This window comes from Lissotriton vulgaris, unplaced genomic scaffold (assembly GCF_964263255.1).
Source record: "Lissotriton vulgaris unplaced genomic scaffold, aLisVul1.2 SCAFFOLD_3264, whole genome shotgun sequence".
In the NCBI taxonomy this organism is placed as follows: domain Eukaryota; kingdom Metazoa; phylum Chordata; class Amphibia; order Caudata; family Salamandridae; genus Lissotriton; species Lissotriton vulgaris.
In genome coordinates, this window is record NW_028241676.1 from 1 (window position 1) to 256,039 (window position 256,039).

General features: G+C 45.2%; 1 protein-coding gene across 1 annotated transcript; it reads left to right on the forward strand.

The window, feature by feature from the left end:
* Nucleotides 1-3,484: 3,484 nt before the first annotated feature.
* LOC147670593 (sialic acid-binding Ig-like lectin 13) lies at nucleotides 3,485-189,420 on the forward strand (the record flags this gene model as incomplete). The annotated part of the gene is made up of 3 exons (XM_086948143.1): nucleotides 3,485-3,667; nucleotides 103,450-103,851; nucleotides 189,115-189,420. Coding segments are annotated over exons 1-3 (778 nt in total), but the record flags the coding sequence as incomplete, so codon positions are not given.
* Nucleotides 189,421-256,039: the final 66,619 nt, after the last annotated feature.

Sequence of the window (256,039 nt, forward strand, 5' to 3'; positions counted from 1 at the left end):
TTGTCTCACATGGGGCCCGATGTAGGTAAATCTTTTTTACCACTTCTTAAATACCGATTCATACCGAATCAGTATTTAAGAAGTGGTAAAAAAGAGGAGGGCAGATGTAGGTAATTAATTACCGAATCGGAAGGAATCGGTATTTACCGATTCGGTAAATACCGAATCGGTAATGCCCATTGATTCCTATGGGCATTGAAGCCCATAGGAATCAATTGGCATTACCGAATCGGTATTTACCAAATCGGTAAATACCGAATTTTGCAAGGGTGCAGGGGGTGTCACTTTGACACCCTCTGGCACCCCAATTACAGGCATGTGTGCCATGTGGCACACATACATGCCCTAAGGGCATGTCTGTGTGTCACATGGCACAGGTGTGCATGCACAGATGTGCATGCACACCTGGATTCGGTATTTTACCACCCAATTGGATTGGGTGGTAAAATACCGACTCCTAAAGGCCTGTGGCACTGTTTTCAATGCCACCTACATGTGGAATTTACCGATTCGGTAAAAATACCGATTCGGTATTTTACTGAATCGGTAAATTTAACGAATCGGTAAAATTACCGATTCTTAAATAAAACGTTCCCTACATCTCAAAAGCCTAATACCGGTCGGAAACGGCCGAAATCGGCCGTTTCCGACCGGTATTAAGGCTCCTACATCGGGCCCTTAATGTCTTGATGTGCAAAATAAATGCTTAGCACTACCCTCTGACATGCCTATCTGCTCTCCCACACTACCACAAAAGAGACCATTTGATGTGTCATTTGTGCCTCTGTAATTCTTTTGGGGTTTGTCTGGTACCTTACACAAGGTACCTCTTTTGGTCACTGTATAAAGAGCCAGCTCCCTACAGCAGTCCATAGAAATGTGTACTGGTGGGAGTGCCTCAAGTACAAATTCCACACAAGACACTGCTTTTACAGTTTTGTGCAGTGATGCAACACCCTGAAAATACAATAGAATGCTTGATTTACTCTAACTCATTGGTAATTACTCGGGCCGCATCCCAATCCATTGTTTTTTGCTCACTATGCCACCTTAAATTAGACCTAGCTGTATTCAAACCAGCCTTGGTTCTGCTGTACGAACAGTCCATCACATCAGTTTCTCTCTGAATCAGAACAGTCTGTTGTAGCTTAGTTCCAGAGGCACAGTGAGCATGGGACCCATGTCTTGGCATATCCATCACACTGAAGGTGTCACAATGAAAATTCAAAAAAGTGATGTACTAGACTGATCTTGAGTTGGCAGTTAAGGCTGAACTGTTCCTATTGGAGCAGGATCAAAGCTGATTTGCATATGACAGGATCTAAACTGAGGTGGCATGGTGTGCAAAATGACAATGGACTGGGATGCGGCCTGAGTAATTACCACTGGCTGAGACAAATTTAAGCATTCAGCCAATCACTTTTAGGTATTTTCAAAGTGTTGCACCAAAGCACAAAGCTGAGAAAGAGATTCTGAAATACACTGATAGTAACTAAGATAATCGCCAACTGGTTCGTATCTTCTTCCTTCCTTGGTTTTTCAACCTTTCTGTTTATGTTCCTTATTCAAGGAGCTGACTCAGCTGGCTGGCCAGACTTCCCTGTTTTCAAGCATTATTAATACTCTTTAATGTGTAATTTGAGAAACTGCTAAATTAAGGTTTCTTCTACTGAAGACCCTGTGAACTTTTTCATAGGTTGGAAACGTCATTATCTTGTAATATGTACAGCATGATTATTTAATTTCTAACAAGGTAGTTAAACACCCAATGTTGACTATGCTTTCTAGAATTAACATCTTGTCAACGTTGGTGAGTGCTACACTTCTATTGGGAAGGTGCTAAAGGTCTCCCCATCGACTGTTTTCAAAAACTCACTTTTGTAGCACACAAACAATTACTGTAGCATTTTTCACGGGGCTCAAATTTTTTAATGATTTTAAACAAATCCTGGCCATTTTAGTTTTGTCCTACAAATGAATCATCTATGTCAAGACCATTACTTCAAGAAGTACCCCCATAACTTCAGGTAGAGGTACATTCTGTCATGGAAAAGAGAACAAGTATGTGGTCTCAAGTGGAGAAGGGCTTCCAATCCTGCTGCTTGTGGAGACAGAAAGTGGAGGTGGACTGCAGGAGCATATGTATGAAGCCCATTTCCCGTACCCAAACGGGACGATTCTCAGAATCGGCCCGTTTGCGAAAGGGAAAAAGCCTTTTGGGATGTATCATCCCAAAAGGCCCTCGCAAAATAGGGAATCGCAAAAATTGTGATTCCCTATTTTCTGAATGCATTTAAAGAATAGCAAATTGTGATTCCTCAATTGGGATGTAGAAAGCACCCAAGTTGTGCGATTTCTCCTTAAGAAATCGCAAATTACCACCAACTTCAAGTTGGTGGTAATTTGCGATTTGTTAGAAAAATTCACTTTTTGGCATTTTTCACAGTGCCATGTGGCGCTTATGTGCGCTGCATGTGCACACGTGCTCATTTCAGGGGTGCAACAGGGTGTCCTTCTGACACCCTTGCACCCTTTAAATTGCATTCGCAATTTGCAAGTACCTAATTGGTACTCGCAAATTGTGAATGTCTTTCCATTCATAACTATGGGCCTCTGAGCCCATAGGAATGAATGGGAATGTATTCCTGAATTGCGATTCGCAATTAAGGAATGCCAAGGAATCGAAAAATATTTGCCCATTTTTTATTACATCCCGTTTTGCGATTCTCAAATAGCGATTCTCTAAAAATCGCTATTTGAGATTCGCAATAATGGTATTTGATACATATGCCCCTAGATCTTTGGACCTGGACCAATCTCTCCCTCCAGAAACTGTAATTGCTTTCCTTGCCACAGATACTGACAGCAGTTGTGACTGATGACTGGCTGTGTTCAGTTGACGTGAGGATGCCTGGGCACAGGTCCAAAGGCAATTCCATTATTTGTTTAGGAGAGGATCCACATCATTGGCTGTAGTTTCCTTGACCTTGGTTCTTTAGCCCTTTTCAATCTAGACGCACAACAAAATTAACAAAACCTCCCCAGTTACAATGAAACAGATTCTTTTCATAGAATTAATTCAGGACAGAAGACTGGCAGAATTCCTATGCAGGGAGTCAAGAATGGGAAGCGTAGAAGGCCTGTAGAGGAAAATTCAGCAATGGCCCCCAAGTGTAGGGAAAAAATGAAGGGCTTTCAGAATTTGTTTCTCCAACACAACAAAACTCTGGCTGATCATTGTATTATGGCACATTTGCCAAAAGTGCTCTGCTGCAATCTAATTAGTTCCTTTGTCTCCTGATGTCTCCAGTGGAAAAAGTAGCTGGACCTTCATCCAACGGCATCATATTACTTGCCATAATTCTTCTGTCAAAAAAGTATCTGATCAAAACTATTGTTATGCATTTACTAAATTGCTACATGTACTGCTGTACATGAAGATTATACATTATTAATATTTTAATATTTCCCTCCTCAGATTGAGAGGATTCATTGGATTTGCTGCATCAAAAAGAAGTGATGCTCCTTCATCTTTCCTAGCAGTTCAGTGCTTTGCACAGACACTACTGCCCTCTTGGAATTCACAAATTTGGAAATATGTCACTTATCTCTGCTGGAACAACCATGGGCTTTGTTAGACTGCTTGTGATGTCCTTTCTTTGGAAAGGTGAGTGTGACGGGACAATCTGAACAAACTTCAAGAACATTTACGAAACATATTTGTCATTTAAACTGATTTCATAGGGAATGTTTTTATTGAGGATTATATATGTGAGATAACAATCCCAGGCATACAATTACGGTAATGGCACACTAGACTAAGGCAAACACACAACTAATTCAATATGAAAAAATACATTTTTAATATGATAGAGACATATAATAAAAATCAATACATTGATCCAAATTGATAAAATAACATTGTACTAATACATATGTTGTCACAATAAAAAGTCGTTTTTTAAGAAGAATAGATGGTTTCCTGCCGACGCGTTTCGACATACACACTATGCCTTCATCAGGACTTTTACCATCATATTTCTTTATAAAATTGTAGGGTAGTTTTAAGCTGGTATAAAGTTAGATGTTCAGATTTCAAAATTCCAAAATTAGTTTTTCAAATATCATAATTTTCAAGTTGATTGCTACTCCACGGAAAACGAATCAGCGAAATCTTCAAGTTAAAATTTTGTGGGAGTTTAATCTAAAATATGAGGCGTTATGCCATGATGGTCCAAATTCAAACTAGTTTTTTCGTCTAAACGTTTCGAAAAGCAGCGTGGGTTTGTATTACTTATTCGGCCGTTCTTCTAAAGCGTGTGCACGATATATCGATAGTTGCACGCTAATTCAGCGGTTCGGGGTGGAGAACAAAACGGAAGCGCAAGAGGGTGTATGCAGATTCGTCGCACCGTTGTATATTTACTGATATACCGCTTATACGGGCTGGGATTAATGAAATAGAAATCAGCATCTCTCCACCCTGAACCGCCGAATTAGCGTGCAACTATCGATATATCGTGCACACGCTTTAGAAGAACGGCTGAATAAGTAATACAAACCCACGCTGCTTTTCGAAACGTTTAGACGAAAAAACTAGTTTGAATTTGGACCATCATGGCATAACGCCTCATATTTTAGATTAAACTCCCACAAAATTTTAACTTGAAGATTTCGCTGATTCGTTTTCCGTGGAGTAGCAATCAACTTGAAAATTATGATATTTGAAAAACTAATTTTGGAATTTTGAAATCTGAACATCTAACTTTATACCAGCTTAAAACTACCCTACAATTTTATAAAGAAATATGATGGTAAAAGTCCTGATGAAGGCATAGTGTGTATGTCGAAACGCGTCGGCAGGAAACCATCTATTCTTCTTAAAAAACGACTTTTTATTGTGACAACATATGTATTAGTACAATGTTATTTTATCAATTTGGATCAATGTATTGATTTTTATTATATGTCTCTATCATATTAAAAATTTATTTTTTCATATTGAAATAGTTGTGTGTTTGCCTTAGTCTAGTGTGCCATTACCGTAATTGTATGCCTGGGATTGTTATCTCACATATATTGTTTGCCCTGTCCCAGGATATTGATCCATAGCAGGGGGTCCTTGTTTTTTGTCAAAGTTCATTGAGGATTATGCCAGACACTATCAGTCTCTTTCCACACACATATATATATTATTCTGTAGCTGCATACTCCTTCACCGTTTGACTTTTATTTTGCTACAGCAATCCCATTCCATTTTGGCACTTTAAAGATATTAACACAGAGGACTTGCATACTTACATACAATGGGCCTGATTCACAAACTGCACTCGGTAGTAGATATTGTAGTACTAGAAAATGTACTACAAATTGCAATTCATAAACTTCGCATTACCTATAATTATGTGTTCAGAGTTCCCCGCCCTGACTGTGGAGACTGGTCGCACAGAGGTATGCCTGTCAGTAGTAAATGTGTGGGGGCACAGGGGAGTTGCTTACAGAATGGTCTGACAATGCAAAGTGGATGGGATTAAGGAGGCGTAACAGATGTTTGGATGGTAGAAAGGGGTTTAGATGGGACGTCACCTGTCCATCCAATAGTGGGCCAATCGCAATATTCGGGAGGTGGAAACATTTAACTCACACTGTGTAGTAAGTTTAAACTTGGAATTTGTGAATTTCAAAAGGAATAAACTTACTCCAAAGTGTAAACCTATTCAAAAGTGTAAGTTACCTTCGTGAACAAGGCTCAAAGTTTGAAAATTATTACATTTTTAGAACGCAAATGTACATGCAATCTACAAACACCATCTGGAACTATTGCATTATTTGGCACATTTGCCACAATTCATCATCTGCCCTAGACACCCTAACCCTTCTCAAAAATGAACCCAAGCATGCAATCAAAGCAGCCAATCAGTCACCCATAGGAGAAATTGCTGAACTGAAACATGCTAACCCTAACCTAGTATGGGTTGGACTCGTCAAAGCGAAACTTGACAAACCGTCTAAAAGACACACAGGAAAGTCTACCTCACTAAACAAGTAGCAGTGTGGGGCCCAGCTGTACAAAAGGAATCTTGGACATCCAAAATCAATAGTTTAATACTTTGCTTTAAAAACCATCCCACATACATCTAAATTGCACTGTGGCAACTTAACTGAATCTGCAATTCCTAAAATCAATGGCTTAATCTTCAACGTTCTAGAACAGTTGGCTAATCAGTCAATGTTGCCACCTCTGTTAGAAATGGCATTCACATTTGCATAGAAACCTCTTGAAACCACTGAGAAACTGTGTGACAGCATTAAAATAAAAGCACATAAGTCATCCTTAAACCCATACCTAGTGCCTTGCTTTCGAGAACTCCTCCCATCTTTTACAATGGACCATTCAAATATGATAAATACCTCCAGAGTTGGAATTTTTAAGCATGTCATTATTACCCTATGCATGTTATAAAACAGATGTGTCTGTGGAAGGCACAACAGACGTGTTCCTCCTTTTTGTGCCACTGGAGCACTTTGTTCTTATAGAAGGGGCACAGATGTTTGTGTCAACCCTCTGTAATACAGATCACCCCAGTCCAATCTCAGGTGGTGCTTCATCACTTGCACATTTGCCTATATGCCTATGCCCTAAAGTGAAAATGCCTTCAGAGGCGAAGAAGCTGCCAGGGGCACACAAAGAAGGAGGTGTGCTCAGTCAGTGCCTAAGGGCGCTTAGTGGAAGGAAGGAAGAGTCCTATGGAACCCCCAGATGTGCCCCGCCCACTTGCAGGCAGGTGCAGTCACTCACATACCTGCAGAGGATCTCTGTTTCCTCCTTGTGTTTCCACCGGCACAGTACAGCACATTCATTTTGACAGAGAGCAGTGAGTTAATGGTGTGCCATTGGACAGAGCAGGACAGTGAGCCTATTTGTGATATGGGCCCTGGAGACCTTGAGATTTTGACAATCTATCAACCCAACTCAATCTTCTCATTGTTCAGTAAAACATTTAAAAGGGAGTTAGCAAGACAAGAATACGTGGACTTGTACTGACTCCCTTGTAGAATTGGGCTTTGCTTGCGCAGAAGGCTATTCAATATTCCATAAACCGAGGGCTGTTGGAAAAAGAGGAGGGGTTAGGGTGATGTTTAAGAAAAAGTGGGACTTTGCACCCCTACATATAGAGGAGTTCATAGGGGCCGAACTACTGGGTTTTTCACAGCAGAAGGCTAAAGGGAGGTTCATTACGGTAAAGGTCTGCTATAGACCTCCAGTATCAGATACCCATTATCAAGCCTTACTTGACACCATTCTAGAATGATCCTATTAGGGGACTTCAATCTATTGGGCAATGGGATTTTAGATAATCATTTGACTGACTTAAATCAAACCTGTGAGAATCTCAACCTAAACCAATTGGTACAAAAAACAACCCATCAAGGAGGGCATGTCCTAGATCTCTTATTTGCCAACCAGCCTGAGACCAAGATAGTCGATATACTGCCTCAAAGCTGGCCTGATCACTCTCTAATCCACCTCAATATCTCAATACCCCGGCTAAAGGATAATAACAATCACTCGACAAGCTACCGAAAGGGAACAGAATGGGCTAAGTTAGTAAAAAATACGATACACCGGACACTCCTGAATCAGAACCTTTTTGTCCCTTCTGATTCCGTTGGGGGAAACTATCAAATATATTGCAATGATATAGTCAGTTCCTTGGACAATCTAGTTCCAGTAAAAAGACTCAAAAATAGAAACAAAGCACAAGCTCATTGGTATAATGAGGAGCTGAAATCATTGCAATCAATCTGTAAGAAGGCAGAGAGAAAATGGAGGAGGGTCTACTCGGAGACGGATAGGAAGGAATTGAAACTAGCACAGGCTGGATATAATGACTCTGTTGCCAGGTCAAAAGCAGACGTCCATGCTAAGTCTATTCTGCATGCCCTTAACAGCATGAAAGCACTTTTTTTTAATATTGTTAGGGATCTCTCTCGCCCAGTTTGCACAAGCAGCAAGGTGGTTGCATCACAGAAACTTTGTGATGAGATTGCTTCGCATATTGATGAAAAAAATCACTAAAATTGACGGTGATCTTCATCCCAATAATATCAGTGATCAAGATGACTCGCCTGGGAGTCCAGGGGAGGAGCCCAGGGTAGATACTTCTCTGGAATATTTTCATGCTCCCAGAGAGGACTCCTTTAACAACCTAGCCTAAAATGTCACTTCGGGCTCTCCTCTGGACCCTCTTCCACACAGAATCTGGAAAGAATTTGGGCAAGAAACCCTCTCTTGGCTGCGACAAATTTGTTGCCAGTCCTTGGAAGAAGGAGTGGTGCCGGAGGCATGGAAGCAGGTAGTAGTGACCCCACTGCTTAAAAAATGCTTAAACCCCAAAATCCGTGGCAAATTTCAAACCCGTCTCTCTCTTGCCATATCCGATTAAAATCTTAGAAAAAGTAGTTAGCAAGACTCTGTCATGCAACTTGGAGGATAACCATCTGCTAGATAGGGATCAATTTGGCTTCCGTCCAGGCCACAGTACTGAGACTGCCCTGGCAACCGTAATGGACAACCTACGAATGCGTGCCAACAAAGAAGATTCTACTGTCCTAGTGTTACTGGACATGTCGGCCGCATTCGATACGGTGAGCCAAACAGTACTGGTGGGAAGGCTGAAAAATATGGGGGTAAAAAGACAGGCCTTGCAGTGGTAATAATCCTATTTATCAGGGAGACAACAGGCTGTGACCATGATGCCATTCACGTCCAGTAAGACTCCAGTTCACCACGGGGTACCGCAGGGGTCTGCGGTAAACCCCATTCTTTTTAATATCTACTTGCGCCCCCTTCTCCCCATAATTAAATCCTATGGAACTTACCTGGTCAACCATGCGGATGACACCCAATTGGTGTTCTCCCTGGAAGGGAAACAAGCGGTGACTATGGATACGTTCCAGGAATGTATGCGCCAGACTGTGGGATGGCTCAGGGAAAATTCCCTGCAATTTCATTGGGGAAAAACAGAGGTGGTATTGTGCTGACCCACCAACCTGTCCCAACATCCTCCGCTGGAGTTTAAGCTCACTCCAGAGGATGTTCCCCTGGCCCCCGCTAAAATGGTGCGTAATTTGGGGGTCCTGGAGGATGATAACCTCCAAATGGAGTCCCAGGCCAACAAAACTGCCAGCGTCTGCTTTTCCCTGCTGCGTATGCGACGGCAGATCCTCCCGTTGCTGCCCAAAGATAACCACTCTCTCATAGTAAGAGCGTAATTCTAAGCAGACTGGACTACTGCAATGCCCTGTATCTGGGAGCACCACAATATATTTTGCAGGGGTTGCAGAGAGTCCAGGTTAAGGCAGCAAAGCTGGCACTTAATAGGCTGCACAGGTCTTCTATGACCCTAGCCCTACGAGATCTACACTGGTTGCCTATCAAGGAGAGAATTTGTTTTAAATCTCTCTGTATCGAGTACAGAGCAGCGCATGACCTGGGCCCAGTCCCATTGCATGAGAGGTTTATCTGGTATAACCCTAAGAGGCAGCTTTGCTCTTCCAATGCAAATGACTACCAGATTCAAGAAAATCAGGATGGGGGGCAGAGCCTTTGGCGTGGCCGCCGCACCCCTATGGAATGAGTTGCCCCAGACTATTAGGCAGGCCAACTCATTGACCTGTTTCAGAAAGAATCTGAAAACCTGGTTGTTCCCAAGGGCAGAAAACTAGTCACTCCTATTGCTTTTTTAGCTCTGCTCACGTGACGTCTACTCTTAAGTCCAAGCGCCAGGATACCCGTAGGGTGACAGTCTGCGTTATATAAATCATCAATACAATACAATACAATAAATCATATCCCTTGTGATCATTGAACCAGAGTTCGACCATCAAGTGCCGGAGGGCGTTGTGGGGCATCTCCGCACACTGGGCGGAATCTCTGCAATGAGAATACCAAATGTGGAGATTCTGCCACGAGTGTGGAGACACCCCCACAACTGCAGGGCCTCTCCAACCTCTCCAAAGAGTGGGGAGACTCTTTGTGGATGAAGAAAAGCCTTATTGTTCTTTCTCTTTGCAGTCAATTACACAATACTTCCATAACAGCAAAAACAATGAGTCGTATAACTAGACCTGGCCTGTTCTGGATACAACCTTTTCTAACCAGCTCCAGGCAAAAAAACTGTATTTAAACAGTCGAGTTATGCAAATGCCTATTGCAATGTTGTACTGTGAACAACATTGAATGTAAATTTCTTTTGTATGCAGATGAGATACAGATCTCATTTGGTTAGACAATAGACAAAAAGCACTACTAACATCACCTTGTACCTAGACAATGATCTCCACTGTATGAATGGAGCCACAACCAAATTATATGTATTGTAACTTCTGGGACAGTCTTGTTGTCTTCAAATGGCCCTCAGACATCCTTTAGCCACTCATAATTCAGAAACCCCTCAAAACTTTGTTTGATTTTTAATTTTCCTTCATTATACAACTCAACATAGGAGCATAAGGTGTCAATCTCCATCTTCCGCCACTTCAAAAAAGCATCTTCTTATTCAAAAGTGACCAAAAGCTAACACAAGTTTGTCAGCATAGATATCCAGTCTTAACCTATTGACTCCTGTGGAATGCACTTTCAATTAAAAGAAGGTTATACCCAGTTACTCCCCTGCATACTTCCAAAAATGTTTGTTTCACATTAAGTACCCAATAAATGAGGTCAGACAAATGAGACAACAGTACAGGACAACAGTAATGCTGATTGATGAAATAGAATCCATACTTTTAATTCAGTATCTACCTCTTTCTCAACTCTATCTCATCCATTCTGAGAGTTCCACAGCAGACCTGACTGACCCTGGGGCTTAACGCTAAATGATGGGCTCCCCTGCAGATTGTAAAGAGGGGCTCTTTGACTCCTATGTTTTACATAAACATAGGTCTTGGGCTGTAGGGAACAACTCCTGAATGGTTGTGCGGCACCTTAGTGGCCCGTGTTACGCCTCTGGCCTGTCTTTGCAGCTTTCCGTATGTCTACAATAACAATGACAACCTTTGGGTCGAGCCTACAGTATACCAACCACCTTGTACTATAAAACAGGTAGTATAGTGTTAGTAGAAACCTTCCTTGAGCAGAAGGAATCAAAGCAAAACTTGAAAGATGATGACCGTAGGGCATCATCAAAGGATCAAACCATGACTGCAGGTGAGACCCTTCTGCTTGCCTGTGAGACATCAAAGACTGCAATCATTTGTATCTGCCCATGCATTCCTGATGTCTAGTAAAGGGGTAATTTTGTGCTCCTGGGTGGGTGGATCTCTAAGGTAGACAGGCCTTATTTATGGTTGACCAAGGGTCACAACTGCTTCTTCTTTAAACACTGATGCTAGGGTCATCATGATCGTACTCTGTTGAGCTTCATAATTGAATAATTTGCAGCCTAGAACACCTGGACAGCAATTAGGTGTAGATAAAGTAATACATGCGCAACGCAAACCTTAAGTAAGATTTATTAAGCAACGCAAGCCACTTTGCGTGGCCCTGCGTGGCTTCATAAATCTGGAGTAAGCTCACTGCTTTGCCTTACTCTGCCCTAGGTAGGGGTTTCATGGGCGTTTCGTGGGTGTTCTCATGCAACTCCAATGTTTTTTTTTACACATTCCGAGATTTATGACAACTGGTAGATGTGGGAATACGCCAAAAAGATACACCTTTTACCAGGAGAGGTGTAACACATAGAAAGTGGAAGATGCCTTTCAGGATTGTTTTGTGCAGATATCTTCCTTCCATTTTTGCACAAAAACAATAATGCATGCAACACAGTCCCCCTTACGCCATGGTGCAAGAGTGACTGTATTGGTACTAAGATGCCAAAAAGGCTGTGCTGCACTGTGTGACAAGTTATTAAATAGGCCCCTTGTTGTTTTTACTGGGCACTTTATTTATGATGCGTCTGTTCTACTGCAGATATAAATGTCACAATTTTTTGTTCTGGAATGGAGATTTTATGGATGTTAAATACCAGTTGCGAGTGCAGCTATTGATTGTGTGCTGAAAGGGGAACTCTGGGCCAAACTAAAACAGTGAGGAATCCCCCCAAACCTCTTTGACCCAATAATCCTGTTGCACACCACTACCTGGATTCCAGTCAAACTGGGGGACGGCTTATACCTGTCAAGAAAAGTCCCAACATCTCAGGGAGTCAAACAGAGATATGGGCTAGCCCCCCTTCTTTTTAGTCTTTTTATTGGGGATCTCTCATAAATACTTGACACAGTCAACTGCCATCCCCCAAGAATCATTGAAGCTCAGATCAGCAATCTACTGTATGCTGATGACCTTGCCCTACACAGTCTTACGAGGGTAGGTTTGCAACATTTGCTTAATCAGCTGCACACCTACACTATCACAAACAACACAGTGAGAAGGTTTTAATTGACCATATACACTAAAGATGAATTGATTGAGGTCAAGAAGCCTTAGAGGTGATGTGTCGCTTGTATTGAATAGCTGTGATGTTAAATATTTTTGGACAGACATTCTGCTATGTAAAGCCATGAATGAGGCAGTTGTTAAGTTTGACTTTTATGACAGTTGTGTTGCTGATCAGGCATTTCTTTCATGACCAAATCTATAAAGGTTACTTGTGCTCACATGACTTCCGTACAGAGGTACAGATTCATGTAAGCATGCTTGTGTCCTGGACTAAGTGGAAAGTCCCCTAATGTAGGGTAAACTTCAGTGGTCAATCCTATAAAAAACCATGAAGTAACCACCAAATCAGGGAGGTCTTCATCCCAGGTTATAGCAAGCAGTCCCACAAGACTCCTGTCTGCTGCAGCATTCATTCCTATGCTCAGAGCTGACCACAGGCAAATACTGAGGAGAGGAGCTCAGCCTAGCTGATGTGTATTTTCTTTTCGAGGGAACACTCTCAATCAATTGTCAAGTCAAGTCAATTCAACATTTCTTTATTCGAGGTTCACTCATAAAAGCATATACAATCTCCAATATAAAACAGTTAAAAAAGCGTTTTTGTTAAAAGTAAAACTTCATTTACAAGCAGACAAATAAAAAACCTAAATGTCATTACATAGCAAGAATTTACAGATAAAATGCAGATACTCTTTTACTACAGTATTTGCCAGGTTATTAATAGCTGACATAGAAAACATAATCAATGGCCTAAAAACTTCTGTCTAATAGTCCATGCCCAGCCAAGATATTTGGCAGTGGCTATTACTATAGGCAGTAAAGTGCTAGTGCGTATAATTCTTAGAGCTGCAACACTGCTAGTGGTACCTAAGTTCTTACACATTGGGGTTAGCCAGATGTGTCTTGGTTCTGCATAGGCCGTGCAAACAAATAAAAAATGACCAATTGTTTCCTTGTATGCTCCACAAGCGGGGCAATTGATGATAGATTGACTTCCCCACCTGCCTGTCAGAGATCTGAGGGGAAGGGCACCTGCTCTGATCTGGAAGAGGAGCTTCCTATCCCTCGGTATAGTTATAGCATCCCAATAGAATTCTAGGCTGGGATTGGGCTTTACTTCTAGAAATCCTCCAGCCATAGACGATTTGTTAGTACCACTCCAATTCCGAGCAGCCACCCTCTCCCAATAGGTTTCTTTTAGGACTTTTTGAGGTGGGAATGTGGCTGCCTCTGGGTTTTCCTATAGCATTTGAAGACAGAGATCACCCAGCGTTTTTCTAAGTTCATTCAACCATCCGACTTTGTGGAACACATCTGTTTTAATGATGTCTAAAAATCCCTCAGCATAGTGTGAAAGTTCAGGTGTAGTCCAGAGCCTACGCCAATATAGAATTGGACGAAGCCTGGCTAAGTCTACAACAGCCTTCCTGCTCAGATCGTACCTAAGTGGCAGCAAGGGAGTACTCTTGGGGAGGCCAGTGATAAGCCAGAAAAACGAGTTTTCCGAAATTTGAAGTGACAGGAGTTTCTCAAAGCCCCGCTGCTCAGCGCCGTAAAGTGCAGAGCCGAGGGCTTTGGCCTCATACACCTGGAGTGCTGGTTTTATTGGTTTAGTCAGGGATTTTCTATGCTCTGAGCCAAGGGCACCTACTGATTGTCTGTGCCTTAATACTGCAATGCCTATATGTTGGGACCATCTAAGATCATTTGACACATGTATCCCCAGGTACGTAAAGGCATTAACTACCTCTAGATGGTGACCATTCATGGCAAATTTTGTTCTAAAACTTCGATGAGGATTAAAAACCATGAGCTTAGTTTTAGCCACATTAACTTCTAAGCCATGCTCCCCACAGAATGGATCAAAAATAGATAGGGCGTGCTGTAAACCCCTTGGAGTCTTTGATAAAATCAGAGTATCATCTGCAAACATTAAAATAGGTGTCTTAGTGCCAGCCAATGAGAGAGCATCAACATTTGCAGACAGCATGCGGGCAACAACACCATTGATGTACAATGTAAAAAGCGTCGGAGCCATCGAATTCCCCGCTCTGCCGGGAAGTCTGTGGTCACCATTCCCTGCCCCCCCCCCCCCCCCCCCCCACTGAATCTTAGCAAAGTTTGCTTCATGGAGCCTCAGTAGCATTGTCAATAGTTCTTCAGGAAGGCCCAGATTCTTCAGAACCAGCCACAACTTAGACCTAGGAACTAGGTCAAAGGCAGCCCGCAAATCGACAAAAGCCGCATACAGGCTGCCCTTGCCCAGTAACACAGTCTTCCACTGCAGTAGAGTAAAACGGAAGACCTGGTCTACCGTGTTGGTAAATTTTTGAAACCCTGCCTGGAATGGAGACAAAGCATTATTTTCCTTGGCCCCTATCCAAGAGCCTATTAACAACCATCCTCCCAACCACCTTTTGGATGGTGTCGATTAGGCTTATGGGCCTGTAGTTTCCGGTTGCGAGCTGTCTCCTTTCTTAAATACAGGGATTATGACTGTGCCTTTCCATGATGTCGGTACAGTTGCACCCTGTGCAACTGCATTGGCAAGAAGAAAGATGTACTTGCTCCAGCGCTCTTTATTGTTAATAAAGACGTCCGCCGGCACCCTGTCTAGACCCGGTGCTCTGCCACTAGCCACTGTACCAAGAGCCGTCATGACTTGACTGTTGCTAAAAGAGTTTTCTTTGTAATAGGCAGGCCTAAAACTGACCATCAGGTTGGCAAGCTGAGTTTGGGCGTACTGGGGTTTAAAATAGTTGACCCAGTCCTCCTGGGATACATTATTGTTAGGAGGGTCAGATACACCCTTCCTACCCCAATTTACTATGTTCCAGAAGTGCCTTGAGTCTTTTCTATCACTAGCCTCCTTTAACTCTTGCCACTTGAGCTCGTCCCACAATTTCTTAGCATTTGCTATACCTCTCTTGTACTCTGTTTTGGCGATACGAATGGTCACTAATTGCCTCCCCTTAATAGCTGTGCCTAAGGCTAATCGGGTATTCCTGCACTAAGTGTTATACCACTTGGCCGTCTTGAGGGTTGCCCCGCTAAACCTCTCCGCAGGTTTCAGGAAATGATCCCTAATGCCTGAGAAGAGGCTTACATGGATTTTAGTTACTTCATTCGTGCATTGGTCAATTGTGTTCGCTTGCTGAATAGCCATTATGGCTTTGTCAACCTCAGCGTTAATACTATCCATGGCCTGTTGGTTAGTCATAACATGTACTCATTTTAGCCTACGCATATCGTTTGTAGGGACAATTATAGGGACACTATCTACCTCAAGGTTTGGGACCACGTAATCAGACGTCCACCATTTGTGCTCTACGCACAGCGGATTGTGGTCACTTTCTATTCTCCATTTGACCTCCATGTCACCAACTAGTTTCCAGAGTTTCATGCTAATTCTGCTCCTATGATGCCCATTGTCGTCTTGTCACTCTTAGTCCTCCCGTTTGGTGCCCTTACACCCCTTTAATAACATATAGCATTTAGACAGATAACATCCTCGGACCAGCGAGTAACAGGTTTCAAATCTAATTTGGGGACTCCCCATTGCCTATCCTCTTCATGCCCAGTAAAATCATCATAAATGGCCAATGGTTCAAAAGTTTGGTTTAAATCACCAGCCATCACAGTGTTGTTATCCAGAGAGTGGGTTTCAAGGAGAGAACCCAAAACCGCTAAAACGTCTGACCTCCCACCCCTGTTACCCCTAGCATAAACATTGTAAATATCAAGCCATCCCAAAGGGCCCAGGTCGACTCTAATAAGTTGGATGTCTTTGCTTCTGGTGTCTACCACTTTGACAATGAGTTATAAGCTCTGTCGGACCCAAATAGTTAAGCCACCCATAGGTCGCCCCTTGGGACCCTTTGATGCTGAAACAGAGTAATTCAAATAGCCCTGGGCAAAAAGAGGTTCACACAGCCACGTCTCCTGGAAAATACAAACATCGAAATTGTTTACAAAATTTAACCAATCCAGCAATATTCCATGAGACTAGCTTGCCCACACCAACCCTATTACTGTCAATTATTCTTGTGGAAATAGCTATAGCGGGGGTAGTAAGCGACCCCTGTTCTACTTCACACAAGGTGCCTAGGTTCGAATCTGTTGTAAAATTCTCCCCACTGTTCGAACCTATCTTTAAGTTAGAATTAGGAGGGTAGTCAGCACCCAACACTTCCCTACCGACTATCTCTACTACCCCGGTTGTTTTCTCCCCATTCAGGACCGCCAAATTGCCCCTGATTCCTGGTGATGGATCTAGTGTATGTCAATCATTATTATCCAACCCCGAGCAATTGCTCTCACTTACTCTACTCCGGGTGTGAAGAGTTCGCTCCAGGGGCTCGGGCACGATTTCCTTAGCTGAATCAGTGAGTGAGCCGGGGCGCTAGTTATGAACTCTAATGCAAAGAGATTTTCAGCAGGAAAACTGATTTCAGGGTTAACTCTATGGAGTCAAATTTATAATTTGGGGCACTAATCCTTTTCGCCTCCAGGATGTCTTCCCTAATTACTGAGCGGCAGCCTCTACCGTGGCGCAACCAGTGGATGGCTTTATTAATTAGGGAATCTGGGTACTCCCTATTACCAGATCTTACTTTTTCGAGTTTAGGAACATTGGTCATGTATATTTTATTTTGGGAATAAGCGTTATTAGCATAGATAGCCCCCTTTTTCCCTGGGGCACTATCCTCTTTTACTTTCACACTCTCAGCTGCCCTGGAAGCGTTATTTAGCCCACCTTCTGAAGTAACAGACTTCTGACGTAATTCGAAATCATTCCCCATTACTCTAGAACTTTGTAATGTTGGCGCTCCTTTTGTACCTTTCAGCGATATCCGGCCAATTTGACTAGAATCAGTGGCATGCACCATGATTAAGTCACTGTGCTTGTCCCTTGCCTGGGTTTGGTGTACCTTGCTTACTGTGCTTGGTTTTGTTGGGAAGAAATTTCGTGCAATTGATGTCACATTAGGCAGGGTATTTAGTCCTTCCTCAGGCTTGCCACTAACTAGAGTAGTTACATTTATAATTAATGACTTTAATGATTCTATTTCGTCTCGTAAAAGAATGACAAGGTTGGTTAGAGTATTAACTTCTTCAGACACTACTTTACCCCTACTGATGTTGATATTGGGTGCTGCATCCAAACTGGCTTCCTGTTGTATCACAGGGGCAGTACATATCCCTTCAGCCCCTGCGCCTAGTGACGTTTGTGGGGTAGAGGACTCATTGTGAATGTCAGCCAGGACTGCAAACCTGTTACAACAAGGTATCGAGAGGACAGAAGAAGATGACAAGTCCTCACTCGTAGCGTTAGCGGGAGCATCCTGACCCACATGATAATCGAACAACCCCTAATCTCATTATTAGTACCATCCTTGGATTTTCTTTTTGCCCGAAACATAGCTGGAATTATAGGGGGATCTGTAGCATTGTTTACTGATCTTGATATAGCACCACTCTTATCACTTGTGACCTCACCGCTAGTGTAGCCTTGATCGGCCACAAGGATCTCTCTGCAGTTGGTACACAGTCAAAATATCGAGTAGGAAATATCGACCTACCATAATATCGAGTCTGAAATATCGAAGGAGCATAATATCGAAGGCAAGAATATCGTAGGACAGAATATCGACCCAAGGTAAGTAATATCGAAATACTTAATATCGATGTAAGTAATATCGAAGTTAGTAATATCGATAGCATATATATCGATGTTACTAATTTCGATGACACTAATATCGATATTTGTATTATTTTATAGTATTTTATTATGTATGTGTTATATGTTTAATTTAAGTATTTAAAATAATTACTATTATATGTGTATAAATTTTATATAATAATATATAAATTTATAAGTACCGGAGCGGGTTGTGGGTTTATAGGGGAATAGGGTGGGAAGTAATTTAATTATGGTAAGTTTATTAATAATTAGTAGGATTAATTAATTAATTATAATTATTAGCTAATTAATAATCATTAATTGGGAGAAAAAATTAATTGATTAATTGATATATATTTTCTGTAGTGGGATGTGGGTTTATAGGGGAATAGGGTGGGGAGTAATTTAATAATAATTAATTAATTAATATATGTTTTTAAATATTTATAATTAATTAATTGGCAAATAATTAATATTAATTCGTTAATTAATTAATATAAATTTGTACATATTTTAAATTAGTAATTAATTGGTAATTAAATAATATTAATTAGTTAATTACATTAATTAGAGTAATTTATTTATATATATAATTTTTAGTTACTGTTAATTAATTAATTGGGGAAAATGATATTAATTATTACATTATATTAAGTACAGCTAATGTGCTAATATATTTACTTTATTGTTATTGTTAATTAATAATTAATTGCTAATTAAATAATATTAATTAAGTTTGGGTAAAGGAGTATTTTTAGGGTTCAGGGTCACTTTTGGGTTTTTGGGTAAAGTGGTATTTTTAGTGTTCAGGGTCAGTTTTGGGTTTTTGGGTAAAGGGTTTTTTTTAGGGTTCAGGGTCAGTTTTCAGTTTTTGGGTAAAGGGGTATTTTTAGGGTTCAGGGTCAGTTTTCAGTTTTTGGGTAAAGGGGTATTTTTAGGGTTCAGTATCAGTTTTCAGTTCATGGGTAAAGGGTTTTTTTTAGGGTTCAGGGTCAGTTTTCAGTTTTTGGGTAAAGGGGTATTTTTAGGGTTCAGGGTCAGTTTTCAGTTCATGGGTAAAGGGTTTTTTTAGGGTTCAGGGTCAGTTTTCAGTTTTTGGGTAAAGGGGTATTTTTAGGGTTCATGGTCAGTTTTCAGTTCATGGGTAAAGGGTTTTTTTTTAGGGTTCAGGGTCAGTTTTCAGTTTTTAGGTAAAGGGGTATTTTTAGGGTTCAGGGTCAGTTTTCAGTTTTTGGGTAAAGGGGTATTTTTAGGGTTCAGGGTCAGTTTTCAGTTCATGGGTAAAGGGTTTCTTTTAGGGTTCAGGGTCAGTTTTCAGTTCATGGGTAAAGTGGTATTTTTAGGGTTCAGGGTCAGTTTTCAGTTTTTGGGTAAAGGGGTATTTTTTGGGTTTAGGGTCAGTTTTCCCTACTGTTCCACTCTCTGGAGTAGGAATAGTAATTTTTACCCTTACGCTATCCAACGTTTTATATAATTAATTGTTAAAATATCAAATGTTTATTTTATTTTTTATATTACTTACATTTTATTTATGTTATTGTTTTATGTTTGTAAATGTATTAGTAAATTAGAATATATTTCATTAATTTATAAATTAGTAAAATAATTATTAATACTTATTGTTCAGTACATATATATTATATATTTACTATATATATTTAATTAATGTTTTATTAATATATATGAATTATTTAATTGTAAACATTATTACATACTTTTAAATATGTATATTTTATTTATTAGTGTTATATACTTAATTTTACATTTATATATTAAAAGAAAAAAAATCGATATTTTTAACATCGATATTTTTTACATCTATATTATTTTTTCGATATTTTTGTACTTACCATGTTGTAGATAGGATGTCGATATTTTTGCCCTCGATATTGTTGACTCGATATTCTTGTAGGTCGATATTTCTGAGGTCGAAATTCTGTCAGTGATCCTCTGCAGTCATCCACAAGAGTGGTAATTCGATCTATTACACAATTTGCAGCAAAATGGCTAGCCACTTTTCTGGGTTTCTTTCCCTTTCGATGTTTAGGGGGGGTTGCCGTCCCCACCTCCCCCCTCCATGGATTTGCGTTTCCCCATAACACCTGTATATAAGCTAATTTACTAAATGCAGTAAAACTGGTAACAATTACAGACAGCCCAGTGCAGTGGAGTAAGAAGTTTAGCCCTGACCTTTAGATGGAACACCCTCAGTCCTCTGTTATAATACAAGTTCCTCAGGTTTAGGCCAAATGGTAAGTCTGGTGCAGCAGATGTTATGGACTGGGCCCTGCCCTGCCCCGGATGGCCACAGACGGCCCGCCCTTTGCCCGGGCTTAGCCCGGTGCTGCCCGCGCACGTCCCGCGTGGCGGGAGGACCAGGATGAATTTATCCGTCAGGTGATTGGTTCCAGATGATGGTGGGAGGGACGGTATTGCAGTCAGAGCCCCCGCGGCAGCCTGGTCACTGTAGGCGCCGCTGTCCTTCTCCCTCTCAGCGCTGCGTCTCTCGCGGAGCAGGAGGCGCGAGGTGTTTAAGAATGCGCTCGGTGATAGCCTCCAGGTGATGGTGGGAGGGGCGGTATTGCAGTCAGAGACCCCGCGGCAGCCTGGTCGCTGTATGCGCCTCTGTTCTTATCCCTCTCAGCGCTGCGTCTCCCGCGGAGCGGGAGGCGCGAGGTGTTTAAGAATGCTCCAGGTGATAGCCTCCAGGTGATGGTGGGAGGGGGGTATTGCAGTCGGAGCCCCCGCGGCAGCATGGTCGCTGTAGGCGCCGCTGTCCTTCTCCCTCTCAGCGCTGCGTCACTCAATTGTATACAGTGCATTGTTTCCCAAGAACATCAAGAGAAAAGTTAAATACTCCATGCTCCTATAGAATAGCACATAAGAGTAGTCATGGCGTGTTAGGTGGCCAGAAATATTCCATGCATGTTAAAAATGTTCATATTATTCTAGCTGTTAGTGATATGCATTAATCCTGTTTTGAATATATTCTGTGTGGCTAATACCCATGTACTCAGCAAAAGGACAAGTCTGTTGAAATAAACACTTTTAAATATATAGGGGCATATTTTCGAGCCCCTGGTGCTGCCGCAGCATGACCTTTTGTGATGCACTGGCGCACACACCATAAAGTCATATTTATGAGGCCATGCAAAGTAACTTTGTTACTGTCACAAAGGCAGGTTCATCCGCATCTTCATCCACTGCTATTTCATGTGCCTCACATGTGGGAGGTGGTGTTCTGTCTCCAGCACTGTGTTGCAATGACACCTTAGGAGCCAGATTTGGAATGTCTGCCTCACCGTGTGGCACTGACACTTCAGGGGGTGGAGATGTGGATGTAGTGGTAGCAGCAGAAGGAGATTGCATCAGTACCAGGCCTTGTGGCAGCAATTCCATGAGGATGGTCTTGAGGTCATTGAGGAACCCAGCTTCCTCTCGCTGGTGTGCAGCCATGGCAGCCGCTCATTCTCCCTACATCCGCTCCATGGTCTCCATTATCCTTCGCATGTGTCCCAACACCTGAGTGACATCGCTAGAGCCACTCTGACTGGACAGTCTCTGAGTCAGAACTCCAGTGATGTCAGCCATGGTCCATTGGAGAGAATGGAGGGGACTGTGGGGGTCCGTTAGGGACTGTGAGTGGTTCCTGATGAGACTTAGACACCCACGTATGGCATCTAGTTTGGCTGCCATGCAGTCAAACCCCACCGCACCCGTTCAGCCAGCTTCTCCTGGCACCCCAAAACACGAAGTTGGAATGCCATGTGTTCTTCATGGGGGTCCTGGTAAGCAGTTGTGGTGGTGGGTGCTGCCTGCTGTGTGGTCTGTGCAGGGGGCGGGGTCTCCTCAATGCAGCCTGGGCTGCGCTGCTCCTGGAGGTGTAGTGCGGAGGCTGACAATTAACTCTTGGAGGGCGTCGGTGTCATAGGTGTGGTGGTCCTCTTCGTCATCAGAGAAGATAGGTTCGGTCTGCTCTGCAGGAGGTGTTGATTTTCTGTCTGCAATGTGAAGGGAAGATGCAGTTTAACATTGTGTTCACATGTATGTTGTCGCATTGTACATGTTTACATACAGACTGCATGACAGTGTACATTGTGGCTGTTTGGGAGGAGCTGGCTATTTGATGTGGGACAGTAGACATTTCGACAACATCACGGATGTGTGTTTGTACTTGTACATTATCAACTCACATTTCCCTGCATTGCCAAATGTGATTGGCCAGTTTCTATACACATGCGGCACCAGTTGTGCCCTCTGTTCTGTTGTGGATGTGTTGCAGTTTTTTGCCACATTGTTGTCAATTATTGATGTGCTCTGCATGTTATGTGTGTGTGCTGCATTTTGGGTGAATTGCCCCTGCAGCTCTGATTTTGCTGCCCCTTCTCCCTTTCATGTGGTGTGCCTGTGATTTCATTGGTCTCTTGGTGGGAGATGGGGGTCTGGGGCATGGTTTGTCTGCAGATATGCGCTACTTACTTGTGCATGTGTGGCATTGTGCCCATCTCCCCCGTCCCCCCAGTCCCTGGTCGTTACTCACCCTGGTGCTGTCAGGTCATGTTGTGCAGTGTCCAGTCCCGTAACTCCTGCCATCGTCTCCCCACTGATGACTGTGGACACCATTTACTCCATATCGTCCAGTTCCTCCTGTGGCGCAGGACTCCGACCTCCAGTCTTCATTGCTGCCTTCTGGTTGTTTGCGAGTTTCTGCATGGTTTTGCACTTCACATCATTCCAGCGCCTCTTGACCTCTTCCATTGCCCTCTTCAGCCATCCGACTGCATTCACCTTGTCCACGATGGACTGCCATATTCCATTTTTTGTAGCCAATGACACAGTGGAGGTGAAGAATAGTATGTGATGGTGTTCTACCACCTCCATTATCAGGATCCTGTTTTCCTGCGGCCTGACCTGCTTCTTCCTACTCTTCTTGTCCTAGCCCTTCCCTGACCCTGAGGTCCCAGTCTGGTTCCCTGGTGGACTTGTGGGGTTCTTGCTCTGGCAACATCATTGTGCTTCGCTGTTGTTTGGCGTTTGTTTGTATGTTTCTTTTCTACTTTTATGGTGATTTTTCCAGCCTGACGTGTGTGAATTGCAGACCTGTCGCTGGTTTTCGCAGATTTTTGTTATGTGATTGGCCTCATCGTAACTTTTTTTGCGTTCGTGTTTTGCATTTTTGCAGCGTTACATTGATTTTATCACTGACATTTGACGTTTTATTGTGAGCCTTTTGCATGGTACCGCCGTGTTGAGAATACAACATTAACACAGCGTTATTTTCCTGCGAAAGACTGCAATGTGAAGAGTTGCGTTAAGATAATTTTGAGGTAATTATCACACGTTCTTGAGAATATCCCCCAATGTCTTTTTCTTAGTGAGGTACTTGTGTGTTATATTATAAAGAGTGAAATTGGGTTTGAATTACCACTGTGTCTCTGACCTCTGTTAGTCACCCAGACAGAATGGACACCACACCATCAAGTATGTCAAGTGAGGATACAAGAACCTAGACTTTCACTTTCAAGCATTGGTGCCCTGAATAAAGTTCAGGCATCCGCAGATGGGAAAGCCAAACCATGTAGAACTAGGCCAGAGCCCTAGTCAATGCAGCATGGTACCTTTAAGAAATTGGGTTACTAGTTGGGGGTGAAGCAACCAAAATCTTTGTCCGGGTGAAGTCATAAATAAACCTTAAATAAACCTGTGCTCATCCCTCGGGTAACTTGGCACAGAGCAGTGAGGAAAAGTCTAAAGTATTTCTGCAGCATTTGAAACAGTTATAAAGTGACACACAATACAAGAAAATATTCATAAATAATTTAAGACCAAAATGACACAAATCAAATCAGTAAAACGAGAGCTATTCAATTATAAATATTTAAGTAAAATAATCTCCAAAGAGCGGCGCAAAGCCACAGTTTCAGGCTGACCACGATGGAGCATCAGCAACGGGGACACAGTTAAGCCCACTGAAATAGAGTACCTACAATCCTGGGTGAGGAGCATGCAGAGTCCCACGCTGAGGATGCATCACGCAGTGGTGATTCCTAGGAGCTGCATTGCGAGGTTGTGTGCCATCATCCAGGATAATGTTGGCGAAGGGTTTGCTATGTGTAGAGCTGTGTCGAGATGCCTTGTGTACCGTCTGGTTCTGAAGAAGCTGCAGGGCGCGTGATGTGGAGTCCTGTGTCGTCATCGTGGATGCTGGTGATGAGGGGCTTGTGATGCAAAGACCTGCATTTATTTATTTTATTTTAATTTCTTTTTTATAGCGCCGGAATCAATCCCGTGAGGGTATCTCCGCGCTTTGCCAGCTGAGGAATTTTTCAGATAGAGCAGCCTGGGAAGTTATGTGGATAGAAATGCCTCTTGGTAGAGAAGGGTTTTCAATGCCTTTCTAAAAGACAAGTGATTTGTGGTAGTTCTTAGGTCAATGGGAAGACTGTTCAAGAGGGCGGGACCAACAGAGGAGAAAGCACGGTCTCCTTGTCTAATTTTCTTTGTGGTGGGAGGTTTTAATAGGGCTTGATTGCATGAGCGGAGGGACCTGCTGGGCTGGTACAGTTCCAGGGACTGGGATAGGTATTTAGGACTTGCTCCATACAGGCATTTATGCACCGTGCAACAGATCTTAAAATTGATGCTCTGCCGTATGGGAAGCCAGTGCAGTTCTTTCAGCAAGGGCTTAGAGGGAGTCCTGGCGGGTACACCCATGACCAGTCTTGCAGCCGTGTTCTGGACTACCTGCAAGCGGCCTACAGCATCTGCATTAGCTAATGTTAGCAGGCCGTTACAGTAGTCCAGACGACTAGTTACCAAGGCCTGTACAAGTGTCTTTCTACATGTGGCCGGGAGAAAAGGAAAGACACGCCTGAGCAGACCAATGGTGTGAAAACACAGACCCGCAATATAGTTTGTGTGATCTTTTAGGGTCAGTTTTTGATCCAGCTTCACTCCGAGATTTTTAACGTGAGGTTTGGGTGCAGGTACTGGGCCAAGATCTAGTGGCCACCAGTCAGGGGACCAAAGGATACTTGCTTTACCAAAGAGCAAGACCTCTGTTTTTGTTACATTACACTGGAGGCAATTCCTCGCCATCCAGTGTGACACCGCTCTCATACCCTCAGCAAAGTTCTCCTTGGTTTTGAGGCCAAGGGAGCTGAAAGGGTAGAGGAGCTGGGTGTCGTCGGCGTAGGAAACCGGTATGAACCCATATTTCCGCACAATCTCAGCAAGGGGGGCCACATAAACATTAAACAATGTAGGGCTGAGGCAAGAGCCCTGTGGCACCCCCTTTGTGAGCCCCCTTGAGATGGAACTGAAGGGGCCCAGGCTGATAGATTGCGACCTCCCGGAAAGGAAACTCTCCAACCAAGATAGTGCTACGCCTCCGATTCCTACTTTTGATCTGATCTGTCACAGAGAGGAGGGCCGATTCAGTGCTGTGGTTGGGCCTGAATCCAGATTGGGATTGGTCCAGGCCCCCTGTTGCTTCAATAAAGTTGGAAAGAGTGGTGTTAACGTACTTTTCAGCCAGTTTGCTGATGAAAGGGAGGAGAGAAATCGGGCGAAGGTTGGAGAGTGCAGACCAAGGCAAGGTGGAATTTTTACGAATGGGGTTCACTACCGCTTCCTTCCAAGCGAGTGTGACCTTTGGTAAAGGATAGGTTGAGAAGTTTCTGAATATGAGGACCTAGTATCTCAATTAGCGGGGAGATGAATTTGGCTGGTATTAGGTCGGCTGGAGAACCGGACTTAGTTTGGTTAATGAGTGTGGTCAGCTCCTTGGTGGTTATTTCTGGAATATCCAGAAGAGTTTCTCCAGAAGTCGGTTGCGAGGAGGTTTCAAGGGCATTAGTTTCCAGGGAGTCTGAGACAGTAGTGATTTTTTTATATATACCTTCTATTTTATCCTCAAAGAACTGGGATATTTCGTTGCATAGTTCTTGGGTGAAGGTGTCAGGGCTTTCACATACTTCGGGGCTGGTGAAAGTTTGAATGATTTTAAATAGCTCTCTTGTGGAGTTGCCAGCCTCTGCAATTTGAGTGGCCAGACTTGTTTTTCTTGCTTTTTTAATATTTTTGTAATAGGAGGACATAGCCTCCAGGTAGCGGCTCTTATCTTCCCTGTTGCCCGTGCGTCTCCAAAATGTTTCCAGTTTTCTGCATCTCTTCTTTTCTATTTTAAGGTCTTCCGTATACCATGTTTCCCTTTTCGCAATGGTGGGTTTTTTGCATTTTTCTGAGGGGCTAGGGAGTCAATAGCTGTCATTAGAGTGGAATTAAACATGGAGAGAGCAGTGTCGATGTTGTCGAGATTGGTGAGTAGAGGCTGTTCCCATGTTTGAGTGAGTTTGGGAAGAGTAATTTTGTGCCAAGGCCTACGTTTAATAGGGTGAGTAGCTGGGCGGTTCTTGGAATTGAATAAATGTGGTATGGAGAAGTCAATCCGTTTATGGTCCGACCAATTAATATGTTTGGGAGGATAGCAATGGACATTAGGTTGGGTAGTGAGAATCAGGTCCAAAGTGTGACCACCCGAGTGAGTAGGGCCACTATTTCTAGGATGTAACCCTAGCAAGGCAAGATCAGTGAGGAATACATTAGTATCCTGATGGTCAGCAGTGTCAATATGAAAGTTAAAATCTCCAAGTAAAATGAAGTTTTCATTAGCTTTCAGATGGGGGGCTAATAATTCAGTGAGGGCAAGGGAGAAACCAGCATTAGGTCCAGGTGGACGGTAAACTAGGGCTCCTTTCCATTGTGTTTTTGAATTTATTTTTAGATGAAAGATGAGTACTTCCATAGTAGGGAGCATCACTTGCTCTAGGACTCTAATATTCAGAGTGTCTCTGTATATAATAGCGATCCCACCTCCCACTTTCACAGGGCGGTCAAGGCGAAGGATTTTATATCCCATAGGCATCCCAAGGGTAATAGTAGGGATAGTGTGGGGTTTCAGCCATGTTTCAGTTAAGAAACATATCTTGGGTTGAGTATTATAGATGGTGTCCCATAGTTCAATACAGTGTTTAGGGAGTGATCTGACATTCAGCAAAAAGCTATCCCAGCTTCCCTGAGCATCAGTGTTCTCTGTGGGCCGTCCGGAGATGATGTAGGTGTGCGTGGCTTGAAAGCCGCATTTAATACAAGAGAAGGGACCCTCAGGACATATGAGCGTTTTATTTTTACAGCAGTGTTGTCGCAGAGGTTGTAATGCCCTAAGAGTATGTGATGCATACCTGATGCGAGAAGTGGATACGGCGCAGTCCATAATGGCAAGGGCAGGGAGGATGGCCCCTAGCCCCGTCCTGGCGCGGACGGGCGCAGACGGGCTACTCTTTGGCTAGTCTTCGGCGTTGTCTTCGGCACCCCTGCGCGCGACCGCTGCGCGCTCGGAGGGGGGCGAGGGCTAAATAGCCCCGGTACACTCAGCTGCTAGAGCGCTAACCGCCAGCAGTTCAAACAGGAAGTGGTGTCCTCCCCTTTCAGTCAGAGGGAAGACGAAAGACGAAAACCTCGCTCTAGGTACAATTTTATAATCAAGAGTACACAGAGTGGAAAGTGTGTGCCAGAATGCGCTCAGCGGATATTTTTTAAAAGGTAAAATTCAGTTTTGTTCACGGAAGATTAAAACAAACAATCAGCAGTTACAGGGCTCAAGAAAATAATCACAGGCTAGCTAGCGGGACAGGAGGTCCTGCCACAACCCCTTACCCCCATCGAGGATGCGTCGAACAGCTGAGGTTCCTGGATAGCTGCAGGTGGCGATGTGAAGTCCTGCATTAGAGACAAACCAATCAGCAGTACCTATCCGGAGTCTGGAGAGATGATCCATCATGCAGTGACGCCAATGCAGAGTTTCTGGTTGGCGATGCATCGCGCTGCAACTCCAATACGTCGGTTCTGCTGGGATCCCAGTTGGAATAGCAGCAAACATAAAGGACCGCATCCAAGGGTTCAGCACCAGGGTGGCACCAGTTGGGAGGGTAGGACTCATAGCAGCAAGGGTCTAGGTAATGGGTTCATAGTGGTTTGGGTCTTTTGTCCCTGAGGCTCTTGTCAAGAGTCCAGCCAACTAGCCCTTGGAGTCACTCTGGTGGTCTCGGTTTGATGAAACATGTCCAGTCCTTCACTCAGGCAGTAGGGCAGCAAAGTAGCAGTCCTTCTTGTAAAGCAGCACAGCTCCAGATGTGTACTGAAGAGCTGGGTCTAAAGGTCCAATATTCATACCTGGTAGAAGAAGTTTTTAGAGGTTTTCACCCCCCTGAGGTGTCAGGCATACTGTTTCTCCAAACCATCGATCAAATGGGTCTGGGATCTGAAAAGACCAGTGTCAAACAATTTATGAGAGTGCTCAGGTAAAGCCACTGTAATGTGCAGGTTTGGTAAGTGACAGCTCCACCCCCTCGTCAACTCAATTAAGCTTTCTTTTGTCTCACTGTCTGGGAGCAATACACAAAGACCAACAGGCCAGAATAATCAGAGAGCATGGTTTCACTTTGGTCTCATATGCGGATGACTTTCAGCTTATTATATCTGAATCTAAACATCCAAAGGCTACTGCCATCAGCTTCCATACCTGTCTGACTGAAATCATGGGCTGAAGGAGCCAAAGCTTTCTTAAAATTAACAAGAAAACTGAGGCTATGGAATTTGGCAAGGGCCTTACCCCTTGGAATCAAACATGGTGGCCAACAGAGGCTGGTGAGAGTCCCCACCCGACAACTAAATCCACAAATCTAGGAGTGATCTTTGACAACCAACTAAATTTTGCAGGCCAGATAAACCACCAAAGGTCCTCCTGCTTTTTGCTACTGAAAATCTTACATAAGATGTTCCCCATTATTCCCCAGGAACTCAGGAAAACTGTGGTAGTAGCACTTATTGTCTCTAAAATAGACTACTGTAATGCACTCTTTCTGGGCATAGACAAGACCCAGATGAATAAATTGCAGTCCCTACAAGATACAGCTGCTCGATTACTATTAAACATCCCTAAAGGCCATTCTACCTCTGCTTGTAAAAGATCATTACATTGGCTCCCTATCCAGTAGAGAGTGGATTTCAAGGCCCTCTGTCTGGTTCATAAGGCACTATATGGAGGATGTGCTGGTGACATCCAAAAATTGTTCTTATGGTAATCGCCCACAAGAAATCTTAGATCCACAAACACTGCTCTCGTACAAATTTCCAAAATGCGCAGAGCAAGATGGGGAGGTGGGAGTCTATCCCACTGTGCAGCTACACTGTGGAACAAGATAACAATTGCTATGAGGCTAAAGCCAAACAGGTATCATTTTAGGAAATCGCTTAAAACCTGGTGGTTCCCTTCCAACTAGGTTGTAGGAACTAATAGAGCAGCCCCCCCTCACACTCTCCAGCACCAAGATGCCATGGCAATCGTGCACTTTATAAACCTATTTTATCTTACCTTTATCTTAACTGCCAGCTACACCTAGTTATGTGACCTGGAATAGGCTGCAGTCACCAGATGATTAGGTCACGCAAATACCAACTTTCTAAAACTGGCAGTTTCAGAATTGTGACAAAAAATCTGAACATTAAAGAGGGCATTTGATGGCTTAGCTAGCCCTTCGGCTGCCTGTGGCAATCCTTGCTTTTGCCGTGGCCGCATTGAAGGGGGGGTGTGGAGGGGGTGCAAGCTAGCAGCAGCTTTCTCAAAACAAGTGGTAGTGACCTGCCATGACCGCCCGCATTGACAAATCTCATTGGGAGGCAGTATAGTGCTTGCTTTTCTCACTCGTGCTTGCCAACTTAATGTTAGCAAGCCATGCATGAGAAAAAACAACGCCATCCAGCAGTTGGTAGAGTTTTTCTGAACACCATGCTGCAAGCTTGGAGCAAGGGGTGGGCAAAACTCTGTGAACTCCACAGGAGGAGCCGGATATACAGTCCAACCCTAGTTTAAAGAACAGAGCACAAGCACTTTGGAACTGATTAGTAGTGGTAAAGAGTGCAGAGTCCGAAAGTCAGCAGAAACGAAGTCAGCAAAACAGCAGGCTGAAAGGTAAATAGTTGGGGGACGACCATGCCAAGATCTGACGGCACCCAACACCAGCATTTAGATTTTTTGGACCATTGAGTAGTCTTTGAATATGTGTTTGAATATGCACACACGAAAATTATCATTATAAATGCATTGAGAAGTCCATAGTATTCACGGTTACCTCCTACAAGGAATAAGTACACACCTATAACTGTAGGTTTGTCACCTTGACTCTTGAAAAGTTATTCCCTATCTGTGGTTTTCTGTGTTTTTTGAGTCTCATGTTTTTTTAATCCGTTCAATTAAAATGGTGGTTCCAGTTTTGATAGGAGTTAATTAATGTTAGCTCACAACATCTCAAGAATAGAGGTCCCCAATGCGGAGGGGGCGGTTACATTCATAATAGCTGCATATGCAGAGTATGCCTTTGAAACATTTTACCCATGGGTGAGGTTCGAGGATATAGACGCTGCCTCTGTAACCTATTGGGGATCTGCCAGGTATGGTCCTTGTACAATGAATGGAAAGGACAGTGGAATATTCGTTTTGAATATTTTTTGTAATTGTTTGGCGATATCTTGCCAGTATGAATGTAAGTGTGGGCAGGAGCAAAACTTATGTTCTTCCTCTTCAGGAGATGAGTCACAAACCCAGCACGTGTTGGCATCCTTACGTTTTAGGTAGAATAGTTTTGCAATGGTCCAGCAAAGGAAATGTGCAGGAAAGAACTTGGTCTGGGTTAGAGAAGGGATCAGTTTGTGTTGTAGTGAGTGTGATTCTATCTTACTCCAGGTGCCTGTGTTCGGAGGGACCATCTCCTTAGATGAGAAGTAAGAGATCCTTTTCTGTGTTTGCGGTGTGTGGCTCATGGTTTTTGAGGTGGTGAGGGTTTTGTAGAGGTATGAGTCAGTGTGTTCTTTCGATTGAATGTGTTGGAGTGTCTGTAAAAGGGGGGAGATATGAATAGGGCCCAGTTTGGAGATTTTCGCTTTGATCCTGAGAAAGTCATAAAAGTCCTTATTGGAGAGGCTATGGTTATGTTGGAGGAAGGCGAAGGAGAGCGGTTTATTATTATCGAAGAGGCCAGATATCATTGTAATATCTTTAGATGCCCAATTCAGGCCAATGGTTGGAGAGTAAGAGATATATAGGGCCTCATTTATGAGAAATGACGCATCGCTGCGTGAAAGCAGCGATGTGTCACTTCTCAGTGCGCACTCCTTCCGTCATGATTGATGCGTCATATTTATAATATGACGCATCATGTCGCAAGGAGTTACAGATAGGTCAGTATTTCTGACGTATCTGTAGGCGCAAAAGTGACACATTGCTGAAGTGTGTCACAAAAGTGACGCAACTCCAGCAATGTGTATTTTCACATGGGCCATGTTGTTAGTGCCTGCGTCAGTCTAACGCCTGCCATGAAGTAGGTGTAATATTTTGACGCATTAACGGCCAAAAAATGACCCTTTCGTGCGTCAAAACGCCCCCCTTGCATACATTGTACCTGGTGCAGGTATAATGTGGCGCAGGGGTTTAGAAAGTGACGCATCTACCTAGGTGCGTCACTTTGTAAATATGGCGCAACAAGGTGCATTTTTTACGCCACTGGTGCGTCACAAAAAGTGACGCACCGGCGGCGTAAAAGTGACGCACTGCCTTATAAATGAGGCCCGTAGTTTCTTGTACCACAGAGATGTGAGATGGGATTTACAGATTTTGATACAGGATTTGGTAAACAAAACAGAATATTATCCCCGTATGTGGCTGTTGTATATGGGTGTCGCTGAATGAAATGCCTGGAACATTTTGCGATTCATTAATCATTAGTAGTGGGGGGTCAATGCCAAGTAAAACAAGCATTGGCACAGACAAAAGGTCTCACCCTATGTTGTAGAGCAGTGCAGCTGCTGTGCAGCATGTTAAAAAGTTATAATAAAAAAGTGTTATAAGTAATTTTGTTACCTTATATATAACCAAGAAGACATTATTTATAACTGAATGACCCTATTAAAAAAAGAATTAAAATAAAAATATCTAGCAGTTCTTTGTCCTCGCAACGCTGGCATTTTCTTAATGCCTGTTCCAATGCTGGTTTGTTATAGTTTGTTTTTGTTATGAGAGGGAGGAACATAAAAAACGGGATGGTGGAGGCTGAGAAATAGTACCTGAATTATAAAAATAGCTGCGGATGAACACAGATGCCAGATTCTGAAGGCAAACTGAGGAGATGCTGAGTGATCCTGAGGTGGTGGTGCGGTGATGTGGACATGATGCTAAGGTCATGCTGAATGATACTCAGGTGGTTATGTGTGCTGCTGAGGTGGTGGTGGTGTGCAGTGAGAAGGTGATGCCTACTGATACTGAGGTGATGCAGGTGGTGCTCTGTTATGCTGTGGTGCTGAGTCAAGCTGAGATGGTGCAGATCTGGTGCTCAGGAGGCCTGGGCAATGCCGAGATGGTGCTGTGCTGATGCTGAAGTGGTGCTGCATTGGTGCTTAACTGCTGCTGAGGTGGAGCTGTGCTGATGCCGAGATGGTTCTGTGCTCATGTTGAGGTGGTGCTGTGCTCATGTTGAGGTGGTGCTGCACTACTGCTAATGGTGTCCTGCAGTACTCCTGAGGATGTGCTGCACTGGTGGGGGTGCACTGATGAGAAGGTGGTGCTGTGCTGAATCTAAAATGGTGCTGTGCTAAGGTAATGCTGTGCTCATGATGAGGTGCGTTGAGTGATGCTGTGGAGGTGCTGAGTCGGGCTGACGTTATGGATCTGTGCTGGTGCTCAGGTGGTACCAGGTGATGCTGAGGTGGTGCGGAGTGATGTTGTGGTGGTGCCAGGTGATGCTAAAGTGGTGCTGGTGAGGTGGTACTCAGGTCATGCTGTTGCGAGGTGATGCTGCGCTGATGCAGTAATGATGCTGCATTGTGCTGAGTTGCTAATGAGGTGGAGCTGCGCTGGTGCTGAGGTGGGGCTACGCAGATGCTGCGATGGTGCAATGCTGGTGTTGAGGTGGTGCAGCGATGGTGCTGAGATAATGCTGCACTGGTGATGCAATGGTGCAGAGGTGTTGTACTGAGGTGCTGTGTTGATGCAGAGATGGTGCTGAGCTGATGCCAGTATGGCACTGTGGTGGTTGTGTACTGATGCTGAGGTGCTGCTGAGTGATGCTGAGGTGGAGGTGCTGTGCTGGTGCTCAAGTGGTGCTGAGTGATGCAGAGTTAGTGCTGCGCTGGTGCTGAGGTGATGCTGCACTGGTGCAACAGTCCAAGGTGAAGCCTGAAAGGGGAGAAAGTTGGAACCATAGGGGAGAGAAAAGCAAGCGGTAGAGGACAGGGAGTGCAAACTGAGTGAGAAATTATAGAAAGAAAAATAGGAGGGCAGAGGGGCGAGGAAGCATTAAGAAACGCAATGTGATGAAAGGAGAGAAGCAAGTTAGACAGAACAAGAAATGAGTGATGAAGAGTTACGGCAGAGACTGAAAGAGAAAGAATACAAATATATAGGAAGCAGAATGAGGAGAGAAGGGGAAACAAAGAGAGAAAAAGCAACTCCCAATGTATTTCTACCACAGGCATCTGTGTGATAGGATGATGCAAGGTATAAGAAATAGAGCCGAATGGGATAGCTCATAGGGTTAACCATCAGTGAGGCAGGTTTGTGTTCCATTTGATTGTATGGTGCCAGGGAAAAGACCAAGTATTACATATTTTCAATGATGATGCATGCATTGGCAGAGTCAATAGGTCTGGCTTTAATGTGCTGCAACCCTGCATAAACTCAGACACACCATCCTCTCTTCGCATAAATGCCCACCACATAGGCACTCCATACACTCACATTGCTGACCACTCATGCTATATTCGAATGGGCACAACTCACTCCATATGCTCACAGACAGACACCAATCCATGCACTCTCACAAACAGGTCTCCCTGTAACCATCTTTTACTCAACACTAACACAGACACTAACTGTGAAAGCATGGCAAAGGCTGCTTTGTTGGAACTGGGGGGCTGTGGGGAAGGTGGGGGACAATGAGAAACAGCATGAAAAGGAGGGGTCATCCAGGCACCCAAAATAACAGCAGAGAGGCTGGGCAGCATTAATAGGAGCAGGGAGTGTCCGAAGGTAGATGGAAAGCAGGACACCATGAAGGGGGCCCACAGGGACACTAGCACACCAGGTATGAGGGGGCCCGGTGAGCGCTTAAACTGGGAGCACCGATAACATCTGAGGAAGTTGGCAGTGCTATAGCTAATCTAAAGCCACATAAATCACCGGATCCAGATGGCGTATCGGCCTAGTTTTATAAAACGTCCGTGCTTGTACTATTTATTTTTATACCTTCCACTACGGGTGCCTTTAACAAGGCTGTTTACGGTTATGTGCACTTCTGGGAGGGTTTGGGGCAGGGGCAGGGTCGGACTGGGAACCAAAACCGGCCCTGGCAAAGTACTCGGCTGGCCCCAGCCCCCCCTCTGGGGTTTGGGGGTGCCGGCGAGCTCTTTGCCGGGCCGGTTTTCGGCCGATTTTGTTACAGGGCCGATTTTGCAGCTATGCTGCAAAAACAAAAATTCAAACAATACTTGGCGGCCTTGTGCACATAAGGCCGATAGTGCAAAGCAACAACCAGCAAATGTTCAGTCAATATACATAAGTCACTTCAAGTGATCCAAAATAGAGGAGAGGGAAGAAGGTGTGTATAAAAAATATAGTATTTAATAATCAAAAATCGATTTGTGACAAGGGGACAGAATAAATAACAATGTTATAGGAAGAATAGTTGAAGAATAGCAATCAAATAAAACCTCCCCATAACAATTGTATGCGCTTATCTGCCTATTCACAGTTGATTTATTAATTGAGCAGACATAGCGTATATGTCGACGTTTGGGTCTCTAATCTTGAATTGATAAGACCATCCTCAGGACATGTGAAACTTGAAAACCCTGGTAGACTGAAGTCTTGTTGCCTTCAAAGATAATATATTGATGTTTAAAAAGGCGATCAAGGATGCCTGTGCAATAAATATCACAGGGAATCTTCCGCTTAAATTATTTCGGTAGGTTGGAGTCTTGGTGTCCTCAAAGTTTAGTATTGATAATTTATAAATGTTGACTGCGCAAAAAGATGTCGCAGAACGTCTTCCACTTTAATTTGATTGCTTGTGGGAGACGAAGGATCTGAATGGAAACTCTTCCAACCATCAGTGTAACCGCATGCAACCGAAGTGAAGCGTGCTTCACTTTGGTTGCATGCATCAATTCAAGATTAGAGACCGAAACGTCGACATATACGCTTTGTCTGCTCAATTAATAAATCAACTGTGAATAGGCAGATAAGCGCATACAATTGTTATAGAGAGGTTTTGTTTGATTGCTATTCTTCAATTATTCTTCCTATAACATTGTTATTTATTCTGTACCCTAGTCACAAATCGATTTTTGAGTATTAAATACTATATTTTTTCATACACACTTTCTTAACTCTCCTCTATTTTGGATCACTTGAAGTGACTTATGTATATTGACTGAACTTTGCTGGTTGTTGCTTTACATTATCGGCCTTATGTGCACAAGGCCGCCAAGTATTGTTTGAATTTTTGTTTGAAATATATAATAGCAAAATCCCTTGAAGGTTCTTATACCCTATCATATCTATAGCCATGTCTGAACTGGGGTGGCAGAGTGGACTAAAGAACGGTGATGGATTAAACCCAGATCTTTTGACTGGGTGTGAGTGTTTGATTGATTCAGATGCTCCGTCCATCACCACCCCCTTTTGTACCGCTTTTGGCCGCCATAAGGGTGGCAGGGTATGCTCAGACGTGAGTCCCTTGCTCACTTTGCCACTGGATTCAAGCAAGCTGGGCTGAAGACGGCTGGAATGCCAGAAACCGGTCCTCGGAAGCTTGTTTCCGGTCCAGGGAAGACATGGCTTGGCAGTTCGGGCTGGACTGTTCCCATGAGGCACAGGGTCAGACTGATTTGCATATAGCCATGTCTGAACTGGGGTGGCAGAGTGGACTAAAGAGCGGTGATGGATTAAACCCAGATCTTTTGACTGGGTGTGAGTGTTTGATTGAATCAGATGCTCCGTCCATCACCACCCCCTTTTGTACCGCTTTTGGCCGCCACAAGTGTGGCAGGGTATGCTCAGTCGTGAGTCCCTTGCTCACTTTGCCACTGGATTCAAGCAAGCCAGGCTGAAGACGGCTGGAATGCCAGAAACCGGTCCTCGGAAGCTTGTTTCCGGTCCAGGGAAGACATGGCTTGGCAGTTCGGGCTGGACTGTTCCCATGAGGCACAGGGTCAGACTGATTTGCATATAGCCATGTCTGAACTGGGGTGGCAGAGTGGACTAAAGAACGGTGATGGATTAAACCCAGATCTTTTGACTGGGTGTGAGTGTTTGATTGATTCAGATGCTCCGTCCATCACCACCCCCTTTTGTATCACTTCGGTTGCATGCATCAATTCAAGATTAGAGACCGAAACGTCGACATATACGCTTTGTCTGCTCAATTAATAAATCAACTGTGAATAGGCAGATAAGCGCATACAATTGTTATAGAGAGGTTTTGTTTGATTGCTATTCTTCAATTATTCTTCCTATAACTTGTTATTTATTCTGTACCCTAGTCACAAATCGATTTTTGAGTATTAAATACTATATTTTTTCATACACACTTTTTTAACTCTCCTCTATTTTGGATCACTTGAAGTGACTTATGTATATTGACTGAACTTTGCTGGTTGTTGCTTTACATTATCGGCCTTATGTGCACAAGGCCGCCAAGGATTGTTTGAATTTTTGTTTGAAATATATAATAGCAAAATCCCTTGAAGGTTCTTATACCCTATCATATCTTTTGCCCAAACCCTCAAGGGTATATTGGGTTGCTCATTCTTTGGTTACTATGCTGCAAAAACGGCCCTGTAACAAAATCGGCCCTCAGGGGCCCAAAACCGGCCCACACCTGTGCGGTGCACGGGGGATTGCCCGGTGCCCGCTATGGCCAGTCCGGGCCTGGGCATGGGCTGGGGCTCTGAAGGGATCTGTTTACAGTGCAGGGCTCTTGTTCTTAATGAGGGCTCAGCTTGCCCGAAATTTCAGGTCTAAAACTGTAAAAAAAACTTGGATGCCTCCCTAAAATGTACATGCGTATCGGTAATGGAACCGGATTTATTCTTATGGGTTCTGAAGTTATCCCACAACTGGTACACTTATATAACTCTCTGGCAGGCCCTGGGTATATCTTATATGTGTTAAATATATCAACTACTAATATGTCAAATCAATCATGTTTAAAAAGGGGGAGGCACAGGTGCTTTACCACAGGTTGGCAAGATTAAAGTGCTCAGAGTTCTAAAGCCAGAAAAAACATAAGGTGCAGCAAAAACCGAAAAACACAAAGGGCCCGATGTAGGTAAATCTTTTTTACCACCTCTTAAATACCGATTCATACCGAATCGGTATTTAAGAAGTGGTAAAAAAGAGCAGGGCAGATGTAGGTAAGTAATTACCGAATCGGAAGGATTCGGTATTTACCGATTCGGTAAATACCGAATCGGTAATGCCCATTGATTCCTATGGGCATTGAAGCCCATAGGAATCAATGGGCATTACCGAATCGGTATTTACCGAATCGGTAAATATCGAATTTTGCAAGGGTGCAGGGGGTGTCACTTTGACACCCTCTGGCACCCCAATTACAGGCATGTGTGCCATGTGGCACACAGACATGCCCTAGGGGCATGTCTGTGTGTCACATGGCACAGGTGTGCATGCACAGATGTGCATGCACACCTGGATTCGGTATTTTACCACCCAATTGGATTGGGTGGTAAAATACCGACTCCTAAAGCCTTGTGGCACTGTTTTCAGTGCCACCTACATGTGGAATTTACTGATTCGGTAAAAATACCGATTCGGTATTTTACCGAATCAGTAAATTTACCGAATCGGTAAAATTACCGATTCTTAAATAAAACGTCCCCTACATCTCTAAAGCCTAATACCGGTCGGAAACGGCCGAAATCGGCCGTTTCCGACCGGTATTAAGGCTCCTACATGGGGCCCAAAGTGACCACACAGAAAAGGAACATTTCCTTATTATCAGTCCTGAACAATTGTGCTTAAATTGATTTAGACACAAGTTTATTGTTCAATGTGAATGTCAGGGAAATTTAAAATACTCCTGTGGCATGCAGTTGAACTTCGGCAGAGCAAAAGGGACGCAATGAGCCCTGGTAATAGCTGGTGCCCTTTGAAAGTCTGCTATGGTGTTGCAGATCAGGCCTTTTCTTGCATTCCTGACATTGTCATATTTGTCTGTGTTCTCAGTTTTCTCGAACGCCAGTAAGTCTAAGGTTACAGCTACAAGACCTGTTTTCAAGATATCCCTATCAGGTTCACGAAGTAAATCGCCACCTTGAAGATGTTGCTATAAATATGAGTTATCAGTAAAGTGGTTGTTAAGCATACCAGCGGAGGAAGAGACCACTAAGCAGATCACCAACATATTCACAGGTCTATTCTAGTCACAGATACATTCATTAAAATAGCTGTTCAAATCAGTTTGACTCAAGACATACCATTGTTCGAAGAGTGAATTGCTAGACTCCCATATTTACTTTGTGAGAGAGTATCCTTTGAAATCCACCAAACATGATGCGAACTCCAAATGAGATACAGAAGAAAATAGAAACATCTTACTACAACTATATTTCAATTATGACACTTTGCAACTCCATCTAGTCTCCTTAGGGTAGCTTTCTGTGAACAGAACTCAAATAACTAGTATTGGTTTTTATCCGCATGACTTATTTTCAATGTACACTGTGTAAATTTCTCAGACTAACCACTCGATAAATGAGATATGCATTTTAACCCACAACACAAATTGTGAAAATAGAAACAAGACACACCAAGGGAGCGATTTTTATTTATTTATTTATTTATTACACCCCTTAACAAGTACATATACGGCCTTCTGCTTTTGCCCAACCTTTTGAGGTCATAACTTAAATGCGGCTTTTCTTCCATTCTTATTATTTTGATTTTGCCTTCTGGTTTTCTTGCATTATTATTGTCATTTTGCCGTTTTTTTTTAACCAAATATTTCCTTTAGAACTGACCAGCCAAACACATTCTTATCCTTGCACTAATGGTTAGGTACTTTGGAAAGTTCATTTTCGTAAAAAAAGGTTCTCAACTAAAGCCTTTTATAACACCACCACTCTTGCTGTGAAAATGCGTAACGGCTCACGGTCTCGCCCTTAATGCGTGTAAACGAAAATGTGTATAGTTAGTCAACTGGAGCCATTTTAATACCATCTTTGGTTATTTTAAATAGTTTCAAAAAAGTGAATTTCCAAAAAAATACCTCCTACTCGCAGAAACAGAGCCAGTGAATACAGGAAATAGTGGGCCAACTATAGACCAATCTCCCTCCTCCCTGCTCTGGCGAAGGTGGCGGAGAAACATGTTCAGCATACTCTTACCACCTTTATAGAGAATAACAAACTGCTGCATGACTCCCAATCTGGTTTCCGTGCCAATTACAGTACGGAGACAGCTCTTGTGGAGGTGACCGACGCCATCAGGGAAACGCTTGATCTTGGGGGAAAGGCTATGTTGGTCTTGCTGGACCTGTCGGCGGCATTCGACACCGTCCCACACGCCGGCCTCCTCCTAAGACTCAGGGAGGTAGGTCTGCGGGGGACGGTGTTGGACTGGTTTCAATCCTTCTTAACCGACCGTCGGCAGGTGATCTGGGCTCCTCCGTTCTCCGCGGAAATGCCTTCGCTAGAGGTGGGGGTGCCTCAAGGATCCATCCTGAGCCCCACCATATTTAACATTTATGTGGCCCCTTTGGCGAAGGTCGCGGAGGCATTTGGAGCCCGGGTCATCTCATACGCTGATGACACCCAGCTCCTGTTTACCTGCAGGAAGGGAGAGGTTTTTAATGGCGACAAAATCAGAGACTGCCTGAGTGCTGTTTTTGCATGGTTTCAGCACCAGAACCTGAAATGTAACTCGGATAAGTCCGAGTTGCTCTTTTTTGGCTGCGCTGAGGACCCTGGCTGGAAATCGTGGTGGCCTTCCGACATGTTCCCCCCTGAGAAATCATCTGCCCAAGTAAAAAATCTGGGTGTGGTATTTGACGACAGTCTTTCTTTTCGTCCCCACATCACGGGCCTGGCGGGGAAATGTTTCGGTATCTTGAAGATGGTGAGGAAATTTCTCCCACTGCTTTCCCTTCAATATCGCAAGAACATCGTGCAAGCACTTGTGGGCTCGCGTTTAGACTACGCTAACGCACTTTTCTCTGGTCTGCCTAAATATCTGGTATCCAGATTGCAAGTTGTCCAAAACTCGGCGGCCAGAGCCATCTTTGGCCTTCCACGGAGAGCCAGTGCCTCTCTACTGCGCGGCAGGCTGCATTGGCTGTCTATCCCTAGCAGAATTAGTTTCAAGGTCCTCAGGTTGGCGTTTAAAGCCCTCCACTGCATTGGCCCAGCTTACCTCAGGAAGCGGATTGCTCTCTACGTTCCCCGGAGGAGTTTGAGATCGGCTGACCTGGCTAAAGTGGAGGTACCAGTGATCAAACGCGTGCGGATGGGAGGCCGGTCTTTCCAGTTTATGGCGGCCAGGTTGTGGAATGAGCTCCCTCTGTCACTCCGCAAGGCTAACAATCTTCTGGCCTTTAGAAAGGAGCTCAAGACGTTCCTCTTCTCCGCCTAACCAGTGGGCCTACAGTGTTTCTGCCGCTGGGTTTTTCTTGGTTGTGTTCAGGACTCTCTGCCAAAGCGCCGGGACACCCGATCTGGGTAGCCGTGCGCTCAAGAAATATAGTTCTAACATAACATAGTGATTTCACTTTACCACACCGATTATTCTAGAACTCTGGTCTTCTGGCTGCAGAACAATCTGTAATACACACAGATATGGCTAAATATGATTTAGATGGGAGGACATTGCTGGCTATACAGAATTTAGAGTTCAGGCTAGAGATAACAGCTGATATGTAACAAGCAACTCAGAGCGCATACATCAGAGCCACTGTGAGCCGTTCCATCACATAGCTTCGACAAAACTTACACCAAAGAATATTGCCTGTAGGGCAATATCTGAGGATACACAGGCTAACAGGATCTGACTTTCGGCAACAGTGCTATTCTCCAGGAGACATAGAAGTCACAAGATCAGGACACACACATGAGAAGTGCATATTGTGTTATACAAAACAAACATGCTTTAGCTTCAGACAGGACAGGGTAATTACCTGAGTTTAAGATTAATTCAAGCATTCCATTCATCAAGTTTTGTAATTCTTCTCCTTTGGTTTTGGCTTTAGCTAACAATGCCAGTTTTCAAGCTAAACAGGATTTACAGATGTTTTCTTTAGACTGCAGAGCCAACCATCAGGTTACACTAAACATGAAGTTTCAGGACTGAGATAGCAAAGCTATCCCTCTAGTCACCACCTAATGTAACAGGAAGCTAATCCTTAACATTACAATACTCCATTATATGACTAATCAAACTTAACAGGACCACACCAAGCGTCAGCAAGATGGAACCTTGCCATTTTTAGTGCATGCTCCTGCGTTGCCTGCCCACTCTCCACTCCCGAGAGCTAATCTCAGGCAAGTCAGAAGTCACAGACTCATGCATCATACATAAGAGCTCTCCTTCAGGCTACAAAGATTCTATAAGCATACTGTTAGATCTGGGGGTCTCTAGTTGGCAGAGGTAGGTACCAATGTCCAAATAGGGGGATACACTCTTTAGATAACCACTGCTCACCCCCTTGGCAGCTTGGCACAAGTAGACAGGCTTATCAAAGGCAATGTGTAAAGTATTTGCACCAACACTCACAGTAACACAGTGAAAACACCACAAATGGACTCCACACCAGTTTAGAAAAATAAAGTTTACACAAGAAGCAAAGGTGCACCACCCAGGATAATTGTTCATCACAACTCAATCAGTTGTCAATGTCCAGAAAGAAAAGTCTTCAATAATTTTTCTTTTTTTCTTCTTTCTTTATTCCTATTTCAATTCAGATAAAAAACTGCGTTCAACACAAAGAACAGCAGACGTGTTTCTCCCTTACACAGGACTTCTTCAGGGCTGTCAGATACAAACATATAAATATACAATATAAAAACATATACTTCCAACAAGAAGAAGACCGTTCATACATAAACAGTCAGGGGCAGCATTACCTGCCAAAAAGCAGGAAAAAAGAACTCACAGCAAAGACAGACTCAGGACACAATAAAGCTAAAAAGGTAAACAATTCATTATTACACATTTAGTGTTGATACACATGAGAATCAATGTTCATAGGCATCTAAATGAGATTGAACCGTCCCAGCCGGGACTAACTTTACCACAGAACACATTACATTTAAAGGTCTCACATAATTGTGCACCACATTAGGAAAGCAAAACAACCTAATGTCAGTGGGTCCAACGGAGAAGGAGGAAACAGAATAAGAATACCCAGATAAGGCCTGAAGGTAGCAGTGGGTGAATAGTCACAAATAAGAATAGAAACACCATAGTAATTTCAAAGATCCAAACCAAAAGTGACAGGTCCTGGATTGGATATACCACTTCTAACCCAGAACACCAGAAAATTAACAGAAGCATAGGTCATGGGGGAGCTAAAGTTATTTAATCTAAACTACACAAGACCAAAACAACAAAAATCCAATATACACAGTTCAAGAATATGATTTTAAAAGAGTTCTAGGGTTTGCGTCAAAATAATCCACAGTTGCGTCATGTTTGGCCCAAAGTACCTGTATATGCGACAAAAGTTCCAAAGGGAAACTACAGCGTTGAAAAACAAGTGATGCGTCACTCCTGAAACCCTGGGGAGGCGATGCGACAGCCCCGCTGGATGCAGCAGGCGTGTTGCGACAAATCTGGTCTGTATGGGGAGGGATGCGATACCTTGTATGGATTCCGGTGCGCAGGTTCGGTAGGAAGAGTCTCGTACAGGCACGATGGGGCGATCTTCGGGACAGCGACGATCTCAGGTGCGGCGGCGATGCACATCGTCGATCTTCTCCTCTTGTGGCCCCTCGATGCCATGGCTCTGAGATGATTTTCGCAGTGACATGATGCAATCCGCAGGCAAGTGGTGCGGCAATCTCACCCAGCGACGGCAGGCTCTGCGACGATACTCGCAGCAACAGTAATCTTCTCGCACCGGAGCGATGCGTTCCACAAGTGAACGAAGCGTCAGTTCTTGCAGCGGCAACAGGCGCTGCGACGATCTCGATCTTCGCGGTAGCAGAATTTCTTCGCAATGTCGGGGATGCGCTCCGCAAGCGAGCGATGCATGAAAATGGCAGATTGTCTTTGTTTCTCCTTGTCCAGCTCCCCAAACAGCAGGCACACCTTCCAGAGTCCCCAAAATTGGATCAAGCACTCTAAGAAGGGCAGAACTCATAAAGCAGAGTTCAGGGGGAAGCTGGGGGTGAAGTCCTTTTGTTCCTGGGACTTCTTAACATGAAGCCAGCTCTTCTCAGGCCCTTGGAGATCTCTTCAAGCAAGGGGACAAAGCAACAGCAGAGTCCTTCCCCTCTCCTTTGTAGCAAAGCAACTGCAGGTCAGCCTTACAGCAGGTCAGTCCTTCTTCTTCAGTCTTCCAGCTTTCTCCTTGGCAGAGGATAATTCTTGATTCCAGGATGATCTACTTGTCTGAAGTCTGGGCAGCCCTTTTTATACCAGTCTTTCCTTTGTTCTCTGGAGGCAGAGAGGCCTTGGCTGGGCCGGAACCAGGTCAGGTCAGTTCCTGAGTACTTTGTTTTTCTGTCTTCTCCTTTCCTTTCAGAGAGAGGGGCAGAGGCATCAGCCGCCCAGCAGGAGGTGGAGCCAGCATTGTGGAAGGCAGGCACAGCCCTATTCAAGCCCAAGTGCTATCCCCTCCCACCACTCAAGATGTAGATACAGTCATTCAGCCTAGGGCTAACTCATCCAGCCTCCTCGGGGCTCCCCAGCCCCTGTCACTCACCAACCAGACAGTCAATTCAGAAACAAGCCAAGGCACACAGAAAGGTCAGACAAGAGAACAGCCACTTTCTAAAAGTGCTGTTCTCACACACAGGATTTAAAAACCATCTTTCCTAAAATATGTGTTATTAAATTCTGAGTTCAGGGATACCAGACTTTAATTTTTCATCTTGCAAGTATTGGTAGATATGCAGGTAAACATTATACACAGCATTCCCCATTAAGGCCTATGGGCAAGAAGCCCTCTCAGTAGTGAAAAACGAAAATGGCTGTAATTAGCTACCAGAGCATGTCAGACACACTAGTACAAGCTCTACCTTTCATATACATTGCACCTGCCCAGGGGGGTTCCTAGGACCTGCTATAGGGGTGTCCAATGTGTACAGAAAGGGAAGGGTAAGGCCTGGCCAGTGTGGACACTGGTCAGGGTAGCATGGCAGTTAGCAACTGCGCCCAGGCACCGCGGTGGCAGGCCTGAGGCACCATTTTAAGGGCTACTCATGCAGGTGGCACAATCAGTGCAGCAGGCCCACTAGTAGCATTTGAATCACCTGCCCTGGCACACTCAGTGCACTTTACTAGGGACTTCCTGGTAATACAAATATGCCAATCATGGATAACCAATCACAATTACAATTTACTCAGGGAGCACTTGCACTTTGACACTGATCAGCAGTGGCAAAGTGCCCAAATCATCTAAACCAGCAAAAACGAAATCCAGCATAGCGTCAAAAATACAGGAGGTAGAGGCAAAAAGTCAGGGGGAACCACGCCAAAGATGACAGGTCTAACACATGCAGTTTGAAAAGCAGAGCTATACCTCAGAGGTGGCAGCTTTAGACAACAAAATTATAGTTTTACAAACCTTACAGGCTCTAGCTTCAGCAGCAGTGCAATCCACCATTACCAAGGAACATATTTACTTTGGACAACAGAGCTATCACTCTAGTTACACAGACCTTACAAGGCTCAAGTCTCAGACAGTAAAGCTATATCTCTGTCACAGAGATTTGACAATCATCCACACTATCTCATATTATTTCTGGTACATAACTAATCAGAAATATCGATCAACCATGTAAGGTTTGATCACATTAACACACTGGCTAAAAGTTGACCAGAATTCTGGCTTGGAATTTCTCTCTGCTGAGTCATAAATTGACAATGTTCCCATTCTCAGATTTTTCCAGGTGCAGAAATACCGAGCCCAGTTTTACTTACTGGGAAATCAAGCCTTTACACTGGGAAGGGCTGTGTTGTAGCCCGGACCCATTATTTAGCACCAGCACCACCACCACCCTCAGGAACGGTACTGGGGAGCATGTAATGCTTCCCCTTGCAGGGCATCATTCTCCTCTCCCACCCCATCCCCCATGTTGTTAGGTGATAAAGATGTGCATTTAGCACCTCAGTATTGTAAATTCTGTGTTGTATTCAGACTGATAAATCAGGTTACATGCAGTTATTCCTCATTCTATTTGGTTTCATTTGTAATTAAATGGTACTGGTGAAGTTTTAAAGCAAGGTACCAGAGTTTACAGGTTCAAAGTTTCCACTGCGTCAGTACCATCATATGACTTGTAATTGGGCCCAAGGATCAGCAGGGAGCTGGGCCGTAGCAACTTGGAGCTCAGATCCTGTTTTGTCTTTCCAACATTGTGCCTGCCCATTCCCAGATTGACGATACATCTTGGAATTTTTGCATTCGGTTTTGATTTCTTGTATTAGTTTCAGTAGTCCAGCAGGTCTGGCTACTGCATGGTATCTTAACAGGTTAATTTATGCCAGCAGGGCATTAATGAGTGCAAAAGAAATACCCTCACAAATTATACTTACTGTGGCATATGGGGGTGTTTGTCACCCAAATAGTGGTTTTGTACAAAAAAATGGAGAAGAGTATGTGCAAACTAGCTTTGCTCCCATTAAGTGTGTTCTGTGGTTTCTAGCCTATAGAAAGATAACCCTAAACATAATAACCAACAACTTCCTGCAGACGTTTTACATCCAGATGTATACAAAGCAAGTTTAAATCTAGGGAGCAAAGAAATAGGTACAATCTTTTTAGGTCGAGCCTATGTGCTGTCAGGATGACATGTAGTAGGGGAAAAGAATTTGAAAAGGACAAATGTCTCGCCTACTGCCTTCCCATTGGTTCAATCCATCGTCGCTCTTGGCTGTGTCACTGTCCTTCACAAAAACCTGTTTGCCCATGGGTTATCCTCCCTTTAGGTCCCTCCTTTTCGTGTCCATTTTGGCTGGATGCAGCATTCCTAAGTACTGTATTGTTACACCTTATGTGTTGATGTCTTTGTCTGTGGACTTCTTTATCTGTTTTTTTTTTTAACGGTGCTCTTCCAACGTGAGCCTTCCTCATCCCCAGCCAGGCGGTGCTCATCAGAACCCAACCGATTTCTTCACACATGGCACCTCTTTCTGTGCACGGGCTTTCTTGTGGACATCACGCCCTGTCCTCCACCCCTTTATGAACCTGCCTGAGTCCGCCGGATGATGCGCTGCCTTCAACAAAACAGTAAATGTGTGTTCATCGCATATCCTTCTTTTAAAACCTTTTACAGATAAATTATCGGGCTTGTGCTTCCTTTGGGCTCATTTAGTAGCCCTAGTATGAACCGGCAGCACCAGGGTCCGACCTCCATACAGCCTCAGTCCCCTTTAACTGCACCACCTGCCACCTCGTTGCTGCCGCATCCTCACAGTGCTCCAAGGACTCACCCAGCCTCATTGCTGCTTTTAAACCCTTCCCCAGCCTCAGTCGTCCGGATACCGCCTGCAGGTACTGTGGTCCGTTGACCCTTTTCCAGCCTCAGCTCTCTTACGAGCCTCACTGCAGCTTCTGTGCTTCTCTGCTGGCCTCACCTGCAATCCAAGTCCCCGTGCAGCCCTCCTGTCGCTTATGTGTTCCGTTGTCTCCCCTACCCCCATCCTCAGGGCCTATCTACAGCCCTTTTAAACCCCCTTCGTCCTAGAGCTGCCCTTGGCCCCCTACAAGCCCTGGGACATCAAGTGCTTTTTACCCCACTCCCTTGCATTCTGGGAAATGTTCTATTTTGCATCAGTGCGGGAAAGAGGCTGTTTTGTTGTTTTGTTTAAGTGTCTACACCTACAGCCTTTGATTGAATGCTTAATCTTTTGTGACTTTTGGAAGTAGACAGACAAGTAATTGTTCCTTGTGCCTGCTTCGTTTTCATTACACATAATATGCCCACTCACACACCCCATAACATCATGACCTCGCGGCGGGGCTCCCCGCAAGGGGCGGGGAGCAATCTCCTCGCCGCACCCAGGACTAGCATCCCTCCCTCCCTTTTCCTCAACTACTCGCCAGGTAAGGGCTCCCTCTACAGCTCGCCCTGCAGCCAGAACAGCATCTCCAGTGCAGGGAGCTAACACTGCAACATGCAGGCCATAAGCCTGTACTCGGGAGAGCACTTCCTGTATTTGATTTCTGAACTATGTACCCCCCGGACTTCTCCTGGCACTCTAATCCATACTCACTGAGTCACCCTCATGGACTTATTTACGTTTTTTCTTTTGTCCTGGCCGCTATTGTGTTGCTGTTCATGGCTGCTTTTCTCTGGACCCTGACCCACCATCCTGTTTATTCCCTTGTCCTTTCCCCTTTTCCCTCGTTTCCCCCATGACAATCCTTAAATGTTTCTTCCTTTTTCTGATTTGCCTTTTCTCCATACCCTTGTATCCCTCCCACCCTCCGTTGGTGTTGTGACTGCGTCCCCCCTCCGACCCCACTTAATGGAACTTTACTGTCCTGATTTTTGGGGTCTTGACCTGAGAAAATCTACTATTTGTATATCTTTGTATATAGAGATAACTCTAATCACTAGTATATGCAGTAGACCTTTGTACTCTGTACCATTCCTATGTGACTCTTAGAGTATATCCATTTGTATCCCTTCCCTATGTATATAGAGATAACTCTAATCACTAGTATATGCAGTAGACCTGTGTACTATCTACCATTCCTATGTGACTCTTAGAGTATATCCACTCGTATCCCTTCCCTATATCCATTCGTATCCCTTCCCTATGTATATAGAGATAACTCTAATCACTAGTATATGCAGTAGACCTTTGTACTCTCTACCATTCCTATGTGACTCTTAGAGTATATCCATTAGTATCCCTTCCTTATGTATATAGAGATAACTCTAATCACTATTATATGCAGTAGACCTTTGTACTATCTACCATTCCTATGTGACTCTTAGAGTATATCCATTCGTATCCCTTCCTTGAATGCTCCTCCTTGAGTGACTATAACTTGTACATTTGCAATTTTTTTCTGTTTGTATCTTTTATGCAACGTACATAATCCTGAGTCCTTATGTATCTCAACTAGTTCTTATGTAAAGCGCTCTGACACCTTCGGGTAATGTTCGCGCTATATAAAATCGCATTAAATAAAATAAAATAAAAAAATATTCATAGACTTCACTTTGAGATGACTCCTTCAGTTTTAGGAAAGCCTCTCGGTGGTCTCCTATCTTCTATTCAGTGCTTGTTAGCAGTGTTATAACTTAACTCGAGCAAGAGCATCAATAACATTCAATTTTTGGGGGTTTTTTTTGTATGAGCTGCGGGGCGATGAGATAGCCTGTGATGATTGCTGCCCTGTCCTAACTGCTTGCCGCTACCCCACATCCGTCTCTCATGATATAGTTCTTAAATCTGCTACAGAGACTGTGTGGGCCTGGGCATGTATTCGTATGTCCGTGGCATTTTATAACAGCAACTATGAATACTTATGAGGTTCCAAAGACAAGACCGATTGCATTGCAAATGTTTGTTTCTTTTTTAAAGCTGGCCTTTTAAACTGGAGCTGGCACTGGCCACTCAAACTAGCTAGTTTCTGGGCTAGATAAGAGAGAAGAGCGCCTTGTAGGTAGCAGAGACTAGCACATAGCAGAGGTAGGTCATTGAGCTCAGAATTGGAGATTGTAGCACCCTAATTAAGGCCTTAGAGGGAATTCTATTGTAGAATAGTAGAGGGTGTATCATTGCCGAGGGTTGTGTTTATTTCGTAGTAAAGGTATGCGTGGTAAAGCCTCTCGTTGTAACCACGCATGCGTTGTAATGCATGCGTGGTAAATGCTTTCGTGGAAACGGCCGTGTTGTAGTGGCCGTTTCCCGATAGGGCTGGGATATGTTCGTAGGACGCCTGTCTTGAATAAAGCTTACCTGTTTCCCTTTCGCTGATGATTCTGCCTTGTTTTCACACTGCAAGTGAGTCTGGAATGGGTGCACCTGAACACTCCTACCTTACACAGACTTGGAGGACGCCCGAGTCTCTGGATATTCTACAGGCAGTGGTCGTGTCTGTAAAGCGAAGATCGAAGTGGTTTGCGGCACCTGAGTGAATGCAATTGGTGAACTACCCAATGAAGTTCACCCGGAAGGTTGCTCCAAAGCACTGGCTAGCAGGAGAGTTGTCTGATGAAGTGCACTATCTCAAGCTTTTCAGAAGAGTCTGGCTTGCAAAGTAACAGTGATAAGGGTACAGGCAGGATCCTCATGTTTGGAGGTAGCAGAAATCTTAGGAATTGTGGCAAAAGAACAAAACGAGCGTGCATATGTTGCAACAACGCTTATGTACACAGCAGCTTCCTTAGGCTTTTTATAGGACAGTGCTGAGTCGGAAAAATTTAAAGAAGATGAAGTTTGACTGCAGGTGAGAAGATGGTGCACGGAGCACGTGGAGGAAGGAGCAGTTAGTGCCTTTGATTGAGAGCTCACAATAATGAGGGTCCCGCCTAAGTGGCCAGTGGAACCAGGTATTTCCCTGCCAAAGACAGAACAGAATTCGATGAATGCAAGCCGCTGCTTGTATTAATGATGGAAAATGGTGACGCACCAGCAGTTATCACATTCTGGTGATTAGAATGTTTACTTTTCCTCATCCTTCTCCCTGTCTCTTGGGGTGTTGCAAATTGTTAGCCATTGTGATTCTGGTGTTTATATCCTGTGGAATCTGTAGTCTATCATTCATGCTCAATGTACTAGAAACGAAGATGGTCATAGGCACACTCTGATGAGGCAAATAGAGTCAACCGTGGTTGGTGATTGGCAAACCTTCGATCTGAAGTACTTCAGAAACGAGTCCTTAAGTGTTCACGCTAAAGTGTCCTCCATCGCACTGGAAGAAAATATGCAGAACCTGACCCCCCTCCGTCCTTTCTTGGTGATCCACCTGCAAGTGGAGTCAATTGAAGATGGCGTCTCAGAACTATGAAAGGATTTGTTGTGATCATGTAGGTACAGACAAGAAGCAGCACTTAGACATATAGAACACAGCATACATAAAATAGGCATGCATTATTTACCACCAGTGACTCCAATTCTTGAAAGGTATCATTTTGGGAAAGGGTGCAAGGAGATGGCAGATTAAGGCAGTAGGTTAGCGATTTTGCAGCCACTTTACAGCTACCGATTTATATCTGATTTTTTATGAGGTTATAGACAAGACTGGATGAAAGAACATTGAGAAATAAATTAAAACAAGCACCGGGGCAACCTAAAGGAGGCTGCCTGGAACACAATGGTATTTACAGTCCGTTAGAGGCTAGAGAGTGGCTCTGGGCGTCTCACCTTGCCATATAACAGTATCTAAGAATTATTCTACCCACCAGTGAATGTCTCATGCCAGAAGCCCTCTGCACAAGTAGCCTGCGCTCATACCCTGGCTGACAGCATACACACTGTTCCCCCAGGTAAAGATACTGGTCAGCTTGATGCATTTCATTTCGGGTGAGTGCTAAAAAAATGCAAAATACACAACAAATATTGTCTTAGACTACAGGTAAGGCAAGAAATCCAAGGTTCTGCTACTGTGTTGGAACACAGGAAAAGCCACCCTACTCAATACCCGCTGAGTGTGGAGAAGTGTGGCTCAGGGGTTAGAGGCGGCAGACCTGGAAGCTGAGATCGGCCCTGGACCAGGGTTCAATTCCCCGCCTCGACGGGGCTTGGGCTCAATAATTCCACGGACTCGATAATTCTCGCTCCGGTGCCTACTCAACTCACGGGTTCACACTCTGCGACTCTGGGCAATAGCTTGCTTAATCTCCACAGCGGCCCCTCGCGGCGGGATGCCTGGCTTTCACCTTGTGGATACCCTGCCGGGGTTATCTCACATGGGAATACCAGGACGGGTTCCCTAAGCAAGCGCTTAGATGCCTGCGATGTGGGTAATTTGCGCTATATAAATACATGTACATTTACATTTACAGTCCACAGGCACGCAATCGACCTCTGGAATCTACTAGACACCTTCTCTCCAGATGTCGCCTTCCTAACAGAAACATGGATGAACTCTACTTCAGCCCCAGACATCACCATTGCCGTCCCGGAAGGTTACAAGATCATCCGTAAGGACCGGACCGACCAAACAGGAGGAGGCATCGCCATCGTCCATAAGAAATCCATCCGCATCTCAACCAGCTCAGACGTCAATCAAGCAAACACTGAACACCTCCACTTCCAGATCCACATTGATCCCAAGACCACACTCAGAGGCACCCTCCTCTACAGGCCACCAGGACCCCGTGCACAATTCAGCGACGACATCACGGACTTCATCCCCCCACACACCCTCCCCTCCGAGGATTACATTCTTTTGGGAGACCTCAACTTTCATCTCGAAAAGAGCAACGACCGCAACGCCACCACCCTTCTGGACAATCTCGCCAACCTCGGACTTAAACAACTTGTCACTACCCCGACCCACATCGCAGGTCACACACTCGACCCTATCTTCACCTCCAGCAAACATGTGTCCTTCAGCCACACCACAGCTCTCCTCTGGACGGACCACAGCTGCGTTCACTTTACCTACAACAAGACCACAACCAACAACCATCCTCAACCCACTCTGCGAAGAAACTGGAACAAAATCACCATCGACCAGATCTCCTCATCGCTTCTTCAAAACCCCCCTGCCCACTCCACAAACCCCGACCAAGCAGCCATTAACCTCACCCAATGGCTATCCAACAGCGCCGACATCCTAGCACCGTTGAAAAAACGTCAAATCAATCTAGGCAGCAAGAAGGCCTCCTGGTTCAACGATGATCTTAAGAAATCTAAGAAACTCTGTCGTTCCCTTGAGAAGGCCTGGAAAAAAGACCCAAACACCAGCACCAGGGACGCCTTCAAAAACGCCACCCGCATACACCACCAACTAATCCGGTCTGCCAAGAAAGCCGATTTCAAGGACCGACTAGATAACAACGCCCACAACAGCAAGGAATTATTCAACATCGTCAAGGAATTTACCAACCCCTCAGCCAACTCCAACGACATCACCCCCTCTCAAGCCCTCTGCGACTCCCTAGCCTCATTCTTCCACAACAAGATTGCAGAAATCCACAACAGTTTCGACAACCGACCCGAAGACCAACCCACCCAACCCTCTGCAGGACCCCCACCCCCCTTGAACATCCTTAATGACTGGAACCCAATCTCCACTGAGGACACCATCCGCCTGATGAACTCCATCCACTCAGGATCCCCAACTGACCCATGCCCTCACCACATCTTCAACAAAGCAGACTCCATCATAGCACCACACCTCCGAGATGTCATCAACTGCTCCCTCAACTCCGCCACCTTCCCGGAAAGCTGGAAACACGCAGAACTCAGCGCCCTTCTGAAAAAACCCACAGCTGACCCCACCGAACTCAAAAACTACCGCCCCATCTCGCTTCTTCCATTCCCGGCAAAAGTCATCGAGAAAGCTGTCAACAACCAGCTCGCCACCTTCCTCGAAACCAACAAATCCCTCGACTCCTCACAGTCCGGCTTCCGGGCCAAACACAGCACTGAAACCGCCCTCATCACAGCAACAGACATTCGAGCTCTACTGGACAATGGAGACACAGTCGCCCTCATCCTCCTCGACCTCTCCGCAGCCTTCGACACAGTCTGTCATAGCACCCTTTTACAGCGCCTCAGAAACGTCGGAATCCAAGGAAAAGCACTGGAATGGATCATCTCGTTCCTTGCCGGAAGAACCCAGAGAGTCCGCCTCCCACCATTCAAGTCAGAGGCCACTGAAGTCATCTGCGGCGTGCCACAAGGATCTTCACTCAGTCCCACCCTCTTCAATGTATATATGAGCCCCCTCGCGGCCATCGCACGCCAACACAACCTCAACATCATCTCCTACGCTGATGACACCCAACTGATACTATCACTCACCAAAGACCCCAACACCGCCAAAACCAACCTACATGAAGGAATGAAAGAAGTAGCCGAGTGGATGAAGTACAGCCGTCTAAAACTGAACTCCAACAAAACTGAAGTCCTCATCCTTGGTACCTCCCCCTCCGCCTGGGATGACTCTTGGTGGCCAGAGGCCCTTGGAAAAGCACCCATCCCGACGGACCACGCACGGAACTTAGGTGTCATCCTGGACTCCTCACTTTCTATGAACAGACAAGTCAACGCCGTCTCATCTTCTTGCTTCAATATTCTTCGCATGCTCAAAAAAACATTCCGCTGGATCCCCACCGAAACTAGAAAAACGGTCACCCACGCACTGGTCACGAGTCGCCTGGACTACGGAAACACCCTATACGCCGGTACCACCGCAAAACTCCAGAAAAAACTCCAACGCATCCAGAACGCGTCAGCCAGACTCATACTAGACATCCCGCGTAAAGACCACATCTCTGGACACCTGAAAAACCTCCACTGGCTCCCCGTTAACAAGAGGATTACTTTCCGCCTCCTAACCCACGCACACAAAGCACTCTACGAACTTGGACCCGAATGCCTCAACTCACGACTTTCCTTCTACACCCCCTCCCGCCACCTACGATCCTCCAACCAAGCCCTTGCAACTGTACCTCGCATCAACAAAACCACCATGGGAGGCAGATCCTTCTCCTACCTGGCAGCTAAAACCTGGAACTCACTTCCCACTCACCTTTGCCTCACTCAGAACCACCTTACATTCAGAAAGCAACTTAAAACCTGGATATTCGACAAGTAACTCCTCACCCTCCTCAAGCGCCTTGAGACCCTCTGGGTATGTAGTGCGCTATATAAATCTCTTGACTTGACTTGACTTCACTTCAAGTGGTTGAAGTTTTGCCTTTAGTGAACACAGTGTAATTCTCCAACTCCCCTATTTTGCTGCGTCCTTCCTTCCTCCACCATCTTCATACCCCACAAACAGACCAGGAGCAGACTGTGTTAGTGACAATAAGATTTTTCACAACAGTCCTGTTACTTGTATTATAAAGGGTAAACGCTGAAACCGATGTAATGGGGCTCTTTTAAAAGGGTTTTAAATGTTTTTAACATAAGGGAAGGGGCGACTTTGCTGTTTGTGTTGCAAAATTGTTGGAGGCTCCTGGAGAAGGCGGGTTCCCTTCGTGCTTGAAGACCGGCTGGATTACCATCCACATTTGGGGCAAGGACTCCAGTGTTCAGGCTGCACCAGGACCCACTCACCTGCTGCGAGTAAGGGGGAGGCGTTGCCATTGCGCTAAAAAGCGCTGCCTCTCCCTTCGCGGCGCGGGACGATGACCGGTACGAAGCCCGGACAAAGGGCGGGCCTGTCTGTGCCTGTCCTTGTCTGGGAGAGACATTTGACTCTCCCAGACATCTGGCCCCCCCATTTGACTTTGGTAACAGACTATACTTCTGCTTGTACTGTTATTGCTGTGGGACATAGCTGTTGGGCTTGTTCTGGGAGTTATTCCTGGGGCTTGCATGACTTTAGTTCAGTGGCATCTTCTTTAAGGCTGCCTATCACACACGTCAGAGTACATTAGATTTTAATAGGAGCACAGTCTTTGTTTACCAATGGGTAAATTCTCACCTTTAAATGCTCGACCCATGACAAGGCAGAAATCTAAATTACCTGGCCTGGTCACCCATCCCACTGCGATTGATAAAATGTTCCGACAAGCTATTGGTGCCCTATCTGGTGCTATCGAAAGCACAGAGAGGCGCCTGTGGCTTACTCCCCTGATTGTACCTGAACCACCGAACCAAGGGTTAGAGGTTTCTCACACCTCCAATACTTGTACTACTGCAATTGAATCTCCTATCGCAGAGATATCATATGCGCAACCTCTACCTTTAGAAACCTCAACACCAACGTCTGAACGCGCCAAGGGTCTCAAAAACAACAAAAAAAGTTAGTCTGAGACAAACGAAAGTGAGGAGATGTAAGATAGCTAAAAATCGCATATAGTTGGCAATGAGGAAACTGTGGGAGCCCAGGAGGGTACTGACACAGTACAGCACTCACAAATCCCTCCAGGATGGGCGTGTCATCTACTGGCAGATCTACAAATGCACTTAGAGAACTTTATCAAATCACAGTTTAAAACTGTGCTAAGCCGGATTGACAAAGTTGTCACCCTGTTAAACACCAAGGGACATTGGCCCACATGCATCAAGCATTTTTGTAGTCGCAAACGGTGCGATTCCTTAAAATCGGCCGTTTGCGAATGCAAAAGTGCTTTTTGGGATGCATGAAGCAATTTTAGAATTCGTAACATGTTTGCGAGTTCTAAAATTGCGGGTGCTTTTAAGAAGTCGCAGATGTGCGATTTCTTAAAAGCAATGCATCATTAAATTTAAAACTGTAAATTCGCAATTAGGGTGCCAAATTTACCGAGTGGTTGAACCACTCGGTAAATTTGGAAAAAGTGTTTAAAATGCTTAAAATGTTTTTTTTTCAACATTCATGTTTCACACACACATGTCCTTAGGACATGTGTGTGTGAAACATGATGCGAAAAATACATTTCAGGGGTGCATGGGGGGGTCCTTTGGACCCCCCCCTGCACCCATGAAATTTTCAAAGTGCCACTCGCAATTCCCATTGACTCCTATGGGCCTTTTGGCCCATAGGAATCAATGGGAATTGCGAAAATTAACTTAAGAATTCGGTATTCATTTGGGATTCGGTAAAAATTGCGATTTTTACCGAATCACAAATGAATACCGAAAATAATGATGCATAGCATTTTGCACTTCTTAATTTGCGATTCCTTATTTTTCGCAAATTAGGAAGTGCAAAATGTCACAATGATGCATGTGGGCCTTAGTGTGGGTGAGAACACCTGTGCAGTAGCAATTGAGAAGAATATTACTACCATAAATTCTGCTAACCGAGAAAACAGTTTGCCCCCGGTAGCCCATACACCTACTAAAAGCTCCTCTGTAGTGGGGTTTCCTCTTGAAATGCCCTCTACTTTGAAGCCCAAAACAACGGCTAGTATGTCTAAAGAATGCACAAATGAGGGCAATATCCTAAATCCATCAACTAACATCCAGGGTGTGAGACAAAGGCACGGACAATTGACACCAGCACCTACTGGTGCAAAAATAAAATCACACTCTAATGATATTAACAGCCATCTTCCCTGTTTGAATTTGCCACCAGCGGCATCTCCCTATGTAGTTATTCTAGCTGGGGTCCCGATTTTAAGACCAGATCACCCAGAATCTTATCCTGAATTAAAAAACAAGATAATCTTCTGGTTGAATAGGAATAGACCACTTAATGGCCCTGAGCAGGGAGAAATATTGTTTGCCCGCAGGGTTAGTTGGGTCGGGTCGAGGCGCAAAGACATCTCAGGGGACTGTATAGTGATTAACTTCAGGGACCGAGGTGTGGCCAATCAAATACTTGAGTGGGAGGGTGGGGTGGGAAAATAGCTGGTACTATACAGGCACTCCCACTGGGTTATTTTTACCAATCTGATGTGATTATCTTTATGGGACAACCTGGGACAACCTGACTATATGACAAGGGAAATTTGTACACCCAGGGGCCACAGGGATTACCAATCTCCATCTGGAGTGCATGCCGGGAACTTTAGTGCCCCTGGTTTTTTTTTTTTTTAAACCTTTATTGTGCAAGCAGAAGCATACAAATACGGGCCTACAGCCAGTCAGGCCGGCCACGACATATTACGAGCGCACAAAATCAGGATAGAAATTCTCCAGCAGGTCCTCAGCATTCTATAAACAATCAATAAACATTAAAAGTCCCAATATAACCGCTAGGAGCAGGATAAGAGAAGGTTAATTTTATAATATAATAGGAAGTATAGCAGGAACAATTGCAGCTGTTAGTTTCCGAATTCCTATGGCGGGCAGTTGGTGAGGCAGCAATACAAAGAAGCAGTGAGAATCAGAAATAGCAGCAACAATTGGCAAAGGCAACGCATAGTTCCCACGGTGCAAATCAGTTCTCACCGCTGCCCACCGTCCACCCGCCACCACTTGAATATGTGCTGGTACCAATCAAAGAAGTCAGAACTGCAACACAAAGATAGCCATCCGCTATACTAACCCAAAGAAGGGGAAAAGGAAAGGAAGGGTAGGGTAGAAGAAGGAATGTGAAAAACAAAGAAGAAAGAACGCAGCGCCGCAGTATGCGCCCCATGGCAGATAAGGCACATAATACTCAAGACCCACAATCGGAATCAAGGCAAGTAGGATGTGTAAGTGCGCCATCATTATCATTAACGCGTAGAAGTCACGTCCTACACTGTCAGCGAACACCCCATGGGGCGTGCGTGCGGACATAGCGTCCCGATAAAGAGATACAAAAGAGCCATAGAACTAAGAAAAAACTAACAATATACAGACCCCATCCCACCCACACCACCCTGCACCCCTGCAGAAGGCTACGGCCTACCCCCCCAGCAGCGTGCCTGTCGCCCTAAGTAGAACCCGAAATACAGAAGAATCAGAAAGTAAAGAAAGAACTCTACAGACAAAAAAAGAAAAAGAAAAAGAAAGGGAAGGAAATGGGGAAGAAAAAACCAGTGCGAGAGGAGATATGCAATCGAACCGTCAGCTCCCACCCCCCACCTTAACACAATTAGAACCCACTTCGAGATGAAATCGACACAAATTCAAACATCAGGAACATGAAGAGGAATTGGTCATACTGTTACAGCTGCGAGCAGTCCTCATCTCCACACATTAATTAGCAGTCCATCTCACCCCTGTCCGCTCCTGACCAGTACTTTAGGCACGGAGTGTGCATAGGATCGGAACAAGGCAGGACAAGGGTGCAAAACAGGGGGTCCAAGTCTCGAGCTGCAATACAGACAATGGCGGCCGCGGACCAAACTGGTGAAGAACAACGTCAGGAGCAGCAGGCAGCGTGGGTACAGTCCAGCTGACCAAAGGGGGGAGGTTTCCCCCACGGAGCAACCATGGGACCCCCTCCAAGCATTTCGAGTCAAAAAAACGCCGGGTACCCCAGCGAGACTGACCTGGACGGACCCCGGCGTGGGGCCCTCTCCCACATCCACCTCAAGCAAAACCTCCTGGAGACTCGAGGCAACAAACATTTGAACTCTCAGATGAACGGCGGTCGCATTCCCTTCAACAGCCGGGAGAGACAAATCAGCACATTCCCTCGGTCGGGCCGCATACATGGGGATCGGCCCAACAAGCCCGGCGGCCGAACCGCTATCCTGCACAACTGCAGCAAAGGCCATGGTCGCGCGCCAGGAACACAGGGCGGCGAAAACATCGCCAATCGTGGGCTCACTCCCACACTCTTCAGCCAACATGCAGTTCGACAGGCCAGTTCCGCCGCCCCCAACAGGTCCGAGACCCAGGGCGCCGACCGCCATTTTGTCGGCGCAATAAGGCTGCCACGTTCCTCGACCCCGATCCGGGCCACCAAACAAGGCTCAGCGGAATCTCGCCGGATCCCGCTAACGGCAATCTTGGTGCAGAAAGATGGGTCGCCAAGACAAAGGGGATAGCCGGCACCACCGTCTCATGGGCGCCGCCCGCCGATTCCGGGCGAAGGGCTTCAAGATGGCCGGACAGGAGAACAAAGTGGGGACAAGCCTCCCGTACGGTCAACCCCCGTCCGAGAGAGGCAGCGCCCCACAGCGGGGCCCCGGGCCCGGTCAGTCGCCACCGGTCCAACGGCACAATGGCCTCTTCAGCCGACTCCTCTCCTCCACCAGGGGTCGGCGTCGATACCCCGCTCCGGCCGACCGTCGCAGGCGAGTCCCCGGCCTGCACGCCATGGAGGCTCCGGAGCAAACAAGGGCACAGCTCAAGATCCGTGGCACCCAGGAGCTCCCGGGACAAACGGTGAGTGCAAGCAGCCTTTCATAGTCCCATATTCCGTCGAATGTATCTCCTTGGGGCAGGATAAAGTACAGGATTTACGGTTCAGGCTGGAAGGTTGACGGAGCCGAGCTACAATTCGGCCTTCACGGTCGCGAGCTTGGCCCCTCCCCCTTTAGTGCCCCTGTTGATAAAAGATTTAGTTCTCTTGAACTAGTTGATTGACTCCAACTCCTGTTAGTAACACACACAGAGACTTATTCATACTCCCATGGCATTTGTCCAGATGTCACCAATAATGATGATGGATGCATTGGGAGGGAGGTATTGAGTGTTTCTCCTGTGTCGCAATTACTTCCAGGAAATAATGGAACCAATGGGTATTCTTCTATCCGAGCTGAGCTAGCACTGAGCTCCCCCCCTGCTCCTAGCACCTCATTAGTCGAGTGCCCTAATACTAGGATTATATCCTTGAATATCACAGGAATCAGTTAAAACTTGGATATCCCTGACTGGGGGGAATATATAGACAGGTTTGACCTGTGTCTATTCCAGGAAACCTGGGCCTTGACAGCCCCCCCATTGAGCGGGATTCACCACATTTTCAAACCCCGCTTCTCTGGGCGCTAGGGGGAGACCGTTTGGGGTTCTCTGCATTCGGGTGGGTACCCATTTAGGTTGCTTTGTGAATTTGATTGACACTAAATCTCCAGATATTTTGTTTATCCTTTTATCTTTTGTGGATGGTCCCAAGGTAGCTGTCATTAATGTGTAATCCTGTCCTATATCAATTTCACAAACATCGCATACTCTGCCCTTGCTTGATACCCTGCTTTCTTCTCTTTCTGCCTCTTTATATAAAATTATAGGGGGAGATTTTAATTGCCATTATGAACCACTGCCTCGCATTAATTCTATTACCCATGATGAAGATTTGGTATGTTCCATCCCAGATTGTAATATGTATCCCACTGGTGGTTGGACCCCCTTAGGGGTGCAGCTCTATAAGCTTACAGTTTCCCACTCACTTAGAGCATGTAATGGCATATTTCCTTTGGATACTCCTGGTAATTTTACTTACAACAGGCCTGCAATCAGTTCCACCATAGATTACATCATGGTCAAAGTTGAATTCTGGAGCTGCATAAAAAACTTTAGGGTAAGCTCTAGGCCCGACAGTGATCACAACTCACTGGTCTTGGAATTGAAATCTCTCGTAGGACTCAGTAAAAAACATCCTTCTGAGGAGCTTGCCCCTTATTCTAATTTAACAGCAGTGAATGGAGGGAGAAGAGTTAGATGGAGCAAATGTGTACAGGCAGAGGATGAGGTTGCTGCATTTTACCACCTTGCCGTTCCCTCTGTAGAGAATGCTTTTAGCCTATCAAATGACAGTTTTAGCCAGGCCTACCTTTCTTCTTTCCAGAACATCCACCAAGAATTATGTGGTAAATTAGCGTTTTTTTTATACTACCACTGATTTTAAGGCACGAGCTCAGAGTAATAGTGAATGGCACAACAAATTATGCGGTTTAGCCAAACGCGCCTTACTTGTGGAAATTAAAAGAGGAACAGGCCCGAGTATAAGAGCTGCAAGGGCCCACTATAAGAAAATTATCGCTGAGGTGAAGCGGGAATGGGAGGCGGACAGATGGGAGAATATTAAATCTGCCCTTGACAATCCTGACTTAAGGACTTTTCGGAATCTTGTCAAATCTGGCAAGATTGAGGGAGCACCAGCAATCGAGCCCAATGTTAGTGAAGCAGGTTGGAGTCTCCATTTTAAAAATGTATATTCTATAGGCATGGAAGATACTTTTTTGACTCTTCAGCCGCTCCCGCGACCCCCAATGGTACATTCGATCCTAGTAGTATAGACAACAGTATCCCTTCATGTACTCTGCAAGAATTCGAGGTGGCTCTGGATTCTTTATTGCCAGCGAAGGCCCCGGGCCTGGATAAAATCCCTGGCAACTTGTACCGCAGTGAACGTAAGGTCTGGGCCCCCTATCTATGGGTACTCTTCAATTCCCTCCTCCAAGGCATGAAGTTACCTCCAACCTGGCTGGAAGCAGAAATTTTGCCCATATTTAAAAAGGGCTCTCCCTTAGATCCGGCGAATTATCGCCCAATTAGCTTAATAGATGTCTCCCAGAAATTATATGCACGCTTTTATTGGCGAGATTGCAGTCTTGGATGGAGGAATATCAGATCCTAACACCGTTGCAAGCTGGATTCCGGTGTAAGGTCTCTACCATTGACCAGGTATTCAGACTGCAACTGGTTCACTGGAAGACTGTTATTATGGAAGGGGGTAGTCTGTACCTTACATTCGTTGTTTTAAGATCTGCGTTCAACATGGTCCGGCGCGACAAGCTCTGGGCCATAATGAGAGTCATGGGTGTGCCACCATACCTATGCCACCATATCGAATGCCTGCATAAAGATACATTTGCAAGGGAACGCTTTGGGAAAAAAGGGAAATTAACAGCCCACTTTCTGGGGGCAAAGGGGGTCAGGCAGGGTTGTGTCTTGGCCCCTACATTCTTTTCTCTCTTCCTCAATCTATTGGAATCTATCTATCGCCGATCTATTGGCCATAAAATACTTAGATACCCCCAGGCTGGCGAATCGTAAGATTCCAGCACTCATGTTTGCGGACGACACACTCTTACTCTCCAAGTCCCCTATGGGATTGCATAGGACTTTGATAGAGTTTTGCAACTTTTGCATAAATAGAAACCTTGAAATCAATCTCGCTAAGACAAAATATATGGTTTTCCATGCAAAGACTCTCAATTGTCCCCATCCCCAAATGAATGGGATAGCATTGGAGAGAATGTCCACTTTTGAATACTTGGGGTCAGTCTTAATGACCAAATGGACTGGGGGCCTCAAGTAACAAAAGCAAATCTTAAATTGCTACAATCCTCTGGTGGTATTCATAAGGTCCATAATAAATGCAGTTTGAAAATGGTGGGCCCGCCGGTGGAAATCTATAAGACTCAAGCCAGGGGGGAGTCCTTTACGGGGTCGAACTGTGGGGCCACTGCTTTGATAATTTACTGGTTTTGACAGAGAATATCTTTCTTAGATGTCTCTTGGGGCTCCCGAAGGGTACACCACTTGTCCCTTTGAGGCTCGACCTGGGAGTTGACCCCATAAGGGATATAATTGCCAATCGTCCTCTCCTTTTTTGGCGACGACTCTGGAGCACCCCAAAACTTGTCATTTACAGGGAGGAACTAAAGAACGTCTTGTCCACTTTGGTAGCAGGAAAGCTACCATGGCTTAAGCACATCAGACACCTTTGCTTTAAAATTGGGAGACCGAACCTCTGGAATTCACCGGAGGATTCCTGTCCCCTTATTCCCAAGAAATCACTATCCCTGGCATTAAAGGAATATATTTTGGCGTGTCTAACACAGAATAGCCTACTGGGTGTTCTAACCAATAGCTTTTGGAGGTCAAATACGTTTATAAATTTGAGCAGATTCTGGACAACATCCAGCCCTTTATGGCAAAGAAACTTTACCTGCAATTCAGGCATGGAACGCTCCCATTAATGGCTCTAACTAACAAATGGAGAGGTGTTCTCACCACTCACTTTGGGCTGTCCGGTCTGCACAGAAAAGCAGGAATCGGACCTCCATGTTGTGTTATTCTGCACCCTTTATAAAAAAGCCAGAGTAAGGTGGATTTGGCAACTATGCAACAACTTGGGTTCCAAGAACTATTTAGCAGTATGCAGGATACTGAAATACGATTCTACCCCACTGATTGCCTTTGCCACCTCAAGGTTTCTGCTTTCGATGTGGTGCACTCGCAGAGCTAGGATTAAGGCTATAGAAAGTCTGTGTAGTTAGGTTGTTGTACATCAACTGCTATGAATGATAAGTACTCCTTGTTCCCAAATATCTTTTTCAATTGGTGTATGCTACATGCTTCCTTGCCTATTTTTCTTTTTATTGTCATTTGAATATTTTACTATATGTCCTATTTGTACTTCGATTTCCCTCATAGTTTTATTCTGGTCTAATGTAAAGCTTTATATTGCCTATTTGGATTAATAGTTTTCAAATTTTAGTGGATTTTATATTGTGTTTTGTACTCTGCTTTTATGGCTGAAAACTGCCAAAATAAAGCTTTATTGACTAACTGGCTTTTACGATATCATTCTACTTTGCCAAACATCCCTGTTTGTTGCATGACATAATCTGTGTTAGAAATGGGATGTCTGGTTGGCAGTGGTATTCACCCTGTCATAGCAGGAACCACTGCTCTAGTCAGGGTAAGCTAGATACACACTAAAAGATAACCTGTGCTCACCCTCTGGTACCTTGTCACAGAGCAGTCAGGCTTATCTAAAGAGGCAATATGTAAAGTATTCGTCCAACACACACACTCAGTAACACAATGAAAACACCACAAAAATGCTCCACACAAGTTTAGTAAAATACATATTACCAGAGTTATGAATTTTTAAAGCTTAAATAAAAATATAGTGCTTAGAGCCTTAAAGCGCCAAACTGGGATATCTGGTCGACATAGTTCAGACATGGCCATATGAAGACTGAAGACGGCTGTAATGCCAGAAACCGGTGCTAGGAAGCTTGAATCCAGTCCAGGGAAGGCTTGGCTTGGCAGTTCGGGCTGGACTGTTCCCATGAGGCACAGGGTCAGACTGATTTGCATATGGCCATGTCTGAACTGGGGTGGCAGAGTGGGCTAAAAAACGGTGATGGATTAAACCCATATCTCTGGACTGGGGGTGAGTGTTTATTTGGTCAGATGCTCCGTCCATCACCACTCCCTTTTGTACCTCTTTGTTCACCATAAGTTAGCAGGATATGCTCAGACATGAGTCCCTTGCTCACTCAGACTGATTTGCATATGGCCATGTCTGAACTGGGGTGGCAGAGTGGGCTAAAGAACGGTGATGGATTAAACCCAGATCTCTTGACTGGGTGTGAGTGTTTGATTGGTTCAGATACTCCTTCCATCACCACCCCCTTTTGTACCGCTTTGTTCACCATAAGTTAGCAGGGTGTGCTCAGACATGAGTCCCTTGCTCACTTTGCCACTGGATTCAAGCAAGCCTGGCTGAAGATGGCTGTAATGCCAGAAACTGGTCCTTGGAAGCTTGAATCCGGACCAGGGAAGGCATGTCTTGGCAGTTCGGGCTGGACTGTTCCCATGAGGCACAGGGTCAAACTGATTTGCATATGGCGATGTCTGAACTGGGGTGGCAGAGTGGGCTAAAGAACGGTGATGGATTAAACCCAGATCTCTTGACTGGGTGTGAGAGTTTGATTGGTTCAGATGCTCCGTCCATAACGACCCCCTTTTGTACCGCTTTGTTCACCATAAGTTGGCAGGGTATGCTCAGACGTGAGTGCCTTGCTCACTTTGCCACTGGATTCAAGCAAGCCTGGCTGAAGGCGGCTGTAATGCCAGAAACCAGTCCTAGGAAGCTTGAATCCGGTCCAGGGAAGGCATGGCTTGGCAGTTCGAGCTGTACTGTTCCCATGAGGCACAGGGTCAGACTGATTTGCATATGGCCATGTCTGAAATGGGGTGGCAGAGTGGGCTAAAGAACGGTGATGGATTAAACCCAGATCTCTTGACTGGCTGTGAGTGTTTGATTGGTTCAGATGCTCCGTCCATCACCACCCCCATTTGTACCGCTTTGGTCGCCATAAGTTGGCAGGGTATGCTCAGAAGTGAGTCCCATGCTCACTTTGCCACTGGATTCAAGCAAGCCTGGCTGAAGATGGCTGTAATACCAGAAACCGGTCCTAGGAAGCTTGAATCCGGTCCAGGGAAGGCATGGCTTGGCAGTACAGGCTGGACTGTTCCCATGAGGCACAGGGTCAGACTGATTTGCATATGGCCATGTCTGAACTGGGGTGGCAGAGTGGGCTAAAGAACGGTGATGGATTAATGCCAGATCTCTTGACTGGGTGTGAGTGTTTGATTGGTTCAAATCCTCCGTCCATCACCAACCCCTTTTGTACCGCTTTGTTCGCCATAGGTTCGCAGGGTATGCTCAGACGTGAGTCCCTTGCTCACTTTGCCACTGGATTCAAGCAAGCCTGGCTGAAGACGGCTGTAATGCCAGAAACCGGTCCTAGGAAGCTTGAATCTGGTCCAGGGAAGGCATGGCTTGGCAGTTTGGGCTGGACTGTTCCCATGAGGCACAGGGTCAGACTGATTTGCATATGGCCATGTCTGAACTGGGGTGGCGGAGTGGGCTAAAAAACGGTGATGGATTAAACCCAGATCTCTTGACTGGCTGTGAGTGTTTGATTGGTTCAGATGCTCCGTCCATCACCACCCCCATTTGTACCGCTTTGGTCGCCATAAGTTGGCAGGGTATGCTCAGACGTGAGTCCCATGCTCACTTTGCCACTGGATTCAAGCAAGCCTGGCTGAAGATGGCTGTAATGCCAGAAACCGGTCCTAGGAAGCTTTAATCCAGTCCAGGGAAGGCATGGCTTGGCAGTTCAGGCTGGACTGTTTCCATGAGGCACAGGGTCAGACTGATTTTCATATGGCCATGTCTGAACTGGGGTGGCAGAGTGGGCTAAAGAACGGTGATGGATTAAAGCCAGATCTCTTGACTGGGTGTGAGTGTTTGATTGGTTCAGATATTCCGTCCATCACCAACCCCTTTTGTACCGTTTTGTTCGCCATAAGTTGGCAGGGTATGCTCAGACGTGAGTCTCTTGCTCACTTTGCCACTGGATTCAAGCAAGCCTGGCTGAAGACGGCTGTAATGCCAGAAACCAGTCCTAGAAAGCTTGAATCCAGTCCAGGGAAGGCATGGCTTGGCAGTTTGGGCTGGACTGTTCCCATGAGGCACAGGGTCAGACTGATTTGCATATGGCCATGTCTGAACTGGGGTGGCAGAGTAGGCTAAAGAACGGTGATGGATTAAACCCAGATCTCTTGATTGGGTGTGAATGTTTGATTGGTTCAGATGCTCCATCCATCACCACCCCCATTTATACCGCTTTGGTCGCCATAAGTTGGCAGGGTATGCTCAGATGTGAGTCCCGTGCTCACTTTGCTTTTGGATTCAAGCAAGCCTGGCTGAAGATGGCTGTAATGCCAGAAACCGGTCCTAGGAAGCTTGAATCCGGTCCAGGGAAGGCATGGCTTGGTAGTTCAGGCTGGACTGTTCCCATGAGGCACAGGGTCAGACTGACTTGCATATGGCCATGTCTGAACTGGGGTGGCAGAGTGGGCTAAAGAATGGTGATGGATTAAACCCAGATTTCTTGACTGGGTGTGAGTGTTAGATTGGTTCAGATGCTCCGTCCATCACCACCCCCTTTTGTACCGCTTTGTTCGCCATAAGTTGGCAGGGTATGCTCAGACGTGAGTCCCTTGCTCACTTTGCCACTGGATTCAAGCAAGCCTGGCTGAAGACAGCTGTAATGCCAGAAACCCGTCCTAGGAAGCTTGAATCTGGTCCAGGGAAGGCATGTTTTGGCAGTTCAGGCTGGACTGTTCCCATGAGGCACGGGGTCAGACTGATTTGCATATGGCCATGTCTGAACTGGGGTGGGAGAGTGGGCTAAAGAACGATGATGGATTAAACCCAGATCTCTTGACTGGGTGTGAGTGTTTGATTGGTTCAGATGCTCCGTCCATCACCACCCCCTGTTGTACTGCTTTGTTCACCATAAATTAGCAGGGTATGCTCAGACATGAGTCCCTTGCTCACTTTGTCACTGGATTCAAGCAAGCCTGGCTGAGGACTGCTGTAATGCAAGAAACTGGTCCTAGGAAGCTTGAATCCAGTCCAGGGAAGGCATGGCTTGGCAGTTCGGGCAGGACTGTTCCAATGAGGCACAGGGTCAGACTGATTTGCATATGGCCATGTCTGAACTGGGGTGGCAGAGTGGGTTAAAGAACGGTGATGGATTAAACCCAGATCTCTTGACTGGGTGTGAGTGTTTGATTGGTTCAGATGCTCCGTCCATCACCACCCCCTTTGGTACACCTTTGTTCGCCATAAGTTGGCAGGGTATGCTCAGACATGAGTCCCTTGCTCACTTTGCCACAGGATTCAAGCAAGCCTGGCTGAAGACGGCTGTAATGCCAGAAACTGGTCCTAGGAGCTTGAATCCGGTCCAGGTAAGGCATGGCTTGGCAGTTCGGGCAGGACTGTTCCAATGAGGCACAGGGTCAGACTGATTTGCATATGGCCATGTCTGAACTGGGGTGGCAGAGTGGGCTAAATAATGGTGATGGATTAAACCCAGATCTCTTGACTGGGTGTGAGTGTTTGATTGGTTCAGATGCTCCGTCCATCACCACCCCCTTTTGTACCACACTTTCAAAAAGAGGAAGGCCTAAAATAGTAATGTTAAATTGAGCTTTACCAATAAAGAGGATTTATCATTACCATTCCAAAGATATAAAACATGAAGCAGCCACTCCTTTCTGATCAGGAATTACAGCTTAAAAGTGTGTTAAGGAATTACCATTGTTAACCTATCAGAGGAGTAAGCTTCACAGTAGTGAAACACACATTTATCTGTGTCACCACAGGTCATGTAAAACTTAAAAGACCATATCCTAGCTTTCACTTACACAGCACCTTGCCCAATGGACGACATAGGGCCTTCTTTAAGGGTGACCTATGTGTAATAAAGGGGGAGTTTAAGGTTTTGCAAAGGGTTATAAATAGCAAGTCGAAGTAAACTGCTCACACAGGACCTGCTTTGGCAGACTTGAGGCAGATTTGAAAGGCTGCTTGTGTGGGTGGCACATCCGTGCTGCAGACTCACTAGTAGCCTTTAATTTACAGTCCCTTGGTACATGGTATATCACTTTACAAGGGGCCTACAAGTAAACTAAATATGCCCATTGTTTATACACCAATGTTACCATGTTTAGGGAAGAAGCACATGCCCTTTAGCACTGGTCAGCAGAGGCAAATTGATCAGAGTCCTAAGGCCGACAAAAAGAATCAGCAAAAAGAAGATGTAGCAGGAAAAAACGTATGAGGGAATACCACCCTAATGATGACAGGTCTAACAATCAGTAATACATCTTTAATTACTATACCAAACAGCAGATGTTGCTACTCCTCCTTTCCCAGCTAATTATGAAAATATGCACTTTAGGATAACATTCTTTTGTTAACTAAAAATGTTTCTATCATGCACAATACATGATGTTGATAAACAAGACTAACAAAGCCAGTATTAGCATTTGTTTGTGTTGTTTTAGGCATTCCATAAGTTGTTCTCTCCAAAACACCATCCTTTGTTCACGTCTGTTATAGGACTATGGTCAATGAGTATTCTCTTGAAAACATCGTAGAGAGGAGTGGGAAGCTACCGGTCGGACAGATAGCAGCCACACTTCTGCCCATTCTGTACCAGGGTTTCTACCTACATAATAAACACTTATTAGCTGAAAGCATTCCTACAAAATTGAGCAATAAGCTTGCCCTGAATCGAGGACCCATCAATTTCTACATCTTCACAGGACACAAGCCACCCGATACAGAAAACGGATACATGATACGTGGCATACATAGCAAGGAGATCAGAGAACATCAGATTTCTTTAGGTCTAGCCTAGGCAGCGATTGCGCTGTCTCTTCGAGGTATGCTGTATTCAAGATATGGCGGTGGCAGATGGGCTAAAGAACGGTGATGGATTAAACCCAGATCTGTTGACTAGGTGTGAGTGTTTGATTGGTTCAGATACTCCGTCCATCACCACTCCCTTTTGTACCGCTGTATTCAAGATATGTGCATAAAGCTTCGCCAACTTTCTGCCCATTGGCTCCTGTCCCAGTCCTTTCTAAATGGTGGCTTTTCATTGGTCAATAGGGGTAGTAGTCCTTCCTTAGTACCACCCTGTCTCTTCTTGTAGCCTCCCATGAGGACACCCCATGTTACAAGTGTTGCTACTCTCTAGGCAGTATTCACAGCTTCAAGCCACTATTTTCTTAAAAGGCTACAGGCAGGAGACACATTTGGTCCTAAGCTAAGCTAGCGGTGGTTACTTCACTCAGGAGAACATCTCACATTTATATGAGACTGTCTATACATTTCCCTTCATCAGCTCCACACAGAGTACAACCTAATCTGGAATTAATATAATAATTATTATGTCACATTTCAAAGCTACTAATTTTATATATGGACATAGCTAGGTGAATGTACTAGCTGTACAATATATTGCATGTAATGCATTATTGGTAGGGTGGATTTACCATATCTTCTGCAGGGGGCAGTACCATATGTGGCCAAAAGAAGTCCCCTGGGTACTGTATCCTGTAAGATTGCTAGGTAAAAAACATTGGGGCATGTGTAGGTAAATCCATTTTTGCGATTCGGAAAATGCGATTTTCAGCGAATCGCACTTTCGGAATCTCAAATCGGGATGTAATAAAAAAATCGCTATTAAATAGCGATTACCAAAAAATCGCAGAATCATTGTGCGATTACTCAAATAACGATTCTTTATTAGCGAATTCACTAATAAAGAATCGCAAAACCAGGAAAATGCAATTCAGGTGCAGAATGATGATATCACAACCAGGAAGTGTGACTGCCCATGCTGCACCTCATTGCCTGTACCTGTTCCTGAGTCAGTTGTTGCCTGAGAGACAGTGAGGAGGGAGTGTGGTTGTGCCTCTGAATCTAATAATAGCTGAAATGGAATCACAGGGTGGAGACAAGTAGGGTGGGGACAAGCAGGCTGAGGAACACAGCAGGAAGAGAAAACAAAAGTTCTCAGAGGAGGAGCTTGAGGTATTGACTGAGGAGGTAGTGAGGCAACATGACCTCCTGTTTGGGAAAGCCTCACTCAGTGTTCCTGAGGCCAGGAAGAGAAAATATGGACTGACATCCAAGAGAAGGTAAATGCCATAGGCATAACCCACCATACCACCGAGGACTTAAGGAAGAGGTGGTACGACATGAGGCAGAGATCGAAGGAGAGGGTGGCCACCAGATTGGCAGAGGCAAAGGCAACTGGAGGTGGGACCTCCACTGCACCAGATCCGATGCCCCTGGAGGAGTTGGTGGAAGGCACACTCATTCCTGAGCAGTGACGGGCGTGGCTGATCTTGACAGCTCCGACACTAGAGACACCAGAGAAGGTAAGATGCATGCCAATATCCCCAAAACATACCCATCCGACTCATACCCCAAAATACCCATGCATAAATAGGAATCCGGTCCATGTTTTGAGGGTCACCCAGTATTGCATTATGGGAAATGTAGTCCCGTGCACTGAAAGTTGGTCCTGTGACACATACAAAGGGTACATAGGGAACAGTCATACTAGCAATGTGCAAAATAGAAAAGTATGCATGTAATTTGTAGTATTCAGAGCTTTATTGTCATTAAAAAAAAATGACACACAACTCATGTGTGCGATTTTTTTGCAGCTGGACCGACAACACAGGACACTGTGGCTGCAGTGGGGGAGACAGAAACAGTTGAGGACCAGGCAGGGCAGGAGAGGCAGGGTGCCACACAGGACACACCATTAGCGCAAACCAAACGGCGCAGAATTGTTCCTGCACTAATACCAATGGCATACGAGTCTACGGATGCTGAAGAGGACACACAGGCTGCAGCAACACAAAACCCAAGGCAGGGCACAACACAATCCTGCACACCAAACACAACTGGCAGTATTGGAAGACAGAGGGCACGGACCAACACCAGCAATGCCTCCTCAGGTACAGACTCCGTCTCTGCAGGGCTGGATGGTAACATGTTACGTGTGCAGCGCCTGCAAAGTAAAGGTATCGTGTCAATCCAGGGCCAGCTAGCACAACACAACCCCAACATGTCGGTGCTGAGACTTGGGGTGACAGCAATTGCACAAGCTTCAGAGGCAGATCTGAGGAAAAACAGAAGGGATAGGCAGGCCCGGTGCAGGGAACAACATCGGCCACACACCCGCCTGGACCAGTTCACAAGGGCTGTCAGACGGCAATCCACAGCAATATCCATGCTAGCACGGAGAACAATAAGCATGCAACATGAGATGGCACACTGCTGCCAGGACTTTTACGGGGGCCTGGAGCAGGTGACACATGCACTAGACAAACTGCGGGCTGTTGTCACTGGGGGAATTGTTACACCAGGGAGCCTAGACACAGATGGGCAATCCAGCAGGAGCACACCAACTCCACCTATTCCTGCTGAAAGGCATAGGAGTGGGCGTCAGGGCAGAGCTGTGGGTGACAACAGCGAGGCAAGTGCACAGGCTGAAGGAGGTGCATCAGGGTGTGCACGCCAGAGGTGGAGGGCGGGCATGCATCAATGGCATGTTGTGAGGCAACACATGCCATGAGGACTACCTAACTCACTAACATGATGGCACTGTGAGGACAATAACATGTGCTGACAACAAAGTTACAGTCACACTGTGTGACTTTTCACATCCTGCAGATAAGGGAATAAACCTATTTTCTTTTCATCAACATTGGTCATTGTGGTCTATTTTCTCACCTAGAAGTAGTTCTGTGTGATGTCATCATGTCTCAGGCGCCCCACAGCTGCCTCGGTTCCACCTACACGTCTGTGTTGGGGAGCTGGATCCTCCTCATCTGATGTGTCTGAATCTGTCAGATCCACTAAGGTACCCTTCTTGGTAGCGATGTTGTGTAGCATTGCGCAGGCCACCACAATCTTGCAACACGTCGCTGGGCTGTACTGTAGGGTACCTCCACTCTTATGGAGGCACCGGAAATTGCTTTTGAGGATTCCAAAGGTCCTCTCAATGGTGGCTCTTGTGGCTCCTTGGTCAGTGTTGTACCTCCTCTCAGCAGCTGTGGTTGGATTGAGGATGTAGTCCTGCACAGCATATGCACTGTCTCCTGCTGGTATAAAGTATGTTGATGTTTAGTGAGATACTGCAAGTTCAGTCATTTCATACTACTGTTTGTGTGTGCCATACAATTACCTAGCAGATATCCCTCTCCGAACTCCCCATTTGTTAGTCTGTGATCTAAACCACAGTGTCTAAAAATGAAGGAATCATGAGTGCTTCCTGAAAATTTTCCTACTATATCTGTGATTACATGTTTGGCATTGCAGATTACCTGGATGTTTAAAGAATGGTATGATTTTCTTGTTTCTAAAAACATACTCATTGTGTGATGGGGGGACAGTGCGACATGTGTTCCGTCTACGCAGCCAATCACGTGGGGGAATTGAGCAATTTGATAATAATCTTGTTCTGTTGGGTCCAGTTCCTGCTGTGTGTCTGTGAATTTGATGTGGTGATGCATCCTCTGCATCATAGCATTGAGGAAAGTGTGGAAAAAGTGTGAAAGTGCACTCTGGAACACCCCTTCTACAGCGGCTATTACCCCCTGAAAACTCCCTGACGCTAGGAGATGCAGTGAGCACAACACCTGTATGTGTGTGGGAATGGTGTGGGCCCTGTATGTGGGGTGCTCCAGCATGGGTGTCAGCTCCTCTAGCAGCTCCAGGATACTTTCTGGGTACAGCCTGTAGTGTATATGGATGTCCTCCTCAGTACGTTGGAAGAGGGTGATGCATGTCCTGTAGATCCTCTCCTGGCGTCTCCTTCTCTGTTCAGCCTCTCGGATACGCAGCCTTCTGGCTATTACATAACGCCCAGCCATTGTGAGAAGCATCTGTTGAATTATGGGCCTGTTTAAATAGGCTGCACCTGATTACCACCTGGTCTGAGTTGGTGGTATTAGAGAAGTGCAAAATTGTGATTTTTACCTACGTAGCAAATTGCGAATTCGCATTTTGCGTAACGGTATTTCGTAAATATTGGGACGCAGCTTGCGAATTCGCAATTTTATTTGCAGAATACATTACACGCAAAATTGGTTATCGCAAATTTTGCGATTAGCAATTTTGCATGGCACATTACTTACCTACATCGCATCACACACTTTTGCGATCGCAAACACCCAGGGTCCTGCGAATTTCGGGGTTTGCGATCGCAAAAGACCTACCTACATATGGCCCATTGGCATTTATAATGCCAATAACTCCACCTTTGAAGAGTGCAGTTCTATATGTGGCCAAAACAGGGCCCATGGGACCTCTTTTGGCCACAAATGGTACTGCACGCTGCAACTTGTCTTGGGGGGGAAAAAAAATGGTACTTATAAATGCAAGATGGTTTACATTTCTAATGCAATGGGCCTCGCAAGTTAGAGCTGTTGCTGTTGAAAATGACAATGTTTTTTACTTTTGCTTTTTTATACCATTGGCAATAGTGCTATGCAATATAATAATTCCACTGAAATAAAAAACGAAACTAAACAACATTGTTATTTTAAACGCCAACAGCTCTAACTTTAACAAATGTTAGACCGATTGTATTGCATTGTTTGCTTTTATAATGCTGACAAATGGGTATGTTGCAAGTGGATACATTATGTATTGTACAAGCTGGAATTCAAATAATGTCAACATTCTAATTGCAACCACTTATCCTCGGCATTTGCGCATTCTTGCTTTGCCCACGTCAGTAAGTAGACAGGTGATTCGCACATTACGCTTCGAACACGGCGTTCCTCTTTCCGCCATCTTTGTAATGACTGCTAATCGCATTGCTGCTAACAACACTAACCAACATACTATTTGTTGGGTGTAGCTTGCTGCCATATGTAAAGCTTTTTCTGCGTTTCTACAATAAGAGCACAAACACTACGCATTCTGATTCACCGAGCGTAAAAGACTGGCAGCAGTCATTATTTTCCCTTGCTGTATGAGGTGCGTTCTTGTTTTATTATGACGATTTTTAATTTATGGCAATTATTTGTGGATGAGCACTGACATGAGTGTGTACTTAGATAACTTCTGGCTACTGGCAATGTGTTTATCCTCAAATCAATGACGTGGGAAGAGTGGAAGGAATATTTAGCAAATTACATTTCTCCTTTGATGAGGAAGAACTCATTCCAGAATGAAAGAAAAAGTAAGTTTACATTGCCTGAGAACTTGTGGATTGAAAATACACAATCGTATTGAGAAAAAACAATGGTTACCTGATCAGGGCAACGTATTTCAACAAGATTTAGACTCGTACTTTGCTCTAGACAGGTACAAATCTTTCCAAAGGAAACCAGCTAAGACCGAATCCATAGAAAACGATGTTGTGGCATTGCAAAAAAAGATGGCTTTAGGCCCAGATCTCTGTACTGGGGTGAATGTATGACATTGTTCTGCATTCTGTCCATCAACTGTGGTTTTTGCATTTGTCACCCCAAGTGGGATGAGTATGCTCAGACGTGAGTCCCATGCTCTCCACACCACTGGAGTCAAGCTATCCTGGCTGAAGACGGCTTATAGCCAGAAACCGGTCCTAGGATGCTTGATTACGGTCCAGGAAAGACATGGCTTGGCAGTTCGGGCTGGACTGTTCCCATGAGGCACAGGGTCAAGGCTGATTTGCATATGGCCATGTCTGAACTGGGGTGGTGTGGAGTGCAAAAAAAATGGCTTTAGGCCCAGATCTCTGTACTGGGGTGAATGTATGACATTGTTCTGCATTCTGTTCATCAATTGTTGTTTTTGCGTTTGAAAAATCTTGCCCTGATTTGTACATTCAGTCATTCATCTGATAAATGACTATGGAAAAATCTTTAGGCGAAGGAGACTCAGCCTTACAGGATATTATTGATGTCGTGAAGAGAGCAGAACTGAGTGGAAGAAGTGCTAAAGCTATTTTCACGTAACAGAAAGAAAAACACCAAGAAACGATTGCTGGGATAAAACCAATTCAGTACACACAAAATAAACAACTTACAGTTGCATCCAAGAAATCTCATAATGCAGATAATGGCAAATTAATGAAGAGAAAGTATATTATAATTAGGACACCCGGTTTTATGGTATTTATTGTTTTTATGATTTCCGACTGTATTTACCCATATTTATTTTTTGCCCATCCTATTGTTAATTATCAATATTTATTTTGTGTTTTGAAAATAAATGGAGTTGTAAAATATTATATTTCCACATTCACTCAACTGATAAACATGCCCTTATACTTTGATGCCTGTCATGTTTTAGAGAGTCAGGCTGCCACATATAATAAAACACTACACCCAGAGGTGAATAGCTGCATAATATACAAATATATGTTACCATATACCTGTAGATAAGGTAATCACATTCTGTTTTTTAACTCCCTATGCTGTCTATCTGCTCAGCCATTGGCCTAGAATTCATGAAGGACAGCAGGGCAAGTCACTCACAAGAAACACAATTTTCTGTATTTTTCCACTTTTAAAAATAAATACAGATAGGAAATACATTGTTTTCTGCCTGGGTGTATCTATAAAATTGGTAAAAAGGGAAAAATGGGAGTCTTAATCATAATACATTCAGTGGCAGTTGTTATAGGTGTGGAAATGATGAGCATTTAGCTAAACAAATGTCCAGCAAGGAAGCAAAAGTTTTCCGAGTGTGGTGTAATTGGACATTTTTACCAAGTTTGCAGGAGAAGGAAAGATAAAGTGGTTTAGATTTTACAGGAAAAGTCTTCCTCAGAATCTGAGTACTCAGAGGAATCCAATGCCAAATTTTGTGGTTTGAGTGTGGATGATTGTTGGACTTGGTCCTTTTTGCAGGGTCATCCCTGAACTTTTTGCCTTCCTCCTATATTGACCTGTTGTTGGCTACTTATTGACTCTGGGCACTTTATCACTGCTGATCAGTGCTAAAGTGCATATGCTCTCCCTATTGTAAATTGATGTATTAATTGGTGATTCCATGATTAACTATTTGGTTTACTTGTCAGACCCTAGTACAGTGCACTGTGTGTGCCCAGGGTGTGTAAATCCAAATGCTGTTAGTGGGCTTGCAGAACTGGTTGTGCCACCCACAGAAGCGGCCTTGTAAAATGTGTCTAAGGTCTGCCATTGCAGAGCCTGCGTGCAGTCGGGTACTGTCATGCTGACTGGGCAAGTGCACCCACTTGCCAGTCCCTAAATCTTCCCTTTTCTTTATATCAGACACCTCTGTAGTAGGCCCACGGGCAGGGTGCATTGTAAGTATAACGTAAAAAAAAGCCCTGATGTCCTAATAATGAATTACAGCCATTTTCGTTTTTCAATATTGCAAGGCTACCTGTTATCCATAGGCCAGAATGGGCTGTTAGAATTATCACATTTTTATAATGCTAACTGACTCAAAGAACATGGTTGAAAGTCGAGTTTAGTATGCCTGGACTCAGAATGATAAAATACATCTTTTAGTAAAGTGGGCTTTAACATTCTGTGTTTGCAAATACCCCTTTTAGAAAGTAGGTATTTGAACGACCAAGTTGAGGGTCTTCAAAAGTCTTGAATAGCAGTAGCAATAACTTCATGGAATATGTGCCAAGCAGACTCTCCACAAAAAAACAATACACGAAAGATATACATCCCGTTGTTTTGTAGGGTTTGCATTGAACTCGCCATGAGTGGATGAGGTTTCCTGCCTTTGGGTGCCTACATCATGGTACCCCATCTCTCCCACACCACCTGAGGCAGTTAGCACACCAAGGATACAAAGGGTCCATGAAGTCTACGGTCCAGACACAAGCCAAGGCCTAGTTAAAAGGCATGAACACTATGCTGGATCAGGTTGTCATGGAATGTTGATGGTGCCAAGTACGCAGAACCTCTCTGCTCACATAATAAAGAAAGACAGTGCACAGAACCGTGGCAGGTGGTTAGTTGAAGCCTCAGACCCCTCTTGAATGGGAAACACAGGCTGGTTGTAATGAATGCCTACACTAAGTCACCATTTGTAGAATTATACTATTGGCTGCATTTGAACTCGTAATACCTGATGCACAAAAAGGTCTTGGACCCTTCAAAGTCCCCATTGTCATCAAAACGGACATTGGTCCACCCTTTTAAGGGACGAGGTTCCAACAATGTGTGTAGACCTTTGGCACACCAGTGAAAGGTCACCCCCTGGAGGCCTGAAATGAATTATAAGATAGAGTGGATGATTGGGGTTGGTTTAAATTTGCATATTTTGTATTTGAAATATGTGAATGTTTGAGAAAATACACAATTTGCATTTGGTGCTATACTTTAGCGTGAAATGCATTCTTGCATCCATTGGTATTGCAAGAATGCATTTCTCACAAATCAATTAGTGCGAAAAAACACAAGCAGCTCAAATGACAGCCACTAGTGTTCTGGTTGTTCGAGTTGCTCCTGCACGTAGCAAATTTTTGCTATTAACCATGCATAATTATGTGATGTGGCTCAATAGCATTACTTAGGAAATTTCACAGAACAAGCGTAATATGAAATTCGATTTTATGCCAGCGTGCCTGCAATTTCACCCAGGTTTACAGATGAGGCAGACTCTAGGCAAAACAATCAGGATTTACGTCAAACAAGAAGGCAACATGATACCAGCAATGCACAGTTTCCTACTAATATATCGCAATAAAACTCACTGCACGACTTGTGGCTTCTCTGAAATCTGTCTGGTTAGCGACTGATACCATTCAGTGCACTATCTTTCCAGCCAATACATGTGTGTTAATAGACCCCTTTAGGTGGGAGACTCCCGATTTATGGAGCCTTGTTTTAGCTGTCTCCCGCCTGAAATGTCCTCCTCTTTATTAGCCATCAACAGGGAAAATTTGTTTTGCAGAATCTCCCACTTTACTGCTCTAAAATGTTGGCATATATGCCAAGACACCATAACCTTCACCCTGCTCTAAGTCAAAGAAGTTGGAGGAAGAACAACATTGTTAGCAGGGCAAGAAAAGAGAAATAAAGAAACAAAGAAGCTGATCAAGGAACGTCATGAGACCTGCTAGTTTAAACTGCCATTTGAACCGGAACCCAGGTTTATTGTTGATCGGAAAGGTATGATTACCACTTCCTGGATGAGGAGAAGGTGTGGTACCCAAGAATGTGCCAATCTTCACAAATAGAGGGCTTATTTACAAGCCCCTTATGGCAAACATGCGTCTCCGGAGCATCACCTTTGTGATGCTTCAGAAAAGCAAATTAGGCCATATTATTTACAAAGCCACGAAAAGCCCTTTGCACGGCTTTTCATGGTCTCGTAGATATGGAGTAAGGCAAGACAGTGCAAGTCGCTGTTTTACCTTACTCTGCACCAAAGAGGCATTCCCTGGGTGTTACGGTGGGTGTTCCCAAGGACCACTGATGGACTTTGATTGTGCCCCAGATTTACAATATCTCGTAAACCTGTGCAGAGCTAAAACCTTGCGCATCCCTCAAGCTGTTTACATTTCTGCTCAGTTTATCTTGTTTCCACGTGTGCTGCATTCTGTAGCACACATAGAAAAAGGAAAACATCTCTCATGATTATTTTTGTGCAGGAAGGTTCCCCCTTCCTTCACAAAAATAATCCTGCGAACAACGCACACACTCGGCTGCAAATTGTGCACCAGCGCAGGAGGAAAGGAAAGGAATGCACTTTTATTATTATTATTATTTAAAGGTTTTATATAGTGCTAGCTAGACCAGGAGGTATCAGAGCGCTTTACATGAGTATCAGACCATAGTTGCAGGTTATATCTTTACAAAGGTTACACAGTTATTAGAGCCTGGCAACATAGTTACATGTAAAGTCGAAACAAACAAAAAAGGGCATATACATTCTATTCTATTCTATAGTTTTGGTAGAGCGCAACAGCTGCCCCAGCAATGAGGCGTCCCGGCGCTAAGAACCCAGATCCTAGTCTGAGCGGGGAGACAGGACAGAGGGAGGGTTACATGCAAGGGAATAGAAATGTTTTCACAGGTTTCCGGAATGCTGGTAGGCTGTCTATCGAACGAATATGTTGTGGCAGGTCGTTCCACATCTTGGCTCCGAGGAACCTGAAGGAGCGGCCGCCCATGCGGCAGAGTTTTATGCGAGGAACGCATTGGTTGGAGGATCTTAGGTTCCGTGGCGGCGCGTAGGCGGCGCGTAGGGAGTGAGAAGGGGTCGAAGCAGAGGGGGGGTGTTGAGTTTGAGGATTTTGAAGGACATAATGAGGGTCTTGAATTTGATTCTGTGGGGGAGGCCGGCCAGAGTTCTAGCCGCAGAGTTCTGCACACGTTGGAGTCGTGCTATCTCACATTTGTTGGCACCAAGAAGGAGCACATTGGCGTAGTCTAGACGCGAGAGGATGGTGGCTTGGATAATGAGTTGGCGGGTTTTGGCGTCGAAAAAGCCTAGTATGTGGCTGAGGCTTCTCAACAGGCCAATGCAGGTGCCGGCAACTTTTTTGGGGTGGGCCCGAAAGTTGAGTGAGTCATCCATCCAAACGCCCAGGTTTTTCACTAGGGTTTTGGGGGGAGGGATGGTGCCCAGGGAAGACGGCCACCAATGCTCATTCCAAAGATTGGTGTTTTGCCAAGGAGAAGTACCTCTGTCTTTCCGCCGTTAAGTTGTAGACAGTTCATTGTCATCCATTGGGCAACCGCAGAGAGTCCGTTTTTGAAATTAGAGGATAAGTTGGAAGGACCTTCTGAGAGAGCGATGGCCAGCTGTGTATCATCGGTGTATGATACTAATGTCAATCCCCACTCTTTGGCCACTGCCGCCAAAGGCTGGACGTAGAGATTAAAAAGGGATGGGCTCAGCGCAGAGCCCTGCGGAACTCCCTGTGCAATGGGGTGGGGTTTGGATAAGAAGGGGGGGGCAGAAACTCGAAAGGACCTATTTTCGAGGAAAGATCTGAACCAGTCCAAGGCATGACCAGCTACTCCAAAGGTCTCCAAAAGGTTGAGAAGGATGACATGGGATACCGTGTCAAAGGCCGCGCTAAGATCCAGAAGGATTAGCGCAGCACTTTGACCGGCATCTAAGATCGTTCGGAGGTGCTCTGTGGTGGCTGAGAGAGCAGACTCAGTGCTATGGCCTGGTCTAAACCCGTTTTGTGATGGGTCAAGGATGTTGTTTTTGACCACGTGCTGGGATAGAGTGCTGTTGACATGCGCTTCAGCGAGTTTAGACAACCATGGGAGCAGGGAGATTGGACGAAAATTCTCCGGTTTAGATGGGTCTAGGGTGGGTTTCTTGATGATAGGCGAGACCCACGCTTGCTTCCAGGCAGATGGTACACACGCTGAAGTGAAGGAGAGGTTCAGGATGGCGGTAAGTGCTGGTAGGAAGAAGTTGAGTGACTCTAAGAATTGAGCCGGGCGCATAGGGTCCGCGGGGGAACCAGATTTGACCTTTTTGCATAGTCTGATGAGGATATTATCGGAGATTTCTGGGATGTAAGTCATGTTCGAGTAGCTGGGGGAAGAGGAGGGATTGCTGGTAGTGCTAGGGGCGTACTGAGGGAAGGAGGTGTAAATTTTCCGTACCTTGTCGACGAAGAACCTGGCAAGGTCTTCGCATTGTTGCTCGGAGGAGATAGTAGGGAGGGGAGCTTTACTGCTCTGCAGTTCTTGTACGAGTTTGAAGATTTCTTTAGCAGGGGTGGGACTGGATTCGATCTTGTCAGCGTAGAAAGCGGTCCGTGCAGCACGGATGGCTTTGTGGTACGTTTTCTGTAGAAGTAGGTATTTTGATTTATCTTCTTTGTTGTATTCCCTACGCCAGAGGCGTTCTGCCTTTTTGCACTCTTTGCGTACGTTTTTGAGGGTATTGTTGTACCAGGGATTGGATGGGGAATTACGACCTTTAGCCCATTTTGCTGGAATGAGACTGTCTAGTCCGCCCGTGATCTACTCATGAAACGAAGGCAAGGGGAGAGATTCAAGGGGAGGGGGTAGGCACAGGGGAAGTAGACAGAGAATGGAGGAGGGAAAGATGATGGGAGGGTGAGACGCACAGCATGGAAAGAGGAGGGGGAGGGTGACGGGGACACAAACCAGTAGACGAGTCAAAGCTGCGTCCAAAGTCCAGTAAGCTGTGATCCCAGGGGAAGTGGTATCATTTCCCCATCTCTGTTGTGGGAGGCTCCCTATACGCAGTGGATTCTCTCAAAGGGGTCTCTGAGACTCCAAGGTCTACATACTAGATCCTTCCCCAAAAAGATGAGAGGGAGTGCTTTGGCAAGGGGTGCCATACCATACCTCAACTAGGAGTGGCAACCTTGGCACTGTGGACTCTCTCAGCCGGTTCGCTGAGACTCCAGAGTATAAATATTGGATGTTTCCCCAACAAGGGGAGAAGGAGTGCTTAGTCAAAGGACACAAAAGGACAGGGGGCTAGGCGGTGTAGCAGGCAAGATAAGAGATTCAGGTGAGAGAGGATAGAAGCAAAGGAAGTAGAAAAAGAAAGAAAGAGTGCTAAATGGGAACAGACCGCATCAGTTTGTGGGACAGATTGTTATCTCTCTGTGGCCATGAGTTTGCTCCATCTCTAAGGTAAAAGCCTAGCACAGGCCTTTCCAGAAGCTTTGCCATCCAGGACATGAAGCACACAGTTTGTAATGCGAATTATTTTTCACAATTCACAGAAGTTTATAGTTCGTGGCACATCAGCAATCCAGATGTTTTCATATTAAGTTCTTGGGTGCAGAGGATGATGCTTAGAACTCACAGTGTTTAACCCAGTCATCATCCAGGGGAGATAGTTCAGAATCATGAGGCTGAGGGAAAAGATTCTGAACCCAATGAAGGCCAACTCGTGGACCGCAGGGTTGTCTGTAGAGGATACGTATGTCAGAGGGAGCAGGCATAGGTTCTCAAGGAGCTTCAGAATGAAGATAAAGTGGCACAAGACGTCGTAAGTGATGGTGTGCGCTGTGCCTCCCGTTTCTGAGGCCAGCGCGTCTGAGATTGTTATTCCCTAATTTCCAGGAAGAGGGTAGGAGTGTTGGAGGGTCCGGTGAGATTTGATGAATTAGTGGTTAAGGGCTGGTTCCAAAAAGGGAAATTCCCCGCCCTTTTTTCCTTTTCCTTCTCTATGCAACATTCACACCCTCACCTCACTCGGGGAACTTTGTACCCTCCTTGTGTTACTGTTAGGGGTGGGCAGCCGCCATCTTGGGGACAGGCCCCCGGTAATGGTGGTGTGATGGGGAGTGCTGCGCCTCCTGTTTCTGAGCCCAGCGCGACTAGGTTAAGTTGTTGTCCGGTTCGGAGACCAGTAGAAGTCTGACAAAGGTGGAAATAGTTTAGGGGGTGTTCGGTAGGAGGAAAGTAGATTGGGGTCAGATGCCGCCATCTTAGGGTCAGGCGGTAGCAGGCCTCACGTCTCCCGTTACTGGGAATACGAGTCCATTGAGATATTTCACCAAATCTCAGGTTCCGGTGAGTAGAATCTTTCGTAATCGTTGCTCAGGTACTCACAGGAATTGGGCTCTGTGGGGGTTATTCAGGGACTCTTCATCCCGCCGAATTTTGAGTTTGATGAGCCAGCCCCACCGGACCGGTGCCACTCAGCGATCTCCATCAGGTGCGGGCTCATCCAGCAGCACATCGGAGTGCAGTAATCATGGGCAAAGCCGCTGGGGCAGATTGTACCGACAAGCCAACGCCATAACCAGAGTCAGGACGGCTGTAGGTGGGTCTATCACCTTGCTTAGCCCAGGGATCCACGCCACGAAAATGCGAGCTTGGGCATTATGCAAGGCTGTAAGTCTTCTGTGGAAGTAGGTTGAGCGTTGTGGTTGTGTGTTTGGTGGCACCGCCGACCCTGCTCTCCGTTTGCCACAGGGAGAGGCAGGGGTTGCTGGCCAGGGTGCGGGGTGGCAAACTGGGCGGCACTGCAGGCTCCTCACCATGGGCCCTTTCTCTTTCACCAGGACCTGGGAGCCTTTGCGGGAAAAACTGGTAGAGGTAGTACTGTTGGTGTCCCTTATAGATTTGCTCTGTGTGTTGCGGTTTTCATGATGCCATAATCCTGTCTTATGCAATGATCTCCCTTCTGCAGGGGGGGCGGTATGTTGCACTGCAAGATGTCTCTGGAAGGGGCTTCAATCTGCATCTGCCAGATCTCTGTAGCACAAATGCATAAGTGCTCTGAGGGAACCTTGTAGCCTGTTCATTATTGATGGATTGGAAGGTTCAAGGGGAATTGACACCCTGCTGGTGGTCCTGCATCACTCTGGGCTGTTCCCTAATGCTGTTCCCCATAAGCAGCACTCTCAACGGTAAAATTGCTCAGCCGCTGCAGATGTAAATAGGCGAGTCTGCCGCCCAGAGACCGCACAACGACCACGGTGGCCGCCGCCCAGCCAGTGTACGTCAGGCCGCCCCCAAAACGGCCGCGGCTCTCCCAGGAGGTGTAGCGGGATCATGCTCCTCCGCCCGCCCGGCACCAGTTTCTCGCCGCGGCGTGTGAGGAATTATTTAAGAGCCGCCCTCATTGCAAATCCTCAGTGTCACTCGTGTAGCCTGCGCCCGGCATTGTCCCAACATCAGAGACTGCTCCAGCTGATTGTAGTGTTCTTCTGACTCCGTCCCTGTGATTTGGCTGCCATCTTGTGTTACGGGTTACTGGGTGCGAGGGAGACGTTTTTAGCCCCGGATGGCCCCTGTTCAGCAAGATCTGTGATCTGCAGGCATCTCAAGGTATTCCGGTTGCGCTACTTTCGTTGCTTAGGGGTTTTGAGCATTTTTTTAAAGCCGTTCTGTGACCCGGTGTGCAGGGTCGACATGGAGCTGCAGTTTTAGGCGGCCATTACGGTCGCCGAACCAGAATCTTGTAAATACGGTGCATTTCTGCCCTTTTGAATTGGCGTAAAGCAGCACGGTAAAATGACTTGTGGTGCTGCCCTATGCCAATTTCTCATAATTAAGCCCCAATGAGTTGAGCAGTATGCACTAGAAAAGAATAACAAGCATTTACAATGCAACGGTCTCGCCTTTGCCAAAGTTAGAGCTATTGGCATTGTAAATGACAACATTTTTATTTATGTGTTGGTTTTGAAAACAGATAAATAAATGGCATTGTCATTTAAAATGTCAATAGCTTAATCTCTCGCAAATGCGAGACCTATTGCATTTGCACCCACCCACACACCCACACACCCACAGAGAGCCCTCCCCACACACACACACACCGAGAGCCCCAGTCACACACCGAGAGCCCCCCACACACACCAAGAGCCCCCCACACACACACACTGAGAGCCCCCCCACACACACACACCGAGAGCCCCCCCCACACACACACACACACACCGAGAGCCCCCACACACACACAGAGCCCACACACACACACACACACACACACACATACTAATAGTATATATGCTTACTATATTGCATGACGTCGCAGTCTACCCACATGTAACATTAGATTTAAATTAAAAGGCCAGATGTGTATATAATGTTGAAATCCGGCATTTTTTTACATATCTTGAAAATTAGGGCGCCTGGTCTGGTATTGAAAGGCACAGAAGAATGAAGTAGGGTTCGGACAGAAGGGTGGAGTCACCTTCATGGAATTAATATGTACTGCCCCCTTTTGACAGAGGACAGAGAGGTTATTCTCCTGCCTCTGAAAAAGGGTAGTTGGAAAGTTGGTCCAATTGGCACACAATACTCGATATACGGTCACCACCAGCGCACCAGTCTCCTTGTGACTACTTGTAAATCAGATACCAGATGACAAAGCCTGCAGGCTATTTGTCCAGCCTAATAGCAATATGAAAGAAAAGGGTTGCGCTGGGTATAAATCCTGGTTCAGTGGCCCGACCTGGCTTCACCTCTGCTGCCTGCTCCGGTTTCTCTCTGGATGGGCTTGGTGAGCGCTGCGACCTCTGTCAAGCTGCCTGCACAGAAATAGTAGTCTGGCTGCAGTTGTATTTAAGAAAGTAGGAGCCTAGTTTAAATAGCATCAGCGTTTATCCAGTCCATTAACGGACTCTGTAAGGTAATACCAACTCTACATAAACTACAGGACAGTGTAATAAAATTACAAGCAGCACTCGTTGACAGATGGGGGTATAAGTGGCGGAGAAGTGATCATGTCGGAGGTTAAAACAGACGGGGCAAAGTTTCCATGCAAGATGAAACTTATTTTTTTTTTTAAATCACTAAATCCCCTGTTCCCTTTGTGCTGAAATAAAAAGAAAAATCATGCGCAAACGAGGCGCAATATTGCCAAAAACAGCTCGGATTCTAACATGGCCCGTTTGGATCCTTCTGTGGAGTTGGCCCCAGAGCATGTACACCCAGCCACCCTTCTGTCTCCCCCCTTGCGCTGCAGCAAGGATGTTCGATACGCCTTGTCCACCACACAGCCCATGTTGCGGGTGCCACGGACATTGTTTGCAGTGACCAGACCTACATGCCTGTGTACACTGCCTTGTCCCTGCCCCAGCTCTCGTGCTGGCTCTGGCCCACGAGCCCCCACCATGGCCCGATGAGTGCTCATTGGACACAAATTGAATTAGACGTACAAATTTGACTTGTTAGTGCACAGTTCATCGATCGCCATTTTATGCTTTGCTTTGTTGCGGGCTGTTGAGTGCTCGGCTGACGGCCCTTGAGAAAAGCGCCTGGCACAGTTGTTCCTGGGCAGCAGGTTTTGTGTGCCCCGCCCAGGGTGTCGGGTGGCAGTGTTCACTCCGGGGGAGAGGGCACGCGCGAGAGCAGGTGGTCTAACTGAATGTGCCGCTATCAATAATGTCTAAAATAAGCTGCAGGCTTGGGTGGCCCGTTTGATCCATAATGTGGGTCTGTTTTGCTTGCATGGAATGTGACATTGGCTGGTTCCGGGTGGCACTTGAATCCGTCACGTGAGATGCGCTGAGCGGAAGCTGGGGTGCACAACCTGTGCGTTTTGTCACTTAAGTACGACTTTGCTGCTTAGTTACTACATGCAAGACATGTCTCAGCCATCAAACTTAACTGAAGCACTCACCTCGTGACACTTTACGGCTCTGTGGTCTTTGTGGGGTGCGATGAACCACGCACACTCGGGCAGAGGCGAGAACTCCGCTCCTGTGAGCCCTGATTAAAAGTGAGGGCGCTCGTCCTATAGCATAGCTCGCTGCTTCATTTTACTCTTGGCCCGCTTGGCCCCTGACACAATAAATCCAGCTACAGTTATGCGGGGATTTAGCAATGAGTCGGAGGCAAAGAAAGGGAGTCGCAATACAAACAAGCAGCACTAACAGCGGCAATCGCTATTGTAAAACAAGCTCTTAAAATAAAAATAAAAATAAAAGTGGAGGCAAAGTAAATAAGTCAGGTCCCGGGCCGGCAGCAAATCACAGCGCGGCCCGGGGAATGGCGTCACGGGGGTGTCCCGGGCCGGCAGCCAATCACAGCGCGGCCCGGGACACACGGCAACAAGGGGCAGGGCTCAAAAAAAGACTCGGAAATGCCCCCGAATCGCGTTCCGACGGGGAAAGTGTGATTGACAGCCAATCTCTTCCAATGGCTAGCCTCCATTTATGGAGCTAGCCAATGGAAGACAGAGGCCGGACAAAGCCCCATACTGTAGGAACATAAGATTTCTCTGGGCGGAGCTAGTGCTCCAGCCCAGGCGAAACCTAAAAAACAACCAAGGCATCAGATAGCAATGAGCGAGTGGGATGAATGGACAGACCCAGGCCCTGGTAAAAACTCTTTCTAGATGTACTTGCATATTTGATGTTCCCACCAGGTCCCCAGAACCTAAGCCTCTAACAATGCAACCAGCTCTACACCCAGGGTGTAGCCAAGCCGGTGTTGCCTACACTCAAACCTGCAGCCATACCAAAAGCTGCGTGATTATATCTGGAGACCACAGTCGTCAGGAGGCAGCCTGGAGGACTGAAGATGTTCCTTTGCACAACCGCGATCCATAATGAAAGACACATACCCTACTGCTGGGCCCGGATCGCACCTGCAATCAGCTGAGCACTGTTGACAGGACGAGGGTGGAGCTGACAATGACAGGCATTTTATCTAATAAATATCATGACAACTACTGACTGTAGAGAGATAGAGCAGGTAATGGGACACTCGAGTACCAATGCTACACAGGGAGTATGCAATAGTATGAGCAGGAGGTGAATCTAGGCAACAATATTTTAAGCACATTAACATGTGCCTAATGTCATGTCTATTTCAGATTATTAGAATTTTTTATGAACTTTTAGCATCTGAATATGTAGAAATTGTAACAATGAATAACTAATGTTTATATGCTTCTATTAGCACTGTAAATAGTTTAATTCATGCCCATAGGTTGCACTTGTTTCTGCCCTGCTCTGCTCATGCTGAAGGCTGAGAAGCTGCGATTGCCCTGGCAACTGCTGCTCGTTTTGACTGATGGGGGCATGGAAGCAAGTGCAGCAGGGATCCCCTTTGCTGTAGGTTTAGGCCGTCAATGGTGTTGTGTCCCCGGACCCTCAATCACGACAGGAGCCACTCTGATGATCTATTGCTTTATTCCTGGTCGCAGTTACAGTCAGGTATGTCTTGCCTCTTCTTCCTGCATCTAAGGAATCCCTTCCTGCCGCTGACCGGAACTAGTGTCCAGTGTCAGCCCCACCTCTTACTCATGCTGCTGGGTCTTAGTGCTCACCACTCAGGGCACGACATCTGGTAGGCTGAGGACCTGGCGCATGATGAGGACTCAAGTGCCTATCAAAATCTTGGCAACAATCCTTCAGCTCACGTCTGCAACTTGGCCCGATGTATGAAAAAGACCAAAAAGTATTATTTCTGCCTCAGGCAGTCGGATTCACGCCAGTGCATGTGTACATGCAGGGGGAAATATACTGGCCATAGACAGGCATAGATCATCGTTTAATCTCTTCTTCCTCATCCTAAGAAGTGACACACATGGCTCAATCTAAATGGCATGCAAGGAGCATGTGCAATTTGTGCAGGTGTGGAACCACTGGGGGTCAGTGGAGTGGCTGCACTCTCTGACTTTGTTTTCTTGGTCAGCGCACCCCATGAACCTGCAGGCAGCATCAGAAGGTCACAAAGAATCAGCTCAGGCTCTAAAAGAAAAGTGGGCCACAATACCAGCTGGAAAAGTGGCTATTTGCAAATCAGACCAGCTTTGAACTAAAACTGCCTCACACAGTGATCTGTTAGACCAGCCCATTGGGCACTGGCTGATTACCATATAGGCTAGTCTGACCCTGTCTGTAGGACATGCCACTGCTGAGCTTCATCCTCATATATAGTCCAGTCAACTGCTAAGAAGTGAAGTCAAGAAGGTGGCTGACACACATGATATGCAAGGCGCATCTGGTGCAGGTGTGGAACCAATATGTCTGCAGAAGGGCAAGTGCCTCCTCTGGCTTTCTTTTCAGACTCCGATGTACTCCTGCACCTGCAGAACATGCCTTTGTTAGGTTCCATCCTCATAGGTACTCCAGTTCAAGTGTTCAGGAGTGAAGTGCTGAAGGTGGCTGTATGCGCACATGACAATCAAGGATCAGTTGGTGCAGGTGTGGAGCCAATAGGGTGGAAGAAGGGCAGTGGTTCACTCTGGTTTCTATACATGTGGGACCTGCCCTTGCTGGGCTTTATCCTCATCTGCAGTCCAGTTCAGGTCCTGATAAGAGAAGTAAGGAAGAGGGATTACTCTGCTTAGCAGCTACGCATCGAGCGGGAAAACAAGGGAGGCCGCTCCTTTTCCTTTCCTTTACCTGGGAGCTAAGACCTGGAACTCCCTCCCCCTGACCTTCAGAAACTCACCATCTCTCCACCAGATCAGGAAGGTAGTCAAGCCTGAATGTTCAACCAACACGAATGAGCAGAATGATCGCGCAGCACAATCGCACAGAGCCTGAAGACCCTCACGGGTGAAGCAGCCGAGCTCTACAAATCCCGACTGATTGATTGATTGATGCACATGACATGGGAGGACGCAAATGGAACGAGGAGGTAGTAACGAGGTCAACCCTGTGCTGCAGTACATGCAGGAAGCAACTAGTGCAGGTGTGAAGGAAATAGTGGACCGGGGGGAAAGTGCCTCCTCTGGGTTTCTCTTTCTTACCATGATGTGCCCTTCACCCGCAGAACATGCCCCTGCTCGGCTTTGTCCAAAGTGTAGTCTGGAAGGTGGCTCAATTCCATAACATGGAAGAAGCAGCTGTTGCGATATACAACTGTTACAACGCATATTTTACCACGCAATACCATTACCACGCATCTTTTACAACGCAAATACTTTTACCACGCATACTTTTACAACGCATACTATTACAACGCAAGTACCTTTACAACGCATGTACCTTTACAACGCATTATATGTAAAAATTAATACTAGAGTATTAATCGTAAATATTTTATATTCTTAGTTTAAATATTAATACTAGATTTTTTTAAAGTATTATTATTTTAAAGAAATGTATTAAAAAATGATAATACATTTTAATGATACTAATGAAATGAAAAAAAAATTGGTAATTTTAGAACAATTTAAAGGCATTTTATAAATGTTAGTATTTGGAGAAAAATTAATACTAGAGTATTATTTTTAATAATTTTTTTATGGAAATAATTTTATTTTTTAGCTTAAATATTTATACTGGAGTATTTTTTGAAGTATTATTATTTTAAATATATGAAATCTAAAATAATAAAAAATGTTAAGGTTATTAAAGATTTAAAAAAATACATTGGTAATTTTTTTTAAAAAAAGGCATTTAAATTTTTTTTGTATATGTAGAAAATGTAATACTAGTGTATTATTTCTCATATTTTTTTATTTCTGCTAAAATATTTATACTATAAACTTTAGTATTTGCAGGAAAATGTAATACTAGTGTATAATTTCTTATTATTCTTTTTATTTTGCTAAAATATTTATACGAGAGTATTTATTATTTTATTTTTACATAATAGTATAAATGTACTAAAGATCAATAAATGTAAAAAAATTAAATAATAATGTAAATTATGTATAAGTAGTATTTTTAAAAAATAATATATATTTTCTATTATTTATTTTTAAATTAAGAAAATATTATTTTAAATATACTTTATTATTAAAAAAAAGGCAATGTGCAAAAAAATTAAAGAGTTATTTAAAACAGTTTTTTAAACAATATTTTTAAAGGCATTATTTATTAATATTATTATTATTAATATAGTTATCAATTTATTGAAAAAAAAATTGGGGGGTTCATTTAACATTAAAAAAATGGTTCGATTAAAAACTATTGATTAAAAATTAAAAAATGTACTCATATTTATGAAAATAGATCATATAAGTTTTTAAAAAATATAAATATATTTTTATACAAAAGAATGTTATAGGTAATATTAATGAAAAATTTGGTTCCCACTTTTTAACATTGAATCCAATGGCAAACATTGTCCTTCTTTTATTTTCACGTTAGATGCTATGAGTCCCGCGGAACAGAAAAAGAATGTTGGAAAGAAGAAGAAAGAAGATATAAAGAAGGGAAAAGGACACAGAAAACAGGTAAGGAGACAAATATATAAATTTACAAAATATATAATAAGAAAAATAAGTAATGCATGTTAAATTTAATACAAAAAAAAGACGATAACATTGTTTCACTATTTTTAATTTTTATTATAAACACATAGAAAATGTGTATGTATTATTGTGATTTTATTACATATTTTTCCATATTTTTAATATAAGGGAAACATTATTAAAAAAATGATAAACAATTTAATAAATATTATTAAATAAAGTAGTCCCTTTTTTATCATAGCAGCATCCAATGACGTAACGACGTAAACCTGAGCGTAAGCGGCCATTTTGAAGAGAATCCAAGGTGGAAGCAGCTGGAAGCTGATCTGCGTCCAGGTAGGAAACATTTTAAACTTTATTTTAAGTAGTTAATTTAAAAAGGTATACATATATTGTAAGGGAAGGATAAGGAGAGGTTGCTTTAAACGTAAATGATGTAATGTACGTTAAAAAGCATGTCCCCAATCGTATAGCTAGAGTATGCCTATGTCGGGTCTGGGGGAAAACTTTTATAAATGTTTATCCGGTTTTGAAAAAGTTGTATTTATTTCAAAAAGTGAAATAAGATGTTTATGTTTTTAACTTTTGTTATCGCTACGGAAGAAATGTAAAAAAATGCATTTTTGATTTTATCGATTGTTTTGGTTTCACTTTAGAAAGAGAAAAAAGAGGTTAGATAATTGTTGAAAAAAGCTTCTTTGAAAGTAAACAGTTGTATTATAAAGTTTTTTGAGTAAGGATAATTTTTTTAGGAATTAGTGTGTTCTTTAACAAAGTTCAGAGAGATCACGTGTTTTGAAAGGGATTTGTCGTTTTCTTCGACTTAAGGTTTACTAAAAAAATGGGTTGGTATTTTGTTAAAAATATTTAGGAGAGTTATACTTTTTGTCTTTTGATGTCAATAGTTTAAATGTATAAGCAGAGTTCAGAGTGAAATGTTTATAATTTGACGTAATGTACAGAGTAGGATTTTAAAGATGGTTTAAAATAAAGTACTGTTATAACGTTGTACTTTAATAAATGAAATATTGAAGATACAGGAACATTTTTGTTTACAGATGGATTGCTTATTGAAAAAAAAACTTTTACAAGTGGAGTATGAAAATGGTATGTGTATTTTTTGGCATTATTTAAACCAAAAATATATGGTTATTTGCTTTTTAATAAGATATTTTTGAAAAAAAATAATGTCGTGGAGTGAAGGAAGATGCATAAGGTAATGTGTTTTAAAATAATTATCTCTTCCTAACTGAGAAGGATTTTTTTTGCAATTTTTGAAATATTTTTGATGTTTTGGTAAAAATGCAAATGGAATGTGATTTATTGGTAAAAGAAAAGTAAAGAAAAAAAGGATCTCTCTTTTACTTTACAACATTTTTTTGCTTTAAAATTATGTTGTGGTCTTATACAATATGCTAAAGGAGATGGGTGAATTTAAAAAAATCCAATCTGAAAAATGATGGATTAATTTTTTGCATTTGTAATTAAATTATTTATGAAAACATATTTTCTGCAAAGAAAATATTTTTGAAAGTCATGCTTACTCATTTGAAGAAGCTTTTTTTAACAATTTTAGTGAGAAGAGAAGAACAGAAGATTTTTACTATTTTCAAAAATGCATTTCTTTATAAATCAAAAATCTGATAAATTTAAAGAAGAGTGGATTATTTTTAAAAGAAAAGGGAAAGAAGAAATAACTTGGAATATTTGAAATTTTTGGATTGATTTGCAACTAAAGGTTTTTAAAAGTTGCAAAAATAAGAAAAAAGAAAATAGAAGCCAACTAAAGGTAACGAGACCCGACTTTATTTTTTTTAAATTTATAAATTTTGAAAAATGTTATAGCCAATTAAATTTAGAGAGGATATACATTTTGAGCAAAGCAGGAAAGTAATGTATAATAGATAATTAAAAACTAAGAATGTTAGCTAGATTTTCCAGGTAATCTAGAGCCACACACAACGTAAACTGTTGTAAAAGTGCCAATAGTCTCTCGGACATTTTCTTTGTTTTTTGAGTTCTTTGCGAGTTTAGACTACCTGTAAGAGTTTGGGAAATTCTCATTTCCTGAAAACTTTGCTCCTTCTTCAAAGTTTCCAAAAAAGAGTAGAAATTAGGGTGGGGTTTACCAATTAGATGATTGAAGGAGTTATGCCAACCCTCAATGGCATTATTTGTTTTAGCCTCTCCCTGTAAGCAACTCGAATAACAGTTCCACCACTCCACATGGAAACGTGGCTTCCTCCTGCGACCCGATCTGCTTAGGTGTCCAATCCATGTGTCTTCCATATAATTTAGAATGGGTGCCAATTTTTCCTCATTTGCAATGTAATAATCAGACTCTGTAATGGCAGTGTAGTACTCGTCTACACTTTCGGGAGGGACCAAACAAAGAGCAGTCAGTTTTTTTAATTCAACCTGTAGTTTGCTGTTTGAGGAGTATTCTGTAACTAGGGGTGTTTTTTGTAACTTACGCCAGAATGCCTGGGAAAAATGGAAAAAACACCCCTGAATTTGGGTATCCGTGTACGTTTTGGTGATCACATTGATCATGCAAATCAATAATAAGTTTCCTAGGGCTTTGGTTTGTTTTTGTTTTTATAACTGATAAAAGTTCAGTGTAGGTTGCAGAAGTCTTATCAGGCAGCAAACTATATACTAGGGGGATCACAGTATTGTTAATTTTTGCATGTATAGTATAAATTTGGGTGAATGGATGGGGCGTACTTTTAAACATCCCATCCATCATCCAAATTTCACTAGTTTCAAGTTTTACAAGGTTGCGGGGTGTACTAAAAATTAATATACGTGTTTGAGGGTTTTCATTATCATGCAGAAGGAAAGGTTCATCAGCAAAAGAAATAGTGAGTTTGTGAGGAATAACAATGTCAGAAAAGGTATGAGGTGTATTTGTTTGTGTATTACTTGCCTGCTTTTGACGTTGAATAATTCTTCTCAAATTATGGATGGTAGGCATATTACTAGCTACATGAGTAGGGACATGCTGAGCAACCTCTGGTAAAATGGATCCTGTAGAATCATTGGAGGTGCTTGCAAGAACCTTCATTTCATTTATGGTTTCTCTGACATCAACCTCCATTGCAGAGGCAGAGTGGTTATGGTCAGTTGTTTTTATAATGATATCATCAACCGTAACCGCTCTGCCGCTGCAACGGGTTGAAAAGTATTGCACGCACCTCCAATGATTTCTAGGGAAACATCCTTTCCTTACAATAAATCTAACCTGCATGATATAAAAGTCTTTTTCCTCTCCTGGATTTGATGTACTTTGCTGTGGGTCGAGTAGACATTATCTGCAAGGAAAAAAATTATTTTATTAAGTCTGTGCATATGTTTACTTTAAGTTTATAAAAATAAACTAACACTTTCCCGACTGCAGCACTTTCCTGGAGTTAGAATAGTAATTGATACCCCCACACTATCCAGCACTTTCCCTACTGCAGCACTTTCCTGCAGTTAGAATAGTTATTGATACCCCCACACTATCCAGCACTTTCTCTACTGCAGCACTTTCCTGGAGTTAGAATAGTAATTGATACCCTATACTATCCTGCACTTTCCCTACTGCTGCACTTACCTGGAGTTAGAATAGTAATTGATACCCTTACACTATCCAGCACTTTCCCTACTGTAGCACCTTTCTGGAGTTAGAATAGAGATTGATACCCCTACACTATCCTGCACTTTCATTACTGCAACACCTTCCTGGAGTTAGAATAGAGATTGATATCACTACAGTATCCAGCACTTGCTCTACTGCAGCACTTTCCTGGAGTTAGAACAGTAATTGATACCCCCACACTATCCAGCACTTTCTTTACTGGAGTTAGAATAGTGATTGATACCCCTACACTATCCTGCACTTTCTCTACTGCAGCATTGTATTTTATTTTTCGTGTTAAGTATGTTTAGATGTATCAATTGGTATTTCAGAATACTTGCTTGTTGTTATGTTTAAAAATAAGGTGTGTTTTTTTCAAATACCTTTTGTTCGTGCTGTTCTTTTGTTCTCTTGAATTGCTGTGTTTGGTTATTTTATCTTGTTTATTTTCGTTTGATGATCTTCTTGTTTTTCTGTTTGGTTTGTGTTTAGAACTGGATAATTCTGAGTAAAAAAGAAAGGAAAATGAGTATTCTATTTTGCAACCATATTTTGAAATGGAAAGAAAAATCATGTTGTGCTTCTTTTAGTGCAATTTATACAGTCACTCATACTTTACATACTGCAGCCTTTTTCTAGGAGTTAGTATAGAAATTGTCACTCTTCAAATGACCTACATTTTCACTAGTGCAGCACGATTCAGGAGTTAGAATGGTAATTAAAAACCACTTAAACTTTTTCAGACTTTCATGAATGCAGTATCTACTTGGAGTAAGAATAGTTATTGATGCCCCCACACTATCTAGCACTTTCTCAACTGCAGCACTTTCCTGGAGTTAGAATACTAATTGATACCCTTACACTATCCAGCACTTTCCCGACTGCTGCACTTACCTGGAGTTAGAATAGAGATTGATACCCCTACACTATCCAGCACTTTCCCTACTGCAGCACTTACTTGGAGTTAGAATAGTAATTGATACCCCCACACTATCCAGCATTTTCCTTACTGCAGCACTTGCTTGGAGTTAGAATAGAGATTGATACCCCTATAATATCCAGCATTTTCCCTACTGCAGCACTTAACAGGAGTTAGAATAGAGATTGATACCCCTACACTATCCAGCACTTTCCCTACTGCAGCACTTACTTGGAGCTAGAATAGTAATTGATACCCCCACACTATCCAGCATTTTCCTTACTGCAGCACTTTCCTGGAGTTAGAATAGTAATTGATACCCTTACACTATCAAGCATTTTCCCTACTGCTGCACTTACCTGGAGTTAGAATAGTAATTGATACCCTTACACTATCCAGCACTTGCCCTACTGCTGCACCTTCCTGGAGTTAGAATAGAGATTGATACACCCACACTATCCAGCACTTTCCCTACTGCAGCACTTTCCTTGAGTTAGAATAGTGATTGATACCCCTACACTATTCTGCACGTTCTCTACTGCAGCACTGTAATTCAATTTTCGTGTTAAGTATGTTTAGATGTATCAATGGGTATTTCTGAATACTTGCTTGTTGCTATGTTTAAAAATAAGGTGTGTTATTTTCAAATACCTTTTGTTCGTGCTGTTCTTTTGTTCTCTTGGTTTGCTGTTTTTGGAAATTGTTTTACCTTGTTTATTTTCGTTTGATGATCTTCTTGTTTATCTGTTTTGTTTGTGTTTAGAACTGGATAATTCTGAAATTTTAGATTAAAAAAGAAAGGAAAATAAGTATTCTATTTTGCAACCATATTTTGAAATGGAAAGAAAAATCATGTTGTGCTTCTTTTTGTGCAATTTCATACAGTCACTCATACTGCAGCCTTTTTCTTGGAGTTAGTATAGAATTTGTCACTCTTCAAATTACCTACATTTTCACTAGTGGAGCACCATTCTGGAGTTAGAATGGTAATTAAAAACCACTTAAACGTTTTCAAACTTTCATCAATGCAGTATCTACTTGGAGTAAAAATAGTTATTGATACCCCCAAACTATCCAGCACTTTCTCTACTGCAGCACTTTCCTGGAGTTAGAATACTAATTGAAACCCCCACACTATCTAGCACATTCTCTACTGCAGCTCCTTCATGGAGTTAGAATAGTAATAATTACCTCTTTATTATCTAGCACTTTTCCTACTGCAGCACTTTTCTGGAGTTACAATTGTGATTGATACCCCCACACTATCCAGCACTTTCCCTATTGTAGCACCTTCATGGAGTTACAATAGTAATTGGTACCCCTACACTATCCAGCACTTTCCCTACTGCAGCACTTACCTGGAGTTAGAAGAGTAATTGATACCCTTACACTATCTAGCACTTTCCCTACTGCTGCACCTTCCTGGAGTTAGAATAGAGATTGAAACACCCACACTATCCAGCACTTTCCCTACTGCAGCACTTTCCTTGAGTTAGAATAGTAATTGTTACTTTTACTGTGTCCTACAAAATTTGAATTTTTTTGCGACATATTTGAGTGATATAAAGTTGAAGTTTTGATATTTGTCTTGCAGACTACTTAGGTATGCTATTTGGAGTCAACTTTACTTAAAATTACCTTTTAATTTTGATGTATATTTCTTTTTCCGGATTTTGGACGGGCTTCTGGTTTTTTTATGGTTTTCTTTGTAGTTTGCTGCTCTTTCGGGTTTTTCTTTTGGTAAGAGGTCTGTTGAAGATCACTTTGAGTTTCTAAAAAATGTATAAAAATATGTAATGCCATTGTTCATTTCAATGTTTGCGATGCAGTGAAAAGTAACAATATTATTCTGTTTTAGTTACATTTAATTTAGTGTTCTGAAAATATCTCACCCTTTCACTACTGCTTCAACTTACTGGATTAAAAATAATAATTGCAACACCTATAATATCCATCACTTTTTCTTAGACTGTTATTTCCTGGAGTTGATCTAGTAATTGTTATGTCTAAACCATCCCACCTTTTCCGTTCAGCTGCACTTTTTTGGTGTTGAAAAAAAAAAAGATTTTTGTAAATCATCTCACAGTTTTCCTACTGCTGCATTATGTTGGAGTTAGAACAGTAATTTATTACCTTTACTATTCCTCACTTTCACTTATTTTTTATACATTTATTTAAATTAAAAAATATTTACCCTGTTTTTAACGAGACTTTTTTTTTAATATAGTACATTTTTTCTTTAATCGTCCTTTTTTTCTGTGGAAAAATAGGAATGAAAAGGTATGCATTATTAAATGTTTTGATGTGAAAATAATAATAAATGATTTGTAATAAATAGTTTAAAAGTACCTGTAAATAATTGTTGTCGAGAACTGTGGCTCTTTGTAGAAAAAGCTTTATTTAGCAAAGGTGGTTTTTTCGTCACACTTTGTAGGAGTGTGTCTTTAAAAAAAAAATGTAGTTACTTTAAACGAAAATTACATTTAACTTTTGTTTCAAATTAAATTTAAATGTGCAAACTATTTCATTTACTTATTAGACGGGTTTAATTGCAGTTGGCATTTTTAGTGGTATGTGTAAGTATTTCGTATCTGGAAGCTTAATACTGTTTTAATTTAATAAAACAAGTAAGTTATAATTATTATTATCAGCGTTTAAAAAGCTTTCAGCTAACATTTATTTTGTTCGTTTCACAAACTTACTTGTATTTCTGTGAAAATTGCTTCAAAGTAGGCTACGGCTGTTTTCACGTTGAAGGGGTCAGAGGGTCAGCTTTTGACGTCTGGTCACTCTGGGAGTTGATAATCAACTGAATAAAAAATGGTGTCTTGCTTGTATTTATAAGTTTTAGTAAGGGTCATCATTTTTAGTAAAAAAATACACCGTTGGTAATGTGTTTAAATAATCATTTATTTAATGTGGAAAGTATTCATTTAATTTTTCATTTCAAAAAGTGTTGTATAGTATTTCTCGTTCCGTTTTGGCATCCATTTTGAAAGTATTGTTGTGGTATGATTTCATTGAAAGAGTAGAAGGACAAATATTGAAAGTACATAGTTTAAAATGGCGACTCTGTGTATGTTAAATGTTTGAGTTTACGAAAATATATTGTTATCTTGGTTAAATATTTTTTGAAAATATTAATGTCAGTAAATCGGCGACTTGCTAAAGTATGTCATTTTTAAATTATAGTAGTATTAATTTTAATACTTGAGTATTAATTTTAATACTCGAGTATTACTTATTGAAAATTCTTTGCATTTCGAAATATTACGTTCAGTTTTTTTACATAATTTTAATACACTTCCCCACCCAAAACCCCTATTTTCCCTGCATCCCGTGCCAGGTTTTATGTATCATGAAAAAATATATATTATATTTGCGTTGTAATGGTATGCGTTTTAATGGAAGTGGTTGTAATGGTACTTCTTCATTGAAAACACTGTATCACGTGGTAATAGTATTCGTTGTAAAATAATGCGTTGTAATAGTATTTGCGTTGTAAAAAATGCGTTGTAAAAGTATGCGTTGTAAAAGTATGCGTGGTAACGTCATATATCCGCTGTTGCAGGCACAGAGACAAGTAGAGACCAGGGGGGCAAATGCACCCTCTGGCTTCACCTTCTGCCTCCAAAGTGACCCCACACTTCAGAACTACCGCTGCTAGCTTTCATCCTAATATATCATCCAGTGCATGTGCTGAGAAGCGAAGCACTGAAGGTGGCTGTAAGCACCTAGCATGCAAGGAGCATCTGGTGCAACTGCAGAGCTTACAGAGGGCTGGAGGAACAAGCGGGAAACAGCCATTTAAATGCAGTCACAACCACCCAGCCTGTTACCACTAAACCATTACTGCGCATAAGCCTTTGCCACGGATGCCTTTAACATGCATATGCATTTACTATGAATGATAATGGCTTATACATGGTAATGACTTTGTGGTAAATAATGGCTTCGTGTTAAGAAGAAGCCCAATTTACGCTGTGCAATTTACATACATACACATCATTAACTTTTAAAGAACTCGGTCAAAAGGTTCCAAGATGATCAGCAAGTTCAGTGAATAAAAATGGAAGCGAACTGACTGAGTCACATGGCCAGCCACACCCCTTAACGCAATCCAATGAGACAGGAAGCTGATTAAACACTTCCGGAAAGCACGCCTCCCCGCACACGAAGGTGAGGGCGATAATTTTACCAACACGGATGCATGACATTTAGCAGCTGTGCGTCTGGGCTGGGCTGAAATGTAGTTGCCTGTGCACCAGGGAATCAGTAAAAACTGGCACGCAGCGTTAGCAGTATAAATGGCTTGTGCTGTAAAGTAGAATGCCTCAAAATGAAAATGAATGAGCACCCAAATGTATCCACAAAAAAATAGGCACAGAATTAATCCGATGAAGCAGTAACTACGCTGCCTCAAACTGTAGAAAAAGAAACCAAAAATGTTCACACAAATAAACAGACACTGAATTAATTTGACGTAATCAAATAATGTCCGTTCACAGTAACGAGTGCGCATATGCCACGTAAAGGTATAGGCGCGGAAAACATTTTCGTAGAAATAGCATGCGTGGTAGTGACCCATGGAAGTTTAAAGCTGCACATACAGACTCTGATATGGCAAGCCCGAACCATGGTTAGAGGGTGGCATAATCAGTGCTTCGTTCTCACTAGCAAAATTTAATATACGGTCCCTGGGCAGATGTAGGGCACTTTAATAGGGACTTATGGCAAATTAGGTATGCCATTTGGGGTTAAGCCAATGTTGCCATGTTTAGGGAAAATAACACAAACACTTTAGCACTGGTAAGCAGTGGTACAGTGTGCAGCGTCCTAAAATCAGTAAAAACAAGTTCCAAAAATGGAAGGAGGGAGACAGGCAAAAAGTTTGGGGAAGACCACCCTGAGGCTGTCAGGTCTAATAGTGGGTTCATGCTTTTGTCATAGAAATCCATTTGCTACTTGCATTTCATTAGTTCCAACCCTAATATAGCACTGTGAGCTATGAACGGTCATCAAAGGGCTGCATGCAAACCACATAGTAGACGTTATAACATTATGCCCCACCCACTGAGTCTTTTATTATCCTAATGCTATCCTAATGTTGCTAAAAATGGTTTGTTTGGGTAGAAATAAATTCTTATTAGTAAAGCCAACCATTGTGACATGTTTTAAATCCTGAGTTTGTTCTTTTCTAGACTAAACACTAAAAATATGCTGCCTACTGGTAGTGGTGATTACTGCACCTTGTACTCTTCATTGTCTTATGTAACATTTTGTATAGGCTGATTTACACAAGTATGATTAATTGGCCCTGTATGTGTGATAAACAGTGCTCTGACACCCTATACTGATATTAGTAACGCTATTAAGCAAATGAAATGCATGTCAGATAGTGGCTATGGAGAGCTGAGAGGCACTGGTGGAGCATGGTAGCAAAAAAAAATGGTTTACAAGGAGGGTTTTTTTGGCGAGGAGCAGTGGCGGCTGGCTTGTACCGAGGGTGATGAGACAGGGTAGGGGAGCACAAAAATGAATAAAATAATGTCATTACCTCTGCAGTGCAAGTTTATCCTCTTTTGGGTGTCTTCCGGGAAGCTCCTGGTGCAGAAAACTGCACTACCCCATCCTGGCATGGCTTTTACAGCCTGAAAGGCATCTTCAGGATTGGTTAGATAGGGCTCTCCTAGCACTCATAAGAGCTTTAGAGGCCTGCGCTTTCTCAATCAATCAATCAATCAATCAATCAATCATAGCATTTATAAAGTGCACTACTTACCCGTGAGGGTCTCAAGGCGCTGGGGGAGGGGAATGTTGCTACTGCTCGAAGAGCCAGGTCTTGAGGAGTCTTCTGAAGGTCAGCCGGTCTTGGGTCTGCCGTAGGTGGGTGGGGAGGGTGTTCCAGGTCTTGGCAGCAAGGTGGGAGAACGATTTTCCGCCAGAGGTCGATCTTTGGATGCGGGGGACTGTGGCGAGGGAGAGGTCGGGGGAGCGGAGCTGGCAGGTGGGGTGTAGAAGCAGCGGCATCTGTTGAGGTAAGCTGGTCCGGTGTTGTGGAGTACCTTGTGTGCATGGGTGAGGAGCTTGAAGGTTATCCTCTTGTTGACGGGGAGCTAGTGCGGGTCTCTTAGGTGGGGTGTGATGTGGCTCCGGCAAGGGATGTCGAGATCAGGCGGGCAGAAGCGTTCTGGATGCGTTGAAGCCGTTTCAGGAGTTTGGCCGAGGCTCCTGCGTAGAGGGCGTGTCTGTAGTCCAACCTGCGGCTGACGCGTGCCTGGGTGACCGTTCTTCTCGTCTCAGTGAGGATCCACTTGAAGATCCTGCGGAGCATGCGGAGGTTGTTGAAGCAGGAGGAGGAGACGGCATTGACCTGCTTAGTCATGGAAAGGGTGGAGCTGTTCCCAGTGCGGTCAGCCACCAGGAGTTGTCCCAGGCAGAGGGGGTGGATCCAAGGATGAGGACCTACGTCTTGTCTGAGTTCAGCTTCAGCCGGCTGCTCCTCATCCATTCAGCGACAGACTTTATTCCGTCGTGAAGGTTTTTTTTTTGTGTTGAGGGGGTCCTTTGTGAGGGAGAGTATCAGCTGGGTGTTGTCGGCGTAAGAGATGATGTTGAGGTCGTGAAGTCGAGCGACGTGGGCAAGAGGTGCCAGGTAGATGTTAAACAGCGTTGGGCTGAGAGATGAGCTCTGGGGTACGCGGAAGTGGGGGAGGCGGACGCTCTGGGTTCTGCCGGATAGGAAAAAGGTGGTCCAATCTAGGGCCTTCTCTTGGATCCCAGCATCGTGGAGGTGTGTGCGTAGTGTGTGGTGGCAGACTGTGTCAAAGGCTTTCTCTAACTTTTATGTGTAACACAGCGAGGTTAGAGAACTTTAAAATGCCCATGTCTGGCCGGTCGTCCCAAGACAGCCGGCCAAAGTGATATGCACATTTTAAAGGGCACAGCTCCCTGCTTCTGCCACTTTGCAGTGCTGGACCCGCTCTGTCTTAATACTTAGTTTGGGATAGTGTGCCGAAAACTAAAACGGTAATAAATAAACTTTATTACAGTTTTATTTTTCAGCTCTTGGGTGACCATCCTCCGCTCAAATGGAGGAGTCACCCTTGGCGGGGAGGGTGACACCAACAAAGATTGATGCACTGGGCACCACCCTGAAAACAAGAAAACAGAATTCTGTTTGTGATGGATTTCTTCAAAACGGAAACAAACTTCTTTATGGCTGCTTCCTGCAAATGCTTACAAACCTCCCCCCGCTTCACTGTGATAGTGTGTTAAGTTTGGAAAAATACAAAAATATCTATATTTAATTATATTACATAGCTTTAACTATAAAATCTTGGTAATGATTGATGAAAACACTCGTTCCTCGTGTCTCACGTGCCCCTCTTCTTCCACTGCGGCTGCTCTCTAGTTCTTGCTTCTCCTCTTCCCTTTAGTTTCCGCCATTAGTTCATATTGTCACATACATGCGAACTCTACTGATTCAGGCAGGAGACTACTGATTTCAAGGCTAGTCCCCAGACTACCGATTCCAAAGCAAGTCTCCCGCCTACCACTTCCAAGGCTAGTCTCCCGCACACCGATTCCAAAGCTAGTCTCCCGCACACCGATTCCAAGGCGTGTCTCCCACCTACCGATTCCAAGGCTAGTCTCCTGCATACCGATTCCAAGGCTAGTCTCCCGCACACCAGTTCCAAGGCTAGTCTCCCACACACCGATTCCAGGGTTAGTCTCCTGCCTACTGATTCCAAGGCTAGTCTCCCGCACACCGATTCCAAGGCTAGTCTCCCACCTACTGATTCCAAGGCTAGTCTCCCACACACCGATTCCAAGGTTAGTCTCCTGCCTACTGATTCCAAGGCTAGTCTTCCGCACACCGATTCCAAGGTTAGTCTCCTGCCTACTGATTCCAAGGCTAGTCTCCCGCACACCTATTCCAAGGTTAGTCTCCAGCCTACTGATTCCAAGGCTAGTCTCCTGCACACCAATTCCAAGGCTAGTCTCCCACCTACCGATTCCAAGGCTAGTCTCCCACACACCGATTCCAAGGCTATTCTCCCGCACACTGATTCCTAAATGCAAGAACCCGATTCCTAGTCAGGGTTCTCCAAACGGGACGTTTCTGGTGTGACTCAGGGTTTCACTTAGCCCCAGCACATAACAGACCCAATTCAGGCCTCAATAGAAGTCAACAGAAGAAATACATTCTTCTCCCGATTATTTTTTTTAAATCTCCCACTTTCCCCGTCTAAAATGTTGGTATGTATGTTGTTTTAAACATGTGGCTCTCTGCTCTTTTCTACGCAGGAATCCTCGGTACCGACGAAGCCCGAGATAAACTATTTACCGTGACCCTGCCCAAGAACGTCACAGCGCAGGAAGGCCTGTGCATCCTCATTCCCTGCCAGTTCACCATCGAAGAGAAGGGGGAGGCAGCAGAGAGACCCCGCGGATACTGGTTCATTCAAGGTGCCCAAATGACCGACCCGGCCGTGGCTTCAAACGATGGAACCAGAGAGATCCGCGAGGAAACCAGAGGCCGCTTCAAGCTGGTGGGAGATGTGAATCAAAGGGACTGTTCCCTCAGGATCGATGACGTCAGGAGATCGGATGGAAGAAGTTACTACTTCCGATATGAACACAAGGAGGACACAAAAACGAAATATTCTTATGTCAGTTATCCTTATCTGCTGAACGTTACGGTTGTAGGTGAGTCTCATCTCACGTTCGCTCACGTAAATTGTTTACTGATTACAAAGTCCATCCATTGCATTGGACAGTGTATGTGTATGACCCACACAGAGGACGGGATTCAGGCATAAAAGAAGATATTAATGATAACTGTATTACCGCACGCGGAAAGCAAAGTGATGTTACTGCAATATAAATGCGATGATAACGTATCTTACCGCGGTCCGCTGTGGAAACTACCACTAACAACTGGTGCTAGGTCTGGCCTTTTAAATGTGGAAAGAAGTCCACTTCCTACACAGGTTATTCCTCACCCAATGATAGGATTTACGGAAATACCCGAATATTGAGTTTGGTAAGAATGTTAGAGATGGCGTTATTACAGCCAAATGTTCATTACACCACCCACATATAACACTATCCATCATCAGGAGAAGGCACTGTTATTCGAGTTCATTCAGACACCGGTCGCAGTTTTAAAATGGCAGAAAGTTACATTTGAACCTTTTTTGCCAATAGCTTCTACTAGGAGGTGAGCACAAACTACACTACTTCGGTTTTAATATAGGCACTTTACCATGACTTTATGCAATGCTGATTGAATATACAAAATTACGTAAATGAGCTCCTTACATGTACCAAATGAGTGTGAAAAAGTTTGCGAGGATTTGTACTAAAAGTGTTTTCACAATCTTTACATATTTCTGACAAAAAAAAATTCTGCACACACAATCCTTTTCAGTTGCACAACTACCAGGGGTGGCACCTCCGTTGTGGCCCCGTCCCTCACCCAGCATGAAGCTGGCAGATAATAGTCCCCAGACCTGGTCACAAAAGACAGAAGTCTTGCTGCGCTTCGCCACGTCGATGTACAACCACTGTTGACTTTTGAACCTGAAGGTCTTCTTTTTACACTACATTTTCCAGATCTAGATCTGATTTAGGGCTTGTTTTAGAGTTTGGAAGATGGGTTACTCCATCACAAACGTGACGGATATCCTATCCACCATATTACAAGTGCCAGATGATATATAATATGGCGGATCAGACATTCATTATTTTTGTGATTGAATAACCTCTGAGACACACTCTAAATCTGGACCTTACTGTCTTTCTCTTTGTGGGGTGGGTGCTGTTTCCTTAGAAGTGCCCACTCATGCGTCCTGTCACTCATCCAGGAGGCAGTCTATCACAACATGAGCAACTCCAACCTTGATAGCCGGACAGCACAGGCCATGGGAATGCCTTGAGGGTCACACCTGACTGTCAGCCTCACTGCTTGAAAGGCCCCAGCCCTGCTCCTTATGTTTCCCTGTCTCTGCATCTTTTTCTCATATAATACCCGCCCTCTTCCTGAAATGTACCCAGAACCAGGGTCATTATTACATGCACAAGATAGCCTGACTCTCTCTTTCCCAGGTTTGTGTCCCATCCAGCTCTCAGGAATGGGTGCTCTTTCACCTTTGTATGCCTTTCCAAGGCCCTTGGTTTCAAATGTAACAGGCATTGGCATAGCCAATAGGTCTCGCTTTTGGGACCCTCTTAGTATTTAGGTATGCAGCACAATATCCTTGGTGCAACCACATGAACTGTTGCGTGGCTTAACACTTATAAGGCCCCAACGGCGAGACCTATTGGCTATGCCAATGCTTGTTTTTTAAAGGGAGGGGCGAGGCAGCACAAGGGATGCACGGAAGAGAGCACAAGGCGGGCCAGCAACACAGACAAGGGGCGAAAGAAGAAATCGTACTCAATCACAGTGTGACTAACGAATGGGCACTGGTTATGCATCAAATCCATAATTATGCAAACAATTCGACAAGATTGAATCCAGTGGTCTTGGCTACAGATAAGGGGGTGACTTAAAAAAAAACGAGAGGCCATAAGACTATGGTTCACCAATCGAATCGAATGATTACTCAACCTAGTAAATACAATACATTTGGAGGTAAATTCCTTCTGGTACAGAGCTTATCCCTGCAGAGCTCTCTACCATTACAAATTGTACTGGAAAATAATTTTCAAATTCAGGAGATCTCTAGAAACTGACCTCTTCGTGGGTTTGCGTTGTGTCTTATGTTTAGCGCAGATTGGCAACTAAATCGATTCCCTTCTGTTGAGCCAGCCTGATACCTAAGTGAAGCCATGTCTTATACCTCCTTTGACTTTATTGGTGTCTAAGAAATGTTTTCTTTTGGGGGAAATAAATGGGTGAGGGTGCACCAGCATATTTCCCCCTTTCCACTGGCAGTATGTCAAATTCATCTGCTTTCACATTTATTCACTCTGTATTCTCCCACCTTTATGCATCCGTAACCCAAAGTGTTCCACAAATACTTCAAGTAGATAAGTACACCATGCAAAAAAAACACTAAATAAATATGTGGGTAATCTAAATATAAAGAAGGTGGAGGCATCACGTAAAAGCCTCACAGGGACACTTGTGGCAACAAAAACAGCAAATGAATGCAAAACGATCCAAGTACATATACTTGAGAGCAGCAAAAAGAGCCCTTATTCGGTTGATTTCTAAAAACACAGGTAGATACAGGGCAGAGACTCTAATTCTCTAACTCACAAATAGCATGCACACGGTCACACACACACAAAGGATAATGGTAAGCATCGTAGAGACACACCTTAAAGTACAATCACTGAAAAACACAGGCGCAACGGCGCAGTCAAAGTCTGACTAAGCCAAAGTACACATTGTGCAAGTGTCACCAACCACTCCTGTCGGGGCGGAGACCGATGCAGTCTATATAAGGAAACAATGTGATTAAAAGTGCTTGCCATTAACCCTCAGCTTATGGCTCTCTGCGGGAAACTACACTGGGGAAAACAACATCAGGTGGATTCATAGCCATTATAACACCTGGAACTACTCTACTCAAAACAGCATTCGATCAGTAGCTGCATGGCATGGGGACCGGTAATGGCTTGGGGATTTGAGATGCACGACATGGAGGCTGAGCCATCCTTGGGTTTGGATACGCATGGGAACTGGTCATATTCTGAACATCTTAGATGATGGCATTAGGCTGGCTTTGCCTTAGACATCAGAGAGGCTTGGTACTGGGCAGGCCCTGCCTCAGTGTTCCGAGATGGGAGGGCAGCAGTACACTCATTAATAAGTTCAAATAATCTTTATTTCAGTCATAGACCATAAAAGATGCAAACATATAAAAACATCATTAAGTCAATGTGCATCAGCATTAAAAATAATTACTCAAATGGAGATCATAAAAGCTAAATAAGTGGTTAAAAACGAAGTAGAAAAGTAAAAAATGTTAAAAAGGGGAAAACCAAGGACGAAGACTGAGCAAGCAAAACACATATGACACACCTAAAATGGGCTGGGGATAACAATTTCATCGGGAGATACTATTAATGAGTGACCAGCGCCTGCGCCACATAGCGAGCAAGAAGCGGGAAACAGAAAATTCAACAGGAGGAGAAGTCTCACATTTCAGGATTCGAAATGCCTTCTAATAATGTTTAAACCCCAGATTTCTACATAGTTGGACAAGCCAACACTGCCTGATAAGCTTGTAGTATGGGCAGAAAAAGAAAACATGGGGCTCAGGTTCCTCCTGTTTGCAACATGCTGGGCATTCTTGGAGACTGGATTATGACCATTTATAAGAAAATGCCCTAAGTGGTAGTGTGCCATGCCTGAATTGTACATGGAGTTTCCTTGCTGCACTCAGCAAAATCATATCCAAAAAGGGCTCCAGTCTGTACTCCTCTTTAGTACTAAGAAACTCTATGGTGAAGAGCCAAGCGTAGAGTTGCTAAGGATATCCATCATCTGGTGATTACGATAAAGTCTCACCAGGTCAGCGCGTGACATCTCTACGCAGGCTACTTCAGGGTTGCTCTAAAACTCAAAATTACCCAGCCTCTTGCTCTCATTTTTTATGTAAGCAAACCACTGGAGTTTTTCTGTCCCAGGCAGGCCCATAAGTTCTTTAACTTCGGATCTAAAGTGCTTCAATTCTGGGGTAACCCAAAATCTGCGCCAGTATGTTAGTGGGCGAAAACCGACTTTTTCATCTATTGGTCTAATTCCTAGATCCATTCTCAAGGGAATAAGAGGAGTACTGGCTGGAAGAGCCAATAAAGATCTTAAAACACGGTTTTCTGCCTTGAGAATGTATTCTGATGAAGAGTGCCCCCACAGTTCCGCCCCATATGTTATAGCTCCTCTGGCTTGGCCTTTATAGATTTCAAGAATGGAGGCAACTGGTTTAGATTCCCTGTGCAATTTTAGGACACCCCCGGATATCTGCGCCAACCTGAGTTTAGCCTTAGCAATCGGAGGGCCCCATTCCATGTTGTCTGTGAGGGTGACATCCAAATATTCGAATACTGTTACCCTTTTCAGAGTAGTGCCATTTAAGGAGGGGTTGGGACGGGTGGTCTTAGGTGGATTACAGACTATATACTTTGTCTATAGCGTGTTAATTTCTAACCCCCTTTTGGTACAAAAACTGGCAAAACTGTCTAGGGCACGCTGTATTCCCATCAGGGATTTCGAAAATAGAAGGGTGTCGTCAGCAAACATCAATGCCACTACCTGTTCATTTCCAATTTTTGGGACATCAATGTCTTTGACCCCCCTAAGATGGACAATTAGGGCCTTTATAAAAAGACAGAAAAGGGTGGGGGCCAGGACGCACCCTTGTCTGACTCCTCTGTTGACCGAAAACCTAGGTGTTAGGGCACCACTTTTACCACTCCTGACTTGTGCAAAATTATTTAAGTGCAATCTTTTAATAATGTCAAGAAGGTAGGTAGGGATCCCCATGTCCTTCAATACCACCAATAAGAGTTCCCGAGTGACCAGATCGAACTGCGTCTTTAGGTCAACAAAAATCAAGTAGAGGCTGCCGACTATCTCGTGGGAGATGGTCGGCACCATGGAAGTAGCCGTTTCAGTTGAATACAGCAGCCGGAAGTGAGCAATCCACTTCTCAGGCGCAATATTCATCTCGTCTGCTGCTTGACCTTGTCCACATCCAGTTCTCACTATTGCCCAAAATTCCCGCATATTCATATTCCCAAGAGCAGTTTTTATACTATCCCATTTACAGTTTTCCCATTCTTGTTTAGCCTCTACAATAGCCTGCTTAAACTCCTGTCTCCTAGTTTTAATTTGGGTCCTGTTGTGTGCTTTGATTGCCTCAATTAATAAGAACTTTGCCTTCTTACAGTTGCAGTCGAACCATGATTGGGTCTTCTGCTGCAACCTGTGCTTGGTCACTATTGGATTGAGTAGATCTGCTAGGTCAACCACCAGTCCCGCATGTAGTTTGTGCATTATATCTATCATCATTTCCTGGCCAAGCTCAATAGGAGCGCTTATATCCACAAGATAATTCTGGACAATTGAATATAGAGCACACATTTTATCTGGGGATTGTTTTACCATAGGCCATTTGAGCCTTCTTCTATCATTGAAAAGGATCAAAGCATTTTCCTTCCTGGAGCGATGCCTGTCTCGGGAAGTCTTAAGTTAAGGGCTAGGGCATTATGGTCACTGTCATGACGTAAAAGAACACCAAAATCAGTGACCCAAGACCATGTCCTTGTCTCTACCAAGATATAATCTATCCTGGAGGCCTGGCCAACACGATTAAACATGGCTTTCCCGTCCCGATCTAAATGGGTTCGGCCATTACAGGCTCTCAAAGAATGGGCCATAGTTATAGAATTTACTTGGAGGTCCAATGGTGACCAACCTTAATAGGAGCAATTTGAAGCTCGGGGATTGACCATTGTTCATCTTCTTCTCTAGTAAGTAGATTTCCAATGCCAGGTAAAGGCTCATATTGGCAGTTAAGATCCCCCGCAATAAACAGTCTACTCTCTCCCATAACAGTGTAAATAAAGGGATCCAGCAAAGCCAGAGTGGGGGATTCACTCCCCAGCCTAGCCGGGCGAGAATAAACATTTATAAAAGTCAGCCCTAGGTTGAACGAGAACTTGAGTGTGACACATTGAAGATCTATAGTTGGGGTATTTAATTGTGTCACTGTGCAGCCCAAATGGGAAGCCACCAATATCAGTAATCCCCCATAGGGTCTGCCTCTTTCTCCTATAGATGCCATATTGTTGTAGGACGCAAAGCCCAACCTTACTATCTCTTCCCTTGCCCATGTCTCCTGGAGTAGACATATGTCAAACTGATCTATAAATGCCCCCCAGTCAGGGCAGGCTACATTTTTTGAAAGGCCTGCCACATTCCATGACAAAACTTTAAAAATATTCACCGGGGTTGGCTCCCCCCTTAGAAGGCCAGGGTTTAGCAAGACTGAGGAAGCAGGGAAAATAATGTTAGTTCCTCCACATGCAATAGTGGTTTTTTTCTCAGTGTGTGCCTAAATCAGTCTATAAACTACCTTTGGGAGGGATCCATCTGTTTTAAATGATCCCTCCAGCTTATTGCAATGAATAGTGTCACAATTTTGTGAATCCAAACCCACCCCCTTACTGGGTGTAGTCAAGTCAAGTCAAGTCAATAAACTTTATTCGGTTGTTCGGATTGACAACCATAAAAGTATTTACATTACAATTAATAGAACACATATTCATTAAAAAGAGAGAGTTCAATTGTAATTAAAATCGCAGGAGTAAGAGCACTGGACTACATCAGACATTGAGAACGTTTAAAAATAGAATTCCTTTAACAAAAAATATAAATAACAATTCATATATCAGTGATATTATCCTTCCATACTGTTTCTGAATTTAACTGCCAATTTTAAAAAACTACATATAAACAAAGTGTATTCACAATTTAACAGCTGGAGAAAATGTTGTGCAGGACGAAATTGTACAAAGTTCAATTTTTTCAAACAGGGTTTCAAATATAGCTTCCTTGGTATGTCATAAAAAGGACAAAAGAACAGAAAGTGTGCCAGGTCTTGTGGAGACTTATCGTCGCAGCCGCAAGCCGGCAACACTTGACCTCGATGAGAACCCCTAGGAACAGCCAACAAAAAATGAAACAGGTTGAACCTGAACCTTGTCAATAGGAAACGGTCATAACTAGACATTTGCCATGTCAGGTAGGGTTCCATGAGCAAAGTGCTTTTAATTAATATATGATTACGTACACTTTCTTTTTTTAATTCGCATGATTCCCTTTCCTGTTGTCTAGAGTCAATAAAAGCATTCTTGACCGTGATAAGATCCATTTTAGTAATGGATTCCGGAAATAGAAAAAGTTCAGAGCGGCCTAGATCAGTAAAGCACTTATATAAGTACTTTAGCCAGGGAACCTCCTTCCTGTTATCCCATGTAAGTGCTTCTCTTAAAATAAGCTTGGTAAGTGGGATATTGTCATTTAACCAACAATTCATCCAGCATAACAAAGGATTCGCTGCAATTTTGTCACATACATACGGAACCCCCAATTCCTCATGCACAGAAAAATTTGCTGTACCCCTGGGGACCCTTAAAATCTGTTTTAAAAAGATATTTTCAACTATCTGTAGTGCATCCAGAGGAACATATCCCCATATTTCACTGCCATAACATGCTGTGGTAACACTTTTGGCCTTGTAAAGTTGGAGTAGAGCGGCAACTGGGCTATTTCCCATTTTTCTGGAGAAATCCAATATGGCCGCATTAACCCTAGTAACATCTCCCTTCTTTTTTTGGATCACGGGTCCCCAATTTAGTTGACTATCAAAGAGGACCCCAAGGTAGGAGAATGTATGAGTTACAGGGATTTCTACTCCACCTACATTTAAGCGATTTGATTTTTTAAAGCCTTGACCAACCTTCATTATGTAGGATTTGGTGTTGTTAATACTTAATTCTCTTGACTTCATGAAAGAGTAGAAGGAATCTAGTAGGATTTGAAGTCCGTTGGCCGTTCTAGATAAAAGGACTGCGTCATCCGCATATAGTAGAACCGGCAGTCCTTTTCGACCAATATACGGATAGTCTGTGTTAGTGCTTAAAAGGTGCTCTTCCAAGTCATTAATGTAGAGGTTAAAAAGGAACGGGGCCAAAATGCACCCTTGTCGAACGCCCCGATACACTCCAAAATCTTTGGTCACTTTTAGGTCCCGGGTGTATCTGACATTCGCTTTAGTATCAGAGTGCATATCTTCTAAAAAATTAACTAGGTTTTTATCCACGCCCATTTTTTCCATGGCGCCCCAGAGCTTCTCCCGACTCACGCAATCGAAAGCCGAGGAAAGGTCCATGAACGCCATGTGAATCGTTCCTCTTCGGGCCTTAGTATACTTCCCAATGATAAGGTACAAATTTAGACATTGAGAAATAGTGGAATGTCCAGGCCTGAAACCATACTGGATTGGGGATATTATATTGTTTTCCTCTGACCATCTGACCAATCTGTTTAAAATAACTCCTCCAACAACTTTTGCCACGGAGTTTATTAGTGATATTGGTCTATAGCAGGCAGGGCTGCTACGGTCTCCTTTCTTGAAAATGGGCACAATTGTAGATACCCCCCATGATTGTGGGCATCCACATAACACAGCAGCATTAAGTACTGCTGTAAGGACCGGCGCCCATAGTGCTATACATGATTTAAAGAGGTCAGGCGGAAGTCCGTCAGGTCCTGGGGCCTTGTTGTTTGATAGACCATTGATTCCCTTTGTTATTTCATCAATTGAGAAGCATAATGAAATTTCTCTACTTTTGTTTGAGCTGTGTTCTGCCTGTGACTCATTATTTTTAAAAATAGAGCTGAAGTGGTTTATCCATTCTTCCTCTGGGATATTAGTGCCCACATTTGAAGTACTAGGACAATCGAATATAGGTTTATTGATAATCTCCCAGAACTTCGAGCTATTTTTTAGTGTCTCAGGGTCTAACAGTGACTCCCATACACTTTTTTTGACTGCTCGCTTGCGGGAGGCAAGTGACTTCTTATATTCAGCCCGCAAGCCCCTGATGATCAGTGGATCTCTTGGTTTTGTTTTTAAGGCTTTCTTAAGCTCGCGGCTAGCCTTCGAACAATCACTGTCAAACCATTTCGGGTTACTATTTGAGTTGATTTTCCCCTTAATAGGTATCGTTAAAAATGACTCCACCTTCTTGGCAATCTCCTTAAAAGATGTCAAGATTTGCAAAGGTGCTGATACAGGAGATGTGCATACAGTCAGTTCGTGATTACATACTACATTAATAGAGGTATAAAATTGATCGCAATCCACCATTGACCATTTTAGGCGACGCTTACCATTAATGCATTTTATAAGGCCACGATCCTCTCGAGAGTTGCGCTTTCCAAGTAAACTCATGCCCATTGTAATGCATAAAGGGTTATGGTCGCTATAAATGCTCAAAAGGATCGAGAAATCCTCAATAATATTAACAAAGTCAGCCGAAAAAAGAATATGATCTATATAAGATCCTGTAGCATGGCCTTTAAAGGTAGGGGTTAAAAATACAGTTTGGTCAGGTACTGTCGACATTGCTGTAAATAGGTTGTTTTCATTCATTAGATCATTTAAACCTGTACCCCTCCGCGAGTGTTCAAAGTGAATTCCTTCCATACTATTGCAACCCATTTGTCCAACAGGTCTCACGCTAGGGTTCCCACATAAATGTGTATTAAAGTCACCCACTAGTATCTTAAGGCGTGGCAGTGAACTATCATTTGCCCTTAGGAAATCACGCAAGGACTCTATGTTACAATCTCCAGACTGATTCACAGCATTGTAAAAATTGAACAATACAAAATTAGTTTTACCCCTCTTAAGTTCTAGGATCTGGATATTATTGTTACCACAGTAGTGTTCAGTTTTATGACATATGAGCGACAAGTTAACAAAGATAGCCAGACCCCCTTTAGCTCTTCCACTAGCAGATGGAGCTGCCGGAATTATAAAGCTCTGATATCCTTCAATATGTACGTTTCTCCCTACTACCCAAGTTTCTTGGAGACATATTATGGGATATTTTTTAACAAAGGACAACCAATCTTTGTCTTTCAGTTTGTCAAGGAGTCCAGCTATGTTCCACGATAATAATAATAGCCCCTCTTTACATTTTTGAGATCCACATTGAATTATGTCCATTTTCTCACGTGCAAGTGGGCTAGTAGGTATTAAAACAGAGCTGTAACATTCCTGAACTGACCCAGAATTGTCCATGATGTGAGCCGGGAGAAGAGCTAAGTTTATATCATTATGTGGACCAGGATTATCATTTAGATGGTTCTCAGCACCCAATACCGCAACATTACTACCTTGCGATTTTAAGACTTGGGTAACGTTCCCTAAGCCTGTGTCTTCTGGAAGGCGATCATTGGGGGCAGTGTTGCATAGTGTGTCAAGTAGTCATTCTACCCCGTCCAACCCACCCTCAGCAGAAAAGACGTCATACCTATTGGAAGTGGGAATATTAAAGCAGTTATTGAGGTGGTTAGGGTATTGGTGATCTGTGTGGTGTGGTCGTAATGGTCGATCCCATCTGTCCCTACTATAGCCCCAGTTATTAATTGGTGCGTCAAAACCCCATCCGTTTGTTGTTTCTGGCCATATTGGCCTAGAGTAGGTATGAATAGGCTTAGGATATGTCATGCTCCGTTGTTTTTTGCCAAAGAATTCCAAAGTAAGAGGAATGATGGTGCCTCTCCTGCGTTGCGGCGGTAGAATATTGGGAAGGATATTTGGTAAGACTGCAGAGTTTACAAAGTTTATAATTATGCAGTCACCTTTAAATTTTTTGGGATTTTGTCCTATCCATGAGACCCTTCTGGCTGATTTGATATCTCTAGCTAGCTGTTGTTTCCCCCATGGGGCCAACCGCATATTACCCGATAGCCAATGCAGGGCTTTACTTGTTAGCGCCGTGGGGGATTCAGATTGATCTGGTGCTAGTGGGGGAGCATTTGCTAATACCAGCACTAAAGGTGCCGCATCTTCAATAAAGTGTAGTGTATCTTCTTCTACACTTGGTAGGGTTGTTTCAGGAGGGTGTGTGGGGTGGATCTCCCTTGGCAGTGAATGATTGGACGCAATAGTTGGGGTCTGTTCTAATTGATTTACCTGTATGGTGTTGGAAGTTGTACCTTCACCTGATCGAAATCCAAAGGCCTCTTTTACAGGTAAAACCAAATTTTTAACTGTTCCTGATATGATTGACACCTCTTCCAATATCTTCTTCTGATCTGCACCTAGCTTTTTTACATCTGCAGATAGCTTATCCAGTTTGGTCACTACTGGTTTAATTAAAGCTTTGAATTTGGTGTCAATTAAATCTGCTATCCTAGATATAAGTTCTTCATCCACATTTGACTTCTCATCATCTTCTACTTTCCTCCTACCTTTTTCCCTACTTCTCACTGGTGACGCGGCCCTCTTCCTCCCAGAACAAACTCCACCACGATGAAGTTGTGTTTTTCTACACTTTCTAATAGCTCGAGGAGCTGGGGCTTGAGCAGGAGGGTCAGCATCATTATTTGTCTGCTCACTCTCTTGTACAGTTTGATCTTCTTCAAGATCAACTATCTGAGAGTCCGAGTCATTAACCGTGGCTGTGTCTTGTCCCTGTGCTATATTGATACTCATGATTGAGGGACCATTATCAAGTGTATCAGGATCTAAGATTACACTTCCCTCAGCCTGAGAAGGGATATCAATCCACGGTGATTCTGGTGATGGGCTTAAGGGGGATAAATTGGGGGAATGACTAAGACCAAAGGATTGTCTCCTATCGTTATTAATCTTTGACACAACTTGTACCAAGTAGTTTTCTATAGTATTGCCCCCCACCACTAAATTCTTTTTTGGCATTCTTATTTAAACTGATATTAACTCATAGACTTTAGCGGACTGGTGAACAGAGAGGGCACACAATATAGCGATACAAAAATATTAAGGTTGAACGTCAATATCAAGGATTATTAGTCTTACTGCAACCAAGTAGGTCTGGTTCAACAGGGGCAGAGTGACGTGTCCAGTCCAGTCTCAGCCTGTCTCGGACTGTCTAAGACTGTCCGCCCTTTGTCCGGGCTTCGTCCGGCGTCCCGCACACGTGTCCCGCTGTGCGTCTGTTGTACGTTTTTATAGGAGGAGTAGGGGGCGGGAAGAGACTCCAGGTGCGCTACGATGCTCCTGCGCGGAACCCTGGGTCTCGCAGTCCCGGCCCCTGTTACAGCAGCCTTCCAAGTGTTTTCAGGGCAAAATACTCCTCCTCGCACTTTGTCAAAGCGGCTGGCGGACAGGAAGAATCCCACGCAGAGTCACGAACTCCTACACAGCTGCGAGCGGCTCCCGCGAAGCGGGGGCCGCGAGCTGTTTTAACAGAGAGTCAGGCAATCAGGGAGGAGCAGGGGGCGGGAAGAGACTCCAGGTGCGCTACGATGCTCCTGCGTGGAACCCTGGGTCTCGCAGTCCCGGCCCCTGTTACAGCAGCCTTCCAAGTGTTTTCAATGGCAAAATACTCCTTCTCCTCGCACTTTGTCAAAGCGGCTGGCGGACAGGAAGAATCCCACGCAGAGTCACGAACTCCTACACAGCTGCGAGCGGCACTGGGTGTAGAATGTTGGTGAACCTGACTTGGATAGGATGGTACACCAGAGGCCCATAATCCAGCTTTATCATATTTAGGATCATCAGGCCCTCCCAGTCAATCTACATCCTCCAACGGCCCAAAGCGATTTGATACCGGAATATTAAATGAGGACGAGTAGTGTGGATGGGTTGTAGGGGTTTTACAAGATTGCATTCGCCATCTGCCACAGTCCGAAGCAGTATAAACTTCACCCATACTTCAAGAGGAAGGATAGAAAAAGTCCAACATAAACACTCTGATTGCTGTTTGTTGTTCCAAGGGGTAAGAATCTTGAGATACTACTCTATACACCACCTCTGGGCGCTTAAAATTAACAATCACACAGTCCCCTGGTATTGATTGTTTTGTAGAGCCCACCCACGCCACCCTCCGTACCATCAAGATCTCACCAGCCCTATTGCAGGGGAATTGTTTGTAAGTAGCCATCCAAAACAAGATCTTATTTCTAAGGTCTAGCTGTGATTCCTTCTGTCCATGCTTGAGTTCAGAGATTCCAGTCAGTACGATCACATATGGTACTGCCGCTGGAGGTAGGTTAATAATTAGGAGGGGGAGTGTTTGAGTTTCTCTTAATGAAGGACCAACACCGCCATTCCCTTCAGTCGGTGTATTAGCCATTACAGCTTTGCTGGTTGTATTCACCCCTGTACACCGATTTTGTATTCGGGCCTCCCTCCCTGAGTTGTGATTAAGTTCTGTCAGACCCTGTGACCCTAGTTGAGCTTGCCCATCTAGTATAGGAATAGTCATATCTACAGCTTTGGTATTAACTCCTGGCATACTACAATTGACTTGTTCTGGGGTCGGAGTAGCTTCTGTGTTTAGTTGGCATGGCCGTGATTCGGGTAAATTCTGAGGGTTCTCGGGCCTCGTTTTTTGGGACAAGGATGGTATGCTAGAATTAGGATTTTGTTGGATGAGTACCTGTGCATTGCCCACATTAGCTGCTAACTTTTGGATGCGATCAAGAATAGGAGCAACCTCTTCCTTCACAATAATTCTGCATTGGGCAAGAAGATCTAATAGAAAGGTTTGAGCCCATAATGGATAAGGAGGGGGTGGTAAAGAAGCTTGGTTATTACCCGGGTGGTTTTCTGTGCTAGATCTATTTGACATACCTTTCGGATTCTCCCCCTCTGCCTTTTTACCCTTAACAACCCTACAGTTCCCCTGCTTTCTTTTTCTAACTTTCCTAGGCAGGGGAACATTGCCCTCTACACTGGCTTTAGTACTAGCCACAGAAGTTGACAAGAAATCATGTGAGGGGGCATTTCCATGAAGTGGCGGTTCCGGGGAGTTCACAATATTTGCTAAGGTCGGCGATGCCAAGGGAGGAAAGTCAGGGGTAATGGATAATTGTCTTTCAGCGAGTTCGATTTCTGAGGTAACTACCCCAATCGCCTTCTGAAGCATTAAGTCAATGGCTGTAGGCAGGGTAGGCGAGGGACTGTCTGATTGTGGGCGAGTCCTTTTTATCGCACGTGCACGTTTCCCCTGGATACGAGCGGGAACATTTCCTGAAGGCATTTTATATGGTGACCTTAGTCCCGTGGATGCAAGGCAATGGGGAATGGCCCGGCCCGGTCGCCTCAGGGCGGTTACGAGCAAGGACGGGCCCGCCCTTGGCCCTAGCTTGGCCTGCGTGCGTCCCACCCCGTGGGACTGCTGCAGCGCTTATGTGCGTGTGGTGGTTCCCCCCTGCAGCTGTGGCCGGTCGTACACCCTGGGACATGGAGTCCCACCAGGGTCAGCGCGAGTCTGTCACTGCGCTGTAGGCACCACTGGAGAGCAAAGATGGCAGGAAGTAAGCCCTGGGACAAGGGTTCCACCAGGGAACAAGAAATCAGCAGAAAGAGTGGCCCTCAACACAGAAATCTTCGCTGTGAGCCGTGCCTCGGGACTGCTGTAGCGCTTTTGTGCGCGTGGTGGCTCCTCCCCCTGCATCTGTAGCCGGTTATAACTAACGCCGTGCACCCTGGGACATGGAGTCCCACCAGGGTCAGCGCGAGTCTGTCACCACGCTGTAGGCACCACTGGAGAGCAAAGGTGGCAGGAGGTAAGCCCTCTGACAAGGGTTCCACCAGGGCACAAGAAGTCAGCAGAAAGAGTGGCCCCCAACACAGAAATTTGGGTTATATGGAACTTTAAACACACCTGCAAAGTCAGCAGGAAGGAGGTGGGGCCAGTGGCTGGCATGTATTCTTCGGGGTTCACAGGGCCCAGCTATAATGGGCTCCTAATGTGCTTGTTCTTTATGGGTTGTATTACCCTGAGGGGGTCACCGGCTCCGGGGAAATGTCACTGGGATCGGAGTCTGCCTGTTCATGGTGGAGTTTGAGGAGGTGTCAGGGCTTTAATCCATTGTTGCAGGAAGTGGATATTGTGCAAGGGTCCGGGGGCGGAGGGTCACAGCGGTCCTGTGGTTCTTACCTCCCGGCTGTTCTGCCCTTGGTGGTCAATTCAGAAAAGTTTGAAAACATAGCACCAAGACACTAGGGTAATCAAGCGCTATACAAAACCTATAACATAACCTACTGTATTGGCTCCTAGAGCAGTGGGAGTCTCGTGCAGACACATCTGATGGTGCTCTATGACAGAGGGCACGGTGGCTTAAACTGTTCTGTACCATCGCTGTGGTTTGATGGAGCTCTTTGATGTTGGTGTGCTTGCTGGCTGTATATGAGCTAAGAGCTCCATAGTAGGGCATATGACGGCTGATACAAAGTTGACAGTGCTGGCTGGCCTTAGTGTGATGGAGTGCCATGACACTGGGCTGGTGGTATGCTAGACTTTGTATTTGATGGAAAATATAAGCAAGAGACAAGATGACATGGCTCAGTAGAAATATGGATTCGGACAGCAAATATAGCTCCATCAAGAACACCATACTTAATAGTGGCATACAGCCACTACAAGGTCTCCAGCTTTAACACTACTAGTCCTAAGCCCTTTAGGATTAGGTTAAGGTACATAGTTGAACAGATTTGATAGAGTGGAACATCTAAGATAAACCTTTGGGTAATAAACATATTGAACATGGGGTTGCATTACACCATATATAGAGCATTAGGATAGCGTGACCAGACGTCCCGGTTTTCCCCGGACAGCCCCGGTTTTCGACGGACTGTCCCGGTGTCCCGACATTTCTCCATTTTGTTATGTTATGTTATGTTATTTTTGCTCTTTTATAGCGCACGGCTACTCCATGGAGTGTCCCGCGCTTTGACAAAGACCCGAAGGAGAGACAATCCAGGGCAAATGCAAAGCATAAATGCATAAATGTCCCGGCTTTTTGGGCAAATGACAGGTAAAAGCTATTTTAAGGAGAATTGGACCACATGCTTTCCTTAGACGGGCTCTTCAGAAAAATGAAAAAATTAAGAAATGTATTCTGTTTCTGTCAGGCAACACAGGAGGAGTTGGGGGTGTGGAGAAGGGCATAGGGTAGAGGTCCTGCCGTAGATAATGTTAAGTAAATGTGGCACTGTAAATGTATGCACGTGTGTGTGTATGAGCGTGTGTATGTGTGTGTTTAAAAGTCTATACATATACAGAATTACAAGGCTACGCAAAAACCGGGACATACCAGAAATAAAAGTAGGACTACCGAGTCTAGTATTGAGGCAAAAAAAACATAATCACTGGGATTATTTTTCTATTGTACCCACAGTAGTACAAGGCCCAGATGAGCGCTGTTCACTGTGGTGGATGGTCTCCAGATAGATTCTAAATGTAGCCTACCGAGATGAGCACTGTGCCCACACGAAGCCGTAATTAATTACAAAAACTGAGCACAAGGCTTAAGATGTAAAGCAGGCAGCTTCCTCAATTTCGGTGTAGGACTCCGTGCAGTACACTGCCGAGGATCTTGCTCAGTGTACCAGATGGAGGAGTTGTTGCGCTGCTTGTGCGCCACTTTAGGTCTGCGGGTTTCGACAACCAACACGTACAGCTCCTTGTTTTGGAAGCCCCTCACGGGGTTCAAAACTAAAGTCAATCGGCATGGGAGCCATTTATTCTGAAATAGCTCCTGCTTCTGTTATGATATATCGTTCGTCAATCCACAACCGAACATGCACTAAGGAAACAAGCATTGGCCACGCGGCAGTAAAGCAGCGCGGCCGTGAAAGCGAGATCTGCAATTAAAAAAACGTGCGCCTCGCATGGCAGCAGGGGGAGGGGGCCTGCAAGATTCCCTTGTGGGAGCATGACCATATGGCACCACCATATGGCGCCGCGCGCTCCCAAAAGGAAATCGCCAAGATGTGCACGTGTTGCATTGCTTGCAACACGTTTTTGCCACCAAAGCTGTGGCGATGGCTACAGGTCTCTCCTATGCAACGCTTGGGCGTTGCGTAGGTGAGACCTAAAAACAACAGTACTCCATGCCTAAGGGTACAACGTACATTTTGATAGTAGGAAACCTTAAACACGTTTCACTTCGGTCAATACTATCAACCCCTGTGTGTAGCAAGTGGGCATAAACAATGTTATAGGAGGTACATAGCACTTTTGAGGAGGTGAAAAAAATATGAATGCCCAAGCCAAAATGTCAAAGGAAACTTTGCTCTGGGAGCCATGCCATGCTTCTAAATATAGTACTGACTTTTAACTCTTCTCAGCTGTCCTATTCTGTGTGTGAATGCAGCTTTCCCTAATTCAAAGTCACTGTTAAAGCAGAAAACTGACCCATTCCCCTGTTTGTCAGTTCAATAACTTCTGCTGTTTTTTTTATACATATTTTCAATTATAAGCACTGTGCAATATACTTGTGCAGCAATATAAAGGTCAGCTATTTGTAATATACCTAAATGTATGCATTTATTGAAGCCTAAGGCACTTTAAAAGCTACTCTAAATGAAAGAAAATGCTGTGCATTTTACCCAATTTCGACTTTGACATTTGGGGCACTTAAAATTGAATATCCTATAATTGTTTTGCATAATATTAATTATCAGAATGTTCCTTAGATAACCCAGAAATGAAAAATTTGAAATATAGTATAATTACCCTTTTAAAAAAATGAGTTTATTACGCCTGCGCAGAGTGATATTTCATATGCAAATGTCCTCATTATGCGGTACAACACAACTTAAATTTAATTTTAATGCTAGGAGGTCACAATATGAGTATCAAGCTTTATAAGCTTTATAAATATTAAAAAACAAATTTAAAAGTACTTATTTTTTTAATAATTTTTCATAATTTATATATATATATATTTTGTTTTAATAAAACCAATTATTTTGCTAATTTCACATAGGAAAAGCAAGCTGCATCTCTTGCCTATCATATTTAGACGCATTCATTCACAAGCCTAAACACAGAAGCCTAACTTGAAACTTGACAAATTTTTCTCCAATTTTTTTTAAAAGGACAGTTATTATTTAACATCAGAACCAAGAATGTGCTCATGTAAAATACTTTAAGAAAGGAAATCCCTACCCTTAAATGTTTTCCTGGTATCTAAAATAATCAACCTGATTTCTGTAACGTTTTAAAAACAGCAGTCTGAAATGCAGGGTTTCACCCCATGTTTTAACTGACAAAATCCTGGCTTAGTGAACATTCCTGTCCCTCCGTGGCCTACAATGAAAACAACAGGTGCTGCTAAGCTTTTTTTAGTGTTTGAAATGGAAGCACAGTGACTGTCTATTTAAAACTGAGGCCTTTCAATATGTGTTCTATAATATGCGTTTCAGTTCAGCAAAAATGTACTTCAGATGAAGTGTTTGCCTGTTAATTTCTAATACAATGTATCTAAGAAAAATGATTTATAATTGTTTATTTATTACAAAACACACAATTTCGTTTTTGAGGCCTTTTTATTCCTATTGAATGTGAATTCTAATTTTATCTTTTAAGCATTGGCAGTTTGTACATGTGCATAATTGCTTACTCTTATCAATTAATTAGTAACATATAATTATTTTAGCATATCATATGGTTAATTTCACGCGTTGAGCTCATTTTAGACATATACAGAAGGGGTCAAACACTCAAGACACATAGCACAGCGGGCTTCATAGCCATTATTTCATAAATAGCGCAATCGCTATTTACTTACAGAAGTTGCAAAGTAAAACCACAAACCACATAGACATTTAAACACACATTTAACGGACAGATCAACACTTAAGACAGAAACAAAGGACAGCCCATAGACTGTACTTAAACAAAACCATTTGTAAATACTAGTTGTAAGTCATATTTACAAGAAGCGCTTCTCAATAGTATACCAAAAGACTGCAAAAACAGCCCAACAAACTGTTTTATTTCCAAGAAGCCAAAATACACTAAATTCACTAGCTTTGGCTGGCAGAACACCAAAACATCGCTCTGCATATCTCCATTCATAAGATTGCGCAGAAAAAAGGATCTTTGTTTGTATTATTTTCATATTTGAATTCCATGGGGGTACAGAATCACCAAGGAAGAAATATGTTTTTATACCTAAACCTATCTAGCTATTCCCTCAAGGGAGCTGGCTAATTTAATTCACATCTCACTATGGTACCTCCAAAAAGCAACACATTCTTCGATGTGTGCTTGAAACAGGCATGCCAAAAATATTGCAGAATATGCTAATATTATACCCAAAGTAGTGCTTAAAGTACTCTTCGTACGTTGCACCGTTCAAACAAAATCAGACAGAGAAAAATCTCATTACCCGCCTACACAAATTGCAATTCGCATATCTAACCCATACAAATCCAAAGTTGGCCAACACAAATTTCAAAATTCCAAAGCCACAGAAGCGTTACTAAACTACCTTACCAATCCAAGGCATCAAAACCAAAAGCAAGAGCCACAGAACGACTCTTACCAAATAAATGGTTGTCCAAATTCTAACTGTCAAGTTCTGAATGACCTAACATCATTTTATTTTTAAAATACTCATGCCAAAAATGTTCTCAGTCAGGGGTGACATCATGTGGAGGATCAAATTCAGGAAGATCAGAAATATACTGGGCTGCAGAGACAGAGAATCCCCAGAATCTCCGTGCACAGAGTACCTCATTAGTAGAATCCTGTCATATCCTCCACAGTAGATTTCTGTCTCCTGACAAGATCACTCCCTCAGATAGCCACTTCTCTGATGAGGTCCACGTTGGAGCGCCATTTAATAAAATCAATTAACCTTCTTAGGGGTCCTTTTAAACCAACAAAGAAGAAATTGGCACAGAAGCTGAAATATAAAAGAACATTTTTATTAACCTCAAATGAGTGAGACTACGTCACACAGAAGCCTTAGCAACTGAATGAGGCAGTCTAAGGAGTACAGAAAACTGGTGCTTTATATATGCTTAGGGTTACATAGTAAGCATAAATGCAAGGGGCAGTCCTGGCTCATGTAAGCATGCAAAATGACTGCTTTGGGCATACAAGATCTACTTGCTCAACAAAGTGGGAGGAGAGTTACTTCTCCATACAACAGCAAAAATAGCCTGACAGTTATACCAGAGAAGCAGGTGCATTCTACTAGCTAGGCCCTTCTGGGCATGTGCGAAAGTGGAAGATGCTAAGCATAGTTTGTCTCTAGGCGGATTACAAGAGCAGTTAACAGAAAGATAGGACAGAGCACATGGCAAGCACATGGCAAACAAAATGGCTGCCAGAAATACAAAATGGCTTTCACAAAGCGGATAAGATAATTTCTAAATACAGAATGGCTTCCAAATTTAGCAATTTGCCTACTGAAAGTGATTGAGGGGAGTAAACAATTATACTTGCAATTTAGTCATGCTCAAAAGACCACATACTCCGAATTCCAGTTTATTGATTTTATTATAAGGCCAAAAATAATTGCATATAAACACATCTGTGAAGCAGCCGATACAGGTACATAAAAATCAATACAGAGCTGAACCAGTGAATATAATGAATTCGGCACAGAAGGCATAATGTGATAGATTCCAAAAGCAACATACAACACAAAATTGAAGCTGAGTCTAACTCCTTTTTTATTAAAAAGGAAAGCATAAGTTATCTTTCCCTACACTATGCTCATTAGGGTTCCAGGCTATGTCCCCTAACTTCTTTCCCAAAGGTTTCACCACGGAAGTCTTCCTAAGAAGTACTCACATCGAAAGGGTCAAAATAGCTTAAGGCTATGGAGCTCGCTCTTAAGATGCTCCTTCTCCTCCGAAAATGTAGAAGTCAGATTTTCTTTCCCTGCACATCATACAAAAAGCCCCACCCCTAAATGTATCCCATGACGAATTGTTTCACTTGCAAGGTTCCTAGTAGCTTTTCATTGTTTCTTTAATTAAGTTCTTATTGTCTTCCAGTGGCCTTGTAGTTCAGATAGGCCAGGCACAGAAGGTATCCTCCCTTCCCGCTTCTGAGACTCTTCAAAGACAGTCCGGTTCTATCCTTAAACAGAGAATAACGAGGTTGAATTCTTGTACTTGCAGTGGGATGTGAGCATACTGTTCTGGCACACAGAAGAGATTAATTTAATTATTTCTTTAGTAACCAAGGATTTTTAAACTGTCAACAACTTGCATCTTTGGGCCAACAATGCAGGCAACTTAAACAACACACAATTATATTGATATGAATATAATGTCATACTGCACATTATTCATACAGGAATAATAGTGTCTGTAATACATGTAAATTCTACTTAAAGATGCACGTTACATTTCTATGTTTAGGAGATTGAATAAATGCATTAAACATAAGGCACTGCAAACACAAAAAAGATTTGTGAGTACATTTGAACTATGAGAATTATACACCCATACAATTTAGAGTGCTGTAAGCGCTCTATCAGTCTTAACATAGTCCTGTAAAACTGCATGCAACACAGGAAAACCAGCTATATTCCTGTAAGATGGTCAGATCACAAAGAAGACGCATACTATACCCTATTCTGCTTGAGTAACATACACCTATCAAACAACTTCTTAACCATGCTGCCTGATGACATGAGCTCACTCTATTTCCACCTGCACCTCAATGCATAAAAAGAGCCGCCCTGCTCATGAGGCAGAAATAAATACCAACATCAGCTATGTACTACTTTGCCTGAGACAGGTCCAGGAATTGCAAATGATTTATGAATTTTGCTCCCAGCCCCCAAAAATAAAGGAACCCAGTCGCAGGAATTTTGAAGTGCAAAAGGTAAACACCCTGCAGTACATTTCCAGGTACTTATATATGCCTTTGTGAATCAAAACCTCGATCCCTCTAAAATGTGAAAAATTGAACACTGATATACACAGTGCAAATAGAAAGGAGTCTGCTCTCATTGCACTTTTGCCAGTAGCGACATTTTGGAGGCGATGCACAAAGGTGTGTAAGTTGTAAAATAGTACTGCTGAAACACTACTTCTTATACTTATAAATGGTGGTCTTAAAGCGTCCAAAAACAGCAAAAGAAGGAAAGAGGAGTGCCCAGAAAACAAACCGACCTAAAGGACTATGCAGGAATAAAAGCGTGCCCTCTTGTATGACCCTTCCCCACCCTTCTCACAAGTGAAAAAAGGGAAAGACAATGCTTTTCTCCACTCTGCCAACAAGCTTTCTGACGTTACTGACTGTGATGACTGTGATAGGTGCTTTTTTAGTGTGCCCCGAAACCTCCCAAAAAAGCAGATGTTGAACTTAGAATGACAAAAACAATGGCAAGAGTGCCTTCCAGAAAGGAGGCTGCAGCACACCAAGGGAAGAGTAGCTTGGACCTGGAGGTATGGGAAAGGAAGAAAGTAAGAAAGGAAGAAAAAACATGGAAGTCACCCTGCACATATACAATAGCTTGCATGTTTGAAGCACTGTGAATTAAATGCGCCATTGTTTCTCCAAGAGTAGTCATCATCTGAACAACTCCTGAAGGATGAACTGGTATGTAAGCACTCTTTTATCACTACATAGTTACTGATGCATGACATTGGACATAGTTAGATCGCTGTTGATATCTGGGGAGCAATATGCAGGACACAGCCCCCAAACTCTCCTAATTTGCATTCCATTTTTTACTGTGCTGAGAAAAAGAAAATACTCCAAGTATGAGAATAACGAACACTAACAGTTAAAGACGAGATGTTTAAAACGATAACCTGCACAATAAAACAAACACACACACTTCTGAACAAATACTGCTAAAATACACCCTGCTGGTGCAGTGGTGAACACAGCAGTACGAATAGAAGTCACAGAACAGGAATATTCGCCAAGTCACTGTGGTTTAAGATGGCAGATTTTGAATGTATGTGGGTGTCCCTGTGGTGAGATTGGCCAGGGTACATTTGTAGAAGCAGCAATTAGCTAGTGTTGTAATCTGAACTCCGCTACTGAGTGGTGGATTGTGACTGCGACGATTTCACACCGCTGAATACATGTGAAAAGGTGACAAGGTCCGGGTAAGTTCAAGTCACCTTTATTTCATCCGACTTCAACAGCTCCCCGGCAGAAACTGCCGATCACAGGCATTCCGTGTTCCACACAGGGAACGCATGAAAAGAATGCCTCACGGAATACTTGAGCAAACACGAGGACCCATCAACATGCCTACACACAGGGTAGTTTTACAAGCGGCTGCTGCCATTGCTTTCATAGAGGAGACGTAGACCAAAAAACGAGGCTGGACAAGATAACTGGAATACAGGGCACTATTGTAAAAGGACGGAAGGCAAAAGGACCGAAGGATTGAATTGAGTCGGAGTGGTATGGGTGCGATTCCAAGTGGCAGTGGGTTGGAAGTTAATGTGTCCAAAGTGAGGTGGAGTGGGGTTACTGGTGGGATTGAGAGTTGAGATTACTAGCAGCAGGACAGCTAGCAGAATGCAGGGTAGTTGTGGTTATAAGGGGCCACGCCCAAGTAAAGGGTCAAATTCCCATTGAAACGCAGTAAATCTGGGCATGTCAATCGAATAAAAAAGTACTAGTAAAAGATGCAGTTATAAGCAAGTATAAGCAAGATAGTTTAGAGACTAAAATGAGATCAGCAGGTGAGGGGATCCAATTCTAAATGGAAGTGGGATGCTCTATGTTTAGCTCGGTTGATATACCACGGAAGAGTTGTTTCTTCCCAAGCATTTATGTTTTTTCTTGCTTAATAATGGCCTCTCTCTCGCGCGAGTCGAGTGTGCGCCCCTTGCAAGGACTTGTCAGATTTTTGTCACCGATATTTTGTGCTGGGCTACAAAGCCGCAGGGACTCGTGGCGTTGGTTGTGTTATATTTGTCGGTTTGTGCTTCACTGGAAGAGGTTTGTACTGTGAGGTATATTTCCAGGGGCCTCATGACGCATTGTTTGTGGAAAGCACTGCCCCCCTCCCTTTTCACTGTTAGTATTTACATAGGCGCGTTCACGGATGTTCATATTTTAGCACCCTCCTGTTTTTAAAACTATTTTAAGAACTTGGGATGATCAGGTGGTGTTTTAACTCACTCAACTCTTCGACTGCTAACTTGATGGCACTTTTGTTTTACTCAGTACTTGCAAACTAAGATTTATTAGCAAGCCACTCATGTGGGACCACTGCATCTTTATAGGATTTTTACCCAGGAGACTTCGCTGCTTGTCTGTTGCTCACCGGATTCTCGTGGGACGGCGGGATTTTTGATCTCTTATCTGATTACTCTAGATCCAAATCCCCACCTAGGTCGACTGAACCTTTGTTGCCTGTCATAGAGTAAAAAGCAATCCACTACCAGGTTAATCAATCCAATAATTTGCACAACTCTGAAGAACCACTTACCACGAATAAGTTTTAAAGTTTTATTATAAAGCCAAAGATAACTGGAGATACAAACATCTCAATATAAGGTTCAAGAGATATACTGGCACTAATACAAACATGAATTCTCTAAACGATCTTAGGCGACAGAAAAATATCACCAAGACTAATTCAAAGATCAGCAGGTTTGCAAGAATAGACACAAGTTGTAACTTGAGCGTCATTTACGAAAGGGAGAAAAAAAACAGGTTAGACTGTCCCTACACTAGACTAAGTGACATCCCCACTTAGCAGAATCTTAACCTAAAAAGGTGTCAGCCGTGGTGACTTCCAAAGAAGCTCACTCACTTTCCCTTAGTCTCTGTTGTAAATCTGTGCATCGCAGTTGTACCCTCTCTGCCTACCCATCCGCTCTCTAAGGTTCCTCAGGCCATCTGCTCTAACTCCACCCCAGGGTGCTGTCCCTAATACAAAATCACAATTACAGTTGAAACGCCCCTCAGAGACGCCCCTCACGTACACCTCTCACGTGGTGTCGGTTCTGGCTTTTTCCATACTGATACTCCTCTGGGCTTCTTGTTAGCATTGACCTTGCTTCTCAGGCTCTTCTCGGCACGCCGGTACCCCCCAGGAAATTCCTGAAGCCTCCTCCAGGCCTGTGCCTGTCTCCCAGAACAGAGCTCTATTCATCACTCTCTTGATTGGAACCCCCTCACACCTGCAAACAGACACCCATGAATTGGGCCCCAAATTCCGACCTCCAGCTTATCTTCCAAGTCGTAAAACTTTGAACATGGTCTGCAATTTATGCTTAACAAGACCCGATTTTAACTAGCACATGCAGATCAAAGAAACGACTTTATCTTTCCAGGCCTACTAAATTACTTGAAACAGGCCTGCACTCTGTGAACCTTTATTTCTTAGCCTAAAACAATATTCTAACCTATTACACTCCGATTATATGAAACACTTCTATAAAACATAACTTTAACGTATGATCAATAATATTCTGAATAATAGTAATTCCATCTTATGTGAAAATGTAAAGGCACGTTTTCGTTCTTCATACATTGCCATGAGGCCTGCACATTTCTACGTTTGGCAGCATTACATTCTCTTCTGCAACAACCACATAACATGGAATCTAATAGCATTCTAACATTTCTAAACATTACTACATTAGCTTCACACTCTAAAATATGCATTCTATATTGATTAAACACTCATGAGTATGTGCATTCCATATTTTCAACACTCTTATGTGTTTTAACTAAATTCGTGCATCTTACATGTAAATATGGTGCACTTCTACATTTTACTCAAATTGCGCTCTCTCAGTTCCCCCCTTTGATGACCTTCAGAGGTCATCACCATCACAACACCATCACTAAAGGAATGAACTGAATCAAACAGAACTCGTTGCAATGCTCCCTTGCTTTATCATTTCTAGAGCCCTCAGACTCCTGTATTGATTATCCTGCATCACAGCTAATCTCTGCTCCTGCTCTCTCATGGATCTTTGCAACCTATTTGACCTATACCATTGGTACAGTCTCACTAATCCCCACAATGTGATTACACAAATCACTATTATGATGATAGGTTTCAGTATGTACCAAATGAAACTTTTCCCTAGATTGGCGAACCAACCTCCAACTTTACCCATTCCATGACCCACTTTCTCCCACACATTCACTTTTGACAGATCCTCAATTTCCTGATGGATTTCAGTAATGTTCTGTATGTACTTCTCAAGAGGTTTTGAATTGTCTGGAATGTAAGTGCAACATTCCTGGACCTTCAAAGCCTTACAGACCCTGCCCTCTTTGGCTAACAGAACGTCTAGAGCAAGTCGGTTCTGGAGAACCATTGCCCTTATCGATTGCATCTTTCCCTCCACCAGCATCAACGATCTAGCAGTACTGGCGGATAATCTATCTACAACTGTTGCCAATCTCCTGATCTTGACATCATTCAGTATTAACCCTAGAAGAGCGAACATAGCACCAAATACGTCTCCAACTACCTCAACATCACCTACATCCCTTCTCCCTCTGGCTTGAGTTTTTCCCTCTATGATTTCTAGATCCTTAGCGTGATATATTTTGGGGAAGACAATTGCTAGATAACATGATCCGTACCAATTATCCGGTAGTTTCACGTAGGCATTTCTTCCACAGACAAAATATACATTCGGGATCACCTGCATTCCCTTCAAGAAATCTTTCGTGTAGTATTCTAATTGGAAGGCATGTTCACAACTTACTTCTCCCACGAACACGTTTTCATAGTAGGTTTTACCCCTGTATATACACAATTTCCCTCTTTGTTCTCGATCTAAAGCTATTGGACCATTACTACCCTTCCTTTTGTGTGACTTTTCCTCCTCGGTCCAATCTGTTTTCCACTGGCCTGAAGCCTTTAGAATCTTCTGTCTCCTGTAACGGTCATCCACCTGCCCTATAAACATTTTCTCAATTTCTGATACCTTACAGGTCAGATTATTTCTTCGGGCATGTGAAGTATCTAAAGTTTTCCAAGGAATGAAACATTTCCCTAATCGATCTTCACTCTTATAATAGTCCCATTTATTCATATGCTTGTAAGCCGGGACTTCTGGTAACACAGCATCAAAATTTGAAAAATAGTACTCAAAGCTATCACGTCCATAGAATATACTAAGCAATAAACTACATGTAATTCCATAAGTCAATGGAAGATGATGATACCTAATTCCTTCGTCTACAGAGGCTGGCAATTGCATGCAGACGTAGCAGTCCTTTGCCTCCATGGCATCAATGTGCTCGTACAGTAACTTAGCATAGGCATTTGACTTAAAGTTTCCCTGTGACTCATCTACGTGCAACCTACGAGCTTCTGCTGCTAGTAAAGCCTTATCCTTCACTGCATTGTCCCCCTTTTTACCAGCAGTAGTAGGTTTCAATGTTACCACAACCTTTGCTTCTGTTGCTTTCACTTCATTTTCATGTCCCACTATGTATGATACAGTAACTACTAAAACTATAAGAAAAATTACTCCCGCTAAAAGTGTGCCTATTATGCATTTTGCCTTGCGGTTCGGGTTGCCGGCCTCCATGATCTCAAGACAGTGTAGTTTTAGTCTTCTTTTTCAACACAAAGTCTTTTCTCTTTGTACCTTTAACAGTTTTCTTTGCTTGTTCAGTCTTTTCGAACTACACCTGGAAGCTGACAATACCTTTTGAAAAATCAGTCCTTTGAACTATAGCAACAGACAACCCTAGCCCTTCTCCGTCAACTAAATGGAAGTGTCCCTAAATTTCTTCTTCTTCCACTTGGCGCTAGGTTATCTTCTCAATCTTGTTTATTTACAAAGTCTTTAGGTGTCTACAATCACCCGCGTTCCAGCAGCTCTAATGACGTATTCTAATAGTTCTAAGCGAAGAATGGTCTCCTCGAGTGCTGATACAGTTGTACCAAAAGTCGGAAATTCTACTCTGTTTAAAACCAGTTCTCTTATTCTGCTCAGATAAGGAGGATTGGGAATAGTGAGTGTCAGCAACCCTTCAGCTTCTACTCCAGGTAATGATTGGATCAGTGCTGGTCACTGTCACTTCCCTCACCCTCCCGGATCTCCGTGCACAAGACATCTGCTGCCAGGTAGGTCCATTCAGGAGTGGCGTATCTTCTGCAGGGTACGCGCACCCTCCTTGATCTCCTTGGGCCCTCCGCTTCTTGATTCTGTGCACCTTCGTCCAGGTCTGAGTCTCCGGATATAAGAGCAAGGGTTCTTCCTGGAGTTGCCTTCAAGCTTGGCCTCTTCTTCCTTTCAGGCCAACTAGCTTCTCCACGCCTTGTTCTCCTATTTCTTGTCCTCACACTCGACTCTTGATCACTTGCGGCTTGATCAGTGTCTGATCTGTACTCACACCAACTTTCTCCTTCTGTGGCAACCCCCACAGCTTGGCTGGTCTCCTCTATTGATTCTTCGTCCACAGCTGGATTTTCATCCGTGAGAGGAGCTGTTTCTTCCAGGGGTGCTGGAACTCTTCGTGTATGGGAGGCGTGTATCCAGTTTGGCAGCCCTCCGCACTTAACAGCAGTATTCGTTGTCAAGATTATCTGGTAGGGTCCTCTCCAACGCACGTCCAAGCAATTCTTCCGGACGTGCTTTTTCACCACGACCCAATCACAAGGGCACAGGTCGTGGCACAGGTCTTTGGACGATGGAATTTCAGCAGCCCGCACCTGAAGAGACACAGAATGAATGACATCAGAAAGTCCCTTGCAATAGTCCAGGATCAGATCATCTGTGATATTCAACAAAGCTGCAGTTGGAACTGATGGCAGTCTCATTGCCCTCCCCATTAGAACCTCATGCGGAGAGAGACCTGTTCTCCTGTCTGGTGTGCTACGTATACTCATGAGTACCAATGGCAGTGCATCAGGCCAGCTTAAGGATGTCGATGAACACACTTTGGCAATTCGGGACTTTATCGTCCCATTAATCTGCTTCACAATTCCCGAAGCCTCTGGTCGATAGCTACAGTGCAACGTCTGATCAATATTTAATGCAGAGCAGAGCATCTTCACAACTTTGCTGTTGAAATGTGTTCCCCTATCTGATTCCAAAGAGGCCGGCACCCCAAAGCGTGGTATTAACTCTCTAAGCAACAACTTTGCTACTGTGAGTGTGTCACACCTGCGTGTAGGGTATGCCTCGACCCATCTGGAAAATATACAGACAACCACCAGAACATACCTGAGGCGGTTGCATTTTGGCATCTCAATAAAGTCTAGCTGCATCCGGTTGAAAGGACCACCAGACCTTCCAATATGACTCAATGTAACTGGTGTCCTTTTCCCTACATTCAATTGCTGACATGTTACACACCTCTGACACACTGCTTCTGCGGCTACTCTAAACTTGGGATTATACCAAGTCTGCCTAAATACCCGCAACATGGCATCTCTTCCTAGATGTACTGGGCCGTGTATCTGTCTTGCCATTGGACTCACTAATTCATTTGGTAATACTGCCCTTCCATCTGCTGAAATCCACAAATCCATTTCACTTTTTACACAACCTGCAGTTTCCCATGTCTTTTTCTCAAAATCGGATACGTTCTCTTGTATGCCTTTTAAATCATCCCAGGTGTCTACAGTTTCTAGCATCATAGTTAACTCTGTCTTTTCCTGTGTCCCACCCACTTCCACTTCCGTGAAAGAGTACCCTTGCTCTGCACAGTAGCGTGCGACCTCATCTGCGTATCTGTTTCCCTGGGATACAAAATCTGTATTTTTCGTATGGGCTACACATTTGACAACGGCAATTGCTGCCAGACCTTGTAATGCTTCTAACAACAGTCGTACAAATTCCCCATTTCGAATAGGTGAACCTGAGGAGGTCATGTAACCTCTCTGAGACCACAATTGCCCATAGTCATGAACTACCCCGAAACCATATTGGCTATCGGTGTAAATGGTGACTCGAATTTTGCTACCTGCTAAACAGGTACGTGCCAATGCAATAATTTCAGCTACCTGAGCGGAGTGTACTCCTTCCAGGCAAGCAGCTTCCACAACTCCGGTAATGGTGCAAACAGCATAAGCTGCTCTCAACTGACCAATATTGTCTCTTACACATGAGCCATCAACAAAGAAAATTTCATCAGGGTCAGTCAACGGCTCATCCACAATATCTGGTCTCGGTTTGGTGCATAGTTCAGTCACATCAAGGCAATCATGATCTTCACATTCTTTGTCTTCTATATCATTAGGGAGTGGCATCAAAGTAGCAGGATTCAAAACAGAGCACCTCTTAAGGGTCATGTTCTCCGCAGCAAGAATAACTTGCTCGTAGCGCGTGAGCCTATTATTGGTCAAGTGCTGTGTCTTGGTCCTGGTCATTAACAATTCCACAGAATAAGGTACATACACCACTAATTGGTGTCCCATCACTATACTCTCACACCTTTCAATGCTGACACCCGTTGCAGCAACGGATTTGAGACATCCGGGCAACGCTGCGGCTACTGGGTCTAAAGTAGCCGAGAAATATGCAGCTGGTCTACGGGCATTTCCATGGATTTGGGCTAGAACTGACAAAGCACAACCTTCTCTTTCGCAACAGTAAAGTAAGAATGGTTTTTCGTAATCCGGCATTCCCAAAGCAGGAGCACGACACAAGTCCTCTCTCAGCTGTAGAAATGCCATCAAACAATCCTTGTCCCATGGTACCGTATCACTCACCTCCTTGTGCGTCAGTTTTTGTAAGGGCTTTGCTTTCAGGGAAAAGTTAGCTATCCACTGTCGGCAATAACCAACCATTCCTAGGAACATCCTGACCTCTCTTTGTGTCGTGGGCGAATTCATTTTCATGATCGCCTCTATCCTGTCTGGTGACACCTTCCGTTTCCCTTTTTCAATTCGGTGACCCAAGTACTGTACTTCTGTCAGACAGTACTGTAATTTGCTCGGAGACACCTTGTGTCCATTCTCAGCTAAATGGTTCAGCAAGGTGATGGTGTCAATTTTACAAGCTTCCTCTGTTTCTGACGCAACAAGTAGGTTGTCTATGTACTGAACTAGAACCGAGTTCTGCGGTAGTACTAGACTTTCAAGATTTTTCTTCAGCAGCTGGTTAAAAATCGGTGGGCTTTCTGTATACCCCTGTGGGATACGACGCCATGTTAATACGCGATTTTCCAGCTTAAATGCGAAAAGAAACTGGCTCTCCTCATCTAATGGGATTGAGAAGAAGGCCTGGCAAAGGTCTATCACTGTGAACCACTCAGCTTGGAATGGTATCTGAAACAATATCACTGAAGGATTCGGTACCACTGGACAACATGAAACAACTATGTTATTAATCTTTCGGAGGTCCTGAACTATTCTGAATTTCCCACTAGGTTTCTGCAAACCCATAATCGGGGAGTTACAAGGACTACCCACAATTTCCTTCAGTATTCCCTGCTTAATCATGGAGTCGATCACAGGTTTAATTCCCGCAATCGTCTCCGGAGTCAATTTGTATTGAGGCGTTCTTGGATATTCAACATTTAGTTTTATCATGATTTTCACCGATTCCACTCCTTTAATCAGCCCTATCTCTTCTCCAGTGAAATCCCACACTTCTCATGACACAGTATCCCTTAAGTCCCAAAGGAGCTCTTCCACCGTCAAGGTAGGATACAGTTCTATGCAAACTTTTGAATTTGCAACCTTAAAGGTGGCATCATCGTCGTTAGTCTGTACCTCTACTCCCTGAGGCGTGCAGTATATTGTGCAATTTAGTTTGCACAATAAATCTCTTCCTAACAGACACACAGGGCTAGAATCGCATACTACAAACTGATGTTCATCGCTGTATTTTCCTATTCTCACTAGCACTGGTTCTGTCAAAGGGCTAGTCATTCTCCTATTTGCGACTCCTACCACTTGAATGGTTTCCCCCGACATCGGTAGATCCGGAACCACTGCTGATCTCAAAGTTGATCGAGTGGCCCCAGTATCCACCAAGAAGGTCGTAGGACACCCTGCCACCTCAGCCTCAACAAACGGTCCCCTTTGGTCCACCTCTAGAACTGCCCCGAGGGTACAGTCCTCCTCTCTACTCACCCGCTGTCCAGTTAATGGATCAACATAGTAACACTCTTCTCCTCCTACCAAAAGAGGCATCTGTCTATAGGTCTTTCCCCCTGCCGCAATCTTGGGTGGTTGAGGGAACTGGGCTCGAGGAGCCAATGTCCCCCCTTTGACCACCTTACCCTTGGGTACTGTCATCCCCTTTACTGGAATGGTCTGAACTTCTTCCTCCTCTATTTCCAGTTCTCCATTTTCAGGATTATAGGGACACTCGCGTTTCCAATGTCCCACCTGGTGACACTGGTGACACTTTGTCGTCTTTTTCAAGGTAGCCAGGTCTAATCTAGGTCTCGGATTTTCCTCGTTGTCCCTATTCTGATTATTTGGTCTCCTTCCCATGGTCCCTGTTCCCTGTTGCTGCTGTCCACCCTTTCCAGCTGACTGCATCTGAACCAACATCAGCTTCTCCTTAAGTTTTTTTGCTTTTGAATCTATTTCATCACTGCAATACCTTGCGTATCTCCAAATTTCATCTAATGGTTTGTTTTGCCAGCAAATTAAATGTTGCTGAATCATCAAACAAATATCAGGTCTTAATCCCAAAACGAATTTCGACACAAACTGTCCTATGTCTTTGGGATCCATTACATCTAGTCCACTGTATTGTTTGAACGTTTTCAACAATCGCTCATAATATTCATGGACTGTCTCCTTGGGTTCCTGCCTAGTTCGATCTATTTTCACCCAATCTATGTCCTGCGGTGGCACCTTCTCTTTCATCCATGTCATTACCCTTTCATATTTTTCCATTACTCTTTCTGACAGTCCATTAGTATGGGCATGTCTCTCTGGTTCTGATGTGGGCCATTCGACACTAACCTTGCATGCTGTCCACAAGTCTCCTGGGACCACAATATAAAATAAGGTGTTCAGGTCAATCCACAGTACTTTAGAGATTTTTACAAACCTCTCTACCTGTTTGTACCACTCCACGGGATTTTCCCTCAGCTTAGGAAAGGAATTGGTAAATGCTGCTAAATCCCCCCTACTCCAGGGCACATGCACATAGCTCCCATTCGCTATTTCTCGCAAAGGGTATGCTTCCATCCTCTGTAGCCCTCCCTCCGGGGACATCACAATTGTGCTCCGCCTGACAGTCCCTTTCTTGGACCACCTTTCTTCCCATTTATCCAGATCTCTCCATGTCCTTATTCCTGTGATCAGTTCCCTTATGTGTGTTTTTATTCCAATTGTCCTCCTCTCATCAAGGTCCTGATCTGAATAATGCAACCTATGGTTACCCTGTAATGCCTTTGTTCTCGACAAGTCTACCATATACTTGTCTGCCAATTCAGATAATTTCTCGTGTACTGCTCTCGCCTTCCGAGTAATATCCTTTGCTATAAACAGCACCTCATCTTGCTCGTATATGTCAATCCTTTCCAAAGGCAACGTACCATCTATTATCTCATTCAGATCAGATTTTAAACTGGTTACATCGAGCCTTCTTGCCTTCATCTCAGCTTTTGGTGTGTTATCTCTAGAGAGTCCATTGACATCTCTCCCATCCCAGCTCCGAGCCCTACGCCTGGGCTCAGGCAAATTATGGGGAGTCCTCCCATGTTCCCATCTCTCCAGGTCCCACGCAGTTCCATCCCCTCTTGGTGTGTGGTGAAACAATGCTCTATTCCCCACAGTCCCACATTGCCCATTCTGCTTGGTTTCTCTGGACGCATGATAAGACTCTCCATTATTCCCCATGCTTTCGCAATTCCCCTGCTGTCTAGTATCACTCAGCACATGATAGGACCCTTCGCAGCTCCCCATGTTCCTGCGATCCCAATGTTGTCTCCTATCCCCAGGTGCATGGTGAGTGCACTTAAAGCTGTCCCTGTATTCTTGCGTCCTTCTCCCTCACTGTGAATGAGACGAGACGCCCTTCCACACTCTGTACTTCTATCCTCTTGCTCCTGTCCATTTCCACTATGGAAATGGCGTGTAGCTCCTCTACTCTCCTGGCTTTTGCCATCACTCTCCTGACCGCTTTCACTAGCCCCACAGTGAGACAATGTTCCATCGCCTCGACTTCCCCACTCAGCTTCCGCTCCTGGCCTGTTACTCTGGGTTCCTGTGTTAGCATCCCAGTCTCTCAAGTCAGCCCTCAACTCCTTAAAGGACTTCGGCCGTGGTCCCCTCAGATCCATCGGTCCTCTCTGACCCCCCTGGTCTATTATGGGATCCACTGCTGAATTTAATGTGGTGCTCCGATCTCTTGGTCCTGGCAACTGCCTTCGGGCATTGGTCATATTATTCCTTGTTTCCATTTCTGCTCTCTCTCTGTCTAGTCGCACCTGTTCCTCCTTTCGTGCTTTCTCTGGGTCATAAATCGATACTATAGGACCTATGGTAACGGGTATTTGAAGAGCATCTGGCAATTGATAGGACTTGGCACGCTCCGTTTCTGGCACCTTTTGTACCACTAACCTTCCGACTACTCTCTGTGCTGGACTAGGTTGAGGTGTTTCCTCACCTTTGGTGGGTTCCCAATCCGTTATAGGGAGTGGTCTATACTCCCCTATGCCAACCCTATCTTCCCTTGGGAGCTCGGCACCTTTCATTTCTCTATTGTACGGAGGCGGTCTGTCTATCAACAACCCATTTATCAGGCTATCCTCTGTCTCGCTCTCATCATCCTCTTCTGGTGTTCTTTTATTTCCTGTAACTTCTATCACTGGGTACAATTTATCTACTTCAATAGTCTGCACTCTCCATTTCTTGGCTTCCTCATCCCATTTGGCGTCTTGCACTGCCCTTACCGATCGTCTCACTCTTTCTTGACGCCTGTTCTGGTTCCTGTCGTGCGCCGCCCTAATCCACGCATTAAGGGCTTCAAACTGTGTTGGTCTGGGCAGAGGTCTCATTGAGGACATAACTGCTTTTAACTGGTGCAACACTTCTAATCTAAACGTTCCGTATTTCGTAAAAGTCAGTTCCTCGTTCCCTTCTGTAATTTTACTCCAATTAGAAATCCACAGTATGGTATGCAACCCAACATTCGTAGCCATATAATGAGCTGGTGTACCCTCTGGCGGGGCCTCTTCCCCGTCAAAAGATTCTCTCCTTTCTCTCTTAAAGATCGCTCTCAAGCATTTAAAACACTTCATGTTTAAATCTACAATTTTCCTTAATTCCCTAAGTTTGTTTACTTCCTGATGACAATCCACCTATCACGGCGCGGTTCTTGCCAACTGGCCTATCACAGCGCGGTTTGCGTCAACCGGCCTATCACAGCGCGGCTTCACACCAACCGGCCTATCCCAGCGCGGCTCTCTCTGACGTCACTCGTCTCCCTCTCGCAGCAGTTCCCCTCCTTTCTCAGCTCGTCTCCCGGTCATGCATGCATCCCATTCATACTTTGAAAAATGATTACTTCCGACCAAGCGATCACTTTCCTTGACTGTACGTCCACAATCTAACTGTAATTGTCACCTTAACTGATGAAATGTCTTTCAGCGAACGTCCAGACAGTCGTCTTAACTGATAGGTTACTTACACACGGTAACTTCCGACCAGCGTCCGTTACCCATACACTCACTCTTGCGTTCCCCCTATCTCGGTCCTACGGGCGATCAATGGTACCTCATGACCCCCTTCACAATGGTCGACAATTACTCTGGATGTCCGATACACCCGAACCACTTAAGCTCTTCTCTGAACTTAAGATTTTCACCAGGTTGCGCGCGCTCACAACCCTGCCCCAATCACACTACAGGCATTCAGCTCCGCATGACATTACAACACAAATACAACACAAAACACCGCAATCTGACAACGCATGACCCTTATTATACTCACTCTCGACCGACTCTGCTGCTTTTCTCTCGCTCCGTCAGCACCTTCTTCAGCAGGTGATTCTTCTGCTGGTCATCTCTCGATCTCTAGGGGCCTCGGGGTAATCTTAACCTAGTCTAGATCACCTTCCTCTAGAAGGCAACCATCCTAAACTGCTACCAACTGGGACGGCGGGATTTTTGATCTCTTATCTGATTACTCTAGATCCAAATACCCACCTAGGTCGACTGAACCTTTGTTGCCTGTCATAGAGTAAAAATCAATCCACTACCAGGTTAATCAATCCAATAATTTGCACAACTCTGAAGAACCACTTACCACGAATAAGTTTTAAAGTTTTATTATAAAGCCAAAGATAACTGGAGATACAAACATCTCAATATAAGGTTCAAGAGATATACTGGCACCAATACAAACATGAATTCTCTAAACGATCTTAGGCGACAGAAAAATATCACCAAGACTAATTCAAAGATCAGCAGGTTTGCAAGAATAGACACAAGTTGTAACTTGAGCGTCATTTACGAAACGGGGAAAAAATCCAGGTTAGACTGTCCCTACACTAGACTAAGTGACATCCCTACTTAGCAGAATCTTAACTTAAAAAGGTGTCAGCCGTGGTGACTTCCAAAGAAGCTCACTCACTTTCCCTTAGTCTCTGTTGTAAATCTGTGCATCGCAGTTGTACTCTCTCTGCCTACCCATCCGCTCTCTAAGGTTCCTCAGGCCATCTGCTCTAACTCCACCCCAGGGTACTGTCCCTAATACAAAAACACAATTACAGTTGAAACGCCCCTCAAAGACGCCCCTCACGTACACCTCTCACGTGGTATCGGTTCTAGCTTTTTCCATACTGATACTCCTCTGGGCTTCTTGTTAGCGTTGACCTTGCTTCTCAGGCTCTTCTCGGCACGCCGGTACCCCCCAGGAAATTCCTGAAGCCTCCTCCAGGCCTGTGCCTGTCTCCCAGAACAGAGCTCTATTCATCACTCTCTTGATTGGAACCCCCTCACACCTGCAAACAGACACCCATGAATTGGGCCCCAAATTCCGACCTCCAGCTTATCTTCCAAGTCGTAAAACTTCGAACATGGTCTGCAATTTATGCTTAACAAGACCCGATTTTAACTAGCACATGCAGATCAAAGAAACGACTTTATCTTTCCAGGCCTACTAAATTACTTGAAACAGGCCTGCACTCTGTGAACCTTTATTTCTTAGCCTAAAACAATATTCTAACCTATTACACTCCGATTATATGAAACACTTCTATAAAACATAACTTTAACGTATGATCAATAATATTCTGAATAATAGTGATTCCATCTTATGTGAAAATGTAAAGGCACGTTTTCGTTCTTCATACATTGCCATGAGGCCTGCACATTTCTACGTTTGGCAGCATTACATTCTCTTCTGCAACAACCACATAACATGGAATCTAATAGCATTCTAACATTTCTAAACATTACTACATTAGCTTCACACTCTAAAATATGCATTCTATATTGATTAAACACTCGTTAGTATGTGCATTCTATATTTTCGACACTCTTATGTGTTTTAACTAAATTCGTGCATCTTGCATGCAAATATGGTGCACTTCTACATTTTACTCAAATTGCGCTCTCTCACTCGGAACACCAGCAATTGCCCCTTGGAAGAACCCCTGGTGGGACGAGGGTTCCAGGTGCCACGCTGCTCTGCCCGCACTGCCCGCACCTCCATCTTCACTCTGGGGAGGACTGCAACCCCAAGGGTGCATCACTCCACATCGCTGCTGCGGCTAGTGAAGGGGAGGCGTGGCCATCTTGCTTATAGCGCTACCTCTCCCTCCGCGGCGCGGGACATGCCCTGGCCGAAGCCCGGACCAAGGGCGGGCCCGTCTGTGCCCGTCAGGGGCCAGTAGAGGCTGGGCTGGGCCACCCCACTGACATTGACCATCAGGCTTGCATCTTATCTACCCAGCCTCAAGGTAACGTAAAGCTTCTTGTAACTCCCTGCCCGCCGCTGTGCTGTATGTGGCCTGTAGTTGGGCCACTTGAAATTGTCATCACAAAATGAGCAAACCTAGAGGAGTAGCTGGGACCTTAGATGCATTTATTGTGAGGGCTGAGTCCTTGCTAATGCACGAAATTGATTTAACTGAGATACGGGTGTCCTTGGACCCTGCCACACTACAGTCCCGTCTATCACTAGGTGGCCAAACCCACAAAGCACACCGCCAGCGAAGTTTTGTTCTGTTTCCTCAAATCCGTTGAGCCTGGACATATCTAACATAACTGCTCCAGGTGCGTCTTGTATTAACACTAGGGCACAGGTTGCCAAGTCCCAAAGGAATGCTAAACTATATTACTCCTATTACTGAAGAAGGGCTTGCGTACCGATCCCATGAAGCCGGAACATTTGAGGAGAATACTGCCTGTTCTTCTGACACCGTTGGACTAGGTCATCAACCTGTCTCTGGCCAGGGCCATTGTCCCCAGGGCTTGGAAGCAGGCCATTGTTAGGCCGCTCCTAAAGAAGCCCACGCTTGACCCGACCAAGTTGAAGAATTTTCGTCCCATCTCTCTGTTACCTTGGATGTCTAAAGTCACAGAGGCACATGTTAATACGATTCTCTCTAACTATCTGGAGGAAAATCACATCCTGGATTCCTCTCAGTGTGGCTTCCGTCGCAACCTCATCACTGAATCAGCCCTCTTAGCCGTATCTGAACATCTGAGAGCTGCTCTGAATGAGGGCGGTCCTCGGCACTGATCCTGTTGGATCTCAAAGGCTTAAGGAGGCTGGCATTATGGGCGCTGCTCTGACCTGGCTTTCTTCTTTTCTCTCAGACAGGTTTTTCCAAGTTTCGGCTCCCCCTTTTTCTTCTAGGATGTATCCCATCAAACAGGGGGTCTGCCAGGGCTCTGCCCTAAGTCCTACACTTTTTGACTTGTATGTTTTGCTGCTGGCCTTGCTAGCCAAAAGGAGAGGGCTGACAATCGTGTCATATGCTGATGACACCCAGCTTGTAGTTGCCCTCTCCAATGACTGTCAGAACGATGCAGCCAAGTTTCAAAGTGGCTTAGCGGCTGTAGCAGAGTGGCTGACTGCCAACTGTCTACAGCTTAATGCCAGCAAGACCGAGGTCTTGCTGGTTGGAAAGGATCATGAGCTATGGAGCGGGCACTTGTGGCCTTCTTCCTTGGGACCCCCTCCTATCCCAAAAAAGGTGGTGAAAAACCTGGGTGTTTGGGTTGATTCATCATTGAGCTTCCAAACCCAAACTAAGAGGGTGTCAGCAACCTTTCTTGGCATTTTACGTTGCATTAGACCCATGCTGTTTTTTTTTATCCCTCTATTCGGCAGATCATTGTGCGAGCATCTGTCCTTTCTAGACTGGATTATGCTACTGTGCTCTACCTAGGGGTCAATAAGACCGAGATCTTGAAACTTCAGAGGGTCCAGAATGTTGCCGTAAAAACGCTTCTTGCCAAGCCCAATCGCTGCTCCACCTTTAGTACTATTCGGAGGCTACATTAGCTACCAGTGGAGAGACAGGTGGAGTTGCATTTAAGATCTTGAAATCTCCCTCTTCTGGCATAATATCTGGCCTGCTTTCGTTCTTCACTCCTCGGCGTCATCTGCGCTCTGCTGGTAAACACCTGGTTTCTATACCACACGTGCTAGTGGTCGCTCGTTTCGCGCACTGGCTTCCAAGCTCTGGAACGACCTTCCGTCTCATATACGGAGCATGGATAATTATTTGACCTTCCGGTAAGCAATAAAAACCGATTTGTTCTCAAAGTAAGCTTTCCTTTTCTACTCTTTTGTCGTCCCTGCCCCCTTGTTTCTCGTATCAGTTTGGGATTCTTTTGCAGTATTTGTGTTATTGTTGCTCAGCACGGGGACACCCCATTGCTGGGGCAGTTGTCTGCTTTACAAACTATCTTAACATAACATAACAAATGCTCAACCCACCAAAAGGAAGAGAAACGTTGGAACATCTTAGACCAAAAGTAAAAACACAAAAGGCAGTCAATCTGTCAGCACTGAAAATGACCATGTGGCTATTATCATTACCAACTCTGTAGCCGTTCAGAGAGACCCCATTCCGGAACTTTTGCGCAATGAGATTAATACAGACATTGCTGGAGACTCCGCCCTTGCAGGTTCTGCAATCAAAGTTTTTGAAACTTCATTGTCCAACATTAAGGAGATGATTGATACAAATTTTTATTTACTCTGGGGGAAGTTAAAGCGAATGGAATATGCAATGGACAACCTAAGTGGTAGCAAGGTGAATTATATTGCCAATGATTCCGGGGTTGAGGGGGGGGCCACAATTCCCGTGGCTAATAAACATTGGCCTGATTCACAACTGGTGAGCACATAAGGATACCCCTACATCAGCCCCTGCACAATTTGTCGCTATCCAAATGATTTCCCTGTGTTGAAACCCACTCATGAACAGAGGAATAGCCAAGACATGCTTCGAATGCATAGTGCAAATGATATAAACTTAAATACAGGTAGCATTAACTATAATCAGCCACAGCCCGCCACCACTACTAATGCTTCAAGCAGGGATACTATGGACTGTCCTCGGGGCACACATCTAAGCACAAGCACCGATGACCTGAACCTACCCCCGGCCTCAAGTCAATATGTATTAGTACTGGCCGGCGCGCCTAATCTTCCTGGGGGACAGAAGGAAACCTGGGCAGACCTCCGTAATAAATATGAGACTGGTATGTAAACACAAAGGTTTTCACCCTTCTGATATGAATGAAATCCTTATGGCCAGAAGAGTGGGGTGGGTTGGCCATTCGGATAAGAACATAAGCGGTGACTGTATTGTCCTTAATTTTTGTAGACCTCAATTGGTCCGCCAGTATTCATGAACAACCATTCACACAAAATACTGGCATCTGTGCACTCCCTCTAGGTTAATTTTTACAAACCACCATTCATACCTATTAGGGATGCCTATGCACCGCTTCTGGTAACCAACAGGTCTCATGCACTCTCCAGTTTAAATGACCAAGACTGACAACGATAATTGACGGACAATTTGCAGGACCATGTGGAGGTCTCCTCAGATACCATACCCACATAATGACAATCCACCTTTAACTAGGGCCAATGTGGGAACCGACCTGAGTATCCTACGATGGAATGTAGCAGGGCTACAGCCCAGGCTTGGTGACCGGGACTGGCTGCACCTAATAAATGAACAAGATGTAGTCATTTTCCAGGAGACCTGTCTACTCATGACTTACATATAGAAGGGTTCCATTGTTTTAGCATAGCAGCCTCCAGTCCCAAATCGGGCCGACCATCCGGGGGGGCTATTGATTGGGATTAACGGATTGGTGTCACTACAACGCATGCTTTTACATCGCATGCCTTTACAACGCGGTTTTTACCACGCAGTCCATTACAACGCATAATGCTTTTAGGCGCTGGATAGTGAATTATTTAATTTACTATTCCAACTCCAGTCCCCGTGGATAGCAGGGAAGGTGTTGGATAGTAAATTAAATATATTCCCTATCCTAGAGCGCCCCCCAGCGCAATGTGTTGTAATGGTTTGCGTTGTAATGGTTGCGATGTAATGGTAGTGCGTTGTAAAAAATGCGTTGTAAGTGATGTTCCCCGGGATTAACATTGCTGCTGGAGGGAGTTTTAAGGTTGTACCAACTAATAGCCGCAACTACCAAGTAGTGTTTTATAAAAGGAGAGTTTCTTTTTATTTGGTAAATTTTTATAACAATGATTTTCACTCCATTCCCAACAAGAATTTATTTGAGCTATTTGATTTTATTTCCAATTTAGATTGCCAGCAAAGCTCGGATAGGCCTATTGGATTTCTTTTGGGTGGAGATTTTAATGTGAAATTCAGTGATATATAACATGATTTGGGGACATGGAATTTAGGCCCCTCTTTTCGTAGGGGTGTAGAGCTGACCACTTGAGCTCACATAACCTGGCTAATGATATGGATCTGGTGGGCTCCATAAATGCCGTCAACCACCAATTACCAACATATAGGGGGAGGGGCTGCTCCTCAACCATAGATTTTATCTTTATTTCCCCCCTTCTTAAAGATCAACTAACGAGCGCAGAGGTCATTGCTACGAACAACGGGGCCACACCGCTATTAAAATAATATTGAGACTGGCACCCCGGCCTGTGTTTCCTTCGGAATGTGGGGCTAAGAACCTTATGCCTTCAACCGACAACCTAAGGTTAACATGGAGGGGTGCTGACAGTGGCGAACTATTCAAGACACGAGTGAAGGACAACATGCATATTATTAACTCCTGCCTGTCATTCCAAATGCCACACCCAGAGGTAGTTCATGATTTTTCCAAACTCTGTTTGGCTTCCAAAACCTTGCTGTCGAAAACCCCTTTAACTGGCAAGAAACGGTCCAAGATGGTTCGACCATGAGTGTTTAGAGGCCATTAGGAACCTGCAAAGGTTATTGTCATCTAACCCAAGGTTAGATGTGCAATTGGCAAGACGTAAGTATAATAGAGTGACTAACAATCGGAAAGGAGTCCTTCTAAAGGAACGTTGGGAGCTCCAGCACAGGCTGCCACTGCTGAAAAAGAGCAACATTTTTTGGTCCGCCGTAAGGGACCTCAGATCTATTGGCCAGCTATTAACCCCTATCAGCAGCACTATCTCTAGCGAGTGTTGGGAAACCATTTCTCAAATATTTATGCTACCCCCTCACCAGAGACAGATCAGTATGAATTTGGCCCTCTGACCAACATACAGATAACCATATCTGAAGTAGAAGAGGATATCCATCAGAGCATTGGGAATAAATCCCCCGGCCCTGATGGGCTACAAATAGACTTAATAAAATGGAAGCCAGAATTTTGGACCCCGCTCTTTTTGAATGTTTTTAATAACTTAATACACCCTTCGCTAGCAGATACGTGGGCAAAGAGTATTATAGTTCCAATTTTTAAAAAAGGGGACCAGTCTCCATCTAGCAACTACAGGCCGATCTCACAGATTGACAATGCCCTAAAAATACTGGGAAGAGTTTTATACAACAAGATTTTAGGATGGTCAGAGGAAAATTGAATTTTAGAGCCCTGCCAGTTGGTTTCCATAGCACGGTTGGCACAAAAGAACAATGTTTAAACCTAAATCTAGTGATCGGGAAATATACCATTGCGCGGAAGTCTCCATTCTATCTGGCCTTTATGGATTTGTCCTCAGACTTTGACCTTGTCAATAGGTCAAAACTTTGGACTATTCTCCTGGCCTATGGGCTGGATGAGCCTTTGGTACACTTCCTAGCGCATCTCCACAAAGATCTCCAGGCACAGGTGAGGATTGGCATGGGTGGAGAGGTGAGGTACTGGGTTTTCTTGGAACCGATACTACTACGATAACCCAGCGGTGTCAGGGCAACACCCAAAGACCCCGGATTCCCCTGTCTTGGCAAACAGAGACACAGGATACTTCTCGATGACGTCAAAGACCAAAGTTTAATGGTTGCAACCAGAGACAGAGGTCTACGAAGTACACACGGGTAGTTCGACAGAGACTGCACCATCTCAATGAACAAAACTCGGTCTTTTATGCCGAAAATTACGCTTCTGGCAACATCATAATTTACATTCGGTGCATACAAAAGTAACCAATAGACAAGTAGCATTTCAAAAAGTAACGAATCACGACAGTCAAAGTTAATCCCACTTTCCGTTGTCCAGCCCACCAAAAACGATCGCACATATGCTAGTTTCCTGTTCGATCAGGCCGGACAAACCCATCATAAAACCTTCAACCCAAATCGATGAACATGTCGTAAAGGAAAGGCAGAAACAGATGGAAAGGAGATAGAGGAGTGGGAACGGTGGGCCATAAAATCGGACCACGTCCTGTTCTTAATCTTTATCAGTGCAGCTGCTAAACAAGGAACTGGATCAGCAGGATTCGCCCCAGGCGAGGAGTCAGTTCGGCCAGGTCAACCAGAAGTCAGCTAAGGCATACGTGTCAAGGACTCGTTCGGCCACAATCATAGGGCCTATGTTAGGGCAACCATACAAGATGGCTGCCACATACAAAATGGAACCCGAGGGTTCAAACTAAATCCTTAAATGCAGAGTGTTCTCCTATATCGATTCATACGAAAACACTCAGACACGTTAGACTCGTCATTTACGGCCTGCTGACACTAAGATCGTCCATTTCCGACAATCTTTACAAATCGGGTTTCCGAACTATCGAACCCAATTCGGGATCACGGAACCACAGAGGTCTCGGGAGCCATGAAGGTAGGAAGGGGGTCAGATCGGGTTGTTTCTTGGCTCCCCTTCCTTTTCATTATTTACATTATTGGGCTAAATAAATCACTCAAAACCATGACCCAAGATTTTCCCATAATTAATGGGAAACCTCTTCCTGTGCTACTATAAGCAGATGGCGCAGTTCTTATAGGACGTACCCCGAATTCTCTGCATATCCTAGTACAGGCATTCGTCAAGCACATGGATAGTTTGGACCTATGAGTTAATTTAAAAAAAAAATGTTTTAATGTCCTGTGGCCCAGGGAAACGTCAGATAAGCTCTATTGTTGCAGGCCGCCAGAAACTGACAAGCACTAGCACATTCCCCTACCTTGGATAGGTCTTTGCTGCGAACAGCTCCTGGACTGAGCATCTTGCCCACTCCAGGAACAAGTTCTCAAGAGCCATCAATTCAATTCTCAGCCTTCCTCGCCAAAGACCTCTGGCGCCATTTCAGCTAGTCACAATTTTTTTACATTTTAATGCGTCCCAGTAGCCACGTACGGGCAGAGATCTGGGGTATTGCGAACAGTTCTTGCATCCTGCAAGAAGAAAACAGGTTTTGCAAGAAACTGTTGGGCACCCCAATTGTGACCTCACAACGTATCTGCCAAGGGGAACTCAATCGAAATTATATATCAAATTTTATACATGCCCGACCAGCTCTTTTTTGGCTATCAATTTGGAAGAACCAGGCTGCCTTCCTGACTAGAGAGATCGTTACTGACTGTGTTAACTGTGAGAAAGGGATGGATATCCCCTGGTTGGCTAGAGTGCACCTAAGCCTGCTTAGTGTTAACAAAGAATGCAATTTTCTAAACCCTAGCACAGCTGAAACTCAGCACAAAAAAAGAGCTTAGAGATGCCCTCTATTCACTATATAACATAGAAAGGATTGGCATGGAATCTAAGAAAGCCTCTGTTCTTAGCTATATGTCCATAGATCAGTACTGCCATCCTCTACCTATTTATCTCACCCTGCCCATGAGTCACTGGGAAAGGAGCCTTCTATTCTGTTTAAGAGCAGGAATTGTTAAATTTGCCTTGTGATTCCCTCTTGGCTACCATCCCATTTTTTGGACCTATTACTGTGAATTTGATAGATATCGGTTTGAAAATATAGGTCTAGGACCATTGTTTTTGTAATTCATGGCAGTCACAAGTAAACACTGTGTGGCGAAAACTTGTAAGGGCAGCAACCTTGCTTTTTAACTTGGCTAGAAGGGATGTCAGGACTACAATTTCCATAGTTTAGGTGGAAGAAAATAGAATATGCAGGAGATTGCTGAACCTCCCTCACTCCAGTGCACATTTTATTCTGCACTCTGAATTCAATCTAGAATACGTACAGGATAGCAGCAGATTGGCCACCCTAAAACTCTGGGTTAATGTCTGGAGTAATAAGAAGGCTTGTTTTATTAGGTCAGTAATTGTTGACTGCCTGAACATGGATGGATGACTTTCTATTTCTTGGTTGAGTTACAAGTGTATATCATTAGTTGATATTGGCCTTCCATAACTGCTCAGTGATTGATTAGTAAATCCACCAAAAAAGTGGGTAAGCATAGCTTTGCAGAACACATTTCCTCTCTGCATTTACAGGAGATTGCTAGTAAGTATGTTGTCTGCCCTTAATATTCTATGTTTGCTACAGACTATATTGCGTTTATCTTATGTTGGACTTAACCCGATGGGAGAGATCACCCCTTTTTTGGTCTCACCTAGGTAACGCTTGCGCTGTCTCTTTGAGACATGCAGTATACACTTTAGTGTGGGAGCTTCGTTTAAGCTCTGGCCCACTCTCCGCCCATCTTTTGCATTGGCTAAGGTCCTAAATGCAGCCATTCCCATTGTTTTTAGGCTTGTTAGTCCCTCCTACTGAGGGCCATGTTTTCAACTATGTCCTTCCATGGCTATTGGCCCCTTTACAGTAAACACAATTTGTTCAGTGTCCTACCCCTCCTCTTTCCCAGTCCATGACTTCTCGGGACACCACCACCCCCTCCTGCACTCCCATGTATGCCTTTTTGCCCACCCATACTCCCTTTTAAACTGCAATAGGACTCGAATAAATGCGAGTTCTCTTGCATTAAAAATGCTTGTTTTTAAAGTAGTGCGTATTAACATGCGCGCAATGCCTGGATTCCCCTACATTGCCTAGAGTTGTGGCGGGAGCCCACCCCACATGTTGGTGCCTGCTTGGTACAGTGGAGGCCTACCCCACATTTGCATGCTGTTAGGAATCCAGCGGGAGCCTATCCCACATTGCCGATGCCCCAAAAACCAGAAGTCAGGCAGACTGCCTGACCAAGGGCTGAGCTAGCCCCAGGAAGTCTTACTGAGGGTGCCTGAGTCAGCCTGTGGGAGGGTCGGAGCCTACCAAGTCTCCACAAGTAGCAGCGTGAGGCCAAAGCGGTGGCTCAAAGTCAGGCAAGATTATGCCTGCTTGTAGGCGGGGCACCTGTGTACTAGTAAGAGCCCCACAAGTTGTGTCCTGCCAGGAGAGATGCCGCAGAGCTACCCCTACGTTGGAGGAGTCCCAAGAAGGAGATCGCTGGAGGCAGAGAGCAGCAACGAAGAGCCCCGGTCAGTGGGGCTCACAGTGGGTATTGTGGCTTTGATGCTTCATCGTCCCAGCTGCACCGCTGATTGCGGGCAGCTGCAACGACGGGGCACTTTGTATTGCTAGTTGCTGTAAAGATCACCATGCAATTTTCAGGCTGATAGTGCATCTGTTGTATAACTCTCCTGTCTCAGACGTGTGCCTCTTTTGTAGAACTATCGCCTTGAGACTCTCGCGGGTGAGTAGTGCACTCTACAAATGTTTGATTGTCTGATTGACGTGTAGACGTCTAGTTACAGATTGGAACCTACATCATTTTACGGCGCCTTCAGCAGTGCTTTGTGTGACATCAGTTAACAGGCTTGGTTCTTAGGAGAGCGCGGCAGGTGTTTGCCAGGTTATTCACATCTGCTACTTCTTGTCATCTTACTTAATACAGCTCTGTTTTTCTGCTAGCTGTGTGGTCGCTCTTCGTGATGTTCATACATTGTATTCATTGTGCACATCATCTTGAGGATTACAGTGAGCTACCGATGTGTGTTCGTGTGGAACAGCTCAGAGCTTGATAGCAGGTGTAGTAGAGTATTGTAACTCTCTTCTGGCCGGTCTCCCCAAAACCCATCTCACCCCTTCAAATGATTCTACACTCAGCAGCATGGTTCATCTGCAAGGCCGAGAGAAAAGACAGCATTATCCCCATGCTGACCACTCTCCAATCGCTGCCAACTGCAGCAGGGGCTGTCTACAAGTCGGCGTGAGCTAGAAAGCCATGGCAGAAACATGAATAACCAATTAAATGGATCTTGTTGTGAGGTACATTAATTCATGCTAAATGCTATTAAGGTCTCCTGTGTCCAGCTTTCCACACATTGCCTGCCACCCATACTACCTACCTCCTCCATGTCCTTCTGCTCACACAGAAATTGGTCCATAGAAATTGTCTTCCTCACATACCCGTAGATAAGATTTTTTTCACTTGTATTTTGAGTGATATGACCACAGAAGGCCCTGATTCTATATTAAAAACACAGCGTTGGACTATACCAATTCCTGCTAAAAGTCAATATTTCTCTCCATGTGTTCCCATACCTGGAGTGTCATGCAGTTTGGTGGTCACTTTCACTCCATATTAAAGAACAGTACATGTTTCAGCACTCAGGCTAATATGCTGCATTGCTAAATACATATAAGGTCCCAAAGGCAAGACAGATCCATTTCAAATGCTTGTTAGATTTAGGTTGTGGTCGCTTTGGCGTCTACTATGCTTTTACAATTTGGAAGGTGCATGGGGTATGCCCCCCCCCCCATGTCCTTGTAACTGCAAGGCAGAACAGTCTTTACTACATTTTATTTTTTTTCTGTGGCTTTTACTGCTGATTTTCTTACAGTCATGTATTAAACCAATACTGAGCAAATTACCCATTTGGAAATGCAGAGTTGCACTAACCTGTCTTCAAATGCTGAATAGTCCAGATGTTTGTTTTACTGTTTGCTGCTTTCTTAAATTAACTATTCACAGTAGAAAAACAATGGAGGGAAGTAATGGGGTATTTTAGTTGTTTTAATCATGTTTTAGATTATCTTTATGTGATGAATTGTTATGGTTTTAACACTCTTATTTATTGTATTGCACTGAGACCAGTATTTTGCATGGGTAGTGGCTCATTTTGAAATGATGGGAAAGTACATATTGGGTGATATCTCTTAAGTTTAAGAACATCACAGACTACCGGAATAACGCTACCTGCTAAACGCTCGTATGTGTTTTAATGCACTTTCATTTTTAAACTTCTGATTCTGCAGCTATTTGGGAACTGGGAACTGGGAAATTGTGTTTTTACTTACCTGCTGCTGAGATTGTTGTCTTGCTGGCACTCGCACTTTACTGACCAAGATGTGCTGGTGTACTGCCGCCTGTTAGAGCGGGTCACCGGGACGACGTCATCTTGGTCAGCGCGCTAGTTGTTCTCCTGCTCAGCACACGCCTCCCTATTTAGGAAGGGTGTTGCAAGTGCGCAGCGCACGCGCTAATGGCGTGCCGGAGGCATGCCATAGGCAAGCCCGTCTGTGCCCGTCCGCGATCCGAACGCGATCAGCGCCAGCCATGCAGCCAGTTTGCTTCCTCGGCATGCTAGACTCTGTTATTCAAGGGAACAACTCATACACAAGGGCGAGAGGGACACCAGGGGGATACAAGATGTTATGGTGAACAATGGTAAAACCGTCATAGTTGATCACACTCCGGATAGAAATGTGGCCTGATTAACAGTAGATCTTTAGTTAAACACTACCAAGAGGTATCAATTATGCTGGAGTGTCTCGACCTAGACGTTTTGTTTTTAACTGAAACTTGGACCCGTGCCGACCCTGTTGTAGAGCTAGGATTTGCATGTCCAGTAGGTTATAAAATCTTCCACAAACCCAGTCGGTTAGGGAGAGGTTGGGTGGTTGGGGTGATCTTCAGAGAAAAGTGGGATTTCACCCCCTTACACCTTGATGATGTAGAGGGAATAGAATTATTAGGCTTCATATTGAAAAAGGAGAGAGGAAAAGTGCTGTCAGGAACAGTATGCTATAGTCCTCCTGGTCAGAACATCCAATATCAAGCTTTAATTGACACTTTTGCTAACATATCTATAACACACTCAAGGATGATTATATTGGGTGACTTTAATCTTTGTGATAACGTGAACCTTGGCCACCCACTCAAAGATCTGGGGCAAGCATGTAAGACCTTCAATCTGCACCAATTGGTGGACCAGCCGACTCATCAAGGAGGTCACACCCTAGACCTAATATTTGTGAACCATAGGGAGACAGAGGTGATTGAAGTGCTACCTCAATGCTGGGCCGATCATTTTTTAATTCATTTTAGGATAACGTTGCCCAGTTTAACCAATAATCTTAATCAACCAGTAACCCTCCATAAGGGAAGAGAATGGGCTAAGCTACTAAAAAATAGACAATTACAGACAATCTTAGAACAGAATCTATTTGCACCCAGTAAATCAGTGGAAGAAAACTATCAAATCTTCTGTGATCAAATAAACTGCTCTTTAGATCAGACTGTTCCAGTAAAAAGGCTAGAGAAGAGAAAAAAACCCTCAGCCCCTTGGTATAGTCAAGAGCTGAAACTGATGCGGAAGAAACGCAAACAGGCTGAAGGGAAATGGAGAAGGTCCTATGATGAACTAGACAAACAAAAGCTGAAATTGCTGCAGGCCTCATTAGACAAGGCTCAATTTGTTTTTTGACCAGGGCACGGAACGGAAACGGCTCTCGTGACAGTACTTGATAACCTAAGAATGCGAGCCGACAATGGTGATCTGACCGTATTAGTACTATTGGATATGTCGGCCGCATTCAACACAGTGAAACAAGTTTAAGGGGTCATATCCCAAGATTAAAAAATGAAGTATATAGCATGCGGGTCGTGAAACCGGATAAACGTAGGTGAACGACGAAAAGTCGCCGTGAGTGAACGAGGTGAATTAAACAGGTAGTGAGATTATAAAGTCGCGGTTCCCTAATGAGAACCTGCCTGAGATCGGGCCGTGGAGGAGCCAAGCAGGTCCCGAGATGGATGAAGGATGGTCGACGGGCCGTGGAGAAGCCAAGCAGGTCCCGATGAAGATGATGGTTACAACGGTCCGCGGCCTCGCCAGCAGATCCGGACGACGGTGAAGAATGAAGGTTACGACGGCTGTGGCAGCGCCAACAGGCAGGACGATGGTGCACAGGACAGAGAGAACCTGCGTGCGGTCACAACACTTACTTCATGGCGAATAGCCGTGTGAATCGCTACGTCGAAGCGGCGGTCCGAGTGTTGGGAGTTGATTCATGCAGCCAACGTGGGAGTGTGTAAATAAGGAAACTGACAATCAAGGGATAAAGGAAGGACTCGTTCGGACGTGCACGCAGGAGCCATCTTGGGGTGGGTGGAGGAGGTGAAGAAGGAGAGTAAATAAAGGACTAAATAGACAGTAAGCGCTGATGCCATCTTAAGGTGGGTTAAAAGAAGTAAACACAAGGGGCTAGGGTGTGCAGAGAAATTAAGGAATAAAGAAATAAAGAGCAATGCAGTTATATCTAACAATTAACAATTAAAGATAACAACTGTATTCCACACGATTATTCAAACCATGGGGTTTGCAGGCGATATATCCATTCCAATTCTTTTTGAAGTAAAAATTTACGATTGTCTATGCCTTTAGTGCGAGTGATGGTTTCCAAAACTATGAATTGGAGTTGTGCTATGGTGTGTTGAGATTCCTGGAAGTGCATGGCAACGTTTGATTTTTCTTGCTTGGTGCGAATGTTAGATTTATGTTTGTTTATGCGAACTTTGATTTTTCTTTCGGTTTTCCCGACATACAGTTTTCCGCAGGGGCATTTTAAAGCATAGACCAGGTTCATAGAGTCACATGTCGCGTTGACTTGTAATTTGATGGGATGGCCTTTCATGGGGTGTTTGATGTGGTTGCCTCTAATGATACAATTGCAGTTACTGCAGTTTAAGCAAGGTTGGGTTCCTTTGTAGTTTTGACTGGTCGGTGTTTGGGTAAAGAGGATTTATTTAATGTTTTTGCCACGGGTGTGAGCGAATAGTGGAGGAGTTTGAAATTCCTCCCTGATGGGGTATGGAAGTGTACAGTGAGCTGACGTCAGCTGTACACAAGATCAATGAGTCGTTAGCTTTGACTTGGATTTGGGCCAATTTGATAAGAAATTCCGTAGTGTCTTTAATGTAACTGATGGATTTGGTGACCAAGGGTTGAAGGTATTTGTCTATATATTTGCCCGTAGGTTCATGTATTGATCCTTTGGTCGACACTATGGGCTGGAAAGGTGGATCAAGAAGATTTTTATGTATCTTTGGGCTCATTTGGATTCTAGGGCTTCTAGGATGTTCCGTGAGTAAGACATTTTTTGTGCGATCTTCAATAATGCCAGATTGATGTGCTTTACTAACAATGTTTTGCAGAATGCTTTGAAACTCCCTGGTGGGGTTGTTGTCAAGTTCCATGTAGGTATTGGGATCTTGTATGTGTTCAAGCAAACGGTAACCCACCCCTTCACTTTTATAAGGGGAAAGGATAGAATGCTTACTTTGGATTCTCCCTTCCTTGCTTGCTCTCTGTTGGCACTAAAGGACCATGCTCTTCTTCTCTACAGGAATAATATTGGTGGGGCATACCAGTATTGCTGACAGTATTAGTAGGGACTGACGGAAAAGGACCCCCTAATCCAATATCACTGGAGAGATGCAAACAAAGGGAGATAGTCTCAAGAACGTGTGATTAATACCGCAAAAGTAGCTTAACTCTTCACATCGCAGTCGTGGGAAAATATCTCTGTTTTAGCGTGGTATTCTCAACACGGCGGTACCATGTGATAGACCCGCGATAATGCATCAAATGAATGGGTTAAAATCAACGGGACCCCACAAAAACGCTAAACATAAATGCGAAAATAGTTGCGATGACGCCAATCGAGATATAAAAATCAGCGAAAACAAGCCACAGGCCTTCAATCCCCCCGCCTCATGCTGGAAAATGCACTATGAAAGCAACAAAAAAAGGGACAAAAAAAGAAACTTTGTAGCACCATGGATGCACCCAGACCGAGTGCAGAGGCAAACGTGAACCCCACAAGCCCCACAGACCCACAGCAAGGAACCTCGGGGTTGGGAAAAGCCAAGGAGAAGAGGAAGACGGGATGCAGTCCAGGAACACCAGATCAGCATCACGGAGGTGATAGAACACTACCATCAACTGAACGCCAATTTGACAAACGTGAAAGCAGTAGGAGTGTCGAGGAAGTCAACGGAGGAGGCCAAGAGGCGCTGGCGTGATGTGAATAGCCAAACCAAGCACAAACCCGCTGCAAACAGGAAGGCAGCAACTGTGACAGGAGGTGGAAGTCCTGCGCCACAGGAGGAGCTGGAGGAAATGGCGGCCACAGTCATCAGTGTGGAGACGGTGCAAGGAGTCGGGAGTACAAACATAGCTCGATAGGACCTTACACAACATCAAGAGGGTGAGTAACGACCAGGTACTGCGGGACGGGGACGGGGAAGATGGGCACAATGGCACACATGCACAAAAATGTGTAGCACACTGCACACCCACAATGACCCAGGATCATGTCCCTGTGGCACACTGCAGCACACACACATAGCAATCACAGCACATCCTACGACAATGTGGTACAAAGTGCAATACCGACACTACAGAACAGAGGACACAACTCGGTCAACCCATGCACAGAAATAGGCCAATCACATCTAACATAGGAGAAAACTGTGAGATTGAAATGTACGTGTACAAGCTCACATCTGTCATGTAGTCCAAATGTCCACTGTCCCGCCTCAAATTTCAGCACCTCCGAAACAGTCACAATGTACATTGTCATACAGTCTGCATGTAAACAAGAACAATGCGCCAACGTGCATGTCAACAAAATGTCAACATGCATCTCCCCTTCACATTGCAGAGGGACAAACAACACCTCCAGCGGAGCAGAGCAGACCAGACAACTCATCAGTGATGCTGGAGAGGACCACCACGCCTCCGACACTGATGCCCTACAACAGCTCTGGGACATCTTAGGCAACACACCCCCAGGAGCAGGACAGTCAAGCTACATAGAGGAGACCCCAGCCCCTGCACAGACCACACAGCAGGAAGCACCCGCCACCACGGCTGGCTCCCAACACTCCTCCTAGGCACACATCGCATTCCAATGCGAGGTGTCACAATGCCAAAAGGAGGTGTTCAAACAGGTGCGGGTGGGGTCAGAGCTCATGGAAGCCAAACTGGACTACATACGTGGGTGTGTAAGTCCCATCAGGGACCACCTACACCCCACAAAGAGACCTATACCTCGACAGAAACACATGCATTTGCACATGTCCTGTAATGAACCACGCCCAGAGGCCTGGAATATTCATTCACACACCCACGCCGGACATCCGTACGACGCCCCAGTCAACTTCTCTTACGTATTGAGTGGGTGACGACAAAGCTACATGTCCAAGGTCTTACCCGCTGTCAGCGGGGACATGGTTGCGTCCACTGTACACAGCACAATGTAATGTTGTAGGTCCTGGGGCCCTCATTCATACATTATGACAAAAAACTGACACACGCAGATAGTTTGTGGGACTGACTATAGGCACGTGAGCCCAGCCCCTTTATTGGCAGTGTCACATGTACAGTGACATCTGTGCTGGATGTGTGTGGGTGAGCGTAAGCTTGCCCACAAGGAGTGGTTGGTGCTGACAACAACTACAACAGTGAACACTATTAAAATGGAAACAGAAAACACCAGCATTACAGAGACAACTGCAGAGCGTCGTGGTGGTAGCCGGAGCAAGTACAGAGGTCACCCAATGAGCAAACAGAAGGGTTCATGAGCTGTGGTGCACTGAGTTAGTGGCACCTGTAGTGCTGAGCAGGGTATCAGGCCATAACATTCGACTTTGCTCTGGTCTCCTCGACTAGAAGCCATGGTTTATGCTTTGATGTTTTAGAAACTGTTTTACACTTTTAACTTTGATAATTTAGAACACCTCCCATGCCCTTCCTATAGCTGGCAACTCCTGGTTACCACTTATATGTGAAAAGCTTTAACAATGCACCATCCAATTCCATAACCTCTGCATCTTGGGTGATATTTTCCCTGATGGCCATGTCCTGAAACATGCCGATGATAGCCACTTTCAAAACGACTAGATACTACCCTGCGCTCCGACTCTGCATTGCCATGAAACCTGACACCACAGCTCGAGTCAGAGATGCTTGGGTGTAGACCTGGGCTTCTCACTCACTGATAAAGTGTGGTCCTATTATTTTTCATAGACCCAACATATTTTGGTTAATCATGGACACAAAGAGCAGCGTTTCAAATTTCTCCACTAACCATACCTTTTCCATTCTGACATTGCAAAATTCGACCATACTCGATCTGACCTGTGCCACAAATGTTCAGTCCCACATGCAGATTTTGCGCACTTGACATGCCCATAGATTTGCCTTTACTGGACTTCCAGCTTTTCGCACATCTCATCCATGACCGAAGTAGCGGTTGCACCTGACCCCCTCATGGCACTCCTAGGCTTCACATGCAATATTCTTAAGTCCGCTTGCCGCTTTATGTCAATGGCACCATTGCTTGCCAAACACAAGTTCGTGGTGCATGAGGGCAGGGGTCGGGCCCATACTCCTGCACGGTGGCTCAAAAGTATGACACATTGCGATGGCATCAGGACGGACTATGCCCAGCTACAGCTACTCACACCTTGGACCAAAGATTTTTGGCGGCCCGTTCGGGACTGCCTTCCCACCCTGAAACCAGATTGATCACTTCCCCTACCCTAATCACTTTCCCGCCCTCTTGCTTCTGTGTCCAATGCCCTCATCTGTGATGTGTTGGTGTTCCTTTATTTCCCTGTATACAATGTATCTGCTGATGTTTTCATAATCCTAGCTATGTCGTGTACATGATGTTGCACCTCACACCCTGCTATACCCTTGCCGTGTGATGTGTTTCATTGATGTTGTATTGGTAACGTCGCTCTTCATGTAGGAAAACCCAATAAATACATTTAATAAAAGCAAAATAGAAAAATCATAACTTCAGCTTTACTGATTGGATTGTTGTTGTTTGTATTTTAATTTACACCATTTTTTTTAATTGTTGTGGGATTTAATTTTTCTTGCGTTGTGTTTTCACTTTAATACTTTTTGGTTGCTGCATAAAGACTTCACATATTGCCTCTAAGTTAAGTGTGACTGTTTTCGTGCCAAGCTAACAGTGGATTTACTGGATTTAGAGTCCAGACAGTCTTATAAGTCTTTCTATGAGAGACATGCATTACAATGTTATAATAATGGCACATGCATTGCTAAATATGGTGCTGTGTTCAGATAGTGTAATTATGTCTTAGCAATGGGGCTAGAATGTATCATAGTGTGGACTAACTGGAGCCATCATAAACTAAAAACATAGGAGAGGTTATGTGATGACATTGTATTATATTTCACCTAGAGCAATGTCATATCATTTCTGTCTTCTCCTATGGCAGTGATATGTGTGGAAAATACTGAGGAAGGTTAAGGAATGGCATTGGTGGCTAAGGAATTGGGGCACTTTTATGGAGGAGTGGGGCCCATTCTACATTTTGCATTAGAGCACTAGGCCACTGACAGTATGTGGTGAGATTCCTCACCAAACTCTTCTTTTGACAAGCCAACATGGTTTAATAACCTCTTATCACTCACCCTCCCCAATGTTTGATGCCCTATATATATGCATCTATAGGGAAGGCTGTCTTCGCTGTTCACAGCCTCACCGCGTACTATTTCCAGTTCAGTACATTACTCCTATTTACCCACATTCCTACTGTTCGCAAACCCCACATCTTATATACCTCGGCAGCTTATCATATCTTTCAGCTTTTTTCCAGATATAGCTGATTTTTATCACTATCTCGCTTTGCAATGTCACACTATAACGGCTCTTCATATTTTCATGAAACCCTTTCTTTACAGTGATCTTAGTTCCCAGCACACCTCATCTGTTTATTCCAGTTCCACTTAACAGCACCATTACATCAACAACTGGTAAACATACACCTGTCAATTCATCATAGCCTGACTTTGTAGCATTATCAGATTACTTGTCAATAACAAGCATAATCAAATCTCCCACACCTCACCAGACTTTCCATCGCTTCACTCTGCAGATACATTCTTCTCACACATTCACTTTGCAAGATCACCACTGTATAGTATCAGCTGTTTACAGAGCATATGCCCTTTTTTCTATGCGTACATGTCTGTTAGTATCGGAACACTAATATGATCAAAGACAGAAATGTGGCAACAGCAGAATGAAAAATATAAGACCTTTGCATCCAAATGATGCAAAACTAGAAATGATCAAGTGTGGGATATGAACATTTTGAGAGATGTTGTATATTCTCAAATTACTTTCCTTATAGCTAAAATGCAGATACCTGTTGTTTACCTGTTTTGCAAATTATTATTTATGTATTTAGAGGTTAAGTTTCTATCACGTTTTAAGGATGCAAATTTGTGAATAGGTTTGGGTTGCTCTTTATTTTATACTCTTCCACCCATTTAGTGTCCCAGGATTTTTCACTTTTGACTGCCCGGTTTATGGACTTTTGCAGTGAGCGAGTCTCACCACTTGTGCAATTGGGCTGAGCATGTTGACTACCAGTGTGGTCCTTTTAAGATAAGATCACTGTTGCATAGGTATGGTAAGAGGCACTGACCTGGTTACACATAAACATGTGAGTACACAAGAGTGCGCATGTTTTCAGACTACAAGTATGTGACTTTCATGTCCAGTCCTGAATCTGTTCATAGGTAGCCAGGCACAGAAGGGTTCTTCAAGGATTTGTAATGACATGGTAACGGTCTTATATTGTGAGTGGAAGTTCATAGCATTGGTCTGTAGTGCTTACTGAACATACGTGATGCTGATACTGTGTAGGCATTATAGGAGTTTGAATTTACAGTCCCCAATATATCAAATACATCCTTCAGGATCTGTCATAGTTCCACGGCAACATTCATAATCGGAGTTCACCCCTTTGTACTCCCTCTACTGGGCCAAGTTAAGTACTCTCCAGTAAATGGATCAAAGACCTCCCCACACAATAGGGCAATTAACAATGCTTGACCCAGTGCCTAGGAAAGGTATCGGTGTAGGCACTAGAGAGCAGAGCAGAGAGCGGAGAGTGCTGCCAGATCGTCGCAGTGGAGCAGTGGAGCAAAGCGGTCATGGCGCTGGGCAGAGCAGCGGCGGGTGAGCAGCGTGGTGTTCGTAGCCATCAACGGGACTGGGACTGGGAGTTAGCAGCGGCAACCGGCAACCGGCATCAGAGTAAAACACTGCGAAAAACGAAAACGAAAACTCCGCAGCCCCGCAGCTCCGCGGTTTTTGAAAATCCTACAGCCACGGCACAGCAATCAATGCGTGGGGGCGCGACCGACCAACCAAAAGGTTAAAGGACAATCTGCTAATTAACCCCCCAATCTTCAAACTCAGCCTAACCCAGCACAGCCCAATCCGTGAAGGCAACGACAGCGAGAGCGAAAGCGACAGTGCCAGGCAGTACTGGGCGGTACCAGGTGCACCAGACACACATCAGGACTATGTCGGTGAGTTCTGCGTTGGGAGCGTGCGGGGGGGGGGTGCCAAAGGACTAGTGCATCTGCCATCGAGTTAGCAAAACCACGATCAGTGACACCACCGGTCAGTGTGCACCCCTTGCTCCTCCAGCTTTCCCCAGCTTCCACCCTCTGCCGGCCATAGCAACCTCAGGCCAAATAGCCCCAACATGAGATCTGGAACGATCCGAGGGGACCAAACGAACAAGGGAGGGCCAAATAAGCGAAAACTAAGCTCTAAGCCATCAAAGGGGGGAGATGAGGCTCAAACTGATGCATCTACAGCTATAGTGAAGAGCCCCTTACTGGACAAAATCGACCTAACGGTCTCAACGGAGCCAACGGAGTTAAGTCAGAACAAACCTGCCACAAACAAACAAACAGGAAATACGATGAACAAAGAAGGGAGAAACAAAATGAATAAATCTTTGGTACAGCCTAAAATCTATACTAAATTCTGCTTTCTAAAGGATCTAGGGGGCGCTTTATACTCAAAGATCAACAAAGTATCAGGCCTTCAATCGCCTCTTGAACTACTTCAACCAACCCTGCACCACCAGCCCAGTGATAAGCAGCCCCGTCTGGATGACGGAAATAGCAATAGTATCGGTAATGGAAAAGGAGACAAAAGCACAACATGGAAAGCTGGGCATGCTAAACTCGCTTCTTCAGAGCAAACTTGACCAACTTGAGGATACCAAAAGGAGAAACAGCATCGAGTGTGAATGTGGCCCAATCATTGACAAGCTGGCCACCCTGCCGACTTTAATGTCAGACTTATGCAGTCATCTCAAACGACCTGCCGAACATAGTCAGAAGATCAGCATTGACGTACTGGGGTCCCCTAAATCAAATGGATTGGGAAAAGTGACTACTGCACAAACAGGGGCGGCCGAAGTAGACACCACCCTCAGCAAGGACACTGCTGTCAAACGGCATGGCAAAACATCGATGACTGGTGCCCATGATCACCCTATGACGGAAGAGTTAATCCAGCACACAGGGGAGAACAGAATGGAGTCAATAAATTCTCTATCAGTGGGTGCCGAAGATGATGCTGACACAAACCAAAAATTAAAACCAAACAGAGGAGAGCGAAAAAACGCAAAGGGAGGAAACATAAGCTTTGCTCGAAACGTGAAGGCTTTAGGCAACTCTTCGGGCAAAATAACCCCGCAGCACAAAACACGAACAATCCGGTGGAAGCAACAACACCAAATCGTGATCACGATGAAACGAGCGGCACACCTGAAGATAACGCCCAACTAGCAAACACAAGCTCTGCGATAACAGCAGCTGATCTACAAAGCAATCAAGCTGCTTTGCCCCAGCACTCTGGGTCCATCATCTCATCGGCTGACCCTGGGTTATGGAACTGGCAAACACATAACACCCAGCCTTGTATAAAATCCATGGGAAGCTCAAAAGCCTTTATCAGCCCAGGGGGAGAAAAAACAGGAAGAAAAGATCCAGGACTCACTGAAAACCAAATACTAGCCTTCACCAAAGCAACCGGGCAACTCATCTACAGGCAGACCAGACAATGACAACAACTGCCCCCGCAGCCCTGATTTTAAATACGCAGCATCCACGCTGTGAAACCTCTGGTTTAACCGTATGTGTAAGGGATCAAACCTCAGCATGGGAGCACAACCGAGAGGGCTACTGGTCATCAGCAAATGCAACAAGTGGCGCGAAGCGGTCAATAATACTAAATACTGACAACGTATCTGGGGGCGTAACCAACCAAGGGGAAGATTCGGATGCCACATGGTTCTCCCCAAACTTTACATCCAAAGGAAGTCACAGAGGCAATATCTTGTGACTATTGGCCCACATCCCCTCACTGTCATTCGTGGCAAGCTCTGACCTGAAGTCTATTGAATTTATAGTTGCCGAAGGCACAGGAAAAGAGGCGACGAAGGCAACTTGGGCTTCGGCAGAACTGGCACAAAAGATCCTTACGGAATCCGAGACCTTTAAAAACTGGGGCATCACGATGAAGCCTTTCACAAAGCCGGGATATCCGGATGTATTGTGCCCTGAGAGAAGCCTGAACTTGAGGGAGTACGCAGAAGGCAGCAAAATCTCCGTGTTCAGGTGCGCTGCCGGGCCAAGCTGTACTGGCAGAAATGGGTTCATTGAACTTGCTCTCGGGGAATGACATGGAAGACAAGCTCCAAACGGGTGGCAGGAACAAAGATGCTTTGTGAGAACCATAACAAACAGTAATTGACATGCGGAACGGATAATAACGGAGCACCCACAGAACCAACTGCGCTTATGCTCCTGGAATATAAATGGCCAAGCATCCAAAATGCTGGATTTGGATTTCATAGACTACATTAGATCCTTTGACCTAATTGCGCTACAAGAAACTTGGCTTGCCGAGCCCCCGCACCTTCAGGGGTACCTACGCTTCTTTTCTGGTGCCAAGAACTTAGCCAAGTATGGGCATTTAAGAGGAGGATTGGTAATATATGCAGCTACAACTAGCTTTGTGATAGCAAAAGAAACCAGGCCCTCGGCGACAGCTGCACTCGCAGTCAACCTGACTCTGACAACAGGCTTAGGCAAGGCAAGTAACAACTGCATCCTGGTCAATGCTTACATTCACCCTAATGGAAAGAAAAAAGCAGCGGAGGACTTATATGCCTACATAGAAGAGTGCATCACGGGGGAAACAGCGAACCTAGTACTCACTGGGGATTTCAACCTCAATCTTATGGGTACAACACAAGAGGAGGGAATTATGGCACAAAGCACATCTTGGGCCCTACCACAACAAGGAAAGCCACAAACAACCAAACAATCAAAACTGGGAAAAAAGGTACTTGAGGCACTAGAAAACATCAACATCAGGGCATTAAATGGCAGGTTTGCAGGGGATAACCCGCCAGCCTCAACTTTTCACTCAAGAAAAGTGAACAGTACACTAGATTATACCTTCATGTCACTTCCACTTTTCCAACATATAACATCCTATCGGATAGGGAATCAAATAGATAGCGATCACTGTCCTCAGGAAATTACCATGGACCTTGCTAGACCGACTTATGAGCGTTTGACGGCTCCTAAAGAGTCCATCTATCCTGTAAACTTTAAAAAAATCAAGTATTCGGCTGCAACGGGTGAAATCTGGATAGGACTGGCAAAACAACATTACATGGAGCGTACAGGCCTCAATGAAGTAGCGAAATGGGTGCAGTTTACTAACACCCTGGGGCAACATGCAACAAAGCCCAAAGTGCACACATGGACGAACAAGCTAGGTATCCTTCCCAAGGCATATAGAGGGAAAATCAAAGAAACGAAAAACTCAATCTCTAACTTAATGAGAGCAGTACAGCTGGACCACAATAACAAAGGGAAGTCGGATCAACTCTCTAAATTAAAAGCCTCATTAAAAAAACTAAAGTGGGAAGTAAACAGAACTATAGAGAAACAACTTTGGGCAACACTTCATGAGGACATAAAAAAGAACGACGGGGCAAGGTTCTGGAAAACAATAAACTCATTAACGAACCCTGCAAAAATGGAGACCACATCAAACATCACAGAGGCAACCTGGGCAGCTTATCTCGATAACCACTTTAACCAAGTCTTGTTGGCTAATCAGAATATGAGCAAACCTATACCCGGACAAGTCCATGATGTCGGTAACATGCCACAAAGGTGCCCAACCAACCAGGACACGGTGGGTGACATAGATCATATATCACTGCAACCCAAAATCAAGCGGCAAATAAAGAAAGGAAGGAGGGAAGGTGCGCCGGGTCCAAATGGGATCCCGACCGTCCTCTTCAAACAAGACATGGACTATTGGGCAGCGGCACTTGAACCCCTTTTTTGGGAGATCAGGTACTCTAACATCTTGCCAGACACTTGGAAGGGCTCCATCATTTCCCCCATATATAAAGCAGGGGACAGGGGCCTCCCCCAAAATTACCGGCTAGTTGCCTTAATTGATAACGATGCGAAGTATTTTGCAGGGCTCATACTGGAAGAACAACAGGCATGGGCCACGAGGAAATCTCTTATACCTGTTAATCAAACAGGCTTCACCAAAGCAGTGGGAACAACAACAAACATATTGTCTATGGGTATGCTTATATACAAGGCAGAGATGAAAAAACTGCCCCTACACCTCTGCTATATCGACTACAAAGCGGCATTCAACAACATCAACTGCAATCTACTATGGACAAAACTAAATGGCTGGGGTAACCCAAAAGTTCTGTTGGAGCTGTTAATCAACCTACACACAGATACCTGGATTCAGATCAAGGTGGGGGACGGCTCAATGCTGTCAAGGCGGATACAAACCAACAACGGCCTCAAGCAGGGCTGCGTATTGGCCCCCACACTGTTTAACCTGTACCTGGGGGACTTGGCGCCCCTACTAAACAACTGCAATTCACACTCGCCAAAATTAGGAGGCCTTAATCTACCATGCCTCTTATATGCAGACGACCTGGTGCTAATAAGCCATACAAGAGTTGGGCTTCAAAACCTTTTAAATACGACCCAGAGATATTCCGAGTCAAATGACTTAACAGCGAACCTCGAGAAAACGCAAACAATGACAATCAGCAAGAATAAAAAGAAGAAAGCTTTCTCGTGGTTCTGGGATAAGACCCGCATCAAAGACACCTCGTCGTATAAATATCTAGGTGTGAATATAGACAGTGGTGGCCAATTCAGCGCACAAAGGGCTAGTATCAGAGGCAAAGGCCAGGCTCTGGCAATCGCCTTAAAAACACTAAACAACAACCTCTCCGGCCCTTCTTTAACTCCTTTACTACATGTCATACGTGCCAAACTGTTACCAACACTAACTTATGGGAGCGAGGCCCACCCAGGCAGAGATGCCATATTACTTGACAGTACAATCGCGCCGAGCGTGGCTTGTATATACATGGCCGCCTTTGAGAAATATTTCATCTATTCTCCAGAACACAACCCATTCCTTGAGAACCTCACCCTATGGCGTCGTTACATTGACGATATCCTGATTTTTTGGAAAGGAGACCGGACCAGTTGCAATGCCTTCTGCACATGGATCAACCACCAGGATCCATTCCTGAAATTCACAGGGACCATCGCTGAAAATTCAATACCTTTCTTGGACCTCACAATCATGCTGGGCCCAACAGGAATCTCCACTACCCTCTACAAAAAAGAGACTGACAGAAACAGCCTCCTGCTCTACAACAGCCATCACACCAGGGCACTGAGAGATAACCTACCGTTTGGCCAATTTCTCAGACTCCGCAGGAATTGTACCTAGACTACAGACTACCAACGGGAGGTGAACATCTTGCAACATAAACTCCAGGAGAGAGGTTACCCGACAAGATTACTGAAACGATCGGCGAAGAGAGCACTCAACAATAACAGAGAATCTCTCCTTGAAACCCACACAAAGGAGAAAGAGGATATCATTACCTGCGTAACGTCCTACACAAAAAATTCCTCTTTCATCAAAAAAACAGTGAACACCCACTGGGGTATTTTGAATTCGGTGAATTTGGACATTCCACGCCCTCGTTTTGCCTTCAGAAGAACCACTAATCTTAAGGACCAATTGGTTCATACCCGACCGAGGAAGACGAGCACCCGCCCTCAGAACACACTCTGGGACCTGCCCCCAGTCGTGGGACATTTCCGGTGTGGCAATTGTGTTGTCTGTCCTCAAACTACACAAACAAAATCAGTCCAACTCTCAGACACCTTCACATGGTACCTGAACAGACACACGAACTGTAATAGCAGCAAGTGCATCTATATGCTGACCTGTCCCTGTGGATTGAAGTACATTGGAATGACGACACGCACGGTCAAGGTACGCATTATGGAACACAACAGCAATATCCGCTGCACCAAGTCCCATACCCGGCTATATGAGCATTGCAAGCAACAAGGCCACGCCGCAGAAGACATGCAGTGGGTGGTCTTGGAATGGCATCCCTCATCAAACCAACAGGCCCTGTATAGAATTGAACAGAGATGGGTACACCGTTTGCATTTAGACACTGAGGGACTGAATGACTCCGTCCCCTGGAATATGCTAACTAAATAAACTTAAGCTAGAATGACATATCTCCCTGTTTCAATGCCGACCATACCCATATGTAGTGTACCCGTATGGCATGGTCTCTACACACTGACAGCACATACCGACTTGATTACCTCCAAGATGTTATGACACACCTTGATATGCTGCCCTGCTTTGGGTTCCTGCATTGCAGCTATGATGCACCTAGAGATGAACTTGCCACTCAACATAACAACTCCCAACAGCTTTGGTCCCGACATAATTTTGTCCCCCGCCGGTCAGCTCCTCCCCCCTGATCATAACGATTAATATGACCGATCCTGCCATTGTTATGGATTAAACGTCAAACTACCACGCTACTTTTCCCATTCTAAAATGCTCGACATGAGGGATAAAACTTAAAATACAGGCACTCTAAAGGTTTTCTTACCCCACTCCAAGATGGCGCGTTAGTCTGAAACGCCGACGCATACACGTCATTACCAAGCACCAGGCCTCCGGACCTGCTTAGCCATGTTGCCAAGTAACCAATAGCGGTACACGCCCCCTAATTACGGCCTGATCATAAAGATCTATATGACTGATCCTGCGATAGCTATGGATTAAACGTCAAACTACCACGCCACTTATTCCATTCCAAAACGCTCGACATGAGGGACATAACTAAAAATACAGACACCCTAAAGGTTTTCTGACCCCACTCCAAGATGGCGCGTTAGTCTGAAGCGCCGACACATATACGTCATTACTAAGCACCAGACCTCCGGACCTGCTTGGCCGCGTTGCCAAAAGCGGTACACGCCCCCTAATTACGGCCTCGAGGACGGTCATTTAACGGCGCCTGACACAACAGAACACCGCCAGCTGTTCTACGTGCCGAGCCACGTCGGTGTGTGGGATTAGGTGTAGAGAGGTAAAGTCCTCGTGCTGCAAAGGTAAGGGGGTTCGATGTGAAAGGCTCAAGTCCCTGACACTATCCGGGCTCAATGGACCTTCGAACGAGGCCCTCTGGGTCTTGTTTACCCGCCACCCAGGGGTTCTAGGAAACTGCCCTCACCCGGGTTGGTGGCGTGGGTGTAGGACTCGTGGCGCCCTCGGGTCCCCGACCACCGCGGTGGCTATTCTCGAGGGCTACTTCAGTTTTTCAGCCCAGTACCTCCGACTCCAAGACACAGGGGGTACTTCCCACACAAGGTGAACTATAGTTCACACATGAGAATGCGCTGTGGTTGTTGTGGGGGCCCGATCGATATCCACTGGGTCTCTGCTCCGGCTGCAGCTTGACCTGAGTGGTATGTTTTCACTGGTGCCGACGGGTGGTGGGCGAGACCACAGTGGGATTGTTGGTCGTGTCCGCCCTCTGCACAGAAGTTTGCCCCTGAGGATATGCAAACGCTCTCCTAAAATCACTTTCCCTTCAACTCTCCCCCTCTCACCCCCTTCCCCTACTTATCTTTTACAGATACTTACCTTACAGCGCAGGTCCCACGAGAACAGTCTGTGGGGACCAGCACCAGATACTGAGGGTAAGACCGCAATGATAAGTACTTGTGCCCCCCCCAACCTTCTCTTAGAGCTCATATGGCATCACATTCCTCATAGTACCAACCAATATAATCTGACATATGTATGAGTCATGAAATATTCGTTGGCAACCCAATACGGCCAAATCTAGCCATCTTTTAATCTTTTATAGATGTTAAGAATTCTTTTTTTCTCTCTCTCCATCTAATTGTTAATTCACATATCCCGAGTGGGCGATAAACAACGCTCCATACTAGGGGTTTAGGGTCTCTATACTTATATACAACATTGACTTTCGATATGTATAAGTCTGCGGAGAACATTCATTACTTTATTTTTCTCCCTTTAGGGTGGATTCCTACGCAGGAACTCCTCCTGCTCCGGTCTTCGACCCCCCAGGTTGTATATTCCACACTCCCCAGCCCGCAGTGGGCTCACTATAAGTTTATGAGCACAACCTAGGTCCTGAAGAATTGCCGATAGGGCATGAAACATGTTGACCTGATCATAGGCGAGGGTTGTACGGGACCAATCCCCATAGCTTTTGGGTCCCAGTACCCCTCCCTTCACCTATTTTAACAAGGTAGTTAGCTACATGAATAAAGTTATCGGAGTAGACTATACTAACCTTTTTTAACACACATCCCCTCACGCTCACTACTTCACCACTTGGGCCCCTCACACACACTCAATCAACGGCCAGGAACAAAAGAACTCCACAAAAGCGTAGCACTACGTGCTACCCGTCAGGCATTGCAGTGCCGGCCTGATGCTGGAGCAGGAAGCCGATGATGAAACGAGACAACCATCTGGCAAAATGACAACAGTCATGAAGCTAGTAAGTTGTGTGAGGCATCCCTAGTTCCGACAAGGGACACCTTTCCCTGACCCTTGTATATATCTTTATTTAGAGAGAGGAAGAGAGACCACCCCGTCATACTAACACTACCCCCTGGGGAACTGTGTGCATCATTTGGTTATAGTACAATCGTTATGTTATGTTATGTTAACACGTTCTTCTATAGCGCAACAGCTACTCCAAAAGGAGTGTTCCGGCGCTTTGGCAAAGAAGTCCTTCGGGGGTAGCAACATAACTGAAACCGTAAGGAAAGGCGGGGGCTCTATCTGGTGAAGAGCCAAGTTTTTAAAGCCTTTCTGAAAGACATAAGGCTGGAGGTCTGTCTAAGAGAAAGGGGAAGCTCGTTCCAGGCACGAGGAGCCAAGTGGTGGAAGGAGCGGCCGCCTTGTCTGGCGCGTTTGATGGTCGGAACTACCATTTTAGACAGAGAGGCGGACCGTAGGGCTCTGTTAGGCTTATAAAAAACAAGACGTTTCCTGATGTAACTAGGGACAATGTCATGAAGGGCTTTGAAAGTCAGCGTCAGACTTTTAAAAAGGACTCTCTTGGCTATAGGAAGCCAGTGCAGTTCTTTTAGCAGGTCCGAGGCACTAGCGCGTCTGGGGAGCCCGTAGATAGCCCGGGCAGCTGAATTTTGGACTACTTGAAGTCTCCTCACAAGGTATTTGGGGAGACCTAGGTAAAGGGCATTTGCGTAGTCTAGTCTAGACCCAACAAGTGCTTGAACAATGACCCTTCTATGGTTGATTGAAATCAAGGGGAGAAATTTTCTGAGCATCCGAAGGATGCCGAAACATTTCCCCGAGAGGCAAGATACTTGGGGCCCAAAAGCTAAGTCATTATCGACGATGATTCCTAGATTTTTACCTTTGACACTTGCATTTGCAGGTGGAAACAAGTCTTGCGGCCACCAGCTTTTCCAATTTGGTTCAGTGGCGCAGCCAAAGAAAAGCAGCTCCGACTTGTCGGAGTTGCATTTTAAGCCGTGCCCTCTGAACCAACCAAATACTGCCTCTAAGGAGCTTCTGATGCGAGTCTCGTCAAACACCTCATTCTTGTCATATGTGAACAAGAGCTGGGTGTCGTCAGCGTAGGACACGATCTGAGCGCCGAAGGACTCCGCCACCTCTGCAAGGGGGGCCAAAAAGATGTTAAAGAGCAGGGGGCTAAGAATAGACCCCTGAGGGACCCCTACTTCCAGAGGTGCCATAACGGCGGAGTGTGGGGGCGCCCAGATCGTTTGCCGACGGCCGGCTAAGAAGGATTTAAGCCAGTTACACACCGTCCCCCGAAGACCACATTCCCAGAGTCGTGTTAGGAGGGTATCATGGGGAACGGTGTCGAACGCCGCCGACAAGTCCAACATGACCAACATGGCCTTTCCTCCAGCATCCAACACCTCTCTAATAGCGACAGTGACTTCAAGTAACGCGGTCTCTGTGCTATAATTAGCACGAAAACCAGATTGAGTGTTGTGCAACAGGTGGTTCTCCTCGATAAAATCAGAGATTGATCTGTGCACATGTCTTTCAGCCACTTTCGCCAGAGCGGGGAGGAGAGAGATTGGCCTGTAGTTGGCATGGACGATTAGATCAAGGGCTGGTTTTTTTTAGAAGTGGAAGAATGAGAGCACACTTCCAAGCCCGAGGAACTACACCAGAAGACAGTGAGGAGTTGAGGATGGAATTTATGAGACCATTTAGGGCTGGGGCTATTTTGTTGAGACATGGAACTGGGCAGGGATCAAGAGGTGAGCCCGACTTCAGCCCAGTTAGGTGGTCTAATGAGGAAGCAAGACTCAGCGGGGGGATTTCCCAGAGAGTGGGAGCCGAAACAGGATTTGAGGAGGAGAGGGCACCTGGTAGATCAACCTTAGTTTGTTTGGAGTAAACGGCAAGGGAGGCTTGGATAGATGTTATCTTATCGACAAAGTAATGCGCCAATTCAATCAGCCAGGGTTCTGAATGAGACTGAGCAGGGGTGCCTAGGGACGGAGAAGTAAAGTCTTTGACAATTTTAAAGATTTCCTTACATGTGTTTCCTGAATCATCGATGCGACGTTCAAGATAAGATTTTTTCTCATTCCACAACAACTTGTGGTAGGATCTAGTCAGATTTTTAAGTTTTACTTTCTCCGGAGGATTATAATCCTTCCTCCAGGCTCTTTCAGCTCTCTTACAGTTTTGGCGCGCTTCCCTAAGCTGAGAGGTGAACCAAGGGGCAGTGGGCCGTTTTTTCCCAGACTTAGCTATTTTCTCGGGAACGAGAATCGCCAGTCTTGCCGTAAGCCACTCAACAAAATAGGCTAGGTCATCTTCCACGTTGCCTGACAGAGTACAGGGTGCGCATTTCATAGCCTGCAGTAGCATCTCATTTGAGAGAAGGTAGAAAGGTCTAGAAGTTCTCTTGGAAGGGATAGTAGGTTTCATTCTAGAAGGTGGGGCACATGAAAGGGAAAAAGTAATTAAATAATGATCCGACCATAGCACCGGCTGTGGAGCTTGAGCATCAATAGGGATGGTAGAGTAGACTTGGTCCAGGATGTGACCCTTGTTATGCGTAGGTTCGTGAATAAATGGTAGCAGTCCTAATGCGGTAGTTACATCCATAAGTTTCATGGTATCAGGATTAGTGGCCTCATCCATATGTATATTTAGGTCGCTCAGGAGTAAGCAGTGCTCCGATTTAAGACAAGGGACTGAGAGTGCTACCTTAATTCGTCCAGGAAAGGGCCTAAGGGGCCGGGGGCTCTGTATAAGAGAATGCCGGTACATGCCTGAGAGGAGGACAGATGGAGTGCCGGCATATAGAATAATCTTTAGCCTCCCAAAGCGATCCTCCCCAGCACAGATAAGACTGGAATTTGGAATTCGGTCACAGCTTTTGGCACGACAGGGGGCATACATCTGCACATGGGATAAAGTGAGAAAAACGACCGAAGGAACCTTGAATGAATACTTATGGAAAGAGTTAGAGCAGACCCAAAACTCACCAGCAGCAAAATACCTGGCAAAAAGCTTAGAGAACACTGGGCTGGCAGAGCTCTGGGCGTCCTCTGCAGACCATAAATCACGTAACAAGCTGGTAAAGAAATCGATCAAGTTACAGTCATGGGTCCAGGATAAAGCCATCCTATCAAAAAGATCTCACGCATGGATGGTATTGAATACATACCAGACACAAGTCTCCCAGCCTTATTTCGGTCTAGGTTATGCAAAAAAAACTAAATTGACCTTCTTAAGATACAGACTGGGCTTGCTACCATGTATTCAACACCTTCCTCACTGGCTGAGACCGAAAGCAGGAACACTATGTAGGCTATGCGGCACCGGGGCAGAAGACATGCTGCACCTGCTATGCTCGTGTGAGGAACTGCAAAAAGAAAGGAAGCTCCTGTTGAAACGCCATTTCATTCTACAGGGGGTACGCACACGTAGGAGCGCAGTGCTTACCTGCTTCTCAGCACTGGACCCTCAGCTGAGCTGCAGCTTCGTGAAATTTTTTAAAGCAGTGGAAAAAAAATTACCAAAAGTTGATCCATGAAAACTCAACAAATTAGGACATCTGTTCTAACTCATACTGCGGAAATCATCTATGTCACAAAATGTCATGAAAAATGTTATGCAAAACACGAAGGGACTAGCAGGCCTTCATAGTAGATGAGAAGAAAAGTATGGCATGTGGCCTGCAAACAAAATCACCCTTTTATGTTGTATTGTTTATTTTTATCTCGCTACTGTATTGCATTGGTCTTAATAGCACGTCTTTTTATGCTACATTTTAACTTTTCTTATTGTGTTATTGTATCGCATTGGTTTTAATTAACTGTGCAATAAACTATAAACAGTGCCTAGGAAACAATGGCTGGTTTGGAAATGTGCATCTGATGTTTAGCTTTGCACACTGTACCTGGGTCAGGGCAGCCCATGCTCACTGGAACAAAGGAGGAGGGACAGACCTTTGGAGCCAATACGGGAGGTGCTTGCCTTTGCATTTTTAGTTGGAAGGGATCCGAAAGCTGTGTCATATAGGGTCAGAGTCGAGGCTTTCAGATGGACTCTTACTAGAGGCAATTTGAAGTTGCCATCATGGATTGTCATGGAAGGAGAAGCCACCTGATGTTCTGCAAGGATGGACTAGTGATTTTGACTCCAGCTGAGCACCAGTACTCGATGGGTCTCAGCTCAGCACTCTTGTGCCCCCTGAGGCACAGTTGGGGTTCGGACCTGTTGAGGGACCAGGTATTGCTTCCCTTTTACTTATGTGATCTGACTTTGTTACCACCGAGGTGCACTACAAGAAGTCATGAGGCTCGGGGGGGGGGCGGGTTGGGGGGCTGGTGAATGCTCCAGGGAGCGTTTTTGCTGATTGGCTACGGAGCAGCTGAGAAAAATGCCCCCACCAGTCAGAAGACAAGTCCAGAGCAGGGAGTCAGAAAATCAAGAACCCCCTGCAAAGTGCTTATTTAGAAGCCACGGGCCTCAGGAAAATGTTCTGGTGGTTAGAGCTGGCTGCTAGGAGCATAGCTAGCGAGAGAACACCCATAACAACCATACAGGGCCAGAGATGTGCCTATCTAAAGTTTGACTCAATGGAAAAAATGGGAAAATCAAGCATATAGCTCTCTGCTGATATTTTGAAAAATAGCCCTAAGAAGGGTTAGGCTCTGTAGCTCGGCGCCCTTTTGTTAAAAGTTTCTGGGAAAGAGGCAAGTCTAGGGTCTCCTCCTGAGTCAACTTGCAATCCTGGGGCTCCATCCCTAGAGCTCGCTGCAAATCAAAGATGCCCCCGTCTCTCAGAACACAGAAGGCCAGAGAGTACAGTCTGCGGGTTGCTCAACTGCACCTCATGCCCATCTGGGGAAACAGGAGGTTGATGCATACTGTTCTAAAACCTTGGTTCATGTTCCATGTGCTTGGAAGAATTTCTGCTTCTGTATCCTCCCACTGAGAATAGCACAGCAGGGGGCAGCACACACAGGATGCTGGCTCCTGCTGAGTGCGGGGAGCCAGCTTGGTGTATGGGGAACTTGAGCTTTCCCCACAGCCCCAATGACCCCTGTCACTCATGGCTTCCCCGGTGGGACCAGGGCACCCCCAATTAAAAAATCAAAAGGAGAATAAAGGACCAGCAGCATGAAGACTCAGAGAAAGGGAAACAAAAGTAAACGTAACACAATTTGCAACACTGTGTAATAGGAGCTCCCCATAATCCTCTGGGACACTCAAAAACCTTAATGTTTCCAAAAATGGAATGGGGGTCCCACAAGTGTTTATGTAGCAGTTGGTGGGGTTGCAGGGATTGCAGCAGCCACCCACAATAGTTGTTTTAAAACGACCCTAAGTGTGAATGGCCATGGAAGAAGATTTTCACATTCTTAAAGATCTCATTGAGTCTATGCTTTATCACATAAGTTAGGGGTGCAGAGTCCTCTAGTTGTTGGGCCTAGGAATGCATTTGTGACTTTAAGTAACATGAAAGTAAGACTCACATACGCATGCAATACATTACAAAGCTTTCTTTATAATGCAATTATTGACACTGCACTATTTCTCATTATAATTAGATGTTTGAGTACTGCTACTGTGACTGTCCTCAATGAGTTTAATGGAGATGGAGATGCAGTGTATAATATTTCAAAGCCATAATGGATCTGGTGACTTAGTGGACTAATGTGTTCACTCTAGGAGCTTGTGGTTGACCTCAGGGTCACAGGTTCAAATTCTGGTGGGTTCATTCAGCCTTTTATACTTCTGAACTCGTAAAAAAGAGTACCATTGAGTTGGGTAGCAATACAAATCTTTTATTCTGCCACAAGTGGCCCTTCATAGTGAAACTGCACTTTACAAATACACATGTTATAACATGTGGCTGTTTTATTAATGTAGTGTAGTAGGAAGGTACATCCTGACTATGGTTGCCCCCAACTTTTTGCCCTGTGTTTTAGCTGGTTTTGGACATAGTCGACCTGGGACCCTGCCAATCAGGACCCCAGGCCTACTGCTCTCTCTTTAAAAAGGATTCCATGTACCCTAGGTGCATTTCCAATTGGTACTGGGCCACCTTATCAGACCCTGTAACTCAGGGCATAGGTGTACCCAGGGCCGCCAGGGGCTGCAGCATGTATTATGCCACCCCTGGCTGGCCTCCTAAATTTGACACAACTGGCTGCATGACAGCTGGGGCGAAGTCGTGTAATCACACTTTGCTTTAGATATAGTAGCCCTATATCTAACCATACAATGGACACCCGAGTTCCTATCAGTCACTCCTATGGCAGGCCTTGACAATCCTGAAGGCAGAGTGCGTGGGCTCGTGTGAACTGTGTTCTGGCCCGAGCCGAGCCCGGTTGCAGCTTGCGGGATCAAGACCCAATGGCTGTTCCATGATAACGCGTACCACATCGGTAACTTCGGCGTCGCGTTATCAAGACATGTCGAGTAAGGTGTCATACGAATCGGGGTGCTGCCCTCTCACCAACCCTGGCGACGAGGTTAGCATCCCGCCCTTCTAGAGGGACACGACATGTACGTAACTGTGAACCCCGGTTAAAGTTAACGAAAGCCTCAGCTCCACAAAATGGATGCTGCCACCACAGACACGAGTCTGACCTCCTGCTGCTGGGAGTCCTTCCAGCGAGGAGCGCTTGGACAAAGGGTTTCCTGTCGAGGGCGGTGTTCGCACCGTCCCAGACAGGGTTTGTGTATTCTGGGTAGGTAGGGCTTTTGCAAGAAGGTGACTGCGGAGTGGCACCCCGGTGCTCACTACGCATCTGCCGGTTAGAACCAGTTCCAGGGGCGACAGCCCTGGCCTGGGGAAAGTCCGGCAGGGGAGAGGGGTGTAACTACCCCCTTCCTGGTCCCACCCTTAGGGCAGGACCTAGTCATACCCGCCCCTTTCTTTAGGGTAAAGGCCGGAGCGGGGACCCTTCCAAATTAGATCATCTTTGAATCAAGAATACTTTCTACGAAAGGACTTCAAGACTCTTCTCAAGATTTCTCCCTTGTGGCTAAGGAGTAGTCACCCTGCATCAGCGGGCACCATCTAAGAACTCTGCGGTTTGCTGTAAGTCCTTCCTCAAGGAATCCGACGGCCCAGCTCGACGAGAACCGGCTTCCCTGGCACCTCTGACCTCTACCCACGTCATCAGCTCAGCTGTGATCTGTGGGTGCGACGAGACCTCGAGGGACCGGCCATCATCAGAACCTGCACGCTCTTAAAACCAGCACGACCATCGAGGTAACTCTCTGGTGAGTGCTCTGGGGTCCAAGAAGCCCCGACCCTGAGCCGCTCCAGCACCGAAGTGCAGTCTCCCAGCATCTCCACGATCTGCGTGGGGCCCTTCTGCTCGCTGCTCAGCACGTTGTCTGGTCACTAGCCGCTGGCTTGTGCCCTTCTGTGACGACATCCGAGAACCATCACTGCTGGTCTGGTTGCTCCAGACTGGCCCTTGCTTCCATCTTTGCGAGAAGCACCCCGGACCCTCCTGGTCCAACCAAGACGCCATCTTAGGCCCACCACGTGGCCCTGAGATCTGCCAAGGCTTGTTGCCCCATCCTGGGCCCAGCGACGCCGACAGCACCATCCTTCGTGGGACAGCTCGCACCTCCACCGTGGTCGCCGACAACGCCTCCTGGTCCGTGAGACTGCAGAGCCTAGCGTCGCCCATTCACCTGGTCGAGGTGACGGCCAACCGGTGCCTACCTGGTACCCTCTGACTACTGGCTAGTAGTACGAACTTGGTCCCCTCTGCTTTCAGGTTTCATCAATCTCTGATCCAGGCTTGGATCCCTACGAACTATTCATCACTGGTCGCCGGCCAGCAACTCCTTTTCTTCCGGCTCCTGGCTCGTCAGCGAAGACCCCGACGCCTGTAAGACTTGTGCAGCCGCAGCCCTCGTGGCTAGGTAACTCGGCATTTCGGTGCCTGCATAGCCTCCTTACTCTAGGGTCCCGAGTCCCTCGCTTCCGACTTGCCTTAACCTTTCCGTGTCCTCGGACACTTGTTTAAACGTGCACTTGAAGTATTTGCTAAAGAGATTTGGTTGTGCTTAGTACCCTGTCCTCATAAAGAGTACAGGGCTGTTGTGATTCTTAATAAATATACTGTTTATTTTCATAACACTTGTGTGGTGTCCTTTCACTGGGTGTTCAAGGGGTACATGTGTGGTAAACAGCTAGCTTAACGCGCCCTCTCGAGTCTTTAGCCTTAGACTGCTCGTATCCACGCTACTAGGATAGCTGGTCTATAGGTTGACTTACAACCAAACACCATAAGGGTCGTTGGAACGATACATAGCGGTCGCTAGAATAGCGAACGTTGCATATCGGGCCAACTTCTCACATTGGTGGGCAGCGGTTGGGATTTGAGCTTGCTGTTGTTTTACCACACGTATCCTAAGAATATCTTGTTGAAAGATCGCACAAGTACTGTTAGTACATATAACTAAAAGCTTAGAATACTCTGAGTTCTACTGAACCAGCTGTTGTAGCTCCTCAAGGCTTAGCACACCTTGGCTACAACTCTTAGCAAGGGAACAGTAGGAAAACACATAGTGTAGGTAGGTGCATCACTTACACCACACTAGAAACAGTATGTCGGGCCAAGGAGGAAACTCTGAGTCTCCCCTTGTGGCAGTTGACCCTCCACAGGTCATCCCTTCAGGATATACTGTGCTGAGCTTCAAGGAGTTAAGACGACTGTGTCACTCCAGGAAGATTCAGCAGGGGTCTAACCCCACAACGTCCTTTCTGATTGGTCTCTTGGAGACTTATGATGCCAGGAGAGCTGAGAAACTTCGTAGCTCTTCTAATCCAGAAGGAGACATGCCTCCCCTCGAGGGAACCCGGGACGATCCTGACCTCATCCACCTCGCAACTGAGAACGAAGATGAGGATGAGGATCTCTCTGGGGATGAGGCAGATGAGGGACAGGTAGAAGTCGTTAGACTGAGCAGGTCCAACTTAAGCAAACATGATAGTGGTACTGGGGGACCCCCGGCGCTACTGTCAGGTCCGCTTAACATTGGGAATGGACGAGCCCGATCTCTATCGAGAGACTCTGGCGGATCCCTTCAAACCAATGGCTCTCACAACTCTTCTCAAAGAGGGATGACGTCCCCTCAGAGGAGAGTGTACGAAGCTAAGGAAAGGGCAGCTAATCTGAGGATTGAAAGGGAAGAACTTGCCCTGGCCAAAGAAAGGCTTGCCTTTGCTAGAGAGCAACAGTTAAGTGGGGTAGTCCCCACTGGTGGCAGCAATGTACCTAGCAATAGGGAAAAGAGTGTCGATACGAAACACCTTGGTAAGATAGTGCCCCCCTTTAAACAAGGGGACGACATCCACAAATGGATTACTGCTTTGGAGAGGGCCTGCACTGTGCAAGGTGTTCCCCAGAGTCAGTGGGCAGCTATCTTGTGGCTCTCCTTTGAAGGTAAAGGTAGACAAGCGCCTCACCACAAGGGTAGAGGAGGCTAACAATTACCAAGTCTTGAAGAATACACTGGTTGAAGGGTTTGGCCTAACCACTGAGCAGTACAGGGTGCTGTTCAGGGATACCCAGAAAACGCAGTCTCAAGATTGGTCTGACTTTGTTGATTGTGCCACTAAGGCTTTTGAAGGCTGGCTACTGGGTAGTAAGGTTACTGATTTTAAAGGATTGTATAATCTAATTATGAGGGAGCAAATCTTAAATAATTGTCAGAACCAGTTATTACATCAGCACCTGGTAGACTCTGATCTGACCTCTCCACAGGAATTGGGTAAGAGGGCAGACAAATGGGTCAGAACCAGGGTTAGGCCTAAAAACCAGGGTGGTGACCTGAAAAAGGAATCGACCAAGCCTCAAGAGAAGGGTGGGGATAAATCCACAGAGAAGACTTCCCAAGGGCCCCAAAACTCCAACAAGGGTGGTGGGTCCCAGAACACTCCTTCAGAGCAGAAGAAACCTTATTGCCATACCTGTAAACAGGTGGGCCATTACAAAAGTGATGCCAAGTGCCCTAAAAATAGCAATAAGGAAAACATACCCCCAAGTAACACTCCCAGACCTCCTGTTACCACTAGTGGTGATCCCCCAGGTGGTGGGAGTGCCCCCAAGAATGTGGTGGGCATTACTTTGGGCAATCAGGAGGACTATGGCCTAGCCAGGTTCCCTGACCACACTCGTGTCTGTGAGACTGGCATGGGGTTTGCCAACTTCACTACTGGACCCCACATTCTGGGGAAGTATAGACAAGAAGTTTTAGTGAATGGTCAGAAAGTTGAGGCATTCAGAGACACAGGGGCCAGCATCACCATGGTGATTGACCATCTGGTCCCCTCTGCTCAACTGACCCCTGGTTTTACTTATCAGGTGACAGACATTCATGGAGTGAAGAGAAGGCATCCCATGGCAGTAGTCAAGCTCAGTTGGGGTAATGTCACAGGGCCCATGAGAGTGGCAGTGACAGATAACCTACCTGTAGATTGCTTACTGGGGAATGACCTGGAACTCTCAGCATGGGCTGAGGTGGAGCAAGAAACTCACTCCCGAATGATAGGCCTATCCAGACAGGTTAGTGGGGCAGTAATAGCTACAGCCCCAGTCCAAGCACCATTCCTCCCTGAAAAGGTTGGAAGGGCAGTGGTAGCCACTGCCCAGGCTCAGACAGACTTTCCAGAACAGGATAGGAGGGCTGTGACAGTCACCGCCCAAACACAGACTGAGTGCCCTCCTGAAAAGGTTGGCAAGGTTGAAATGGTCTCAGCCTCTACTCAAACAGATAGTGAGGTTGTGAAGCCTGAAACAATGGATCACTCCACTCAAACAGAGAGCATTGAGGAGGAAGAAGAGTCTTCCCCCTCCCAGACACTAGGTGAGAGCCAGCCTCCTCAGGGAACTGACTCTACCCCTGTTGAAGGAACTGCCCCAGAGGTAGTCAGGCCTAGCCTGGCAGAGCCCCTGATGGCCGTGGACCCTTCCCAGGTGGGACCCAGTCTGGAGCAGGTAACCTGCACCTCTCTACCCTGCCTCAGTCAGACCAGGGCTGAAGAGATCGGGGAGGCCAGTGGTGGACCCCCAAGGGCCCCCTGTCCAAAAGAACCCCTTAATCAGAAGATTAGAATCACTGAAGCTGGTAAACCTAGCCAAGTGAAAATAGAACAGACTCCTGAGGGATCCCCCTTAAAAGTAGTTAGGGACCTCCCACAGCTGGACACTGTTGGGCACAGCCAAACATGGGGCCTCAAAACCCCAGACCTGACCTGTCCCTCCAGTAAGCCAAACAGAGGGACTCAGCCTCCCGCTTTAGGTAGCGAGAGACTGACCCTGAGAGCTCAGTGCATCTCAGCTAAAGAAAGGAAGGCACACATGATGAATGGTGATTGGAGGAAGTTGAGCCCAAAGGTAGAGGAGCCTCACTTCAGTACTCCATCCCAGCATCAGCCTTCTTCTTTCCCAAGACACACCAGAGACAGAGATTCCCTATGGTGGAGACCCTCAGAAACCCTTAGGGTGAGGGGTTGCCTAGTGGACCATGACACAGGGGGAAACCAAGCCAGAGCTGGTCCTTCCTTATATGGCCACTTAGGTAATAGAGGCTTACCTGGACAAGGATAGCCTTATCTCCTTTCGTTTGGGGGGGGGGTTGTGTAGGAAGGTACATCCTGACTATGGTTGCCCCCAACTTTTTGCCCTGTGTTTTAGCTGGTTTTGGACATAGTCGACCTGGGACCCTGCCAATCAGGACCCCAGGCCTACTGCTCTCTCTTTAAAAAGGATTCCATGTACCCTAGGTGCATTTCCAATTGGTACTGGGCCACCTTATCAGACCCTGTAACTCAGGGCATAGGTGTACCCAGGGCCGCCAGGGGCTGCAGCATGTATTATGCCACCCCTGGCTGGCCTCCTAAATTTGACACAACTGGCTGCATGACAGCTGGGGCGAAGTCGTGTAATCACACTTTGCTTTAGATATAGTAGCCCTATATCTAACCATACAATGGACACCCGAGTTCCTATCAGTCACTCCTATGGCAGGCCTTGACAATCCTGAAGGCAGAGTGCGTGGGCTCGTGTGAACTGTGTTCTGGCCCGAGCCGAGCCCGGTTGCAGCTTGCGGGATCAAGACCCAATGGCTGTTCCATGATAACGCGTACCACATCGGTAACTTCGGCGTCGCGTTATCAAGACATGTCGAGTAAGGTGTCATACGAATCGGGGTGCTGCCCTCTCACCAACCCTGGCGACGAGGTTAGCATCCCGCCCTTCTAGAGGGACACGACATGTACGTAACTGTGAACCCCGGTTAAAGTTAACGAAAGCCTCAGCTCCACAAAATGGATGCTGCCACCACAGACACGAGTCTGACCTCCTGCTGCTGGGAGTCCTTCCAGCGAGGAGCGCTTGGACAAAGGGTTTCCTGTCGAGGGCGGTGTTCGCACCGTCCCAGACAGGGTTTGTGTATTCTGGGTAGGTAGGGCTTTTGCAAGAAGGTGACTGCGGAGTGGCACCCCGGTGCTCACTACTCATCTGCCGGTTAGAACCAGTTCCAGGGGCGACAGCCCTGGCCTGGGGAAAGTCCGGCAGGGGAGAGGGGTGTAACTACCCCCTTCCTGGTCCCACCCTTAGGGCAGGACCTAGTCATACCCGCCCCTTTCTTTAGGATAAAGGCCGGAGCGGGGACCCTTCCAAATTAGATCATCTTTGAATCAAGAATACTTTCTACGAAAGGACTTCAAGACTCTTCTCAAGATTTCTCCCTTGTGGCTAAGGAGTAGTCACCCTGCATCAGCGGGCACCATCTAAGAACTCTGCGGTTTGCTGTAAGTCCTTCCTCAAGGAATCCGACGGCCCAGCTCGACGAGAACCGGCTTCCCTGGCACCTCTGACCTCTACCCACGTCATCAGCTCAGCTGTGATCTGTGGGTGCGACGAGACCTCGAGGGACCGGCCATCATCAGAACCTGCACGCTCTTAAAACCAGCACGACCATCGAGGTAACTCTCTGGTGAGTGCTCTGGGGTCCAAGAAGCCCCGACCCTGAGCCGCTCCAGCACCGAAGTGCAGTCTCCCAGCATCTCCACGATCTGCGTGGGGCCCTTCTGCTCGCTGCTCAGCACGTTGTCTGGTCACTAGCCGCTGGCTTGTGCCCTTCTGTGACGACATCCGAGAACCATCACTGCTGGTCTGGTTGCTCCAGACTGGCCCTTGCTTCCATCTTTGCGAGAAGCACCCCGGACCCTCCTGGTCCAACCAAGACGCCATCTTAGGCCCACCACGTGGCCCTGAGATCAGCCAAGGCTTGTTGCCCCATCCTGGGCCCAGCGACGCTGACAGCACCATCCTTCGTGGGACAGCTCGCACCTCCACCGTGGTCGCCGACAACGCCTCCTGGTCCGTGAGACTGCAGAGCCTAGCGTCGCCCACTCACCTGGTCGAGGTGACGGCCAACCGGTGCCTACCTGGTACCCTCTGACTACTGGCTAGTAGTACGAACTTGGTCCCCTCTGCTTTCAGGTTTCATCAATCTCTGATCCAGGCTTGGATCCCTACGAACTATTCATCACTGGTCGCCGGCCAGCAACTCCTTTTCTTCCGGCTCCTGGCTCGTCAGCGAAGACCCCGACGCCTGTAAGACTTGTGCAGCCGCAGCCCTCGTGGCTAGGTAACTCGGCATTTCGGTGCCTGCATAGCCTCCTTACTCTAGGGTCCCGAGTCCCTCGCTTCCGACTTGCCTTAACCTTTCCGTGTCCTCGGACACTTGTTTAAACGTGCACTTGAAGTATTTGCTAAAGAGATTTGGTTGTGCTTAGTACCCTGTCCTCATAAAGAGTACAGGGCTGTTGTGATTCTTAATAAATATACTGTTTATTTTCATAACACTTGTGTGGTGTCCTTTCACTGGGTGTTCAAGGGGTACATGTGTGGTAAACAGCTAGCTTAACGCGCCCTCTCGAGTCTTTAGCCTTAGACTGCTCGTATCCACGCTACTAGGATAGCTGGTCTATAGGTTGACTTACAACCAAACACCATAAGGGTCGTTGGAACGATACATAGCGGTCGCTAGAATAGCGAACGTTGCATATCGGGCCAACTTCTCACAGTGACATCCTGACAAAGTCAGTAACCCTTAATTATATATGCTAACATCACCTTTTATTGTGATGTTGCATCTGCCTTAGGTGGGAGGTAGTATGCCTATAGGATTCAAGCCCCTCTAGGGGTATATTGTGATATGATGGTATCACCAAAGGTATTTTTACCTACCTTCTTTAATTTATATGTAATTTAATGTTTATTAGTGTAGGTGTAATAAAAGCACTGATTGGACATTGATTTACTGAATGGTGTTTCTTATCAAGGAATTGAAGCTACTAGCCCAAATCACCTCCTCTGAGTAGGCCTTGGACTGAAAAGGTAAAACTGTCCTTGTAATGAGTCCCAGACTTGGTGCTGAGATGTGATGACCAACGGTGACGAAAAACTGCATACTGGGACTCATTATAAGGATTGTTTTACCTCTGGAATTTCTTAATCAAAAGTGTTACACACAGCACTTGCTTGTTGTATGTATTTTCATTAATGACAGAGAGGACTCACTGATTGGTTCATGACTGCGAATGCCAGAGTATACATTTTAGTTACTGACGCTCTAAAGTATTCCCCATGTGTTGGGCCGAAAAGCTCTGTCCATGTCCGTGCTTTTAAGCTGAAGCAAAAAAATAAAGAATTAAGGGGCACATTATCAAGGCAGGCGATATGAACTTTTCCCCGCTTTAGCGGCCATTTTCGCCCGCAAAGCGGCGATAATTTCATCGCCCTATTAGCAAGCTGTCGCTAACAGCAGTTAGAGACAGTTTGTAGGCGACAGCGAGTGGTTTGGGGCCCGCTCTGCATGTCAGTGATATTTATCGCTAATGACATGCAAAGTGGGCGTACCCAACCAGTTAGCGACTGAAAGCAGTCGCTAACGTCGCTATCGCCTATTAGCAAGGCAGGCGTAGCGATCAAAAAAATTGCGCTAAGCGCGAATATCGCTGAAAACGAACGCCTGCTCAGACCAATTCTTAGCCATTATATCTAATGGAAGGTAGATATTCTGGCTAAGTCCCCATTGGCGATAATGCGTGAATATCGCTGGATTACCAGCGAAATTCACGCATTTCGCCGCTAACGCCGGAAATTTCATCGCATTTGAGATCAACGTTGCTATTAGCACGTTATATCTGCGATAAAATCCGGCGATGCACGGCGATAGAAAAAGTAACGCTAAGCTTAGTTAGCGATAAATATCGCTACTTGTTGATAATATGCTCCTAAATTTTCACAATATGTGTAACTTATAATGTCCATATTGGTTTTTCTGGACTCCTCTGTGTCTTTCCTGCTGCAACTTTGGATTACAAATTTGATCCTGAATGAAACAATTATTCTTTTGTGTTGTGTATGTCTTCAGGAGTGCTTCCCTCTCTTTCCTTGTTGTTATTGTTATTGTTATTTTTGATTTGTAACGCGCCCAATCACCTGCAGGTCTCTAGGCGCTCGGAAATCGATGGTACGAACAATAACTTAGCAATACAGAAAATGCATCCACTAGCCTATATAGCACTCATGGACCTTCTAAACAGCAATGTTTTTAGCACCTTTCTAAAGCGTAGGAGGTTCTCTTCCCTGCGCAGCGACTCAGGTAGTGTGTTCCATAACTGAGGAACTAACACAGAGAAGGCTCTCCCTCCCTTGGTTACAAGTTTGTACCGGGGACAGACCAATAATTGAGAATCTGAAGATCTAAGAGTTCTCATTGGACTGTACACCACCAAGCGATCTTTAATGTAGGCGGGTGCCAGACCGTAGATTGCCTTATGAGCTATACACAGATTCTTAAATTCCACTCGCTCTTTGATAGGGAGCCAGTGCAGGCTCTGTAACAGGGGAGATGCTTTGGATCGTCTTGGTAGCCTAAAGATGAGACGTGCAGCATCGTTCATGACAACCTGTAACCTATTTGTCAGGGTTTTCGGCAGGTCGAGGAAGAGGGCATTTCCGTAATCTATCCTCGAGATCATGGTGGCTGCGATGATAGAGCGCAACATGGATTGGGAAAGAACGGGGACAAGCTTCCGTAGCTGTCGGATGATGTTGGTGCAGCTTCCCACCACGGAAGAGATCTGATTGACCATTGATAAATCGCAATCTAGTTTGATTCCCAGGCTCTTTACATTCAGGCTAGGTTTTGGAGCCGGGCCTAACTCCGCGGGCCAATAGAGGTCGCACCAAGGTGAGGTGGCAGATGGAATCACCAATACCTCGGTCTTGTCTGGATTGATTTTCAAGAGATTTTCCGTCATCCATTTTACTGTGTACCTCAAGATGTTCTGGGTTTGGAGTTGTGTGGCACTTGTGTTATCGACACTCAGCAACAGCTGCGTGTCGTCCGCATAGTTAAATACTGTACAGCCCATGCGCTCCAAAGAAGCAATCAGCGGTTGCAGGTAGAGATTAAATAGAAGTGGGGACAGGGCCAAGCCCTGAGGCACCCCACATTCTAGCGACCCCACCTCGGAGATTTCGTCCCCAAGTTGTATCCTTTGGGTCCTTCCCAAGAGGAAGGATTGCAACCATCTGAGGGCTAGGCCTTTGATACCAAAATCACTCACTCTTTCCAGGAGCAGAGCATGGCTGACGGTATCGAACGCCGCTGAAAGGTCTAACAGAATCAGGGCGCTCGGTTTCTTACCGTCAGCCAGGCCTCTCAATTCATCCAGCACCGAGAGCATCACCAACTCGGTGCTGTGATGAGCTCGGAACCCTGCCTGTCGTTCATGAAGTAAGTAGTGAGACTCCAGGTACATGGACAAGGATTTTAATACATGTTGTTCCAGTATTTTTGAGAGGAATGGTAGCTGAGAGATAGGCCTGTAGTTCTTTAGTACAGCAGGGTCTGCGCCTGGTTTCTTCAGCAGGGGTCTTACCCGTGCTTCCTTAAGTTCAGCTGGTATATGCCCTGTCTCCAAAGATCTATTTAGGAGGGAGATAATACGTTCCTCCAATAAGGGACGAGCTACCTGAAAGACTCTAGGTGGACACGGGTCCGCTGGAGATCCGGATTTGATTCTACCCATCAGCTGCTCCAGACTCAGTGTGTCAATCTCTGGAAACAGTGCGATGGTGCAGTCAACCGGTTTATGAGGGGCTGTAGGCATAGCCATCCCATTTGCCATGCCACTTTTTATCTCCTGGATAATAGTTCTCACTTTCTCCAGGAAGTATCCCTGAAAGGCATTGCAATTTATGGGAGACTGAGAGCTGTCAGGTTTTTTACTCAGCTCCGACAGGATCTTGAAAGTCTCTTTCTGAACATTAGCTGCCTTGCTTAGGTGGGACTCATAGTGTTCGGCTTTAGCAAGAGCGATAGACTTTTTGTATGAATTAAGAGAGGTTCGGTAGAGGTTCCTAGCTGAGTCCTGTTTAGTTTTCCTCCATCTTCTTTCCAAAGCTCTAAGCTTCCTTTTTTGGTCCCTCAACTATGGCGTAAACCATGGAGCCTCTTTGCCAGGTCCGTTTATTAGCTTTGTTCTTCTAGGTGCTATCTGGTCAATAGCTAGAGTCAGGCTCCGCGTTAACTCCGCGTATTCCCGGTCCAGACTATGGCCTGGGCTCGGAGACCGATCCCTAGGCGAGAGCACCTTGGTCAGGGTTATCAAATCATGTCTTGTTGACAGATTAATATAGGGTTTGCTTATGACTTCACCCTGAGAAGAACCAGGTTTATGCTTGAAAATGGTCCCTGTCCCCCAAACCTGTAACCGTAACTCAATGTATTACAAAATGTAATTTAGACAAAACAGAGATTCTGGTCATCATGAACATCTATGATTCTCACCTTTATTATTGGTAGCTGGAAGGTTATCCTTCAAAAGCACGGCATCAGTGGTTCAAAATCTTGGGTTGACATTTAACAATACGTTTTACTTTCACCAGCAAATTCTCAGTGTGACAGGAATGTGTTTTTCTATTCTGCGCTTTATGTAGAAATTTTTAGATGATCTGCATCTGGAAGTGCAAAAAAAGCAGTGGTAAATCACAAACAATCTTCCCTTCACCCCTGCTTAAGGTAAATGAGGACACTAAATTCAGAAGTGCTAAAACCATGTTTTGTTCTCTTCTCTGTAGTTTAAGATGAATTTAGGGGCATATTATCAAGGGGGTTTATCTCCGCTTTTTTGGCTTTAAAAGACAAGAAAGCGGATATAAAATGATCTCCCTATTACCTAGCTGTCGCTAACACCAGTTAGCGACAGCTAGTAGGAGATAGTGACCTTCTTGGGCCCCACTTTGCATGTCAGTGATATTTATCACTAATGACATGCAAAGTGGGTGTGCCAAGATGTTAGCGACTGGAAACAGTCGCTAACATTGCTACCTCCTATTACCAACTTTTGGAGATATTTGCGCTAAGCGCGAATATCTCCAAAAGCTAACACCTGCCCTGAGCAGTTCTTAGCCATGTCATCTAATGGGAGGTGGATAACATGGCTAAGAGCATTAGCTCGGTAATGCATGAATTTCGCTGACTTTTCAGCGATATTCATGCATTGCGGCCGATTTTTATCGCATTTGCGATAAACCTTGGTAATACCAAGGTTTATTTGCGGTAAAAATCGCCGCAGATCAGCGGTACATTTTTGTATCTAACTAAGCAATAGCTATAATTATCGCTATTGCTTGGTAATATGCCCCTTAGTTTGTCTTGCTCATCTTTGCTTAGCGCCAGCACGCCTATATGGGCAGCTGTTTGCACTTAACAACGTGTTTCATTCATTCATTCATTACAAAACTCGCGCATCCATCTGCATTTTTCATTCACTTACCCATCCAGCTCTTTTATGAGCGTAGGGGCATCTGAGTGTATGACCTGATGTACAAGGCTTTCTGATAGTGTGTTGTCATTTTATGCAGCATGTAAACCTACAATGTAACCATGACAACAAAACGGACCTTTATCAAATAAATCAGACATGTTGGCATCGTCGGACTTCTTTATAACTGCTGCTACATAGACGGTGTCTTTTATTAAAAACAATAATAATAATGTTGTGCATTTTGATTTCTGTCTCCTAGATCTTCAGGACACGCCAGAAATCTCTGTCCGTGATCGAGTGATGGAGGGTGAAACGGTGACTGCGCGTTGCACGGCGCCCGGAAGGTGCTCAGGCACCGCCCCGGAGATAACCTGGAGCCCAGAGTCACTGTTTAAATTCAATCAATCCCTTCATAATATTGATAATCTGGATGGTACCAAGATCTATACATCTACTATCACTTTCACAGCTTCGAGGGACCATAACAACAAAAGCCTGTCCTGCACCGCAAACTTTCCGGCTGTGGACAAACAAACTACAAAGAGCGTCATGCTGACTGTTGGATGTAAGTACGGCCTTTAACTAACTTCACAAAATAACACTTTTATGCATTGTAAGTATGAATAACATAAGACGATAAGACGTTTGTCCATCGAAAATCTATGTACGTTTATTTTCACTGAGGCGTTCAAGCCAGCATCTGGTCAATATTGCTGCAGTGCTTAATTTGTAAAAGAATGAGTGCCGATTTCTGGAAAGAGTAGAAGATTGTGTTCCTATACATTTGTAATCAATCGCATTTAATCAATCAATCAGCGGTTTGTAAAGCACAACTACTCACCCGTCAGAGTCTCAAGGCGCAGAGGGGCTGCTGGTCCCACTGGGTGTGGAGAATCATTAGAAGAGCCATTCTTATACGGTATGTACTTGTACTTAGTTTGTATAGGAGCTCACTGACCAAACCCTTTCTGGGTACAGGAATCTGCTTTATTACTCTTATGTGACTGTGTGAAGCAGCCTCAAACGTCCACCTTCCTTCACTAAAAGTGCAAACAAAGCACAGTCTTTTCTGTCTGTAATAATTGCTTAAGAGTATTGCTCTAATAATCCAATGTTGTTTGTATTATAGATATTTTTGGGTCAATTCATAAATAGCACGTAAGAGTGTGCAAAAGAGTCCTGCTGGAGAACTACTCTTCACGTTATCCAAAATGTCTTTGTGAAGGCAGAAGCTCTCCTCTGAGCTCATTCAGTCACTGCACTCTGTCCATGCAAGCACCTAAGTGAGCTCATACAGCCTCTCCTCTGAGCTCATTCAGTCACTGCACCCTGTCCATGCAAGCACCCAAGCAAGCTCACACAGCCTCTCCTCTGAGCTCATTCAGTCACTGCACTGTGTTCATGCAAGCACCCAAGCAAGCGCACAAAGGCTCTCCCCTGAGCTCATTCAGTCACTGCACTTTGTTCATGCAAGCACCCAAGTGAGCTCATACAGGCTCTCCTCTGAGCTCATGCAGTCACTGCACTGTGTTCATGCAAGCACCCAAGCGAGCTCACACAGCCTCTCCACTGAGCTCATTCAGTCACTGCACTCTGTCCATGCACGCACCCAAGTGAGCTCACACAGCCTCTCCTCTGAGCTCATTCAGTTACTGCACTCCGTCCTGGACAGATCATGCACTAATTCCGTTAGTATGGAAAACTGATAAGCCCTCGACTCTCACACCGACAGTGCGAGAAACACGCAATTGGTCTAAAATCCCGTTGGATCAGTGGACTCATGAGCTACAAAACTCAATTCCTTCAGTTGCTCAGACCCCATCAATGGCCAATGAAATGTTCAATGAATGGATAAAAAACTCTCTAAACACCACACTCCCCATTAAGAAAACTGTCTTAAAATGATCTAGGATCTCTGCTCCCTGGTACTCGGATGAGCTCCGGGAGAAAAAGTGCTACTGCAAAAGACCAGAACTTAAATGGCGGCTGGTATATGCCGAATCAGACAAAACTATTTATAGAGAGGCCATTAAAGCCTATAAAAAAGACATAAAGAGCCCTCAATCCCTACATTATTCCCATAAAATTGCAGAAGCCAGCTTCAGCTCCAAGGAGATCTACAAAATTGTAAAAAGTCTCATTAACCTCCCAACGCCTCCACTTATCGATAAAAATCCTTTGCTCCGCTGCGAAGATCTGGCTAATTTCTTCTTCCAAAAAATCGATCTTATATACTCCTCCTTTCCATCCTCAGAGCAGACTAGATCGAAGGAGATACCTCTATGTCCCCTACAAGAAAACCAATCCAACTCCCCCCCTGTGCTGGCGGAATTTCCCCTGATGAAAGCGGACCAACTCCCCTCCCTCATGCGTCAGGTGAAATCGGGCTCCCCTAGTGACCCAGCACCTCCACATATCCTAGTCTCTGCTATACAGGCCATCTTCCCTACTTTGCTAGAAGTACTTAACACCTCGATCTCCACCAGCACAGTCCCAGTGACTTGGAAACAGGCCATGGTGAGGGCCCTTGTCAAAAAACCCAACTTGGACACTAAGAATCCTAACAACTTTCGCCCGATCTCCCTGCTGCCCTGGGCAGCCAAAATTCTGGAGAAATACATAAATAGTCTATTAACAACCTTTCTTGAACAAAACCAGCTGCTCGATCCCTCCCAGACAGGCTTCCGGCCCAAGCATGGGACCGAGACTGCATTACTGGCTGTCACAGAGGAGTCCAGTAAGATCTTAGATCGGGGAGGATCGGTGGCAGTCATCCTCCTCGATCTGAGCGCTGCATTTGATACCGTTAACCACGGCATCCTTTTGCAGCGTCTCCTGGATACTGGAATATCTGACAGAGCCCTGGAGTGGTTCAGGTCTTACCTGAACGACAGATCCTTCCAGGTATATGAGGGCAATGCCACCTCCACCAGTAAGCCTCTGGGCTGTGGAGTCCCGCAGGGATCATCGTTGAGCCCGACGTTATTCAACGTCTATATGAGGCCGATGGCTGAGATCGTCCGTCCGTATGGTATCAAGATCATTACCTACGCAGACGATACTCAGCTGGTGGTTTCTCTGGCTCAGGAAGGGGGCTCCTTAGCGGGCGTGGATCTTGCAGGCTGTCTGGAGATAGTCAAGAGCTGGATGACCAAGTCTTGTCTCAAACTCAATGGAGACAAGACTGAGGTTATGCTTCTGGGTCGGCTCGCACCATCTTCCACCGATGCTTTTTGGCCACCCTGCTTAGGCCCTGTCCCGGCACCCAAGGATACCATCAAGAGCCTTGGTATCTGGCTGGATAGGTCCCTGTCATTTGACCAGCAGGCAATAAGACTATCTGCCATCTGTTTCGGCATCCTCAGAGTCATCAGAAAAATCCTCCCTCTACTCCCCTTTGAAGCAAGAAAGACCGTGGTTCTGGGCCTGATCCAATCCCGGCTGGATTTCGGGAACGCCCTATACCTGGGAGCCCCTGACTTCACTCAACGCAAACTGCAATTGATACAAAACTGCGTCGCCCGGACTCTTTTACAAAGCCCCGCAGATCATCAGTAAAGTCTGGGCTGAGGAGACTACACTGGCTCACCGTTAGGGAAAGAGTCAGCTTTAAATCTCTCTGTATTGCACATCAGGCCTTCTGGTCTTTAGGCCCAGTAGTCAATCAATCCCTCATTACACCCTACCACCCTGCCAGACAGCTGCGTTTAACCCATGCCACTCTGGCCACTGTTCCTAAAATAAAGAAAACAAGATCGGGAAGCCGCTCTTTTTCCTATAATGTGGCCAAGACGTGGAATGCTCTCCCCCAGCATCTAAGGTTCAACCCCGATCTCATCTCATTTCGTAAACAGCTGAAAACCCTCCTGTTTAACAATCAGTAGTTCGGGTGGATATTCTTCCTTTAAGCAACCAAAGTCTCAGCTGTAATCTCAGCGCTTGGACGCCTCAGGGCAGCTATGTGCGCTCTATAAAAATCATTTTCATTTCATTCATTCCATGCAAGCACCCAAGCGAGCTCACACAGGGTCTCCTCTGAGCTTATGTAGTCACTGCACTGCGTGATGCAAGCACCAAGGCGGACTCACACAGACTCTCTTCTGAGCTAATGGTGTCACTGCACTGTGTTCATGCAAGCACCCGAGCAAACTCACACAGCCTCTCCTCTGAGCTCATTCAGTCACTGCACTCCGTCCATGCAAGCACCCAAGTGAGCTCATACAGGCTCTCCTCTGAGCTCATGCAGTCACTGCACTGTGTTCATGCAAGCACCCAAGCAAGCTCACAATGGCTCTCCCCTGAGCTCATGCAGTCACTGCACTGTGTTCATGCAAGCACCCAAGCGAGCTCACACAGCCCCTCCACTGAGCTAATGCAGTCACTACGTTCATGCAAGCATCCAAGCGAGCTCACTCCGCCTCTCCACTGAGCTCATGCAGTCACTGCACTGTGTTCCTGAAAGCGCCCAGGCAAACTCACACAGCTTCTCCACTGAGCTCATGCAGTCACTCCACTGTGTTCATGCAAGCACCAAAGCAAGATCATACAGGATCTCCCCCCGAGCTCATGGTGTCACTTCACGGTGTTCATGCAAGCACCCAAGCAAGCTCACACAGCCTCTTCTCTGAGCTCATGGTGTCACTTCTTGAATTCTTGTGTGGTGGGAAATTCGTTAACCTGCACACTTGTATACTCGTTCTTTTAAAATTGTGCTTGTATCTTTTTAAAACAAGAGTGGGAATTGAATTGTGGGGGGGGGAAATATTAGATTGTGTATTTGCACACATTATTTTTAAAACACTGCATTTGTGCTCAAAAGAAGCTCTGAATAGAAGCAGGTATAGGAAATAAGCGTACTGACTCTGGAATACCTAGATTCTGGACTGTTCTCGCGGTGTCCGTCTGTGTGAGGGGACCCGCCATATTGAGGTCGGTGGTCTAGTCTTTTTACCACCCTAGACCTACATAAGCTGCACGCTGGCATGGCTGCGCAGCTAAGCTATGTGAATTCTTGTGTGGTGGGAAGATCGTTAACCTGCACACTTGTATACTCGTTCTTTTAAAATTGCGCTTGTATCTTTTTAAAACAAGAGTGGTAATTGAATTGTGCGGTGGAAATATTGGATTGTGTATTTGCACACATTATTTTTAAAACACTGCATTTGTGCCCAAAGGAAGCTCTGAATAGAAGCAGGTATAGGAAATTAGCACACTGACTCTGGAATACCTAGATTCTAGACCGTCCTCGCGGTGTTTGTCTGTGAGAGCGGACCCGCCATTTTGAGGTCGGCGGTCTAGTCTTTTTACCGCTCTCAACCTACATAAGCTGCACGCTGGCGTGGCCGCGTGCAGAGGGTGCGCCGCTGGTGCACCAAAGGCGTGCCTAAGGCAAGCCCATCTGCGCCCGTCCGCGCACTGGTCGCGCCCAGTTCCAGCCATGCTGCCCGATTTGATGTGGGGGTGATCCTAGTAAGAGGATCTGCTACTCCAGTGAAGAGTTAAAAGAGATAGGTAAGTCAGCAAGCGATAAGACTGCCACACTCTGCTTTGAGGAAACAGCTGGTATAACAACTGATTTTGTCAGTAAGGGGGTAATAGTGGGAGTGTTACTTAATGTCAGGTCCCTTCCTAAACATCATGTGGAGATCCACTGCTACTGGATGCTCACTGCCTAGATGTTCTCTTTATGACCAAAACCTGGACTCAGTCGGGACTGGAGGTAGAACTTGGTTTGGCCTGTCCTCCGGGTTATAAGATTTTCCACAAACTACGAGCTAGAGGACGAGGAGGTGGGTTAGGGATCATTTTCAAGGAGACGCAGGATCTTGGTCAATTAGAGATGGACGAAGTCGAAGGCTTCGAACTTCTTGGCTATTCACTCAAAGTTCCTAGAGGCTGCTTACTGGGGGCATTATTTGCTACAGACCCCAGGAGTGGTGAGCTCGCCTCATCTACAGGGACTCATAGACATCATTTGTAATATGGCTCTTACCCACTCCAACCTGCTTCTCTTGGGTTATTTTAAACTCTGGTGTAATGGAAACTTAGACTCTGGATATAGTAATCTCATCCAGGCCTTTGAGAGCCTGTGTCTCTACCAGTGGATTAATGAAGCTACTCATAAGGAGGGGAATACATTGGACTTGGTTTTCTCTAAAGAACAGACCTTGGGCGCAGTAGAGATCCATCCAGTTGGCTGGTCCGACCATCATCTTATTAAGTTTCATATATTTGACTCTAGAAGGGCTCGACCTGTTATTAGAGAAATAAGGATGTTCTGGAGTAGAGATTGGAGAGGATTGCTAAAAAAAAGACTGATTCTTCCTCAATATTTTCCTTTGAAAATGACTTTGATAATGATAGAACGGTGGAAGATAATTATATGGACTTTTGAGATCAGATTCAGAGCCAACTTGATCAGATTGCCCCTATAAAAACTGCAAAAAGACTGGCAGGCCGTCAGCCTGCTGGTATAATGACCATCTTAAATCTTTAAAATTGACCTGTAGACAGGCTGAGTGTAAATGGAGGAAGTTCTATTCAGATGAGGACAAAGCATCCTGGAAGGCTGCATTAGTTGAATATAGGAAGGGAATTAATCTGGCCAAATCTGAATACTTTGCTAATATTATCCTAAACTGAAAAAACAATTCTAGAACAATTTTTAAAATAATGAAAGATATGACGATCCCAGATTGCACACAGTCCAAAATTCTGCCAACTCAAGCGCTGTGTAATAGTCTGGCGATTTTCTTCATGAATATAATAAATAACATCATTGATGGACTGAATAGGAATAATCCTCCCATGAAAGGAAATCTTATTGATGAAACCAATCACGAGATTTAGAGAAGGATAAAAGGGCAGAGTTAGGCCGCTTGGGCTTGTTGAGCTACTTTGAGCCACCCTCGGACGAGATTTTTAACAGAACTGCCATGAGTTTGTCCTCAGGGTCCCCTTTAGACCCCTTGCCCCATAATATATGGAAGGAACTGGGCCCAGAGGTTTGTCCTATCTTGCGTCTGATCTGCAACAGCTCCTTAACCTCTGACTTAGTGCCAGCATGCTGGAAACGGGCGGTGGTTACTACACTTTTGAAAAAAAGGACACTTGACCCATCCTGCGCAGGCAGTTTTAGACCAATCTCACTCTTACCTTACCCGATTAAAATCATTGAACGGCTGGTCAGTAATACCTTGGCGCAGTTCTTGGAATCTAATTCCAGGCTGGTTGACATTCAGTTTGGCTTCCGACCTGGCCATGGAACTGATACTTCTCTGGTAACCATGTTGGACGACCTCCGAATGCGGGCAGACAGGGGACAATCAAGCATTCTTATATTGCTTGACCTGTCTGCTACTTTCGATACGGTCAACCATTGCATTCTGCTGACCAGGTTGGAAGAAGTTGGGGTGTCAGGGACGGCCCTAGAGTGGTTTCGCTCTTACTTATCTGACAGATGTCAGGCGGTCTCCCCCCCGCCGTATCAGTCTAAATTCTCCAATATCCACCATGGTGTTCCTCAGGGTTTGGCGATAAGCCCTATTCTTTTTAATATCTATATGAGACCCTTGATTGGAATCATAAAGGCTCATGGTGTGAAAGTGGTGAATTATGCCGACAACACCCAACTTCTCTTCTCTCTAGAGGGCAATCAGTCGATTTCTCTGGCAACTTTTCACGACTGCATGCAGGACACTGCCCATTGGTTAAGAACCAACTCACTTCAATTTAACTCAGACAAAACTAAAGTCTTATACTGCACTGTGGGGAGGATTCCTTCTACTTTTCTGGACCATTTTTGGCCCTCTCCTAATATGTCCACTTTGGTTCCAGTTAAAGGGGTACGGAATCTGGGAGTGATGTTTGACATGAATTTAACCATGGAAATGCATGTAAAGAACGTGGTAGGGAATTGTTTTTCTCTGATTAGAGCACTAAGGAAGATCCTTCCGCTGCTGCCACAGACGGCAAGAGCATTGGTCGTTGGTAGCATAATCCTCAGTAGACTTGATTACTGTAATGCTCTACTGTTGGAGGCTCCTACATTTTTGATTGAGCGCCTCAAAAGAGTCCAAAACGTGGCGGCCAAACTGGCACTGATGGAACCACAACGCTCATCAGGTTCACTGGCCCTTGCAGAGCTTCACTGGTTACCTATAATGCGGAGAGTCCAGTTTAAGTCTCTGTGTTTGATCTTTAAAGCCCTTCATGGCCATGGGCCTACACCTCTTCAAGAGACATTTGCATGGTACACTCCAACAAGGTGCCTTCGCTCTGCCACCGCCTGTTTGGTGAAAGTTCCGAAAAAATGAAGAGTCAGGTCAGGAATCACGGCATTCAGCTCGGCGGTTGCCAAGCTCTGGAACAACTTTCCTTTAGAACTTAGACAGCTGCAGGATCTTCTACAGTTTAGGAAGAATATCAAAACATGGCTGTTTCCTGGAGCCTGATAGGCTGGAACTGCCATGTTGGTTTAAGATTTTACATGGCTTTTTCTGAGCCTGGCAGGCTGAAACAGCCATATCAGTCTACAATGTTCTTTCCCCACTGCTCGATGAGGATTCATGTACTATAGCACCAAGATACCCGCTGGGTGATTGTTGCGCTCTACAAATACTGTATACAATACAATACAATACAATACTTCACTGTGTCCAGGCAAGCACCCGAGTGAGTTTACAAGGCTCTCCACTGAGCTCATGCAGTCACTGCACTGTGTTTATGAAAGCACCCAAGTGAATGAACAAGACTCCACTGAGCTCAAGAAGTCACTGCACTGAATTGATGCAAGCACCCAAGCAAGCTCACGCAGGCTCTCCTCTGAGCTCATGCAGACACTGTACTGTGCTTATGCAAGCACCAAGGCGAGCTCACACAGGCTCTTATCTGAGCTAATTGTGTCACTGCACTGTGTTCATGCAAGTACGCAAGCGAGCTCACAGAGCCTCTCCTCTGAGCTCATGGTGTCACTGAACTGTGTTCACGCAAGCACCCAAGCGAGCTCACAGAGCCTCTCCTCTGAGCTCATGGTGTCACTGCACGTTGTTCATGCAAGCACCCAAGCGAGCTCACACAGGCTCTCCTCTGAGCTCATGCAGTCACTGCACTGTTTCCATGCAAACCCCCAAGTGAGTTTACAAGGCTCTAAGCTGAGCTCATGCAGTCACTGCACTGTGTTCATGCAAGTACCCAAGTGAGTTTGCAAGGCTCTCCACTGAGTTCATCAGACAGCAAAAAGGAGACCACTCGGGTGCCTACTGGGCTCAGGCAGACACTCATCTGAGTGCATGCAAGCACTCCACTGAGCTCACCCAAATCATCTCTCTCATGTACCAGTAGAGTTCAAGCTGGCCCTTCACTCAGCTCATGTCAGCAGCCAACTGATTGTATGTAGGTACTCAAGATTTTTCAGACACCCAGTAGAGTTCCAGCAGGATCCTACTGTAGCTACTGCAGGGACAACACTGACCTACCATAGTAACATCACATATTCTGCTCTCCCCCACCTGACCTGAAAATATTCAATGCTGCCAGTTAGTGTGGCTCTTGCAGTCGAACAATTGAGCTACTAATGGCACACAACAGAATCTCTACAGGCACCGATGAGTTTTGTAGGAACGTTCTGAACAATCTTATGCACCCCATTGAGCTGCTGTGGTGAAGGCCCTGAAATCCTACAGTCACCCAACTGTATGTGATGGAGTAAGTGTATGAATATGTGGTGTGTCTGGTGGAAGAGCCTATGAGGGCACGCCCCGTACCTAATGAAGCCCATCAGTGACATATGTATGAGCATTCTTGGAGACACAAAAGCCACCCTTCATAATCTAGTGCTACATCAGTGACATATTGTCTAAATTCTTTGTGACATGCTATCATATCTGCCTTTCTGTGGCCCATCTACGACATATTGTGTTCACTTTTCACACAAATGGTTGTGGAGAAAACCCTTTCCTTGTTATTTGGTTTATCAGCTATTTGGTGATATAAAACGGAAAAGCAGAATCTCTCCATGTGTGACAGTAGTGGCTGTTTCATGAGAATGCCAAGCTGATATTTGAGGTCTAAAAATTAATTTTCTAAAAATGGGAATCATATTTTTTGGGACAAAATTGCAGATTTGTTTTTGAAAATTACATGTTTCTGTTTGGGAAAATCAAACCCACTGATCCAAAATGTGCTTTCATTTCAAGGTGAAATGTTCACATTTTCAGAAACTGGCACACTGACAAAGTGACAGCAATTCTGGCACTTATTTGTAATTGATGCTTATGTAGGATCAGATTACATTGAATTGAGTAGGATAGACTTTGCTTATGTTGGTTCTTTGGAACCCACGAGCGCTTTAATTTATAGTTACTATTTCATCACTTGCAAGAAGACCTTCATCATTAATATTAATAATGTTTTGTATATCATCACTTCCGCTGTCTGAACACTAAGGGGCATATTTACAAGCCCCTATCGCCACCACAACGTCACTTTTTGGAATGTTGTAGTGGTAATAAGGGCTTCGCCTTATTTACAAGGCAGAGTTAAGCCACTTAGTGTGGCTTAACACTGCCTTGTAAATAAGACACCCTTTCACTCTACACTTAGGGCCCGATTCCAATCTTGCTCGCAAGGGCTCCTGATGGATCTGTCAGGAGGAGTTTGAGTCGCGAGTGTGATTTCTGACAGACTTGTCCCGCCGTATGAGCGAGCAAGTATGATGTAAATATCACCTCATGCTCTGAGTAACCCATACCCGTCAGCGAAGCCCACTAGAAGACTACAACATGGCCGACTCGTGCAGCGCAATAGGTCCGATTTCCGAGCGACCAAGTACGATGCATGTACCAAGCAGCCGGATCGACTCGGAGTCTCTGACTCGAAAAAGCTTTGGGAAGGGGACTTTGGGTGCCATAGCGCGACCCCCTTCACCCATAGCCCTACGACTGGGTCATAGGGGTGACCCAAGGGTCCCCTAACACATGAATGTACGGTGCGGGGGGCACCGACACGTACCAATGGCAGGGGGTGCCCTTTTCCGCAACATACTTTGTTCTCAATGGAAGCCTATGTACGCAACGTACAGCAGGCTCCCATAGACTTTAATAGGGCTCATGAGCGACCCGAGTCCATCAGCGCATACTTGCATTGTACTCAGGCGTTTCAGAGCCCTGGAGCAAGAGTTGTTTGGAAAGCTCTAAGAAACCAAGTCGGCCCTAGGGCTTTCCGAGCGAGATCGGAATCGGGCCCTTAGCGTGAAAGGGGTGGGCAATGGGTGTTGCTGTGGGCGTTTCACTGCAACACTCATTGATTTTGACTTTGTCCCATATTTACAAGGGTGGCGTAAATATGAGGGAGCACCAAACCAGGAAAACATTGTCTTACCCTGTGTCATGGATAATGTATTCGTCCTGTACATTCATTTGGCCAATTAAGTCATTCACTGAACCCCCTCTGGACGAAACAGTAGCTGGTGTATAAAGCAACACTCGCCTGCCAACTCCTTCAGCACTGTTACTAAAAGGGATATCATCATGTATTCTATGGGAACTGTGTTAAAGGATTACCCACGTGTCCCTATGACACCTATATTTAATTCTTTCTCACTGCATACACTAATGACATGTGCCTTGTTGGAGTCTGGAGTCTGTACAGCAGCCATGCTTCAATGTCCAAATCCCCTCATCACTTCATTGGGTTCATCCTTCTCCTCAACCAGAATTCAATCAATCAACCTGGGTTGATAAAGCGCAACTACTCACCCTTGAGGGTCTCAAGGCGCTGGAGGTGGGGTGGGGGGGGGGGGAGACTCTGCATCGTACCTCACCCAGGCCAGTCTGCCAAACTGACACTAGCTCTCCTTTCCACTTCAATATACTTGAACAAATCCACACAGCTCTATGGTGACCTTTCACAAATTCTGCTGGCTTAAATAGTGAATGGCGTTACACAAGCATTATCCCATCTCGCCTACCATTCAGGATACCAAATCTGTGAACCTGCATCTGACCGTGAAGACCTTGCTTTCTGGCCGATGCCCAGTATAGCTACTTGATAGCTATAGAGGAGATGGGCTGTGGACTACCCCCTTCGGCCTTCACCTACCCCGGAGGACATTGGGTAGATCTTACTTCTTCTCTCCATCGTGCTCTCCATCATACCTCTTTACTCCACCCACTTTCTCCTTTATGCTCCATTTGCTCTCCTCTCTGCTCTCTAATTGTTTTTTCATTGAGACCTAGCCACTTGACTGATGCCGGGTGGAGCTACCTGATAGCTATAGAGGAGATGGGCTGTGGGCTTCCCCCTCAGCCGTCACCTACCCAGCTGGTCTTTGGGCAGACTCTCCTTCATCTCTCCATCCATCATATCAGCATCCTTTCTCCCTCCTACACTTTACCTCACTCCCTTACCCTTCTAAGCTCCATTTATTTCATCTTCCGACTGTTTTGAAATTTTTTCTTGTGACTGTTGTAATTTTGTAGAACCTTATGTAAAGCACTCTGATACCCCCGGCGCTAGGCAGCGCTATATAAAACTCAAATAAGTTAATAAATTATCATTGTTTGGGTCTATCTGGGATCTGACCAGTTCCCTCTCTTCGGCATTGAAACCTGTTTTATCACCCTGTCACTCTATGGAGCAACTTTAATATATCAATATATTCATTGGCCTGCATTTGTAGTATTCAGTAAAAGGTGACATCCTACAATGGATCAGTCATTTCCATGTCTTATAACTTTATGTACTTCTCCTATTTGGCCCCATGTCCTATTCTATTCATTGCTTTTCTCACTTTCTTTGCTATGTCCTTTATCCTCCTTTACATCTGCTCCAGCTCCTTTGTCATCCCCTTCAACACCCACTTCCAAGTCCAAAGATTCATTGCTCTGTGTACTCTTGTCTTCATCTTCTCTTCAGGTGGCATTGTATACTCCAGCCTCTGTCCCACGGTTGTATTCCAAGAGTCTCTCTTTGAAAGATTTCATACTCCTGCCTGTTCTTTCTTCCCACCATCCCGAATCTTACTGCTTCTCTCACCCCTGCCCTGTTTCACTTTTCACCATGAGTTCCTACAATTAACCCAATTTCACATTCCGTGTTCTCTCCGCTCTTTCTGGCCCTTTCCTCTCACTCACTCTCACACATTCACTACAACCTCTTGTCATACCCTGGCTCTTACCAGCTTCTAATGAGTCTCATGTTGGTTTTCCTCCTTTGCTCTGTGCTCCCCTCTTTGTCTTCCAACCCTGACCATGCCACTGCCATTTGGAATCACTTTGGAATCACTTTCATTCTGTAGGTCTTTCTTCTTGGTCCTATCTACTGCTCTGCTAGTGCTCCCCCACTGTAATGGCTTGATTTTCTGAGTAGGTGGGATCAGCCCCCAGGGGCCCCTCCAACCCAGCCAGAACGTACTCACCTTCCCTCCTCAGGACCACCTATCCAGGCACCTGGTACCTACCTGAGGATGGGGAACTCGCAATATACAAGCTCATATTATTAAAAACACCACTAAATCTATAGGGATACTAAGAATACTCACTGATTACTAGGGATATCCATACCCTACACCACACTTATTCACATCAGTTGGTCTCGCGGCCACCCTGACCCAGACCGTTCTACCCTAGGGCAGATATGACACACAATCCGGTGCGTCTACACACGGGCCTGCAGAACCCAATGCTCCCTTTTCCAAAGTGTTCGCAATCCTGCAAAACTACACACTAGTTCGACCACCTAGTGCTCTCATTTACTCAAGCCACAATCCAGTGGGTATACACACTGGTTCGACCCCCCCAGTGCTCTCATTAACGCCGCATATCAACGACGACCACATTCCTATGAACACCTATACATATATATATATATATGGGGAAGTCTCTTCACTAAGGGTCTGCTACTACAATAATATTATGGGATGGTGTACTAACTTAGTCCCTTGGTTGCAAGTCTCCTCTCTCCCTCACTATTACTTACCTGATCAGGGGTAGCATCTGTTCAAACAGTAATACTTACCAGGAAAGATTATCCTTACTGTATGAGGACAAAGATATACACACTATGTGATTGAGTTATTTCTTGATTTAAGCGCTCCTACCCCCCTTTTTGATCCATCAGTGGCTCAACGGCAACTGGCTTGAAGCCAGGATAACTTTATCATAAAAGAACTCATGCACACTAATTCACTAATTAATGGGGTCATTTATTATTAGTACAATATAAGCCTTTACACAGATCTGACAAAGACTATAGGTAGAACACACTGCTTGAAAGAGAAGGATTAAACATAACAGGAACACTCCGCTGAAAGGGAAAAGATTGGACATAAAGTGTAAGTGTAACTAATTCAGACTACCTCACCTATTAGAAGGAAGATTTCTCTCTCTGCCTCTGGTGGGATTAGGGCTCTCTCTCTGTCTCTCCCTCCTTCACCACATCACCACGCCTCTGGTTCAGTTGCTCCAGCTGACAGCCTTCTTTGATGCTCTCTGCACTGCTTTCTCTCTCCTCATCTTCAGCAATCGTCTGGCTTCTTTCTCCATTCAAGAACTGCACTCTATTCTGCAGCTTCAGCAGACATCCTCTCTCTCTCTGCAAGCTGTTCTGAGCTCCAAGCTGTTCTGAGCTCCCAGCAGTTCTGTGCTCCAAGCTGTTCTGAGCACCACGCTGAACTGCACACCACGCTGGACTGACCTCCAAAACTGAACTGAACTGAGCACTCCTCCTCTCCTGTAGCTCACTAATATGGATTCCTCTCCCCTCATGGAAATTTCCACCGGAGGGCTGTCTCCTACCGAATTCCTGTGCCAGCTCCCAGGCTTCCACGCAACCGCAGTGGCCATCTGCTTGTTACGTCTGGGCCCAAGAGAAAAACACATTTCTCGGATAAGAAGCAGTCCTAACTGGATTTTCCCTCTAGCACAACAGCCTTAACTAAAAACATTGCCTTTGCCCTGAAAAGCCTCTCAGCTTCATCAAGATGGAGTTCCTCTAGCTCTAGGCCTGTAGGCCTGAAAAGGGGTGAAATGCTCCTTAGCTCTGTCAGAATACCTACATAAACCATACCAATGTGTCTAATATGTCAAAGCCAATAGGCAATAGACAGGTGAAAGTCAAGAATAAAGGCATATTAAGCAGCTATCCTCTTCTAGATCTGGAAAAAAGGGCTTAAAAGGGCCAACACAGGCTAAGAATACCTATACTAGATGCGAGCAAGATTAATGATCTATATCACTGCTAAATAAAGCCAAAAACTCTGCCATAACATTCCACCCTTAGATCCTTATCTTGCGAGCATCAATAAACAACAACAACCATCTAAACAAACATCAACATAATCTATCCAACATAGGCTAAGAATACCTATCCTAGATGTGAGCAAGATTAAGATCTATATCACTGCTAAATAAAGCCCAAAAAACTCTGCCATCCACCCTTAGATCCATCTTGCGAACATCTTATAAACAATAACATCCAGATAAACAAACATCAACACAATCTATCAACAAATCAAAACCTAAAAAACTCCCTAAAAACAATGACAACTCAAGGAAATTCCACCTGAAACTCAATTGTAGGGAATAGAAACCTAAAAACAAATCAAAGCACCCTTGACTTGAATGCTGAAACATATCTGAGATTGGATCTGATAACAACAGAAACTAACCAAAGCATCCTCAAACTAAATGTGCCTCAACTTCTAATGATAACTGGTGAAATCTAGTGATGTAGGGACTTATGTGTTGAATGAAAACAGCAAGGGGCCTAAATGGGGCCTACTTCGGACAACTTAAGCCTAAATGAGGCCTACCTACTATTGTCAACTTAAGAACTAAATGTGTTTCAACTCCTAATGAGAGAACAAGAAAGGGCCTAAATGAGCCCTACGTACTATAGGCAACTTAAGCTAATGATGACTCATGAAACTATTGGTGTAGGGGCTAGTATGTGAGATGAAAATAACAATAGGCCTAAATGAGGCCTACCTGCTGACATTTGTCAATTTAAAGTGAAATCTGAGAAATAAACATGACAAACTGTGTCAAGGTTTGGGCAAACATTAATAAATAATCATACTAAAAGACACACCACCCAGAACAATCCAAATTTTAAGGTAACCACCATTTGATCAATCAAGGTGAAAATGTAAGAACAGTAAAAAAAAAAACAACAACCCCATTTCTACAAGATAGCTGGTGTAACATCAAGCTTTTAAATCACACTGTGGAACACATGTGGGCACCACCATTCAAAAAAGTCCTTCATTGGCAAAAACTGTTTTGAAGAAAACAGAAAAACTATAATAGGTGACATGTTTTTTGCTTTAAAAAGTGGGGCCTGCTTGTCCAAGGGATCATGCATCAAATTCTTTTATAATACTGTTACAAATAAAACATGTTTTAGTTTTTTTGTTTTTTTAAAAGTGGGGCCTGCTCGTAGTGATGTCAACAAAAAAAAAAAAATGCAGGCTAAGGAATTAAATAACTTAGTCCAAAAGTCTTCAGTGTAGGCCACCACCCTGCATCCTCGGTATCCGGACACTTCCTCCAATGCGGCCATCCATCACCCTTCCGGTCTGGTCTGGTCTGGTCTGGTTCCATCATCCAAAAACAATAAACTAAAATAAAAACATGAAAGTAAAAAGCTAAAACAAAAAAAAAGAAGTGGAAGGGGGAGGGGCCCACGCACAACCACAACTTCAGCAATCCTAGGAACAAGAGAACAAGTATCATTATTCTTGCAAAATAAGATTTTCCATTTAAAAAGCACCCCGGGTGCCTTTTATTATTGAAAAGAAAATATCCTAATTAATTAAAAACATTCAAAATTTAACTTTTAATAATATTAGCAGGGCCTAACATACCCTAATCCTCCCCAAGCCAGCCCCTCCCTTCAGAGCAGGAGCCACGTGTTAGAATTGGGGGTCTCTGGTTGGCGCAGGTTTGTACTTGCGACAAGCAGGGACCCTCTCCTCTAAGTCAGGGCAAAGGATTACTCCCAGAACCCCTGCTCGCCCTTTAGGTAGTGTGGCGCAAGCAGTCTAGGCTAAACTCTGGAGTACATAGGGTTAAACATTTGCAACATCACACACAATGATCATCAACCCACCACACAATGACACTAGACTGTATTTCTGTAAAAATATCTTCTTTATATATATCTTTAGATCAGGCTTGTAAATACAGTCTTTGCGTAGTTTAAGAAAATGGTTCCAGCAACTTTCAATAGACCATATATACTCTTCCAGCAGTGCCTTGTAAATACAGTCTTTTTACTTTCTAAAAGTGGTTCCAGTTATTTTCTCGAAAATGGGCCACAGTTCTTGTTCAGCGTTAAACGAATTGTTCTTGTGCTTTTTAAAAAGGGTTGCGGACTCTTCCCTAGTCCTGGTACGTTCCTCCAGCAAGAATTTCAATCAGCCAGGGCCTCTCTGCGCCAACGATCGGACCCGGTCTGCCCAATCTCACGCCTCTAGCGGGATCGGCGGCCGGGGAGTCACTGTCAGCCTGACGAGCGCGCTGCACGGCTGTCAGGGGAGAGAGCGGGGGCCCGGGGAGTGCTCACTGCGCGGCTCCGGGGACTCGGCTGAGGCAGATGGCGGTGCGAGCGAGGCGGGACAGGGGCTCGCACCGCGGGACGGGAAGCAGTACCTTTGTCTTTTTGAAGGGGTCGGGTGTAGGCCGGCTCGGCGGTCCACGTCGCGGTGTCTTCCTCCCGGGGTTGGAGCGAGCGGCGGCTCGGCTCTGGCTCGGAGGTTGGCGTTGCGGCGCGGGTCGGTCAGACGGCGACACACCTCAGGTCCTGGAAAAGGGGGGCAGAGCCCCGGGTAGCAGCGTGAGGCGCACACAAGCCTCTCAGGTCACAGCAGATACTTGGCCAAGTCCGTTCTTGCGATGCTTCGCAGTTAGGCAGGCGGTAGGGACGGTGATTAGGCCAGCGAGGCTGGGCCTTACGGTGTCACCTGGTGCCGGCCAGTTAGCAGATGCGGTGCTCGGCGGGACGGGGTGCCAAGGGCCTCTTAGGAGGGGCGCAGGGATTCTTTCACGGCGCGCTCCTCTTTCCTTCAGCAGCTGTGTCGATCGGATTGATGGCTCACAGCAGCTCCTTCTTCCAGGGGGACAGGGTAGCGCCCACTGTTCCTGGGGCGCTGGTCAGGGGGCAAGTTCACAGCAAGCCCTTGGAGATCTTGGTAAAAGTTTGGCACAAGGTGGATAAAAGCAAAGTCTTTCAGTCTTTCTTCTCCTGCTCTCCTTCAGCAGCAAGGCACCCACCACAGGCCAGTCTCTTGGGGTCAGAGTCAGTACTTCTCCTTGCAGCTTCCAGGGTCCTTCTCTTCAGGCAGAGCTTCTTCTTTGCGCAAACTGGATCTGATTTACAAGGAGCAGGGCTCCTACTTTTATACCCAGTTTCTTTTGTTCTTACAGGCCAGGGGGGCCTCTGCATAACTGTTCTCAGTCCCTGAGCACCTGTGATGGGTACTTCTGCTTCTGCATTCAGTGTGAGGGCAGGCACATCAGCCGCTCCCCAGGGGGGCGGAGCCGGCATTGTGAAGACAGGGGCAGCTTGAGCACTTTGTTGACAAGCTTCGGTCCTTCCTGGTCCAGGTGCAGGCTGAGTCATCAGTCGCTCCCCAGGGGGGCGGAGCCAGCATTGTGGAGGCAGAGCACAGCCTGATGCATCATTCAGGGAAACTCCCACCTCCCACTAAGGTGTCATCCTGCTATTCACCCACTGTCCACACCCAGCCCTGTCACTCACACAACTCAGACAGTCAGATACACACAAGAGCAGAGGCGGGCTGAAATGGTTAGGCAAGCAAATGCTAACTTTCTAAAAGTAGCATTTGCAAACCCAGGATATTAAAATAAACTTTACTAAAAGAAATATTTTATTATTCTGAGTTCAGGCATACTAAACATGACTCTCTACCATGTTCCCTGAGCCTGCTGGGATTATAGAGTGTAATAAATTCCAGCAGCCCATTCTGGCCTAAAGGGAGCAGGTAGCCTTACAATAGTGAAAAACGAATTTGGTTGTAATTCACTACTAGGACATGCCACACACATCAGGGCTTGTCCTACCTTACACTTACAATGCACCCTGCCCTCAGGCCTACCATAGGGGTGACTAATATGAAGTTAAGGGAAGGTTTAGGGCTGGCAAGTGTGTGCACTTGCCCAGCCAGCATGACAGTACCAGACTGCACGCAGGTTCTGCAGTGGCAGACCCTAGACACATTTTAAAAGGCTGCTTCTGTGGGTGGCGCAACCAGCGCTGCAGGCCCACTAGTAGTACTGGCATTTACAAGCCCTGGCACTCCTGGTGCACTTTACTAGGGACTAACAGTAAATCCAATGAACCAATCATGGACATCAATCACATGTACACTTTTCAGTAGGGAGAGCATATGCACTTTAGCACTGGTCAGCAGTGGTAAAGTGCCCAGAGCCATTAAACCAAACAAAATAGGTCAGAGAGAGTATTGGAGGAAGGCAAAAAGTTTAGGGATGACCCTGCCAAGAGGCCCAGGTCCAACACAACCCCCTTCCAGCCAAAACGCAGGGTAGACCAATCACCACTGTGATGGGCTTCCCTGCTTGGGGCGATAGAACATGGACCTGGCCCGCAACAGCAGGGGCACATTCCAGTTCTACGCCAATCAGAACCTATTTTAAATCCTCTGTACATACTCTCAGGGTCCACCCAGCTACTCCATGGGGCACCCTTCTCTTCCTCTGTGGACACCACCTTGGCAGCACCTAGTCTTAATTCGCTCCCAGGTGTGTCCCAACAGACAGTCATCAAATCACAGTGGCCACTGACAGTAGTCAGGAATGAGACCCAGGCCTTATGCCTCTCAGGGCTCTCAAACCTCTGTGGCCTTACAGAGCGGGGGGCAGTAGCCCCAGGTGCTTGGCACCCTTTGTCCACTCTCTCTCCTGTCAGGTCAGGTATGACATCCTGGCACTGACCCACCAGCTCCAGGCCTCTACCTGGCAGCTGGACCCAAGACTGGGGTAGCCTCCCCCACACCCGGTCCTCCTCCTTGGGGCTCTGTACCCTCCCACCTGGAGTGGTACCCCCTTCCAGAATTGTCAGGGCACCTGTGGCAGGTGACCTGCACAATCCGCCCACCAGTTCAGGGGTGCTATCCTGCAACTGGGGCACCAGGTCAGGGGGGACACCCTGCACCTGGCCCTTAAACCTAGGGTCTAGACCCTCTAGTTGAACCGGGGTCAGAGGCGATGACTTCCTCCCACTGCACCCCCTTCCAGAGTACTGCCCACTCCCAACTGGAGTGGTACCCCTAGAAGTGACATGGGTCAGGACACTGATTACAGTGGTCCTGCCCTCCAGATCAGACCAAACCTGAACCTGGCTCTCCAACTCAGGGACCCACCCCTGCAGTTGAACTCTTGCCTGGAGCACCAGGACTTCCCGGGGAGCATGCATGCCCCCCCTGAGGGTGGCACATAGCTCATGTGCCGTGCGACAGTCTGCCTGGCGCAGATCTCCCAACCCCTGTCCATCTGACAGTGCGGGAAGATCCCCCAGGACAGAAGTGGTGTCCCCATGGTCATTCACTGGGGACGCAGCCCTGCTGGCTGGCCCCTGACCCACTGGTTCTTCCACTGGGGACTGTTTCCCCCTCTCGCCCCTCATTCTGGACTTCTGCACCCTCCCAACTGGAGTGGTACTGCCAGACACCAGAACTACTGGAGCTCTGTTTACAGAGCCTCCACGTTCTCTAGCCACGGGGGGATCCCCCTCAGCGGGTGACTCATCCGGACAGCCTAGGCTCCCCACCTGGTGTTCCCTTAAAGAACCATCCAGGCTCTGAGACTGAGGTTGGGCACTACCGGGACAAAACCCATTCTCACTCCTTCCCCTCAAGGACAGGACGTGAGGCCCTACACCCCTCTCACTACTACAGGACCTAGCTGGGCTACTCTGCGCCACTTCCACCACTCTGGGCTGGAAGATACCTGAGCCACTCCCCACAGGATCACACCCCAATGCCTCTCCAGACCCTCTGGAATCCACCACAAGGTCTGCCTCCAATGTGAGCTCCCTGGGGTCAGAAAACTCACTCTCAAACAGGTGTTGGCATAGCTCTGGAAAACTGGGACTTAAAGTATGCTCTCCCACAATTGGATTACACAGCCCCCTAGTAGGGTTAACCAAACTATCCTTCACCTCTCCATCCAGCGCCTCACACACATACTGCACACCATCCTTCTGGGACTGGCCAGACAGTAGCGGACTGTCTCTGTCACACAACCCACACTCTTCTGGGCGGTCTTTACACTCACCCGCCAGGACCTCAACCATGGGGGAATCCCTCCCACCACTAGGACCATGAACTCCTACGCCAGCCACCCTATTCCCTTCAGGGACGCTGCGCACTACTGGAGCTACCTCATGCCCTTGAACCTCCTGATGTAAGTTAACACCCTCCAAGTCAGGTGCCATATCTCTAGGTGCGCGCACTATGCTGTCAGCACTAGATACCTGAATGTTGCTGCCACCATCTGAGCTGGACTCCACCTCCAACTCAGCAAAGCTCAATCTCTGAGCTACACATATTCCTTGTTGCTGGGCTGAAGCCCTCCTGGCCTCAAGCCCCTCGAGCTCCAAGTCAAGTTTCCTCATTCTTAAGTCATGCGCAAGCTCCATTTTCATTTCTTCCAGGGCTAACTTCCTAGATTCTAGCTCCAGTTGGCAATTCAATTTCAGCTCCGCCAACTTCATTTCATGTTCTCGGGTGGCCTGTCTGTCCGCCAGCTCCTCTGGTGACAGACCTCGGCCAGAAACACTGCTACCCAATGGGGAGGTTGCACCCCTCCACTCTGGAGTCAGGGGTCCCTCCAGCTGCTGTTCTGCATCCTCAAATTCAAAATCCTTTCCAGGGGCATTCCTTGCCTTGACCCAGGCCCTCAGCGCCTTTTGGAACTGCTCCCTTCTGGAGAGTCCGGTCATGGAAATGTTCAAATTTTTGCAGAAGCTCTTGAGCTGTTTCCCGGTATAGTTTTCTAGTTTCTCCCAATCACAGTCAATAGAAGAAATGGATGGTGCCTTTTCCATTTTCACTGACACAGGCATGACTTCAAAAACACATGGAGATCTCTTCTAGCAAAACATAAATCAAAAAAGTCTGTGGCTTAGTTACTGGACGGTAATCACTGTGCCAGAGTCAACAATCACTGCATGGACACTGCAAATGTAAATTCGCGATCCTCACCGCTGCGTCCAATGTTAGAATTGGGGGTCTCTGGTTGGCGCAGGTTTGTACTTGCGACAAGCAGGGACCCTCTCCTCTAAGTCAGGGCAAAGGATTACTCCCAGAAATAACCCCTGCTCGCCCTTTAGGTAGTGTGGCGCAAGCAGTCTAGGCTAAACTCTGGAGTACATAGGGTTAAACATTTGCAACATCACACACAATGATCATCAACCCACCACACAATGACACTAGACTGTATTTCTGTAAAAATATCTTCTTTATATATATCTTTAGATCAGGCTTGTAAATACAGTCTTTGCGTAGTTTAAGAAAATGGTTCCAGCAACTTTCAATAGACCATATATACTCTTCCAGCAGTGCCTTGTAAATACAGTCTTTTTACTTTCTAAAAGTGGTTCCAGTTATTTTCTCGAAAATGGGCCACAGTTCTTGTTCAGCGTTAAACGAATTGTTCTTGTGCTTTTTAAAAAGGGTTGCGGACTCTTCCCTAGTCCTGGTACGTTCCTCCAGCAAGAATTTCAATCAGCCAGGGCCTCTCTGCGCCAACGATCGGACCCGGTCTGCCCAATCTCACGCCTCTAGCGGGATCGGCGGCCGGGGAGTCACTGTCAGCCTGACGAGCGCGCTGCACGGCTGTCAGGAGAGAGAGCGGGGGCCCGGGGAGTGCTCACTGCGCGGCTCCGGGGACTCGGCTGAGGCAGATGGCGGTGCGAGCGAGGCGGGACAGGGGCTCGCACCGCGGGACGGGAAGCAGTACCTTTGTCTTTTTGAAGGGGTCGGGTGTAGGCCGGCTCGGCGGTCCACGTCGCGGTGTCTTCCTCCCGGGGTTGGAGCGAGCGGCGGCTCGGCTCTGGCTCGGAGGTTGGCGTTGCGGCGCGGGTCGGGCAGATGGCGACACACCTCAGGTCCTGGAAAAGGGGGGCAGAGCCCCGGGTAGCAGCGTGAGGCGCACACAAGCCTCTCAGGTCACAGCAGATACTTGGCCAAGTCCGTTCTTGCGATGCTTCGCAGTTAGGCAGGCGGTAGGGACGGTGATTAGGCCAGCGAGGCTGGGCCTTACGGTGTCACCTGGTGCCGGCCAGTTAGCAGATGCGGTGCTCGGCGGGACGGGGTGCCAAGGGCCTCTTAGGAGGGGCGCAGGGATTCTTTCACGGCGCGCTCCTCTTTCCTTCAGCAGCTGTGTCGATCGGATTGATGGCTCACAGCAGCTCCTTCTTCCAGGGGGACAGGGTAGCGCCCACTGTTCCTGGGGCGCTGGTCAGGGGGCAAGTTCACAGCAAGCCCTTGGAGATCTTGGTAAAAGTTTGGCACAAGGTGGATAAAAGCAAAGTCTTTCAGTCTTTCTTCTCCTGCTCTCCTTCAGCAGCAAGGCACCCACCACAGGCCAGTCTCTTGGGGTCAGAGTCAGTACTTCTCCTTGCAGCTTCCAGGGTCCTTCTCTTCAGGCAGAGCTTCTTCTTTGCGCAAACTGGATCTGATTTACAAGGAGCAGGGCTCCTACTTTTATACCCAGTTTCTTTTGTTCTTACAGGCCAGGGGGGGCTCTGCATAACTGTTCTCAGTCCCTGAGCACCTGTGATGGGTACTTCTGCTTCTGCATTCAGTGTGAGGGCAGGCACATCAGCCGCTCCCCAGGGGGGCGGAGCCGGCATTGTGAAGACAGGGGCAGCTTGAGCACTTTGTTGACAAGCTTCGGTCCTTCCTGGTCCAGGTGCAGGCTGAGTCATCAGTCGCTCCCCAGGGGGGCGGAGCCAGCATTGTGGAGGCAGAGCACAGCCTGATGCATCATTCAGGGAAACTCCCACCTCCCACTAAGGTGTCATCCTGCTATTCACCCACTGTCCACACCCAGCCCTGTCACTCACACAACTCAGACAGTCAGATACACACAAGAGCAGAGGCGGGCTGAAATGGTTAGGCAAGCAAATGCTAACTTTCTAAAAGTAGCATTTGCAAACCCAGGATATTAAAATAAACTTTACTAAAAGAAATATTTTATTATTCTGAGTTCAGGCATACTAAACATGACTCTCTACCATGTTCCCTGAGCCTGCTGGGATTATAGAGTGTAATAAATTCCAGCAGCCCATTCTGGCCTAAAGGGAGCAGGTAGCCTTACAATAGTGAAAAACGAATTTGGTTGTAATTCACTACTAGGACATGCCACACACATCAGGGCTTGTCCTACCTTACACTTACAATGCACCCTGCCCTCAGGCCTACCATAGGGGTGACTAATATGAAGTTAAGGGAAGGTTTAGGGCTGGCAAGTGTGTGCACTTGCCCAGCCAGCATGACAGTACCAGACTGCACGCAGGTTCTGCAGTGGCAGACCCTAGACACATTTTAAAAGGCTGCTTCTGTGGGTGGCGCAACCAGCGCTGCAGGCCCACTAGTAGTACTGGCATTTACAAGCCCTGGCACTCCTGGTGCACTTTACTAGGGACTAACAGTAAATCCAATGAACCAATCATGGACATCAATCACATGTACACTTTTCAGTAGGGAGAGCATATGCACTTTAGCACTGGTCAGCAGTGGTAAAGTGCCCAGAGCCATTAAACCAAACAAAATAGGTCAGAGAGAGTATTGGAGGAAGGCAAAAAGTTAGGGATGACCCTGCCAAGAGGCCCAGGTCCAACACCACGCTACAGTGGGAAGCTACTTTAAACACTGCATAATGATGAGCCTCTCTAAACCAGCCCCTCCCTTACATAAACAAGCCATCCGCGGAAGAAAATTGGATTGTAGCCAATCATAACGAACAGGGACGTGATCGAAACTTGCAGAATGAAGGAAAAAAAACTCGTCTGCACAAACCAGCTGGTCTGCCAAGGTCGAAAAACAAATTTCTCATGCCTTATTTTCTAACTAACGGAAGCTAGCATTTTAAAAAAAAAACAATTCTGTTACAGTGTACTGCCAATTAAAAAAGCTCCAGTTTTTAAAAAGAGTTTAGTCCAACTAATTCAGCTAAAGGCAAGACACTCAAAATATGGGCACTTATTTAGAAAGGGGCAACTACCTTTTGCACACAAGATTATACATTCTTCATTTGAGAAAAAACGAATTAACATGGTCCATTGTAAAAGAGAAATAATTTGTAAAACAACATAAAATGCAGATACATTTCAACATTGTATTTAATTTAAGGTTTTGCTGACACATTTATAAAAGCATACATTTTAATTTACATTTGGGAAAATAATAATGTTACATTTTAACACTTTTTTCTTTCAAAGGCACATGGTTGCCTTCCACTAATTAAAAGCACATGTTACCATGCACTATCGGGCAAGATTCATTATACTGAACCTATCATTATTGCAACCAGCACATTCCTGTCTAGATGGAAACCCCTCACAGAAATAATTAATGAAAACAGCTCCGTAGCGTGCACTCTAACGGGCCATCTTTTTAACATTTCACTCATTTTAAAAGAACACAGCTTCCTCCGTAAGGTTGATTTATAACCACATCAGTTCCAAGGTGAACCCACACAAATTCGTAGACACATTTCAAAAAGAATGTGAAATGAACAGAACCCTTCGCAAAACACAAGATGGTACCTTTCCGTCAAGAAACTGACAAAGCACATAGGCAGACCAAGAAATCAAAAAAAGTCAAAATCAAACCATCAAATAATCCTTAAAATAATCCACTGACTTTTATAGTCAGGTCAGATAACCATGCATGTTGACAGCATGTAAAAAATAAAGACTGCCATCTCAACTCAAGATATTAACCCTTTGGCAGCTCAAGCAGAATCATTTCCCAACGTCCATTTATACATGGGAAAATCATGATCACATTTCTTCACGTTTACAGATGACACGTACACATATTTTCAAAAACGTTATCCCCAAGCACCCGAGAGAGATCCAGCTCTCTCCTGCCAAACGTAATGATAACATGCCCTGTCCAAGCCATGACCACATGGCGCTATTCACAAGCCATATTTACAAGACAAGCCTTTCACAAACAACATTTCCAAGGCGCAATGCACAAGGAACACAACAAATCAACATGAGAACATGCACCTCACAAGCCACAATAATATGGCGCTATTCACAAGCCATATTTACAAGACAAGCTTTTCACAAACAATGTATCCAAGGCGCAATGCACAAGGAACACAATAAATCAACATGAGAACCTGCACCTCACAAGCCACATTAATATGGCGCTATTCACAAGTCATATTTACAAGGAGCTATATTCAAAGAACTCCACAAATCATAGAACAATGAACACATTTCACATTGCACAGCATAAGCAGATGCAGCAAGCAATTTAATGGGCAATTTAAAAGCATTTTTTACACACATTTATACAATTGGACCATCACATAGATGTAACTGGCTTCCTCATGTAATGCCATCCTTCAACTCTGACAGTTTAAACACCAAGATGAAAACCATTCCTTCCACCCTTAATAAACCAAATGCCATGATGTAATGCAATCTCCTCACGCTGCAACTGTTCAAGCCCATATGTCTAACAGGCTACATAAACTGCAACATTACGCCAGATGGAACCAGCGTTCAGGGCACTCCCTCAGAACACATGGGAAACTCTCTAAGCACATGGCCAGGCACACAGGCTTCGTAAGATGACGACTACGCCAGAATGTAATGTCTGGCGTTCAGGGCACTCCCACACAACACATGGGAAACAATCTAAGCACATGGCCAGGCACACAGGCTTCGTAAACTGTCCGACTACGCCAAAATGTAATGGCTGGATTTTCTGAGTAGGTGGGATCAGCCCCCAGGGGCCCCTCCAACCCAGCCAGAACGTACTCACCTTCCCTCCTCAGGACCACCTATCCAGGCACCTGGTACCTACCTGAGGATGGGGAACTCGCAATATACAAGCTCATATTATTAAAAACACCACTAAATCTATAGGGATACTAAGAATACTCACTGATTACTAGGGATATCCATACCCTACACCACACTTATTCACATCAGTTGGTCTCGCGGCCACCCTGACCCAGACCGTTCTACCCTAGGGCAGATATGACACACAATCCGGTGCGTCTACACACGGGCCTGCAGAACCCAATGCTCCCTTTTCCAAAGTGTTCGCAATCCTGCGAAACTACACACTAGTTCGACCACCTAGTGCTCTCATTTACTCAAGCCACAATCCAGTGGGTATACACACTGGTTCGACCCCCCAGTGCTCTCATTAACGCCGCATATCAACGACGACCACATTCCTATGAACACCTATACATATATATATATATATGGGGAAGTCTCTTCACTAAGGGTCTGCTACTACAATAATATTATGGGATGGTGTACTAACTTAGTCCCTTGGTTGCAAGTCTCCTCTCTCCCTCACTATTACTTACCTGATCAGGGGTAGCATCTGTTCAAACAGTAATACTTACCAGGAAAGATTATCCTTACTGTATGAGGACAAAGATATACACACTATGTGATTGAGTTATTTCTTGATTTAAGCGCTCCTACCCCCCTTTTTGATCCATCAGTGGCTCAACGGCAACTGGCTTGAAGCCAGGATAACTTTATCATAAAAGAACTCATGCACACTAATTCACTAATTAGTGGGGTCATTTATTATTAGTACAATATAAGCCTTTACACAGATCTGACAAAGACTATAGGTAGAACACACTGCTTGAAAGAGAAGGATTAAACATAACAGGAACACTCCGCTGAAAGGGAAAAGATTGGACATAAAGTGTAAGTGTAACTAATTCAGACTACCTCACCTATTAGAAGGAAGATTTCTCTCTCTGCCTCTGGTGGGATTAGGGCTCTCTCTCTGCCTCTGGTGGGATTAGGGCTCTCTCTGTCTCTCCCTCCTTCACCACATCACCACGCCTCTGGTTCAGTTGCTCCAGCTGACAGCCTTCTTTGATGCTCTCTGCACTGCTTTCTCTCTCCTCATCTTCAGCAATCGTCTGCCTTCTTTCTCCATTCAAGAACTGCACTCTATTCTGCAGCTTCAGCAGACATCCTCTCTCTCTCTGCAAGCTGTTCTGAGCTCCAAGCTGTTCTGAGCTCCCAGCAGTTCTGTGCTCCAAGCTGTTCTGAGCACCACGCTGAACTGCACACCACGCTGGACTGACCTCCAAAACTGAACTGAACTGAGCACTCCTCCTCTCCTGTAGCTCACTAATATGGATTCCTCTCCCCTCATGGAAATTTCCACCGGAGGGCTGTCTCCTACCGAATTCCTGTGCCAGCTCCCAGGCTTCCACGCAACCGCAGTGGCCATCTGCTTGTTACGTCTGGGCCCAAGAGAAAAACACATTTCTCGGATAAGAAGCAGTCCTAACTGGATTTTCCCTCTAGCACAACAGCCTTAACTAAAAACATTGCCTTTGCCCTGAAAAGCCTCTCAGCTTCATCAAGATGGAGTTCCTCTAGCTCTAGGCCTGTAGGCCTGAAAAGGGGTGAAATGCTCCTTAGCTCTGTCAGAATACCTACATAAACCATACCAATGTGTCTAATATGTCAAAGCCAATAGGCAATAGACAGGTGAAAGTCAAGAATAAAGGCATATTAAGCAGCTATCCTCTTCTAGATCTGGAAAAAAGGGCTTAAAAGGGCCAACACAGGCTAAGAATACCTATACTAGATGCGAGCAAGATTAATGATCTATATCACTGCTAAATAAAGCCAAAAACTCTGCCATAACACCCACCCTCTGTGATCCTATTTCTCCTCTATTTACCCCTCACAATCCCAGTCCTCCTCTAGTATGCCTCTGCCCTACCCTCCTGCCATGCATCCTCTCAGCTGAGTACTCCTTGACTCACTCCTGGGATTTTTCCCTCTACCTTTCTGCTTATTTCCTCTCATTGTGTCATACCTATTTTTCTCTCCATTCTGCAGAAAGGGAAGCCCTTCTCTCATCCTCTATGTATTCCTGTGTTCATGTAATGTTGCTTGGGCCCCACATCTACCCTAGGAGATACACTCTCTTCATTATCTCCCTTTGCTGATCCCCATTTTTAGGTTGAGCTTAGCAGCAGCGCACATGCACTGCTCTCTCTGCGAGGCTGCTGTAGTAGAGTTGTGGGAGAGAAGCTGCTCCCACTCTCAGCCCATATTTTTCATTGGCTTGTGTCATTGTCTTTCGTAAATGCTGCCTTTGGATTTGTTAATAGGCTTGTTAGTCCCTCCTTAGTACGGCCTTGTCTTCCTTTGTAACCTCCCATAGCTACTTGCCCCTTTACTTCAGCTGATACATGTGACCTGTTATTTAGTCTGTAAGCACTATTTACTTTATTGAGTTTCTCTTACTGCAGGCCGGACATGCCCTACTTCAGCTTAAACTGCTTGTATTTTCTTGAGCAGCATGGCTGCCCCCTTAACATGAGCGCCGGCTTTCAATCACTTTAACCTGGCATTATCCTATTTCTGTTTCAATCCCCCAAGTAAAATGGATTTAGAAATGATTAACAAATTAAGCCATATGAATTATAGGTAGCACATAATTGTGAGCTAATGGTCTGAAGCTAACACCAGCACTGTGTTACATGTCATCTACACTAAAGCCACCTGGCAGGTTGTTTTTAAAGCCTGTTTTATTAACAACAACAACACCATCACCAATACCACCACCACCACCAATACCTCAACCACCAAAACCCCCATTACCGTTACCAATACCACCAATACCACCACTAATACCACCACCAATACCACCACTAATACCACCACCACCAATACCACCACCGCCAATACCCCCACCACCAATACCAACACCACCAATACCGGTATAGAGGCAAAATATTGAGTTTTTAATATCTACTAGACATAATATCGAGTAAAAAAATATAGAATGGACATAATATCGACTAGACATAATATAGACTACCAAAATATCGACTAGAACATTTAAATATCGAATAGAATGGACATAATATTGAATCAAAAATATAGAATAGACATAATATCGACTAGACATTATATCGACAACAAAAATATCGAATTTAAGGTAAGTTGATATTAATTTTTATTTTTTGTGTAATATAATTCTGTAGCGGGTTGTGGGTTTATAGGGGAATAGGGTGGGAAGTAATTTAAATATAATTAATTAAATATGTTATTTTATTTATTGTTATTTATTTAGAATTCATTGTTAATTAATTATTAATTGGTAATTAATTAAAATATAATTGGTAATTAATTTAATTGATTAATTGATAAATATGTTAATTTTAGTAATTTATTTTCTGTAGCGGGTTGCGGGTTTATAGAGGAATAGATTGGGAAGTAATTTAATTATAATTAATTAAATATGTTATTTTATTTATTGTTATTTATTTAGAATTAATTGTTAATTAATTATGAATTGTTCCTTAATTAAAATATAATTGGTAATTCATTTTAATTGATTAATTGATAAATATGTTCATTTTAGTAATTTATTTTCTGCAGCGGGTTGTGGGTGTATAGGGGAATAGAGTGGGAAGTAATTTAATTATGATTAATTAAATATGTTATTTTATTTATTGTTATTTATTTTGAAGTAATTGTTAATTAATTATTAATTGGTAATTAAATTAAATATAATTTGTAATTTATTGTAATTGATTAATTGATAAATATGTGACTTTTATTACATTATTTTCTGTAGTGGGTTGTGTGTTTATAGGGGAATAGCTTGGGAAGTAATTTAATTGTAAGTAATTATATTTTGTAAATATGTTTTTTGTGTCTAATTTTTATTTATTTTTATATTGTAAATTAATTTATTGGTAATTGGTAAATAATTAGTATTAGTAGGTAATTTTTATTATTAGTTAATTTTTATTTGTAATCTTAATTGATTAATTAATATATTTTATAAAATTGTAAAATATTTTTATTATTTTGTAATTGGTATTAATATTTATGTTATTTATATTTATATATGAAGTATTTACTTTCCCTACTATTGCAATCACTGGAGTGGGAATACTAATTTTTACCCCTACGCTATCCAACGTTTTCCTTACTGTTGCACTCTCTGGAGTTGGAATAGTAATTTTTACCCCTACGCTATCCAACGCTTTCCCTACTGTTGCACTCTCTGGAGTATGAATAGTAATTTTTACCCCTACGCTATCCAACGCTTTTCCTACTGTTGCACTCACTGGAGTGGGAATAGTAATTTTCACCCCTACGCTATCCAACGCTTTCCCCACTGTTGCACTCTCTGGAGTTGGAATAGTAATTTTTACCCCTACGCTATCCAACGCTTTCCCTACTGTTGCACTCACTGGAGTGGGAATAGTAATTTTTATCTCTATGCTATGCAACGCTTTCCCTACTGTTGCACTCTTTGGAGTAGGAATAGTAATTTTTATCCCTACGCTATCCAACGCTTTCCCTACTGTTGCACTCACTGGAGTGGGAATAGTAATTTTTACTCCTACACTATCCAACACTTTCCCTACTGTTGCACTCACTGGAGTGGGAATAGTAATTTTTACCCCTACGCTATCCAACGCTTTCCCTACTGATACACTCTCTGGAGTTGGAATAGTAATTTCTACCCCTACGCTATCCAACGCTTTCCCTACTGTTGCACTCACTGGAGTGGGAATATTAAGTTTTTTTCCTTACGCTAGAGGGCCTACCTAGGGCGACCCCGGAAGTACCCTGTAACTTGCCGCCACCTTTGTTCTCGACTAAGCTTTGTCATAAACAGACCGCAGCGGAAATTTTCCTTTCTTCCTACTTAGACGACACTGTCCCAGAGTACGCAAATACAAATCCTCCTCCAAATATTCATCCTCACAACCCTGTTAATGACACGATTCCCCCCACTGTTCCTCCTGCCACTGGTCCTGGCAATCCTTTTAATCCACCTGTAACCCAGGACTAACCTACTTTACCTACACCTACTTTACCAGCACCAACATTTCCAGTGCCAGTGCACCCTGCAAGCCCCGGTGGCTCACATCTAGGAGCCGCGGGAGGGGGTTTCTCCACCCCTCCTCAAGTAAAACGAATATCATTACGAGATTTAGCACTGGAACAAACGCCAAAGGCAACATATGCAACCCTTAGAAAGAACCTTACTGACTGTATATATGATCCAGTACCGGGTGAGGACTCATTGGTCTTACACTCACTACGATTAAGGCGCGTTACAGATTATTTGATCACTTTACCAGGCATGAGAGAGAAATTAGACAAGATATATCACTTCATTAGAACAGGGGAGGGACCAGAAAGTATACAGGAGGCCATGGCACACAGAAAGGTGGAAACTCAACGCATGATTTTACAGTTCTTGATAAATTGTTTGATCAGGGAACAAGATCAACCACACAGAGAAGTAACTAAACGTATGTTAAGTTGGAGTGATAACATAGCGGTCGGAAAGCATGATAAACAAAGTAGTGTAGAGGCAATGTACAGAAAATCCGTAAGGAAATTCTAGACATACGTGAGAAAGAACGGGCCAACGAAAACGAAACCGAGAAAGAGGATGAAGTCTCAGAAGACGATGATATAGAAACTGAGAACCCAGATAGAATAGCGTACGTAGGTAGGGCGAGACCCTTTGACAAACCCATACGCCTAGAATGTAAGAAAAGTTTTCTTTCTCCCATACCAGAACAATGTTCTCTTGAGCATCTATTTCAAGCCACTGATAAAGTACTGAAACAACAAATAGGTTACAGTGAGCTTAGTACCATGCATGAACAGGAACTAGCCCGGTCAGCAGTTCAATGGGCTAGCAATTCTACCATATATAAAGATGACGTAGTGGCGCAAACATTTTTGAATCTTTCCCCAGACGAACAGCGACTAGTTGGTATGTACATGATCCAACATCTCATTACACTGTACGAAAGTCAGCATTCTGATCCTGACTCCACATTTCGTTCCTGTTCCACCCCCAGTAAGGAAAACATTTTACATAGACAGACAGAATCCCTTACGAGAAGTTCATCCCGTACGGGCAACAGGTGGTGAGCTCGAACGAGTATTTGTTTACACCCCCTTAACGAAAATAGAACTATTGGAAATGAAAAAATTAGTGCCCTGTCACGATAAAGATCCAGGAGGGTTCCACCGTGAATTAAAAGATATGCTCCGCATGGGGGAGTATACGTATCCCGATATCATTAAAATGTTAAAGGTACTGTTGCCAGCAGGCATTTACGAAAAACTTAAAGAAAAGGAGTGGGAGGTGGGAGAGAAAAAGATTGACTGGGCAGAATTAGAAAACGAAGATAATACACGAATCCCTGGTACTGGTCTCGGGGAAAAAGCCAGAGCATTGCCCGAGTTATTAATACAGGTTTTGCCAAGATTACTAGCTACTAAAAAGGAAGACTGGGATGCTATCTCAGCCTGTAAACAGAAACAAGACGAAGACACTAGTGATTTTTATTCCAGATTCGAGAAATGTTTCATTATTAATAGCGGGCTAAAAACAAGTAGTGAATCATACCCACATCTTTTTGTGACCAAATTAGTAGAGAATTCCTTACCACAAGTTAAAAATAGAGTACTAAAGGTTGAGAGTACCTGGCAAGCTAATACCCCTTCCCAAATGTTACAAATGTTACAGTACCACCAGAACCGAATTAGAGAGGAGCAAGAACACGAAAAGAGACGCATGAAAGACACGAAAATGAAAGTACTAGTTGCTCAGTCTGTCCCAGCTGATAGTCAGAAGAGGGGTACGGCACCGACCAGTCATTCTGCAGCTCCTGTAAAAGGGACGTGCAATTACTGTAAACAGCCAGGTCACTATATAAACAAATGTGCCGTTCTGAAACACAATATAGCTACAGGTAAGACGAAAGAAAGACCGCGTCCTCCTAGACAGGAACATGTTCCACAGAACACGCAACCTCCACAGAACGCACAACAGACAGTAGCCGTACCCCAGCCCATAGCTGCCACACAACAAATTACACAGCAAATTTACCAGTATGCTCTTTCAGATTATCCAGATTATCAACAGTATTCATGAAACAGCCTAGAGAGGGAGGTTGGCTTGCCCCTTATCGAGGTTCCTGTAGATCAAGAGGGTCCCTATGTACATAGTCAGGTATTAGGGAAAGACAGAAAATTTTTGATTGACACAGGGGCGAGCAGAACTACCATCAGTCATGACGAGGTTCCAGGGGCACCCCTCTCAGGCTCAAGAAATGTTTCCCTGGGATTTTCAGGAAAGCCTATTGTTAACGAAGTGTCAAAGCCAGTTTCCCTAGAAGTTGGTCCATTGTCCCGCACTACAGACTTGTTGCTTACGAAATCATGTCCAGAAAACTTGCTTGGTATAAAAACATTGAAAGAACTAGGAGCAGTGATTTGTTGTTCTCCGGAAGGAGTGAGATTGTTTTTACGTGATTTTAAAGGACATTATGTGTTAAGAGATTTTGATCCGAGATTACAGAATGTACCACAGCATTTATGGGCGCAAGGTCCAACTGATGTAGGTTGCATGCACATTACACCATACCGTGTCACTCTTAAACAAGGAGTTGTACTGCCCCGAATCCGACAATACAAGTTACCACCTGAGGCTGTAGCGGCCTTACTGAAAATTATTGGCGAACTCATTGCTCAAGGAGTGGTTGTAGAAACTGACTCCAATGTGTGTAATTCTCCTATCATCCCGATTCTTAAACGAACTGACCCGAATGCACCACCGGTCTACAGACTGGTGATCGACCTTCGAGAACTAAACAAATGCATCATACCCCAGTACCCAGTGGTCCCAGACATTTCTTCCCTATTGACTGCCATTGATTCCGAAGCTGCGTTCTTCACTGTAATTGATCTCAAGAACGCCTTCTTTAGTGTTCCCATCCATCCGGAAAGCCAGTATCTTTTCGGATTCTGTTTAAATGGCCGAAGCTTCAAATTTGCAAGAGCTCCTCAAGGGTTCACAGAAAGCCCTAGTATTTACAGCCAAGCACTGAAACGACAACTAGACAGTATTCACATGCCTACTGACACTGCCCTGCTCCAGTACGTTGATGATCTTTTGATCACAGCACGAACAGAACGTGATTGCGAACGTGCGTCACTGACAGTCTTGTATTTTCGGGCCTTGTGCTTATTTTTCTAGTACATTGGATCCAGTAGCCCAGGCCTTGCCTGCGTGCCTAAAATCAGTTGCAGCAACAGCTCTAGCTATCAGACAAAGCGACTCCATAGTGTTAGGACATCCCCTGACAGTACAGGTTCCACACTCCGTGGAAGTTCTCTTAAACAGAACACAGACTCAGCACTTGACCATAGCTCGACTGACAGGATATGAACTGACACTGTTTCAGCCACACATAGAGATCAGACGTTGCAACATATTAAACCCTGCTACTCTGTTACCCTCGATTATAGCAGACCTTACACCACATGACTGTGTGGAATCATTAACACCATGACTAAGCCAAGACAAGACTTGACAGACATTGCATTACCCGACCCAGACCTGACACTTTATGTGGATGGTTCGTGTATGAGAACAAGTACAGGAGAGTTAGTGGCCGCATATGCAGTGACCACTGAAACTGAAGTCATAGAAACACATCGTATTGACACCCTGTCTGCCCAAGCAGCAGAGCTCATCGCTCTGACCCAAGCCTGAATACGAGCCAAGAACCTGAAAGAAAACATATACACAGACTCACAGTATGCATTCGGAGTCGTTCACGACTTCGGAGTCCTCTGGCAAGAGAGAGGTTTTATGACTTCTCATGGAGCCAAGATACAGCATGGTCCCCTCATTCAAGCACTGTTAGACGCAATACACTTGCCTACAGCCATAGCCATCATGAAGTGCAAAGCACATACGAAAGTTACTGACACCATTTCCCAGGGTAACGACTTGGCAGATCGAACAGCCAAGCTTACAGCTCAGACTCATACAGACATTCCAGCTAACACGACAAAGACCGAAGTACCATCACTGACGAATTACATGACAGTCAGGGATCCCACACAAGATGTACTCGACATACAGACACATGCTACTCCAGACGAAATCAAGAGATGGACTGAACAAGGAGGGGTCCAGACAGATCAGGGATGGATGACAAAGGGGAAAGCCACATGGTTTCTCCCCGACTCTATGGTTCAAGTTATCATTAATACAGCACATAGTCCAGCACATTTAGGAGAAAAAGCTATGCTAGATAGCATACAGAACCTTTGGTTCAACAAACATTTACGTGCAGCAGCAAAACAGAAAGTGCGTACCTGCATGATCTGTTGTCAGTTCAATCCAGGCAAAGGTATTCCTGTGGAACAAGGTGGATTTCATCCTCCTGACCACCCTTTTGAAGTTCTCCAGATGGATTATATCCAGATGGATCGATGTCGAGGATTTAAGTATGTCCTCGTAGTTGTATGTGCCCTATCCAGATGGACAGAAGCGTACCCAGTCCCAGATTACACTGCCGTGACCACTGCCAAGCAGTTGGTTCGTGAATTTTTTCCGCGATACGGTTTGCCCCGTGTCGTGTACTCAGATAATGGACAGCCATTCTCGTCCGAGCTTATGAAACAGGTATCACTCCTGTTAGGGTACCAGTGGAAATTTCACTGCGTACGACACCCCGAGGCAGCTGGTCTCATTGAGAGACACAATCAGACTCTGAAAACACGGTTAGCGAAGGTCTGTGCAGAAAAAGGTGTAGATTGGATGGTAGCCCTGCCGGTTGCCCTCTTTTACATGCGTATGGTAGCTCATTCCAGAACCGGATTATCTCCATATGAGGTCGTCTTCGGTCGACCCCCAAATATGTGGGGTACGCCTATGCCGCGCAAGATCACCGATGTTGATAGTAATATGCTGACAGATTACCTGGCTTCCTTGATGTCTGCACTACTCTCTTGTCGTTCACAGGTCGCGGCTGCTTTCCCGGACAACACCCAAGTGAAACTGCATGAAATCGTTCTGGGGGATCTTGTTTGTATAAGGAACTTTGACCGCTCAAGCCCTCTGGAGCCCAGGTGGCGGGAGCCGAAGCTGGTGTTGATGACCACAAGGACCGCAGTGAAAGTAGAGGGAAGGAAAGGCTGGCTCCATTCCAGCCACATCAAACGATTCCATTGACTGTGTCCAGAGACATTTCCCAAGGACTGCCCTGATTCTGATACTGACACTAAACTCCCTCTGTTAGAGAAAACTCCGCAACAGGAGTATAAAGCAAAATTACGGTCTAGTAAGTCAGACAGCGTTTAATTGTTTAAGTCCCCCTCGGGTGAAGCGGTTAGACAGGTTTTCTGACATGTATGAGATAGACCCAAATAGTGAGAGAGATAGACAGGAAATAATGAAAATGAAATACTGTAAAAATCTACGTAGTAGATGCATCGTTACATTGCTTTTTATGTTTTTTCTGAGTATTACGATCATATGTATAAGCTGGACGTTACATGTTTTCTTTCCTCCTCTTGGTTCACATGTACATTCTTCTTTCAATGACACAATAGAGCACACATTCAGTGACCTGCCCCCTCACGAACTATCCTATCGACTTGCACTGCGCAACAACACTTTTATCCGTATGTTACACCATTCTCACCAGACCAGCAATGTCACGAATTGCTGGGTATGTGGCCGACTCCCACCTTACCAGAAGATGAAGGGAGCTCTGCCCCTCTTTCCTTATCCGTTTTCGCACAATGGTTCGTGCAGAGCATGGTTTGCATTAATGTCCTCACTAGGCAGTAAATCCACAGTTTCCGAGAGCAATTGGATATGGGGAGATCTAAACACAGTTATGAATAAGGCATGTTTCCCAGACAAGGACGGTCTTCCCCAAAGGACAGGGACCGATCTAGAAAATGAAGTGTATGATTTAGGTAATTTTTCCCTTAACCTCATGGTTCTGAACGTTCAGTCCGAGACTAATTCGGACTTACCGTCTATAACAGTTTTACCAGTAAAAGGTGAATTATGCGTTAGGAAGAATGGTTCAGTACATCTAGGACACAGTGAGTGTAATACTGTGGTCGAATTCAGTGATAAAGGAAAGTCTACTTTCAAAGCTTCCCGTCATTCCTATTTTATTTGTGGTCCGACAGCTTATGTACGTTTGCCCTTAGATTGGGTTGGAACATGTTATATTGCATTCCTACTGCCACCAGTTTTTCTAGCCCCATCCGATTATCACCGAAATACCCGTCTTGTGCATGTTAAACATAAGAGAGACCTTCCTCCTGTTATCGATTATTCCGAATCAGCATGGGACCAGTATAAGGATTACATTAAAGGATACTTCTGGTTCATAGGTCCCGTCCAAAATAGTAAAGTAATACGCAGATTGACCAGAACCCTTGAAGCAGTAGTGAATGAGACTACTTTTGCTCTAGGTAACTTAACAGAAGAGCAGTCTGCTATGAGACTTGTTGTTCTTCAGAACCGCCTTGTTCTTGACGTCATCCTGGCCGATAGGGGCGGAGCTTGTAGAGTGATCGGCTCCAGTTGTTGTGTTTTCATTCCTAATAACGCACCATCGGTGTATTCAGCAATAACGAGACTCCATAAGATAGCCCGTGAATTACATCAGGACCCTTGGTCTTGGTCCGGTTGGCTCTGGAGTGTGATATCAGCCTGGGGATGGAAAGTACTGTCGTTCCTAGGACTAGTATTGCTTATAGTATTCAGTTGCTGTCTCTGTCTACAATGTGGCCCAGCGATTTGCGGCTTGTGCGCCACGGCTTGTATTCCCCGTCCACGTTCACGTTCCCGTGCTCGAATGAAAAAAGATGAGCAAATGATGTTATACGAACAGATAGATGGTCTCATGAAAATAGATATATCCTGAAGGGAACGTAGGGGACAAGGAGGGAATGAGGAAAATTGAATTTTATATGGCCAAGTATGTCCCCTATCGTGTACCCCAACGTTCAATGTATGTGCATGACATCCATGCATTTTCCCTCTATGGCCGAAATGAAGACGCAATTGCATTTGCGTCCAACGTTAACATGTCATCTACCAAGCCCTCCATGAACGAAACGATAATTCAGCCTTAAAGCCTACGTTGCCAATGCATTTACATGGTATACGTTTTAACATCGAGAAGCACACGTTTTTCTGACTCAATCGAGCCAGGCCCTGAATTCAGGCTCCGAACCTCTTCTGTCTCTGAAAGCTGCAGTTTTGGAATGCATCCCTGACCTCTACCTTACTTCCTGCCCAGGCAAGCGGTGCCCGGCTCGGCCTGGCCTGCCTGCCAAGACGGTATTTTGCCTACAGTTATCTGCTCAGCCTCCGCAAAAACACATTCCAGTCTAGTGAAATAGGTAAACATATTCCCGGCTGCAGAGCAAAGGGCCCGGCCTTCCTGTCTCCTTGCAATCAATTTACTGCACCCGTTGCCATAGTAGGCCCATGGCCCCGCGCATTGCACGAAGACACGTATGCACCCACTAGCATTCAGTGATGAATGGCCTCTGCCCGAGAGACCTTTTGCTTCAGACAACACATCCTCCAAACACAAGATATCTGATATGCTATAGGTGCAGGTCGTTCTGACATCCCAGACACCAGACTCCTCTACTAGTGCTAAAGTCAAGTCCCCCAGCTCTCCCCAGTTACACGTCAATACCACGTCATGCTCAGTTGCGCGCGCATATGTGGTAAAGGTTTCTGCAGACTCTGCAGATTTCCTCTATGCATCCACCCACCTATGACACTTCTGTGACGCCTCCAGCACACACCTCCGTGTACGCCCTATTACACGCCTTCTTTTACGCCCATATGTTCTTATCTCTCTCTTTTCACTTGTTACGCCTACTGTATTCAATGCAACTGTTCAGTTTTACTATATTTATTGTGTGATGTTAATAAAATGTTGAATATCCCTTCCTGAACCCTAGTGGTGATGGAACCCGATGTCCAGTGACTCGAGCCACTTAATTAAAGCCCGTATGACTCAGATACCACGGACTCTGCCTCTCATTTATTGAGCTATCCTTATTGTCATTTAATGTATAGAAAAATAGTCCCGGTAATTTTATTTACCACAAAAGAAAGGGTGTGTGTTGGGACTTTAATAAGCGTTCCTGTACAAGACCGGCCGGCACATGCAGATTCAGACATGCATGCGCAATCTGTGGTCACACTTCCCATCCCGAGACAACATGCAGAAAAATTGGAACCAGAGTCAGAGAGGGGGAAAGAAACCAGAATAGCGCTGGAAGCACGGTTAGCCCCTCCCCTGTTAATGTCCGGGCAATGATTCCATGATTGAATAGATACCCAGACCACGGTGCAGCTGCGTTACTGCAGGAAGGTTTCTCCCAAGGTTTCTGGATCCCGGCTGGGGGATACACCGGCAGTGCGCACTGTAGGAATCAGTTATCTGTACAACATAATCCTGCAGTAGTTAAGGCTAAGATCCGAAAAGAACTGTCCTTGGGCAGGATAGCGGGGCCATTTCAAGAAGTCCCAGTGCCTGATTTTGTGTGTTCACCATTAGGCGTAGTCCCCAAGAAAGAGAAGGGCGAGTTTAGACTGATCCACAACTTGTCGGCACCAAGAGGGGCGTCCTTGAATGATGCGATAGATGAAGGAATTTGTTGTGTGAAGTATGCTTCTTTTGACCAAGCAGTGGAGCTATTGTGGGGGTTGGGGCGGGGCACCCTCATGGCCAAATCAGATATAGAATCCGCCTTTCGTTTGTTGCCGGTGCATCCTTTGGACCACCACTTACTTGGTTTCACTTTTGAGGGAAAATTTTACAAGTATCAATTTACATTTACATGGACAAATGTATGCCTATGGGTTGCTCGATCTCTTGTGCGTACTTTGAGACTTTCAGTTCGTTTTTGGAGTGGGTCATGAGACAGGCCACGGGCCACAAACAGGTCATGCATTATTTGGACGACTTCCTTTTCCTGGGAGCGGCCATGACTTCGGAGTGTGCCTGGGCATTGCAGGAATTTTGCGTGCTCATGCGGGCTTTCGGGGTTCCGTTAGCGCCCGAGAAGACGGTTGGCCCGACCACCTGTTTGGAGTTCTTGGCTATCGAGACTGATTCATTGAAAGGGTGCTTCAGGTTACCTAAAGACAAAGTATCGAAATTCAGGGCGGCATTGCGCCAGTGCCTTCTGAAGGAGAAGGTTACCTTGCAGCAGCTACAGAAGACGGTGGGCCAATTGAACTTTGCATTGCGAGTCATCCCAATGGCACGCCCTTTTTCTCGGTCGATTGCCCAAGCTATGAAGGGTTTGAGAGACAAACATCATCGCACTAGGCTGTCAGTGGAGGTTCGCCAGGATATGCGGATATGGGTGGCATTCCTGGAGGATTTCAATGGCAGGGTATTGTGGCCGGCCCCCCCCACGGCATCGGCAGAGTTGGGTTTATGGACCGACGCTGCTGGTAGCGTGGGCTTCGGCACCTTCCTGGGCACCAAGTGGGTCGCCCAGAAGTGGCCTGAGGAATGGGGGTCGTGGGGATTAACCACCAACATCGGATTCCTGGAATTATTCCCGATATGGGTAGCATTGATGGTCTGGCCGGCGCACCTTAGCAATCAGTCAGTGGTCTTCTGGTCGGACAGCATGAGCGTGGTAGAATGCATTAACCAGCAAGCTGCGCGGTGTCCATTCATACTGCGCTTGGTAAAGGAGATTGTGCTACAATGTTTAAAATGGAATGTGACTTTCAGGGCCAAACATGTGCCAGGTGTTCTCAATACTGCAGCTGATGCCCTTTCTCGCTTCAAAATGCAGGTGTTCAGGAAACAGCTTCCAGCAGCAGACCCATCGCCAGCACCTTTCCCGGTTGCTCTTTGGCAGATTGGTGGCCCAGACTACCATACCTCGTGGCATCTAGCTTAGCCCCCAGGACCAAAACGGCATACGAAGGGGCGTTCTTGTCTTACTGTACTTTCCTCGGGCATGGTTGGGAGGCTAGCTGGGCACATGAGGACAGTTTTGTTGCATACCTAGAGCTGATGCACAAGGAAGGGCGCTCGGTGGCAGCCGCAAACAGGCACAGGGCAGCAGTTTCATTCTTTGCACAGGCCAAGGGCGTGAGGGACCCTACGAACACGTTTGTAGTGCGCAAGGTGTTGAGGGGCTGGCGTCGCATTCAGGGACACTCGACAGATTCGAGAAAGCTGGTTGGGCTGGTAAGGCTTACAGCCCTTTTGTTAGCACTCCAGGGTGTCTGTAGTTCGTCTTGGGAGGTGCTGCTTTTCAAAGCGGTGTTCACGCTAGCGTTTTATGGGGCCCTGAGACTAGGCGAGCTGGTAGCCGCATCCAAAGTTGACAAAATGGGCGGCCTGCAAGTGGGCTGCGTGGTGATCCATGATGATACCATGTGGGTAATGATTCAAAGATCGAAGACCGACCAGGAGGGAAGGGGGGAAACAATAATGCTTCACCGGGCTCGGACCAACCCTTGTTGCCCAGTCTCGCATGTGGAGGCTTTTAGGAGGCAGCGGGACGGTACGCCAGGGGGGGGCACTATTGTGTCGCATGGATGGCACTCCTTTGACCAGGTACCATTTTAGGAAGGTCCTGGGCCTAACGGTCGCAAAAGCAGGCCTGGATCCCGCGGAATTTGGCTACCACTCTTTTAGAATCGGAGCAGCAACTGAGGCAGTGGTAAGGGGACTCCCAGACGAAAAGGTTAAAAGGATTGGGAGGTGGTCTTCTGAGTGTTACAAACGCTACGTACGTGTTGACATGTTGTGACATGGTCGGATGACTCACGCTTGGTATCTCTTGGTTTTGCAGTTTCTCGAACCTGTCACGCGGGAGAGGAACTTGCCGAATGTCCGCCGGAGGCAGCAGCATTGCAACCCAAGCAACAGGAAGATCGTCGGACAATGGTGACTTGGATTGTGGGCCACTCTTATGTTAGGCGCGCGAAAAATGTATTTCTTGCAGGTGACAAGATGAGAAGGGCTGAGGAGGAGGGGTTCTCCATCTCTTTCTTCGGGAGGGGAGGCTTGGGTATTAGGCAGTTCAGGGATTACTTTCTGGAATTATTGTCACAGCAACCCGCCCCCCGTCAGTGGTGATACTTCACCTGGGGGAGAATGATTTGACCAAACTGGGGAGACGCATCCTGATAGATGAAATCATATCCACTGCAGGGTGGGTATCTAGAACTTGTGCGGGTTGCACAGTAGTCTGGTCGCAACTTATTCCTCGTTGGCTGTGGCGAGGGGGGACTCGGTCAAGGCGTTGAATCACTCGGTAAAGAGGATCAACACACAGTTGGACAAATTGTTTCGAGCCCCCCGTTTGCAGACGATTCCTCATGGGTGTATTTGAGGGAGCATTTCTACCTGCGGGACGGGGTACACTTGACTGAGGCTGGGAACGTCCTTTGGTCGAATAACATTTTAGCATGGCTAGAGGGATATGCGAGGGGGACATGACCTTTCTGAGGAGTAGGAAGGGGGGAGGCTAGATCGTCGGATAACAATGCTGGCCTGTGGCTGTAAGGTCATGACCGGTGAGCAGCTATTTTAAGGTCTTAGGGGGCGGCATCATCCTTTGGAGGTGTCCGCCAGGGGAGGAGGGGTCACTGGCCCCTCCTAGAACTTCAGGGGCAGCTGGTAACGCAAGTTAGGGACCTCCTTCACTGGTTAAATGAAGTTCACGGGGTGGACCAAGTAATTCACGGTCTCGGCTGCATGGGTGGACCGAGTAATTAACGGGCACGGCTGCATGGGTGGACCGAGTAATTAACGGGCTCTGCTGCAAGGGTGGACCGAGTTATTAACGGGCTCGGCTGCAGGGGTGGACCGGGTAATTACCGGGCCCGGCTGCGCATGCACACCTGCGTAAGGGCGCAGCTTGTAAGACCTGACACCGGTTAGCGACCTTGCCATATCGCCGTCAATGTTAGTATGCAAAAATGTTCAGATGAGGATGTTAGATTCGGTTAGGAAACAAGCTGTATTAGAATCTTGTTAAGGCTAGCCGATCACAATTGTCGATATAGATGTATCTAAATGTTTCTGAATCATTTTTGCATAAAATTGTATATTTTGTTTAACAATTTTTTTATTTTGTATCTAAATAAATACGGCCGGGGGGGTTTGCGACCCCCCGCCTTCCAAAGACAAATCCTGTTCCGTTTCGTTGTGTTCTGGGTTGATGTGGGCATACAGGGAGAGGGGCGGTAGCCGTCACTGACCATGCAAGCCAGTTCCTGGCCCGGCATTCACCCTAGCATGAGCCCAGGTGCATCCTGTACGGCAGGGTACTAAGGCTTCTTAAAAGGTGCCCGGCTGGCTCAAAGACACTGCGCCTTATCCTCCCTGTCAAGGGCTGCTGGGCAAAGTAGTTCAGGACAGAGCATTTCTCCTGTTCCCTCAGTAAATTCTTCACCTCAGGCAAGCAATGCTCCTTAAATGTTGCCCAACCGGCGCAAAGGATCATCCTCTCTTTCTTCCTGACAAGGGCTTCTGGGCAATGCAGTCCATGTCAGAGTATCTCTCCTGTGCTCTCAGTGCACCCCTGCATTACACTAAATAAGGTAGAAAGTCACATCTTAACCCAAAACCGTACTAGTTGCTTGAGATAACTATATCTGCTGTATTTCAGTGGTTTTGTTAGTTAAAAATGATTCAACTGGCATTTTCCGGTGACTTGCCAGGGGGATTACTGTGCAGGCCCTTATTGGATCAAGGCTAGATTATGCCAATGCCCTTTTTCTTGGCCTTCCGGATTATTTGGTCCAACGCCTGCAGGTGGCGCAGAATTCTGTCGCCCGGGCAATTTTTGGCCTGCGCAGACGAGCTCGAGCTTCTGGGTTACTTCAGATGCTCCATTGGCTGCTATCCGAAAGCGGATTGTGTTTAAATCCCTGACACTGATGCACAAGGCACTGTTTGGCTCAGGTGCTGGATATCTGCGGCGGAGACTGGCCTTCTATCATCCAGCCCGCTCTTTGCGGTCTGAAATCCCTTTTCCTTGCGGTGGTGCCGCGTGTGAGGAAGGCCCGCGCTGGTAGGCGCTCTTTCAGCTGCAAAGCCCCCCAGTTGTGGAACACGCTTCCACTGACACTGCGCAGCACCGCCAACCTGCTCCAGTTCAGGAAGAGCCTGAAGACCTGGCTTTTTAACCTTTAGGCTTTTCTTTTTCTCTGCCTTCTTCTCTGTTGTCTGTTTTTGCTTTTACTGTGTTGTGTTATTTTTATCTTGAGCTGCATGTGGAAAGCGCCGGGACACTCTTTTCGAGTAGCCGTGCGCTATATAAATGCACTGTAACATAACATAACATAACATAACATAACTTTCCTAACGTTTGTGTTTTTTCAGTGATTTTCTACGTATTTTGATGTATAGTAAGATAGATATATATGTGTGTGTGTATATATATATATATATATGTATATATATATATATATACATATATATATTCACTGAAAAAACCATAGGTTTCACACCAGTTATAGTTAGCTGGTCATTTTACTCATACAAAACCTTTGAAATTCCCCCGTTATAGTTAGTTCAGCTAACTATAACTCGCGCGCCCGCAATGCACTGCTGATGACGTCACATATTACATCACTCATGACATGGTCAGTGACATCACTCATGACATCACTGATGACATCACCGATGACATCATCCAGTGAACAGGTGTTTTTCTGAAAATTAAGTATGTTTCATATTTGTATATCTAAAGGTCGATGGAAGAATAAATGGGTAAGTAAGTGTCTAAATGGATGCCTTTATTAAAAAATTAATTGTATAACTGACTGATTATAATTGTATCTTTGTGAATACATAGGCTAGTGAGTAATGTTTAAATATGTAAATATCTGTATTAGTCTCACACATTTTTTGAATACGTGGCTGCATAGGTTGGTGAGTAGCTACATGAGTGTCTATATAGGTTATTAGTTGGTTTTTTGAGTATCAGTATGAGTGTCTGAGTGTTTATATGGTTTGGTGGGGGATATTACTTAGCACATTTTGGAAACGCGGGCTGACCTGCCTGGGGGTTATCATTGCAGCCTCTGCTCCTGACAAGGACTCACCGCAAGATTGAATCTCCTCTCTGGGACGCGGCTCTTGACCCCGAGCTGCCACCGTCTGGACCAGGACCCGCCCTCACCGCTGCGGGACTGCGAGGCACTCCTAACACCTGAAGCCTCTTCCCGCAGCGGCCCCGCCCCTCCCGTTTAGGAGGACATAAACAGCCCACCCGTCTCGCGCAGCGGGAGGCGCGCGGGACGAAGCTCGGGGCGAAGCCCGGGCAAAGGGCGGGCCCTCTGAGGCCCTCATAGGCCAACGTAGGCCGGGCTGGGCCCATTTTCTTTCGCCTTCGTTTTTGGGACTGCACCCAGTGATAAGGGAGGTGGATATGGCATTGATGCCTGCTGAGGGCCGCATTGAGAAGGTGGGGGCTATACGAAACGGGACCCTGGACAATTACTTCTCTAAGGCCTTGTCTGATAGTGATAGGGAACTCTCCTTGGCTAAGCGTAGAGCGGAACGCCGGCGCTCAATCGAGATTATGAAAAATAGGCCACTCATGGATACCTTCTCTACCCCTGGCTCTCAGGAGGGTGGCCCTCTCAACACTTGTGAGGTTCTAGCATCGCTGGAGGATGTCCCGCTCTTATTACGGGACTGTTCCCCCCCCTCCACATGTCTACCTACCGAACAGGCTGGAGGCGCCCCCCCTCCTGTCAGCCCCATTTGCACTTCGGTGGATTTAATAACCCAGCCTTCCACTGCAGCGAAAACAAGGAAGTCTGGCTTGAAACAGAAAGTTGTAACCGAGACGCACGCCCCCCCCCATGTAAGAAGAGAAGGAAACTAAGGGGTGGGCAGGGTAAAGCTAGAATACCCCATTCCGACTTTGGGAAAGTCACCAAGCCCCATCCCACCTCCGCTATGTCAACCAAGGAGGTTGTAGAATTTCCTCCACCTCCGACATTACCACAAACAGTGACTCCCTCTCTTTCGGGCCCAAACACAACAGATCATGACATCCATCCCTCCGCCACTTCACTGGGTAATCTAGAATTCCTACTGAGATCTTAACTCCTCCCTATAAATGAGAGTATCAAAAAAGTGGAGATTAGGCTCACTATTTTGGAGACTTCTATAAGTAGCATGGTTACTTAAGTAAAGGCCCAAACGACAGGGGTCCCTCATCCATCAACCTCTGCTAAGCAACCCCCTAATAATGGTTCTACGGTGCAAAATCAGCCCTCTAAACCCAAGCCACAGCCCTCTGGCACGGCCCCCCTCGATCATCAAAGACCTCCTCACCCAAAGCCACAAAACACCACAGCCCCAGCCTCAGTGGGCGATTCACAGAAGGGACCATCAGGAGCACCCTTAGGGAACACACGGGAGGACAAGGGTAGCGGCAGACCATCTAGAGCCCCTGTTGTTAAAAGGTCGCAAGTGGAGATTCCTCCACAAGCAGTCCCTTTTGTGGTCGTTTTGACAGGGGTCCCACCTTTACCTGAAAACAAGAGAGAGGGATATGCTCAGCTGAAAAACAAAATAATGCACTGGCTGCGCACGTATAGGCCCATTGCATATAATATCGATGGTGAAATAGTGCACGTCAGGCGGCTTAATTGGTTGGGCAATAGACAAAAGGACATCGAGGGTGATATGGTGGTGGTTAACTTTAGAGACCCACGGGCAGTGGACTACATATTAAACTGGCCCACTGGAAATGGAGACACTTGTATTACCCCGAGGGCCCTGACATACTTCTACCCCAGAACTGGGATGCTTCCGCCACCCTACATAAACGGTCTGCTCCCTCCTCATCACAACCCTCCTCCATTACATAACATCAGGTACGCCCCTTATGGACAATATCCCACACAGGCGGCTGACTTCTCGGGCTGGTCCTCGGTACCCCAGAGAAGCGCCAGGATCGCTGACAGAAGAATGGAGCACCTGAGGCCCTTCACCCCTTTGGAGACGGGTAACAGGTTCGCCATGCTATCAGGGCTAGAAGACTGCGACTGAATTCTACAGTCAATGGGGGATAAGGGTGGATGCACAAGTAGTGTCCACTCCCAGGGCACTGAGCTTGAGGAACAAAGGGAGGTAAGAGGGAAAGACAATAGACAGGTGGGGGAGAGTGATTCACTACCAACACCACATGGCTGTGCGGATGCCCCTCCAACCATCTATGAGGGGGAAAGGAGAGGGAGTAAGGGTGACTCGGTACCGACTTCCATAGTCCATAGAGATATTCACCTGGTATCCTGGAATGTGGCAGGTTTAATAAAGAAGATGGAGCTCCCGGAATGGCACTCATTCATCGAGAAGTTCGATGTCTGCCTTTTCCAGGAAACTTGGTGTCTTCACCCTTTATATAAATCAGGATATACTACATACTCTGTCCCTGCAGTAAGCGGTGGGAAGGGTAGACCAGCGGGAGGACTATTGGTCTGGATCAAGATTGATCTGAACTGGGATGTTGCCTCCAACAACTCTGTATGTAGAGACCTCCTTCACTTATCTTGTAGGGGACTGGCGGGGGGGAATAGGTTGGAACTATTTAATATTTATGCTAGAGGGTCACCGGGGAACTCTTTCTCAGAAACACTAACCAGCCTGGATTTAGCACTAGCGAGGTGTCCACACTTGGCAAAAATTATTATTGGGGGTGATTTTAACTGTACATTTGAGCCCTTGAGCGGGGATGATCCCTTGGGCACCGAGGGAGAAGGCTCTAGATGGTCTATCCCAGCCTTGTCATTGCCCCCTATCCGAAAATGGTCAGCAAGGGCAATTCAAATCAATGCCCTAACCAGGGAACATAACCTAAGAGCCCTAAATGGTAGGACCAATTCGGATAAGGATGGTGCAATGACATTTAATCGACTCAGCGGCCCATCTAGAATAGATTATATCCTGTTAGGCGTTAGACTATGGAAATACCTTCTAGACATGGAGGTGGTGGCTACACAGGATAGTGACCACAACCCCCTCTGTACAAAGCTTAGATGGGGCAATGTCAAGTCGGGAAAGTTACGTGCTCCCTTGAGGCTAACCAAAGAGGTGGTCCCCTATAATAGTAATCGCAGGTTGAAATGGGATAAGGCCCAATTAAATGAAGATCAGCTAGGGAGTATAAAAACCCTTGTGGAAGATCTGACCCTGGACCTGTTATTACGGGAACAGGAACCAAGAAACGCTCTAGAATTACCAATTGACTTAGAAATGGTTTACAAGAACACAATTGAACAGGTGAGCCATTACTTTTTAAAAAAAGGGAATAGCTCTAAGGCCAGCAATATATCTCCCATCTCCACCAACCCCTGGTACAATGCCCGGTGCAAGGGTAAAAGGAAGGAGTTAGCAGCTGCACTGCTCAAAAAGGATCCCTCACTAGTTAGAGCGGCTAGGAAGGATTATTCGAGGGCTGTAGCAGCTGCTAAACGAGAATGGGAAGAAAAACATTGGCAGGATCTGTATGGGGCAGTCTCCATGAGGAACTCAAGGTTGTTTTGGGACCTAATTAATAAATCTAGGCAACAGAGCTCACAACCACTAGCCACCCATATAACGAGTAAGCAATGGGTCGACCACTTTTCTGCAGTATATGGCGGAAATGAAGCTGACCTTCCTCTAATGGTAGAAACGGGGGGAGAAGGGGGATACGCAAGGGAGCTCGAGGAGCCATTTGTGCCCCTAGAAGTAGTGGCAGCAATTAGACGTCTGACCCCGAAGAAGGCTGCTGGCCCAGATGGTATTCCGGGGGACCTTCTGATAAAGGAACCTAAGGCTTGGGCAGAAGTAATTGCCCTTATAATGAATTACATCGCCAGGGGGCACCCTGTGCCGGACTCTTGGAAGGGAGCTGAGGTGGTTACCGTGTTTAAAAAAGGGAACAGAGAGGACCCTGCCAACTACAGACCTATCAGTCTGATAGACGTGATACAGAAAGTGGTTGGCAGGGTCATCATCTCAAGGGTTGGAGTCTGGATGGAAGAGGAACAAATCCTCTCCCACCTACAAGCAGGTTTTCGACAGAGGGTAGGGACGATGGACCAGGTCTTCCGCTTTTTCGGCATCTATTGGAAGTCAGTTACCATCAATAGAGGCAGTCTCTATATGGCTTTCATTGATCTCAGAATGGCTTTCGACCTGGTCCCTCGGGCAAGGCTGTGGGAGACATTAGAAGAGATGGGTGTTCCGGGGCCGCTTCTGAGCTTCATCGTAAGACTCCATGAGGGGAATTACGCGAGGATCAGATGGGGGACCCAGGGTCAACTAACAGAAAGGGTGCCCGTGAAGAGAGGAGTGCGACAGGGATGTGTCATGGCACCGACCCTCTTCTCCCTGTTCGTCAATGGGGTGGTCGAATATCTAAGAGGGGAAGAGGCCGACGCACCATCCCTGGCGGGGGAACGTATCCCCACCCTACTCTTCGCGGATGACACCCTATTAATCTCCAAATCCCCGGTGGGTCTCCAAAGGCTTTTAAATCGCTTTAGCACCTTTTGTATAGATAGAGGACTTACTATTAATACCTCCAAAACTAAACTCATGGCCTTTTCACCCTCTAAAAGATTTAGGAACAACTTTACACTTAACGGGGCACCCTTAGAGCTGGTGGAATCCTTCGACTATTTGGGGGTAAGGGTCAATAGTCGGATGAGTTGGAAGGACCACCTGGCCAAAATGTTACTTAGCCACAAAAGAGTGGCAGGGGTGACTCTGAGGGAGCATCAGGAATCAACAAGCAAACCTGTGGCCCCAGCTATAGCGATATATGAGGGCCAGGTACTCCCGTCTGCACTATATGGCTCCGAGTTGTGGGGGTTCGAAAATGTGTCTGAGTTAATAACTGTGGAAAATAAGTTCCTTAGGGATTTGGTGGCTCTTCCCGTCTCCACTCCATTAATCCCCCTGCGACTTGATCTAGGTAGGAGACCCATTAAAGATCTGGTGCGGTTGCGCCCCTTACTGTTTTGGGTGAGGCTGCGGAGGGCTGAGGAGCTTGCCAAGTATGCTGCCGTTCTGGATGAACTAATATCGTTAGACACTGGCAACAAGATCAGGTGGCTTTATAACTTGAGGCAGCTGCTGATGCATTTGGGCTTAAGGGACTTATGGGAGAGCCAAAAGCCACCTCCCAAATCAGTGATTAAGAAGATATATTGGGAGTGGGCACAGGCTGAATTAATACGCAGTGGAGCTGGGGGTCCACTTACCGAGCAGTTTTTAAAGACTAAATGGTCTAGGAAGTTAGAACCCTTCCTTGACCTCATAACTAAGCCTTTAGATAGAACCCTCTATTTAAAGTTAAGGTACGGGACCCTCCCGGTAAATGATTATACATTGAGGTGGTCTATTGTTGACGGTCCTGCACGCAAATGCGCCGCCCCGAAGGAGACTGTGGCGCACCTACTGTTTGCCTGCCCCGCATATAAAATTGCTAGGAAGGTGTGGCTTAAACCAGTATGCAAGGGGTTGGGTTTGAGGTGCCATCGTATGGCTTTAAGAGTTCTTTCCTCTGACCCAACTTCAACTGTTATGGTGTGCGGGGTGGCTAAATTTTTGGGCAGCGCTTGGCTGACCCGCATCAGGAGGTTAAAACAGCAAACCCCACCCTGAATAATAGACCACAATCCGCTGTCCCTGGGCCCGATGTAAACCTGGGATAGCTCTAGCCTGTTGTATTCTCAGCACATTTGCTAACACTGTACTGTTGAGGAATTTGATTATTAGTAACATCTGATGCATAGTGATTATGTAATGGTTCCATTTTTATCTTGATATATATCTGTGTAGGTTTTAATTAGTGTTTTATCTTTTAATGGATTGTATGTAAAAATGTCGGAAATGTAACTCTTTTATGGTGAATTTTTACCGAATAAAGATATTCATTCATTCACTTAGCACATAGATGCATTAATGTGTGACTCACTGTTTATATGTGTTTTTCCAGACAGCATGTGTGCAGGACTGTATGGGTGGATGAGTGTGTGTATAGGTGTGCTAGTGAGTGAATGACTGTCTCAATACTGTCTTTATGACTAAGTACATATGTGTTAAACTACTATATATGAGTATTGGTGTATATAAGTGAGTATATATGTGAGTTAGAGATTTAGGGAGTTCCTGTATAACTAAGTATGTGTTTCTATAAGTGATTGTTTAAGAGAGTCAGTATGTATATGTTTGTGTGTATAGCTGTGTATGCAATTAAATGGATGTTTGAGTTTATTTGCATATGTGAGTACATGTGTAAGTAACTCTATGGATGAGTATCAGTTTGTAACAGGATGTATAGGTATATGAGTACATATGATGATTGAGTACATGTATGAGTGACTTTATAGAACTGTTGGTGAATGAGTGGAAGTGGAAGAAGATGTTGAAATAGGTTGTTGTAACTGGTATTGGTATCTCCATTTTCTTGAAAATTGTTGTTTCTATTTTTGAATGTGTGTATCAAAGGTTATATTAGAGTGAGAGGAGGTCTGCCACTCTTTCACAAGGATGATGCCATCAGTGATGTCATTTGAGATGTCATCAGTGATGTCATGAGTGATGTTACTGACCATGTCATGAGTGACGTCATCAACAGTGCATTGTGGGCGCGGGAGTTATAATTAGCTGAACTAACTATAACGGGGGATTTTCAAAGGTTTTGTATGGGTAAAATGAACAGCTAACTATAACTGGTGTGAAACCTATGTTTTTTTCAGTGAATTTTAAAGGTTTTTAAAATGCTAATTCCTAACTATATATGACCTGAAACCTATGGTTTTTTCAGTGAATTTCAAAGGTTTTTAAAATGCTAATTCCTAACTATATAAGGCCTGAAACCTATGTTTTTTTTCAGTGAATTTCAAAGTTTTTTTTAATGGTAATTCCTAACTATATAAGACCTGAAAGCCCACCAGGAATCTCCAGTATGCACCAGGGGACTGCATTGCAGAGAGGTGTAATCAAGCAACGCAGCCCCCGTGCATGTTTGAAGGGGGGAACTAATTACCCTTGCATACTGGGGGCCCCTGGGTGCCAACTAACCCACCTGGAACCTCCAGTATGCTCCAGGGGGCTGCATTGCAGAGGTGTAATGAGGCTATGCCCCTTGTTACACCTCTCTGCAATGCAGCCCCCTGGCGCGTTTGCAGAGGGGAAACTAATTCCCGTTGCATACTGGGGGCCCCTGGGGGCCAACTAGCCCACCAGTAGCCTCCAGTATGCACCAGGGGGCTGCATTGCAGAGAGGTGTAATGAGGCCACACCCTTTTTTACACCTCTCTGCAACGCAGCCCCCCGTGCATGTTTGATGAGGGGAAACTAATTCCCCTTGCATACTAGGGGTCCCTGGGGGCCAACTAGCTCACCTGGAACCTCCAGTATGTGCCAGGGGGCTGCATTTCACAGACGTGTAATGAGGCTATGCCCCTTTTTACACCTCTCTGCAACGCAGGCCACTGGTGCATTTGCAGAGGGAGGACTAATTCCCCTTGCATACTGGGGGTCCCTGGGTCATATCTGCCCAAACGCCGATATTCCGAACGATTGAAAATGACTTTTCTTGAGAAACATTTGGATTTGGATTATCATGTCCTATACTTTGGAATTTTTGAAAGACTGACTTTGAGGATGCTATAAATTACTCAAGTCTGCCCGAATTGTGTGGGTAAAATTGATACCTAGTCACTTTGAATAAAAATTTTCTTACGTCTCGTCTAACATTTGGAAGAAATATCTTGTTATATGACAACAGGATACCAACATAACTTGAAGGAAATAAGAACTCCCTGAAGAAGTTCTGTTGTACAGAACGAAACACGTCGACTGGCTGTGGTACATAAACTTAAGGAAAATAAAAGCATTTGAATATACACCAAGATTCAGCGCTTTAATAGGGACTCGAAGTGATATGATTTGATTGGACTTATTGTGCAAGTGGTGCTGTGCCAAACTTTGGAATATTCTCCACTACTCTCTACTACTTACTCTCTACTACTCCACTACTCTCTACTACTCTCTCTCTACTACTCACTCCCTACTACTCACTATCTACTACTCTCTAGTACTCACTCTCTACTACTCTCTACTACTCACTCTTTACTACTCACTCTTTACTACTCACTCTTTACTACTCACTCTCTACTACTCTCTACTACTCACTCTCTACTTCTCACTCTCTATTACTCTCTACTACTCACTCCCTACTACTCTCTCTCTACTACTATCTACTACTCACTGTCTACTACTCACTCTACTACTCAATCTCTACTACTCTCTACTACTCACTCTCTACCACTCTCTCTCTCTACTACTCACTACTACTCACTCTCTACTACACTCTACTATTCTCTCTCTCTGCTACTCACTCTCTACTACTCTCTACTACTCACTCTCTACTGCTCACTCTCTACTACTCTCTACTACTCACTCTTTACTACTCTCTACTACTCACTCTCTACTGCTCTCTACTACTCACTCTACTACTTACTCTCTACTACTCTCTAGTACTCACTCTGTACTGCTCACTCTCTACTACTCTCTACTACTCACTCTACTATTCACTCTACTACTTTTTACTTCTCGCTCTCTGTATATATACATACATATATAAACATATATAATCTGCATATATATAAATACAGATATAAATGCATGCATACATATACATTTATGCATACATATGCATGTTATTTACATGAAAGTTGTAAAAACACTAATAAAAGCAAAGCTAAAAAGCCACCCCATTACAAACAGAATGGCTTTAACTTAAACGAGGGTGAGATCTATTGCATTTTCAATGCTTGTTTACTTTGGTTCCATCAAGAAGGCATTCAGATGTGTCACACATTTGCCATACATTCTGAATGTTAGCACTCTAGTTGCTCATTAGATCACTGTAGTAAAGCTACTGCTCACCAGGAAAGTCTGCTGCTGGTATTCAAAGTGCATGTTTCTTTCAGTCTGCATGTCAAATTTTTTTTAATGAATTAGAAGAGGATTTGAGAAGTCACTCAAAATGTGCCCTCATTTTTCTTTCTGAAGCACTAATCATACTTTATATGGCAAAATGAACCCCCTAATTTTGTTCCTTTTTAAATTAAATGTTTTCAGACTTACCACTTCATTCCAATGAAGATGGCTTCTGGTGTGCCATACTTTTGTCATAAGTAAGACTGTTAGCGCTCTAGTTGTTCTTTAGAACACTCTGGGACATTCTGTCATTGGGCTATACTTGGGCTACATCTGGGTGATATTTGGGCTACATTTGGGCTCTTTTGTCTCTGGTGGCCATCTTGGGAGACTGCATGTCAGAATTTATTTAATGAAATAGAAGAGGATTTGATAAGTCACTCAAAATGTGCCCTGATTTTTCTTTCTGCAGCACTAATCATACTTTCTATGGCAAAATATACCCCCTCATTTTGTTCCTTTTTGAATTAAATGTTTTCAGACTTACCACTTCATTCCAATCAAGATGGCTTCTGGTGTGCCATACTTTTGTCATAAGTAAGACTGTTAGTACTCGTGTTGTTCTTTAGAACACTCTGGGACATTCTGTCATTGGGCTATACTTGGGCAACATCTGGGTGATATTTGGGCTACATTTGGGCTCTTTTGTCTCTGGTGGCCATCTTGGGAGACTGCATGTCAGAATGTTTTAATGAAATAGAAGAGGATTTGAGAAGTCACTCAAACTGTGCCCTAATTTTTCTTTCTGAAGCACTAATTCTACTTTCTATGGCAAAATGAACCCCCTCATTTGGTTCCTTTTTAAATTAAATGTTTTCAGACTTACCACTTCATTCCAATCAAGATGGCTTCTGGTGTGCCATACTTTTGTCATAAGTAAGACTGTTAGCGCTCTAGTTGTTCTTTAGAACACTCTGGGACATTCTGTCATTGGGCTATACTTGGGCTACATCTGGGTGATATTTGGGCTACATTTGGGCTCTTTTGTCTCTGGTGGCCTTCTTGGGAGACTGCATGTCAGAATTTTTTATGAAATAGAAGAGGATTTGAGAAGTCACTCAAAATGTGCCCCAATATTTCTTTCTGCAGCACTAATCATACTTTCTATGGCAAAATATACCCCCTCATTTTGTTCCTTTTTAAATTAAATGTTTTAAGAGTTACCACTTTATTCCCATCAAGATGGCTTCAGGTGTGCCATACCTTTGTAATAAGTAGGACTGTTAGCGCTCTAGTTGTTCTTTAGGATTTACAAAAAGGGGGGTGGTGATGAACAGAGTGTCTGAGTTAAACAGAGCACTCTTACCCAGTCCAAAGATCAGGGCTTGATCCATCACTGTTATTTATCTCACTGCCCCATCCCAGCTCAGAACCTGGCTATATGCAAATCAGTCTGTCCCTGGCCCAGTGCATCATGGGAACAGGGCAGACTAAACTACCAAGCCAATTCTTCACCAGAAAGGAGACAAGCTACCGGGGACCGGTTTCTGGCATTTCAGCCTTCTTCGGCCCGGCTTGCTTGAATCCTGATGGAGCAGTGAGAAAGGGACTCATGTCTGAGTATACCCTGCCACACCTATAGTGGCCAAAAACAATTTACAAAAAGGGGGGTGGTGATGAACAGAGTGTCTGAGTTAAACAGAGCACTCTTACCCAGTCCAAAGATCAGGGCTTGATCCATCACCGTTATTTATCTCACTGCCCCATCCCAGCTCAGAACCTGGCTATATGCAAATCAGTCTGTCCCTGGCCCAGTGCATCATGGGAACAGGGCAGACTAAACTACCAAGCCAATTCTTCACCAGAAAGGAGACAAGCTACCGGGGACCGGTTTCTGGCATTTCAGCCTTCTTCGGCCCGGCTTGCTTGAATCCTGATGGAGCAGTGAGAAAGGGACTCATGTCTGAGTATACCCTGCCACACCTATAGTGGCCAAAAACGATTTACAAAAAGGGGGGTGGTGATGAACAGAGTGTCTGAGTTAAACAGAGCACTCTTACCCAGTCCAAAGATCAGGGCTTGATCCATCACCGTTATTTATCTCACTGCCCCATCCCAGCTCAGAACCTGGCTATATGCAAATCAGTCTGTCCCTGGCCCAGTGCATCATGGGAACAGGGCAGACTAAACTACCAAGCCAATTCTTCACCAGAAAGGAGACAAGCTACCGGGGACCGGTTTCTGGCATTTCAGCCTTCTTCGGCCCGGCTTGCTTGAATCCTGATGGAGCAGTGAGAAAGGGACTCATGTCTGAGTATACCCTGCCACACCTATAGTGGCCAAAAACGATTTACAAAAAGGGGGGTGGTGATGAACAGAGTGTCTGAGTTAAACAGAGCACTCTTACCCAGTCCAAAGATCAGGGCTTGATCCATCACCATTATTTATCTCACTGCCCCATCCCAGCTCAGAACCTGGCTATATGCAAATCAGTCTGTCCCTGGCCCAGTGCATCACGGGAACAGGGCAGACTAAACTACCAAGCCAATTTTTCACCAGAAAGGAGACAAGCTACCGGGGACCGGTTTCTGGCATTTCAGCCTTCTTCGGCCCGGCTTGCTTGAATCCTGATGGAGCAGTGAGAAAGGGACTCATGTCTGAGTATACCCTGCCACACCTATAGTGGCCAAAAACGATTTACAAAAAGGGGGGTGGTGATGAACAGAGTGTCTGAGTTAAACAGAGCACTCTTACCCAGTCCAAAGATCAGGGCTTGATCCATCACCGTTATTTATCTCACTGCCCCATCCCAGCTCAGAACCTGGCTATATGCAAATCAGTCTGTCCCTGGCCCAGTGCATCATGGGAACAGGGCAGACTAAACTACCAAGCCAATTCTTCACCAGAAAGGAGACAAGCTACCGGGGACCGGTTTCTGGCATTTCAGCCTTCTTCGGCCCGGCTTGCTTGAATCCTGATGGAGCAGTGAGAAAGGGACTCATGTCTGAGTATACCCTGCCACACCTATAGTGGCCAAAATTGATTTACAAAAAGGGGGGTGGTGATGAACAGAGTGTCTGAGTTAAACAGAGCACTCTTACCCAGTCCAAAGATCAGGGCTTGATCCATCACCGTTATTTATCTCACTGCCCCATCCCAGCTCAGAACCTGGCTATATGCAAATCAGTCTGTCCCTGGCCCAGTGCATCATGGGAACAGGGCAGACTAAACTACCAAGCCAATTCTTCACCAGAAAGGAGACAAGCTACCGGGGACCGGTTTCTGGCATTTCAGCCTTCTTCGGCCCGGCTTGCTTGAATCCTGATGGAGCAGTGAGAAAGGGACTCATGTCTGAGTATACCCTGCCACACCTATAGTGGCCAAAAACGATTTACAAAAAGGGGGGTGGTGATGAACAGAGTGTCTGAGTTAAACAGAGCACTCTTACCCAGTCCAAAGATCAGGGCTTGATCCATCACCGTTATTTATCTCACTGCCCCATCCCAGCTCAGAACCTGGCTATATGCAAATCAGTCTGTCCCTGGCCCAGTGCATCATGGGAACAGGGCAGACTAAACTACCAAGCCAATTCTTCACCAGAAAGGAAACAAGCTACCGGGGACCGGTTTCTGGCATTTCAGCCTTCTTCGGCCCGGCTTGCTTGAATCCTGATGGAGCAGTGAGAAAGGGACTCATGTCTGAGTATACCCTGCCACACCTATAGTGGCCAAAAACGATTTACAAAAAGGGTGGTGGTGATGAACAGAGTGTCTGAGTTAAACAGAGCACTCTTACCCAGTCCAAAGATCAGGGCTTGATCCATCACCGTTATTTATCTCACTGCCCCATCCCAGCTCAGAACCTGGCTATATGCAAATCAGTCTGTCCCTGGCCCAGTGCATCATGGGAACAGGGCAGACTAAACTACCAAGCCAATTCTTCACCAGAAAGGAGACAAGCTACCGGGGACCGGTTTCTGGCATTTCAGCCTTCTTCGGCCCGGCTTGCTTGAATCCTGATGGAGCAGTGAGAAAGGGACTCATGTCTGAGTATACCCTGCCACACCTATAGTGGCCAAAAACGATTTACAAAAAGGGGGGTGGTGATGAACAGAGTGTCTGAGTTAAACAGAGCACTCTTACCCAGTCCAAAGATCAGGGCTTGATCCATCACCGTTATTTATCTCACTGCCCCATCCCAGCTCAGAACCTGGCTATATGCAAATCAGTCTGTCCCTGGCCCAGTGCATCATGGGAACAGGGCAGACTAAACTACCAAGCCAATTCTTCACCAGAAAGGAGACAAGCTACCGGGGACCGGTTTCTGGCATTTCAGCCTTCTTCGGCCCGGCTTGCGTGAATCCTGATGGAGCAGTGAGAAAGGGACTCATGTCTGAGTATACCCTGCCACACGTATAGTGGCCAAAAACGATTTACAAAAAGGGGGGTGGTGATGAACAGAGTGTCTGAGTTAAACAGAGCACTCTTACCCAGTCCAAAGATCAGGGCTTGATCCATCACCGTTATTTATCTCACTGCCCCATCCCAGCTCAGAACCTGGCTATATGCAAATCAGTCTGTCCCTGGCCCAGTGCATCATGGGAACAGGGCAGACTAAACTACCAAGCCAATTCTTCACCAGAAAGGAGATAAGCTACCGGGGACCGGTTTCTGGCATTTCAGCCTTCTTCGGCCCGGCTTGCTTGAATCCTGATGGAGCAGTGAGAAAGGGACTCATGTCTGAGTATACCCTGCCACACCTATAGTGGCCAAAAACGATTTACAAAAAGGGGGGTGGTGATGAACAGAGTGTCTGAGTTAAACAGAGCACTCTTACCCAGTCCAAAGATCAGGGCTTGATCCATCACCGTTATTTATCTCACTGCCCCATCCCAGCTCAGAACCTGGCTATATGCAAATCAGTCTGTCCCTGGCCCAGTGCATCATGGGAACAGGGCAGACTAAACTACCAAGCCAATTCTTCACCAGAAAGGAGACAAGCTACCGGGGACCGGTTTCTGGCATTTCAGCCTTCTTTGGCCCGGCTTGCTTGAATCCTGATGGAGCAGTGAGAAAGGGACTCATGTCTGAGTATACCCCGCCACACCTATAGTGGCCAAAAACGATTTACAAAAAGGGGGGTGGTGATGAACAGAGTGTCTGAGTTAAACAGAGCACTCTTACCCAGTCCAAAGATCAGGGCTTGATCCATCACCGTTATTTATCTCACTGCCCCATCCCAGCTCAGAACCTGGCTATATGCAAATCAGTCTGTCCCTGGCCCAGTGCATCATGGGAACAGGGCAGACTAAACTACCAAGCCAATTCTTCACCAGAAAGGAGACAAGCTACCGGGGACCGGTTTCTGGCATTTCAGCCTTCTTCGGCCCGGCTTGCTTGAATCCTGATGGAGCAGTGAGAAAGGGACTCATGTCTGAGTATACCCTGCCACACCTATAGTGGCCAAAAACGATTTACAAAAAGCAAACCGGGCCGAAGAAGTGATGTCACTGACCATGTCATGAATGATGTAATATGTGACATCATCAGCAGTGGATTGCGGGTGCGCGATGTATAATTATTGCAACTAACTATATATGCGAATTTCTATGGTTTTGTGCGTGTAAATTAAGGTTTTGTAAATGCTAATCCCTAACTATATATGGTCTATAACCTATGGTTTTTTCAGTGAATTTTCAAGGTTTTGTAAATGCTAATCCCTAACTATATATGGTCTATAACCTATGGTTTTTTCAGTGAATATATATATATATATTTCATAAAAGTTCTGCCCGTAAGCTGTTGGAAGCACACACTCAGCAGACTGTACCATCCGGTTTATTCACAGCGCGAAAACTCCAAGCACCACCTCCAGTCCACTGCGGATCGGCGAAGTAAGCAGGAGACCGACCACCAAACAAGATTACAGGTTTTCTTTATTGCATCTTTAGAAGGGTAGAAGGGCAATATATATATATATATATATATATATATATATATATATATATATATATATATATATATATATCCACGAGCACCTCCTTTGCGAGAAAAGAGTGGAAGCCACAGCGGGGGAACATCAAGGAGGCCACTTTATTTCAATAAAATACACATGGCATGCCAATGCATTTCGGCTGTTGAGCCTTCTTCAGTGCCCAGTAAGTAAATGTAAATGTAAATGTGTGTGTCTTGTAAAGCGCACTGCTACCCGGAGTCGTCCTGGCGCTATAGACCGCTGGGGAACCCGTCCTGGCTTTCCCTGTGAGATGTTCCCTCCTGGGTATCTCCAAGGTTAAACCAGGCATCCTTGGCGTTTGTGGGGGGCCGTTGTGGAGATGAGGCAAGCTAATGCCCAGAGTTGCCAAGTGTGATCCCTGGTTAGAGTAGGCGCCGAGGCGAGTCCGCTGACCCTCGTTCACGACCCTGCCACGTCGGGAATTGAACCCTGGTCCCGGGCTGTCCTCTGCTTCCGGGTCTGCCGCCTCTAACCAGTGAGCCACACCACTCCACTAAGTAAAGCAGGAGGCGTGCCCAATCCCCCTGGAAGCATGTCCCACTCTTTGCTGATTGGCTGGAACCATATCACACCCCCTCCAAGTGGAAACACCGCCCCTACTGCTGCCCATTGTGTAGTAACGGACTGCAAGTCCCAGAATGCACTATTCCGGTGCTGGGCCATGCTGGGGCCGGTGAGTCAAGGAGATGGACACGGCCATTATCCTGATATGTCCAAGTGAGCAAAAGTACCCCCTCGAATCCCCTCACCGCACCAACCTTCGGTCCGAGAGTCAATTAGGTGAGGGCCCCAATGTCAGTGCATCAGGTCCAGTGTGAGGCAGAATGGCCTCAGCATCGCTTCTCTTCTCCCCGGAATGTGAAGGTGGGCTCTGGACAATCCAATACCTTGGAGAACACCACAGGACCAGCCGCAGCCGCCCACACCAATGAACACCAGAGCCAACTTGCGATGCGGGGGCTTCCAAAAGCGGGTCACTGGCTAACACACTGAAAATATCCACAAGCACTCCTTTGCGAGAAAAGAGTGGAAGCCACAGCGGGGGAACATCAAGGACGCCACTTTATTTCAATAAAATACACATGGCAGGCAAATGCATTTGCGCTGTTGAGCCTTCTTCAGTGCCCGGTAAGTAAAGCAGGAGGCGTGCCCAATCCCCCTGGAAGTATGTCCCGCTCTTTGCTGATTGGCTGGAACCATATCACACCCCCTCCAAGTGGAAACACCGCCCTTACTGCTGCTCATTGTGTAGTAACGGACTGCAAGTCCCAGAATGCACTATTCCGGTGCTGGGCGATGCTGGGGCCGGTGAGTCAAGGAGATGGACACGGCCACTATCCTGATGTGTAAAACTGAGCAAAAGTACCCCCTCGAGTCCCCTCACTGCACCAACCTTCAATTCGAGAGTCAATTAGGCGAGGGCCCCAATGTCAGTGCATCAGGCCCAGTGCGAGGCAGAATGGCCTCAGCATCGCTTCTCTTCTCCCCGGAATGTGAAGGTGGGCTCTGGACAATCCAATACCTCGGAGAACACCACAGGAGCAGCCGCAGCCGCCCACACCAATGAACACCAGAGCCAACTTGCGATGCTGGGGCTTCCAAAAGCATGTCACTGGCCAACACGCTGAAAATATCCACGAGCAACTCCTTTGTGAGAAAAGAGTGGAAGCCAGAGCGGGGGAACATCAAGGAGGCCACTTTATTTCAATAAAATACACATGGCAGGCAAATGCATGTCAGCTGTTGAGCCTTCTTCAGTGCCCGGTAAGTAAAGCAGGAGGCGTGCCCAATCCCCCTGGAAGTATGTCCCGCTCTTTGCTGATTGGCTGGAACCATATCACACCCCCTCCAAGTGGAAACACCACCCTTACTGCTGCCCATTGTGTACTAACGGACTGCAAGTCCCAGAATGCACTATTCCGGTGCTGGGCGATGCTGGGGCCGGTGAGTCAAGGAGATGGACACGGCCACTATCCTGATGTGTAAAACTGAGCAAAAGTACCCCCTCGAGTTTCCTCACTGCACCAACCTTCAATTCGAGAGTCAATTAGGCGAGGGCCCCAATGTCAGTGCATCAGGCCCAGTGTGAGGCAAAATGGCCTCAGCATCGCTTCTCTTCTCCCCGGAATGTGAAGGTGGGCTCTGGACAATCCAATACCTCGGAGAACACCACAGGATCAGCCGCAGCCGCCCACATCAATGAACACCAGAGCCAACTTGCAATGCGCGGGCTTCTAAAAGCGTGTCACTGGCCAACACGCTGAAAATATCCACAAGCACCTCCTTTGCGAGTAAAGAGTGGAAGCCACAGCGGAGGAACATCAAGGAGGCCACTTTATTTCAATAAAATGCACATGGCAGGCAAATGCATTTCGGCTGTTTCAATTGTTCATAGGAGAGAGCCTCTTTCTGGATGAGATACCTCACTCATCCAAAGATGACATGCTTCATCATTGGGTCTCCTCCTCACACCGAGACCCCAAGGACACTGGTGTGAGTTACGACTTCTCAAAGAGTGAGGAGGAGCTGAGGTGTTATGGAAAATTATTAAGAACAATAATGGGAGAGAGTGAGTGAGGAGAAGAGTGCATGAGAAGGTAACAGGTAAAATGGTCTACCCAAGGCCAAATAACCTTTATTCCGTGGCATGCTGGGACAGCATTAAAAGTAATAGAGGACTAGATGTTATCAACAAATCTACCCATACAAAAGGTCAACATGTTTCTGCCCTGGGGAGACCCCAACTGGGGTTTAGGGGCATTCTTCAGGACCAATAGTGTAGTCACTCTGCAATAAATAAATCAATAAAATAAAACAAAATATACTGGCAACTGTTAGACCTGGCCCTTTTTGAAGGTGTATCTCCAAATGTTTTTCCCTTTGCCGCCTATTTTTCTGACCTGACCCTGCCTTTGTTGGCTATGGGATTCTGGGCTTTTACCACTGCTGTTTAGTGCTAAAGTGCACATGCTCTCTGTGTAATTTGTGAATATTATTGGTTATCCATGATTGATCTATTTTGATTTACTGGTAAGTCCCTAGTAAAGTGCACTGAGTGTGCCATGGCCTGTAAATCCAATGCTACTAGTGGGACTGCAGCATTGGTTGTGCCAGCCGCATGAGTAGCCCTGTAAATGTATCTCAGACTCGCCACTGCAGTGTCTGCATGCACAGTTGTAAACTGCCACGTTGACCTGGTAAGTGACTGAATCAAAGTTAGCATTTGCGATTTCTTAATTGCGAAAATTAAGGAATCGCAAATTGCTATGCATCAAAAAATCGCATTTTTATTTGCGCTTTCTAAAAATTCCTTAATTGCGATTCACAATTTGCGAATCGCAATTAAGGAATCCATTCCCATTGATTCCTATTGGCCAAGAGGCCCATAGGAATGAATGGGAAGGCATTCACAAATTACGAATTAGCATTTTGCGAATCGCAATTTGTGAATGCATTTTCAAGGGTGCAAAGGGGGGTCCAAAGGACCCCCCCTGCACCCCTGAAATGTAACTTTCAGTGCAAGTTTCGCACACACATGTCCCAAGGACATGTGTGTGTGTAACAAGAAACTTTCAAAAATGCATTTTTGTGCATTTTTGAAAGTTTTCGCAAATTAGCATGAAGGTCACTTTCTTGCTAATTTACCCCTTCCTATTTGCGAATTCGCAAATTTAAAATGTTCATGCATTGCATTTAAGCAATCTGAAATTGCAATGCCTTAAATGCATTTGCAATTTTAGAAATCGCAACATGGTTGCGATTCCTAAAATTGCGAAAAGCATGATGTATCCCAAATTTGAGAATTGCATTCGCAAACGGCCGAAAAGTGTGATTCGCACCGTTTGCGAATGAAATTCTCAATGATGCATGTGGGCAATAGTGTGTTGAGCAAACACTTTACACTTTGCCCTAGGATAAGCCTGACTGTTATGTCAAGCTACCAAAGGGGTGAGCAGGGGTTATCTTGTGTGAGATAACTCCATTACCCTGACTAGAGTGTTGGGTTCTGCCTGGCTTAAGTGCATACCCTAGCCAAAAAGAAACACCATTTCTAACAGCCACCAATAGAGTAGCCTGTCAGATATATCAATGGCCCGTACAAGTTGTGGGTCCACAATCTATCTGAAAAGAATAGACAGTATTAACATTAATCATGCTCCACTGTTAGTTCTCTCATGTTGTATACATTTGTAAAAAAAAAAAAAAAAACGTTTCAATCAACGAAATGGAATGTACGTTTCTAGATGTGGTGCAAATTACCTATAGATTACCACTAGGAAAACACATAACATCTACTTACCTATCTTGTTATTCAGATTGTCCACTCTCAAACCATTATTTAACAACACAGTCACACAGCTAAAAGGGTGAGGAAAACCAAAAAATTACCAGCACAAAACTTCTGTGGTAACTGACTGTTCAATTCATTACTCACATTGTGGGATGATGTATGTTAATAGACTACATATTGTCATGCTCTGATGTGATGGGTTCTGCTATTTTCTTTTGGTTTTCCTCACCCTTTAGATGTGCGACAGTCTATTTTACTCTATTCTATTCCACTCTACCGTACTCCAAACTTACACAATAGACTTTACAACACTGTCCCTCACTGTATGACACTCCAAGACACTGAAGTCTACGATTTAAAACAATTTTGATTAACAAATTAAAAAAAATAAAAAAATATGAAAAAGACCAAAGGTTAAAGCTTAGTTATAGTTAGGAAAACCTTTTTTCTGTATACAAACAAAACTTAAACTACAGAAACTTCAAATAGTTTTATAGTTATAGCTTTCATTTTCAATTTATCCACCACCTTCAAACTGTTATGAGTAGCATACCTTTTTACATCCTCCTTTCAGCTTGCTAACCAGACTACACTAACTATAACTCACCACTCAACCATGCACTTTGTTGTGACAAATGATGTCTATTGAGCAGTTCGAAAGTGTTGTTATGAATGCTATGTTTTCACATGCAAAGAGGGCTATCATGTGGGAGATGTTTTAACCCTCTCTGAAAACTTTGCCACAATTTACACTATAGTTGCAAATAGAAGAAAAGTTTCAAGCACAGGTAATTTCATTCCTGCACTGCATTTATTTCCATTATAAGGGCGCTGTTTCAGTCAGCACTGAGCGCACACGATGAAGGAGTATAATGGCACAGACTCGATCTGTGCACCTGATGCACAGTGGTAGCTGGGATGGCTCGATGGTGGCAGGGTGGGTGCTGGGGGGTTTTGTTGTCGCGCAGGGGGCGTGGTCATGCAGGTGGTGAATACGAAATAATGTATAAACGTACCTTGCCACTGGGTCCTGCATCTCTGCTCCTGCTCTCCTCATGGAACTCGAGGAACAGGAAGCACAGCAACCTCCACTGACCAATCACAGCTCTGCAATGCAACTTTGTGATTAGTTAGCACCAGGCTCCCCTGAACAATCAGAATACTGCAAAGCAGCATTGGGATTGGTTTTGAGCGTCCTGGTTCGATGCTCAGCCAGTGAATGGGGGCCTGGGCATGTTCTCCAGGCAGACTATAATGCAACCTGCATGGAGAACGGGGAAAGTGCGCATGACTGGTTTGGGCAGCCCGAAAGGGCAACCAAACAATCATTGAGTACTTAGGAGTGAGCAAACCACTCCTGCCCTGCCCTTCTCCACGAGCAGAACAGCCCCACCCTCCATCCCTAAAAGCAGCACGAACCATAAAATGATGACGCAAAGTTAACATAATTTTAAATTTCTAAAATGTACTGCTTAAAAGCAGTGGGGCGGCGCTTCTCCTCCATAACGGAGGAGCCACCACTGCTGATGCAAAGTAAGGCCATTGTTGAAACACTAGTAAGAATGTAGGGAAGGAAGTGTTTGAGATGAGGGGGTGGGGGGTCGAGTGTTTGCTGCAAAATAAAGTGCTTAATTCCGAGAGTCCATAGCTGCCATCATGTAATATCTCTGGCAGGTATCTAGGTGACAACGGATGTGCCTCATTGATTTTCATTAACTGTTGGTCTTGAAATACCGTGGGACACGTTCCCCATACTTAGACCTGGAAGTTCATCTTCTGACACCAACCATTGCAGTTCCGCCTAAGTG